This window comes from Capricornis sumatraensis, chromosome 8, assembly GCF_032405125.1.
Source record: "Capricornis sumatraensis isolate serow.1 chromosome 8, serow.2, whole genome shotgun sequence".
In the NCBI taxonomy this organism is placed as follows: Eukaryota; Metazoa; Chordata; class Mammalia; order Artiodactyla; family Bovidae; genus Capricornis; species Capricornis sumatraensis.
The window spans coordinates 60,135,108-60,376,007 of NC_091076.1; the positions used below are offsets into that span (position 1 = coordinate 60,135,108).

Consider the following 240,900-nt stretch of genomic DNA (forward strand, 5'->3'; position numbering starts at 1 on the left):
GAAATTCTAGAATAGGCAAAACTAATCTATAGTTAATTATCCTTATCTTCTACATCTTCCAGGATGTAGAAGATGTAGGTAGGGTATATTGAGAAGGGAGGAAGATGCTCTTATTTGAAAACATTTATGTGCTCATTTTTTTCAGTTGACAGGTATTCTCTTGCTCCCTACTAGTCAGTTTGACAATGCAATCAAATTAATATCTCTAAAGTACTTATTTATTAGTTATCCTTCCATCAATTTAAAAAATATGAATGGAACATTTCTCTAGGCACAGATCAGAGATATATGTAAGTCCCTTTCACAGTTTCCCCAATTATTATTAACATTTTACATTAGTGAGGTACATCTGTTACAACTGATGAGCCCATATTGATATATTATTAACCAAAGTACATAGTTTACACTTGGGTTCACTCTGTGTTATATGTCCTGTGGTTTTTGGCAAATGTCTAATAATTTGTATCTACCATTATAGTATCATACAGAATAGTCTTTGCTTCCCTCAAAATCCTATGTTCTGTCTATTCATCTTTACCCTCCCTACCTTTGAACCACTGGCAACCTATTCATAATTTTTTTAAGGTTTTAAAAATAAAATGTATTTCTTAAAAGTTAACATATGCATAATAGGAAATCATTTACTGCTATCTTCAAGTAAACTCACTGTTCAAGTAGCACCTTTGAGAACCTAGACTTGCTTTAATGTCAACTTAATCCATTTATAATTGTTTTATATATTTTTATCACGCTTTAAAATATTATTTGTTATTGTATTAACTGAGATCCAGTTAAGAAAACAGAGGGAATAGAATACAGGAAATTAGTTACACACATGATAGGAGAGCTAAAAAGCCAAAAGGGAAGGTACAGCAGTATCTTAGTCTGACTGGGGTGCTATAATGAAAAAATCATAAGTGGGGTGGCTTACAGCCACAGAAGTTTATTTCTCACAGTTCTGGAGGCTGGAGTTCAGTAATCAGGGTGCTGGCAGATTCAGTGTTTGGGACAGACAGTGGTCTTCTTACTGTGTTTTCACATTTGGAAAGGGAGAGGCGTCTCTCTTGCACCTCATCTTTAATGGCACTAATCCCATTCATGAGGGCTGTGCCCTCATAACCTAATTACCTTCCAAAGACCCTCACCTCCTAATTCATACCTTCACCTTGGGGGTTAGGATTTAAACATACGAATTTTTGGAGCACACAAATCATCCATCCATAGCAGGCAAGATTAGGCAGCTAAAGCCAGCCACCATCTCTAGGCTGATGGACAAATGGAAGATGATGTTTCTGGAGCTCTAGGACTGGTGTCAAAGAGAAAAGCTGGAAGGACAGGTTCAGGGGGAGCAAAGCTATAAAGGAGAGCCAGCGAGCATTAGGACTGAGGTAGGGTACAGGGAAGAAATATCTTGGCTTTTTGCCTTTCCTTCCACCACCTAGTTTCCTGCTGATGTCTCCCACTGGGCAAATCGCAGCTGGAACTCAGCTGTCCAGGAACCTGGTGAATACAGCTTGAAAGAGTCAGCACCCCTGTAATACCAAGGAGAGCAAAGTAGGGGAAGAAATGGATGTGAGAACAAACAAAGGACTAAGCAGTAATCAATTCTTTTTAACTTTTAAAATAAACCTTATTGAGGTATAATTTATGTAACAAAACACTTATTTAAAGTGTACACTTGGATCCTTTTTGACAAATGAATACACCTATATAAAACACCCAGTTATGATATAGAACATTCTAATCCCTCCCACAAAGTTCCACTTACTCCTTTTCCATGAATCCTCTACTCCACGTCAGTCCTAGACAACCACTAATCTGCTTTCTGTGACTATAGATTAGTTTTGCCTATTCTAGAATTTCATATAAATGGAATCATGAGGTATGTTCTCTTTTGTACCTAGACTTTTCTCATTCATCATGTTTTTGAGATTCACCCATGTTGTTGTGTTTATCATAGTTTTCTTTTTATTGTTGAGTAGTATTCTATTGTATGAATACGCCACAATTTGTTTATCCGTTCACTATTGATGTACACCTGGGTTTTGTCCAAGTTTGAGCTGTTATGAATAAAACTATTATAAAAAATTTATATACAAGGGTTTTTTTGGTGATGTGTGTCTGCGTCTGTGTTTGGTGGACACGTTTTCATTTCTTGTGGGTAAATATCTGGGAGATGGATTACTGGGTCATATAAGAAACTGCCCAACTCAACACTTTTATTTAACCTTTTTTTAAGATTTTATGATTTTGGCCATGCCTCATGGCTTGTGGGATCTTAGTCTCCCAACTGAGGATTGAACCTGGGCCCTCGGCAGTGAAAGCACCAAATCCTAACCACTAGACCACCGTGGGATTCCCCTTTTTAATCTTGAAATATCATCCTTAATCATGAATGTCCTTGAAAGAACATGTGCATTTCCTCCAAAGAACTAAGGCTTAGAGAACAATTCTTATGACAAATCTAAAAAAAAAAAAAAACTTCTAAAAAGTTAAATGCTCTTAATACATATGTTTTTTATAGATCTATTTTAAAATAGACAACAAGAAAGGGGATTAGGGAAGTATAAGAGGAGAGGAACTGAAAAGGAAAGTAAAGCAATGCAAAATAATGACTAAAAAGACTCCACAATGGCAGAATCATCCTACACAGCTGCTCTGAGATCCCAGCAGTGCTGTCAGCCACCTTCTGGCGAAGCTCCTCTGTCAAATGGATGCAGCAGGATCCATATTGATCTTTTGTAAAGGAATATCTTCATTAATAGAAGCAAACACACCTCTCATTTATGGTAATGTAGAGGTGTAGGCTTTTTCTTTTACTCTTAGTAGTAATGTTTCCCCAACACATAACACTTCCTTTTGATATGTGGGTTGAGTCATAAATTAACGTCACAAATAAATGTCACCTAGACGAGGGAGGCAACTACATTACAAAGTAGGAAGGTGTAGCTTAGATGTGAATTGTTAACAGTTGACAGCTTTGTGCTCTTGAACTAAATGTCATTGTGTCAGATTCTGAGATATTAAATAGTTGTTGGAATGTAAAATTGCGGACATTTAGGTTTTGTAGCCCTGTAAGTTACGTCAATCTTTTCTACACATTCTGAAATGGAAATGAACAGGTGGATTGAAAACAAAGGCAAATGAAGAGTTTAAAGACTTTCTTGGCATCACATAAAGAAGTCGCTCTACACTAGTGATGTTTTAAACAAAACATGTATAAATACAGTTAGCTTGTCTGGAAACAGACTTATTTATTGGGTCTTACCATTTACCTTTGAGACAAAAATAAGTAGTTATAGAGGACTCATGCATTACTCAGTATACACTTTCTATCATGTATTATTTAATCTCAAGCTAAGAAAGAGAATGGACGTCTATTTTACATGATGCCATAATGTACATTAGTGAGCTCAACCCACTTATTCTTAAAATAACAGTATCACATCAGGGATTTAGAATACAGTATTATATGAAAACAGTTGGCAGGGAGACTCCTTCTGCCATTAATAACTGACTAGAAATGTTATTTCAGATCCTAAATCCAACTGAAATCCAGAAGGAATAAATGGAGAGGATGGGGTGGATATTTTGTGAACATGTTTTTCAAAGTAGAGAAAGAATCACTATATTTTTGCTGAATTATATGTTGCCATGGACATGGCAGTATGCAGTAATGATGCTGTCATCTATACAGCTGTATAACAACCCAGCTTCTCCCTCTCCCACTCCCCTCAGTAAGGCTTGAAAATAATAGGTTTGTGTGTAGTTTGGTAAGAAAATTAGAATAATTTAAAGTTGTTTCAGTTTCAGTCTACAAAAATAGAGACTCAGGGGGATGGGGAAGAAGAGCAAACAAAATGTACCAAAAAATACAGATTATGTAATAAAGTATATATTTGTTGTTGAGTCACTAAGTCATGTCGGACTCTTTTGCGACTCCATGGACTGTAGTCCCTCGGTTCCTGGGGTTTCCCAGGCAAGAATACTGGAGGGGCTTGCCTGCAGACACTCAAGAAGGGTGTCTTGATGTGCTGGAAATCTGATGGCTTAGTCCTTGTTGCATCACAATATCTTCAAGTCTCAGTTTGTTCATCCATGGAATGGAATCATGGTAATACCTTCTACCTGGAGGCGCTATTATAAGGATTAAGGGGATGAATATAACGCATACACTATAAAGCTTTTTGAAAATAAGGCTTGATAGATGTATTACACTGCTGAGTCTTCAAAGTCAGAGAAGAGTACAGGAAAAAGGGTCTAGAAAGGCTCTAGAAGCTGACAATCTGGGTTCCAATTCCAATGCCACGACTAGGAGTTTCCACACCTTGAAAAAAGAAATGCACTTAATCCGGCTTCCTCTTCTGGGGAAGTGAGGTTAACACCACTTCACAGAATCAGATGAGAGAATGGAGGCAAAGGCACCCACCTTTGTAGATGTTGAATGCCTTCCCCTGCAAACTACTTATTAATGTCATCGACAGTAGAAGGTTTTCACACTGTGGCATCATTCCGCACATACGGACCCTAAGACAAGACAGGACAGATAAGGAAAACTGAGGTGAATCCAAATCAGGGGAGACCAACAGCTAGACCGGGCGAACGTCTTAGTTCCCTCTTAACCACTTTGAGGTTAGGGTATCCACACAATGAAGGCATTCAGAGTTGGAGAGGGGACTAAGTCTAGTGCCCCTTTCGACTCCGTGGACTCGACGGGAGGGACCCTGAAATTCTTCCTTAGAGGCCGGTTGCCATGGCGACGGTCTCTAGGCAGCTTGGGCTGCTCTCTCAGTAGGGCTAGAGGGTGGGCCTCCGCCGGACCCCGCGCGCGCGCCCGAGACCAACTTTCCCTCCAGATCCGCGAGGGGCGGCGCGCTCCGCCCCCCGGCCCCGGGCCGCGCACGTCCGGGCTCGGCGGCGCGCACGCCTGCGGGAGCCCTCTCCAGGCAACCTAGTGCTGATCGCTCGTGCCGGTGCGGCCGTTAACCGCCCTTGCGGGAGCCGGAGGCTCGCCAGCAGCCCCCCTCCCCTTCCTGGGCCTCCCCCACCCGTTTCCCCGGTCGGCCCTGGGGCATGAGCAGCGATGGCCGGCTGCACCCCTGAGGAGAAAACTTACCGGCGCTTCCTGGAGCTATTCCTGGGCGAGTTTCGCGGACCGTGCGGCGGCGGCGAGCCCCAGCCGGAACCCGAACCCGAAGAGTCGGAGCCCGAGCCCGAGCCCGAACTGGTGGCGGCTGAGGCGCGCGAGGCGACGGTCGAGGAAGCCGGGGAGGCGGCGGCCGCGGGGGCCGCGTCGGAGGAGGGGGAGCAGGAGCAGGAGCGAGAAGACCCCGAGCCCGAGGAGGAGGCGGTGGAGGAGGAGGCGGCGGCGGCGGCGGCGGGCGAGGAGGCGGCGGCCCGGGGGCAGTCGGCCGTGCCGCCGCCGCAGCCCCGGCTGCCGCCGCTGCCCCCGCTGCCGCGGCCACTGTCGGAGCGCATCACCCGCGAGGAGGTGGAGGGCGAGAGCCTGGACCTGTGCCTGCAGCAGCTCTACAAATAGTTAAGTAGCGGGGCTCGGCCGGGGGGTGGGCCGCCGTACCCGCCGCGCCGGCCTCGACGCGGCTCCCTCTGCCGCTCGGACTGCTCGCTTTTCCGCTCCTCATTCCCCCGCCCGCCTCACGCCGGCGCCCTGGCGAGGTTGGAAGCGCCCCCGCTGCTCGGACTCGGGCGGTCGGCGGCGAGATGCCCACGCCCGCCGCGGCCCCCGCGCCTCCCGCCGGGCCCGGGAGCCGCCCCCCGCGCCCTCCCGCCGGGCCCCGGGCTTCCCGCTTCTCCCTGGCCGCCCACTTCTTTCTCCACTTCTCACACCTTTTCTGCTTGGTGCCTGGGAAGGTCCTTCCTTCTAGTCTTGAGAGCTCCCTCTTCCCAGCCCTCTCCTTCCTCCTGGAGGTTTTCCTCCCACCCGGGTCTGTCTTTTTCCCGGCGCGAGTCGCCCCCCCTTGTTGTTTGGCGGCGGAGAGACGCGGTCTCCTTTCTAGGCAGGAGCTGCTTGCTGGGTGCCTCCTGCGTAACCGCAACAAATACGATAATCCCGGCCCCAGATCCACAAGAGGGGAGACTGGAGTCGATATTCTTCTGTTGGGCGCTCAGTGTTGAAAGTGTAGATGGCTTAATATACGGAAGCCTCGTATCGTAGTTTAATGATACTTGATAACTCATAATTGAGGGAGGTGGGAAGGAAATGAGGAGGGACGATAAGGAAAATTTTACCTGCGAGCCTTCAGGTGAAAGACAGAGTCGCAATTCGTTAAAGTGGAAAACTCTGGCTGGTTTGATAAAATTGCAATTAGGTGCAGTATTTTCAGTCCATTAAGTAGATGGGGTAGAGAGAAAGCAGATGGCTTAGCTACACAGATGAAAGTCTAAAATAGAAAGGTCAAGGCTTTGCCTTTCATCCCAGTTTTTATGGGCCTGAAATAGAAGCAGTTTACAATTGCGTTTCTTTCTAAATGGAATTGTTCTGAAATAATGACAGAGGAGAATACTAACAAGTTTCTGAGAACACTGGTAAATCTCGGGAGCCTTTTGCCATTCTGCTGATAGTTGTAATGAAAGATGTTACTCTGTCCCCATCAAAAAGTTTACTACTGCAAGATTCACTGCAGTTAAGATCACTTCTTGGATTTTTTTTTTAAAAGCTTAGATTAAGAAAAGGACCTGGAAAGTAAAGGTTTTGTCTTCTTCCAACCTAACAGACACCTGATCAAATCATTCTTCCTGTTAAAACAGAAGCTTGTCAACAAGAAAAAACACTGAACATATATGCTGTAAAAGTGGACTGTGTTGATGTCTCCCATACTTTATACACTATTGAAATTTCAATTTTGAAATCCTATCTGGTTACCAAAGTAATACTGCTTTTGGGGAAATGTGAAATGGCATGTAAAAACATCTTAGGAGTATTTCTTCCTAGTGTTTGTAAACAACTGTAGAATAGAGTTTATGAAATATCATTTTTAATACTATATAGACACTTAAGACTTCTTGCTTAAAATGGAATTGTTTAATGAAGTGGAAAGATTTATCTTAGCATCAGACTAACTCTACTTTGACAATTTTACCTTTACAAATGAATTAAAGAAATACACATTTAAACATTAGAGAAGGTCCATTTCAAAAAAAGAGTTATTAGTTTAGAAATATGTACCATTCAAGGTTTTTTAAAAATGAAATCTGTATGAAGATGATGGTAGGTAGATGTGTGTTTTGCCACATGGAAGGGAAGAAAGATTTTCAATACATGTATAAACCAGAAAAGTATTCAGATTATAAAATGACCATCTAATTGAGAAAGTTTAGATTTGAAGTAAAACTAGCAAAATTGAAGTTGGAAAACATTATTTCACCTGAAATCAAAGATTTCATCATGTATTCTGTTTTGTGCAGAAGCTATTATGTTTTACTCAGATATAAAATGCCTGGCTTGTTTATGTAAAGTATCTTCAAGGTTGTTAACCGACTGAAAAAAACAAAACCCCAAAACCTAAAAGTCTCACAGTTTAAAAACACATACTTTTTGTGCTTTATTATTTATGAAAGAAAATCATACAACTTGGCCACAAGAATAAGTACTGGAAGGCATTGTAGAGATAGATCGTTTTCCTGTTCGCTTCATTTTACAGAAGAGAATACTGAGGATCCCGATTCAGAAATGACAAATTATGTACAAATGGTTTTCCAGCATTTTTTAATATAATTTTTGAACCTCAAAACTCTCAGAGTTGTCAAATTTCCTAGGAAAAGTTGAGTAATCAGATTTCCTAGGAAACACTTTGAAATCATTCTGATTAGGAATATGTTGGAATTACTAATTTGGTGAAGTTTTTTTTTTTTCCAAAATATTTTCTCAGATACCCACTCTCTCTTTATTTTGGGAATTCTTAATATTCTTTAGAAACTGTCATGCTTGTTAGAATGTGCTAAAATACTTAAATGAAATTACTTGAAATATATATTCACCAATTTCACATTTGAAACTAATGTAAGAAGAAACTAGAACCAGTTTCATAAGTCTCTAGCCTATTTTTTCTGTCAGTGTTTTATAAATATATAGTATGAAGCTACAGAAAAAAATAGAGGTGCTTACTTTCTCAATACTGTTTATGTAAATACTGGCTGAAATTTTACTTCAAAAACTATAGTGAATGTTTTTCCCAGTATTTTGCTTCTCTCAGAGTTTAAGAACAGAAGATATATTTATCATTCTTCATTTTGGTAAACTCAAAGCTTAGGATTAGCTTGAGATAAGCAGTTACTTAGGTAAGTAAAGGATCAAGGTTTAAATGGACAAAATATAATTAGCAACTTAAAAGTTTTTCAGTATTTGTGACAGAGTTTTTGCTATTAGGCTTAAAATGGGAGCTATGTACTTAATATTTCTCTGCTAGATAAAAAAAATAACATTTTGAAAGAAAAATTATTTGAAATGTTAAAAATCCCCTAGGATGAGAAAGATCTCTGTTGTAGGCTATAAATACTTTTTTTTAAAGGACCATTTAAACAATTTTGTTTCAAATAATTAAATCTTTAAGAATGAATAATAAATTCAGTCAGTTCCTTAGAACTGTTTAACTGAATTAGTCTATTCCATGTCAATAAAAAATTCCAGTGATTTGCAATCTTCAGCTGCTCATGTAAAAATTATCTCCTTTACTCCTGTAAACTAAAATGCCCCCCAAAAGAGTAAAATAAATTCTAATGATGCAAAATTAGGATTTTTGAGGTTAATGGATCTCTTTGAAAAGGTAGTGAGATATTTTATAGCTTTGAAATAATTTCAAATAAAATTTACAGCTGATCTTATAGCAGATATGAATAACCTTGGATAGGTTGCATAGGTCAATGCTGTATTTTATTTCTCTATGTTATTGTATGGAGGATAAATCTATTTGTTTTAACCCAGAAGAAACAGATACTCTGAAGTCTGTAAGAGCTACATGTCAGTATATTTTTAGAGCCGTTGTCGCCTCAGTTATTCATTTAGTCTGGATTGGACTTCTCAAGAAGGGGGAGATATTTTGGTAGCCTGGCAAAGTTAAATACTTGCAGATGGTTTAGAGTAGTAATGAGGGTGGCCACTTTAAAAATGCCTTGGGAAAGAAAATCATTGTTTATAGACACTAATAATTCAGTTGTATTGAATTATGTGACTCATTAATGACTTTGAGATAGATTAGAAAGCCATTAAACTTTGTCTGTGTATATATATGAAGAAATACATGGATGGGAGTTATGCCACTGATTTAGATACCCCTCCCCCCTTTTTTTACTCTTAAAACTAGTAAGAAGTAGCAGAAAAAAGAAAATAGCAACCATTCGGCGTAAGCCATAATTTTCGGGGTTTTCTCCTACGTCTTAGACTGCCACTTCTCTGTGAGCTTTTACTACTCTGCCTATGGGGTCGCAAAGAGTCAGACACGACTGAGCGACTGAACTGAACTGAACTGAAACCTTTTATATTGTTTGGTCCTTGGCCTTTTCAAGTTTGGTTGGCTTGTTGTCTGTGGCCAAAATCAGCCTCTCCTGTGATTTTGATTATTGTAGTTATGCTAATAGCTCCCATCTCTGCCTCCATCCTTGCTTTGACTGCTAATGGAAGGCTCTACCTAGATGTCTAAAAGTTTTCTGAAATTAAACTGTCCAAAGCTGAATTTGATCTTCCATCTCTCTCTGTCTCCCCCACAGAAGACAAAACTTGATTCTCTTTTTGATGGGTTTATCCTTGATTTCTCCTTCTCTCCTCCTCACATTCAGTCAAATTTTGCCTTTTACTGCAGTTCAGTTGCTCAGTCGTGTCCGAGTCTTAGCAACTCCATGAATTGCAGCACACCAGGCCTCCCTGTCCATCACTAACTCCTGGAGTTCACTCAGACTCACGTCCATCGAGTCCGTGATGCCACCCAGCCATCTCATCCTCTGTCGTCCCCTTCTCCTCCTGCCCTCAATCCCTCCCAGCATCAGAGTCTTTTCCAGTGAGACAACTCTTTGCATGAGGTGGCCAAAATACTGGAGTTTCAGCTTTAGCATCATTCCTTCCAAAGAAATCCCAGGGCTGATCTCCTTCAGAATGGACTGATTGGATCTCTTTGCAGTCCAAGGGACTCTCAGGAGTCTTCTCCAATACCACAGTTCAAAAGCATCAATTCTTCGGCGCTCAGCTTTCTTCACAGTCCAACTCTCACATCCATACATGACCACAGGAAAAACCATAGCCTTGACTAGATGGACCTTTGTTGCCTTATAAATACCTCCTAAATATGGCCCTCACCATCCCTACTGTCATTGCTATTTCTTCCCAGTCTTCTCCAATATATTCTCCCCAGTGTATTAATAGTAAAGTGATTTCTCTAGAATCTAGATTATGTAGATTGATTAATTGTCACCCATTGCTTAAATATTTTACTGTTTACCTGGTATTAGCCAAACTGAGGTCGAAGGCACAGTTCTCCAGTCAGACACAGCCGAGTCTGCCTGAGGCAGAAGTTGCTAGGGGTTAGGGTCCAACTATAAGTCAGAGGGAAGAGTCTGCATAAGACCACCCTCACTTCTGACACTGATTATAATTTTCAGCTTTCTCAAAACTACTTTCAGATTTGATAATTTACTAGAAAGATTCACAGAACTCACTGAAAGCTTAATATATTAATGGATTATGGTTCAGTATAAGGAAAAGCTAGAACTTAGAACCAGCCAAAGTAAGGGATGCATGAGCTGCAATCCAGAGGGTTTCAGATGTGAAGCTTCCATTGTCCTCAGGGATGTGTTCCTCTCTTATGGAGTCTTGCTGGCCCAAAAAGCTCACCTAAGTTTCGCTGTCCAGTTTTTATTGGAATTTATTGGTAGATTGCTCACGTGGTTGAACTTATTAATAGTTTCGAGTCTCCCACTCCAGGCTGATACCATGGGATCCAAAGGGCCCGCCGTGAATAACAAAGACACTCCTATTACTCTAGAAATTCCAGGGATTTAGAGGTTACCTTCCAGGAGTTGGGAACAAAGGCCAGACTTCTTTTAGGCAAGGCCAGTTCTTTATTGTATATCTTCATCGCCTATTTCTCCATTGCCCTACAGATAAAATCCAAACAAGCCTTTATAATCTTATCAGCCCCATCCCTGAATCACTGTCCACCCACTCCATCCCACCCCTAGAAACTGTACTTCAGCTGTTTTGGACTATTAATATATTAGTTTGAATGCACGGTGTTTGCTCTTACCTCTGCACCTTTGGACATAACACGCTTGATCTACCCTGCTCTCCCACTCCGTCCAGTCTGTCCAGTCTTTAACCTGTTGTTCAGGTCTCCATCTCACATCACTTCCTTTGTCCACCAGCCCCATACTCACAATGAATTAGATGTCTCTTCCGTGTCTCCTTATAGAATACCTAGTGCTTATTCCTCTTGTTCAGTTCAGTCACTCAGTCGTGTCCGACTCTTTGTGACCCCATGAGTCACAGGACGCCAGGCCTCCCTGACCATCACCAACTCCCAGAGTTTACCCAAACTCATGTACATTGAGTCGGTGATGCCATCCAGCTATCTCATCCTCTGTCATCCCCTTCTTCTCCTGCCCTCAATCTTTCCCAGCATCAGGGTCTTTTCCAATGAGTCAGCTCTTCGTATGAGGTGGCCAAAGTATTGGAGTTTCAGCTTCAGCATCAGTCCTTCCAATGAACACCCAGGGCTGATCTCCTTTAGGATGGACTGGATGGATCTCCTTGCAGTCCAAGGGACTCTCAAGAGTCTTCTCCAACACCACAGTTCAAAAGCATCAATTCTTCAGCGCTCAGCTTTTTTCACAGTCCAACTCACATCCATAATAACTACTGGAAAAACCATAGCCTTGACTAGTGGACTTTTGTTGGCAAAGTAATGTCTCTGCTTTTTAATATGGTATCTAGGTTGGTCATAACTTTCCTTCCAAGGAGTAAGCATCTTTTAATTTCATGGCTGGAATCACCATCTGCAGTGATTTTGGAGCCCGAAAAAATAAAGTCTGACACTGTTTCCACTGTTTCTCCATCTATTTCCCGTGAAGTGATGGGACCAGATGCCATAATCTTCGTTTTCTGAATGTTGAGCTTGAAGCCAACTTTCTCACTCTCCTCCTTCACTTTCATCAGAGGCTTTTCAGTTCCTCTTCACTTTCTGCCATAAGGGTGGTGTCATCTGCATATCTGAGGTTATTGATATTTCTCCTAGCAGTCTTGATTCCAGCTTGTGCTTCATCCAGTCCAGCACTTCTCATGATGTACTCTGCATATAATTAAATAAGCAGGGTGACAATATACAGCCTTGACGCACTCCTTTTCCTATTTGGAACCAGTCTGTTGTTCCATGTCCAGTTCTAACTGTTGCATCCTTACCTGCATATAGATTTCTCAAGAGGCAGGTCAGGTGGTCTGGTATTCCCATCTCTTTCAGAATTTTCCACAGTTTATTGTGATCCACACAGTCAAAGGCTTTGGCATAGTCAAGAAAGCAGAAATAGATGTTTTTCTGGAACTCTTCTTGCTTTTTCAATGATCCAGCAGATGTTGGCAATTTGATCTCTGGTTCCTCTGCCTTTTCTAAAACCAGCTTGAACATCAGGGAGTTCACGGTTCACGTATTGCTGAAGCCTGGCTTGGAAATTTTGAGCATTACTTTACTAGCATGTGAGATGAGTGCAATTGTGCGGTATTTTGAGCATTCTTTGGCATTGCCTTTCTTTGGGATTGGAATGAAAACTGACCTTTTCCAGTCCTGTGGCCACTGCTGAGTTTTCCAAATTTGCTGGTATACTGAGTGTAGCACTTTCACAGCAATTCCATCACCTCCACTAGCTTTGTTCGTAGTGATGCTTTCTAAGGCCCACTTGACTTCACATTCCAGGATGTCTGGCTCTAGGTGAGTGATCACACTATCGTGATTATCTGGGTCATGAAGATCTTTTTTGTACAGTTCTTCCGTGTATTCTTGCCACCTCTTCTTAATATCTTCTGCTTCTGTTAGGTCCATACCATTTCTGCCCTTTATCAAGCCCATCTTTGCATGAAATGTTCCCTTGGTGTCTCTAATTTTCTTGAAGAGATCTCTAGTGTTTTCCATTCTGTTGTTTTCCTCTATTTCCTTGCATTGATCCTTGAGGAAGGCTTTCTTATCTCTCCTTGTTATTCTTTGGAACTCTGCATTCAGATGCTTATATCTTTCCTTTTCTCCTTTGCTTTTCACTTCTCTTCTTTTCACAGGTATTTGTAAGGCCTCCTCTTGTAGCACTTGTTTAATTATTTTTCCCCCACAGATATTTATGTATCATAACTAGTGGTCTTCAAAATAAGGTGTACCCAAAGTAATCCATTTCAGTGAAGGAATAAAATATTAAAATCTGTTTCTTTGTGTACAAAATATGAACTTAAGCTCATCCCCTGAAAAAAAAAAAAGAATTAAGTGCTAGTAATACTTGACATATTAATTGAGAATGGCAGCTTGTTCTGTGTGACAGCTGACTTTATGTTAAACACTGTACATGAGGTATCCTGATGACGTGCAGGTTTCTTGGCTTAGAGTTGACAGTGGCACCTTTCCTCCGATTTTAAGAACATCATGGATTATTACTGTTTACCTGCTCTCATTAAATGGATTCCTTGGTTGTATTTAACAAAGTTAACTGTCACAAAATAGATAATTGACTTAAAAAACTCCCGCAGAGAAATCATAGGTTGAACATATTATTTGTAATGCAAATGTAAGAAGCAACAAAACTTCTATTTTAGTTCTATTAGATTTTTTAAAGGGTGATTATATTTGATGAGAAATCTTTGAAAATGTAACTGTTAAGTATATTATGTAGAATACAGCTTACTCAAAGAAATAGTGATAATTCTGCTGGTGAGAGTGGTATGTATGCATGGGTATATGCATGTATGAAATTTATATGTGTATATGTACACACATCCACACATGAGAAATGTATATCTACGTTGAAAGTGGGGTATTCATAATGTTCCAGAAGATTTTGATAAAGTGCTTGAAGGCAGTTGCATTAGATTATTAGCTACATGTTTGCCATCAAATCCCTAGGCCAGCAATGATGGGGACATATGCAACATACGATAAATCCAGTGAGTGAGCCAAGAGATTAAACACAAAGTATTATTTATAACTATTTTAAACTGCTTTTTGAAAAACTTAGTAAAGTTTTGTATTCTCATATTTCAAAACTTTTTATTATAAAAAATTTAAAGTATAGAAAAAATTGTGTACTTATTGCTCAGCCTCAGCAGTGATCAATTTGTGGCCAGTATTTTTTTCATCTATACCTTCACACATCTCACCCTACCTCCTGTGTAATTTTTGAATGAATACACAGTAATTTAATCACAATGCTGTTAGACATTTTAGGTGATACCAGTTTTTGGTTGCTCTAAGAATATTTTGATGGTCATCCTTGGAGCAAACCTTTGATTTTCTTAGAGTATATTTATATATAGTATATATTGTTGGGATTATATTAAAGATATTGACATATTTAAGGCTTTTGGTATATAGTTCTTAACTGTCTTCTAACAAAGTTTTGTTGTTTACTCTCTGAGAAAATATATAAGAAAAAGATTATTGATTTTATGATTTAAACATTTACAAAATAACAGAATAATAAAAATATCCATATACCCCCCATTCCATTTCAAGAAATTATCATGATTAAGATTATTTGAAGGAAGTAAAGCATTTCATATATAAATTAACATTTCATATGAAATTGAAGACTTTGTCACTCTCTTCTATGAACTCATTTCCTTTTGTTTCTTTCTAGAGATAATCTGTGAATTTAGGGAATGTAGCCCTCTGCTCTATATTTTAATATTTTTACTACCCACGTATTTGTATGATCAAAATATGGGCGGCTTTTTTGTTTTTGTTTTCATAAGTAGCTTTCTTGAGACTAACGTTTTTAAAAAAGATTCATTAATTTGATACATACAGTTTTTTCATTTTAGCTACTATATAGATTCTGTATGAATATACTATGATTTATTTATCCAATTTCCTATTGAAGGACAGTCGAGTTGTTTCTAATTTTTGCATGTTCTGTACTGTAATGGCTAAAAATCGCTGCTCTTGTGGGTAAATCCTGAAATCTCAAAAGCTTAATGTAATGTTAGCTTATTTCTTGCTCAGAGAGTACTTTCAATGGAGAAGGCACTGTGTTCTATGGAGTGATTAATGGACTCAGGCTAGTCGAGTTTTTCATCTTCAGTCTGTGGTTTCCAAGGTTGCTCTAGGCATCAGCATACATCTAGCAAGCATAGGAGTGGAGAATGGTATTGGAGGTTTTTAGATGCCAGACCTTAGAAGTGGCATATATGTTTGTTCACTTTCCATTGACTAGAATTAACCGCATTTTAAAAATTGAAAGACACAGTGAATTTATTTTATTTTATTTAACCCAATATATGCAAATATACAAAAGGGAAAGACTAGAGATCTCTTCAGAAAAATTGGAAATATCAAGGGAACATTTCACCTAAAGATTGCCAAAATAAAGGACAGAAAAGATAGCGACCCAATAGATGCTGAAAAGAGCAAGAAGAGATGGAAGGAATAAATGGAAGAACTGTACAAAAAAGATCTTAATGAACCAGGTAACTATGATGGTGTGGTCAATCACCCAGAGCTAGACATTCTGGAGTGTGAAGTCAAGTGGGCCTTAGGAAACACTGCTGTTAATAAAGCTAGTGGATGTGATGAAATTCCAGTAGAGCTGTTAAAAAACCCAAAGGATGATGCTGTTAAAGTGTTGCACTCAATATGTTAGCAAATCTCTAAGACCCAGCAGTGGCCACAGGACTGGAAAAGGTCAGTCCTCATCCCAATTCCCAAGACAGGTAGTACTGAAGAATGTTCAAACCACTGGACAGTTGCACTCATCTCCCTCGCTGGTAAGACCATGGTTAAAATCTTGCATGCTGGGCTTCAGCATTACGTAAACTAGATTTACAAAACTTTCTTCGGCTAGGCAATCAGAAGAAATTTGCTTCTTGGCAGGAAAGCTATGACAAACCTAGACAGTGTATTGAAAAGCAGAGACATTACTCTGCCGGCAAAGGTCCATATAGTCAAGACTATGGTCTTCTCAGTGGTCACCTACAGTTGTGAGAACTGGACCATAAAGAAGGCAGAACACCAAAGAATTGATGCCTTTGAACTGTGGTGCTGAAGAAGACTCCTGAGAGTCCCTTGAACAGCATGGAGATCAAACCAGTCAATGTTAAGGGAAATCAACCCTGATTACTTGTTGGAAGGACTGAAACTGCAGCTGTAGTATTTTGGTCAGCTAGTGCAAACAGGCAACTCATTAGAAAAGTCCCTGATGCTGGGAAAGATTGAGGGCAGAAGAGGGTGTCAGAGGATGAGATGGTTGGATGGCATCACTGATGCAATGGACATGAACTTGGGCAAACTTCAGGAGGTGGTGAGGGACAGGGAGGCCTGGTGTGCTGCAGTCCATGGGGTCACAAAGAGTTGGACACGTCTGGGTGACTGAACAACAACAACAACAACAATCCAAATATTTTACCATTTAAACATATGATGAATATTAAAATATTGAATTTCTTTCATTTTTTATACCAAGTTTTCAAAATCCTGTTTATATTTTATACTTAAAGCATATCTCAAATGGAATATCACATTTAAAATACTTAGTAGCCACATGGGGCTAGTGGCTAACATATTGAATGGCACAGGTTTAGACTTAATAACAGAAATTTGAATTCTATAAAACATATCTGACATTTAATTTCAAAGTCGTATTTAAATAAGTGCTCACTCCAGTCACCAAATCCATATTTATCTAGCCTTTGAAGTAATAAGCTAAATTCGTTTTTCTTAGATTTCTTTCTGTGACTACACACACACCACACACACACACACACACACATAGAGCTTTTATTTATTTATTTATTTTGGTCACTCTGTACCATATGTAGAATGGTACTGCAGCCAAGGATCGTACCCATGTCCCCTTGCAGTGAAGTACAGAGTTCTAACCACTGGACCACCTGGGAAGTTCCTAGAGTAATATGATTTAGATTTAGATTATCAAATTGTTAATTTCTCATCACATAGTTTATGGGGTGGTAGTTTTCTATTGCTTTGTAACATGCTACTGAAATTTAGTGACTTGAAACAACATCCATTTGTTATCTTACAGTTTTGTAGGTTAGAAGTCTGGGTATGTTCAGCTGGGTACTCTGCTTAAGGTCTTCAGTCAAGGTAAGTCAAAGTGTTGGAGAGGTAGGACGCTTATCTAGAGACTCAGGGAAAGACTCCACTTCTAGCCCATTCAGGTTAACAGTCTAGATCTTTGTTGTAGATCTGAGGTTTCCATTTCCTTGCTGGTTGTTAGGTTTGGGAGGGGCACTGATTATCTATTGACAGAAGCCATCCGCTTCTCATTTGCCCTCCTTTGTCTTCATACCAGCAACGTTACATCAAGTGTTTCCATGCTCCAATCTGTCTGGCTTCTCCTGCTGTCATGTTTGTAAGGGGTCATTTGATTAGATCAGACCCACCAAGATAATCTCCCTGTCTTAAGATCAACTTGCCATATAACATAGCACAGTCACCGGAGTGATATCAAGTTAGTATTCACAGATTTTAGCAATTAGTTCAGGGCATCTTTGGAAGACCATTTCAGTACTTCTTTTGCTGCAGTAGAAAAGCAAGATGGAAGAGCATTAATTATTTTGAGGTCTTTTGATTTCACTTCTAAATGAAAGAAAAATACTTTTTGCCCATTTCTTTTTGTCTCTACTCCCACCAGTGTGGTCCAAACTTCCATCAAGTCTTAGCAACCCATAGCAACTCTCCTAACTGTGCTTTAATCACAGTGGTCTTGAGTTTGTTCCCAGAAACTGCCATGCTCTGTCCTGCCTCAGGGACTCTGCACTTTTTTTTTCTTTGCCCAAGCAACTTTCCCCCTTCTCTCCAACTGTCCAGCTCAACTGTTAGGTCCTACCTAAAATATATCTTCCTCATAGAGGTGTTTCTTTACCAGAGGTCTAAATTAAGTCTTGGTTTTTGGTTTCCATAGTATCTGTTTGCTTTTTCTTTATATCCACTTATCATAATTTATACATATATATATATTATTTCATATCTCTGTCCCGGACTGAGGGCAATAGATAAAGAATGTTTTGTTTACCTTTGTGTATCCAGCACCTAGTACAGGTCCTGGCACATAGTAGGCACTCATTAAATATTTATTGAATAAATCAGTGAATCTTCAACTTTTTCTCTGCTCTGTCCGGGTTGTTTCCTTTCTAGATTTTTATAGGCCTATCCTCATTACCTTCTTTCTCTTTGTTATTATTTTCTTCCTTTCCTCTACTTTGAATGGTGAAGGAGCTTGGCTTCTATTTTATGTGGTTATTGGTATATGTGGCTTCTATTTTATGTGGTTATTGGTATGTTAACATTTTCATCTAGCTGCAGAAACATGCTTGCAGTTTTCATTACCGCAAACTGTACAGTACAAGATGAAAAATTTTGTGAACTTGAGTATTCTTATGTAAATTATTTGAGAATATTGTGAACAATGACAATTTTGCAGCAAAATAATGCTTTATAGAGAGTCAGTGAAAGTCGCTCAATTGTGTTTGACTCTTTGCGACCTCATGGACTATACAGTCCATGGAATTCTCCAGGCCAGTCTACTGGACTGGGTAGCCTTTCTTTTTCCAGGGGATCTTCCCAACCCAGGGATCGAGCCCAGGTTTCCCGCACTACAGATGGATTCTTTACCAGCTGAGCCACAAGGGAAGCCCCTATCGAGAGTCATGAGCTAGTGAAAGGTGCTTCCCAGGTGGCGCAGTGGGAAAGAATCTGCCTGTCAATGCAGGAGATGCAAGAGACATGGGTTCTTTCCCTGGGTTGGGAAGATCCCATGGAGTAGGAAATGGCAACCCACTCAGTATTCTTACCTGGAAAATTCTGTGGATAGAGGAGCCTGGTGGGCTACAGGCCATGGGGTCACAAAGAGTCAGACATGACTGAGCGCAAACGTACATTACATTACCTTCTTTGAGCTAGTTAAAAGGTTGAGACTGTTCTTAATTCCTTGTGTGTATTTTCACTTAAGATTTTACCTTCCAGTGTATAGCTCTGAGGAAAACTAGTCCGTTACTTCCTGTTTTAGTTTAAGTCATCAAAGAAAAAGAACCAAAGACTTTAATGCAATAGTGTAAATCAACTATGCTTAAGTTTAAAAAAAAGAAAAGAACCAAAGACTAATCGGCTGGGTTAGAAATATCAAAGATAATTTTTTTCCTAGTGACTTGATTTCATAATGAATTATAAGATTCCTACAGGAGCATTACAGTTTTTGTCTTTTATGGATTTGAATCTTTTGACCTACTTTCTACGGAACCACAAGGCACAGCCTCTGATCTTTGATATTTATACAGTGATTTCTTATTCACATTTTTTCTACGTTGTGAATCTTAGAAACTAAAATAAAAACTGGTTTTTAGCAAGCTTGTTTTTTGAGAAGTGTATTGTGCTACATCCACTTTTCACATTTGTGTATAAAAGCAAGCAACAAAAAATGTAATGCTTTTAAATTGATATATGTGGTATTTATAAAATTGTGTTTGAGGTATGATATATGTAAAATTCTTTCTTAGGCTAAAAATCTAGAGGGCAAGAATCATATTGTAAGCATGTTCTTTATTGAACCTAACAAGTTATGGTGTAAATATGAGAGGTGGTGCTGCTGCTAAGTCACTTCAGTCGTGTCTGACTCTGTGCGACTCCATAGACGGCAGCCCACCAGGCTTCCCCGTCCCTGGGATTCTCCAGGCAAGAACACTGGAGTGGGTTGCCATTGCCTTCTCCAATATGAGAGGTGAGAGTCATTAAATTTCAGGTTATCATGGATTTTACAATGGGAATGACCTCTGAAGTTTTGCACTTTGATTTCCGGCAACACTGAATATTTATTTGTTCGTAGAGTCTTGGTTTAGGCAACTGATTAATAATCTCACATATTACTTAGAAAGAGACTTATTATTCACAGTTTACATACACACAGTTGGAGGAACAAAAATATCTTTAGTTTTTCAAGGTCATATGGAAAGTTAACTGTGCATCTAAAAATAATTTTTAGTCTTTTAAAACAAATAAATGCAACATTGCATTTAAATGCCCTTTACCAGGGTAGTCTCTAATCATAAATATCTTTCTGTAAGACTTAGTTAACAGTGTAAACTTGCAGAGGTTTACACCTCTGTACCTGAAATAATAATTGTACAGCTAGTAATAAGTAACAAGTAAGTAGTAAGCTGCTCCTGTTTCTGTTATTGGTACTGCATTTATTGAGAGCTGTATATTGAGAGCTTTATATTTAATAGCTCACTTAATCTTACAAAAAGTGTTTGATGTTAGGTTCTATTATTAGCCCAGTTTGCTGATGCCGAGGCCAAGGCACAGAAAACTGAGAGAGCTCAAGTTTTTACCATCAGTGGTGTCACTAGGACATGAGCCCAGGCCGCCTGACTTGAAGGGTTGTGGCTTTGACATTCATGTCATGGTTTTCATGCTATGTTACAAACGTGTTTCTGTAGGGAAGAATCTACAGAAACCAAAATTATCAAGGTAATCAGGGCAAGAAACAAGAGCCTAAACTCAGAAATGGCGGTGCTCAAAATTCACATTAGTTGGTTAGTTGGTAGCCTCCCAACTAACGTGCCTCCCAACTAACGTGCCTGCCATTAGTCTCTCCCTCTATTCTAGGCTCCCTGAGTTTTCTGACATAATTGAATTCACGGCAGTTCTCTAAAGATACCAGATTATTTCTTGCCTCTCTGCTTTTGTAAATGCTGTTTCTTCCTCATGAAAATCACTTTCTTGGCTAACTTAATTTACTTTCTGAGGGAGAGAGGATGGTTGGATTTTTATCTTCAACCATAGCATCCTGTATTTACTAACTGTAAATAAAGAACATGCTAGGTTTCTGCACTGAATATTTTTCTAAACTCTTGCCTCTAATGAAAGATAAGGAAAAATTAAAAATTTATTTGCTTATTAAAAACACAATTTGAAATCCAGAAACTCTTTAAATAATAGACTTAAAGAAGTTCACAACTTGGGATAAAGCTCATAATAATGGCAAACAAGCAAACATCACTATTCACTCACTAAGGTGCCTGGAGATATTTTTTTCTGTATTGTAGTTGTCTAATCCTGCAATGTGTCTGGTTTTTAAACTTTAGTGTTAACTGTTGAAGTAGCAGAAGGCACCTGTTTTCTATACAGTTTTCATGCCTAATATCATAATTATCTACTCAATATAGTGGAAAGAAATCCTTTCTAAAATTTTAAGTATAAACAGTAATAGTTTTTGTTCAATTAATTTGTAGTGTATATTAATGTCATACATTCAGTATGTGGTCTTTTAGAAGCCTGTAAAATACATACTGGTCATTAATAAGCAGTGGATTATAAATTAACATAAACCTGTGATCGCTTGTAGTCTAGAACTGTTCTAGAGTCATTATTGTTGTAAACCATTATTTCTTTGCATAATGCACTCAAGAATGGTTCAAAGACAAGAATGGCTTATCCTTCAGAATCAGAATTTCATTTTAAGATTTTTTTTGTACACACTGCTTTATTTTTGGCTGTGCTGGGTCTTTGTTGCTGCACATGGGCTCTTTCTAATTGCAGCAAGTAGGGGCTACTCTCTAGTTGTGGTACATGGGCTTCTCATTTCGGTGGCGTCTCTTGTGAAGAACAGGCTCTAGGCACAGAGGCTCAGTTGTTGCGAGTTGCTGGCTCTAGGGAATGTTAGCGTCTCATAGGCTTCAGTAGCTGTGGTGCTCAGGCTCAGGAACTGTGGTGCACGGACTCAGTTTCTTCACAGCATGTGGAATCTTCCGGAATCAGATATCGGACCCATGTTGCCTGCATTAACAGGCAGATTTTTATCCATTGTGCCACCAGGAATTCCAAAATTCCATTTTATATGTTAGCATATCTAGTTTATGGATATGTTAAGATCAAAATACATTGAAAATCAAATATAAAATAAAAGCATTCTCTCAGAATGAGGCCTTTTATAAATACTTGATCAAATGAGTTAAACATAGGATGGAAAGGTTCATTAAATATTACATTAAGTAATTAGTAATTTTTGTATTCCTACATGGGTCAAAATTACCAAACCATGAAAACTGAATTTCTTCTCATTTCCCCAAGGACTATGAAAGAGATTTTAATTAAAGTTTGATGTGTTGAGAATTTCTTTGATTTTAGAAAGCTGTTTATTTTTCTGCAGCTTTTCTAAGTGATTGTCTAAAAAAGATAACCTTATATGTGACTTGGTGATTTTGTGGTTAATATATACCATGAAAAAATTATTATAGTATTCAGTTCATGAAGCATTTATGATCAGCATTTGTGAGCATTTATGTTCAAGCAAGATATTGAATCATTTGGTATTTTGTAATATGTATAATTAGTAGTAAATCCTAAAAACACTATGATTAAAGACAGTGTCCTTTATTGAAACTGATATTAATGGCATTTATTTTCTTATTCACTTGTTTTCCACCTTATTACAGAAAGGATTTCAAGTGGCAAATTAATTTTACAATAATGGGAGTATATTTAGTCATCAAAAAAATTAAGTATCTAAATGTGCTAAGCATTGTGCTAGATGCTGGTTATGCAGAAATGAAATACATGTTCCTTTCCTCAAGAAGTGTGCGGTTTAGAGGAAAAGCCAGACAAGTTAACCAGCAAGTATAGTTAATAATAAAAATTATTATTAACTCTGTTATGTATGAGGTGATATACTAAGCACATTGCATTGTTATTTTCTATTTTTAAATCAAGAAATTAATGTTTAGCAAGATTGGTTAACTTACCTAAGGTCATAGAGGAAGCGGTGGGGTGGAATCAGAATTTGAATTCAGATGTGCCTGACTCCAAAGCTCTTTATCTTGATGTCTATATTGGAGAGTAAAGACACAGTGCTGCAGAGGATTTTATGGGGACTGGAAGGTGGGTGTGCCAATGTAGGCTATTAGATTCTAGAAGAAGATGCTTAAATTCAAGTTTAGAAGACTAAATAGGAATTAGTCAAGAAGAGGAGGGGAGGGAGCTGAGAAGCATTCCAGTGGAGAGATTACCTTGTGCAGAGGCGTGGAGATGAGAAAGCATAGCCCAGTTGGGACTTGTCTGATAAGCCCTTATTTTTCTGAATAAAGGGGAGTAAATCTGTAAGAAAAACTGGAAAACTAACCCCTAAATCATTCATTCATTCATTCAGTCAGTCAATATTGGGCATTGTAGACTCTGTATTCACTGCATCTCTGGGATGATACTGGACTTTTTAAAACTGCAAGTCATAGAAATACCAGTAATGTTAAAATGCCACATAATCAGGAACCAGAAAAACCTTATGCTTTTTCTTCTGTCCTCTAATTTTGTTTTTTCTGGCTTTTAGAACAATAGCTTCTAAATTATAAAATCTCCCTCTTTTCTGATCATTTCTTTCATCATGCTGCCTGATGCCAACTGGTGTGAATGTTTTAGAACTGAAGACTACCTAAAGTGTTCTCAGTTGAACTATGCTTAAGTTTTGTTTACTGCCTAAAAATTTATGAAAGGCTGAATATGCTTCTCTGTGTCAGTATCCACTGTATGAACTTATCTTTCAGAGGATACATGTACTGAAAGTATAAAACAGATCCTTTCAAGGACATGTTTAGAGAGAGAGAAGCACATCGAGCTGCTGGGTGGAGATACAGGACAGCACGCGACCGTGACCCAGATTATACACCAACACATAAAAACTAGGAGGTGGGAATGGTTGTTCTGAGTTTGAAGGAATGATGTTTATCATTAGACGTATTTATGATTCAGTGATATGATTGATTATTAGTTTTCTCCATCTTTAAAATCTGAAGAGACAAGTTTCAACACTTTTATTTCAAATGCTGTCTTCTAGTAGAATTTTCCTGAGGTCAGCTAGAAGTAATTATTCCCTCTCTTGAAGTCCCCAGCATTTTATCTGTATCTTTTTAAAAACGTCCAATAATTCCTACATTTTTATAATGTCATTTATATGCATGTCTTATCTCCTCTATTAAACTGTGCATACCTTCCTTGAAGCAAAATTCATACTTGATCCCCAGCACTAAGCTTTGTACATATAAGGCACCGAGCTAATATTTAATGAATTAAAGCATAGCATCCCTATCATAAACTAAATCATGCAGACAGTGTTTCTTTTTTTGGCCAGTGTGTGTGGCCGAATATGTCTAGTGTGGCCTGCGGGATCTTGATTCTCCAACAAGGCATCGAACCTGTGCTCCCTGTAGTGGAAGCCTGGAGTCCTAACCACTGGACCACCGGGGAAGTCCCAGGGCAGTGTCTCTTAAAGTGTTGGACATGAATCCCTTACTTCAGAATCATCTGGAATGTTTTATTCAAAATGCAAGTTCCTATACTCCTGCCCACACCTACTGAATAAGAATTTCTGTGGTTTCCAGGAATCTTGTGAGTAAAAACACTAGATAATTATGGTGTACACTAAAGTTTGAGAACCCACTGCCTTAGGGAGAATGTAAGAATCCAAATTAAAATTGAGTTTACATTAAATTACAGATGTACTTAATGTAATAATAATAAAGTGTAAACCATAATGGAAAAGACTTAAAAAAAAATGAGTATATAACTGAGTCACTTTGCTGTACAGCAGAGATTGGCACAGCACTGTAAATCAACTATACTTCGATAAAAAATAAATAAAAAACAAAGTAACATTTTGTAGGTAGCATGTAAAATGAAAATATAAGAAGAAAAAAATGAACAGAAAAGTATTTTTAGTGCAATTTTTCTATATGTCAGGAAAGATCATTGTTCAGTATTCTAGAACTTTCAGTCTTAAACAGCATGTTTAAATGTAAATAATCGAAAATATTGATGCTCATTTTCTATAAATGCATTTGAAGTAAAACACCATAGTTTTATAACTAAAGGTGAAGAAAAGATGCTTTGAACATTCTTAATGACACATTCTTGTATTGCTGTATGAATAGATGTCTTTTAGGGCATAATTTCCTATAAGATAGTTTGCGACTCATGGTTTTATTATAAGATGTAGGAGACTTCCCTGGTAGTCCAGTGGCTGAGACTCTGAGCTCCCAAGGCAGGGGGCCCAAATCCCTGGTCAGGGAACTAGATCCCACATGCTACAGTTAAGACATGGTACAACTGAATAAGTACCTAAATAAAGTATTTTTTTAATAAAATGAAATATGTATAAACAATCTATTCATTTATTCATCAAGTACTTACTGAAAATTTGCTGTGTACTAAGCATTCAGTGGGGCTTCCCAGGTGGCGCTAGTGGTAAAGAACCCACCTGTTAATGCAGGACACATGAGAGCCCTGGGTTCAGTCCCTGAGTCAGGAAGATCCCTTGGAGGAGGGCATGGCAACCTACTGCAGTACTCTTGTCTGGAGAATCCCATGGACAGAGGAGCCTGGTGGGCTATAGTCCATGGGGTTGCAAAGAGTCAGACACAGCTGAAGTGACTTATCTCACACGCAAGTATTCAGTATTCTAGGTATTGATGATAGGATGTTGTGTAAAGCAAAGTCCCTGCCTTTAGGGAGCTTAAATTCCAGTAGGAAATTCTACATAAAATAGGTAAATACAGAATAACTTCCTTGTAAGAGTAAGTTAAAGTTCTGTTTATTTGACAAATAGGACATTTTCATTCTTCCTACAGTTATTGAATGCCTTACGTACTCTCTAAAGGTACTTGTTAGGTACCCCTCTTGACTATGTTTGACTCCTCCTAGCCATCAGGTAAAATGATAAGTTAGTAGCTTAACCAGATCTTTCATTTATATTTTTAAAAGCTTATACATTTAGGGTAAGGTTCATACTGGTTTTAATCTTAGAGAACAATATTTTGTTCATAAAATGTTCTTTTTCTTCTGTTAATTGTAAAGCAGTAGTTACTAAGGGTAGTGAATTCTGATTTTTTCCTGCTTTTTAAAATATATATATATATATATATATTTTAATATGCTTGTTACATCCCTCCAAACTGATTTTGCATCTCAGTTATACCCAGCAGCCTACAGTTGGAAAAGTATAATTCTCTTGTATGAGTATTGTGTAATTCAAGTATGCCCCTTTTGTTGGACAAATTTGGTTCTTTCCATTTTTTTTTGCTCTTATTTGTAAGTTCTTAAAAGTGTGTATGAACATATTTACCAATGTAATTCATGCTGGTTATAACTAATTGTTGTTAAAGTATTAAACTATGAATCTCCTTTATCAGTTTGATGTACATCCTTTCCAGTTTTCCTCTTTTTTTTCATGCAAAGGTGAGATACACTGTCCAGTTATTAAAATTATTTTTCTGGTCCTCAGGGTTTAATAACTTGCCTTACATTGGTACTGGGCATGGGTATTTTGTGTTTCTGTTAATTTTTTCCTCCAGCTTTACTAGGGTACAGTTAACACATAATATTGATAGTTTAGGTTGTACAAAGTGTAAAGTGACAGTTTTTTCAATCCATTCACTATATCAATCTCTATGTCAGTCTCACTTTTTTCCTTATATAAAAATGAGGTTAAAATATTCTAACACCTTTAAAAATTTTTAATGAATGTATCATGGATATCTTTTCATATCAATATGTAAAAGGTTACATCATTATAGGTGGATCATCGTCTAACTTTTCCACTTTTAAAAAAAAGCTTATTTTTGAGTGTATTGGCTGCTTGTTGCTGCATGCGCTCTTTCTCTAGTTGTGGTGAGCAGAGACAGCTCCCTTGTCGCCGTGCATGGGCTTCTCATTGTGGTGGCTTCTCTTGTTGCAGAGCGCAGGTTCTAGGTGGCTTTAGTTGTTGTGGCTCATGGGCTTAGTTGCTCTGAGACATGTGGGATCTTCCCAGACCGGGGGTCAAACCTGTGTCCCCTGTATTGGCAGGTGGATTCTTAACCACTGGACTACCAGAGAAGCCCTAACTTTTCCATTGTTAAGGTTTTGCTTTTTTTGCCACTCTGAGCAGCTTTTGGGATCTTAGTTTCCCAACCAGGAATAAAAGCCAGGGCACTGGCAGTGAAAGCACAGAGTCCTAACCACTAGACTGCCCAGAAGGTCCCAGTTTGCACTACCTTTAATAGTATATGAGGGAAAAGATTTCCCATGGTGTTAACATCAGATATTTTCAACCTGGATTTTTGCCAGTCTGATGAGAAGAAGTCTCTTTTTAAATTTGAATGTACTGGATAAGCATCTTTTCATATGCTTATTGGTGATTTATGTGTCAGAAAATGCTTGTTTATATCCTTGTGGATTTTTATATTTATCTTGATTACTGATTTGTAGGAAATTTTTATATATTATGGTTATTAGCCTCTTGAGTGTTATATATTGCAGATGGCTTCTCCCAGTCTATAAATTATCTTTGAAACTTCATTATGGAATCTTTTTCTATATACAGATTTAACTTTTAGTCCTTGATTAGATCAGCTGTTTTTTTTTCTTTCGATTATGGATTCTTAGATTTATGCCATATTTTAAAGGATGTAATTGACCTTTTTCACTTATTTTCTTATATTTATCCTCTGTACTTACAGCTTTCTTTGCTTATTCATTGAGAATTTTTGTATTTAATACTATTCGGTTGTTTAAAGTTTATATAATTATTACTAAATAACTCTTACAGTTAGGAAGATTGATTTCTTTTTTATGACTTTAAAATTTATTTTTTAAGTTTTTTCTTTTTAAAATTTTATTTATTTCTTTTTAACTTTTTTGGCTGCACTGCATGGCATGGAGGATCTTAGTTCCTTGACCAGGGCATCGAATCCCCACCCTCTGCATTGGAAGGTCAGAGTCTTAACCATTGGACACCAAGGAAGTCTCTCCCAATTAGTGGGTTTCTGAAGGGAGTTCTAATTTTGTTAAAATGCTTGAATTGATGGTAAATATGTTTGGTTTAGCATGAATCTAAACTTTATAAGGAGGTGGTATAAGAGTAGATATTTTTTGGATAGAAAAACATTTAATGAAAAATGTAGATTTCTCAGCAGGCTTCACGATCAATCAAGTTCATTTGAAACATAAGAGTACGTATTTGACAAATGTTGCCTTGCTGACATTTTCTCTCTCAGAATGTAAGGGAAAAATATTTATATATGTATATGAGAGAAAATTTTTGAAGGATATACACCAAATTATTAGGAATGATTTTCTCTGGATGGAAAGATTAGAGATATATTTAATTTTTTTCTGCTTAGATTATGTTTTACATTTTTATCACCCAAAACCGTTATTTGTTTACTAAAAATAATATGGAAGAGATAAAAGAATGCAATGAAGGATACTGCTGCTATGTATGTATTTGCAGACAGTAAGGAAGAATTGTCTGCAAATAGGATAGGAATGAAAGAAACCTTTGAAGACAACATGACACTATCATTATATAGTTTGTTATAACAGGGGGAGAGAATTCTGGAAGTGGCCATGTGTATACATACTCTAGATTGTAGGAAGAAAACTTTACAACAGTAAAATCATGATGTTATGACATGAGACTTGATAAGTTAGGAAGAACACAAAAATGATCAATTGTATAGTTACACAGTTACAGAGTATAACCATTTTAAAAGGCAGAAGCAAATAAAACTACTTTGACTCCACTTGGAACAATCTTAGCTCAGGTTTTAAAAGGATGTTTATAGAAGATGAATATATAAAAGTGACACAAACATTTAAGTGTGTCAGAAAACCTGAAATCCAGAAATCACAGATGTGGGGAATATGCTAAAGATAATTTTTAAATCTTGCAGTTATATTCAAGGACCAACAAAGGTCTGTCTAGTCAAAGCTATGGTTTTTCCAGTAGTCATGTATGGATGTGAGAGGTGGACTGTAAAGAAAGCTGAGCGCCAAAGAATTGATGCTTTTGAACTGTGGTGTTGGAGAAGACTCTTGAGAGTCCCTTGGACTGCAAGGAAATCCAACTAGTCCATGCTAAAGGAAATCAGTCCTGAATATTCATTGGAAGGACTGTTGCTGAAGCTGAAATTCCAATATTTTGGCCACCTGATGTGAAGAACTGACTCATTGGAGAAGACCCTGATGCTGGGAAAGTTTGAAGGAGGGAGGAAAAGGGGACGACAGAGGATCAGATGGTTGGATGACATCACCCACTCAATGGACATGAGTTTGAGTAAGCTCTGAGAGTTGGTGATGGACAGGGAAGCCTGGCGTGCTGCAGTCCATGGAGTCACAAAGAATCAGACATGACTGAGCAACTGAACTGAATATAGTCAGAAATAATAATAAGGAAGATACATGTCAATTTAATATATATATTTTAAATGTCAATCGTGATGGCTTTAGCTTTTTTTTTTTTGGCTACACTGGGTCTTCATTGTTGGGTGTGTGCTTTCTTTCATTGTAGTGAGCAGTGGCTACTCGAGTAGCAGTGCAGGGGCTTCTAATTATGGTGGTTTCTCCTCTTGTGGCTTGAGGACTGCAGAGCGCAGGCTCAGTGGTTATGGTACTGGATTTAGTTGCCCTGTGGTATGTGGAATCTTCCCAGGCCAGGGATCAAACTAGTGTTTCCTGCATTGCAAGATGAATTCTTAGCTACTGGAGCACCAAGGAAGTCTTATGCCTATCTAATATTAACAGCTCTTATTTGATTTCCTTATTTTCTCTCAAGGAGAACAATCTTTATGCTGTAACAACAACAAAAAATTACCTAGTAAAGAAGAATTTAAGTCCAGTATAGGTAAAATTAATTAAAGAAGTATCTAACTGCTCAATATGACCTTGTTCTGTAACCTGAACTAGTTATATCTGAGGATGTTGTGAGAACTTGTAGGTGAGAAAGGTAAAGTTTGAGGAATTAATTGGGAAAGGGAAGAATGAAAGTCAGCAGCAGATAAGGACATTGATGCGTGTTGATCAAATTCAGAAGTGACACAAAACTTGATGAACTTTTATGTAAGAAATGAAGATAATTTATAAGTCTGTAGCAACAAGGATTTGTAGCAGATTAGTTTAAATAAGAAATTTAGTATAGCTGTATAATCCTGCATTTGGGTTAAAAAATGAGTTGAAGGATTGATGAAAAAGGATAATAGCATACTGAGTATATATGACAAAGGGAATTTCCCTGTTGGTACACTTAATATAGTGGGCTTCCCTGTTAGCTCAGTTGGTAAAGAATCTACCTGTAATACAGGAGATCCTGGTTCGATTCCTGGGTCGGGAAGATCCACTGGAAAAGGGATAGGCTACCCACTCCAGTATTCTTGGGCTTCCCTTGGCTCAGCTGGTAAAGAATCCGCCTGCAGTGTGGGAGACCTGGGTTTCATCCTGGGTTGGGAAGATCTGCTGGAGAAGGGAAAGGCTACCAACTCCAGTATTCTGGCCTGGAGAATTCTATTGAGTGTATAGTCCAAGAGACCTCAAAGAGTCAGAAATGGCCAAGTGACTTTCACTTTCACACTTAATATGAATCAGCAGCATGATTTGCCTGCTGGAATTTATTATGGTTTTCTAAACAAGGGAAAGTAGTTAGGCTACCTAATACCTAAATACACCATATTTAGGTACCACATTTCAGGACCTTGGCATAAGTCCCGGTGATAGCAGTATCAGACATTTGTTGGTGTAGAAAAAGCATTAGACTTAATCTAAACCATAAAGTAGCTCTGGGACCAAAGATTATAGGAAAACAACTTTCCAACCAAAACGAAGATTTTTTTAGTGCTTAGACGATAACAGGCTGTTTTGAGAGACAATAGTTTGTGTGTGTAGTGTTTGAACAAGGTTAGTTTACTATCCAGGTAAAGGTGATACACAGGGTATTAAAATTCAAAAGACTTTTGATTGTGTTGATTTTGCGCCTTCATAAGTTATTAACCATTTGAATATCTTCCTTGAATAAATATCTACTCAAACCTTTTACTATTTTTTGCTTGGGTTTTTTGTCATTTATTATTGACTTATAAAAGTTTTTTTTAATATATCAAGTCGCTCTCATCAGATATATGATTTGTAAATATTTTCTCCCATTCTGTCAGTGTTTCACCTTCTTGATGGTATCATTTGCAGCACAAAAGTTTGAAACTTTTTATATAGTCCAATTTACATACGTTCACGCATCCATGCATATGTGCTTAATTGTGTCCGACTCTTTGCGACCCCGTGGACTGGAGCCCTCCAGGCTTCTCCGTCCATGGGATTTCCCAGGCAAGAATACTGGAGTAGGTTGCCATTTCCTAGATCTTCCTGACCCAGGGATTGAACTGGGTCTCCTACATTGGCAAGCAGATTCTTTACCATTGTGCCATCTGAGAAGCCCACATTCAGGCATACCTTGGAGACACTGCAGGTTTGGTTCCAGACCACTGCAATGAAGCAATTATTTCAGTAAAGCAAGTCACATGAATTTTTTGGTTTCCAAGTGCATATGAAAGTTACATTTATACTGTATTGTGCTCTGTTAGCAATAGCATTATGTCCGAAAACAATGTACATACCTTAATTAAAATCCTTTATTGCTAAAAAATGCTAACCATCATATGAGCCTTCAGTGACTTTTAATCTTTTTGCTTATGGAGGGTCTGGCCTTAATGTTGATGGCTGCTGACTGACCAGCTGGTGGTTGCTGAAGATTGGGGTGGCTGTGGCAATTTTAAAAAATAAGACAGCAACGAAGTTTACCATATCAATTGAAAAATTTTTTCAAATGTGGAATCATTCTTCTCAAACCTTGACACTACTTTATCAACTAGTTTATGTAATATTCTAAATCTTTACTTATCTTTTCAACAAGTCTTCACAACATCTTCACCAGGAGTAATTTGTTTCAAGAAACCACTTTCTTTACACATCCTTAAGAAGCAACTCTTCATCCATTATAGTTTTATCATGAGATTACAGTAATTCAGTCACATCTTCAGACTCTACTTCTAATCCGGTTCTCTTGCTCTTTCCACCACATCTGCAGTTATTTCCTTCATTAGAGTCTTGAACCTCCATCCATGAGGGTTAGAATCAAATTCTTCCAGAGTTCTGTTAATGTTGATATTTTGATCTCTTCCCATGAATCACAAATGTTCTTAATGGCATCGAGAATGACAAATCCTTTCCAGAAGGTTTTCAGTTTACTTTACTCAGATCTATCAGAGGTATCACTATCTCTAGCAACTGTAGCCTTAAGAAATATATTTCTTATACTAAGACTTGAAAGTCAGAATTACTCCTTGATTTGTGGGCTGCAAAATAGATGTGTGTTAGCAGGCATGAAAGTAACATTAATCTTGTACATCTCCATCAGAGCTCTTGGGTGACCAGGTACATTGTCAAAGAGCAGTAATATTTTGAAAGGAACCTTTTTTTTCTAAGCAGTAGATCCCAACAGTCAGCTTAAAATATTCAGTAACCCATGTTGTAAACAGATGTGCAGTCATCAGGCTTTGTTGTTCCATTTATAGAGCACAGGCAGGTTAGACTTAGCATAATTCTTACGGTTTTGAAGGCTACTGCAAAGTTATTAATTGGCCTAATTTCAATATTCTCATGTCTCAGAGGAGAGGAAGCGGGGAGTGGGGCCAGCCAACTGGTGGAGCAGTCAGAAAAACACACTTATGTTTCTTCTAAGTATTTTACAGTTTTAGCTCTTACATTTAGTTCAGTGATCTATTTTGAGTTATTTTTTGTGTCTGGTAGGGTAAGGGTCCAGCTTTGTTCTTTTGCATGTGGAAATCCAGTTGTCTGTCCTAGCACCATTTGTTGAAAAACTACTCTCTTCTCCATCGAATTGTCTAACACTCAAATTTTTAAATAGTATAACTTATATTTTTAATAAGAAATATAATAACTATACAATATGGGAGAGAATTAATGCATAATTCTACTACCCTTGCAGAACTTCACTATTTTGTGTATTCCCTTCTAGTCCCCACCTCATAAACATATGTTTTATATAGTTGCAATCATAATATACTAATTATATTAATATGTTTAGTCTTTTTCACTTAATATATAAATGATGCATGCTTTACATATTGCTATATAGGTTTCTAAATTTTTGTTGTTGTTGTCTAAATGTTCCATCTGTAGGCTATCCATAATTTAATAAATCAGTCCCTTATTTTAGATATTTGGGTTTACTCTAATTTTTTATTATTTAAATAACAGTGTAATTGTAATCTTTGTGTATAACCCATTAACCTACTGTTGGATAATTTCCTTAGATAATCTTCTGTAAGGATTTCTTTCAACATATATTGAAAACCAACTAGAGACTAGCTATATAATGTTTAATTGGGGAACCCTGGGTTATGTGTGTTGTAATTGTTGGCTCATTAAATAAGGGTTTCCCTGGTGGCTCAGATAGTAAAGCCTCTGCCTGCAACATGGAAGACCTGGGTTTGATCCCTGGGTCGGGAAGATCCCCTGGAGAAGGAAATGGCAACCCACTCCAGTACTCTTGGCTGGAAAATCGTATGGATGGAGGAGCCTGGTAGGCTACGGTCCATGGGGTCTCAAAGAGTCGGACACAAGTGAGGGACTTCACTTCACTTTCACTTTAATAAAACAATAGCGATTGATATCTCTGACTGTGGCTCAGGCAATGTGCTGAATAGTTTGTGTAGTTGTATTTAATTATCCTACAAATTCTATTAGATAAAGCCAAAGTTTGATAACTTGTCCAAAGTTGTATAATAAATGGCAAAAGTGGCATCCAGGACTGTGTGACTCCAGAACTCCACTGATTCCCAGAATGGACATAAACAATTATATTTGGCAACATTCTTACAGAGTTGGCTCTAGTAGATTAGGTATGTTGTGCAGAAGTTCTGTGGATATACAAGACTTGTTAAGTGTGAATGCAAAGTATGAATGCATTATTGGTCAAAATTAAAAAAAAAGAATCAAGACTGGTTTTTCTTTGTAGATTTAATGATTCATTGTTCTTGGAACCCATGAACTAATCATTTTATATTGTTCCGTTTGTGTAGTGTTAGCTATTCCAAAGGGTCTAGAACACATACATAACCAATACAGAAATTTTTTTTTTTTTAAGCTTTTAAAAAAATTAATTTATTTCTGACTGTGCTCAACATTTGTTGCTGCACATGGACTTTGTCTAGTTGCATCAAGTGGGGTACTCTCTGGTTGTGGTATGTGGGCTTCTTATTGTGGTGACTTCTCTTGATGTAAGACAGAGGCTCTAGGCACATGGGCTTCAGCAGTTGCTGCTCCAGGGCTCTAGAGCACAGGCTCAGTAGCTGTGGCACAGGCGTAGTTCCTCCGAAGCACGTGGAATCTTCCTAGACTAGGAGTTGAACCTGTCTCCTGCATTGGCAGGTGGATTCTTTACCGCTGAGCCAGCAGAGAAGTCCCTGAAATTGTTTCTCGATTCAGAGCAATAAAAAAGAGAGTGGAAAATGAATTAGAAATCTTTGATACTTAAATGTAAGTCAGAATTTCCTGATATCTTAAATATGTAAATTTTAGTCTTTGGGAGAGAATATACACAATAGCATTTCTGATCAAGACGTCTGAGTCCTATTAATGTATATTTAATTAACAGTGTTCAACTGTTAGTAGTTCTTTCAATTGTATAATTATTAAATGTGTTCAGTATTTGAATAATTGTCTACAACTCATTATTGCTCTAGCCTGTAATATGAAGACGTAAATCAGAATTATAAGAATACAAGGATACTTGAAAAGAAACAGTAATTTTGAAATGCTAATAGTCCAAAAAAATGGCTCTGCCATATTCAGAGATAACAGTTTTCTTTAAAGCATGAGAATGCCACTTTATACAAACTCTTGTTGTTGATCTCTATTTCCAGAGAACATAGGAAGCATGGTCACTTATCATTTTAGTTCATTCAAGTCAAGATTCTGCGTCTTTCCTCATTAAATAGCACCTTGTTAGAATTTTGAAAAACTCATTTCTTAAAACTCTAAAAATTTATCTCATTCTTTTCCATCCTTACTTCTATTCAGTTATTCGCCACTTTCATTCTGTCATTTCTTTGAAATGTCTGATTCTCTATTCTTATTACAACCACCTTAGTTCAGGCCTTTTAGTGGGTTTCCTGCTTACCTCTTTTTTTTTTTTTAATAGCAGTAGGCTAAATTTACACTCTTTCCATCATGTGTCTCTGAGGTAATCCCAGGAACTCTGCAAAATTCACTAGCTAACCTCTCTGTCTCAACATGTAGGATGTTTTATCAGAAGAATTAGCTATGATCCAGTAGAGTTTTTCTCGTTAACTTGACATTTACCTGCGGTCTAAACAAAGTCATGTTACTCTGATTTTTTCCCGACTGAGGTTACTTATCAGATGTGATCCTGTGCCTGGCGCTTGTGATCCTAGCCTACTGCCTTCCGATGCGACCCACATGAGCCCTGCTGCCTGTTGCAGACGTTCGGCAAGCATTCGACTATATCTACTTCCATGCTCTCAGCTTGTCAAGCGACCTCATTTCTCAGTCTTCAGTTAGACATTCTTAAGATCCTTTCCCTGACCGCTGACACCATCACCCTGACCCCCTCAAAATTGGGTTAGACATCTCACTCATGTTCTATGTGATATGTAGCACACTATTTTGAAATAGCTAGATTTTGTGTGTGTGTGTGTGTGTGCTTTGAGATAGAGTTGACTTGTAACGGTTTCAGAAGGCCAATATAATCTGCTGTTTATATATATTACAAAATGATCACAATAAGTTTAGTTTACATTCATTACCACATATAATTACAATTGTTTTCTTTCAATGAGAACTCTTAAGATTTACTCTCTTAATAACTTTAAAATGTTACTAGGACAGTCACCATGCTACACATTAATTACATCACCCTGACTTAACTGAAAGTTTGCACCTTTTGACTCTTTTCACCCTTTTCTTCCACCCTTATCCCCAGCCCCTGGAAACCACCAAATCTTTTCTCTTGTTAGGAGTTCAGCTTTTAATTTTTTTAGATTCCACAGAAAAGTGAGATCATATGATATTTTTCTCTGTCTAACTTATTTCACTAACTAATGCCCTCAGGATCCATTGATGTTACTGCAAATGGCAATATTCCCTTTTTATGGCTGAATATATATATATATAAAATACACACCACATTTTCTTTAACCATGCATCCATTAATGAACAGTTAGGTTGCTATATAATGTCTTGGCTATTGCAAATCATTCTGCAGTGAACATGGGAGTGCAGATATCTTGTTGAGGTAGTGTTTTCATTTATGATAGTTCCATTTTATTTTTTTGAGGAATCTCCATGCTTTCTTCCATAGTGACTATACCAATTGACATTCCTACCAACAGTGTACAAGAGTTCCTTTTCCTTCACTTCCTTGCCAATACTTGTTATTGTCTTTTAGATAATAGGTATTTGAACATATGTAATACTTCATTATAGTTTTGATTTGCATCTCCCTGATTAGTGATGTTGAGCATCTTTTCATGTACCTATTGACCTCTTCTTTGGGAAAATGTCTGTTAAGATCCTCTGCCCATTTTAAAAATCACATTGGTGTTCTTTGCTTCTGTGTTGTATGAGTTCTTTATATGTTTTAAAATATGAACCCCTTGTCAGATACATGATTTGCAAATATTTTTTTCCCATTCAGTAGTTTGCCTTTTCATTTTGTTACAGTGCAGAAGACTTGGTGTGATGTAGTGCCATTTGTTTATTTTTGCTTTGTTGCCTTGCTTTTAGTGTCAAATCCGAAAAATCCTCAAGACCAGTGCCAAGGAATTTACTGTTTATGTTTTCTTCTAGGAGTTTTATGGTTTCAGGTCTTATCTTCAAATCTTAATCCATTGAGTTAACTTCTATGTATGGTATAAGATAGTGGTCCAATTTCAGAGTTTTGTTACTTTGTTTTTATCTTTGCCACCAGAAAGTAAGCTTCTTGAGGGCCAGCACTACAGAATTATCATTCTAGCACAAGTCTTGTGTACTTGTAAAATTGTTACGGAATAAATGAATTAATTGAGCATTTATCAAGGAGTTACTATGTGCCAGATTCTGTGATATATGGATCATTGAAAAAGTAAATGTGGTTTCTGTCTTTGTGTCTGATGGGAAAGGCAAATTCTAAACAAATGGCCAATTAGGATAGTCTGTGGTAGACACCGTCAGTTCCTTCCCTTTGTATACATGCGTACTGTTTTTCATTCCAAGAAGAGGTGTCTGTTCTTCTCACCTTGAGTCTGAGCTGACTTTAATTTCTTGACCAAAACAATGTGGAAAAAGTGATGTTTTGGAACTTTTGAGACCGACTCTAAAGAAGCTTTGCAGTTTCTACTTGGGTCTCTTAGAATGTTTTCTTTTGGGAAACCCAGCCACTAAATTGTGAAAAACTCAAGCCACATGGAGACGGTTTGTGTAGGTCCTCCATAGTTCCAGCTGAGCTTTGATAATGTCAACTTGCCATGTGAGTGAGCCCTGTTTCCGGTCCAGCTGAGCCTTTAGATGACTTCATTCTCTAGTACCATCTGACTGCAACTACATGTGAGAAGATCAGGTGAGAAATACATAGCTAAGCCTTGTGAACCCATAGAATCTTAAGAGAGAATGAATTGTTTCAGGCAACCAAATTTAGGAGTAGACATGAACAGGAATAAAGGGAAAACCTAATTTAGATGATCAGAGAAGCCAAACTACAATTGTTTACTAATTTTTATCTTCCCAGCTCAACTATACATTTCATGAAGGTAGAGAATGTATCTGTTCTGTTCTTAACTCTATCTCCAGTTTATGGCATATATGCTTAATATCTGCCGAAGTATTAGTAAAGAACTTTTACTAGAATCTTAAAGAATTCTATAACTCCCCCAAAATTAAGATTTACTTCTTAGCAGGAAAATGTTCCTCCTTGTGCATCTTGTATAGCAAGATATACAAGCTCTATACAGTCAGCAAAAACAAGACCGGGAGCTGACTGTGGCTCAAATCATGAACTCCTTACTGCCAAATTCAGACTTAAATTGAAGAAAGTAGGGAAAACCACTAGACCATTCAGGTATGACCTAAATCAAATCCCTATACGATTATATAGTAGAAATGAGAAATAGAGTTAAGGGACTATATCTGATAGACAGAGTGCCTGAAGAACTATGGACGGAGGTTCGTGACATTGTACGGGAGACAGGGATCAAGACCATCCCCAGGAAAAGGAAATGCAAAAAAGCAAAATGGCTGTCTGAGGAGGCCTTACAAATAGCTGTGAAAAGAAGAGAAACGAAAAACAAAGGAGAAAAGGAAAGATATACCCATTTCAATGCAGAGTTCCAAAGAGTAGCAAGGAGAGATGAGAAAGCCTTCCTCAGTGATCAGTGCAAAGAAATAGAGGAAAACAATAGAATGGGAAAGACTAGAGATCTCTTCAAGAAAAGTAGAGATACCAAGGGAACATTTCATGCAAAGATGGGCACAATAAAGGACAGAAATGGTATGGACCTAACAGAAGTGATGATATTAAGAAGAGATGGCAAGAATACACAGAACTGTACACACAGAAGGTAGAGGAACCAGAGATCAAATTGCCAACATCCACTGGATCATCGAAAAAGCAAGAGAGTTCCAGAAAAACATCTATTCCTGCTTTCTTGACTATGCCAAAGCCTTTGACTGTGTGGATCACAATAAACTGGAAAATTCTGAAAGAGATGGGAATACCAGACCACCTGACCTGCCTCCTGAGAAATCTGTATGCAGGTCAGGAAGCAACAGTTAAAACTGGACATGGAACAACAGACTGGTTCCAAATAGGAAAAGAAGTATGTCAAGGCTGTATATTGTCACCCTGCTTATTTAACTTATGTGCAGAGTACATCATGAGAAACTCTGGACTGGAAGAAGCACAAGCTGGAATGAAGATTGCCAGGGGGAATATCAATAACCTCAGATATGCAGATGACACCACCCTTATGGCAGAAAGTGAAGAGGAACTAAAAAGCCTCTTGAGGAAAGTGAAAGAGGAGAGTGAAAAAGTTGGCTTAAAGCTCAACATTCAGAAAACAAAGATCATGGCATCTGTTCCCATCACTTCATGGGAAATAGATGGGGAAATAGTGGAAACAGTGTCAGGCTTTGTTTTTTGGGGCTCCATCACTGCAGATGGTGATTGCAGCCATGAAATTAAAAGACGCTTACTCCTTGGAAGGAAAGTTATGACCAACCTAGACAGCATATACAAAAACAGAGACATTCCTTTGCCAACAAAGGTCCGTCTAGTCAGGCTATGGTTTTTCCAGTAGTCATGTATGGATGTGAGAGTTGGACTATAAAGAGAACTGAGTGCCGAAGAATTGATGCTTTTGAATTGCGGTATTGAAGAATACTCTTGAGGGTGCCTTGAACAGCAAGCAGCCAGCCCATCCTAAAGGAGATCAGTCCTGAGTGTTCATTGGAAGGACTGATGCTGAAGCTGAAACTCTAGTACTTTGGCCACCTGATGCAATCCACATTCTATTCAAGCGCACAATTGCAGATTTTCTGGACTGGCTGAATATTTGCACCCAGGGCTCATGTGAATGGGACAATATTTTCCTTCCAGATATTATTTGTGAGCACTAGGCCTTTGAATTTTGGGAACTTAATCATGATGGTTAGGCAGATGATGAGAGGGCCAGATGCCTAGAAGCGCAGAAGTGGGCCTACTTACTAGAAGGAAGCTAAGGTCTGGATGAAGTCTGTTATTCTGGCAATGTCCTGTGTAACCCTTACCTATTCTATTTTCCATTATTACTCTTGTGACCTGTCTGCCTAATTTCATTTTAATATGGTCCAGGGAGTAATTCTCTACTCAGTTTACACCCAACACTACTTCCTTGCCTGATTCTCGCTCACAAACGATTGTTACTCCCACCTCTGTGTCTTTCTTTGCATGCATCTTTCCCCTTCCCTTGATTAGGCTTCCCTCTCCTTTCTCCTTATGTATAAGAAGCCATTTTAAGTCTCCTTCCTCTCTTAAAAGTTCCTGGAAGATTGCAATTTAAGTGTATTTCTCTTTCCTGAGTTTTTATTTTACTTTATGCGTAGTTAGGTAGAAGTGAACAGTTCAGCTCAGTTGTTCAGTCGTGTCTGACTCTTTGCGACCCCATGAATCGCAGCACGCCAGCCTTCCTGTCCATCACCAACTCCTGGAGTTTACTCAAACTCATGTCCATCAAGTTGGTGATGCCATCCAGACATCCCATCTTCTGTTGTCCCCTTCTCCTCTTGCCCCCAGTCCCTCCCAGCATCAGAGTCTTTTCCAGTGGGTCAGCTCTTCACATGAGATGGCCAAAGTAGTGGAGTTTCAGCTTTAGCATCAGTCCTCCCATTGAACACCCAGGACTGATCTCCTTTAAGATGGACTGGTTGGATCTCCTTGCAGTCCAAGGGACTCTCAAGAGTCTTCTCCAACACCACAGTTCAAAAACATCAATTCTTTGGCGCTCAGCTTTCTTTACAGTCCAACTCTCACATTCATACATGACTACTGGGAAAACCATAGCCTTGACTAGACGGACCTTTGTTGGCAAAGTAATGTCTCTGCTTTTGAATATGCTATCTGGGTTGGTCATAACTTTCCTTGCAAGGAGTAAGTGTCTTTTAATTTCATGGCTGCAGTCACCATCTGCAGTGATTTTGGAGCCCAAAAAAATAAAGTCTGACACTGTTTCCACTGTTTCCCCATCTATTTCCCATGAAGTGATGGGACCAGACGCCATGATCAGAATTGAACAGTAAACACCCATATTTTTGATTCTACAATTAATGTTTTACTGTATTTCCTTTGTCATGTTTTATCCATTTATGACCTTCTGTCCATCTTATTTTTGGTTGCAATTTAAGTTTCAGGACTTCCCTATCAATACCGTGGTTAAAACTCCATGCTTTCACTGCAAGTGATGTGGGTTCAATCCCTTGTCAGAAAACTAAGGTCCTATGTGCTGTGTGGTGTGAATTAAAATTGTTTTGAAAGTTAAAAATCAAGTATTAAAAAATAATAAAGTTTCAGATTTTGCTCCTAAATATCTAATAAACAAGAAAATGTTACTACAGTTAAATATTTATTTACTTTATTTCAAGTAAAATTCACAATAATATAATCTATAAATCTTAACCTTATGAATTTTGGTGAATTTTGACAAATGTATGCATCTAATAACTCAAACCCATATCCAGATTAGAACATTACAGTTATTCTGGCCCCTTCATTGGATCACTGCCTTGTGGTGAAGGGGCTTGAGTAACTCAGTGAAGCTATGAACCATGCTGTGCAGGGCCTGCCAAGACAGACGGGTCATAGGAGAGAGTTCTGACAATATGTGATCCATTGGCGGAGGGAATGGCAAACCACACCAGTAAAAAGCAAAGACATCACCTTGCTGACAAAGGTCTGTATAGTCAAGGATGTGGTCTTTCCAGTAGTCATGTATGGATGTGAGAGCTGGACCATAAAGAAGGTAGAGCACCAAAGAATTGATGCTTTTGAACTGTGGTGGTGGAGAAGACTTTAGAGAGTCCCTTAGACAGCAAAGAGATCAAACCAGTCCATCCTAAAGGAAATCAACTCTGAATACTCATTGGAAGGACTAATGCTGAAGCTGAAGCTCCAACACTTTGGCCACCTGATGCGAAGAGCCAACTCATTGGACAAGGCCCTGATGCTGGGAAAGATTGAAAGTGAAAGTGAAGTCGCTCAGTTGTGTCCTACTCTTTGCAACCCCATGGACTGTAGCCTGTCAGGCTCCTCTGTCCATGGGATTTTCCAGGCAAGAGTGCTGGAGTGGATTGCCATTTCCTTCTGCAGGGGATCTTCCTGACCCAGGAATCGAACCTGGGTCTCCCGCGTTGCAGGCAGACACTTTACCGTCTGAGCCACCAGGCAAAGATTGAGGGCAGAAGGAATAGAGGGCAACAGAGGATCAGATGATTGGATGGCATCACTGATTCAGTGTGCATGTACTTGGGCAAACTCTGGGAGATGGTGAAGGACAGGGAAGTCTGGCATGCCGCCTTCCTTGGGGTTGCAAAGAATTGGACATGACTTGGCAATTGAACAACAGCAACATGATTGTAGACTGTTTCTTCATGTCCTTTCTCTGTCAGTCCCCATCTGCATCTCCCTGAGGAACCATGACTCTCTTCTACTACAGATTAATTTTGCATGCTCTGCTGCTGCTGCTGCTAAGTCGCTCCAGTCGTGTCCGACTCTGTGTGACCCCATAGATGGCAGCCTAGCAGGCTCCCCCATCCCTGGGATTCTCCAGGCAAGAACACTGGAGTGGGTTGCCATTTCCTTCTCCAATGCATGAAAGTGAAAAGTGAAAGGGAAGTCGCTCAGTCGTGTCTGACTCTTCGCGACCCCATGGACTGCAGCCTACCAGGCTCCTCCGTCCATGGGATTTTCCAGGCAAGAGTACTGGAATGTGGTGCCATTGCCTTCTCCTATATATCCTTGTGTAAGTCTTCCTTATCTATTGGCTTTTAAATCTGTATCTCTCTGCATTAGTTACTTAATATTTGATCCGTGGATTACAGTGTGTATCTTTAACTCTTTGTAGTTTATTTAAGGCTAATATTAATAACTGAGCAATTTATAGGTTCATTTACCCCTTTCATCATCCTGTATGATACAGTTGTTCTGTGTATTGTGTACACATAATTGTTAAAATATGATTTCAGCAATCATTTGTATTTAAAGAAACTAAGAGAAATTTGTCTTTATTTGCTCACATAGTTATCATTTTCAGTTCTGAAGTTCCAAATTTTCTTCTTTCTGTAGTCCATAGAACTGCCTTTAGCATTTCTTGTGCTGCAGAAACAGATTTTCTAGTTTTCACTTATCTAGAAAAACATTTTCTCGTTCTTTTGTCATTCTTGAAAGATACTGTCAATGGATATTAATTGTGGGTTAACAGTTTTTATTTTATTTTATTTTTTTAAAGGATATCATTTGGTCTTCTCAGTCAGATAAATTGTGTGACTTTTTTTCTGGCAGGTTTTAAGAATTTCTTGTCATATTTGATTTTCATCAAGTTGACTATGATGTGCCTTGACAGGGTTATCTATGTATTTCTCCTATTTAGGGTTCACTACACTTTTTTTTTCTTTTTTTTTTTACTTTACAATATTGTATTGGTTTTGCCATACATAAACATGAATCCACCATGGGTTTACATGTGCTCTCCATCCTGAATCCCCCTCTCACCTCCCTCCCCGTACCATCCCTCTGGGTCATCCCAGTGCACCAGCCCCAAGCATCTTGTATCCTGCAAAATTTATGTCTTTCCAAAATTTGGGAAATTTTTGGTTATTATTTCTTCAAATGTACTTCTGCCTCATCCCTGTTTTCTCTTTTTGATTAATTAAGATACTAATTAATTGAGAGTGTTAATTAAGTTTTATAGCTTTTGCTGTTATCCCACCAGTGACTAAGGATATTCCCTCTGACATCCTGTTTTATTTTCTTACTCCCACCAAAACATTTCTCTCAAACTAGATTCAATCCAGCTTTTAGTGAATTATTCTATATAGTTCATCAATATTTTATAGATCTTTGGAAGACATAGAGGTTGTAAGAGAAGGAGGGTGGTAATTCAAGTACATAAAAATAGTTTTGAATTCACATGTTGTGATTTACTTGTTTCATTATTATAATAAATTTGATTTATTATTATTATTTTACAATATTGTATTGGTTTTGCCACACATCAACATGAATCTGCCATGGGTGTACACGTGTTCTCAATCCCGAACCGCCCCCCACTTCCCCCCCAACACCATCCCTCTGGGTCATCCCAGTGCACCAGCCCCAAGCATCCTGTACCCTGCATCGAACCTAGACTGGCAATTTGTTTCTTATATGATATTATACATGTTTCATTGCCATTCTCCCAAATCATCCCACCCTCTCCCTCTCCCACAGAGTCCAAAAGACTGTTCTATACATCTGTGTCTCTCTTTGCTGTCTCGCATACAGGGTTATCGTTATAAATTTGATTTTTTAAAGATTAGGCCATCTATTTTTTTTTTTACAATTTTCAAATATGAACAGGTATTATAGTTCTTTTATACTCAAAAATTGTTTGAAAAGATATTAGTTAAAATATATCTTGTTACAGAATCTTCTTGGAATTGCTCTTGAATGGTGCCATTATTTTCATATAAATACACAAATCCACTTGTATTTACCGATATAATTTTATTCCAGATATTCTGTGATAATACGTGATTCCATTGAAACAGCCCTGAATGGGAGGAAAGTTAACATACTAGTAGTGTTTTAGGTGGAGAAGGCAGTGGCAACCCACTCCAGTACTCTTGCCTGGAAAATCCCATGGACAGAGGAGCCTGGTGGGATGTCATCTATGGGGTCACACGGAGCCAGACATGACTGAAGCGACTTAGCAGCAGCAGCAGCAGTGTTTTATAAATCAGAAAACAAACTACTCTCATTTTCTGATCATCAAGGATCTGGAAATATATTTTTCTTTTAATAAGAAGAAAGCAAATACATTATCCTGTGTCTTTGTAAAGTCATTGCACCTATAAGAATAGGAAACCTAAAGGTATATGATTAAATATGGATCCAAAGCAGTTCTGATAACTTTTTAGGGTGAGACTCAGACTGTTCTGCTCGTATATAGTAGTATATTGATTTTGATTTAGTCTTTTCGTGAAAACAGATTCAACTTGTTAAACAGGAGATGAGACTCATATGATCTCTTTCATTAAAGAAATGTTTCACAAATTATGTTGTTTTAGACTTATGAAATTAAGTATTGAAAAAGATTCATATTTTTAAAAACATTATTATATTCTCTTCAATAAACAGTGTCTGACTTTCTGTGTAATGTGTATGTTTTCGAGTGTTACACATGCAACAGAATAGGTATAAAGGAAGAATCACTTTATAGTTTAAGAAGTGAGAACTGATAACTTAATATATTGACTGTGATTTTCCATGAATGAATTGCATTCAGATACTTGGTATTTATACTACTACATTTTCTTCTGTATTTGTTATTTCATACTGGCTTGTCTTCCCATCTATGGAAAAGTCATCAGGATCCAAAATTGTAGTTTCTTGAAGGAAAATACTAAATATGTGTAATATTAACAAAATATTTACCAATGTTGCTGTTAAGTCCTCTTTTCTAACAGGTATGTAAAGAAAATGCTATACAAAAATGTAAACTTTTTTTTCCTTTTGGAAAATTAGTCCTCATTAATTATTATTGGGGCTTCCCTGGTGGCTCAGATGGTTAAGAATCTGCCTGCAAGTCAGGAGACCTGGGTTCTATCCCTGGGTCAGAAAGATCCCCTAGAGAAGGAATGGCAACCCACTTCAGTGTTCTTGGCTGGATAATTTCATGGACCAAGGAGCCTGGTGGGCTTCAGTCCATAGGACTGAAAGAGTCGGACACGACTAAGTGACTAACACACACACAATTATTATTTACATAAGAAAAGGTAGAATTTAAAACACATAGGATACATTTTCAATAGAAAAAGCCTATTTAAATCAAGACCATTTTTCATATGGTTTTGTTTCAAAATCCCTAAGTACCCAATGTAATAATTTTTGGCAGAAGCAGTTCTTGTGTTAAGTTTTGGAGTTTAGAAGTATTGTTCACTAATCATGAGTAAATCTCATCAGGGAGTCCTCTAGGTAAGAAAAATGCCATTTCTGTAAGACAGATGCATTTAATCTAGTGATATTCTATGATGTCAAGTGGTATAAAACATTTATTAAACTGTGTAATAAATAGGACTCAATTCTGCTATATCCCTGGAGCTCAAAAATTCTTGCCTGAAAAATTCCATGGACAGAGGAGCTGGCAGGCTATAGTTCATGGGTTCTCAAAAGAGTCAGACACAACTTAGCTACTGAACAACAACAAAATATATCATAATTTGCACATGTACACTGTCATGCTTGACTCTTTGGGACCCTATGAACTGTAGCCCACCAAGCTCATCTGTCCATGGGATTTTCCAGGCAAGAATACTGGAGTAGGTTACCATTTCCTATTCCAGAGGATCTTCCCGACCCAGAGATTGAACCCACGTTTCCTTCATGTTCTGCATTTGCAGGTGGATTCTTTATCATGATGCCACCTGGGAAGTCCCTTATAATACTTTTTTAGCAATAAGCTAACCATAAAAGAGTTGCTGTGTTAATTTTGTAAATTAGCTCAATTCGTGCTTCTCAGTTTTGTTTACGTGCTTTATATTAATGACACATAGGAAATGTAGAGATAGTTCTAGTGATGTTTTTAATGATGCATTCAAGAGTTGATGTTTTTGTAATTTATATATGTATGTTCAGTTCAGTTGCTCAGTCGTGTCCGACTCTGTGACCCCATGGACTGCAGCAGGCCATGCTTCGCTGTCCATCACCAGCTCCCAGAGGTTACTCAAACTCATTTCCATTGAGTTGGTGATGCCATTCAACCATCTCATCCTCTATTGTCCCCTTCTCCTCCCTCCTTCAATCTTTTCCAGCATCAGGGTCTTTTCTAATGAGTCAGTTCTTCGCACCAGGTGGCCAGAGTATTGGAATTTCAGCTTTAGCATCAGTCCTTCCAATGAACACTCAGGACTGATTTCCTTTAGGATTGACTGGTTGGATCTTGCAGACCAAGGGACTCTCAAGAGTCTTCTCCAACACCACAGTTCAAAAGCATCAAACCATAGCTTTGACTAGACAGACCTTTGTTGTCAAAGTAATGTCTCTGCTTTTTAATATGCTGTCTAGGTTTGTCATAGCTTTTCTTCCAAGGAGCAAGTGTCTTTTAATTTCATGGCTGCAGTCACCATCTGCAGTGATTTTGGAGACCAAGAAAATAAATGTCTGTTTCCATTGTTTCCCTATCTATTTGCCATGAAGTGATGGGACTGGATGCCATGATCCTAGTTTTCTGAATGTTGAGGTTTAAGCCAACTTTTTCACTCTCCTCTTTCACTTTCATCAGGAGGCTCTTTAGTTCTTTGCTTTCTGCTATATGGGTGGTGTTGCCATTATTGAAGACTGCCATTATCTTACCAGGGCTTCCCTGGTGGCTTAGAGGTTAAAGCGTCTGCCTGGAATGCAGGAGACCTGGGTTCGATCCCTGGGTCAGGAAGATCCCCTAGAGAAGGAAATGGCAACCCATTCCAGTACTCTTGCCTGAAGAATCCAATGGAGGGAGGAGCCTGGTAGGCTACAGTCCATGGGTTCTTGCAAAGAGTAGAACTTCACTCACTCACTCATTATCTTACTGCAGTTTAGCCTCAGGTCAAACAACAGGGAGGGAACACAGCCCCACCCATTAACAGAGAATTGGATTAAAGATTTACTGAGCATGGCCCCGCCCATCAGAACAAGGCCCAGTTTCCCCCTCAGTCAGTCTCTCCCATCTGGAAGGTTCCATAAGCCTCTTATTCTTCTCCATTAGAGGGCAGGCAGACTGAAAACCACAATCACAGAAAACTAACCAATCTAACCACATGGACCACAGCCTTGTTTAACTCAATGAAACTTTGAGCCATGCTGTATAGGGCCACCCAAGATGGACAGGTCATGGTGGAGAGTTCTGACAAAGTGTGGTCCACTGGAGAAGGGAATGGCAAACTACTTCAGTATTCTTGCCTTGAGAACCCCATGAATAGCATGAAAGTACGAAAATATAGGACACTGAAAGATGAACTCCTCAGCTCGGTAGATGCCCAATATGCTACTGGAGATCAGTGGAGAAATATCTCCAGAAAGAATGAAGAGACAGAGCCAAAGCAAAAACAGCACCCAGTTGTGGATGTGACTGGTGATGGAAGTAAAGTCCAATGCTGTAAAGAACAGTGTTGCATAGGAACCTGGAATGTTAGGTCCATGAATCAAGGTAAATTGGAAGTGGTCAAACAGGAGATGGCAAAAGTGAACATCGACATTTAGGAATCAGTGAACTAAAGTAGACTGGAATGCGTAACTTTAACTCAGATGACCATTTAATCTACTACTGTGGGCAAGAATCCCTTAGAAGAAATGGAGTAGCCCTCATAGTCAACAATAGAGTCCGAAATGCGGTACTTGGATGCAGTCTCAAAAATGACAGAAAAATCAGTTTGTTTCCAAGGCAAACCATTCAGTAGCACAGTAATCCAACTCTGTGCCCCAACCAATAGTGCTAAAGAAGCTAAAGTTGAATGGTTCTATGAAGACCTATAAGAGCTTCTAGAACTAACACCCCAAAACGATCTCCTTTTCATTATAGGGGACTGGAACACAAAAGTAGGAAGTCAAGAAACACCTGGAGTAACAGGCAAATTTGGCCTTGGAATACAGAATGAAGCAGGGCAAAGGCTAATAGATAATAGAGTTCTGCCAAGAGACACTGGTCATAGCAAACACCCTCTTCCAACAACATAAGAGAAGACTCTACATGTGGACATCACCATATGGTCAGTATGTATGGCTGGTTAAAGCAAAATTATCCATCCAAGCAGGGAGCGTTTTTATATAAATTGTCAAGGAAAGTGCCTCTTGATAGGACATGAGAGGAAAATAAATGGACAAGACTTACTTTATATCCTGTGCTCTATATACTCTGTCCCATCCAACTTCTTAACATCCCTCTGAAAGTAGCAAGTATCTCAGTTTTGCGGGTGAATAAACTGGCTTCGATGGACCCAAGTCTGAGTGAACTCCAGGAGTTGGTGATGGACAGGGAGGCCTGGCGTGCTGCAATTCATGGGGTCGCAAAGAGTCAGACACAACTGAGCAACTGATCTGAACTGAATTGAAATTGGCTTCAGGAATTAAAATAACTTGCTACGGTCACACAGCTTGTAGCATCAGAATTGGGACTGATACCAATCAACTCCAAAATCCACATTCTTTATTACTATCATTTTGAAAATTAATATGATCAGAAATGTAAACTGTATAGAAAAGTTAGCTGTTGAAAACTAACAACAGCTAAAGTTAGCTGGGAAGTGGGAAACGTTAGCTGTTGACAGTATAGGGATTTACTTGAAAATGATTAGATCCCTTATCTAACCAATAAATGGTAAAAAAATATAATGGGCAGAAACTCAGTGTGTGAGAGTTTGTAGCTTTCTGCTCTTCCTCTGGGATAGTTCTGCCTTTGCTAATTGAGTTTCCTGCATTTTCCCTCCCTTCAAGGAAGGCTCAGTTTTGTCAGGCTAGGCCTTTGGGGATTTGTAATGTAGAATTGAGAGACAGAGATGAGATAGAAGGAATATGAAAGTTGCCACTGCAGTGTAGTCTCATTGTATTAATCCATGTTTTCTGCTTTGTATCTTGTCATGGTTGCATTAAAAAAAAAAACTTCAAGACTTCCTGGTGATCCAGTGGTTAAGACTCCATGCTTCCACTGTAGGGGCCATGGGTTCAAACCCTGGTCTGGAAACTAAGATCCTGCATGCCACATGGCCAAAAAAATTTTTAATAAATAAATAGAATAATATATAAAAGCTTTTCAGTGGAGTTCTTCAAATCTCACAGAGACTGGTACTGCCGCTAAGTCACTTCAGTCGTGTCCGACTCTGTGCAACCCCATAGATGGTAGCCCACCAGGCTCCCCCGTCCCTGGGATTCTCCAGGTAAGAACACTGGAGTGGGTTGCCATTTCCTTCTCCAATGCATGAAAGTGAAAAGTGAAAGTAAAGTGGCTCAGTTGTGTCAGACCCAGGCTCCTCCGTCCATGTGATTTTCCAGGCAAGAGTACTGGAGTGGGGTGCCATTGCCTTCTCCAACAGAGAATGCTGGTAGCTCCTAATTGTGTAGCAGTGTTAGAAGATCTTGATAATTCTTGAATTTGGATATTTGAGTTTACTGTGTTATTCTCTTTATTTTTATATATGGTTTAATATTTGCTATAATAAAGAAAATGTCTTAGTGATTGGACTTGATTGTTAATGATCCTCCTATAATCCTGGAGTGTCAGAACTATATCTTATATATTATTGTGGTATATTTCTGATTGTCTTACATGTAGTAGCCACTCAATAAATAAACATGAACAGAATTGAACAGAATATACTATTTTGTTGTTCAGTTTTAAATAAGGACTGTTTAAGTAGTCATTAATATATAAAGTATATATTATGTATATACTGTAGCCCACCAGGCTTCTCCATCCATGGAATTTTCCAGGCATGAGTACTGGAGTGGGTTGCCATTTCCTTCTCCAGAGGATCTTCCTGACCCAGGGATTGAACCCGGGTCTCCTGCATTGCAGGCAGACACTCTACCATCTGACCCACCAGGGAATCCTTTAATATATAAAGTAAAAATGGCTTTTTGGCTAATACTGTAAAGGTGAGAAAATGTTTTGAAATTAGATAGTGGTGGTGTTTGTAGAACCCTGAATATACTAAAACAGTGACTCTTGTATACTTTAAATGAATATGTTTTAAAGTATATGAAATATATCCTAATTTTAAAAAGAATGTAAAAATCTTCAAAGACAAGATAAACTGGGAGAAGATAGTTGTACCACATAAAACTGATAAAGGAAAGAATTTCCACAAATCAATAAGGAAAGACAAATTCTATAGACGAATAGACAAATTTCAGGAACAGGCACATCACAAAGAGGAAAGAATTGCCAAGAAAAATGATGCCCAGCTCATTAGAGATGAAAGAAATGCACATAGTAAATTCAATGAAACAAAACTGTTATGCTTACCAGATTTGCAGAAATGAGACAAATTATCGACAAAGATGTACAGAACAAGAACCTTTGTACGTTGCTGATGGGAATGTTAACTAGTACAATCACTTTTGAAAAAAGATTTTGGTATTATCTGGTAGGCTGCAGTCCACGGGGTTGCTAAGAGTCGGACACAACTGAGCTACTTCACTTTCACTCTTCACTTTCATGCATTGGAGAAGGAAATGGCAACCCACTCCAGTGTTCTTGCCTTGAGAATCCCAGGAACGGGGGAGCCTGGTGGGCTGCTGTCTGTGGAGTCGCACAGAGTCGAACACGATTGAAGCGACTTAGCAGCAGGTAGAAATGAACATATATGTGTGCTTTGATCTAGCAGCTCTACCCCTGCTAGTATTTGTGTGTGTGTGTTTGTGTACATCTGTGTATGTGTTTTCTGTCCTGTTCCCAATAATCTGTAATACCACCTGTACTGGGTTTGCACATTTTCACGGCCCTGTTTCTGGGCTCTCTATTACTTTAAATGTGTTTATTTATGCACTCATTTTGTTCTGACTTAATGATTGTGTTGTTTAGCTGCTTAGTTGTGTCCGACTCTTTGTGACACCATGGACTGTAGCCCACCAGGTTTCTCTGTTCTTGTGACTTCCAGGCAAGAGTACTGGAGTGGGTTGCCATTTCCTACTCCAGGGCATCTTCCTGACCCAGGGAATGAACCAGAGTCTCCTGCAAGTCTCCTGCATTGCCAGCAGATTCTTTACCACTGAGTCACTGAGGAAGCCCTAATTACTGTAGCCTTATCTATTTCTTTGTGACTGCGCTGGGTCTTCGTTGCTGTGCGCAGGCTCTCTTTCTGTGGGGGCTACTCTCTCATTGTGGTATTTAGGCTTCTCACTGAGGTGGCTTCTCCTGGTGTGGCGCACTGGCCCTAGAGTGCATGGGCTTCATTAGTTGTGGCCTGTGGCCTCAGTAGTTGGGGCACAGGGGTTTAGTTGCTCCTCAGCATATGGAATCTTCCTGGAACAGGGGCCAAACCTGCCTCCCCTGCATTGGCAGGTGGATTCTTAACCACTGGACCGTCAGGGAAGTTTTAAAATAAGCCTTAATATCTAGTAGGGTCACCTTCTTCAGAAATGTTCTTTAGGAGTATTTTGGCTATTCATGGTCCTTTGTTTTTCCATGTAAACTTAAGGATCACCTTGCAAGTCTTATGAGAAGTCCTGCTGAATTGTTATTGAACTTACATTTAATTACTTTGAATTTGTGGGTCATTTTGAAAATAATTTTCATGAAGATAATATATTTCTCCATTTATTTAGGTCTTCTTTAGTGCCTTTCAATCAAATTTTATAATTTTCTTTATAAAGATCTTATACTCTTTTGTTAGATTAATTCCTAGAGGGGTGTGTGTGTTGGAGAGAGAGAGAGAGAATAATGTCAAGTTAAAAAACAACGTTGGGACTTTCCCTGGTGGTCCAGTGGTTAACAATCTCTCTGCAAATGCAGGGGACACAGGTTCAATCCCTGGTCTGGGAAGATCCTACATGCTACAGAGCAGCTGAGCCCTCACACCACAACTAATAAACCTGCTCTCTAGAGCACATGACCTGCAACTGATCCCATGTGCCCTAAAGCCCGTGTTTGGCAACAAGAGAAGCCACCCAAATGAGAAGCCTGTGCACTGCAACAAAGAGTATTGCTCTCTTGCAACAACTAGACAAAGCCCACGCGTAGCAACTAAGACCCAGTGCAGCCAAAAACTAATTAATTTTTTAAAAAGCAACTTTATAGAGGTACAATTTACACCATAAAATTCACCCATTTTAAGTGTACAGTACAGTTCACTGTGGAAATTTTCAGAGTTGTGCAGCCATCATCACAATCTAATTTTAGAACATTTTCATCATCCCAAAAAGAAACCTTGTGCCCATTGGCATTCTTTCTAACCACCCCTGGCTCTAGGAAACTACTAATCTGGTAAACACACACACCAAAAAATCATTTTATTATGGACGTTTAAAGATAAATATGCAAAGTCAAAAGAATAGAACAGTGACTCCAAAACAGCAAATTTAATGAATTTTATTTTCTGATTCCTCCAGATTCTATCTAACGTCTCCCTGGATTGTTTTAAAACCTATTTCAGTCATAATTTCATTTCTTTCATAAGTTTGTAAATATGTGTGTCTCTTCAAGGTATAAGGACTCTTTTTTAAAAACTTAACTATGATATCACTATCACATCTAAAGAGATTAACAGTAATTCTTTAGTATCATCTCATATTCAGTCATCCTTTCATGGATCATAGTTTATCGTGCGTGGCAAAGGGACTTGTATAACTCAGTGAAGCTGTGAGTCATGCTGTGCAGGGCCACCCAAGATGAATGGGTCATAGTGAAGAGTTCTCACAAAAATGGCACTGGAAGCAACAATTAGAACTGGACACAGAACAATTGACTGGTTCAAAATTGGGAAAGGAGTATGATAAGGCTATATATTGTCACCCTGCTTATTTAACTTATATGCAGAATACATCATGTGAAATGCCGGGCTGAATGAATCACAAGCTGGAGTCAAGATTGCCAGGAGAAATATCAACAATCTCAGATATGCAGATGACACCACCCTCATGGCAGAAAGTGAAGAACTAAAGAGCCTCTTGATGAAAATGAGAGAGGAGAGTGAAAAAGTTGGCTTAAAGCTCAACATTCAGAAAACGAAGATCATGGCATCTGGTTCCATTACTTCATGGCAAATAGATGGGGAAACAGTGGAAAAAGGAAAGTGGAAAAGCTGGCTTAAAACTCACATTCAAAAAACTAAGATCATGGCATCCAGTCCCGTCACTTCATGGCAAATAGAAAGGGGAAAAGTAGAAGCAGTGACAGACTTTCTTTTCTTGGGCTCCTTTGGAGCCGATGGTGATGGCAGCCATGAAATTAAAGGATGCTTGCTCCTTGGAAGAAAAATTATGACCAACCTAGACAGCATATTAAAAAAGCAGAGACATCAATTTGCTGACAAAGGTCTGTATGGTCAAAGCTGTGGTTTTTCCAGTAGTCATATTTGGATGTGAGAGTTGGATCATAAAGAAGGCTGAGCGCTGAAGAACTCATACTTTTGAACTCTGGTGCTGGAGAAGACTCTTGAGAGTCCCTTGGACAGCAAGGAGATCAAACCAGTCAATCCAAAAGCAAATCAATCCTGAGTATTTATTGGAAGGACTGATGCTGAAGCTGAAGCTCCAGTACTTTGGCCCCTAATGCAAAGAGCTGACTCATTGGAAAAGTCCCTGATGCTGGGAAAGATGGAAGGCAAAAAGAGAAGGGGGTGGCATAGGATGAGATGGTTAGTAGGATCACCAACTCAGTGGTCTTGAATTTGACTGAACTCTGGGAGACAGTGAAGGACAGAGAAACCTGGTGTGCTGCAGTCCGTAGAGTCACAAAGAATCAGACATGACTTAGCAACTGAGCAGCAACAACAACTACAATATTCAGTCAATTTTCAAAGCACTATACAAGAGCAGTCTATATGTTGCATTCGTTTGATATGTCTCTTAAAACTAACTTAATCGGTGATGATTTCCTGTCCCTCTATGTTTTTCTTGCCACCTGTTGGTTAGAGAAATTAATCATTTGTTGGTAATCTGTAAAAAAATTTTTTATAAAATGGTAGGTGGTTCTGGAGCAGCACATCCTGTCCAGTAGACGTATAATATGAACCACAATGCAGGCCACATAATTAAAATTTTCTAATGCCTGCATTAAAAAAGAAAAAGATAAAATTAATTTTGACTCATTTTAGTCAACTGAGGGTATAAAGATATTATCATTTTAACATATTCAATATAAATAATTATATTTTACATTCTTAGTTTTCAAAATCTGTTATGTAGTACACACGTACAGCATATCTCAATTCAGAGTGGGAAATTTCAGGTGCTCAGTAGCTACTAGATTGGACAGTGCAGATCTAGAAGCTTGATCAGACTTAGGCTTGAGTCTTTGTCAAGAACAATTCATAGGTGATGCTATATATTTTATTAATATATTGCATTACAGCAGGAGGCAGATGTCTGTTTTTGTATGTGTGTGTGTGTTAAGTTTGTTCCAGAGTTTTGTTTGTTGTCAGCCTTTCAACTCATGGTTTTAGCTGCTATTGATGATAATTGCCTACATTCATATCATTAATTATTGAAAATGGTGACTGTCTAATTCTGTCATTACTTTTGCATCTAATAGCAGAATTGTTCTATAAAGAAGAATTTTTCCTATTGGTTGGTTGCTTTCCTATTATTTTTTAATCACAGCTATGCTTTGTTACTAATTTTTAAACTTATTTAAATAGTGATAAGAAAATGTGATCTGTATGTGATGCCCTTTTTAAAATCTGTTGAATCTTGCTTTATGGCCTATTGTATGGGCAGTTCTCAAAAATATTTCATCTGTGCTTGAACAGAATGTTTGTGCCCCAGTTGTTGGGTACCTTGCTAAATATGATTATAAAATAAAACTTATTAATTATATCATTCACATTCTTGATGTCTGTACTGATTTTTTGTTTGATCTGTCAATTACTGAAAGAGATTATTTATAATTTCTTCTATTATAATAGTGTATTTATTTATGTAATTCTATTGGTATTTGCTTTATATATTCTGGAGTTCAGCTATTAGTTATACACAACTTTGGAACTGTTATGTCTTCCTAGTGAATCGAACCTTTAATCATGTAGTGGCCCTCTTTATCTTAGTAATACTTTTTGCGTAAAAGTTTATCTTGTTTGATAGTAGTATTGGTTAATATTCTCAGGTGCAAGTTTACTCATCCTTCTACTTTCAGTCTCTTTTCTTATATTTTATATGTCTTTTGGGAACATATGTAGTTGGATTTTAATACTGAAAAATCTAGATTGATAGTCTTTTAGATTGTAGACGTGAGTCCATTTATACTTTCTTTTATTACTGATATAGCAGGTTTAGTTCTACCATCTTTTGTGTTTTTTATTTTCATACTTTTCCTGCATCTTCTTGTTTTTGTGGTTCTTTTCCTTTCTTCATCTTGCTTGTTTTCTTTTTCTTGTCCTTCTTTGGGATATATGCACAATATATTTCTTTTACTGGTTATTCCAAAAATGTTAAGATGTATATTTAACCTAAACCCCAAAGTTTAAAAAAAATTTTTTTATTGAAGTATAGTTGCTTTATAATGTTGTGATAGCAACATTACTGTGTAGCAAAATGAATCAGCCATACATATACATATATCCCCTCCGTTTTGGATTTCTTCCCATTTAGGTCACCACAGTGCATTAAGTAGCTTTTGTATAGCAAAGGAAACCATAAACAAGATGAAAAGACAACCTTCAGAATGGGAGAAAATATTTGTAAACAAAGGAACTGAGAAAGGATTAATCTCCAAAACATACAAGCAGCTCTTGCAGCTCAATATAAAAAAAAACAACTCAATCAAAAAACAGGTGAAAGGGACTTGGTCCCAAGTCCAGTGGTTGGGAATCTGCCTGCCAGTGCAGGGTATATGGCGGTTCAACCCCTGATCTGGGAAGATCCCACATGCTGCAGAGCAACTAAGCCCATGTGCCACAGCTACTGAGCCAGCGTGCTGCAGCTATGAAAGCCCGTCTGCTCTAGAGCCAGCTCTGCAGCAAGGAAAGCCGCCAGAATAAGAAGCTGGCATACTGCAACTGGAGTAGCCCCTGCTCACCCCAAGTGGAGAAAGCTCAAGCAGCAACGGAGACCCACCCCAGCCAAAAATCAATTTAAAAAAAAATTTAATGGTGGAAGATTTAAATAGACATTTAAGTAGACATACAAATGGCCAGCAAATACATGAAAAGATGCTCAACATACTAATTATTAGAGAAATGCAAATCAAAACTGCAGTGAGGTGGTATCACCTCACACTGGTCAGAATGGCCATCATCAAAAATTTACAAACTGTAAATGCTGAGAGGTGTGGAGAAAAGGGAACCCTTAATGCACTGTTGATACAGCCACTATCACAGTATGGCAGTTCCTTGGAAAACCAGAAATAGAAATACAGTATGACCCAGCAGTCCCACTGTTGGGCATATACTCAGAGAAAACCATAATTCAAAGAGATATATGCACCCTAAACCCAATGTTAAGTTACATTTACCCAGTTTCTTTATATGACAAGGACTTCTGAGTGTTTAAACGCTGAGTCTTCCTCAAGGGTGATTATTTGTTGATATTTTAGATCTATTTTTAAAAAATTCTACAAAGGAGACTAGACATCCTTATTTTGTAAATAAATGTTTGTTTAGATTTATTCGTGTTTATCTTTTTGTTGTTGTTAGAATTCCAGCATCTCAAGACAGACCTTTCTTCCAAATTACCTTCTTACTAAGGTATGTAATTTAGAAATACATTTAAAGGTCTCTTAGTATTTAATGCCATCAGTTTTTGTTTGTTTGAAATGTCATTATTTGCTCTCACACTTTAAAGGTTATTTTATGTATTTCAATTCCAGCTTGGTGGTTATTCTTTTAGCTCTTTTTTAGTTAATTATTCCTCTGTCTTCTGAGTTTTATTGCTATTATTGAGAAATTGGTTGTCTGTCTGTTTATCAGGTATCTGTTTTCTCTTTCTTGTGACTTCTAAAATATTTTCTTTGTCTTTGGTTTTCCAGTTTCCCCCATGCTCTATATAGGGTGGTTTTCTTTTTTTCTCTTTTTTATTATCTTGCTTGTGATTTGTTGGGCTCCCCGAATATGACACTCTATAGTTCAACAAGCTTGAAAAATTCTTAGCCATTCTTGTTTCAAATATTGCCTCATGTCTCTCTGTGTTCTTCTTCTGGAACTCTAATTAGGTATATTAAACACTCTTCCTTTGTCCTCTGTGTCTCTTAATTTCATTTCTTTTATGTCTCAATTTTGCATTTGAGTTAATTCTTTAGATCTCTTTTGAGTTCAAACTGAATTTTCACTTTAGGTTCATCTATCCTACTGTTTAATTTGTCTACAAAGTTTTTAATTTTAATTATATATCCAGTTTCTAGAAATTCTATTAGGTTCCTTTTCAAATCTTCCTACTCATTGAATAGAATTTGTTTCTTATTCATATTTTTATATCTTTTCTTGTTTCTTTAACTGTTATTCTACAGCTATTTTTTCTATCTTTGTGGAGATGAGTCTCATGTTTGTTATTTTTGCTGACCCTTAATCACAGTGGCTTGTTTCCTATGTTCTGTGTTTTGATTGTGAGTCTGTGTTCATTTATCTCAAGATAGTTTTCATAGTTTAGCCAGAATTTTTAGGTAACTTATAATGTTTTTTTTAGGGTACATTAGTGTTCTGTTTGCCTGAAATGGAAGATACAAGATATTTTTAGTTAATTAGGAGAAATAGAAATAATGTATCTATAGCACCATAAAATGGGACTCTGCCTTTTAAAACAGAAATTTTAGAATTTATTCTTTGCGCTGTCACTCCTTTTGTATTAACTGTTGTCTGAAACTGTAGGCATCTATCTATATATGTGAAGTCCTATTTTACTTGTCTCTGCAAGATATTACTAATTATTTTTTACAATTTATTCATTTTGTTTTTGGTTGCACTGGGTCTTCACTGCTGCAGACTTTCTCTTGTTGAGAGTGGGGGCTACTTTCTAGTTGTGATACACAGACTTCTCATTGCAGTGGCTTCTTTTATTGTGGAACACAGGCTCTAGGGCATGGGCTTCAGTAGTTACAACACGTGGGCTCAGTAGTTGCAGCTCCCAAGTTTTAGAGTGTGGGCTCAGTAGTTATGGTGCACGGCTTAGTTGCTGCACCTACATGTGGAATCTTACCGGACCAGGGATCGAATCTGTGTCCCCAGCATGGTGGATTCTTAGCCACTGAGCCACCTGGGAAGTCCAAGATGTTACTAATTATTGATTAGCAGGCATAAAATGAAAAAATGTGTGCTGGTCCTCTAATACACATTTTCTTTATAAAGTTTATATGATCACTAGAGAAGAGAATACAATTTATGAAAAATGAAAATAATCTTTTAATTTTTGAGGCTTGTCTTAAGGGCCCAATAATTCTGCCTGGTGTTTTTAGGGCAGTAGTTAAAATAATCTGTGATGTAATATTGAGGTGAGAGAAATGTTTTGAACCACCAGCATTAAGTATAACATTCATTATTATTCTCAAGTTATTTCATATGTTTCATATGTGTTCTCCCCCAAAGAAAACCCATGCTCTTCTGTGGTAGAGACTATATTCTGTTTTGCTTGTGTATCTCTATTTTCTTCTAATCCTTAAGAAAAATTTTTTTCTAACTTTCTGTTTGCTGTTGGGTTATAGCTAATTAACAATGTCATGATAGTTTCAGGTGGACAACGAAGGAGCTAAGCCATACATATACATGTATCCCTTCTCTGCCAGTCCCCTCTCCCATCCAGGCTGCCACACACACTGAGCAGAGTTCCTTATGCTATACACTAGGTCCTTGTTGGTTGTCCATTTACAATTCTCTTTTCTTTTTCTAAGCATGGATATCTATTTACCTGTTTATTGGCTGCACTGGGTCTTTGTTGTTCCATGCAGGCTTTCTCTAGGTGCCTCGAGCAGAGGCTGCTCTCTAGTTTCAGTGCATGGGTTTCTCATTGCGGTGGTTTCTCTTGTTGCAGAGCATGGGCCCTCTAGGGCGCCTGAGCTTCAGTAGTTGGGGCATGCAAGGCTCAGTAGCTGTGGTGGACTGGTTTAGTTGCCCTGTGGCACGGGGAGTCTCCCCAGACCAGGGATCAAACCCAGGTCCCCTGCATTGGCAGGTGGATTCTTTACTTGGACCACCAGGGAGGTCCTCTATATTCTTTATGTCAAACTTAAGGCCCATATAAATCTTCAGCTTATTCAGAATACTTTTGTGTTTCTTAGCTTGTACAATAGGATCTTTTTATCTTATTTCTCATGAAAATCTTATACCCTGGCATTTCTCTATCTTAGAAAAACTGCATATAATGGAGAAAAGTCCAGTTTGAGTCTACTGAGTGTGACCTCTGTATTTGTGGGAAAATTCCAAGATACCTTTCCAGGCCATTTGCTTTTTGATATATCCATATTGTTCCTTATCCCAGTGAAAACAGATATAGAGACTACTGTAATTAGGTAGTCCTGCAGTTCTTGCCAGGATAGTAGGGGTTGCTTATTGTGAACACATTATGCTGCCAACAGCTGAGTTAGAACGCTGGGTGTATTTGTGAGAGGATTTGAGTATGAACAACTTGGTTTAAAGATTAAATGAGGGAATAAATTCTGTTGGTAAACCTGGTGAAATTAATTAATTTTTAAAAGAAAATTACTAAACTATAGAGAGAAGTTCATATTTAAAGCATTGAATATCACACTGAACATTGTAGAAATAGAAAATTCTGTGTATATTTCATTCAAAGAGTTTTCTAGCTTTCCTCTTCCCTTTCTGACATATGTACTGAAGGCATCCTAGCTTGATGTAATAAGCAACAAGTTGGAATATAGAACAGAACTAGGTATACAATGTAAGGAGTTCAACTCAGTATATTTACTGTGTATAAGAAACTTTGATAGACACTGTAGGTAGTTAGGGAGGTTGTTGAGGTGGATGAATAAGAAATAGTCTTTTGTAAATGTAAAATCCATTGGGAGAAATCAGTAAATAATATAAAATAGAATTAAATGTTAAATAGAATTTGCAGTAATATGCTATAGGGGAACATAAGAAAGAGAAATAAATGAGGATTTATTAAAGAATTGAGAAGGTATCACCAAGAATGTGGCATTTATGTTGATTCTAGAAATGGAGTAGTATTTGGATAAATAGCAAGTGTTGAGAATAGAAGTGTGAGGATCTCATTTTGGGGGATTGGTAACTGTGAAGGCATGCATGGCTAAAGCCCTCATTTTATGGAAGGATAAAGGAGAATATAAGGCCGAACTATATGAGTACTTAGTTTTTACTCTGTAATGTGATTAACAACTAACATTTCTCTAATATTTTCATGTACATATTTGACACTTATAAGAACTGCTATGGGAGGTATTATTACTAGTCCCAATTTATACATGGTCTTGTGTGATTTAGTGGAATGATCTGGATTCGTTACTTTTTTTTTTAATTGAAGTGTAGTTAGTTTACAATGTTGTGTTAGTTTCAAGTGTATGGCAAAGTGATTCAGATATATATATGTTTTCCTTTTCAGATTTTTTTCCATCATAGGTTATTACAAGATACTGAATATACTCTCTGTGCTATACAGTAGGTCCTTGTTTGTTGTTTATCTATTTTATATATATAGATAGTAGTTTGTTAATCCCAAACTCCTAATTTATCCCTCCCCCCTTTCCCTTTGGTAACCTTGTTTCCTATGTCTGTGAGTACTTCTGTTTTTTAAATAAGTCCATTTGTATCATTTTTTTAAGATTCTGTGTTACATGATACTTGTTTTTCTCTGTCTGACTTCACTTAGTATGATAATCTCTAGGTCCTTCCATGTTTCTACAAATAGCATTATTTCATTCTTTTGGTAACTGAGTAGAATCCATTGTGTGTGTGTGTCTTTATCCGTTCATCTGTTGATGGACATTTAGGTAGCTTCCATGTCTGCTGCTGCTGCTAAGTCGCTTCAGTCGTGTCCGACATAGTGCTGCCATGAACACGGGGTGCATGTGTTTTTTCTGGATATGTGCCCAGGAGTGGGATTGCTGGGTGATATGTAGGTAACTCTGGTTTTAGTGCTTTTTAAGGAACCTTCAGCCTGTTCTCCATAATGGCTACACTAATTTACATTCCCACCAAGTGTACGAGGGTTCCTTTTTCTCCACAGATTTATTATTTGTAGACTTTTTAATGTTGGCTGTTTGGTGTGAGGTGGTACCTCACTGTAGTTTTGCTATTCATTTCTCTAATATTAGCTTTTAAGTGACAAAATCAACTGCATTTGAAAGTTGACTTTATTGCTTACAAGTTTCGTGACCTTAATTGTTTTTATGGAGTATTAGTTTTCTTGTCTATCAGCTGTGGATACTTTCTTCAGTAAGTTGTTTCCAGGGCTGCTACGTAAGCTGTGTACCACATTATTGTAGGGTCAGCATTCACACAGACCAGATTGGCAGTATTTTTTTTCTGTAAAGGGCCAGATGGTAAATATTTTAGGCCTCGGAAGCCACGGGGTATCTGCCTCAACTGCTCAACCCTGCTGTTGTAGCACAAAATCAGCCATAAGAGAGTATGTTTCACTCGCTAAAACAGGTGTTGGGCCAGTTTTGGCCCATAGCCCAAAGTTTGCTTACTCCTGACATAGACCAGGATATGAATGCGGCACCCTTGAGCTGTGCAATGAGGTGGTATAGGTTGTTTTAAGAAATAAATTACATGAATTGTAAGAAATATTTATTTACAATGCAGAAATAGTTCAAACTTAATACATGTGAATGTTCAATGATAAAAGTCCATCCACTTTCCTCTCTTCCCTTTTAAAGTTATTGCCATTGAAATCTTGGGTAAACCACTTAAACCTTTGCCCTCAACTTCATAATTCTCAGTTAGGTGCATAAGTTAGAGTGAAATCTCAGATGATGTTTTGAATTCCTTAAAATGGGTGATACCTGGGAATCATGGCTGAGACGTTGTTATAACCAAGTGCTGCTCTATACAGCAGTCTTAAGGACAACATGATAGGGAGCTTGAAGTTCAAATTGATGGTGCTGTTCTTCAGCATCTCATGAGATTTGTGTTACTTTATGTCAGCTAGGACTTTTACCTGGAGAGTGAATACTCTTCAGGCTCTCTTCAGAATAGCATATGGAAGTAGTGTTGTCCTGATCTTGATCCCCTGCACATCAGACCACCACTGTATCATGCTTGCAATACAGTTAAAACATTGGGAAAAAGCATATGTTATACTGGGGCTACCAGAAGGGGTGAGGTGAATATGGGCTTTCTCTTGATTTAGTTATAGCTTTGTTAATACTGTTCCTTTCAAGGCATATTTTTAATTTTTCTGTGTTGTTTTTCTCAGTGCTGTGAAGAGGCTTCATATCAGATTATATAAATCAAATGGTGATTATCTACTAGGGCTGATTTTGACATTGCTTTTGAGTCTAGGTTTAGGAGTAACAGGTTAATTGCTCTTTTTAGGATGTTATATGTTATGAGAATATCTTGATGTTGAATTGCCATAATAATTCTGTTCTTTCACTGTCTATGTTAAAAGAAACTTTTTGTAGTTCCCATTTTAGCTGTGGAATAAATGATATTCTATTTCTACATTTAAAAATATGTCTCTTTATTCTATATGATGTATACATTCTTGCATTTTGTCTTTTGAAACTTTTTTATTGTGGTAAGATATGAAGAGTGTGGCAGAGGATGAGACGGTTAGATAGCATCACTGACTCAGTGGATGTGAATTTGAGCAAACTCTGGGAGATAGTGAAGGACAGGGAAGCCTGGCGTGCTGCAATCCATGGGGTCACAAAGAATCAGACATGACTTAGTGACTGAACAACAAGATACATAACATTAAGCTTATTTTAATTATTTTTAATTGTACACTTGAGAAGCATTAAATATATTCACAGTATTGTGTTACTGTCTCTAGAACTTTTTCATCATCTCAAACCAGAAGCTCTGTACTCACTGTGTGCTGTGCTAAGTCACTTCAGTTGTGTCCAGCTCTTTGCAACCCCATGGACTGTAGCCCACCAAGCTCCTCTGTCCATGGAATTCGCTAGGCAAGAATACTGGAGTGGGTAGCTGTTCCCTTCTCCAGGGGATCTTCCCGACCCAGGGATCAAACTGGGGTCACCTGCACTGCATGAGGATTCTTAACCAGCTGAGCTACCAGGGAAGCCCCCTGTACTCATTAAATAGTAACTATGCATTCACCTAGGAGTGATATTACTGGATCATATGATAATTCTGTGTTTAATTTTTAGGAATTGCCGAAGTTTTTCAGTGATTGTGCCAGGCATTATGTTTAAAAAGATAGTTTTAGAAGGCTTTTTGATACCTTATTTTGAAAATATACTTTTCATTTTAACATATGAGATGTCTTAGAATTTTATAAATGTGTTATCATTTGGGGGTAATAACATTTCTAGATTTGCCTTTTTAGTACTTTTTTTCATTTCTCTAAATTTGAAGGAAGTATTAAATACCACTTTCTTTGATATACATGTACTGAGAAGCTAGAAAAATTCTTACATTCCAGCAAGTGAAACATGCTATAAATAAATTATGCCACTTCTCAAACTAGTTAACACTCAAGGTTTCCAGGCATTCTGAAACTTGTATGATAATGGAACACTAAATTTTGCTTGTTTCCTAGAAAGTACTTGAGTTTTCCCAAGAGGAATAAACTCTTTTTTCCAAAGTTAAATTTATACAGAATCTCATCCATTTATCAGTACCTTAGATAAAGGGTAAATAATATTTAACGGGGGGGGGGGGAAGAGACAGTGTTTTATAACAGATAAATTGTCTTGAGTACTCAACTGTTCTGAGTACTTTCATCACATTATCTTATTTAACCCCCAAGGCAACCACCAAGTAGGAACTCTTATTATCTATAGGTTACAAATGAGGAACTTGAGGCATACAGAGAGGTTAAATAAGTTGCCTAAGGTCACTCAAGCTAACAACTAGTAGATTCATATTTAAATCAGAACATCTTTACCAAAAAGCATATTTTAGTGACTGCTTATTGGCACTAACAAAGATAATAAATTTATCTTTATTCCTATCTTAATAAATTTGTAATAAAGGTGAGCCCAAACCATTTTGTATTACTATTTTAAGAATTCAGGAAAAAAAGATAGTTGATATTAATTATAGAAAAGCTACTTATTTCCATATACAGACTGTAATTAGTATACTCTTTTATTTAATGTAGTCCCCAAGTTCACCATCTTTTTGGTATCTCATTCATTAGCAATGATGCATATAGTGTATACTAGTGAAAGTTGCTCGGTAATGTTCTACTCTTTGTGACCCCATGGACTATATGGTCCATGGAATTCTCCAGGCCAGAATACTGGAATGGTTAGCCCTTCGCTTCTCCAGGGGATCTTCCCAACCCAGGGATTGAACCCAGGTCTCTTGCAGTGCAGGTAGATTTTTACCAGCTGAGCCACCAGGGAAGGGAAGCCCAAGAATACTGGAGTGGATAGCCTCTCTCTTCTCGGTAGGATCTTCCTGTCCCAGGAATCGAACTGGGGTCTCCTGCATTGCAGGCAGATTCTTTAACAACTAAGCTATCAGGGAATCCGATAGTGCTCAATAAATCTTTGGTGAACAAATATGTAAAAATCTTCTTTCTGTTGATAAATCCTTATAAAATAAGATAAGATCTTATACTATAAATGTTGTTATGGTTGTTGACTTTCCCGAGCCATACTTGTAATTATATGTTTTTTCTTGAATACATGAGAAACAGTAAAACACAGTGATGAAGGGCATGGGTTTTGTTGTCAGACAAGTGTGGAATTAAATCTGCCTCCTCTTACTAATTGTAGTAACCTTGAGCAAGGCACTTAACCTTTCAAACCTCAAGTTTCTTATCAGGAAAATAGAAATCCTTACACGATTCTTGGGATGATTAAATAATAGAACATGTGTGATGTGCTAAATGAGATCCAGGACCCATTTTAATGTGTAATAAATGTTATTTTTCTGTTTCAGATTACTGTATAAGACATGATCAGGGTCTTAAAGGAATGTACCTCTTAAATAGAAAACACATATATACATGACTTTAAAACTTTATATATTGTATATAATTGTGATATGTCTGGTTTTTTAATATATATATACACACATTATGAAATAATTATCACAATCAAACTAATTAACATCTCTATCACCTCCCATAGTTACTATTTTGTAGTAAGAACACTTGAGATTTGCTCTCTTAACAAATTTCAAGTACAATACATTATCATTAACTGTAATCACCGGGCTGCAAATTTACTCATCTTATAACTGAAAGCTTATACCCTTTGATCAATATTTCCTGTTTTTCCCTACCCCCCTAGTCTCTGTTAATTACCATTCTATTCTCTATCAGTTTATGAAATTGACTTTGTTTTTAGATTCCACATATAAGTGAAATAATGTGGTATTTGTCTTTCTATCTCTGGCTTGTTTCACTTAGCATAACACCCTCCAGGTTCATCCATGTTCTCAAACATGGTAGGATTTCCTTCTTCATTAACGCTGAATAATATGTAATTGTATATGTACACCTAGTTTCTTCATCTGCTGATCAGTGTATGCACAATCAAGTTGTTCCCATTTCTTGGCTACTGTGAATAATGTAGTGAACATGAGAGTGCAAGATTCCTCTTCAAGACAGTGATTTTATTTCCTTTGGGTGTATACTCGGAAGTGGGTGGCATTGCTGGATCACATGGTAGTTCTATTTTTAATTTTTGGGGGACTGTTATACTGTTTTCTGTAATGGCTATAGCAATTTACATTCCCACCAGTAGTACAGAAGGGTTTCCTTTTCTCTATATTTGAATACTTGTTACCTTTTAACAATAGCCAGTTTAACAAGCATGAGATGATATCTCATTGTGGTTTTGATTTGCATTACCCTAGTAAAAGAGGAGAGTGAAAAAGTTGGCTTAAAGATCAACACTCAGAAAACGAAGATCATGGCATCTGGTCCCATCACTTCATGGGAAATAGATGGAGAAACAGTGGAAACAGTGTCAGACTTTATTTTTCTGGGCTCCAAAATCACTGCAGATGGTGATTGCAGCCATGAAATTAAGACGCTTACTCCTTGGAAGAAAAGTTATGACCAAGCTAGATAGCATATTCAAAAGCAGAGACATTACTTTGCCAACAAACATTCGTCTAGTCAAGGCTATGGTGTTTTCCAGTGGTCATGTCTGGATGTGAGAGTTGGACTGTGAAGAACGCTGAGTGCCGAAGAATTGATGCTTTTGAACTGTGGTGTGGGAGAAGACTCTTGAGAGTCCCCAGGACTGCAAGGAGATCCAACCAATACATCCTAAAGGAGACCAGTCCTGGGTGTTCATTGGAAGGACAGATGCTGAGGCTGAAGCTCCAATACTTTGGCCACCTCATGCAGAGTTGCCTCATTGGAAAAGACCCTGAGGCTGGGAGGGACTGAGGGCAGGAGGAGAAGGGGACGACAGAGGATGAGATTGCTGGATGGCATCACCGACTCGATGGACATGAGTTTGGGTAAACGCTGGGAGATGGTGATGGACAGGGAGGCCTGGCGTGCTGCGATTCACAGGGTTGCAAAGAGTTGGACACAACCGAACGACTGAACTGAACTGAATGATTAGTGGTATTGAAGATCTTTTCATGTACCTTTTGGCCATCTGTTTGTCTTCTTTGGAAAAATGTCTATTCGGGTCTTTTGCTCATTTTTAATCAGGTTCCTTTTTTTTCTTTTGCTGTTTAGATATTAAATATGACTTGCAAATATTTCCTCCTGTTCTGTAGGTTGCCTTTTCATTTTGTTGATAATTCCTATACTGCAAAGAATCTTTTTAGTTTGAGGTAGTGCCACTTAATTTATTTTTGCTTTTATTGCCAGTTGTTTTGGTGTCAAGTCCAAAAAGATCATTGACAAGACTAATATCCTTTTTTCTCCATATTTTCTTTTAGGAATTTTACAGTTTCAAATCTTACATTTAAGTCTTTACTCCATTTCGAGTTCCCATCAGTTATTTCATCATAGTTTCCAGATTGTGCTAAAAGCTCAACAGAATTAGTGTCTGTGTGCTAAGTTATTTCATCTAGGCATACAAAAGTATTTAAAAGTAAAAACCTTTAAAGTATATCATGAATAAAAGAAATTCTTTGTGCAAGTAAGTCATAATTAAGAGTTAGTAGCAATAGTCCTACTGATTTTAGTTAAACAGATTACTGTGCTGTATGAATAACAAACTATGACACCAAATTTTGTGTACAATAAAACAAAACTTAATCTGAAATACTTAATTGTGTACTTAATTCTAATTGTAATACCTTACTACAATTTTCAAGTATAAAATTTTTGAGTATAAATGGTAAGCAATCCCTGTGTTTATATTCTTTTATATATATATGTATCTCATATAAAAATTAATATTAATGTTGTTCAGCTTAACTTTATATTTTTATAGTGACCTGATTGGGAGAAGGCACTGGCATCCCTCTCCAGTACTCTTGCCTGGAAAATCCCATGGATGGAGGAGCCTGGTAGGCTGCAGTCCATGAGGTCACTAAGAGTAAGACATAATTGAGCGACTTCACTTTGACTTTTCACGTTCATGCCTTGGAGAAGGAAATGGTAATCCACTCCAGTATTCTTGCCTGGAGAATCCCAGGGACAGGAGAGCCTGGTGGGCTGCTGTCTATGGGGTCACACAGATTCAGACACGACTGAAGTGACTTAGCAGCAGTAGCAGCTGCAGGTTAGAAGGAAGGAGTTCACTAGGAAAAGAAGAAGCAATTTCATTTTAATATGAAGAGTCCTATATTCAAGCCTCTTTTCCAGTGAGTGCCACTCAGAAGCCAGGATAATCATGTGTCTTTGTATACACACTTTACATATTTGATTTAACCTAGCTTAGAGCAGGTGGGTACTTTGCTAATATAATAGAAATGGACTCTCTTCATTGTAGAGCAAATATTAGGGCCTCAGGAAACTAGTAAGAGATGGAAATGGAATAATAACTAAAGTCATCTTCAACAATGAAGGGAACTTATTTTAGGAGTTAATGGGATTTGTGAAAGGGTTTTCCTAGACTTACTAACTCCATTATTTGCTGGAGGGAGGGATGGGAGTGGGCTGAATTGTGTGAAAATTGTCCTTTCCTAAATTTCTCTCTGCATTCTGTCTGTAATGATACCAGTTATTTAAGTTACACACCTTTTGGTATGAACTACTTTAATCAACTAGATTTTCTAATAACTATGTCAGATACATCAACGTAATGAGATTTTGAAAGATGATCAAAGAAAAAGTGAGATAATTTTAAAGCATGAGTTGGTGAAGGCAAAGCCTTGAGTGGGAGTTGAGGTGGCAGCATCAGGGAAGAATCTGGCAGACAGAAGATAAAGACTGCCTAGATCGAGATGAGGATTACTAAAGAGAGAGATGGAAAGAAAGATATAATAATGAGGTGGGCAAGTAACAAGAGGCTTCCCTGGTGGCTCAGTGGTAAAGAGTCTGCCTGCCAGTACAGGAGATGTGGGTTTGATCCCTGGGTTTGGAAGATCCCCTGGATTAGAAATGGCAAGTCATTCCAATATTCTTGCTTGGGAAATCCTAGGCACAGAGGAGCCTGGTGGGCTACAGTCCATGAGGTCATGAAGAATCAGACATGACATAACGACTAAACAACAACTAATGAACAAATTTTTAAAAAAGCTGGAAAATAGATCAAAGAAAGGAGGCACTGAAACAGGGTACTGACGGAGGTTAGCAGGCATGTGCATAGGAACAGGCATTATAGAATATGAGCAGTGGTAGGTTGTTTATTTGAAACGATAGTTTCACATGCTCTGTGTCACCATTTTACCCCAGTCCCCACTCTCCCCCAAAGTAGGAGAGAATATGAACCTGCCTCTGATTTTGTTATGGGTTTAACTAATAATTGGGCTTCCCTGGTGGCTCAGATGGTTAAGAATCTGCCTGCAATGTGGGAGACCAGAGTTTGATCCCTGGGTTGGGAAGATGCCCTGGAGAAGGGAATGGCAACCCACTCCAGTATTCTTGCCTGGAGAATCTCCACGGACAGAGGAGCCTGGAGAGCCATAGTCCATGGGGTCACAAAGACTGAGTGACTACACTTTCACTTTAGCTGATAATTAGGGTTAGAACAACCTAAAAGTATTTGTGGGAAGTCCCTCGTGATCCAGTGGTTAGCTCTCAGTGCTTAGGTGTCAGTGCTTTCACTGCCATAGGCCAGGTTGGATCCCTGGTCAGGGAACTAAGATCCTGAAAGCTGCACAGTGCAGTCAAAAATATATAAATAAGGAAACAATTAAAAAAATATATGTATATATTAGTAAAGTAATGCTTAAAATTCTCCAAGCTGCGCTTTAGCAATACGTGAACCATGACCTTCCAGATGTTCAAGCTGGATTTAGAAAAGGCAGAGGAACCAGAGATCAAATTGCCAACATCTACTGCATCATGGAAAAAGCAAGAGAGTTCCAGAAAAACATCTATTTCTGCTTTATTGACTATGCCAAAGCCTTAGACTCTGTGGATCACAATAAACTGTGGAAAATTCTGAAAGAGATGGGAATACCATACCACCTGACCTGCTTCTTGAGAAACCTACATGCAGATCAGGAAGCAACAGTTAGAACTGGACATGGAACAGCAGACTGGTTCCAGATAAGAAAAGGAGTATGTCAGGGCTGTATATTGTCACCCTGCTTATTTTACTTATATGCAGAGTACATCATGAGAAACGCTGGACTAGGTGAAGCACAAGCTAGAATCAACATTGCTGGGAGAAATATGAATAACCTCAGATAGGCAGATGACACCACCCTTATGGCAGAAAGTGAAGAACTAAAGAGCCTCTTGATGACAGTGAAAGTGAAGAGTGAAAAAGTTGACTCAAAGCTCAACATTCAGAAAACGAAGATCATGGCATCTGGTCCCATCACTTCATGGAAAATAGATGGAGAAACAGTGGAAACAGTGTCAGACTTTATTTTTGGAGGCTCCAAAATCACTGCAGATGGTGATTGCAGCCATGAAATTAAAAGATGCTTAATCCTTGGAAGGAAAGTTATGACCAACCTAGATAGCATATTACAAAGCAGAGACATTGCTTTGCCAACAAACATCCATCTAGACAAGGCTATGGTTTTTCCAGTAGTCATGCATTGATGTGAGAGTTGGACTGTGAAGAAAGCTGAGCGCCGAAGAATTGATGCTTTTGAACTGTGGTGTTGGAGAAGACTCTTGAGAGTCCCTTGGACTGCAAGGAGATCCAGCCAGTCCATCCTAAAGGAGATCAGTCCTGGGTGTTCATTGGAAGGACTGATACTGAAGCTGAAACTCCAGTACTTTGGCCACCTGATGCGAAGAGCTGACTCACTTGAAAAGACCCTGATGCTGGGAAAGATTGAGGGCAGGAGGAGAAAGGGACGACAGAGGATGAGAGGGTTGCATGGCATCACCAACTCAATGGCCATAGGTTTGGGAGTTGGTGATGGACAGGGACCAAGGCAAACCATTCAGTATCAGAGTAATCCAAGTCTGTGCCCCAACCAGTAACGCTGAAGATGCTGAAGTTGAACGGTTTTATGAAGACCTACAAGACCTTTTAGAACTAACACCCAAAAAAGATGTCCTTTTCATTATAGGGGACTGGAATGCAAAAGTAGGAAGTCAAGAAACACCTGGAGTAACAGGCAAATTTGGCCTTGGAATATGGAATGAAGGCAGGGCAAAGGCTCATACAGTTTTGCCAAGAAGATGCACTGGTCATACCAAACACCCTCTTCCAACAACACAAGAGAAGCCTCTGCACATGGACATACCAGATGGTCGACACCGAAATCAGATTGATTATATTCTTGGCAGCCAAAGATGGAAAAGCTCTATACAATCAGCAAAAACAAGACTGGGAGCTGACTGTGGCTCAGATCACGAACTCCTTATTGCCAAATTCAGACTTAAATTGAAAAAAGTAGGGAAAACCACTAGACAATTCAGGTATGCCCTAAATCAAATCCCTTATGATTATACAGTGGAAGTGAGAAATAGATTTAAGGGACTAAATCTGATAGACAGAGTGCCTGATGAACTATGGACTGAGATTCATGACATTGTACAGGAGACAGGGATCAAGACCATCCCCACAGAAAAGAAATGCAAAAAACCAAAATGGCTGTCTGGGGAGGGCTTACAAATAGCTGTGAAAAGAAGAGAAGTGAAAAGCAAAGGAGAAAAGGAAAGATACAAGCATCTGAATGCAGAGTTTCAAAGAATAACAAGGAGAGATAAGAAAGCCTTCCTGAGTGAACAATGCAGAGAAATAGAGGAAAACAACAGAATGGGAAAGACTAGAGATCTCTTCAAGAAAATTAGAGATACCAAGGGAATATTTCATGCAAAGATGGGCTTGATAAAGGACAGAAATGGTATGGACCGAACAGAAGCAGAAGATATTAAGAAGAGGTGGCAAGAATACACGGAAGAACTGTACAAAAAAGATCTTCATGACCCAGATAATCACGATGGTGTGACCACTCACCTAGAGCCAGACATCCTGGCATGTGAAGTCAAGTGGGCCTTAGAAAGCATCACTACAAACAAAGCTAGTGGAGGTGATGGAATTCCAGTTGAGCTGTTTCAAATCCTGAAAGATGATGCTGTGAAAGTGCTGCACTCAACATGCCAGCAAATTTGGAAAACTCAGCAGTGGCCACAGAACTGGAAAAGGTCAGTTTTCATTCCAATCCCAAAGAAAGGCAATGCCAAAGAATGCTCAGACTACCACACAGTTGCACTCATCTCAGAGGCTAGTAAAGTAATGCTCAAAATTCTCCAAGTCAGGCTTCAGCAATACGTGAACCGTGAACTCTCTGATGTTCAAGCTGGTTTTAGAAAAGGCAGAGGAACCAGAGATCAAATTGCCAACATCCGCTGAATCATCGAAAAAGCAAGAGAGTACCAGAAAAACATCTATTTCTGCTTTCTTGACTATGCCAAAGCCTTTGACTGTGTGGATCACAATAAACTGTGGAAAATTCTGAAAGAGATGGGAATACCAGACCACCTGACCTGCCTTTGAAAAACCTATATGCAGGTCAGGAAGCAACAGTTAGAACTGGACATGGAACAACAGACTGGTTCCAAATAGGAAAAGGAGTACGTCAAGGCTGTATACTGTCATCCTGCTTATTTAACTTATATGCAGAGTACATCATGAGAAATGCTGTGCTGGAAGAAGCACAAACTGGAATCAAGATTACCGGGAGAAATATCAATAACCTCAGATATGCAGTAGATACCACCCTTATGGGAGAAAGTGAAGAGGAGCTAAAAAGCCTCTTGATGAAAGTGAAAGAAGAGAGTGAAAAAGTTGGCTTAAAGCTCAACATTCAGAAAACGAAGATCATGGCATCAGGTCCCATCACTTCATGGGAAATAGATCGGGAAACTGTAGAAACATTGTCAGACTTTATTTTTTTGTGCTCCAAAATCACTGCAGATGGTGACTACAGCCATGAAATTAAAAGACACTTACGCCTTGGAAGAAAATTTATGACCAACCTAGATAGCATATTCAAAAGCAGAGACACTACTTTGCCAACAAAGGTCCTTCTAGTCAAGGCTGTGGTTTTTCCTGTGGTCATGTATGGATATGAGAGTTGGACTGTAAAGAAAGCTGAGTGCCAAAGAATCGATGCTTTTGAAATGTGGTGTTGAAGAAGACTCTTGAGAGTCCCTTGGACTGCAAGGAGATCCAACCAGTCCATTCTGAAGATCAGCCCTGGGATTTCTTTGGAAGGAATGATGCTAAAGCTGAAACTCCAGTACTTTGGCCACCTCATGGGAAGAGTTGACTCATTGGAAAAGACTCTGATGCTGGGAGGGATTGGGGGCAGGAGGAGAAGGGGATGACCGAGGATGAGATGGCTGGATGGCATCACTGACTCGATGGACGTGAGTCTGAGTGAACTCCGGAAGTTGGTGATGGACAAGGAGGCCTGGCATGCTGCGATTCATGGGGTCTCAAAGAGGTGGCCACGCCTGAGCGACTGAACTGAACTGAATTTTGGGAGGCCTGGCGTGCTGCGGTTCATGGGGTCGCAAAGAGTTGGACATGACTGAGCAACTGAACTGAAAAAGCATTTGCCATATTGTTAACTGGTAGGAAGAATGTCAAAGTTGGACATTCTTCTGTTTTCATTTTCTATTTTATTCTAGCCTCATAGTAGGATTTAAGTGAAGTCGCTCAGTCGTGTCTGACTCTTTGCGACCCCATGGACTGTAGCTACCAGGGTCCTCCGTTCATGGGATTTTCCAGGCAAGAGTACTGGAGTGGATTCCCATTTCCTTCTCCAGGGGATCTACCCAACCTAGTGGTTGAACACGGGTCTCCCACATTGCAAGCATACGCTTTACCGTCTGAGCCACAAGGGAAGTCTCAAAAGCCTTCAGCACCCGGTATTCCCAGGCGGTCTCCCATCCAAGTGCTAACCAGGCCCAACCCTGCTTTGCTTCCAAGATCAGACCAGGACGGGTGCATTCAGGGTGGTGTGGATTTAAGTGTTTGCTAAAAATAGTGTATTCACATTCCTAAAGGTATATCCCCTAGCCATTTGTAAACTTGCTCTTTGATTAAGATGATTCCTGTTTTAAACACTGATTGGCTGTAAATAGAAAATGTGCAAGTTTGGGTCTGATAGGTGGTTCTTTTTTGGAATACAATGTGCTTTTTTCTCTTTTTTTGTAAAGAAATTTTTACAAGCATAAGTTTAAACCTGTGGTTAATAAAGCTGTGATATCAGACAGGTCGACCATGGCTGTTAGGGAATATAGAATGTAATTCATTCTGTTGTTCAGGGTTTTTTACAACTGCAGGCTGCCAGAGTCAGTCACACCACTCTCTCCTCCTTGTCACTTAAAATTGGGAGGCAGCAAAATGCTGTGAAAAAGATATGTCAAGAGAGCTGAGTTCTGATTATTCTTGCTCTTCTGGTTTGACCTAAGGCAAACGCTTCTAGCCTATTTTTTTTTCTGATTTTCAAAATGAGAATAATAGCTTACCTATGTCAAAGCAGATAATATATGTGAGTACATTTTAAACTATTAAGGCAAAGTATAAGAATAAAGTCTTATCCTCATTTATGTCACCCAAGGAAAATTGTCTAGTTGAAGAAAAACATAAGTGGGCATATTGCTGCCATATAAGCACTTTCAATAAATTGCTCAAGGAATGGAATGGCCAGGAAAGGAACTATAAAAGTATTGGAAAAATAATCATGTGGGTACTTTCATGAAAGGCAGACTTACTTGAAATTCTAGGCGCAGGAATAGTTTTTTAGGATTTTAATTATGCGGTTCTCCAAAAGATCTAGGTGAAAGGGGAAAAGCCTCATTTAATATTTGAATATGTTTTATATCAAAATACAGCAAAAATGAATATAGGAGAATAGTTTTTATGCATCTATTGTTAATCTTTGAAATTTGGAATAACATTGCTACTGCTATTTGGATTGCCCATTGCTTGGTTCTTAATTTTGTTTACTTAGGAAAGTGTCTTTTGTACATTGTTTAATTTTTGTAAAATTAAGTATAGATTAATGTTAAATATAGACACTGTAGATATTTAATTTTCATACAAATTAAATATAAGATATATAAGATACTATATTTGTTTCTCAAACATACAAATCATACTTGGAGAAAGGGTTATAAAGGAGATGAGCACACAGAAAAAAATTCCCAATCCAGGGTAGAAAAATATATATAATAATAGCAGTCAGTGAATTTATTTATATGTAATTTAAAACAGTTTTTGCCCTATGGGTAAAAATTGTAAGTTGTCCTAAATATCGCAGTCTTAATCTGAGTGATCTACTGGGCCAACACTCTGGAGACTATGTAGCATGGGCCCATGTAAGAACTTCTTACCCTGTTTGAGAACTCCTAATCAGCTGCTGCATGCTGCAGAATAAACCTTTTACTTATTGTTTTGGCATTGTTTTATTTTTATTATTTTTTAATTGGAGGATAATTGCTTTACAATGTTGTATTTAAACTTTTTATTTTTAAATCTTGTGTGCTTAAATAATCCTACCAGAGAAGATAGGCATTTCTCCATTCTAAATATTATTAGTCATTTTAATAAAATCAATATAATCATTTTGAAAAGGGAAAGGATTCACCTTTAAAATACTTATTCTGTTTTTCTTAATGAATTTAGTTTGCCCTACCTGCTGATAAATATTGTTGTATATAAATGCTAATGTTTACTTCTTTGAGTATTGTCTTGAATTTTTTTAAACTATGAAAAGAAGAAATACATTTAAAATAAGCATTTTCCAGTTCAGAAAATGGTTGACAATTTCGAAAGCTTAGGTGTTTATATTGATATTTCTTTAGAAAACAGTGCTGGCAGGCATTTTCTGACTTATTCTGTATATTTTGTAGTACACTTCTATATTTAAAAATATGAAAATTTACTTTTACTGGTCCCTGACATTTTCCTCAAGTTTCTTCAGAACAAATGAACACTTCTTTTGTATCTTATAAAAGAAATTAGCTGGACAGATCCAGCTGTTGCATTTATAAATAGCTACAGATATCTACAGCAATAAAGGGTTTACTCAGGTTGTTATGGCAACTAAACTTCAACAAAACCTCAAAGATAAGCTATATTGAAGGAAGAGAGTACACTAAAGGTACATTTAATTCAAATATATGATAAAAATTATTGCCTACTATCATTTTAGATTGCAAGAGAGAAATTAGTTTTAACTTGTCAATATAAATTATTTTCCTTCATGTACAAAGATTCTTTTACTTACTGTCTATATGACTTTTTTAAGGAGGCTTTGCATTGTGGTGATGGATTATACTGACCCGTTTAAGCTCTTTTTCCTTGGTTCAGTTTTTAATGACTTTCGTGTTTATTTAAATCTGCTGTCTAGGGTTGAGGGTGCATTTTTGAGTCCATGAAATATGCTAAAGACTGCATTGGGCTTCAAGTCCATGATCTGACACTAATGCTTTATCCAGCTAAACCAAAGTTTGAACCTGTTAAAAATCTTAAGGTAATTGAAATATGTGGCTCTATTAACATATTGTTACATAGTAGGTCTGGGAGTAGAACATTGGAAACTGTAGATTTTTTAAATAATTTCATTTTTGTTCAGTATAACATGTGCAGTTTTTTAGGATAAAGTGTAATAGTATGCTATAAATTTTATAATAAGAAAGAACAGTCTCTTACCCTTCTCTACCGAATTCCTCATCAGAGGCAACTTTTTTTTTTTTTTCTGGTTGTACATGTGGGGTCTTGGTTCTCTGAACAGAGATGGAACCTGTGCTCCCTGCAGTGGAAGCTCAGAGTCTTAACTACTGGACTGCCAGGGAATTTCCTGAGGCAACAATTTTTAATTCTTTAGTTTGTTTCTTGAATTTACCTCAATGTCTCTAGAGAATGTTTCTATTTCTGTCTCATGCTTTTTCAATTTTAAAATCTTTGTTTCTTATTTTAGGAGGTAAAGACTTATGATCTTATCCAACTGTTACATATCCACCTCTTGGGTATAGCATAAGCCCTCTTGGAGGAGGTCGCCATTAACCCCACGAGAGCCTCCAGAACTTACACAGGACTGGGAAATAAGACTCTTGGAGGGCACAAACAGAACCTTGTATGCACCAGGATGCAGGAGAAAGGAGCAGTGACCCCATAAGAGACTGACTCAGACTTAACCGGGACTGTCCGGGAGTATCCAGGAATCTCCAGCAGAGGCATGGGTCAGTGGTGGCCTGCTGCAGGGTTGGGAGCACTGACTGTAGCAGTACATGCATTGGTCCTTTTGAAGGAGGTCGCCATTATCTTCATTACCTCCACCATAGTTTGGCCCCAAGTAAACAACAGGGAGGGAACATAGCTCCACCCATCAACAGAGAATTGTATTAAACATTTACTGAGCATGGCCCCGCCCATCAGAACAAGACCCAGTTTCCCCCTCAGTCTCTCCCATCAGGAAGCTTCCATAAGCCTCTTAACCCTTCTCCAACAGAGGACAGACAAACTGAAAACCACAATCACAGAAAACTAAACCATTTGATCACATGGACCACAGCTTTGTCTAACTCAGTGAAACAATGAGCCAGGCCGTGTAGGGCCACCCAAGATGGACAGGTCATGGTGGAGAGTTCTGACAAAGTGTGGTCCACTGGAGAAGGGAATGGCAAACCACTTTAGTATTCTTACCTTGAGAACCCCATGAACAGTATGAAAGTACGAAAATATAGGACACTGAAAGATGAACTCCTCAGCTTGGTAGGTGCCCAATATGCTACTGGAGATCCATGGAGAAATAACTCAAGAAAGAATGAGACGGAGCTAAAGCAAAAACTACACCCAGTTGTGGATGTGACTGGTGATGAAAGTTAAGTCCAATGCTGAAAAGAGCAGTATTGCATAGGAACCTGGAATGTTAGGTCCGTGAATCGGCAAATTGGAAGTGGTCAAACGAGATGGCAAGGGTGAACGTCGACATTCTAGGAATCAGCGAACTAAAATGGACTGGAATGGGTGAATTTAACTCAGATGACCACTATACCTACTATTGTGGGCAGGAATCCCTTAGAAGAAATGGAGTAGCCCTCATAGTCAACAAAAGAGTCCGAAATGCAGTACTTGGATGCAGTCTCAAAAACAACAGAATGATCTCTGTTCGTTTCCAAGGCAAACCATTCAATATCACAGTAATCCAAGTCTGTGCCCCAACCAATAATGCTGAAGAAACAGAAGCTGAATGGTTCTATGAAGACCTGCAAGACCTTTTAAAACTAACACCCAAAAAAGATGTCCTTTTCATTATAGGGGACTGGAATGCAAAAGTAGGAAGTCAAGAAACACCTGGAGTAACAGGCAAATTTGGCCTTGGAGTACAGAATGAAGCAGGGCAAAGGCTAATAGAGTTTTGCCAAGAGAACGCACTGGTCATAGCAAACACCCTCTTCCAACAACACAAGAGAAGACTCTACATGCAGACATCACTGGATGGTCAATACTGAAATCAGATTGATTATATTCTTTGCAGCCAAAAATGGAGAGGCTCTATGTAGTCAGCAAAAACAAGACTGGGAGCTGCCTGTGGCTCAGATCATGAACTCTTTATTGTCAAATTCAGAGTTAAATTGAAGAGAGTAGGGAAGACCAGTAGCCCATTCAGGTGTGACCTAAATCAAATTCCTTATGATTATACAATGGAGGTGAAAAATAGATTCAAGGGAGTAGATCCGATAGACAGAGTGCCTGAAGAACTATGGACTGAGGTTCGTGACATTGTATAGGAGGCAGTGACAAGACCATCCCCAAGAAGAAGAAATGCAAAAAGGCAAAATGGCTGACTCAGGAGGCCTTACAAACAGCTGAGAAAAGAAGAGAAGCTAAAGGCAAAGGAGAAAAGCAAAGATATACCCATTTGAATGCAGGGTTCCAAAGAATAGCAGGGAGAGATAAGAAAGCCTTCCTCAGTGGTCAATGAAAAGAAACAGAGGAAAACAATAGAATGGGAAAGACTAGAGATCTCTTCAAGAAAGTTAGAGATACCAAGGGAACATTTCATGCAAAGATGGGTGCAATAAAGGACAGAAATGGTATGGACCTAACAGAAGCAGAAGATATTAAGAAGAGGTGGCAAGAATACACTAAAGAGCTATACAAAAAAGATCTTCACCACCCAGATAATCATGATGGTATGATCACCCACCTAGAATGTGAAGTAGAGTGGGCCCTAGGAAGTATCACTATGAACAAAGCTAGTGGAGGTGATAGAGTTCCAGTTGAGCTGTTTCAAACCCTAAAAGATGATGCTATGAAAGTGCTGCACTCAATATGCCAGCAAATTTGGAAAACACAGCAGTGGCACAGGACTGGAAAAGGTCAGTTTTCATTCCAATCCCAGAGAAAGGCAATGCCAATGAATGTTCAAACTACTGCACAGTTGCACTCATCTCACACACTAGCAAAGTAATGCTCAAAATTCTCCAAGTCAGACTTCAATAGTATGTGAGCTCTGAAATTCCAGATGTTCAAGCTGGATTTAGGAAAAGCAGAGGAACCAGAGATCAATTTGCCAACATCCATTGGATGGATCATCAAAAAATCAAGAGAGTTCCAGAAAAACATCTATTTCTGCTTTATTGACTATGCCAAAGCCTTTGACTGTGTGGGTCACAACAGACTGTGGAAAATTCTTCAAGAGATGGGAATACCAGACCACCTGACCTGCCTCCTGAGAAATCTCTATGCAGGTCAGAAAGCAACAGTTAGAACTGGACATGGAATAACAGACTCATTCCAAATCGGGAAAGGAGTACATCAAGGCTGTATATTGTCACTCTGCTTATTTAACTTATATGCAGAGTACATCATGAGAAACGCCTGGCTGGGTGAAGCACAAGCTGGAATCAAGATTGCTGGCAGAAATATCAATAACCTCCTTCTTCGATATGCTGATGACACCACCTTTATGGCCGAAAGTAAAGAAGAACTAAAGAGCCTCTTGATGAAAGTGAAAGAGGAGAGTGAAAATTTTGGCTGAAAATTCAACATTCAGAAAACTAAGATCATGGCATCTGGTTCCATCACTTCATGGCAAATAGATGGGGAAATAGTGGAAACAGTGGCAGACTTTGTGTTTTGGGGCTCAAAAATCAGTTCAGATGGTGACTGCAGCCATGAAATTAAAAGATGCTTGTCTCTTGGAAGAAAAGCTATGACCAACCTAGACAGCATATTAAAAAGCAGAGACATTACTTTGCCAACAAAGGTCCATCTAATGAAAGCTGTGGTTTTTCCTGTAATCATGTATGGATGTGAGAGTGGACTATAAAGAAAGCTGCTGAAGAATTTATGCTTTTGAACTGTGGTGTTGGAGAAGACTCTTGAGAGTCCCTTGGACAGCAAAGAGATCCAACCTGTCCATCTTAAAGGAAATCAGTCCTGAACAGTCATTGGAAGGTATGATGTTGAAGCTGAAACTCCAATACTTTGGCCACCTGATGCAAAGAACTGACTCGTTTGACCAGACCCTGATGCTGGGAGGGATTGGGGGCAGGAGAAGGGGACGACAGAGGATGAGATAGTTGGATGGCATCGCTGACTCAATGGACATGAGTTTGAGTATACTCCAGGAGCTGGTCATGGACAGGGAGGCCTGGTGTGTTGCAGTACATGGGGTCACAAAGAGTCAGACAGGACTGAGCGACTGAACTAAACTTGAACTCTTGCTGCTACTTACTCCCATCCCCCAATATATTTATATCACAACTTCGGGCTATAGGTTAAGAGTTATAATAAAGTAAAAATCATTTAAGACTTTAAAAAAATAATAATTTTAAATACGTATGAAAGTTGCAAAAATAGTCGCATTCATATGTATTCTTCACCCAGCTTCCCCCAGTAACAACAGCTGTTTCTGTATGACTGATTGGATATCATCAGAAAACTATGGGGAAAAGGTGAGGCAAATCTGCTTTCTTTTCCAAGCCTCTGAAGCATACATTTACCAACAAATAAATGCAAATAACTGAAGCTGAAAGCCAAATTCATATATGAGTACAAATGGATGAAAATTTATTACTACCTGCATCTGTGTGTATGTGTTTTGTTAAGATACTGAAAGAGAATACTGTAGGCTAAATAATATAGTGACTTAAGTGATTTACTGATACATGACTCTTTGTGATCCCATGGACTATAGTCCACCAGGGTCCTGTGCATGGAATTCTTCATGCAAGAATACTGGAGTGGGTAGCCATTCCATTCTCCAGGGATCTTCCTGACCCAGAGGTCAGACCTGCCTTATAGGCAGATTCTCCTGCATTGCAAGCAGATTGATTACCATCTGACCCACCAGGGAAGCCGCAAACTGTATAACCATAGTGTCAAAACTAGAAAATTAACATTAGTGGAATACTGTTCATTAACTAAACTAGAGACCATATTTGGATTTCACTACAATTTACATTAACTCTTAAATTTTTTTTCTGCTGTGTAGGTCTATGAAATTTTATTGCATGTATAAATTCATATAGCCATCACCACAACTGGAATATAGAACTCCCAAAGAAACTCTCCCACATGCCCTCCCAGCCCTAACCTCTAGCAGCCACCGATCTATATCACTATAATTTTGTCATTTTGAGAATGTTATGTCAATTATATAATATATGACCTTTTTAGATTTTTTTTTCACTCAGTATAATGCCCTTGAGATCTATCTAACTGTTACATTATTAATAGTTCATTCATTTTTATTACTGAGTGGTAGTCCATTGTATGGATATTCCACAGCTTATTTTTCCATTCATCCATTGAAGGATATATCTGTTGTTTCTAACTTTTGACTACTACAGATAAAGCTTATTATGAACATTCATGTGGAGATTTGTGTGTGAAAATGTTCTAATTCTCTTGGATAATACTCAGGAGTGTGATTATTGAGTTGTGTTGTGTTTAACTGTATGAGAAATTGCCAGTTTTCCAGGTGACAGTACCGTTTTACTTTCCCACCAGCCGTGTGTGAAAGATCCTATTGCTCCATATTCTTACTCACACTTGGTATTTGTTTCCTAGGGCTGTGATAACAAATTAAATAAACGAGGTGGTAATTTATTCTTCCATAGTTATGTAGGCTAGAAGTTAGAAGTCAAGGTGATAGCAGGGCCGTGCTCTGAGGGAAAAAACACTCCACGTGTCTGTCCTGTCTTCTGGTAGTTGCCAGCAGTCCTGGTGTTCTTGTGTTGTGGCTGCATAACTCCAGTCTCTGCCTCTGTCTTCATATAGCTGTCTTCCTCTGTGTATATATCCACTCTGTATATGTTCACATGGTCTTATAAGGATATCAGTCATTGAATTTCAGACCTATTCTGATCCTGATAACCTTATTTTCATTAACTGCATCTGCAGAGACCCTTCTTTTAAGTAAGGTCACATTCTGAGGTACCAAGTAGATATGAATTTCAGAATTTCAGTGGACAGTTAAACCCAGTACATTATTGTCAGTACTTTTAGCCATTCCATTAAATGTGTAGTGGTATGTCATGGTAGCTTTAATTTGCATTCTGTAATGGGTAATAATGTTGAACATCTTTTCATGTGCATATTTACCTTGCATTTATCTTTTTGTTTGTTTTTGTCCATTTTCTAATTGGATTATTTACTGTTGGTTTTCAGTTCAGTCACTCAGTCGTGTCCAACTCTGCAACCCCATGAACTGCAGCACGCCAGGCCTCCCTGTCCGTCACCAACTCCCAGACTTCACCCAAACTCATGTCCATTGAGTTGGTGATGACATCCAGTCATCTCATCCTCTATTGTCCCCTTCTCCTCCTGCCCTCAATCTTTCCCAGCATCAGGGTCTTTTCCAATGAGTCAGCTCTTCACATCAGGTGGCCAAAGTATTAGAGTTTCAGCTTCAACATCAGTCCTTCCAGTGAACACCCAGGCCTGATCTCCTTTAGGATGGACTGATTGGATCTCCTTGCAGTCCAAGAGACTTGCAAAAGTCTTTTCCAGCACCACAGCTCAAAAGCATGTATTCTTCGGCTCTCAGCTTTCTTTATAGTCCAACTTTCACATCCATACATGACTACTGGAAAAACCATAGCCTTGACTAGATGGACCTTAGTTGACAAAGTAATATCTCTGCTTTTTAATATGCTGTCTAGATTGGTCATAACTTTCCTTCCAAGGAGTAATTATCTTTTTCATGGCTGAAATCACCATCTGCAGTGATTTTGGAGCCCAGAAAAATAAAGTCAACCACTTTTCCCACTGTTTCCCCATCTATTTGCCATGAAGCAATGGGTCTGGACACCATGATCTTTGTTTTCTGAATGTTGAGCTTTAAGCCAACTTTTTCACTCTCCTCTTTCACTTTCATCAAGAGGCTCTTTAGTTCTTCTTCACTTTCTGCCATAAGGGTGGTATCATCTGCATATCTGAGGTTATTGATATTTCTCCCGGCAATCTTGATTCCAGCTTGTGCTTCATCTACCCCAGCGTTTCTCATGATGTACCCTGCATAGAAGTTAAATAAGCAGGGTGACAATATACAGCCTTGACGTACTCCTTTTCCTATCTGGAACCAGTCTGTTGTTCCATGTCTCGTTCTGACTGTTGCTTCCTGACCTGCATACAGGTTTCCCAAGAGGCAGGTCAGGTGGTCTGGAATTGCCATCTCCTTCAGAATTTTCCACAGTTTATTGTGATCCACACAGTCAAAGGCTTTGGCATAGGCAATAAAGCAGAAATAGATGATTTTCTCTCTTGCTTTTTCAGTGATCCAGCAGATATTGGCAAATTGATCTCTGGTCCCTCTGCCTTTTCTAAAACCAGCTTGAACATCAGAAAGTTCATGGTTCACGTATTGCTGAAGCCTGGCTTGGAGAATTCTGCATATTACTTTACTAGCGTGTGAGATGAGCACAATTGTGCAGTAGTTTGAGCATTCTCTGGCATTGCCCTTCTTTAGGATTGGAATGAAAACTGACCTTTTCCAGTCCTGTGGCCAGTGCCTAGTTTTCCGACGTTTCTGGCATATTGAATGCAGTGCTTTCACAGCATCATCTTTCTGGATTTGAAATAGCTCAACTGGAATTCCATCACTTCCACTAGCTTTGTTCATAGTGATGCTTCCTAAGGCCCACTTGACTTCACATTCCAGGATGTCTGGCTCTAGGTGAGTGATCACACCATTGCGATCATCTGGGTCATGAAGATCTTTTTTGTACAGTTCCTCTGTGTATTCTTGCCACCTCTTCCTAATATCTTCTGCTTCTGTTAGGTCCATAGTATTTCTGTTGATTTTAGAGAGTTCTTTATATATTCTGGATATAATTACTGTATCAAACATGTGATCCAGTAGTACTATTTTCTCCGAATTTGTCTTTTTATTCTTTCAACAATATCTTTCACAGGGGAAAAGTTTTTAATTTTGATAAAGTCTGACTTTTTTCTCTCATAGATTATACTTTTGGGATCGTAACTGTTAACTTTTTATGTAAATTTAAATCACAAAGAGTTTCTCCTAAAATTTCTATAGTATTGCATTTATATCTATGATCCATTTGGAATTAATTTTTGTATACATTATGAGGTTTAGGTCAGAGTTAATATTTTTGAATATAGGTGACCATTTGTGAAGAAGACTGTCTTTTCTTGATTGAATTGCTTTTATGCCTTGCCAAAAATTAGTTGTCTGTATGTGTGTGAATCTATTTCTGGAGTCTTTATTCTATTTTATTGATCTCTGTGTCTCTCTATCTACTAATACTACTATCTTTATTACTTTTATCTACATGTTCTATGCTTGCTTATTAGTCTCTCAGTCATGTCCAACTCTTTGTGACCCCAGGCTTCTCTGTCCATGGGGATTCTCTAGGCAAAAATACTGAAGTGGATGCCATGCTCTCTTCCAGGGGATCTTTCAACCCAGGAATTGAACCCAGGTCTCCTGCATTACAGGCAGATTCATTACTGCCTTCTGGCTTCCTGAGTAGCTCAAAGAGTAAAGAATCTACCTGCATTGCAGGAGACCCAGATTCGATCCCTGGGTTGGGAAGATCCTTTGGAGATGGGAATGGCTACCCACTCCAGTATTCTTGCCTGGAAAGTTCCATGGACAGAGAGGCCTGGCAGGTTCAATCTATGGGACTGCAGAGTCAGACACACTGAGCAACTAACACTCCTTACTGTCTGAGCCACCACAGAAGCCCAAGAATACTGGAGTGGGTAGCCTATCCCTTCTCCAAAGGAACATCCTAGTCCAGGAATTGAACCTGGGTGTTCTGCTTTGCAAGTGGATTCTTTAGCAGCTGAGCTACCCGGGAAGCCCCTTATCTACATAGTAAGTCTTGAAAAGGATAATGCAAATTCCCCATATTCTTTTCTTTTCAAAATTAGCTATTCTACTTTCTTTTCCTTTCCATATAAATTTTAGAAATATATATCTATATATGTTTACATATATATGTATACATATATAGAATTCTCTATATCTTCTCTATATCTACAGAAATATCCTATTAAGATTTTATAGGAATTGATTAAACCAATTTTAGATAAATTTTGTGAGAACTGGTATCTTTACTATGTTAAATCTTCCAATTCATGAACTTGCTGTGTCTCTCTGGTTACTTAGGCCATCTTTTTTTCTTTCATTAGCATTTTGTAGTTCTCAGTAAACATATCTATCCGTATATTTTGTTAGATGTATATGTAAGCATTTTTCTGGCTGAGAGAGCCAACCGCTCTGGCCCCCAGTGATCCCCACCTCCTGTGTTTATGCCTTTGTGTAGTCATCTTTCACATTTTATTATAGTTGGTCTGTATAACCAGTAGAATATGGTAGAAGCATGTGACTTCTGAGGCTACCCCATAAAAGACATGTGACTTTTCCTTGCTTTCTGCCTTAGATTATTTAGATCATGATCACTGTCAAGCAGCCCTGTGTAGTAGCCGTCATAGAGAGGAACTGAGGCCTTCTGTCAACAGAGGCTTCCTGTTAACACCTGTGTGAGTGAACCTTCTCGGAGGCAGATCCTCTTGAAAAAAAAAATAAAATAATGAAAAGCAAGCAAGCTGCAAATACTTTAACAGCTGCACATCATGGGGAAGACAGTTTCTACAGATTTAATTCAGGCAACCACAACAACCTTCAGGAAAAAAAAATCAGAATTCAGAATTGCTATAATATATTATTTATAATTTCCAGTTCTCAACAAAAGGTATGAGTCCTACTCAAAGGAAAGGGCAGCAAATATAAACTAACTCTGAATAGGCCTGGATGCTGGCTTAGCAGATAAAAGATTTTAAAACAGCTATTATAAACATGTTTCAGTAATTAATGTGTTAGTCACTCAATCATATCCAACTCTTTGTGACCTCATGAACTGTAGCCTGACAGCCTCCTCTGTCCATGGAATTCTCCAGGCAAGAATACTGAAGTGGGTAGCCATTCCCTTCTCCAGGGGATCTTCCTGACCCAGGGATCGAACCAGGGTCTCCTGCATTGCAGGTGGATTCTTTACCATCTGAGCCACTAAAGAAGCCCAAGTAATTGGACTTGATTTAAATAATTAAATTAATAAATAGAAACTAACTAAAAGAACCAAATGGAAATTCTAGATTTGAAAAGTAGAATAACTGAAATGAAAATTCAGTAGTTGGGCTAGCAGAAGGTTTGTGATGGCAGCTAAGGAACTGGTGAAATGAAATATAGATCAAGAGAAAGTATACAGTCTATAGAATGCCGAACAAAGGGCTAAAAGAAAATTAAAAGAACCTTAGAGACTTGTGAGACCTCAAATTTATACCCATGAAGGAGGGAAGAGAAAGAGGCAAAACAAGTATTTGAATATATAATGGCTGAAAATTTGCTAAATTTGATAAAAAAACATTAACCTGCAGATCCTAAGTAGCTCAGTAAACCCTCCAGATCCAAAAAGATAAATACAAAGTTATCTATGCCTAGATACATCATAGTCAAACTACTGAGAACCAAAGACAAATAGAAAATCTTAAAAAGAGAAAAATGACTCATTGTATAAAAAGGAACAATAAAATGTATAACTGTTTTCAGTAGAGGTCAGAAGGCAGTGGAATGCTGGGGGAGAAAAACATTGTCAAGCAAGATTTCCATATCCAGCAGTACTATGAGGGTGAAATAAAGACACTCCCAGAGAAAATTATAAGATAAACCAAAAGAAGTACATTAGGCCAAAGAGAAATGATACCAGGCCATAAGTCAGTACACAGGAATAAGAACACCAAAAGTGGTAAATATGAAAGATAGTATAAATATTTTTTTTCTTTACTTTTCTTAGTATCTTTTCAAAATATAAAGTTGTAAAAAGCAGTAGTTATGATATTGTTTGTTTCACATATAATACATAGAAATATTGGATGTATAACAATAGTGGGACAAAAGAAGGGAAAGAAAATGGAACTAGGTTGTGGCCAAGTTCCTGTATTTTATCAGAATTAAATTAGTATTAGCATTAAGTAGATTGTGATAAATTAAGATACATATTTAATCTCTAGAGTAACCAATTAGGAGAAATATACTAGAAAATAACCTCAAATTATAGTTTAAAAATCAGGGAAATTAAAATGGTATACCAAAAAATTATTTAACGTTAAAGCAGTGAAAGAAGAATAGGTAAACTAAAAAGCTATAAGACATACAGAAAATAGATAGAAAAGTAATAAACATAAGTTCAACCATGTTGCTAATTACATTAAATGTGAATATACCAAACTCTAAAATTTAGAGAGTAGGAATTTTGCTTTTATTATTTATGCATGTGCATGTATGTAGGTGTGGTGTGTAATTCACATACTCAGGCATTTTGAAATTATGATGCTTCAGGTATTAACTAAGTACCTTTAAATTAAGAATCTGATCTCTCATAATGGCAGAGGTGGGCTGGTTAGGAGAATGTGCTATTGGTATTTTGAGAAGGATACTTTTTGATTATGTAGACTGTTTTATGTGTTATAGGATATTTAACATCCCTGAATTCTTCTTACAAATGTCAGTGACAGTACAACCCTCACCCCAGACTTGTATTGTATTGTAGTAACAAAACTTGTATTATAGTAACAAAAACTAAACTACCTCTCCCCATAGACCTTTCTAAATGTTCCTTGTGAGAGCATACTACCTCCCCCATTTACCATGTCATCTCACCCCCAGTCTCATTGATAAACCAGGCTGGACGAATTACAAGCTGAAATCAAGATTGCTGGGAGAAATAGCAACAACCTCAGATATGCAGATAATGCCACTCTAATACCAAAATCAGATTGATTATATTCTTTGCAGCCAAAGATAGAGAAGCTCTGTACAGTCAGCAAAAACAAGACCGGGAGCTGACTGTGGCTCAGATCATGAACTCCTTATTGCCAAATTCAGACTTAAATTGAAGAAAGTAGGGAAAACCACTAGACCATTCAGATACGACCTAAATCAAATCCCTTACGATTATTCAGTGGAGGTGAAAAACAGATTCAAGGGATTAGATCTGATGGAGTGCCTGAAGAACTATGGACAGAGGTTCATGACATTGTACAGGAGGCAGGGATCGAGACCATCCCCAAGAAAAAGAAATGCAAAAAAGCAAAATGGCTGTCTGAGGAGGCCTTACAAATAGCTGAGAGATACCTGATACATTGATAATTTGTTCTATTCTAGAGCAAAGACTATGGGCATTGGATAAATTCTACAGAGGCATGAGTCAAGAATATTTCTCTTGTCAGTGAGAAAAATTTTCTGAGTCAAATATCTTTCTATATTTGCTCAGTCACTCAGTTGTGTCTGACTCTTTGTGGCCCCGTGGACTGTAGCCTGCCAGGCTACTCTGTCCATGGAATTTTCCAGGCAAGAATACTGGAGTGGGTTGCCATTTCCTCCTCTGAGGGATCTTTCCAACTCAGAGACCAAACCTATGTCTTGATGTCTCCTACACTGCATGTGGATTCTTTACCACTGTCACCAGCTGGGCTGCCCAAATAAGGGAATTTTCTCTGGAAACAATCAGTTCAGTTGTCTCTTAATTCAAGAGTTGACCCACTATTTTCCAAGTCTGTAAGTACAATATTCATTTAGATTCTATATTAGTATCCTTCCCTCAAAGAAATCTTGAATATAATAAAAAGATCAATAAATTACCTGTAGTATATTAGCAGTTTTATTTAACACTTTCTTAATTTGAATACTAGTAGGAAATAATATTTTTTCTTTCCTGAGTGACAGTTTCTATAGCTATAATTACCAATGGAACTCATTCTCTTCTTATATTCATCTCACAAATATATATATATATATATTTAAAATTTCATTTATTTATTTTTAATTATTTTGGCTGCACTTGATCATTATTGTTGCTGGGGGACTTAGTTGCTCCAGGACACGTGGGATCTTCCCCGATCATGGATCAGCCTGTGTCCTCTGCATTACAAGGCAGATTCTTAACCACTGGACGCAGGAAGGAAGTCCTTATCTCACAAATATATACCTAATATATTAACTATTAGGCCTGAAGGAGTTGAGAAGGCTCTAACCACATGAGGAGTGTAGAGGACAGGGGCCCAGACAGAAGGGTAGAAGCCATGCAGCAGGAGAGAGCTGCCATCATGGCTGAAGCTCTGTAGAGGAGGAAGAGGGCAACCAAAGACAAAGCTGGAGAAGTTGGGTGGGAATCAAGTCCGGACCCTGTTAGCACCTTTGTGACTCGTATAGGGAATTTGAATTTTTTTCTTAAGGAAAGAAAAACATGATCAGATTTACATTTTAAGAAGATAACTCATGCTGCTGTGTGGAGAAAGGACTGGAAAAGGGTAAGAATTAAGTAGGTAGAGTGATTCAGAGGCTGTTACAGTAACCTATAGCTCAGCTGGTAAGGAATCTGCCTGCAATGCAGGAGACCTGGGTTCCATCTCTGGGTTGGGAAGATCCCCTGGAGAAGGGAAAGGCTACCCACTCCAGTATTCTGGCCTGGAGAATCTATACAGTCCGTGGGGTTGCAAAAAGTCGGAGACAACTGAGCGACTTTCACTTTTTTCACACTATATAGGCTTGGGATAATAGTCACTGGACTATGGTGATAGCTGAGGAGATGAAAGTGGATGGATTCAAGGTATATTTGGGAGATAGAATCAATAAAAGTTGCTGATAAGTTAGCTGGGGGAATGAGAGAGTAAAATCAAGAACTCCCAGGTTTGTGTCTTGAGCAACTTGGGTGAATGATACTGTCATGTACTGGTTGGGAAAAATCATATCAGGCAGGTTTCAGGTGGATATATTAGTTTCTTAGGACTTTAATGATAAAGTACCATGAACTATTTGGCTTAAAACAATAGAAATTTATTCTTTGAAAGTTCTGGAGAGTAGATGTCATAATTAAGGGGCTACTGTAGACCTGTAGAAGGAAATGGCAACCCACTCCAGTGTTCTTGCCTGGAGAATCACAGGGACCGCGGAGCCTGGTGGGCTGCCGTCTGTGGGGTCGCACAGAGTCGGACATGACTGAAGCAACTTAGCAGTAGCAGTAGACCTGTAGAGGCTAATCATTTCTTCCTGATCCTAACCTTTGGTAGTTCCTCTGCCTGTCCCTGGTGTTTCTTGGCTTGCACTTGTTGCACTTCAGTCTTCTTTCATCATTGCATGTCATTCTTCTCATGTGTCTATGTTTTACGTACTAGAGCAAAAAATACAACAAATGATCCTGGAGCATCTTGTAGGGGCAGAGGAACAAACTGAAAGAGCTATTAATGGGCAAATCTGAAAACATTTGAACAACAAAAAATAAATAATATATTGCCATGTTAAGTAAATATCTTAGTCCATACTGATTTAAATGAATAATTGGATAAGTTAATAAATGGAGATAAAGAGATAAAACTCTTCATACAAAATAATACCAAATTATGCAAAGGAACATAACTCCTTACTCTTTTAAGTGTGGGCTGCACATAGTGACTTCATTTCAAAGAATACAGTATGGGACATGGGAGAGAGAGAGAAACTTTATAGGAGAAATCTGATCAACCCTGCTTGAGCCTGATGATCAAGGTCAATCATAAATCATTACAAATAGTGTGTACCCTTGATGTGATGGGGCTTCCTAGGTGGCATTAGTGGTAAAGAACTGCCTGCTAATGCAAGAGATGTAAGAGATGTGAGTTTGATCCCTGGATTGGGAAGATCCCCTGGAGTAGGAAGTGGCAAACCCATTCCGCTATTCTTGCTGGAGAATCCTATGGACGGAGAAGTCTGTCGGTTAGGTACAATGTCCTGAAACTGGCACTTAACCTCTGTGATCTTCATAGAAGCCCTTAACCTCAGTTTAACCATGAGAAGAACATCACAAAAATTCTAATAGGGAAGCAATCTTCAATTTACCTGACTAGAATTACTGATAAGTGTTGAGACCCAAAGAAAGGCAATGCCAAAGAATGCTCAAAATACCGCACAATTGCACTCACCTCACATGCTACTAGAGTAATGCTCAAAATTCTCCAAGCCAGGCTTCAGCAGTACGTGAACCATGAACTTCCAGATGTTCAAGCTGGTGTTAGAAAAGGTTGAGGAACCAGAGATCAAATTGCCAACATCCCCTGGATCATGGAAAAAGCAAGAGAGTTCCAGAAAAACACCTATTTCTGCTTTATTGACTATGCCAAAGCCTTTAACTGTGTGGATCACAATAAACTGTGGAAAATTCTGAAAGAGATGGGAATACCAGACCACCTGACCTGCCTCTTGAGAAATCTGTATGCAGGTCAGGAAGCAATAGTTAGAACTGGACATGGAACAACAGACTGGTTCCAAATAGGAAAAGGAGTACATCAAGGCTGTATAGTGTCACCCTGCTTATTTAACTTCTATGCAGAGTACATCATGAGAAACGCTGGACTGGAAGAAACACAAGCTGGAATCAGGATTGCTGGGAGAAATATCAATCACCTCAGATATGCAGATGACACCACCCTTATGGCAGAAAGTGAAGAGGAACTCAAAAGCCTCTTGATGAAAGTGAAAGAGGAGAGTGAAAAAGTTGGCTTCAAGCTCAACATTCAGAAAATGAAGATCATGGCATCCGGTCCCATCACTTTGTGGGAATAGATGGGGAAACAGTGGAAACAGTGTCAGACTTTATTTTGGGGGCTCCAGAATCACTGCAGATGGTGACTGCAGCCATGAAATTAAAAGAAGCTTACTCCTTGGGAGAAAAGTTATGACCAACCTAGATAGCATATTCAAAAACAGAGACATTACTTTGCCGACTAAGGTCCACCTAGTCAAGGCTTTGGTTTTTGCAGTAATCATATATGGATGTGAGAGTTGGACTGGGAAGAAGGCTGAGCGCCAAAGAATTGATGCTTTTGGACTGTGTTGTTGGAGAAGACTCTTGCGAGTCCCTTGGACTGCAAGGAGATCCAACCAGTCCATTCTGAAGGAGATCAGCCCTGGGATTTCTTTGGAAGGACTGATGCTAAAGCTGAAACTCCAGTACTTTGGCCACCTCATGCAAAAAGTTGACTCATTGGAAAAGACTCTGATGCTGGGAGGGATTGGGGGCAGGAGGAGAAGGGGACGACAGAGGATGAGATGGCTGGATGGCATCACGGACTCAATGGACGTGGATCTGAGTGAACTCTGGGAGTTGGTGATGGACAGGGAGGCCTGGAGTGCTGCGATTCATGGGGTCACAAAGAGTCGGACACGACTGAGTGACTGAACTGAACTGATTGAGATCCTAAAAAAATAAAGAAAGCCTGAGAAATGTTCACAGCTAAGAGAAACCTAAATAGATATAGTGACTAAATGCAAGTGGTAACTTAAATGGGATACTAAAACAGGAAGAGGACATTATGTGAAAACTAAGGAAATATGAATAAACAGTTAAATGATTAATAACATTTTAATGTTAGTTCATAAATTGTAACAAATGTGGACCTCTCAGGTGGCACAGTGATAAAGAATTTGCCTGTCAATGCAGGAGATGTTGCAGGTTCCTTCCATCTGTCGGAAAGATCCCTTGGAGGAGGAAATGGTAAATTTCCTATGACAAAAAATCCTATGAATAGGGGAGCCTAGTAGGCTATAGTCCATGGGGTCCCAAAGAATTGGACACAACTTAGCGACTGAACATGCAAACTGTAACAAATGTACATTCTAATGTAAGATGTTAATCACAAGGGACACTGCATGCATGTGAGGGGGGAGTGGCGATGGTGATAAACTCTCAGGGCTATATGAGAGTTTGAGAGTATTTTTTGATTAAAAAAATGATACTCCTGTGGAGCAAAGAAGATCATAGGGGAAATGGCATTTATAAAAGTAATTAGTCATAACCAAGAGCCTCAAGCATACAATTTAAATGAATGTCTGACCTCAAACGGTAAAGAATCTGCCTGCAATGCAAGAGACTCAGATTCGATCCCTGGGTCAGGAGGATGCCTTGGAGAAGGAAAAGGCAACCAACTCCAGTACTCTTGCCTGGAGAATCCCATGGACAAAGGAGCCTGGTAGGCTACAGTCTGTAGGGTTGTAAAGAGTCAGTACATAACTGAGTGACTGACACTTTCACTTCACTCTTCTGACCTTTAAAGGAGGGGACATAGTTTTGTTTTACAAGTATTTGTTTTTGACAAATCATTCTAGTTTCTGTCACAACATTTTCATACATTTCTGTATACCATATTACTATTATATATGGAGAGGCATTATTTGGGGGATTCAGTCCATAAGAATTAAATACTGCTTTTTGAGAAGTGTGTTCCAGTATCACTTTACCTTACATAGATCCTGAGATACAGGAGAGTTTTACTCATTTTAGAGAGTAAAAACAAACATGATCCATATTTATAAATGTATTGAATTATCTGAATTTATTATAAAGATTTTCTAATATGACGAGTTTATTTAAAAACATACCAAATTTCTTATATAAAATGAATTATAGGTAATTGTAATTTATATTGCAAATGGGTATATGGAAGTGAATGATAAGGAAATGTTAAAAGGAAGAAAGTTAAATGTTAAAATAAAGATGAGAATATAATGTTTATAGGTAAAACAGTGATGTCAAGATATAATTTTGCAGATGAGATTAAAGCTTATCAAGAAAAATGTAAATAAAAACTTTAAGAGTGCTGACCTTTAGAATTTATCTTTCAGTGTCTTATTGAGTTTGAAAAGAAATATCAATGGTTTTCTTCAAGAGTGGGAAGCATAAGTAGCTGATGTGGACTTTAAAAGACAGTTTACCACCTCTCCATATGGAACTTCGGAAGGCTGTCACTAAATTTATTATTTGCATAAAAATGTGTTAATGGAATTTATTTCACTGTTGAGTCTTATTTCTACTTAAGAGTCTTTTATAGAGGCATTTTATTTTATAAGGATTCAATGAAAAAAGACATTAGCAGCAATCTTTGAAATATTACATATTTGCAAAAAGGTGATTTTTGTGGTATTTATACATGAGTAAGAAAAACATATACTAACAGGCATATCACATGGTATTATATACAATTTGTTTTGAACTAAGACTAAAGAGACTTAAAGGTTAAATTTTTAAGTTAATCTACTGTGTGGAAGTTGCTCAGTCATGTCTGACTCTTTGCAGGCCCATGGTCTGTACAGTTCATGGAATTTTCCAGGCCAGAATACTGGAGTGGGTAGCCTTTCCCTTCTTCAGGGGATCTTCTCGACCTAGGAATCAGACGGGGGTCTCCTGTATTGCAGGCAGATTCTTTACCAACTGAGCTATCAGGGAAGCCCAATATTTTGCTAATAACTTTTTATTCAGATATTATCAGATATTATAACTTTTCATTAGATTACTGGGCTCGTTTCTCATACAGGCATAGTTCATTTTATTGTACTTTGTAGATACTGCATTTTTTACAAATTGAATATCTGTTGCAACTATACATTGTTAAGTCTATCAGCACCAATTTTCCAATAGCATATATTCACTTCATGTCTCTGTGGCACATTTTGGTAATTCTTAAAATATTTCAAACTTTTTCATTTGTATATTTTTGGGGTGATCTCTGATCAGTAAATATTTGATGTTACTGTTGTAATTGTTTTGGGATGCCATGTGCCCATGTAAGACAGTGAACTTAATAAATGTGTGTATGCTGACTGCTCCATCAACAGTCCACTCCACTACCTCCCTCTCTTTCCTCAGGCCTCCCTATTCCTTGAGACAGTATTGAAATTCAGCCAACAATTAACCCGCCAATGGCCTCTGAAGTGTTCAAGTGAAAGGAAGAGCTCTAACTTTAAATCAAAAGAGAGAAATGATTAAGCTTAGGAAGACACATCAAAAGCTGAAGTAGGCTGAAAGCTAGGCCTCTTACGACAGCTAGCAAGGTTGTGAATACACAGGAAAAGATCTTGAAGGAAATTAAAAGTGCTGCTTCAAGGGCCACATGAATGATAAAACAAAACAACCTTGTTGCTATATGGAGAAAATTTTAGTGCTTTTTGAATAAAAGGTGAAACTAGACACAACATTCCTTCAGTTCAGTCAGTTCAGTTCAGTAGCTCAGTCGTGTCCGACTCATTGCGACCCCATGAATCGCAGCACACCAGGCCTCCCTGTCCATCACCAACTCCCAGAGTTCACTCTGACTCACGCCCATCGAGTCCGTGATGCCATCCAGCCATCTCATCCTCTGTCGTCCCCTTCTCCTCCTGCCCCCAATCCCTCCCAGCATCAGAGTCTTTTCCAGTGAGTCAACTCTTCGCATGAGGTGGCCAAAGTACTGGAGTTTCAGCTTTAGCATCAGTCCTTCCAAAGAAATCCCAGGGCTGATCTCCTTCAGAATGGACTGGTTGGATCTCCTTGCAGTCCAAGGGACTTGCAAGAGTCTTCAACACCACAGTCCAAAAGCATCAATTCTTTGGCGCTCAGCCTTCTTCCCAGTCCAACTCTCACATCCATACATGACCACAGGAAAAACCAAAACCTTGACTAGGTGGACCTTAGTCAGCAAAGTAATGTCTCTGCTTTTGAATATGCTATCTAGGTTGGTCATAACTTTTCTTCCAAGGAATAAGCTTCTTTTAATTTCATGGCTGCAGTCACCATCTGCAGTGATTCTGGAGCCCCAAAAAATAAAGTCTGACACTGTTTCCACTGTTTCCCCATCTATTTCCCACAAGGTGATGGGACCAGATGCCATAATCTTCGTTTTCTGAATGTTGAGCTTGAAGCCAACTTTTTCACTCTCCTCTTTCACTTTCATCAAGAGGCTTTTGAGTTCCTCTTCACTTTCTGCCATAAGGGTGGTGTCATCTGCAGATTTGAGGTGATTGATATTTCTCCCAGCAATCTTGATTCCAGCTTGTGTTTCTTCCAGTCCAGCGTTTCTCATGATGTACTCTGCATAGAAGTTAAATAAGCAGGGTGACACTATACAGCCTTGACGTACTCCTTTTCCTATTTGGAACCAGTCTGTTGTTCCATGTCCAGTCCTAACTGTTGCTTCCTGACCTGCATACAGATTTCTCAAGAGGCAGGTCAGGTGGTCTGGTATTCCCATCTCTTTCAGAATTTTCCACAGTTTATTGTGATCCACACAGTTAAAGGCTTTGGCATAGTCAATAAAGCAGAAATAGGTGTTTTTCTGGTACTCTCTTGCTTTTTCCATGATCCAGCGGATGTTGGCAATTTGCTCTCTGGTTCCTCTGCCTTTTCTAAAACAAGTTTGAACAGCTGGAAGTTGACAATTCACGTATTGCTGAAGCTTGGCTTGGAGAATTTTGAGCATTACTTTACTAGCATGTGAGATGAGTGCAATTGTGTGGTATTTTGAGCATTCTTTGGCATTGCCTTTCTTTGGGATTGGAATGAAAACTGACCTTTTTCCAGTCCTGTGGCCACTGCTGAGTTTTCCAAATTTGCTGGCATATTGAGTGCAGCACTTTCACAGCATCATCTTCCAGGATTTGAAACAGCTTAACTGGAATTCCATCACCTCCACTAGCTTTGTTTGTAGTGATGCTTTCTGAGGCCCACTTGACTTCACATTTCAGGATGTCTGGCTCTAGATGAGTGATCACACCATCATGATTATCTTGGTCTTGAAGATCTTTTTTGTAGAGTTCTTCTGTGTATTTTTGCCACTTCTTAATATCTTCTGCTTCTGTTAAGTCCATACCATCTCTGTCCTTTATCGACCCCATCTTTGCATGAAATGTTCCCTTGGTATCTCTCATTTTCTTGAAGAGATCTCTAGTCTTTCCCATTCTGTTCTTTTCCTCTGTTTCTTTGCATTGATCGCTGAAGAAGGCTTTCTTACCTCTTCTTGCTATTCTCTGGAACTCTGCATTGAGATGCTTATATCTTTCCCTCAAGCTAAAGCCTAATCTAGAGCAACACCCTAACTCTATTCAGTTCTGTGAAGGCTAAGAGACATGAAGAAGCTGCAGCAGAAAAGTTTGAAGCTAGCAAAGGTTGGTTTATGAGGTTTAAGGAAAGACGCCATCCCCATAAAATGCAAGGTGAAATGGTTAGTGCTGATATAGAAGCTGTGGCAAGTTATCGAAAAGATCTTGTTGCTGTCAGTCACCAAATTGTGTTTGAATTTCCCCAGCCTCATGGACTGTAGCACACCAGGCTCCCTGTCTCTCCCATCTCCTGGAAGTTGCCCAAGTTCATGCCCATTGAATTGATGCCATCTAACCATTTCATCCTCTGTCACCCTCTTTCCCAGCTTCAGGTTCTTTCCCAATGAGTCAGTTCTTCACATCAGGTAGCCAAAGTATTGGAGCTTCAACTTCATCATCAGTCCTTCCAAAGAGTATTCAGGGTTGATTTCCTTTAAGATTGACTGGTTTGATATTGCTTTCCAAGGAACTCTCAAGAGTCTTCTCCAGCACCAGTTTGAAAGCATCGGTTTTTTGGTGCTCTGTCTTCTTCATTGTCCAACTGTGTATCCATACATGACTACTGAAAGGACCATAGCCTTCACTATGTGGACCTTTGTCGGCAAAGTGATGTCTTTGCTGTTTAACACACTGTCTAGATTTGTCATAGCTCTCCTGTAAGGAAGCAGTCACCTTTAATTTCATGGCTGCAGTCACATCTGCAGTGATTTTAGAGCCCAAGAAGAGGAAATCTGTCACTGCTTCCACCTTTTGCCTTCTACTTGCCATGAAGTGATAGGACCAGGTGCCATGAACTTAGCTTTTTAATATTGAGTTTTAAGCCGGCTTTATCTAAGCTCAAATAATTAATGAGGTGGCTATACTAAACACAGATTTTCAGTATTTACAAAACAGCCTTCTGTTGGAAGAAGATGCCATCTCGAATTTTTGTACTAGAGAGGAGAAGCTAATGCCTGCCTTTAGAGCTTCACAGGACAGAGTCATATCTCATTAGGGGCTAATACAGCTGGTATCTTGAAGTCGAAGCCGTTGCTCATTTACCATTCTGAAAATCCTGGGAACCTTAAGAACTATGCTAAATCTGCCCTGCCTGTGCTCTAGAAATGGAACAACAAAGCCTGGATGACAGCACATCTGTTTACAACATGGGCTACTATTTTAAGTCCACTATTGGGACCTACTGCTCAGAAAAAAAGATTCCTTCGAAATATTACAGCTTGTTGACAATGCACCTGGTCACCCAGAAGCTGTAATGGAGATGAACCAGATTGTTTTCATGACTACTAACACAAATCCATTCTGCAGCCCAGATATCAAGGAGTAATTTTGGCTTTCAAACTCTTACTGTTTAAGAAATACATTTCATAAGGTTATAACTGCTGTAAATAGTGATTCCTTTGATGGATCTGAGGGGAAGTAAATTGAAAACCTCTGGAAAAGATTCGCTGTTCTAGATACCATTGTTACAGAGTCTAAGCTTGTACTGCTTGCTCCAGGACAGGTCAGTAAATTAAGAAACAAGTTATTGGGGTAAGGAATAGCAAGCTTATTGGGAAAGCCAGCAGCCTAAGAGGATGGCAGACTATAGTGTCCCAAAGAAGCATCTTACATGAATTAAGAATTCAAGCTTTTTTTAATAGTAAAAGTTGGATGTGTGTGGAGGGGAATATGGGTGGTAGTTACAAATTTCTTGGTGCTAGCTAGACCCCAGAGGAAATGTGATAATCCTTTGTTCTTGCAGCTGTTCATGAAGGCCTGGTCATGACATTACTATCAGTCTCCAACAAGGCAAATGTTATTCTCTGTTCTGTAACTTTTTATCTTTGTATGAAAAGTGTTATATCTCTAGGACTTCCCTGGTGGTCCCATGTTTAGGAGTGGGCGTGACAGTGCAGGGGACATGGGTTCAATCCCTGGTTTTGGAAGATTCCACATGCTTCAGGGAAGGAGAGCCCATGCACCACAACTACTGAGCCTGTGCAGCAATGAAGATCCAGCACAGCCAGAAAAAAAAAAAATTAAAGTAATAATAACATTTTGAAAAGTGAAAAGTGTTACACTTTTAAAAATCAAGACTGGGAGGCAGAGCCTTGAGAAGGAGCCATTACATATATGTCAGACTATAGGTAACAATTCTTTACAAAGGTGCAGAGCCAGCAAGACTAAGCACAGGCAGTAGAACACAGTTTAATGTTAAAGGAATAGATCCAGTATGGAGTCAGGTTTGTGCTTCTTCGTTACACTATTGAGAATGTTCTTGATTCTTGAGGTCAAAATATCAACATTAACAGGATTTTGGAAGAATTTGACTCCAACCCTTGTGGGTGAGGTTCAAGAGGTTCATGACTTATGTGTAGGAAGTAACTGCAGTTGTGATGGAAATAGCAAGAGAACAAGAAATAGAGCTGGAGTATGTTGACTGAATTGCTGCAATCTCATGATAAAACTTTAACACATGAGTTGCTTCTTATGGATGAACAATGAAAGTAGTTTCTTGAGATGGAATCTTTTCCTAATGAAGATGTTATGAAAACTGTTAAAGTGACAGCAAAAGATTTAGAATATTACACAAGCTTAATTGATAAGGCAGTATCAGGGTTTGGGAGGATTGACCTCAGATTTGACAGAGATTCTACTGTGGGCAAAATGCTATCAAACCACATTGTATGCTACAGAGAAATCATTCATGAAAGGAAGAATCAGTCAATGCAGCAGACTTCATTGTCATCTTATTTTAAGAAATTTCCCACAGCCATCCCAACCTTCAGCAACCACCTCCTTGATCGGTCTGTAGCCATCAACATTGAGGCAAGACCCTCCATGAGCCAAAAGAGTATAACTTGCTAAAGGCTCAGATGATGATTAGCATTTTTTAGCAATAAAGTATTTTTAAATTTAGGACTTTACATTTTTTAGATGTAATGTTATTGCATACTTAATAGACTATACAGTATAGTGTAAACATAACTTTCATATGCAGTTGAAAACCAAAAAACTTTTGGTTTTCAATTCTGATACTCATTTTATTGTAGTTGTCTAAAACCAAACCTGCAGAGCCTCCAAGGTATTCCTGTACAGTTGATCCTTAAACAACACTTGCTTAGACTGCATAGGTCCACTTATACACAGATTTTTTTTTTTCAATAATAAGCAGTACAGTACTATACGATCTGTGAGTTGGTTGAATCCTCGAATGTGGAACCTCAGATATGGAAGAACTGTGGATATGGATGGTAGACTGTAAGTTAGTAGTGCACTCAAGAAATGAGGTGATCACTTTGGCCATTATAATACAGTATGCCTATGTAGGAATGCCCAGTCTTAGTGTAGCCAGTCATTTAGAAGAATTGTATGACCAAATCTGAATTTGCTGAAATTTTATGACATACTGTGTATCTGAATATTTTCTGGTAGTCATCATTAATTAGTATTTTTAGAAGGGAGCCAATGGTGGCATATAGCAACTAGATTCCTTTACAGGTTTCAGTTCAGTTGCTCAGGCATGTCCATCTGTTTGCAACCGGATGGACTGCAGCACACCAGGCTTCCCTGTCCCATCACCAACTCCCAGAGCTTGCTCAAACTCATGCCCATCGAGTCGGTGATGCCATCCAACCATCTCATCCTCTGTCGTCCCCTTCTCCTCCTGCCTTCAATCTTTCCCAGCATCAGGGTCTTTTCCAGTGAGTCAGTTCTTCACAACAGGTGGCCAGAGTATTGGAGTTTCAGCTTCAGCATCAGTTCTTCCAATGAATATTCAGGACTGATTTCCTTTAGGATTGACTAGTTTGATCTCCTTGCAGTCCAAGGGACTCTCAAGAGTCTTTTCCAACACTGCAGTTCAAAAGGATCAATTCTCTGGCACTCAACTTTCTTTATCGTCCAACTCTCATATCCATACATGACTACTGGAAAAACCATAGCTTTGACCAGACGGTCCTTTGTCAGCAAAGTAATATCTCTGCTTTTCAATATGCTGTCTACGTTGATCATAGCTTTTCTTCTAAGGAGCAAGCATCTTTTAATTTCATGAGTGCAGTCACCAAATGCAGTGATTTTGGAGCCCAAGAACATAAAGCCTGCCACTGTTTCCATTGTTTCCTCATCTATTTGCCATGAACTAATGGGACCAGATGCCATGATCTTAGTTTTCTGAATGTTGAGTTCTAGGCCAACTTTTTCACTCTCCTCTTTCACTTTCATCCAAAGGCTCTTTAGTTCTTCTTTGCTTTCTGCCATAAGGGTTGTATCATCTGCATATCTCAGGTGATTGATATTTCTCCCGTCAATCTTGATTCCAGCTTGTGCTTTATCCAGCCCAACATTTCACATGATGTACTATGCACATAAGTTAAATAAGCAGGGTGACAGTATACAGCTTTGACGTACTTCTTTCCTGGTTTGGAACCAGTCTGTTTTTCCATGTCTGGTTCTAAGTGTTGCTTCTTGACCTGCATACAGATTTCTCAGGAGGCAGGTAAGGTGGTCTGGATTCCCATCTCTTGAAGAATTTTCCACAGTTTGCTGTGCTCTACACAGTCCATTCTAAAGGAGATCAGTTCTGGGATTTCTTTGGAAAGAATGATGCTAAAGCTGAAACCCCAGTACTTTGGCCACCTCATGAGAAGAGTTGACTCACTGGAAAAGACTCTGATGCTGGGAGGGATTGGGGGCAGGAGGAGAAGGGGACGACAGAGGATGAGATGGCTGGATGGCATCACGGACTCGATGGACATGAGTCTGAGTGAACTCCAGGAGTTGGTGATGGACAGGGAGGCCTGGCGTGCTGTGATTCATGGGGTCAAAAAGAGTCGGACACAACTGAGCGACTGAACTGACTGATTGACACAGTCAAAGGCTTTGGCATAGTAAGTAAAGCAGAAGTAGATTTTTTTCTGGAACTCTCTCTCTTTTTCGATGATCCAACAGATGTTGGCAATTTGATCTCTGGTTCCTCTACCTGTTCTAAATCCAACTTGAACATCTGGAAGTTCACAGTTCACATACTGTTGAAGCCTGGCTTGGAGAATTTTGAGCATTACTTTGCTAGCGTGTACTTTGCTAGCATGTGAGATGAGTGCAATTGTGTGGTAGTTTGAGCATTCTTTGGCGTTGTGTTTCTTTGGGACTGGAATGAAAACTGACCTTTTCCAGTCCTGTGGCCACTGCTGAGTTTTCCAAATTTGTTGGCGTATTGAGTGCAGCACTTTCACAGCATCATCTTTTAGGATTTGAAATAGCTCAACTGGAATTCCATCTCCTCTACTAGCTTTGTTCATAGTGATGCTTCCTAAGGCCCACTTGACTTTGCATTTCAGAATGTCTGCCTCCAGGTGAGTGATCACACCTTTGTGGTTATCTAGTTCATGAAGATCTTTTTTGTACAGTTCTTCTGCGTATTCTTGCCACCTCTTCTTAATATCTTCTGCTTCTGTTAGGTCCATACCATTTCTGTCCTTTATTGCACCCATCTTTGCATGAAATGTTCCCTTGGTATCTCTAACTTTCTTGAAGAGATCTCTAGTCTTTCCCATTCTATTGTTTTCCTCTGTTTCTTTTCATTGACCACTGAGGAAGGCTTTCTTATCTCTCCCTGCTATTCTTTGGAACCCTGCATTCAAATGGGTATATCTTTGCTTTTCTCCTTTGCCTTTAGCTTCTCTTCTTTTCTCAGCTATTTGTAGGGCCTCCTGAGTCAGCCATTTTGCCTTTTTGCATTTCTTTTTCTTGAGGATGGTCTTGTTCACTGCCTCCTTTACAATGTCACGAACCTCGGTCCATAGTTCTTCAGGCACTCTGTCTATCGGATCTACTCCCTTGAATCTATTTTTCACCTCCACTGTTTAATCGTAGGAAATTTGATTTAGGTCATATCTGAATGGTCTACTGGTTTTCCCTACTTTCTTCAATTTAAGTCTGAATTTGGCAATAAGGAATTCATAATCTGAGCCACAGTCAGCTGCCGGTCTTGTTTTTGCTGACTGTATAGAGCTTCTCCATCTTTGACTGCAAAGAATATAATCAGTCTGATTTTGGTGTTGACCATCTGATGATGTCCATGTGTAGAGTCTTCTCTTGTGTTGTTGGAAGAGGGTGTTTGCTATGACCAGTGCGTTCTCTTGGCAAAACTCTATTAGCCTTTGCCCTGCTTCATTCTGTACTCCAAGGCCAAATTTGCCTGTTACTCCAGATATCTCTTGACTTTCTACTTTTGCATTCCAGTCCCCTGTGATGAGGAGGACATCTTTTTTTGGTGTTAGTTCTAGAAAGCCTTGTAGATCTTCAACTATTCAATTTCAGGTTCTTCAGCATTGCTTGTTGTGGCATAGACTTGGATTACTGTGATATTGGATGGTTTGCCTTGGAAATTAACAGAGATAGTTCTGTCGTTTTTGAGATTGCACCCAAGAACTGGATTTCATACTCTTTTGTTGACTATGATGGCTACTCCAATTCTTCTAAGGAATTCTTGCCCACAGTAGTAGACATAATGGTCATCTGAGTTAAATTCACCCATTGCAGTCCATTTTAGTTCACTGATTACTAAAATATCGATGTTCACTCTTGCCATTATCTTGAATCATGATAATTCAGATCATGGTTCACGATTTTCAATCAAATTGGATTAGTTCTTTAGAATGGTATATCACTGCATAAAATACAGAGATCATCTTCTTTTGGAATAACAATAACATTAACACTCCTTTTAAATGTGAACATTAAATCAGTGTTTTGTCTCCTAATTGGAGCCATTACTCCTAAAATTGGGCTTCCTTAATGGCTCAGATGATAAAAAATCCACCTGCAACATGGGAGACCTGCATTCAATCCCTGGGTTGGGAAGATACTCTGGAGAAGGGCATGGCAGCCCACCCCAGTATTCTTGCCTGGAAAATCCCCATGGACAGAGGAGCCTGGTGGACTACAAGGGCCACAAAGAGTCAGACACCACTGAGCAACTAAGCACAGCACCCAGCACTCGTAAGATTGACATTGTGGTCTTTTATTCAGTAATATTCAACACTTATATGATGCTATCAAGATAATGAATGCAACTGAGAGAAATGGGTTTGTCAAATAAGGCAGTTAATTTTTGTATAAATGTTAAGTATAAATGCATATTGAGATAGCTTTGCTCTTAGAGTTACTAATTGTATTGCAGATGAACTTATTTCCAGTGGGGCTACTTATTTTTAATAATAAAGGAATATTTTCTCAAAATAATGACCTTAAAATTGTAAACTATGTAGGAGAATGCGCATTTTCCTTTGAGGCTCTTTAGTATATCTTCCTGGAATACCACATAATAGATGTTTTTTAAAAAGATAAATAAAAATTGAAGTCAGTAAATCATTCAATTCTCTGACCTTTTTTTAATTCAGGTGATAAAACTTCTGTTGTTCTAATAATTTGTGGAAGCTCCTTTTTCATAGCAAATAATTTATGGAAAAACTTCATCCAGTATGTTTAGTATAAACACTGCTTCCTACATACTATACTTAATTCCTTTAACTAATATGTTGAAAATTTTTTTTCAGGTATATATTGTCACACAAAAAACTGAGAACTTTTTGGAGATTTTTTAATTCCTTAAGAAACTTGATTATTACCAAATCCAAAAGACGGGATTGAAAATAGAATGCTCTTGATTTCTCATTCTTAACCTGTTTCTTATTAAAGCCGTTAAAATTTCCATTCCCATTGGTTATGCCATTTTTAGGCCTAAGCTCACAATTTATCCAAAACAACTTCAACATACTGCAGATAAGGTTTTGTAACTTGCTGTAGGTTGGTCTGATTTATGATTTCATTATCAACAAAGTTTAGGACTCACCCTCTGACATTTTCTGCAGATTCATTCACATATTGGTAGCAGATATTTTACTGCATTATTTAGTTCTGATTTATACCATCAGCAATATTGTTTGGGTATTGTTTTCAAGTGGTCAAAGTTCTCAAGAAAGAAACTATACCAGTTTGAGTCTGAAATACCAAATATTGAAATGGAATACAAGATTTGTCTCCCAAGTGTTGAAAAACCATTTATCTATCAAATAGAAGTTAATTGTTTCTGGTGAGCTGATTGGCCAACAGAACAATAGCTAACAGCCAGACTGAAGTATGATCTTAAATTTGATTAGAATAAAATGCCCATAGTGTTAGTTTTATTTTATACAAAAATCATTGTATGATTTTTGGAGTACTGTGGAAATAAAAACTATCCAAAATGAGAACAAACAGACTATGAATTCAAAGCTTGCTAGAAAGTTACCACCATCCCTTGCATTTGGCAGATTCAAATAGGAGTGGGCAGGTTTTATGGAAAAAAGAGAAGACTTTAGTTATGCTTATTGGAGACTGTTGGCCTGGGGAAGCTGAAATGGGCTAAGTAGAAACTGGGCATTTTAGGTAATTGATCTGGGGACCATATTTGTCTTCCTCTAGTTGTTGCTGAGTTTAAAGTGTGTGGTGGGCTGCAGACCAAAAAAAAAAAAAAAGGTTAACTCTCTTCTGGGCTGATTGCTGCAGAGGCTGTGATTTTACTTTCCTGACTAGTGGCTGACGAAATTGTGGGTCACAATCATATATGATCTGGTCATTGTCTACCTGTATAATCAATCTGTCACTACTGAAGGACAGTAGACTTATGTTTTATAATTTTATGACTGATTATATTCATGTAGCTTTGAGAATTCTGTCAAGATTCTAATAATTACAGAAATCTCCCTAGATGAAAATAATATTCCTATCTAAGAGTATAAGAAGAATTATGCCAGAGTGTTTATACTGTAAGATGTCTATACGAAGATGTCATTACTCAGGTAGAAGTCAATTTTGGACCTCAGAGTTATCAGTTAACAATAATAATATGCATCTATGTGGGTCTTTTGAAAAATAAGTGAAAACCTGTTTTGGACTACCTCAGAGAGCCTTTGGGTATATTTTCTCAGTGACTTTTTGGATAATTGGGACTTTAAAGATGTGGAGGTGAAAGTAACTGCCCTTTCTCACTGGAAACTTTGCACATTGCGATTTCCTATACAGCCTATGTGAACGAGATTGGCTGGCTGTGACAAGGAGTGTGTTTGAGTTCCTATACAATTTTTTAAATTAATTTTTTTTATTTTGAGAAATTCCAGTGTTTAAATATTTTATATAAAAATTGTACAACATGACTAGATAAAACTAAAATAACCACTATGCTATCCCCACTCCATCTTTGTCTAATTTCTATTATGAATTTGGTGTGCCTAATTTATAAAATGATTATTTCTAAAAACAATAGAACTTCTTTCTACTCACCTAATTGCAAATGTGAAAATAGAAGGTCTGAAAGATTGCTCTGCAGATTCCATTCAGATTAAAAAGTAGTATAGCATGATGAACTTGAGACACAGAACGTTTTCTACCAAGTAGCTGAATAACCAAGTAGCTCTATAGTATATGTTATATAACATATGCTTTTTGTATAAAATATCCGTTTGTTTATATTAGCAGCAGTCAGCTAGGAATGAAAAGACTTGGGGAAAAAAATCTTACAAAAGAAAGAAAGTAGGGTTTAAATTGATACCTTGAATGTGTAAAAAAGTGAGTCAGGATTTCCTCTCTTGATCTTGGCTGAACCTGTAGTTAAGTCTCATAAGTTTACTTTGATTTTTCTGGGCTCTTATAAAAGCAATTCGTCGTTTCAAAATGAACAGACTCAATATACACAGTAGTTCCCCCTTATCCTCAGTTTTGCTTTCCAAGGTGAAGAAATTCATGCTAGTTTTATAGCCACAGTGCTTGATGCAGTGCGTAGTTAAGATGGAAAAGACATTACATTTGTATAGTGTTTTGAAAGAGAGACTATATTAGCATAACTTTTATTACAGTCTGTTGTTTTAATTGCTCTTTTATTATTAGTTGTTGAATCTCTTACTGTGTTTAATTTATAAATTAAACTTTATCCTAGTTAAAGTATGTATAGGAAAAAGCATTGTATATCTAGGTTGGGTACTATTCATGGTGTTAGGCCTCCACTGGGGTTTACCTTGGAACATATCCCATGTAGATAAGGGGGACTCTGTATTGTATTTGTAAATCCCAGTGTTTCAGGTATTGCCGTTGTGAGACCCATACGGCAAAACCAAGTCCGTTTTGCTAAAATTATAATCAGTTCTCCAAATGCAAGTTATCTTTAAATACCTATATAAAAAAAGCATTGGTCCCAGAACATAATTTAATAGACTCCTTTTCATCTTGTTTTTAAACACTCCTGTAATTTTCATGGGCAATCACATTTGACTGAGCAAAGAACTATATTTAGTACCTTATTTGAAAGGCACTGTAATTAAGTCTGTTTTAGTTCCAATCTTACTAATCTTACTAACATCACAGATAATACAAAAGCGGGCAAATGCAGCTCATCAAAAAAGAGACCCCCAAGATAGGATGCGGTGAGTTTGAATGTTAGTAAAGCATCCCAAGGATATCAGCACATCTGCACTGTCATCAGTGAGAAATATTTTACAAATGTCTCATCTGAAGAGAATGACTCCATGGAGTACACATGACTTTGTTTCTTCAGTGCATAAAGAGTTTATGTTTTTCTGTTGTTGGGATGTTACATTTTGTTAAACTGACTGCATGATGACTCTGTGGTTTATGATTTAAATGTATTATGGACATGAGATTTTGCTTTGCTTCAAGTTTTGTTTTTGCCCTTAGGAAGCACTCAAAATGCAACCAGTTTTTTTTAATGTTGATTTTTGTATCCTGTAACTGTACTGAATTTGTGTATTAGTTCTAACAGGTTTTAAAGTAAGTGTTTAGGATTTTCTGCATGTCATCTGTAAACAAATTTTACTGATTCTTTTCTAGTTTGGATGCTCTTTATTTCTTTCTTGCTTAATTGTTCTGGGTGGAATTTTCAGTATTACGTTGAATGAAAGTACTGAAATACAGCATACTTGTCTTTTTCCTGATCTTAAGGGGAAAGTTTTTTGTCTTTCACTATAACGTTAGCTGTGGGTTTCTTATATATGGTCTTTATTATGTTGAGTTGTTTTTTTTTAAATCAGAAATGAATGTTGAATTTTGTCAAATGCTTTTTCTGTATCCACTGAGATGGCCATATGATTTTTATCCCTCATTTTGTTAATGTGGTGTATCATATTGATTGATTTGTAGATGTTAAGCCATTTGTAAATCCTTGGATTAAATCCCACTTGACTATGATGTTGTTCAGTTGCTAAATCGTGCCTGACTCTTTTTGACCCCATGGATTGTACCATACCAGACATCTCTGCCTTCCACTTTATCCTGGAATTTGCTCAAATTCATGCTGATTTGGTGATACTATCTAACCATCTTATGATGTACAATCCTTTTAGTGTATTATTGAATTTGGTTTGCTAATATTTTGTTGAGGATTTTTGCAACCATGTTCATCAGGGATGTTGGCCTGTAATTTTCTTTTCTTGTGGTGTCATTGTCTGATTTTGGTATTAGAGTAATACTGACTTCATAAAATTAGTTTGGAAGTATTCCTTTTTCTTTTTTATGTTTCTTTTTAAATCAAATTTGTTTCAGGTATCTCTTGGAAATACTTTTTCCTTAAAATTTTCTTGGCATGATTTCTTTCTACCTTATTGCTTTGTATTATTTTATTGATTTTGGTCTCTATCATGCATATGCAGACTTCCTTTAGCTTCTCTTATTATCTCAGCTGTCTAATCTTAAGTAAGATTGGGAGCTCTAAACACAAGAATAGGACTTGTCAACTTTGGATTTCATTCTAATATAACCTGGTTGGGTCATTTGTTAGGGAACATTCTGACCCTAATTCAGATCAATGAAAGAAAAGTTTTCTAATCTCTGTGGCTCAATAAAATGAAGGAAGGGGACCACTAATCTTAAAATTCAGCATTCACTTCTGCATAAAGTCATTTAATCCCCCTTGCTTTTCATTATGGTACTTATACCCTTAACTACCTGCTATCCTCTAATCAAGAGATCTCTGTTTTCCCCTCTGCAGGGAATAAGTGGTAAATTTTTGCAAGGATTAGAGAGAGATCGGAGAAGGCGATGGGACCCCATTCCAGTACTTTTGCCCGGAAAATCCCATGGACGGAGGAGCCTGGTAGGCTGCAGTTCATGGGGTCGCACAGAGTCGAACACTACTGAAGTGATTTAGCAGCAGCAGCAGCAGCAGAGAGAAGGATCTAACAGCTTCTTAAACAGTTTTCACCCAGTTTTTCTTAATTTATCTGTTTCACTCTCCGCTTACCTTCAGTTCTACAGGTAACTGTTACCAGTTCTTGTTTCAAGGATTCTGTGGTATATATTGAGTTTGTGCTCAGCTTTCCTCACTGTTAGTTTAAGACTTAGCTTTCTCTCTGCTAAATCAGTGACCAGTCTATCATCTACTTTCTGATGTCCAAAAGTCTGTTGTCATTGTTTTTCTTTTTTCTCTTTTCTTCCTCACTGTTTGGGGTTACTTATTTGTAAAAATTTGTAAAAATTCCCATTGCTGTTGTTTTAGTGGCGTTTCTGGAGGGAATAAATTGAATGTTCATGTTCAGTCTGCCATCTTAGCCTGGAAGTCTTATAATAGTATTCTCGTGATATTATTCTTTGGTAGAGAGGCAGCAGCACATAGTTCTTGAGAATATGGGTTAAGGCACCAGACTGCTTGAGTTTGAGCTCTGCTCTGATGCATGTGTGCTTAGGCGCTGCGTTGTGTCCAACTCTCTGCAGCCCTATAGACATAGCCCACCAGGCTCTTCTGTCTATGGAATTTTCCATACTTACTAGCTATTAGATTAACCTCTACATTCCTACTTTTCCTTTGAGCTCTGCTCTGATGCATGTGTGCTTAGGCGCTGCGTTGTGTCCAACTCTCTGCAGCCCTATAGACATAGCCCACCAGGCTCTTCTGTCTATGGAATTTTCCATACTTACTAGCTATTAGATTAACCTCTACATTCCTACTTTTCCTCATCTATAAAATGGGGTCAAAAATAATACCTGCTTCATAGGCTGACTGGAGAATTAACTAGTTAATTAAAATTAATTTACTTACAGGACTTAGCTGCTGCTGCTCCTGCTGCTAAATCGCGTCAGTCGTGTCCGACTCTGTGCGACGCCATAGACGGCAGCCCATCAGGCTCCCCCATCCCTGGGAGTCTCCAGGCAAGAACACTGGAGTGGGTTGCCATTTCCTTCTCCAGTGCATGAAAGTGAAAAGTGAAAATAAAGTCGCTCAGTCATGTCCGACTCTTAGCGACCCCATGGACTGCAGCCCACCAGGCTCCTCCGTCCATGGGATTTTCCAGGCAAGAGTACTGGAAGTAGGGTGCCATCGCCTTCTCTGTAAAGCACTTAGAGCAGTGCCTAGTACATGTACTCTGCGCTTAATAAGTATTTGTGATTGTTTTCTTCCCTCTCTTTCTTTGTCCTCTATTCCTGGAACTCCTGTTAGTCAAAGGTTAATCTCCCTAGATTGGTTCTTTGACTATCTTTTCTTTCACTTTTCCATTTCATGTTTAGTTTTCTTTTCCTGAGATTTTTCATAACCTCTATTTTATGCCTTATTTCAGCAACCATATTTTAAATATCAAATAGCTCCTTTGATATCCTTACATGTATGATGACAGGTAAGGAAATCTCAGATTTCCTTACATGTCTGATGACTGTTGGTGGTCTGTATATATTTCTTTTAAACTGATTAAAAGCATTTTAGAATAAGATTTATTGTGAGTAGCCTCATTTTGGGTTGTTAGGATGGAGACATGACCATACATCACTATGACAAGGACTTTTCCCTAGGACTGCTCCATTCCTTCAGAAAAAGACTTAACCAATTTCTTGCCTGGGCAATAGAATGAAAGTGTTTGAGGGTTGGGGATAAGGGCTGGGATGGGGTGGGTAGAGGAACAGAGGAATTAAGATCCTGCCGTTTTGTATTTCAGTAAATCCCTTTTTAAAATTCTATCTAACTTCTACTCTCTACCCTGTCCAGTGTCTCCTAATCTATTAGAATACTCTTTTTCAGTTTCTCTAGAGAATAAACTTTCATTCTCTTATCAGAGCTAGAGTATGTCACTTAGCTGCTGGTATTCTCCATGTGGAAGTGGGGAGGACAATCAATCATTCACATAGGTATGCTTTTTTAAAAAATTTTTATTGGAGTGTGGCTGATTTACAATGTTGTGTTAGTTTCAGTCACATAAGTACTCTTTTTATTTGTTTTTTATTTTTATTTATTAAAAAAAAATATATTTATTTACATAATGTACTTTCATCCTGTTTCTCACTTTGTATTTCCCTCCACCCATTTGGCACGTCAGGGCCTGAGTCTTTCCCAGGTTCTTTGAGAGTGAATTGACTCTCTTGTCACCAGTGTCCCTGAGGTTATATTAATAGCTTCTTCCACCCTAATAAATCAAATCTCATTCCTCCATTTGTTCTCTGTTTTCCAAAAATGTATCGAAATATCTTATCTGCTGTTCCTTTCTATTGCTATTTTCCCTTGTGGATTTAAATCTTTTAATTTACTTTGCTATCATTTTATAAGGAGAAGGGATAAATGCATATACTTAATCTGTCATTTTTAACTAGACTTCATGAGATCAGTGTTATTTTAAAAATATTTTATAATCGCTTTTATCTGTACTGCCTAATTATATTATGGATTGGCTATCTCTGACACATCTGGAAAGAAAAGACCATTTTCTTTTCATTGATGTAGAGGGTGGTTGCCATGACCCCACCCTTCTCCTTCTAAGAAGCAAGTAGTGAATTAACTCAGGTCATAGGATTCAGTGGAAAGAGCTTGAATTCCTACAGCCAGGCCAGTTTCCTCTATCTATAGATAATTCACTGCAACTTGCCTTTTTCATCTCTTCTAGGAACAGATTTTACTCAACCACAATTCTATTTCCTTTTCTTCCCCTTCTTCCTCTTACCAGTTCTACTTCCTGGCATTCATTGAGGACTCTTCTGACACATAGGAAAGATAAGATCCCACCTTGGCAATTCTAAACTGTAAGTGGTATGTCCATATAATAGAATACTACAATTAAAAGGAAGGTGGCATGTCCATACAATGTAATAAATACAATTTAGCAATAAAAAGGAATAGAGTATTGATACATGCTTCAATATGAAAGAACTTCAAAAATATTATTCTAGGTGAAAGAATCCAGATACAAAGGATAAGTAATTGTGATTATGTTTATATTAAGTGGGCTTCCGTTATAGCTCAGGTAAAGATTCCTCCTGCAATGCAGGAGACCCCAGTTCAATTCCTGGGCTGGGAAGATCCCCTGGAGAAGGGAAAGGCTACCCACTCCAGTATTCTTGGGCTTCTTTTGTGGCTCAGCTGGTAAAGAATCCGCCTGCAATGCAGGAGACCTGGGTTTGATCCCTGGGTTGGGAAGATCCCCTGAAGAAGGGAAAGGCTACCCATTCCAGTATTCTGGCCTGGAGAATTCCATGGATGGTGTAGTCCAGGAGATCACAAAGAGCTGGACACGACTGAGTGACTTTCACTTACTTTAAATGTCCAGAAAAGACAAATCTAGAGAGAATGGAATGACTGATGATGGGTGAGGTTGTACATGTATAAGGGCAAAGGGTGTAAGGAAGTTCTTGTACTTTCTACTGTGAGCTTAAATTACTCTAAAATATAGCATATTAAAATTAAATTAAAAAGGTCTTAAAATAGGATTTTGTTGTTGTTTAGTTGCTAAGTTGTTTCCAACTCTTTTGCAACCACATGGGCTGTAGACCACCAGGCTTCTCTGTTCATGGGGTTTCCCAGGCAAGAATACTGGAGTGGATTGCCATTTCCTTCTCCAGAGGATCTTCCTGACCCAGGATCAAACCCACGTCTCCTGCATTGACAGGTGAATTCTTTACTGCTGAGCCACCAGGGAAACCCCAAAATAGGTTTTACACTTTAAATTATAGAAATGTAACCACTGCATGTATAAAGCTGTTTGTATCCTAGCTAGCAAATGTAAACAAAATTATTAAGAGTATTTGGGCTCCCTTGGTAGGTCAGATGGTAAAAAAAATCCACCTGCCAAAGTAGGAAATGAGGGTTCAGTCCCTGGGTTGGGAAGATCCCCTGGAGAAGGAAATGGCTACCTAGCCCAATATTCTTGTCTGAAGAGATCCAGGGACTGAGGAGTCAGGTGGGCTGTAGTCACGGAGTTGCAAAGAGTCAGATACAACTGAGTGACTAACACTTTCATGTGAAGAGAAAAAGAAAGGCAAGTTAAGGGATTAAAGAATGATGAGGTAGGGGTGCATTTGGGAGTTTGATTATCTATTTATTTTTATTTTTGGCTGCACTGGGTCTTCATTACTATACACAGACTTTCTGGTTGCGGTGCATGGGCTTTTCACTGACGTGACTTCTCTTGTTGCAGAGCAGAGTCTGTAGGCATGTGGGCAAAGTAGTTGTGGCTTCCAGGTTTAATTACTCTGCAGCATGTTGAATCTTCCTGGACCAGAGATCAAACCCACGTCCCCTGCATTGGCAAGCGGATTCTTTATCCACTATACCACCAGGAAGTCCCTGATTATTTTTATAGAGTACTCAAGGAAAGCCTCTCTGAAAAGATTAGGTAAATATCAGAAATAAGGGAAGGAATGAGTGATGTATAATAGATATCTGGGTGAAAAGCTTTCTAGGCAGAGGAATCAAAAAATGCAGGGACAGTGAGGTGAGAGAATGCTTAGCAGGTCTGAGGAACAGCACAGAGATTTGTGTGACTTGGAGTGACATGAATGAAAAAGTTTAAGACAAGGTCAGAGAGGTGACAGGGATTTGAATCAAATAGGGTCTTATAAACCATGGTTATCATAATTTTGAATTTTTCCCTCAATGACATGGGAAAGCAATAGAGGATTTTGAGCAGGGTAAGGATATGATCTGATTTGTGTTTTGACAGATCACTCTGGATGCTGTGTGGAAACTAGGATTTGAAGAAAAAAGGTAGAAAAAGGGAGAGCAGTTTATAGACTAACACAGTTGTCCAAATGAGAAATGATACGGCTCAGATCAAGGAGATAATCTGGGAGGCAGTAAGAAGTGGTCGGGTTCTGTATATATTTTGAAAGAAGAAACAGTATGATTTGTTTATGTGATATATGAGAAAGGAAATGAGTCAAGGGTAAATCCAAGGATTTTGGCTTTAGCAATTGGAAGAATGATGGAGAAGATGGAGAAGGCTTGTAGGAAGAGAAGGCTTAAGTGAAAATCAAGAGGTGAGTTTTGAAACATTAAGACGTGGCACCTCTCCAAGGGGAAAAATTGAGTATGTTTGGTTAGATATAAGAACCTGAAGTTCAGACGAGAGGGATGACTGAAAGATAACAAATTTAAGCACTATCTATAAATGAATGATATACATGGAACTGGCTTTACAGTTACTATCTATACCACAAAGAAAACTTGTTTGTTTTTTTGCATTGTGGAACATTAATCTCTTGTTCTTGTTTGACCTCTTCTCTTCAAACAATGATTTTCATCCTCACTACTCCATACTTTTAAATAGAATTTGAAATTATCAGGAGACTTTTATCTGTTGGCATTGTCAACCTCATTAGCTTCTGAAAACTAGCTTCTCAAACTATAAATGAATATTTAAAATGTATAAGATATAGATTTTAATTATTGGACTGTTGAATATAATTTAAAAGATTCAAGGCATTCACCAAAGGTGGAAAAAGTGACATTTATGAAACTAAAGGGTAACATTTCAGTCATATATGGATTTATGATATCATTATCAGTTGTGACCTTGTGTGTTCTTTTAGATTTATTCTGATTTTTCATTTTCTTTATTCTAATGAAACAAAATGTGAATTTTTAAATTGTGTGTTTAAAAGCTATTGGAATAATTTTATAGGAAATGTAAATGATAAAAAGTCTTTATAAAATATTAAATACTATGGCTTGGCTTGTTCTACTTTTCTGTAAAGATTAACCTTATAACAACATGACTATTTAAGAGGATTACCCGCTTCTTTTTGATTATAATGAGCTAATTTGTGTGTGGTATCTCTGTTTTTGCTCACTGGGATCACTATGGGAAAGTAATAGTTCAATTCTGTTAACAGTTGAGGAAACTGAAAGATCATCTTAGGAATTTTCTACTGCATCGTTTTCCCCATACTGCTTTTGCCGTTATTCACAATAATATCTTGTAGAAATAGCTAAATAAATAAAAGCATGCCATATCTACTTCTATAAAATTCTACTACATCTTTTTTAAGTGGTTGCAAGTATTTTAGCAATCTTTAAGCAAGATCTTTTTGCCCTCTACTAGAAACTACAAAATATCTTGTAATATCCATGCTATTTAAAGCCTTTAAAGACTGTAAGTATGTACAATAAGCCGTCAGTTATCTTTATTATAGTTAATTATTCATTACTTATTCAAGACAAGGTAATATGCTATGTATATCTAATCAAAATAGTCAGTGGTTCCTATAAATGTTACTTAAAGAAATATTTTGTTAACTAATGAATACATATAAATGCACATACATGCACAGTTGATTCTCATTATTCACATTAGTCATGTTCTATAATGTCATCACAAACACTGAATTAGTGACAAACTATTTTTCCTAGGGGAAATATAGACTTAGGTTCCTGTTAGCCTCTGGTCACAACATTTTTATCCACCAATCAATACAGCGTTGTTTTATGTGTGTCTCCACTTAAAACTTATTTAATATATACTGTTGATTCATTAACATTGAACTCACAGCCTGCAGCACTATGTATAACTCATGCCTGAAAGATGGTTAGCAACTGACCACATATATTTTCTCCATAAGGCACAACACAACCTTCTTGTGCTTAGGAGCAGAAGTTCGCACTTCAGCACTGTGCTTGAGGACCATTTTAAGCACAGCATTACCAACACAAAGCACAAAAATGGAGGAAATGTAGTACTAAATAGCCCGTGAAAAGGACACTTCTTTTATGGTATGAAAGCCAAAACGAGAAAGTAGAATAGTGAGTATTGCCTTGTTTGACCTCAGCGTAGAAGGTGTGCTTCAGGCAACTCAAATTTTTTGTCGCTCTGTGTATGTCCATAAATGACTGAAAAAGTTTTGACTTCAGGGTTACACATTTTAGTGAGTGTGTAGGTGTATTTGCAAATATAGACTCTATGAATGATGTGGATCTAATGCATACATATTTTTCATTCCTGCCTGAGGCACAGTTTCCTTTCTTTTTTATCTATTGACCTTCTACTCATTATTCAAGTTTCATCTCAACCGTCATCCTGTCTCTGAAATCTTTCCCAGCTCTGAGACCGAATTAGCCTGCCCATCAGTACTTATTGAATGATTTCATATCACTTTGTACATTTTTATAACATTTGTTACATTTTATGTTAATATTTTTCAAGATTCTTTAGGCTCTGAGCTCTTTAAGAACAGGGATCCTTTCTCCTTCATTTCTGTATCCTTAGTCCTTAACATAGGGTCTTTCACATGGTTGAAATTAAATAAAGTTTAAATTTTAATCAATTGACTCAGTCTCTCTGCAAATGTATCTGTCTTACTTCAAAATTGCAGACTATTGAAGTAGAAATAGTTACACGTTTGATTCCAGTGAGCATCTCTTTTTACCTCTTGTTTTATTGGTTCCTTTTTTCATTTAGATGAACTGCTTTGTTTTTAAAGGCATGAATAATGAACCAATCCTTTTTTTTAAAATAATATTTTAAGTTTTTTTATGGGCTTTCCTTGTGGCCCAGCTGGTAAAGAATCCACCTGAAATGTGGGAGACCTGGGTTCGATTCCTGGCTTGGGAAGATCCCCTGGAGAAGGGAAAGGCTGCCCTCTCCAGTATTCTGGCCTACAGAATTCCAGGGACTGTATAGTTCATGCGTTCGCAAAGAGTCGGACACCACTGAGTGACTTTTACTCACTCACTTACGCAAACATGGAGTTAGCACAGTAATGCGCTAGGTTCTGTATCAAACTGTGCTGATTCTAAACTGCAGGGGAGAAAGTTTATACGCAGGAAAAAATTAGGATATGTGCTTATGCTGGATTTTGATTTTGGGATTTCCAGAGATAGACTAGTATTGAAAAAAATAACAAAGCAAACACCTACCCATAAACCCACAACCTACATTTAATATTCATTATATTTATTTTAAAAAGGTGTTTTTTTTTTTAATCAAACACTGAAAGTCTAAGTTGAAGGTCCACTACATACCCCTCCTGCCTGCCCCTTCCCTCCCATTGAAGCCACTTCTGTAAATTTTATCTTCCCCAGCTAAGCCTTACATATGGGTAGATTTTAGGATGCTAGGGATCCTTCAGCATGGTTTTTTGTTTGTTTGACTTTTAACAAAATATCATTCATTTAGTCTAACACGGGAGGAAAGGAGTTGTGTCATCAGTTTCTGCTATGTATAGGTCTTTCTAGGAAACACTTAATGAGATTTTTTTTTCTCCTGCTTCTTCAGATGTTTTGTTTGTAACCCCTTAATCTAAATTATAAATTTATCTTTCAGTGTTATGCTTTTTATGATTATGAACTTTTTATTAACAGCCATAATCAATTCTGCCAGTAAAGCTGTATTGTTTTGCTTCCAAAAAAGCTTTTCAGTCTTTTAAAACACAACCATTTCAACAATTCTGCTATAGGGGTTGTGAAGCACATAAATATAAAAATGAACAGTGAAAAGTGTGTACTCAGTATATTAGAAGCATACAGATTTATATTGTCATGTTAGTTATGTCACGCGAGTGTATGTTCCTCGGTTCTTTGTCTCATCACAACAAAGATTTGGAGTGACGGACATTAGAGCCCCCTCAGCGTGTCACAGCTCTCAGGTCTTGGATAGACCGTGTTATAGCTCTCAGGTCTCGAACGGACCGTGTTATAGCTCTTAGACAAATCAGTGTTACAGCTCTATTTTATTTAGAAGACAGCAGGAAAATCCATCTTCGAGGCGTGAGGGCACATCGATCCAAAGACACAAGGAGAAGAGCGCCCCAGCAGGCGGGAGAGAGAGAGAGAGCTAGCTTTGGCTCCTCTGTTTATATATTTATCACTCCCTGGGCCTGTCCTATGTAAATTGGGCCAGCCAGGAGTGTTGTTTGTTTTACCTGAGGTCCTCACTCCGGTCCGAGGTCCGAGGACCGAGGACCTTTTTTTGTTCTATTTTCGCAGGCTTTTCCCTTCCTTTTCTTTTAGCCACCGCCATTTTGGACTCCTTTTCTCTATTCTACCTACCTAACAGTTAGATAACTTATACCAAAGATTCTTGTGTTCAAGAATGTAATTCTATTTTCTTTCTTTTTTTTCTTATTGAAGGATAATTGCTTTACAGAATTTTGCTGTTTTCTGTCAAACCTCAACATTAATCACCCATAGATATACATAAATTCCGTCCCTTTTGAACTTCCCTCCCATCTCCCTCCCCATCCCACCCCTCTCTAGATTGATACAGAGCTCCTGTTTGAGTTTCCCGAGCCATACAGCAAATTCCCCTTGGCTATCTATTTTACATATGGTAATGTAAGTTTCCATGTTACTCTTTCCATACATCTCACCCTCTCCTCATGTCAGTAAGTCTGTTCTCTATGTCTGTTTCTCTATTGCTGCCCTGTAAATCAGTTCTTCAGTACCATTCCTCTAGATTACATATATATGTGTTAGAATACAATATTTATCTTTCTCTTTCTGACTCACTTCACTCTGTATAACAGGTTCTAGGTTCATCCACCTCATCAGAACTGACTCAAATGTGTCCCTGTTTATGGCTGAGTAATACTCCATTGTGTATATGTACCACAAATTCTTTATCCATTCATCTGTCGATGGACATCTAGGTTGCTTCCATGTTCTAGCTATTGTAAATAGCTCTGCAATGAACAATGGGATACATGTGTCTTTTTCAGTTTTGGTTTCCTCACGGTATATGCCTAGGAGTGGGATTGCAGAGTCATATGGTGCTTTTATTTCCCGTTTTTAAAGGAATCTCCATACCATCTTCCATAGTGGCTGTATCAATTTACATTCCCACCAACGGTGCAAGAGTGTTCCCTTTGCTCCACACTCTCTCCAGCATTTATTGTTTGTAGACATTTTGATGATGGCCATTTTGACTGGTGTGAGGTGATATCTCATTGTAGTTTTGATTTGCATTTCTTAAATAATGAGCGATGTTGAGCACCTTTTCAAGTGTTCATTAGCGATCTGTAGGTCTTCTTTGGAGAAATGTCTGTTTAGGTCTTTTCCCCACTTTTTGATTGGGTTGTTTGCTTTTCTGGCATTGAGTTGTATGAGCTGTTTTTATATTTTGGAAACTCTTTGTCAGTTTCATTTGCTATTATTTTCTCCCATTCTGCAGGTTGTCTTTTCACCTTGCTTATAGTTTACTTTGCTGTGCAAAAGCTTTTAAGTTTAATCAGGTCCCACTTGTTTACTTTTGTTTTTATTTCCGTTACTCTAGGAGTTGGGTCATAGAGAATCTTGCTTTGATTATGTCATCGAGTGTTCTGCCTGTGTTTTCCTCTAAGAAGAAACTGTAAAACTAGTTTCTGGTCTTACATTTAGGTCTTTAATCCATTTTGAGTTTATCTTTGTGTATAGTGTTAGGAAGTGTTCTGATTTCGGTTTTTTACATGTAGCTGTCCAGTTTTCCCAGCACCATTTATTGAAGAGGCTTTCTTTGCCCCATTTTATATTCTTGCCTCCTTTGTCAAAAAGAAGGTACACATAAGTGCATAGGTTTATTTCTGGGTTTTCTATCTTGTTCCATTGGTCTGTATTTCTGTTCTGAAGTTAGGAACATTGATTCCTTCAGCTCCAATCTTCTTTATCAAGACTGCTTTGGCTGTTCGGGGATTTTTTTGTGTGTTTCCATATGAACTGTGAAATTTTTTGTTCTAGTTCTGTGAAAAGTGCCATTGGTAATTTGATAGGGATTGCATAGAATCTGTAGATTGCTTTTGATAGTATAGTCATTTTAACAATATTGATTCTTCCTACCCAGGAACGTAGAATATCTCTCCATCCATTTCTGTCATCTTTGATTTCTTTCATCAGTGTCTTATAATTTTATGTGTACAGTTCTTTCATCTCCTTAGGTAAGTTTAGTCCTAGATATTTAATCCTTTTTGTTTCAATGGTGAATGTGATTGATTCCTTAATTTCTCTCTCTGAATTTTCATTGTTAGTATATAGATATGAAAGTGATTTCTGTGTATTGATTTTGTATCCTGTGACATTGGTAACTTCACTGATTAGCTCTAGTAATTTTCTGATACTATTATTAGGGTTTTCTATGTACCGTATCATGTCATCTGCAAACAGTGAGAGCTTTACTTCTTTTCCAGTCTGCATTCCTTTTATTTCTTTTTCTTCTGTGATTGTTGTAGCTAGGACTTCCGAAGCTATGTTGAGTAATAGTGGTGAAAGTGGACACTCTTGTCTTGTTTCTGATCTTTGGGGGAATGCTTTCAGTTTTTCACTATTGGCAATGATGTTTGCTGTAGGCTTATCATATATGGCCTTTACTATGTTGAGGTATGTTCCTTCTTTGCCCATTTTTTGAAGAGTTTTAATCATAAATGGGTGCTGAATATTGTCAAAGACTTTTTCTGGATCTATTGAGATGATCATATGGTTTTTTCTGCATCTATTGAGATGATTATATGGTTTTTTTCTTTCAATTTGTTAATATGGTGTATCACATTGATTGATTTGCAAATATTGAAGAATCATTGCATCCCTGGAATAAACCCAACTTGATCATAGTGTGTGAGCTTTTTGATGTGTTGCTGAATTCTGTTCGCTAAAGTTTTGTTGAGGATTTTTGCGTCTATGTTCATCAGTGACATTGGCCTGTAGTTTTCTTTTTGTGTGTTGTGTTTGTCTGGTTTTGGTATCAGAGTGATGCTGGCCTCATAGAATGAGTTTGGAAGTGTTCCTTCCACTACTGCAATATTTTGAAAGAGTTTTAGAAGGATAGGCATTAGCTCTTTGAATATTTGATAGAATTTTCCTGTGAAGCCGTCTGGTCCTGGGCTTCTGTTTTTTGGGAGATTTTTGATCACAGCTTCAATTTCAATGCTTGTAATTGGGTTGTTCATAACTTCTCTTTCTTCCTGTTCAGGCTTCCAAGATTGAACTTTGCTAAGAATTTGTCCATTTCTTCCAGGTTATCCATTTTATTGCCATTTTATTGTCATTCATAACAGTCTCTTATAATCCTTTGTATTTATGCATTGTCTGTTGTAACCTCCCCTTTTTCATTTCTAATTTTGTTGATTTGATTCTTCTCTCTTTTTTTTCTTGATGGGTCTGGCGAAAGGATGTAATTTTGTTTATCTTCTCAAAGAACCAGCTTTTGATTTTATTAATCTTTACTATTGTTTCTTTCATTTATTTTTCATTTATATCTGCTCAGATCTTTATGATTTCTTTCCTTCTACTAATTTTGGGGTTTTTTTGTTCTTCTTTTTCCAGTTGTTTTAGGTGTAAAGTTAGGTTGCCTATTCGATGTTTTTGTTGTTTCGTGGGGTAGGAGTGCATTGCTATAAGCGTCCCTCTTAGGACTGCTTTTGCTGCATCCTATAGGTTTTGAGTGGTCATGTTTTCATTGTCATTTGTTTCTAGAAATGTTTTGATTTCTCTTTTGATTTCATCAGTAACTTGTTGGTTATTTAGAAACGTGTTGTTTAATCTCCCTGTGTTTGTGTTTTTTAGTTTTTTTCTTGTTATTGATATCTAGTCTCATAGTGTTGTGGCAGAGATGATGCTTGATACAGTATCAATTTTCTTAAATTTCAGTTCAGTTCAGTCGCTCAGTTGTGTCCAACTCTCTGCGACCTCATGAATCACAGCACGCCAGGCCTCCCTGTCCATCACCAACTCCCGGAGTTCACTCAGATTCATGTCCATCGAGTCAGTGACGCCATCCAGCCATCTCATCCTCGGTCATCCCCTTCTCCTCCTGCCCCCAATCCCTCCCAGCATCAGAGTCTTTTCCAATGAGTCAACTCTTCGCATGAGGTGGCCAAAGTACTAGAGCTTCAGCTTTAGCATCATTCCTTCCAAAGAAATCCCAGGGCTGATCTCCTTCAGAATGGACTGGTTGGATCTTCTTTAAGTCCAAGGGACTCTCAAGAGTCTTCTCCAACACCACAGTTCAAAAGCATCAGTTCTTCAGTGCTCAGCCTTCTTCACAGTCCAACTCTCACATCCATACATGACCACTGGAAAAACCAAGCCTTGACTGGACGGACCGTAGTCAGCAAAGTAATGTCTCTGCTTTTGAATATGCTGTCTAGCTTGGTCATAACTTTTTTTCCAAGGAGTAAGTGTCTTTTAATTTCATGGCTGCAGTCACCATCTGCAGTGATTTTGGAGCCCCCCAAAAATAAAGGCTGACACTGTTTCCACTGTTTCCCAGTCTATTTCCCACAAAGTGATGGGACCGGATGCCATGGTCTTCGTTTTCTGAATGTTGAGCTTTAAGCCAACTTTTTGACTCTCCTCTTCCACTTTCCTCAAGAGGCTTTTTAGCTCCTCTTCACTTTCTTCCATAAGGGTGGTGTCATCTGCATATCTGAGGTTATTGATATTTCTCCTGGCAATCTTGGTTCCAGCTTGTGCTTCTTCCAGCCCAGCATTTCTCATGATGTACTCTGCATATAAGTTAAATAAGCAGGGTGACAATATACAGCCTTGACATACTCCTTTTCCTATTTGGAACCAGTCTGTTGTTCCATGTCCAGTACTAACTATAGCTTCCTGACCTGCATACAGATTTCTCAAGAGGCAGGTCAGGTGGTCTGGTATTCCCATCTCAATTTTCCACAGTTTCTTGTGATCCACTCAGTCAAAGGCTTTGGCATAGTCAATAAAGCAGAAATAGATGTTTTTCTGGAACTCTCTTGCTTTTTCGATGGCATTAAGTGATATTAAAACAAATATCCAAAAACAAGAAAACAAAGATGAACTCCAGACAAATGGCAGTTACAAAATGAGGCAAATAATAATTAAAATAATGGAATATACACATATACATATATACTCATGAGGAAAGTCAAGACAGTCCAACAAAAATAAAGTACAATAGATTGACACGGTGAACAAAGGAAATAAAAAATTATATTTACCAGTTAAGAACAAAACTAACTAAGGTACAGACTGGAAAGTTGCCAAGTGAGGAATAAAGCAATGAAGATAAAATTAACAGATATGTTGAGAGGAAAGGAAAGAAAGAATAGATATGCAAAGTTAAGTAGAGGTAGATAATGAAAGCTTTATATACATTTAAGATTAACTGCAATGGGAAAAGAACAGTGGGAAAGGCAAACAAAGAAATAAATGCAGAAAAAAATACATCAGGTTTTAAAAAATTAAAATTAGAAAAAGAAAAGAGAAAAGAAAAAATGGAAAAAAGAAAAAGAAAAAAAAACTCCACAAAACTGCAAAAGCCCAAAGTAGAGGCAGAGGTTTCTATCAACAATAAAAAGTGTGACTGAATGTAGACCTCTTGCGATTCCACGAACTGCAGCCCGCCAGGCTCCTTTGTTCATGGGATTCTCCAGGCAAGAATACTGGAGTAGGTTGCCATTTCCTTCTCCAGTATACATATATACCCATAAAGAAAATGAAAATACTTCAACAAAAATAAAGTACAATAGATTTACCCGGCGAACAAAGGAATCCAAAAATTATAACTACCAGAACAAAACTAACTAAAGGGCAAACTGGGAGACAGAACTAAAGCAAGGTGCCAACTCGTGAATAAAGCTATGAAAATAAAACTAACAGATATGTTAAGAGGAAAGGAGAGAAAGAAGAGAAAGAATAGATATGCACAGTTAAATGGAGGTAGATAAAGAAGATTTATATACATTACAGATAAACCCCCAAGGGGAAAAGAACAGTAGGAAAAGCAAACAAAGCAATAAATGTAGAAAAGAAAATAATAGGTTTAAAAAATATGACCCAGAGAGACGGTATGGGGAGGGAGGTGGGAGGGGGGGTTCAGGATTGGGAACTCATGTACACCCGTGGTGGATTCATGTTGATGTATGGCAAAACCAATACAGTATTGTAAAGTAAAATAAAGTAAAAAAAAAAAGAAAACCTGAAGAAAATATTTTAAGGCAAAAAGAAGAAAAAGGAAAACTCCACAGAACTTCAAAAGCCCAATGTAGAGGCAGAGGTTTATAACAAGTATAAAAAATTGTGACGGAGGGAAAAAAAAGCTCAAAAGCTTAGATATCATAGTGCAAATAAAATCGACAACTGCAACAGGAGGGTGGGAAAGAAAAAAAAAAGTCCAGAAGATTCTACAGAACAAGTCAAAACATAAGAATCATAAATTTTTTCTTGAGTCACTGCTGTCAGAGTCCTTTCCCTCACTGGGAGTCACAGTCCACCTCACCTCCCTAGGATGCCCTCCAACACTGCTGATCTCTGGACCTGCTGTGGGGTCAGCTCAGATTCTAATCTGGTCCTTTTTCTGTGTGTTCTTGCCTCCAATGTCCACAGCTGTCAGAACTAGTGCGTTTTCTTTTGTGAGAGTTCTCAAAGACCTTTTATATTTTCCATAGACTCAGTCTGCCTAGTTGATTGTGGGATTTAATCTGCAGCTTGTGTAGCTGCTGGGAAGGTTTTGGGTCCCCTTCCTTAGCCACACTGCCCCGGGGTTTCAATTGTGGTTTTATTTCCACCTCTGTATGTGAGTCGTCCACATGCAGAGGGTTGCTCCTGAGGCTGCCCTGGAGGACTTGGGTTTGCCCCTGTGAGGGCCAGGTGTGGAGGTGGTGCAGCTGCTTGTGTTACAGGGGTTCCCCCAGTACCAGGTATTCGGGGGAGTTTGCGGCTAGAGCACCGGGAAATATAGTGCTCTAGAAGAGTATGGCAACCAGTATTGGCCCATACCGCTCCAGTGTTCTTGCCTGGAGGACGCCCCTCCCTGACAGAGAAGCCTGGCAGGCCACAGTCTGCTGCTGCTGCTGCTAAGTCACTTCAGCCGTGTCCAACTCTGTGCGACCCCATCGACGGCAGCCCACCAGTCTCCCCCGTCCCTGGGATTCTCCAGGCAAGAACACTGGAGTGGGTTGCCATTTCCTTCTCCAGGCCACAGTCTGCAGGGTAGCAAAAAGTCAGACACTACCAAAGCAACCCTGCGTGCATAAATGCAAGACATTTTTTCCCTGTGGCAGCTCTGCCCCAGTGATAGTTGAGCATGAAGGTGGTGCAGCTGCTTGGCTTGTGGGGACCCTGGCAGTGCCAAGTGTGCAGGGACCTGGACTGCCTCCCCTGCAGGAGTTGTGGCCCTATCAGAGTCTTTTTTCGAGCCTCTTGTAGCTGGCGATCACAGGACCTCTTTGCCCTGTCTTTCTCCATAGCTCTGCCTGTTAGAGGCACTTAGAGGGCTCCCTTGCTTGGGGTCTTTCTCTGTTGTTCCACGGGTCAGGCACACAGTGGGGCTTGCCCTGGCAGGGGTCCTACTCTGTAGGTCTGCACGTCAGGCACTAAAGGGGCACCCTGGGTGGGGTCCTCTATAATTCAGTGCATTAGGCGATTGATGGGCCAGTCTCTATTGTTCAGCAGTGGATGCTGGCCTCTGGGGAGAGAGAGGCTATGGTGATGGCTCCACTCCCTACACGTAACTCAGCAATATCGCCTTGCTTCCATGGCTCCCTGACTTTCCTCCACAAGCATTTCCCACCGCAGTCTCCTCCCACACAGCCCCTCGGTATGTCTCTCCTCAGCCAACAGCAACCCTTGCCCTGGGATTGCACCACAATCCCTAAACTCCAGCCCCCAGTTGCCGCACCTTCCAGGAGACCTGCATCCCTTTCTGGGGTATGTATATATGGCTGTGGCAAGGACTGTCTGATTCTCATTCTATTTAGGCTGCCACAGAACAGCTGTTTCACTTACTGCCTTAAATGTTCCGCCTCTGATTCAGACAGTTGCCCTGATGTGGGGATTAGACCCCTGCTCCAGTTCCTCCACCGCCTCGGGCAGGTCCAGCCCTACTAACACTCCTGTTTTTCCCCCCAGTTCCTTGGTGCTGCATGGTTCTATATATTTTTTTCCACTGGTCAGGTGCTCCTGTCTGCTCTCAGCTGGTGTTCTGCATGCACCTCTGTGTCTGAAGGTGTATTCCTGATGCATCCATGGAGAGAGAGGTACTCCATGTCCACCTACTCCTCCGCCATCTTGTTCTCCATTATTTTATTCCTGATAAATTAAATCTGACTTTCAATTCCCCAACCTGGTAAGATGGGGATTCATATAAGTTATTATGGGAGCCCATGGAGAAAAATGAGACTTCCTTTCTTTTCTTCCTTTTTCCTCCCCAGTCCAAAAATCTTAAGAGCCTTTTAAAGGAAAACAAACTGAGGAGGGCTCACTTGTAAGCAGTTTATCATGATCATAACTGATACTATTATTTTAAAAGGCTGTATATTTTTTAAAGTAAAAGGACATTACAATTTTTTGGCCAAGTTTGTGCATGAAAGTCTCAGCTTATCTTGAGTCCCCAGAAAATACAGTGTAGCTTCCCGAGGTGCTCCATGTAGCCATTCTCCTCAGTGGACTTTTCATTTTGTTGAAGTATTGCTATGCAGTAAGATTCAGATATTTACTATGCCAGTATTGCTGAACCCTGGCCATTCTGGGGAAATTGCATTTGGGAGGCTCTTTCCCAGTCTCCCTGACAGCCTCAAAAGTTATGCCTTTAAATCAAGCTCCTAAAAATAAAAGCTAGAAGGCACATTATTCATGAGTGACTTCAATTTTTCATTCAGTGAACACCTTCCATTAAAAATGGAACCCAGAGACCTGGTTCAATTTACTCACTCAGTTGTATCCAACTCTTTGTGACCCCATGGACTGCAACACACCAGGCTTCCCTGTCCATCACCAACTCCTGTAGCTTGCTCAAACTCATGTCTATCGAATCAGTGATGTCATCCAATCATGTCATCCTCTGTTGTCCCCTTCTCTTCCTGCTTTCAATCTTTCCCAGCATCAGGGTCTTTTCCAATGAGTCAGTTCTTCACATCAGGTGGCCAAAGTATTGGAGTTTCAGCTTCAGCATCAGTCCTTCCAATGAATATCCAGGACTGATTTCCTTTAGGATGGACTGGTTTGATCTCCTTGCAGTCCAAGGGACTCTCAAGAGTCTTCTTCAACACCATAGTTCAAAAGCATCAATTCTTCAGCACTCAGCTTTCTTTATAGTCCAACTCTCACATCCATACACGACTACTGGAACTAGTAGCTGTGACTAGACGGGCCTTTGTCAGCAAAGGAATGTCTCTGCTTTTTAATATGCTGTTTAGGTTTGTCATAGCTTTTCTTCGAAGGAGCAAGCGTCTTTTAATTTCATGGTTGCAGTCACCATCTGCAGTGATTTTGGAGCCCCCAAAATAAAGTCTGCCACTATTTCCACTATTTCCCCATCTATTTGCCATGAATTGATGGGATGGGATGCTATGATCTTAGCTTTTTGAATATTGAGTTTCAAGCCAGCTTTTTCACTCTCCTCTTTCACTTTCATCAAGAGGCTCTTTAGTTTTTTTTTCACTTTCTGCTATAAGGGTGGTGTCATCTGCGTACCTGAGGTTATTGATATTTCTCCCGGCAGTATTGATTCCAGCTTGTGCTTCATCCAGCTTAGCATTTTGCATGATGTACTCTGCGTATAAGTTAAGTAAGCAGTGACTGTATACAGCCTTGACGTACTCCTTTCCCGATTTGGAACCAGTCTGTTGTTCCATGTCTAGTTCTAACTGTTGCTTCTTGACCTGAATACAGATTTCTCAGGAGGCAGATATCTGGTATTCCCATCTCTTTAAGAATTTTCCGCAGTTTGTTGTGATCCACACAGTCAAAGACTTTGGCATAGTTAGTAAAGCAGAAGTAGATGTTTTTCTCGAACTCTCTTGCTTCTTCGATGATCCAGTGGATGTTGGCAATTTGATCTCTGGCTCCTCTGCCTTTTCAGTTTGAACATCTGGAAGTTCACGGTTCACACACTGTTGAAGCCTGGCTTGGAGATTTTTGAGCATCACTTTGCTAGCGTGGGAGACGAGTACAGTTGTGCGGTAGTTCAGCATTCATTGGCATTGCCTTTCTTTCGGATTAGAATGAAAACGCACCCTTCTAGTCCTGTGGCTGGAAGACCTGGTTTTTTCTTTAGAATGTGGAAGAGAGAAATAAATGGAGAACAAAATTCAAATTAAAATCTTAATAAGTAGCCCTGAAGCTCTTACATGTGCACCCATAGGTGTACAGGTGCCACGCTATCGTTTTGCATAGGGCTGTTTCTAAGTTGTTCAGTTTTTATTGAGCACTTGCCACCTCATGTGAAGAGTTGACTCATTGGAAAAGAGTCTGATGCTGGGAGGGATTGGGGGCAGGAGGAGAAGGGGATGACAGAGGATGAGATGGCTGGATGGCATCACCGACTCGATGGACGTGAGTTTGATTGAACTCCGGGAAATGGTTATGGACAGGGAGGCCAGGCGTGCTGCGATTCATGGGGTCACAAAGAGTCAAATACGACTGAGTGACTGAACTGAACTGAATGAATAATGGAACCATGACATAAAAATATGGTAGTTGTATACTATATTTCTCTTGCTTGCTGTAAAAATCAGAGTAAAGCATCCAATTACATAGACTTTTCCCTCAATTATTTAAAAGGCAATATATCTCCCAAATAATATATATCATTATTGTATATTTTAATACACATTAAGGAATGATAAAGTACCACATTATCTATTGTATAATGAGTCCATAAAACGCAGATCTGATACGTATCATTATGACTTTTACTTGAGCTTGAAATAATTTCAAGAACACTCAATAATCGTTATTGAGGCCTATATGATTTTAAGAGCTGAGACAGAGAATACATTTGAGCATAGTATGTCCATACCCTTAAGAATTTTGCAGACTAGTGAACAATATACATAAGAAAATAAATATGTATAGACTAATAAATGAAAAAGATGCTATGAAGGCATACAAGTAGAAGGAAAGGAGTCAAAAATTTTTCCTGAAGAAGTTAATGCTTTAGATGAATTTAAAGCCCAGTAAGGGTTGTTGACTAAGTATAGAAAAGAAAGGTGATTCAAGCTGAGGAAATGGCATCTATGAGTTTGTGTTAACATAAGAAACAACATATGGCAGTTATGACTGTTTCTGCTGTTTAACTAGTTCCATGTGACTGGAGCAATGGGTGCATGGGTTGAAGGCAGAAGAAAGCATGGGCCAGGTATGGTTAGGTAAGGTGTGTGGGGACCTTTTACCTACTGCTTCTATAATCTTCCCACTGAAGACCTCCTTAGAGAAGTAAAACTGGAGGAAATTTATTAAACTGCCTCCCTTTACTGTTTTGTTAAGTTTACCTTAACTCTTATGTGGCTACCTGTAAGTTTCTATTAAGTGCTATCCCATGGAGGAGCTATCTCTTAGCACCATTATGGCATACAAGTGAGAGCTACTTTGATCTTTTATTATCTTATTGCTAATTACTTATTATTTTTCACTATGCATAATTTATTCTATCGAACCACTGCTGGCAAGTATGTTACCAAGTATTTGAAGTAATGGTGTTATTACTCAATAGACTGGAATAATAGAGAGGGAAAAAATTTAAGAAAAGTAGTTAAAAGAATGATTTTTATTAAACAGCAAGATCAGGTAATAAACCTACACTATGAAGTGAAAGAAGAGTGTGAAAAAGCTGACTTAAAACTCAACATTCAAAAAACTAAGATCTTAGCATTTGGTCCCATCACTTCATGCAAATAGTAGGGAAACAATGGAAACAGTGACAGACTTTATTTTCTTGGGCTCTAAAATCACTGCAGATGGTGACTGCAGCCATGAAATTAAAAGACACTTGCTCCTTGGAGGAAAAGCTATGACAAATCTAGATGACATATTAAAAAGCAGACATGTTACTTTGACGACAAAGGTCCATCTAGTCACAGCTATGGTTTTTCCAGTAGTCATGTATGGATGTGAGAGTTGGACCATAAAGAAGGCTGAGTGCTGAAGAATTGATGCTTTTAACTGTGGTATTGGAGAAGATTCTTGAGAGTCCCTTGGACTGCAAGGAGATCCAGCTAGTCTGTCCTAAAGGAAATCAGTCCTGAATATTCATTGGAAGGACTAATGCTGAAGCTAAAGCTCCAATACTTTGGCCATCTGATGTGAAGAGCTGACTCATTGCAGAAGACCCTGATGGATTGAAGGCCAGAGAAAGGGACAGCAGAGGATGAGATGGTTGCATAGCATCAACGACTCAGTGGACATGAGTTTGAGCAGGCTCCAGGAGTTGGTGATGGACAGGGAGCCCTGGCGTGCTGCAATCCATGGGGTTGCAAAGAGTTGGACATGACTGAGCGACTGAACAGAACTGATGAAAGTGACAACATTTATGTGGATACTTGAAGATAATTTTGAATAATCAGTCAATCTACCCTAACCATTTGTTAAAAGTTTTCTCTAGTTAGCTAGTAAGTACAATTTCTTTTCAGTTTACCATTTGATCATGTAGCATTCTACAACTAAACAAAATGTGTCTTTGGTACTATAGAATATTTTGAAACAACATGTAAATATAGAGAAAGTTGTGAGTTTTGATATTCAGGAGCAATTTTTAAAACAAAACTCAGGATAGTAGAAATTATTTTGTATTAGATCTCTCAGTAAATTTCAGTGAAAACTAAAAATGAACTTCTTTCATAGCTAATGCTATTATTAGGAAATGGTCAAATTATTTTAACTTTCCAGATTAACTGAGTAACAAGTTGAGAGAAATCAACAGTGTTCTTTTTACCTTCCAGTGTTCTTGCCTGGAGAATCCCAGGGACGGGGGAGCCTAGTGGGCTGCCGTCTCTGGGTTCGCACAGAGTCGGACATGACTGAAGCAACTTAGCAGCAGCAGCAGCAGAATGTCTTTAGGTAGTTGTTAATCAACAGAGTAACTTATTTTAAAAATAATAAATTGAATTATTTTGCTTTCTACACCAGTGGAAAGCAGCAGTAGCACAGAAAACCTCAGAGAAAACTGAACAGAAGGGGAATCCTGCACCATCTATGTTAGCGGGTCAGGGGAAATGGTGTTAGACATACCTCTCTAATGTTTTGAAACTGCTTCTACTTTTACCATCTCCCACTTTTCTCCAGATGACAGTCTTTAATTATAGTCTCTAGTTGACTCTCCATTATCTATTTTCTTCTAAATATACCTTTACCCCTAGATCTGGCTGCTTATTCTGAAGGTAGCCCTAGTAATCAGGTACATCCAAATGTCATACAGTACAACTCAGTTACAACTATGAAGTATTTAAAAATTTCATATTCATGTATTTCCTCTGGTTGTACTTAGGAAGCACCAGACAATCCAAATGAGTTTTCAAGAAGAAAATGACAGTATTAAGTTCCCAGTGCACAGTCAGGCCCCTGAGCTGGGAATAGCTGCACGTCCTGGGCAAAGCTGTGAATCACCAGGACAGTGGAGCCTACAGAATTTGGAGGAGTCTGGGGACATTACATGTCAGTATTTCTTAGGGCCATCTAGTTGAAGGAACATGTGAATTGCATTTGGCACAATCAACCCAAATGTCAAGTTTAGTCATCATCCTAATTTTTAAAAATTATATTTCTTTTGATATACAGTATGCATACCCCAAATTAGAAAAAGTATATATGTGTTGTTTGCAAATAATTATAAAGCAGCCATATGTGTAACTAACACCCAGGTCAAGATGAAAGCTCTGCCAGACATTGCTGAGCCTTTCCTCATCCTAGCTCCTCATCAAGCATCCCTGCCCTCCTCTGGTTAACTCCTGTGCACATGTCCTACGCCCTCTGCTTTGGGTTTCGGTCAGTCCATTCAGTCGCTCAGTCGTGTCTGACTCTTTGAGACCCCATGAATCGCAGCACGCCAGGCCTTCCTGTCCATCACCAATCCTGGAGTTGACCAAAACTCATGTCCATTGAGTCGGTGATGCCATCCAGCCATCTCATCCTCTGTCGTCCCCTTCTCCTCCTGCCCCCAATCCCTCACAGCATCAGGGTATTTTCCAATGAGTCAACTCTTCGCATGAGATGGCCAGAGTACTCGAGTTTCAGCTTCAGCATCAGCCCTTCCAGTGAACACCCAGAACTGATTTCCTTTAGAATGGACTGGTTGGATCTCCTTGCAGTCTAAGGGATTCTCAAGAGTCTTCTCCAACACCACAGTTCAGAAGCATCAATTCTTCGGCACTCAGCTTTCTTCACAGTCCAACTCTCACATCCATACATGACCACTGGGAAAACCATAGCCTTGACTAGATGGACCTTTGTTGGCAAAGTAAATGTCTCTGCTTTTGAATATGCTATCTAGGTTGGTCATAACTTTCCTTCCAAGGAGTAAGCGTCTTTTAATTTCATGACTGCAGTCACCATCTGCAGTGATTTTGGAGCCCCCCAAAAATAAAGTCAGCCACTGTTTCCCCATCTATCTGCCATGAAGTGATGGGACCAGATGCCATGATCTTAGTTTTCTGAATGTTGAGCTTGAAGCCAACTTTTTCACTCTCCTCTTTCACTTTCATCAAGAGGCTTTTGAGTTCCTCTTCACTTTCTGCCATAAGGGTGATATCATCCGCATATCTGAGGTGATTGATATTTCTCCTGGCAGTCTTGATTCCAGCTTGTGATTCTTCCAGTCCAGCGTTTCTCATGATGTACTCTGCATAGAAGTTAAATAAGCAGGGTGACAATATGCAGCCTTGACATACTCCTTTTCCTATTTGGAACCAGTCTGTTGTTCCATCTCCAGTTCTAACTATTGCTTCCTGGCCTGCATATAGGTTTCTCAAGAGGCAGATCAGGTGGTCTGGTATTCCCATCTCTTTCAGAATTTTCCACAGTTTATTGTGATCCACATAGTCAAAGGCTTTGGAAGGCTTTGGCATAGTCAATAAAGCAGAAATAGATGTTTTTCTGGAACTCTCTTGCTTTTTCCATGATCCAGCAGATGTTGGCAGTTTGATCTCTGGTTCCTCTGCCTTTTCTAAAACCAGCTTGAACATCTGGAAGTTCACAGTTCACGTATTGCTGAAGCCTGGCTTGGAGAATTTTGAGCATTACTTTACTAGCATGTGAGATGAGTGCAATTATGCGGTAGTTTGAGCATTCTTTGGCTTTGTCTTTCTTTGGGATTGGAATGAAAACTGACCTTTTCCAGTCCTGTGGCCACTGCTGAGTTTTCCAAACTTGCTGGCATATTGAGTGCAGCACTTTCACAGCATCATCTTTCAGGAATTGAAATAGCTCAACTGCTTTGCGTTTGCTGTCATTGTAATTCTTGTATCAATAAATGGAATCATGGCTTACATTGTTTTGTCATTTGACACTGAAAAGCATCCAGTTCATTCATTCAGTTGGCAGACACGTGGCTCAATGGGCTTGTCACAGTTAATGCTGCTGGGAACTTTTTCATACGTGCATGTGTCTTGGCATGTGAGCATGAGGGTTTTTTAGGTATGGAGTTTCTGTGTCTTTTGTATCTTCAGCTTGATTCTAGATGATAAAAGTGTTCAGAATTGATTGTGCCAGTTTATATCTCCATCAGGAGGATATGAGGTCTCTTTGCTCCACATTGTTGTCTATACTAGATGCCTTCTCTTAAAATTTTTGCCATTCTAATGAGTATAATATGTCATTGTGATATTGTTTTAATTACTGTAAGTAGTAATAAGCATGGTTTTATTTCTTGTTGATCATTTGGTTTATTAATCATCTGGTTTATTGACTTGGATTTCCTGTGTCATGAAGTTGTTCAGTTTTTTTCTTTACTTATTTTTTCTGTCCTTTTTATTGATTCATAGGAATTTTTCTATATTCAGGTTATAAATTCTTTGTTCATTCATCAAAAGAAATTTCAGCCACTGGAAACACCAGTATAATTGTAGCTATTGGTCTGTAACAAGTCTACTAATTAGCCTCTGCCCTTGTTGAAAGCAAGCAAGATGAATGTCTTTGGCTTCATTAATTTGTGTTTATAAATGGTATGCCTACTTTTCTGATTATAACTAGTGAGAAGGTAAGGGAGACTTTAGCTCTGATGTTGCTTAGGTAAAGTAGTTAACAATTTAGTTAAGTTGAGAAACTATTAAAACTCTTAGGAAACTGAGTAAAGGTTGATGCTCATCTAAATTTTAAGAAAATGTGTTTATGTCCTGCATTTTACGCTTTATGTCTTAGCTGTGTGTTGTTGTCGTGTAGTCACTCAGTCATGTCTGACTCTTTGCAACCCCGCAGAGTGCAGCACACCAGGCTTCCCTGTCTTTCACCATCTCCTGGAGCTTGCTCAAACTCACGTCCATTGAGTCAGTGATGCCATCCAACCATCTCGTTGGTTGGAAAATATATGTGTATTTTATTATATAGAACACCAGCAGGTAGAGTTTTGATTCTTATTTTTACTGTGTATTTTATAACGAACATATTAATACTTTTGTAATAAAAAGCAAGATATTTACATTTGGAAAAAAAGGTGACAGTTTAAAGTGAAAGGAGGGAACTTCCCTGGTGGTCTTGTAGTTAAGACTCCACATTTTTGATACAGGGCCCTGGGTTTGATCCCTGGTCAGGGAACTAGATGCCACATGCCACAACTAAATATCCCCCACATGCTGCAACTAAGACCTGGTGCAGCCAAATAAATAAATACTTAAACTGAGAGGAAACTTTTCAATTTGCTATATACATCAAAACTTTAAAATTTTGTTGAAATACAATAAAATAACTTGGGGACATTTCTCACTTGTTCAAGTAGAGATATAAAATTTGCATTGCCAAAAATCCTAGTTGCCTTTGTTTTTATATTATTATTTTTTTATTTATAATGTTGTATTAGTCTCATGTATAGCAGTGATTCAGATATATGTCCTGAAGTGATATATATCCTGAAGTGACACCATGTGTTTTCCTCTGACTTACTTCACTTAGTGATAATATCTAGGTCCATCCATGTTGCTGCAAATGGCATTATTTTGTTCTTTTTCTGTGGCTGAGTAGTGCTCCACTGTGTATATATACCACAGCTTCTTTACCCATTCATCTAGCAATGAACATTTAGGTTCCTTCCATGTCTTGGCTACTGTGAATAGTGCTGCAGTGAACATTGGGGTGCATGTATCTTTTCAAATCATGGTTTTCTGCAGATGTATGCCCAGGAGTGGGGTTGCTGGATCATATGGCAGCTCTATTTTAATTTTTTGAGGACCCTCCTTACTATTTTCCACAGTAGCTGTACCAATTTACATTCCCACCAACTGTGTAAGAGCGTTCCTTTTTCGCCACACCCTCTCCAGCATTTGTTATTTGTGGATCTTTTTTAATGATGGCCGTTCTGACTTGTGTGAGGTAGTACCTCACTGTAATTTTGATCTGTGTTTCTCTAAAAATTAGTCCTATTAAGCATCTTTTCCCATTACTATTGGCCATATTTTCGTCTTCTTTGGAGAAAAGTATTTAGGTCTTCTGCCCATTTTTTGATTGGACTGTTTCTTTTCTTGATAGTGAGCTGTTTTGAGCTATTTGTATATTTTGGAAATTAATTCCTTGTTTTTAAATGGCATTTGTTGCAATGACTTGTTAGCCAGCAAATGGCCTTTCCACATAGTGAGGAACAAATAGTAATGATTACTTAAGCTTATAGTGCTTGAGATATGCCAGATATAACTCAGTTTGTTTTTATTGTTGTATATCCAAACTGGAAGAGGATGATTATCAACTTTTAATGATTGAGAAAAGAGATGCGAGTTAAATTCAAATACAACTGAATGACTTTATTTTCCCTTTTTGTATCAGCCTACTGTTACATGTGCATCTTATTAACTGATCTGGTATATATTTATAGATCTACTTGAATTTGCTTCTGTTGGAATGCAGTTGCTTAACTATGCTTAATATGGATTTAGTTTCCTCTAGGCAGTCATGTGAGAAACAGTATCTTAAGTAATTGCTAATAAGCAAAGATCATCTTAGCCCCAGTTCTAGCATTTTCTGCTTCTCTGCTGCCAAAATGTTACTTTTGTCCAAAGATCTTGTAATTACTCAAAATTCTCCCATTTCTAGTACTGTTAATTTAGACATCCCATTCATCAGCCACATCTTCCTGTTCTCCAAATTCATTTGATTTCATTAGCACCTTCATTCCACTGAAGTGAAGTGAAGTTGCTCAGTCATGTCCAACTCTTTGCTACCCCATGGACTGTAGCCTACCAGGCTCCTCCCTCCATGGAATTCTCCAGGCAAGAGTACTGGAGTGGGTTGCCATTTCCTTCTCCAGGGGATCTTCCCGACCCAGGGATCGAACCCTGGTCTCCCGCATTCCAGGCAAACGCTTAACCTCTGAGCCACCAGGGAAGCCCATTCCATTGGTTCCCTTTTATTTTTACTCTCAGATTTATTCTGCCTAGATTTTACCTTTCTTCATTATAATCCTCTTATATATATGATCAGGCCCTTTGCCCTTCTCTCTTTGTTTACCTTCCTCCTAACAAAACTCTAGCCCCCACTTTCTCTGTTACTACTTGCAAACAACTGAGCATTGCTCAAGAAAGATCCATAACCAGGTTTGAGGGTTCCCTGAAAATCATGATAAACAATCTCACCAGAGCAGTCATTAACTCATTTTTTTCTAGTATGTTCACTCTTCTACAGTCTTTATTTTCTATCTCATACATTTTTATCTGTATAGACTTCCTGATGTCCTCTCCTTCCTTACTGCAGCTTGCCTCAATAATTCATAGAGAAAATAGGAGCAATTGAATGAAAATTTCCTCTCCAGGCAAATGCCAGTTCTACAGGCTCATCTGCATCTATGTTTTCCTCCCATCCTCCTGTCAAAGACTGACCCCTCTACATGTGACCTAAATTACATCTCTTTCTGCTTTCTTAGAGATGTAATTCCATAGGTTATTGTCTCTTCTGAGGCTTTAGCTTTTCCATTTTTTTAAAACTAGATCTTTATTATCAGTAGTAAAAAATATCCCTTTAGTCTCTTTCATCTTAAAAAGCCCTTCTTCTGATTACTATTTGTAACACTTTTCTCTTCTTTCAAAAGATTTGTTTCCATGTCCTTACTTCTCACTCTTTAAAAAAATAGTTTTTAGTTTATTTTTAAAATTATTTTGGCTGTGCTGGGTCTTTGTTGCTGCATGCAGGCTTTCTCTAGTTGCAGCAAGTGGGGACTGCTCTTTGTTGTGGTGCACAGCTCCCTAGTTGTGGCACATGGGCTGAGTTGCCCTGCAGCATATGGGATTCTCCCTGACCTAGGATTGAACCTGTGTCCCCTGGCAGGAGGGTTCTTAACCACTGGGCCACTTTAATATAGTCAGATGTGTCAGACCTTAAAAGTTAGAGTTTTGTGTGTCCTGTTGAGGAAAATTTTGTCTATACCAAAGTCATGAAGATTGATTTTCTAGTTTTAAAGTTAATATTATGTTCTAGAATAATTTTTAACTTAACTATGATGTATTATCTAGTTTGCTAATATTTCCTTTTGGCCTTTTACATCTAGATTATTTAGGAGATTAGACTGTATTTTCTTTTCTTTAAATGTCTTCTAATTTTCTAAGATTTTTGCTATCTAAGTTATGGTTGCTTTATAAAGAGAATTGAGATTTGTTTCCTCTTTTTCTGTTCTCTAGAATATATTGTATAAGATTGGTGTTATTTTTTTCTGTAAATGTTAGATTTAATTGTTGAAGCCACCTGGACTAGACTTCCATGGGAAAATTCTTAATTATGAATTCTTAATTATGAATTCAGATTCTTTAAGAAATAAAGGTCTATTCAGAATTTTTATTCTGTTTTTCTTATAAGAATTTTGATAGTTTGTATTTTTCTAAGAGTTTATTTTAAATTTTAAAATTTCTTAAAATCCTTTTGGTTATTTTTATTTATTTATTTATTTTTGGCTGCACTGGGTCTTTGTTTTGGCGTGCAGGCTCTTTTCTAGTTGTGGCGAGCAGTGGCTGCCCTGTAGTGCCCTGTGTGCTTTTCGTTGTCATGCCTTCTCTTGTTGCAGAGCACTGACTCCAGGAGCACGGGCTCAGTAGTTGTGGCGTACAGGCTTAGTTGCTCCGCTGCATGTGGGATCTTACTGGATCAGGGCCTGAAACCATGTCCCCTGCATTGGCAGGCAGATTCTTAACCACTGGACACCAGGGAAGTCCCCCTTTTGGTTATTTTTGAATCCATATGATATATAACAGTATACCATTTTCATTCCTTATAGCAGTAATGTATGTGCTGGGAGCCAGCACAGGAGATTCCACCCATGACAAGGTCATGCGGAGAGGCCTGATGGGCAAGGCGAGTCAGGTCTCAAGGGGTCCTCTGTCTGAGCATCTACCCCAAAACCAAAATCTGTCTCTTTACTGTCTGCTATACTATACTCTTCTGATATTACCACCTTTTCTCTGGAAAGAGTTAATTCAGAGCTCCAGTTAACAGTCTCCTGCATATAAAAAGAATGTCTCTGCTTAAAACCCTTTGATGGTTTTCTAACTTATCTGACCAGTCTGGTCTGCCCGGACTTTACAACTTACGGGTTGTTTACCGCCCCCAACCTTGAGAGGTACGAAGCTTAAAACATCTTAAAGATATAGAGCCTTTTGGAGCTAAGAATTAGTTTGGTGAAGGGTTCCATTGTTGAGTTAATGTTTGCCCCCAGGCCTCCATATCCTTTATCTTTTAGGCACCTGGGAGGATATTAATCAATGTAAATGGGATGCAAAAATAGGAATATAGTAGTTTTGATGTTAGCAATACTAGACTTTTGAATTAGTGAACTTTCTCTTTGTTATAAATCACTGTACTCCTTTTTCATTGTTATAAATTGTGTCCTTGCTATGTAAGAATGTAACTTTATTTAGTGCTTTCTGAGACTGGCACCAGACTTTGGGAAGAACAACACTATTACCCTTATCAGAAAAGGGCTATAAAATGCTAATTGGCCTTCTGGCCAGATATGATGTAAATCACCTAAGACTTCTGTATGCAACTAGGTATGCAGAGAGAAAGCCTGGTCTCAATAAGAGTCAGGGCTGCTGACGCTGCATAATTTTGTATTATCCATTGATCTCTATATAAAACCAAAGTATATAAGGCCTTTCTGAACAATAGAGGATGGGCCAGTCACTGGAAAGACTGGTTTCCCCCGTGTCTTCTTTACTCTATATTTTGGCTGAATTCCCATCTGGGGCGTGGAGGCTCGCCTTGTCTACTTACTTGCCCTGGCTTCTAAGATCCATGAGAGAGGGAGCCCAAGGCGGGGCACCCTCCGCTATTCAAACGGACGCTGGTGGCCTAACGTAGATGGTGCAAGTTCCTTGTCTTGGAACTTTATTGGTTGTCTACGTAAACCAAGTTATTCAGCATCTTTTCTCCACTAAATTTTCCTACTACACTATTTCTTCCTAATCTCTCTTTATATTTTTAAATAAATAAGGTTTTCCTCGCCATGCCGTCCCCACTTCGAATTACCCTGGATCCACTGGGGCTGGACCCCAGCATGTATGATTTCTCTTTTCCACACCAGGGTTGATTAATTTTATTAGTCTTTTTTTTTTAAACTAGGCTTTTCATTAGCTTAATTGATTTTCATTGTTTTATGTTTATTGTTTCATTCATTAGTTTCTCTCATTATTTTCTTCCTTCTTTTTTGATTCAATTTTCTGTTCTTTATCTTACTTTCTGAGATAAATGCTTAAAACATTGATTTTTAAAGACTTTTTTCTTTTCTAATGTATCCATTTAGAGGTAAAAATTTCTTCTAAGTGTGGCTTTAGCTGTGTCCCACAGATTTTTGATATGTAGTGTTTCCCTTATCGTTAGCTCAGAATGGTCTCTATTTTCCACTCCGATGACATTTTGATCCATGGATCTTATGGAAGCAAATTATGTAATTTTCAAACAAATGGTGACTTTCTAGTTCTCTCTTAAGTATTGAATTTTAGCTTAAGTTCACAATGATTTGAGAACATACTCTGTGTCATTTCCAACACAGATTGTTGGAGCCTAGAGATGAGACTATCCATGTAAAAGGAGCACTTTAATGTCAGATATTGAGGGTATCTGTATCGGTGGGGGGATATCCATGTAGAGAGGTGATCCAAATGAAGTAAGGAGAACATCCATGTGTGAGGGTAGCCTAGAATGGGGAAAAAGATGTTTTCACGAGGTCATGGAAGCAGTAGCTCGGTCCCGTTGTGCAATGTCAAAGCCAAAACAAGGTGAGGAAGGTGTCCATATTGCAGGCATCTTGGCACAGGTTGTGAGAGCTTGAATCAAGTCAAGATGGTATCCACATGAGAGGGCATCCTGATATTGATTGTCAGAGCTCAGATGAGGTAAGGAGAGGGTATCCATAAGCAGGAGAGGGGGTCGGTGGTGAGTGGTATGGTGCGGGATATAAAAGCCTAAAAAGAGGGAGCAGGGATCCATGGAGAAAGGTAATAGTGTCATCATATTATGAGTATTAGAGGCTGAACTCGGGTTAGGAGAGTATTTGCAAAGAGAAGAAGTAGCTCTGACCAAGTGAGGGGTGTTGGTGTCCAAGCAGGGCAAGGAGAGCAGAGTTGGGGGTGGGATGATGGGTAATTGATTACAAATGGAAGACTGTTCATATTCAGAGTATATTAAAGATAATAGGAAGTAAATACATTGAGGATAACAGGAACCAAGTTTCTTCTTATTGGAATAGAGTTACATGTATAGAAAGGAAGAAACCTAGAATGGGTTTGTGGTATTAAGTTGAAATTAGAGATTATCATTGTGAACACATGGTTTTCTGTATCTGTGGAGATATACACACACATAGAAACAGAGATGAAATGTGTGTGTGTGTGTATGTTTTACCACAAATATACATATTTTTGTACAAACATTCTCTAGCTATGTCTGTTGAGAAGGCCTCAAGATAATTCAATATCAATGAGCATAGCTAGTACCAAAATAGTACTTCCAAATACTGTTATCCCCTAAAAGGAACTAGAGTTGCTGATGTCAAGTTGGGGAAAGGATATAAAAGATGACCCTAGACCATCTTGTACCTGAAAGTAAGAAGGTGCTTAAAGAATGGTGAAAAGATGTAAAATAGAATTTAAAAATGAATAAAACTTTTTAAAAAGATGTAAAAAGGCAGAAATAACCAATTTGAAAAAAGATAAAGCAGTTTCTTATAAAGTAATCGTATATATACTGAACCATTACTCATTCTTTATATCTTCAAATATTGCACCTTTATCCTTTCTACCTCTCCTCTTCTAGAAGTCTAATTAAATGTTAGACCTGTTCTTTACATCTTTCATGTCTCTTAACTCATATTTTTAAAATTGAAATACAGTTGATGTACAGTATTATGTTAGTTTTAGGTATGTCACCTAGTGATTTACATTTGCACGCATTATGGAGGGATTACCACAATAAGTCTAGTAACCATCTGTCCCCATACAAAGTTATTACAGTATTATTGACCATATCCCTTATGCTGTAAATTACATCCCCATGACTTATGCATTTTGTAATTCAATGTTTGTACTTCCTAACCTATTCATCTAATCCCCTACCCCCGCCTTGCTAATCCACCACCCCTCTGGCAACCACCCATTTCTTTCTCTGTATCCATGAGTCTGTTTCCATTTTTCTTTGTTTGTTTTGTTTTTTAGATTTCACATAAAAATTAGATCATATGGTATCTGCCTTTCTGTGACTAATTTACTTCACTTAACATAATACCCTCTAGATCCACCCATGTTGTCACAAATGGCAAGGTTTCATTTTTTATGGCAGAGTAATATTGCATTGTATGTATGTATGTGGGGCTTCCCAGGTGGCTCAGTGGGTAAAGAAATCCACCAGCAATGCAGGAGATGCAAGAGACGTGGGTTTGATCCCTAGGTTGGAAAGATTCCCTGTGGAAGGAAATGGCAACCTATTCCAGTATTCTTGCCTGAAGAATCCCATGGACAGAGGAGCCTGGCAGGCTACAGTCCATGGGGTGACAAAGAGTTGGACACGATTGAAGCAACTGAGCACGTACACACATGTATGTATGTATGTATGTACCTATATAAACCACAGCTGCTTTATCCATTCATCTATTGATGGACATTTAGGTTGCTTCTGTGTTTTAGTTATTGTAAATAATGCTTCAGTGAACACTAAGGTGCATATATTTTTTTTTGAATTAGTTTTTGTTTTCTTAGGGTGACTACCCAGAAGTGAAATTGCTGGATCTTGCAGCAGTTCTATTTTTTAATTTTTTGAGGAAACTCTTTACTGTTTTCATAGTGGCTATACCATTTTACAACCCCAGACAGTACAAGAAGATTCCCTTTCTCCACATTCTTGTGAACACTTGTCATTGATGGCCTTTTTGATAATAGCCATCCTGACAGGTGTGAGGTGGTATCTCTTTGTGGTTTGATTTGCATTTCCTTGTTTATTAGTGATGTTGAGCATCTTTTCATGTGCCTTTTGCCCATCAGTATGTTGCCTTTGGAAAAATGTCTATTCGTGTCCATTGTCTAATCAGATTTTTTTTTTGAATGTTGACTTGTATGAGTTCTTTGTATTTTGAATATTAACCCCTTATTGGATATATCATTTGCAAATATCTTTTCCCATTCAGGAGGCTGCCTTTTCATTTTATTGATGATGTCCTTCATTGTGCAAAAACTTTTTAGTTTGATTTCATCTCATTTGTTCATTTTTGCTTTTGCTTCGCTTGCCTAAAGAGACAGTTCCAAAAAAAATATTGCTGAGACCAATGTCACAGAGTACGCTGCCTGTGTTTTCTTCAGGGAGTTTTTTTGTTTCAGGTCTTATTTTAAATCTTTAATCCATATTTGAGTTTATTTTTGTATATGGTGTGAGAAAGTTATTTGGTTTGATTCTTTTGCATGTAGCTATCTAGCTTTCCCAGCATCATTTATTGAAGAGGCTGCCTTTACTCCACTGTATATTCTTGCCTTTTTGGTAATACATTAAATATATAAGTGATATATTTTATAATACATTAACTATATATATATATATTTCTGAGCTCTCTATTATGTCCCATTGATCTATGTGTCTGTTTTTATGCCAGTATCATAGTGTTCTGATGAGTCTAGCTTTTTTTTTTTTTTTATTAAATTTTAAAATCTTTAATTCTTACATGTGTTCCCAAACATGAAACCCCCTCCCACCTCCCTCCCCATAACATCTCTGTGGGTGATCCCCATGCACCAGCCCCAATCATGCTGTATCCTACGTCAGACAAGAAAAACACCAATACAGTATACTAACACATATATATGGAATTTAGAAAGATGGCAATGACGACCCTGTATGCAAGACAGGAAAAAAGACACAGCTGTGTATAACGGACTTTTGGACTCAGAGAGAGAGGGAGAGGGCGGGATGATTTGGGAGAATGGCATTCTATCATGTATACTATCATGTAAGAATTGAATCGCCAGTCTATGTCTGAGTCTAGCTTTGTAGTGTAGTTTGAAATCAAGAAGCAGGATGCCTCCAACTTTTTTTCTGCCATTGCTTTGGCTATTCAGGACCTTTTACATTTCCATATAAGTGTTATGATTCTTTGTTCTGGTTCTATGAAAAATGCCCTTGGTATTTGGTAGGGATTGCATTGAATCTGTAGGTTGTCTTGAGTAATATAGTGATTTTAACAACTTTAATCCTTCCAATCCATGAGCACAGTCAATTTTTTCATTTGTTTGTGTTGTCTTCAATTTCTTTCATCAATATCTTACAGTTTTCAGAGTCCAAGTCTCAGATTTATTCTTAGGTATTTTACTCTTTTTGATGCAGTTGTAAATGGAATTGTCTTCTTGATTTTTTTTCCTGATAATTTATTATTAGTGTATAGAAATCTAACATATTTCTGTGTATTAATATTGCATCCTGCAACTTTATGGAATTCATTTATTGCAATAGTATTTTGGTGGCATCTTTAGGATTTTCTACATATAGTATAGAGGCATCTGCAGACAGTCACAGTTTTGCTTCTTTTCTTCCAATTGGATTCCTTTTATTTCTTGTCTGATTGCTGTGGCTAGGAATGCTCTTATGTTTTTCATCTCTAGCTTCTCTGTGTTGCATTATGGAAAATTCTTTTCATGTTTATATTCTGATTTACTAGTATTAATTTCCCCTGGATTTATTCTGTTATTAGTCTGATCCATTGAGTTTATATTTTTAATTTCTAGATGTTTGGTTTGATTTTACTTGGATCTGCTTTTTTTTCTTTTGCTTAAATTTTCAGGTCTTTTATTTCTTAGTCAACAAACCTGATTTTATAGCCTGAACATAGGTAGTTCACTTATCTGATTTTGGGTTCTGTTATCTTTTGTTTCCACTGACTATTGCTTGTGGTGTCTTCTTTCCTTGCATACTTTATACTTTTGACTATGAGCTATAATTACCCTTGACATTTTTTTGTGGAAAATTATTTGAAGCCTAAAATAAGGCTTGGATTTATCCAGAAAACACTTTGAGTCTGCTTCTCTTGGGTGTCCTAAGAGTATTAACCAGACCAAAATAACTTTCAACTAAATTTTTAGCATGGACTTTCTTGGACTTTACAGATTGTATGAATATAGGTTGCAGTCTTTTGTGTGACCCACACTGAAGTTGTGGACCCCAGAAGAGGTGGCAAGAATACACAGAAGAACTGTACAAAAAAGATCTTCACAACCCAGATGATCACAATGGTGTGATCACTCACCTAGAGCCAGACATCCTGGAATGTGAAGTCAAGTGGGCCTTAGAAAGCATCACTACAAACAAAGCTAGTGGAGGTGATGAATTCCAGTTGAGCTATTTCAAATCCTGAAAGATGATGCTGTGAAAGTGCTGCGCTCAATATGTCAGCAAGTTTGGAAAATTCAGCAGTGGTCACAGGACTGGAAAAGGTCAGTTTTCATTCCAATCCCAAAAAAAGGCAATGCCAAAGAATGCTCAAATTACCGCACAGTTGCACTCATCTCACAGGCTAGTAAAGTAATGCGCAAAATTCTCCAAGCCAGGCTTCAGCAATACGTGAACTATGAACTTCCAGATGTTCAAGCTGGTCTTAGAAAAGGCAGAGGAACCAGAGATCAAATTGCCAACATCTGCTGGATCATGGAAAAAGCAAGAGAATTCCAGAAAAACATCTATTTCTGCTTTATTGCCTATGCCAAAGCCTTTGACTGTGTGGATCACAATAAACTGTGGAAAATTCTGAAAGAGATGGGAATACTAGACCACCTGACCTGCCTCTTGAGAAACCTATATGCAGGCCAGGAAGCAACAGTTAGAACTGGAGATAGAACAACAGACTGGTTCCAAACAGTAAAAGGAGTACATCAAGGCTGCATATTGTCACTCTGCATATAAGGCAGAGTGCATCATGAGGAACGCTGGGCTGGAAGAATCACAAGCTGGAATCAAGATTGCCAGGAGAAATATCAGTAACCTCAGATATGCAGATGACACCACCCTTATGGCAGAAAGTGAAGAGGAACTGAAAAGCCTCTTGATGAAAGTGAAAGTGGAGAATGAAAAAGTTGGCTTAAAGCTCAATGTTCAGAAAATGAAGATCATGGCATCTGGTCCCATCACTTCATGGCAAAGAGATGGGGAAACAATGGAAACAATGTCAGACTTTTTTTGGGGGGTTCCAAAATCACTGCAGATGGTGACTGCAGCCATGAAATTAAAAGATGCTTACTCCTTAGAAGGAAAGTTATGATGAACCTAGATAGCATATTCAAAAGCAGAGACATTACTTTGCCAGCAAAGGTCCGTCTAGTCAAGGCTATGGTTTTCCCAATAGTCATGTATGGATGTGAGAGTTGGACTGTGAAGAAAGCTGAGCACCGAAGAATTGATGCTTTTGAACTGTGGTGTTGGAGAAGACTCTTGAGAGTCCCTTGGACTGCAAGGAGATCCAACCAGTCCATTCTGAAGGAGATCAGCCCTTGGATTTCTTTGGAAGGAATGATGCTAAAGCTGAAGCTCCAGTACTTTGGCCACCTCATGCAAAAAGTTGACTCATTGGAAAGGACTCTGATGCTGGGAGGGATTGGGGGCAGGAGGAGAAGGGGATGACAGAGGATGAGATGGCTGGATGGAATCACTGACTCGATGGACATGAGTCTGAGTGAACTCCGGGAGTTGGTGATGGACAGGGAGGCCTGGTGTGCTGCGCTTCATGGGGTCGCAAAGAGTCAGACAAAACTGAGCGACTGAACTGACTGACTGACTGCTTGATAGTGATTTAAAGCAGGTGATTTTTCTAGCGTTTAAAAGTTTGGAGGGTGACATTTCCAGTTTATGTTTACTGTGAGGTGTTGGTTTGAAAAGTCCCTGCTTTATCAGGGTATCATTAACTAGATTCCTGCTTGGGAATACTCAGCACTTTGTCTCTAGATCTCCAAATCATCCAGGGCAGTTAGCAAATGCCCTCAAGGCAAAAGTTAGCTTCAGTATTCACTTTACTTCTCTGGGGGCTTCTTCCTTGACTTAGTTTCTTTCGTATGAATATTGCATAATTTTTCCTAACTTCTGGATATGTTAAGATTTTAAAATAAAATTCTAAGTTATTTTCAGTGAGAGTTAATGTAAGTACCTATTTCATGCCAGAAGTTGAAGTTTACATATAATGTTTTTAAAAATTATGCTTAATATTGCACCTGATTTTCCACAGTTTGCTATGATCCACACAGTCAAAAGCTTTGGCATAGTCAATAAAACAGAAGGAGATGTTTTTCTGGAACTCTCTTGCTTTTTTGATGATCCAACGAATGTTGGCAATTTGATCTCTGGTTTCTCTGCCTTTTCTAAATCCAGTTGGAACATCTGAAAGTTCACGGTTCACATACTGTTGGAGCCTGGCTTCGAGAATTTTGAGCATTACCCTGCTAGCATGTGCTGCTGCTGCTGCTGCTAAGTCGCTTCAGTCATGTCCGGCTCTGTGCGACCCCATAGATGGCCTCCTACCAGGCTCCCCCATCCCTGGGATTCTCCAGGCAAGAACACTGGAGTGGGTGCTAGCGTGTGAGAGGAGTGCAATTGTGCGGTAGTTTGAACATTCTTTGTCATTGCCTTTCTTAGGGATTGGAATGAAAACTGACTTTTTCCAGTCCTGGGGCCACTGCTGAGTTTTCTGAATCCTTTGACTATGTGGATCACAAAAAACTGGAAAATTCTTAAAGAGATGGGAATACCAGACCACCTGATCTGCCTCCTGAGAAATCTGTATGCAGGTCAAAAAACAACAGTTAAAACTGGACATGGAACAACAGACTGGTTCCAAATAGGGAAAGGAGTACGTCAAGGCTGTATATTGTCACCCTGCTTATTTAACTTCTATGCAGAGTACATCATGAGAAATGCTGGGCTAGATGAAGCACAAGATGGAATCAAGGTTGCTGGGAGAAATATCAATAACCTCAGATATGCAGATGATACCATCCTTATGGCAGAAAGTTAAGAAGAACTAAAGAGCCACTTAATGAAAGAGGAGAGTGAAAAAGTTGACTTAAAACTCAGTGTTCAGAAAACTAAGATCATGGCATCTGGTCCCATCACTTCATGGCAAATAGATGGGGAAACAATGGAAAGAGTGAGAGACTAATATCCTGGGCTCCAAAAATCCCTGAAGATGGTGACTGCAGCCATGACATTAAAAGAGCTTGCTTCTTGTAATAAAAGCTGTGACCGACCTAAACAGCATATTACAAAGCAGACACATTACTTTGTCGACAAAGGTCCTTCTAGTCAAAGCTTTGGTTTTTCCAGTAGTCATGTACGGATGTGAGAGTTGGACTATAAAGATAGCTGAGTGCCAAGGAATTGATGCTTTTGAACTGTGTTGTTGGAGAAGACTCTTGAGAGTCCCTACGACTGCAAGGAGATCCAACCAGTCCATCCTAAAGCAAATCAGTCCTGAATATTCATTGGAAGGACTGATGCTGAAGCTGAAACTGCAATACTTTGACTGCCTAATGCGAAGAACTGACTCATTGGAAAAGACCCCGATGCTGAGAAAGATTGAAGGCAGGAGGAGAAGGGGATGACAGAGAATGAGATGGTTTGAGGGCATCACCGACTCGATGGACATGAGTTTGAGTAAACTCTGGGAGTTGGTGATGGACAGAGAAGCCTGGCATGCCACAGTCTGTGTGGTCATAAAGAGTCGGACACAACTGAATGACTGAACTAAACTGATTACATGTGATACAAAATCAAAAAATACAAATTGGTATATAGTAAAAAGTATGTCTTTCTCTAATCTTTGTCATTCAGCCTCTTCATTTCTCATAGAAAGCCACTGTTAGTTTTTTATATGTGGATTAAATATGCTTATTTTATAATTTTGAATCAATTGGTTATTTTACTCCACAATTGCCCACGTTAGGTTGTTTTTTTGAAATTTTATTTTTCAGGATCATAAATTTTTACTCTAGTTTTCTAAGCTATAAATTTTTTGTATGAAAGTGATCTTTTATACATGAAATAACCATGAATGTTTCAATACAAGTTTCAGTTTATGAACCTAACTCTGAGAATTTTTATTTTTCATCATGAAAACTACTAATGCATGAAAAGCATAAGGATGGAGATAATGGATTTATTTCTAAGGAAAAATATGTGGTTTCCTGTATCTCCAGTTTTTCACTGGAGATTTTGTAGTATAGTTCTATTCATGGATATCCATTTAAATTAATAATAAAAAACGATTTATGCTGCCCCTTTTTTGATATTCATTTTTTTCCTTCATGTAACAAATATTAGTTATTTTGCTACTCTGTGCTAGGTTTTGTCCTTTGTACTGGGGGTAGCAGTGAACAGTCCTGAACTTCATGCAGAGGCACCACTTTGGGGGACTAGCCAGTGAACAAAAACAGACAAATATATAATATTTAAGGTAGGATAAATTTATGGGGAAAAATAAAGGAAAGTAAAGGTCACAGAAAGCACAAAGGATTGAAGAAGAGACTGATGCATAATATAGGGTTAAGGGCGAGTTGTGTCTCACATGAAGTAAGGGTATGTATACTTCCTTCAGATGGAGAAGTACCTGGTATATTTGAGAAACAGGTGTGAAGGAGTGAGTAGTGGAGAGAGTTAGGGCTAAGAGTTGTGGTTTGGGGACAGACCCAGATTACTCGGCATTGTAGACCATTGTGAGAACTTTGACTTTACTTTGAATATAATGGGAAGCCATTGGGTTTTGAGTGAGACATAATTTGACTTGAAATATTTTTCTTCCCGAATTAAAAAATTTATTTTGTTTATTCACTTTGGGCTGTGCTGGGTCTCTGTTGCTGAGCAGGTATTTCTCTAGTCGTGGAGAGTGGAGACTCTGCTCTAGCTGTGGTGCGGAACCCTCCTTTGTCGCGGAGTACTGGGCTCTAGGGCCTCAGTAGTTGAAATTCCTGGGCTCTGGAGCACAGGCTCAGTAGTTGTGGTGCATGGGCTTAGCTGCTCCGTGGCCTGTGGGATCTCCCTGGATCCGGGGATCCAACCCATGTCTCCTGCATTGGCAGGTGGATTCTTTACCACTGAGCCACCAGGGAAACCTCTTCCCAAAGTTTTAATGAAATTTTCCAAACATTTAAAACAGTTGAAAAAAATAGTATGAGTATCCATTTGCCCACCTGTTGGTTTCAGCAGCTGTTAACCTTTTGCCTTTATTGTTTTATCTATGTCTGTCCATCTATCTGTTTTTGCTGAGCCATTTGAAAGTTGCAGATACAACACTTCATCCTTAAAAATATAATCACAATGCCATAATATTATTTATTGATGCAGATATCCATTAATGATTCTTGCCTGAATTCATTTCTTTGAGGTGTTACTTTGGTTTGAAGTTTGATCTGTTTGATTACGATGTGGGAAATAGACTGTAAGTTTGAGTGGAGGCAGATTCCAGCTATTCAGCTATTGCAGAAGATGGACTAGAGTGATAGCTGTTGTGATGGTGAGAAATGGTCACAATATGGATATATTTTGAAGAAAGGTCACCTGTATCTGCTCATGTTAGGACTGAGAAAGAGAAGTCAAAAGTGACTTAAAGGCTTTTATCAATAAATGGAGTTGCAGTTTGCAGAAATTGGGAAGATCGTGGGAGGATCAGGTTTGGGGACTGGGGGTCAGGAATTTGACTTCAGTCATTCTAAGTTCAGAACATCTATTAGACTTCCAAATTGCATTATTGAATAAACAGGAAATAGAGGCCTGGGTTCAGATGTTTGGGCCAGAAGTAAATATTAGGGAGTCATGAAGAAATAGTGGTGTTTAAAGCTACAAGTTGAGATACGGTAGATAATACAAGTTGAGGTAAATGTAGACAATAGTAGAGGTTCAAGGACTGACCCCTGGGGTACTACAGTGTTTAGAAATCAGAAAGAGGAGGAGGAGTCAGAAAATGAGACTGAGTATGTACTAAAAATTCCAATTACATAGTATTTAAAATAGGCATTCTTTAGAGACTATATTGAGATAAATAATATGGAAAATTTGAATTGCAGAATTATTACAGAGTGAAAACAGCACTGGGTAAGAAAGAACTTAACATTTTTCAGAAAATGAGTGGCCTATAGCTAGGTACTTTTGTATCTTCCCATTCTCTATACCTTTTACTTTCTTTTCTTACCTTGTTGTATTAACAAGGACTTCCAGGGAGATATTGAAGAGGAGTGGTGAGAGGGAGCATCCTTGCTTGTAGCTGATCTAAAGTCTGATGGTAGAGGTGTAGGTTTTTCTTAGTTATTCTCTATCAAATTGAGGAATTTTCCCTCTATTCCTAGTTTACAAGAGTTTTTATTATGAATGGATATTGGATTTTGTTAAATGCTTTTCCTGCATCTGTTGATCTGATCATGTGATCATGTTGGTGTGATAGATTACATTGATCTTCAAATGTTAAATGAACCTCACATACCTGAGATAAATCCCAGTTTGTCTTTGCATGTAATTCTTTTTATGCTTTTAAAAATAAAATTTGTTAATATTTTGTTGAGGAGTTAGGTTCTTAATTTACAGTATTAATTCATTCCTTACAGAAGAAAAATCTCCTTATAAAACTACTTTTGTGTTCTTCCATTAAAAATGTATTTCTGTTGATTGTGAGAGACAATTTATTGAAATGATAAAAAGCAAAATGCCCAGTTTTAAATCATGTGACTTTTGGCAAGGTACTTCTATTTCTGTTCTTCAGTTTCTTGAGCTATCGTAGTATCTATCTCATAGAATTGTTTTGAAGTTTAAATGAGTTATTAAATGGAAAGCACTAAAAATGGTGCCTGTTGTTAGTCGCTAAGTCATGTCTGACTCTTTTGCAACCCCATGAACTCTAGGTCGCCAGGCTCCTCTATCCATGGAATTTCCCAGGCGAGAATGCTGGAGTGGATTTCCATTTCCTTTTCCAAGGGATCAAAACCACGCCTCCTGTATTAGCGCGCAGATTCTTTACCACTGAGCCACCAGGAAAGTGCCCAAAATAGTGCCTAGAACATTATAAATTTTGAATAAATATAGTTGGCACTTTTGGGTTTTTTTGGACTTTGTTGGGGTTTTTTCCCCTGAGGAAAAGAACAAGCTGAACTTAAATGAAACAAAATATGTTTTAAAAAGCTAAGAGGTGTCACCTCCAACAGGAAACTGTCCTATGCATCTTTTAGATTTCTATTGCATCTAACATGCAAGTCTGTCTTAATTTTCTATTAAGATTGTCTCACTAGGGTATCCTTCCTAGAAGTCTCTAACATTCTCAAGAGAAGAGACCAAGTCCTATTCATTCATTCATCCAGTCAACAAATATTTCAGCTCTTCCAGATGTACAAGCTAGATTTAGAAAAGGCAGAGGAACCAGAGATCAACTTGCCAACATCCGTTGGATCATAGAAAAAGGAAGAGAATTCCAGAAATACTTCTGCTTCACTGACTATGCTGAAGCCTTTGATTGTGTGGATCACAACAAACTGTGGAAAATTTTGAGAGAGATGAGAATACCAGACTGCCTTACCTGCCTCCTGAGAAATCTGTATACAGGTCAAGAAGCAGCAGTTTGAACCAGACGTGGAACAACGGGCTGGTTCAAAATTTGGAAAAGAGTATGTCAAGGCTGTATATTGTCATCCTGCTTATTTAACTTATATGCAGAATACATCATGTGAAATGCTGGGCTGGATGAAGCTCAGGCTGGAATCAAGATTGCCAGAAGAAATATCAATAGTAACCTCAGATATGCAGATGATACCACCCTTATGGCAGAAAGTGAAGAACTAAAGAGCCTCTTGATGAAAGTGAAAGAGGAGGGTGAAAAAACTGGTTTAAAACTCAGCATTCAGAAAACTAAGATTATGGCATCTGGTCCCATTACTTTGTGGCAAATAGATGGGGGAAAAATAGAAACAACGACAGACTTTATTTTCTTGGGCTCCAAAATCCCTGCGGACAGTGATTGCAGCCATGAAATTAAAGGACATTTGCTCCTTGGAAGAAAAGTTATGACCTAGACAGCATGTTACAAAGCAGAGACATCACTTTGCCATCAAAGGTCCATATAGTCAAAGCTGTGGTTTTTCCAGTGGTCACGTATGGATGTGAGAGTTGGACCATAAAGAAGGCTGAGTGCCGAAGAATTGATGCTTTTGAACTGTGGTGTTGAAGAAGACTCTTGAGAGTCCCTTGGACTGCAAGGAGATCAAACCAGTCAGTCCTAAAGGAAATCAACCCTGAATATTCATTGGAGGGAGATGCTGAAGCTGAAATTCCAATACTTTGGCCACTTGATGCAAGAGCCAACTCACTGGAAAAGGCCCTGATGCTGGGAAAGATTGAAGGTAGGAGGAGAAGGGGACGACAGAGGACAAGATGGTTGGATAGCATCACCGACTCAACGGACATGAATTTGAGCAAGCTCCAGGAGATATGAAGGGCAGGGAAGTCTAGTGTGCTGCAGTCCATGGGGTCGCAAAGAGTCAGACATAGTTGAGTGACGGAACAACAACAACAATGGTAGGCAGTGGATATAAAATATAATGCTTTCACTGACTTTCCATTCTAAAGGAGGAAGCTAGATAATAAACCAAAACAAGATGATTACATCTATTGATAAAAGCTGTGATGACGTGTCCAGAAGAGGTTTGATTCATGGAGTGGCAGAGCACAAAACATCTTCAATAACATTTCTTGACCTAGTCATCAACTAAGTGTAGAGGATGAGAAAGGATGAATTAATAGTTGATAGTAAAATCTCACACAATTGCCACTGTAGAAACCCTGGAAATGAAACAATGTTATCATTCTTAAATTTTTACCCTAATCCAGGCATAGTACTAAATAGTGTAGCTCTGTAATAATAAGTACTATGTGTCAATTATACCCTTTAATTCTCACAGCTGCCCTGCCCTGAATGCTAAGTAATGTGCCCATTTTACAGAAAAATAAAAAGCTTAGGAGTTTAAGTGGTTTGTTTAAGGTTACGTAGATAGTAAGTATCAGAACACAGATTTTATTCTAGATTCCAAGCCAATGCTTTTAATCTTGTTCTACGAGCTGGTAATTTCTTCTAAACAGGCAGCTAATTTGGGAGAAGGGTAGTGGTGTATGTTTGGGGGCACAATTAAATGTTGAAGATTAAGCCTGTAAATCAGATTCAAAGTGTAAAACTACCAGTCAGTAAGAAAAAAGATTAGTACCCTTGCTAGAAGTAATTTCCATCTCCTCTGATCTCCTATAGGTCTCCTATAGGTTATGATTATACCATCCTATCCCTTGCCCTTTGCCAGATTCTTAACCAGTTCCAACTGAATTTTTTTCTTCTGGCAAATGGACATGATAATACCTGCCAAACCTCTACAAGTACTGTATAGGAAAGACTTGTAAAGTGGAATAAAGTTTTAATTATTCTAATGGACTGTAAACTACTGAAGGATGGTCTCTGGGTTATATATTTTTCTATGCCCCATAGGACAAAAAGGGATCATTTTATGATGTTTTGGAGGCACTTAGTAAATATTAGCAGAATAAATGAATGATTCCTCACTTGTTAAAGCTTTTCTCATATTAACAACTTATAACAGAAATGTATGTGCTGTCAGAGCTTTATTAGTAATTCCAGCTATCTTGATACCTTGAGTTAGCCTGAGCTGTACTGCATCTTGGACTTTAATTGTAATAAAATAGGTTTTGTTTCTGAGAACCATTTTAGTTCATTTTTAGCAACCTTGCCTGACGCATAAACAGTTTGGCAGAGAGGAGGAACGTGATATAGTGGAGGCAGTTGGCTTGCTGACGCAAGAACACTTTGAGTTTGTGATGCTTAGCTGTAGGTGCCGATGAGATGCCGTGTCAGATGCTGCACAATGTTCGTTAGAAACAAGATTTTTAGTATGAACGTCTGAACTAGAACTAGCTCTTAGGCTTTGGTCATCCAAATTGAAATCTGAAAGGTTTAATTTTAGTATAATAAAGAAATTTCAGAATATAATAAAATCTGGCACCATGTCAAATAACATGCTCCTAACAAATCTGAGAAATTAGTTTTAGTTATGAGCCCTTTTCATATTAAAAAATATCACTGTTTCAAACTTGTTTATTTAAGGGTATTCTCTTCATACTGTTCATATTCAGAAAGGCAGCTTTAATTTCCTGTTTTGGCTCTGATCATATTAATTTAAATAAGTCTCTTTATATTTCTTCCCTCAATTTTCATTGTAATACAAGAACAGGGGATAACCTTTAGCCACTCCTTATGTGCTAAAGAATAGTGTGAGCCTTAGAACTAGTCCAAGGGGTGTTTTGAAGACTGTTCTACTTTTAAATACTTCTACTCGTTTATAATGATACCTAAAATTATAACACAAGAGGTTCATTCCTTTGATTTAAGATTTTGTTCCTGTTAAGATGCAGATATCCCTGAAGGATTTTAAACGTTGCTTTTAGGTACTGTTCTTCTAAGTGATGGAAATAAAAGCAGTGAACAAAACTGACTGTGCCCCTGTGGACAGACGATATATTCACAAATAAGTAATAAAAACGGTGAGGAACTGTTTTTTCATACAAAGTGGGTTAGAAAATCCTCTATAATAGTGTTACATTTGACAGAGACTTAAAGAAAGTCAGGGTATGAGCCATATGAATATCTGAAAGGTCATTCCAAGCAGAAAAAATGATACAAAGAACAAAGGGCCTGAAACGAGTGCGTGATTGGTATGTTTAAGAAATAGCAAGGAGGCTGGTATGGCTTGGATGGACTGAAGAAAGAGTAGAAATGAGAAATGGTCAGTGAGGAAATGAATGAGTGTATAAGTATGTATCCTCGGGCAGATTTTTAAAAAAAATAAACTTGTTTGTTTTGAGTAAATTTAGATTTACAAGAAGCTGTTAGGATAATATTCCCATCTACCTCTTATCCAGTTTCCCCTAATGTTTACATCTTATATTACCATAGCATCTTTGACCAAACTAAGAAACCAGCATTGGTACATTGTTATTAACTAAGCTTCAGATTTAATTTGGATGTCATAGTTTTCCTGCTAGTGTCCCTTTTTTATTCTAGGCCCCTTTCCAAGATATCTTATTGCATTTAATTTTCATGGCTCCTTGGTCTCTTCTGGTGTACGACAGTTGTTAAGTCTTTCCTTGTTTCCTATGATCTTGACAGTCTTAAGGAATTCTGGCCAGGTGTTCTATGGAATGTTCTTCAGTTGAATTAATCTAATAATGTTTTCTAAATGACTCGACTGGGGTTTTAGATATTTTTTAGAAGAATACACAGAAGTGAAGTCCTCTTTTCCAAGAAGTGAGACAATGAGAGTTAACTGTCCCTGACTTCAGAGCTGACTCCTTCCAAATTAAAGTATACTGGGAAACCTGCAAAGACTGTCTTAACCAAGGGGTCAAGGTTAATATTACCAGTGATAAGTTATATTAATTTGATGTGGTGAGTTGAACAGATTTTGATATAACATGTGAACAAAACCTGATTTTTGAGAAAGTTTTGTGAACAAAGCCTGATTTTTTGAGAAAGCTGTGATTTCTACATAGACTCAGCACACAATCTGTGGCAAGGTTAATTTAAATATAGACTTTTGACATTTCTTCTTATCTTCCATGGTTATCACTACTTAGCACCTTAGGCTGTTGTCATTTTGTGGTGTGTGTATATGAGAGAGAGAGAGGAGAGGAGAGAGGGAAGGAGAAAGAATGCGAGGCAGGCTTTTCTGTTTGTGTCTGCTTTTGTTGTGAGCCACAAGTATATCATATCAATAGTTGCCGTGACCGAAGTCTACACTGATCATGTGTGGTCACTAGTTTGTTAATTTGAAAAGTCCTGATCTTTGCATCCTTATAACTCTCTCTCAACTAAGAGTTGGCTGTATTAAACACTATTATTACCCCAAATAGTTTAATTTCTGTTGTAAATTCAAGGGACTTTTAAAATGTTTATCTCTATTAAAATGCATTGCAGTTGACTTACTTTGCATTAGGAAACAATTAATATTGGACTAGTGGGTTGAAGATTTGTATTCTAGTTTCTGCCCCCATTACTTTTCTGATGTGACTGATTCACTTAACTCATTTTTCTTATCTATGAAATGGGAATAATCACATCTTCAGCTATGCCTACTATTCAACATGCATTCTAGGACATGTTCTATTTAAGTAAAATTTTTTTAATATAAATTTATTTTAATTGGAGGCTATATTTAAATAGGTTTTTAAAGGCTATTAAATAGTTTGGGAAAAAATAGTTTCTAGCAAAATATTCTATTTAGTCAGTTAATAGCTGCTCCTTACAGACTGTTTGAGGGATTGCTGTTGTTCAGTCACTGAGTTGTGTTTGTCTCTTTGCAACCCCCTGGACTGCAGCATGCCAGACTTCTCTGTCCTTCATTCTCTCCCAGAGTCACTAAAATTAGTGTCCATTTAGTCAGTGATGCTATCTGACCATCTCATCCCCTGCTGCCCTCTACTTTTGCTTTCAATCGTTCATTCCCAGCCTCAGGGTCTTTTCCAATGATAAGCTTTTCACATCAATTGGGGATTAAATGAGATTATATACATAAAGACAGTGCCTGGCACATAATAAAATATCAATAAACAGAAAGTAATTTATAAAGGCAGAATTTTCTATTCCCCATTTTCCTGATCCTGTTTAAGGAAATACTCAGTTAAGCCTTGTTCGGTCTTCCTAAGTCTTTGATAATTCTCTGTGACTAAATAAATTATGCAACTGGATATGCTACTGGAGATCAGTGGAGAAATAACTCCAGAAAGAATGAAGGGATGGAGCCAAAGCAAAAACAATACCCAGTTGTGGATGTGACTGGTGATAGAAGCAAGGTCCGATGCTGTAAAGAGCAATATTGCATAGGAACCTGGAATGTCAGGTCCATGAATGAAGGCAAATTGGAAGTGGTCAAACAGGAGATGGCAAGAGTGAACGTCGACATTGTAGGAATCAGTGAACTAAAATGGACTGGAATGGGTGAATTCAACTCAGATGACCATTATGTCTACTACTATGGGCAGGAATCCCTTAGGAGAAATGGAGTAGCCATCATGGTCAACAAAAGAGTCCAAAATGCAGTACTTGGATGCAATCTCAAAAACGACAGAACAATCTCTGCTCGTTTCCAAGGTAAATCATTCAATATCACAGTAATCTAAGTCTATGCCCCAACCAGCAACACTGAAAAAGCTGAAGTTGAATGGTTCTGTGAAGACCTAAAAGACGTTTTAGAACTAACACCCTAAGAAGATGTCCTTTTCATTATAGGGGACTGGAATGCAAAAGTAGGAAGTCAAGAAACACCTGGAGTAACAGGCAAATTTGGCCTTGGAATATGGAGTGAAGCAGGGCAAAGGCTAATAGAGTTTTGCCAAGAGAACGCACTGGTCATAGCAAACACCCTCTTCCAACAACACAAGAGAAGACTCTACACATGGACATCACAGATGGTCAACACCAGAATCAGATTGATTATATTCTTTGCAGCCAAAGATGGAGAAGCTCTATACAGTCAGCAAAAACAAGACCGGGAGCTGACTATGGCTCAGATCATGAACTCCTTATTGCCAAATTCAGAGTTAAATTGAAGAAAGTAGGGAAAACCGCTAGACCATTCAGGTGTGACCTAAATCAAATCCCTTATGATTATACAGTGGAAGTGAGAAATAGATTTAAGGGCCTAGATCTGATAGATAGAGTGCCTGATGAACTATGGACTGAGGTTCGTGACATTGTACAGGAGACAGGGATCAAGACCATTCCCATGGAAAAGAAATGCAAAAAACCAAAATGGTTGTCTGGGGAGGCCTTAGAAATAGCTGTGAAAAGAAGAGAAGCGAAAAGCAAAGGAGAAAAGGAAAGATACAAGCATCTGAATGCAGAGTGCCAAACAATAGCAAGAAGAGATAAGAAAGCCTTCTTCAGCGATCAGTGCAAAGAAATAGAGGAAAACAACAGAATGGAAAACACTAGAGATCTCTTCAAGAAAATTAGAGATACCAAGGGAACATTTCATGCAAAGATGGCCTCGATAAAGGACAGAAATGGTATGGACCTAACAGAAGCAGAAGATATTAAGAAGAGGTGGCAAGAATACACAGAACTGAACAAAAAAGATCTTCATAACCAAGATAATCACAATGGTGTGATCACTCACCTAGAGCCAGACATCCTGGAATGTGAAGTCAAGTGGGCCTTAGAAAGCATCACTACCAACAAAGCTAGTGGAGGTGATGGAATTCCAGTTGAGCTGTTTCAAATCCTGAAAGATGTTGCTATGAAAGTGCTGCACTCAATATGCCAGCAAATTTGGAAGATTCAGCAGTGGCCACAGGACTGGAAAATGTCAGTTTTCATTCCAATCCCAAAGAAGGGCAATGTCAAAGAATGCTCGAACTACTGCACAATTGCACTCATCTCACACGCTAGTAAAGTAATGCTCAAAATTCTCCAAGCCAGGCTTCAGCAGTACGTGAACCATGAACTTCCAGATGTTCAAGCTGGTTTTAGAAAAGGCAGAGGAACCAGAGATCAAATTGCCAACATCTGCTGGATCATGGAAAAAGGAAGAGAGTTCCAGAAAAACATCTATTTCTGCTTTATTGACTATGCCAAAGCCTTTGACTGTGGATCACAATAAACTGTGGAAAATTCTGAAAGAGATGGGAATACCACCCCACCTGACCTGCCCCTTGAGAAATCTGTATGCAGGTCAGGAAGCAACAGTTAGAACTGGACATGGAACAACAGATTGGTTCCAAATAGGAAAAGGAGTACGTCAAGGCTGTATATTGTCACTCTGCTTATTTAACTTATGTGCAGAGTACATCATGAGGAACGCTCGGCTGGAAGAAGCACAAGCTGGAATCAAGATTGCTGGGAGAAATATCAGTCACCTCAGATATGATATCAATCACCTCAGATATGCAGATGACACCATCCTTATGGCAGAAAATGAAGAGGAACTCAAAAGCCTCTTGATGAAAGTGAAAGTGGAGAGTGAAAAAGTTGGCTTCAAGCTCAACATTCAGAAAACGAAGATCATGGCATCTGGTCCCATCACTTCATGGGAAATAGATGGGGAAACAGTGTCAGGCTTTGTTTTTTGGGGCTCCAAAATCACTGCAGATGGTGACTGCAGCCATGAAATTAAAAGATGTTTACTCCTTGGAAGGAAAGTTATGACCAACCTAGATAGCATATTCAAAAACAGAGACATTTACTTTGCCAACAAAGGTCCGTCCAGTCAAGGCTATGTTTCTTCCAGTAGTCATGTAAGGATGTGAGAGTTGGACTGTGAAGAAGGTTGAGTGCCGAAGAATTGATGCTTTTGAACTGTGATGTTGGAGAAGACTCTTGAGAGTCCCTTGGACTGCAAGGAGATCCAACCAGTCCATTCTGAAGGAGATCAGCCCTGGGATTACTTTGGAAGGAATGATGCTAAAGCTGAAACTCCAGTACTTTGGCCACCTGATGCAAAGAGTTGACTCATTGGAAAAGACTCTGATGCTGGGAGGGATTGGGGGCAGGAGGAGAAGGGGACGACAGAGGATGAGATGGCTGGATGGCATCACCAGCTTAATGGACGTGAGTCTGTGTGAACTCCAGGAGTTGATGACGGACAGGGAGCCCTGGCGTGCTGCAATTCATGGGGTCCCAAAGAGTCGGACACGACTGAGTGACTGAACTGAAATAAATTATAGGAGAATCTGATTAATCAGATGTTATAGAACTATAGGAAGAAGTCCTACTTGTAAATTGAAATTTGAGTACATAATTTCTATGCTGCTTTCCAATTTTATGATTCTGTGCTTTAATATCATTTGTGCGTGCACCATAGGATTTGATAAGGGATAACCAAGATAATATATCTGAAAACCTTTTGTAAAGTACCATACAAATATATGATATGATATTATCACTAATTAGTTAACAGAGTTTCCTTATAGTAAGAACTGTCTGTATTCACTGTAAATAATAGGTTACCCTTGATAAGATTTTTTTCTGGTGAGACCTAGAGTTCATTCTTATTGCTGTAATTGTTGCCATTGTTGTCTGTTGGTTGATACTGGTTTTCCTAGCTAGAGAATTATAGCACGTTTTAAATATAACACCTGTTCTCTTATTTCTTCCAGTCCCCTCAGTTCAGTTCAGTTCAGTCACTCAGTTGTGTCCGACTCTTTGCGACCCATGAATCGCAGCACACCAGTCCTCCCTGTCCATCACCAAATCCTGGAGTTCACTCAGATTCACATCCATCGAGTCAGTGATGCCATTCAGCCGTCTCATCCTCTGTTGTCCCCTTCTCCTCCTGCCCCCAATCCCTCCCAGCATCAGAGTCTTTTCCAATGAGTCAACTCTTCGCATGAGGTGGCCAAAGTACTGGAGTTTTCTTCTGTGATAATTTTTCCTGAGGTGTCACTATGGTTAAAGTTATAGTTCAGCATTTCTATTAAGGAGACATTTTTTTCCAAAAACCATTGTAAAATAGACAGTAGCTCTCTGAAGTCAGACTCGTTCAGCTTGATGCCACTACTCTTGGTTTAACTTAAACAGCACAGAACCAGTTTTATGGTGACTTCAGAAGGGAATCTATAGCTGAAAAGCAAAATGAATTTAAGCTCTGCTCCAGTGTCTACTACCAATTATTTCTTATTCTCATTATGAAAATAACACATGCTTTGTGCTATTATGGTTTTTCTGCAAAAAAAAAAAAAAAAAGTTTTAAGACTGTCTTTTTTTTTTTTTTAGTTTTCATTTATTGAGCTTATCAGATAATTTCAAATTCAAATTGTGCCACTATGAACAAAGGTATTTTCCTAGATGTTTTTCATATATTTCCTGAAAATGATTTCTTAGGTCTTTCTTAGTATCAAAAGCCTGGCTGAGATTTTCATTTTGTCCCTGGTTGCTGTATTTTGTTACTTCCCCCATGAGCATTCCTATTTTTTTTCTTTTTTTCTTCTTCCCTAGTTTATTTTCTGAATTTAACAGTGGGGAATCCATTTGACTGTGCTCACAGCAGGTAATAAGTACTATGGTAGTCACTGGATTGGTTTCTTTGGATGGTAAAGAGAATAAGGGTAATTAAGCTTTTCAGAAGCTGCCAACTGTGTTGGGGTTTTGGTGTATATTTAAGCCTTATTTAAAAACAGTTCCTTCAGAAATTGAACTATTTAACTGGTAGAATTCCTAAGGCATATTTCTTTATCAGGTAGAGATTATTTAGATGAGTGGACTTTGTGTCAAGTAGAAAGAAATCCTCTTTCATGTAAAGCTAGATTTAATGCTATACTATCTCATTATGACTTATATTTGATTTATGATTTTAGTTTGGTGCTTTTTACCTACCATAAATTTCCTAAAATGACCTTTTACAAATAAAACACACTTTTAAAATGCAGCCTTCTAAAAAACTGACTAAGAAACATTTCTTTAGGTACTTTCAAAGATTTGGATTCAGGTATGATCTTCGCTTCTCAAATTCAAAATCTAAATCTAGATAAAGTAGAAAAGACGTTGTTTTTTATAAGCTATAGTCCTGGGATCAGAAGTTTTATCTAAGTAAACTGAGATGTTGGTATCTTTAAGACTCCAAGGATTCTAACTGAGCCATAAATAAGAGCAGAGCTATCACTGTTTCTAATCAAAATAGTACTTCTCACTTGCACTACTTCTGTTCAGCATAGTACTCAATGTTCTAGTCAGAGCAATTAGACAGGAAAAAGAAAGGGCATTCAAATTGGAAATGTAGAAATAAAATGATCTGTTTATAAATGATATGAGCTTATATGTAGAAAACCCTAAAGGTTACACACACACACACACACACACAACACACATCAACTTACTAAATGAATTCTGCAGAGTAGCAGGATACTAAGTCAATACATAAAAATCACTTGTGTTTCTATATGTAAACAATATGAAAAGGAAATTACAAAAACAGTTCTGTCCACAATAGGATCACAAAGAATAAAGTACTAGGAATTAATTTAACTAAAGGGGTTAAAGACTTTTACAATGAGCTACAAGACATTGTTGAAAGAATTAAAGAAAACACGCACATGGGAAGAAATTCCATGTTTGTGGATTAGAATATGTAATACTGTTAAGATTTCTACCCAAAATAAAATAGATTCAATGCAATTCCTATCAAAATCCTGATTACGTGTTTTGCAGAAATAGAAAAACCTATCCTAAAACTCATGTGGAATCTAAAGGGTTCCCAAATAGCTAAAACAATCTTGGAGGCAGAAAGAGCAAAATCAAACTCACAGTTCCTGATTTTAAAACACACTGTAATGCTTCAATAGTCAAAACTGTGTGTATACCCGCCTAAGACACACATAAAGAACAATGGAATAGTATAGAGAGCCAAGAAATAAACCTTCACATACATGGTGAAATTATTTCTGGAAAGGGTGCCATGACCATTCAATAGGCAAAAGACAGTCTTCGCAACAAATAACATTGGGAAAACTGGCTGCTGCTGCTGCTAAGTCACTTCAGTCATGCCCGACTCTGGGAGACCCCATAGATGGCAGCCCATCAGGCTCCCCCATCCCTGGGATTCTCCAGGCAAGAACACTGAAGTGGGTTGCCATTTCCTTCTCCAATGCATGAAAGTGAAAAGTGAAAGTGAAGTCGCTCAGTCGTGACCAACTCTTAGCAGCCCCATGGACTACAGCCCACCAGGCTCCTCCGTCCATGGGATTTTCCAGGCAAGAGTACTGGAGTGGGTTGCCATTGCCTTCTCCAATCCACATACAAAAGAATGAAGTTGGACCGCTACCTAACACCATATGCAAAGGTTTACTCAAAATGGATCAAAGACTGAAATGTGAGACCTAAAACAGGAAAACTCCTAGAAGAAAATCTAGAGTGAAAGCTTTACAGCATTGGATTTTACAATGATATGTTGGATATTACCATATGATCCAGGAATCCCACTCCTGGGCATATATTCAGAGAAAAACATGGTTCAAAAACATATATGCACTCCCCAAATAAACAAATGGGACCTAATTAAACTTAAAAGCTTCTGCACAACAAAGGAAACTAAAAACAAGGTGAAAAGACAGCCTTCAGAATGGGAGAAAATAATATCAGATGAAGCAACTGACAAACAACTAATCTCAAAAATATACAAGCAACTCCTGAAGCTCAATTCCAGAAAAATAAACGACCCAATCAAAAAATGGGCCAAAGAACTAAATAGACATTTCTCCAAAGAAGACATACAGATGGCTAACAAACACATGAAAAGATGCTCAACATCACTCATTATCAGAGAAAGGCAAATCAAAACCACAGTGAGGTACCATTTCACGCTAGTCAGAATGGCTGCGATCCAAAAGTCTACAAGCAATAAATGCTGGAGAGGGTATGGAGAAAAGGGAACCCTCTTACACTGTTGGTGGGAATGCAAACTACTACAGCCACTATGGAGAACAGTGTGGAGATTCCTTAAAAAACTGGAAATAGAACTTCCTTATGACCCAGCAATCTCACTGCTGGGCATACACACCAAGGAAACAAGAACTGAAAGAGACACGTGTACCCCAATGTTCATCGCAGCACTGTTTATAATAGCCAGGACATGGAAGCGACCTAGATGAATGGATAAAAAAGCTGTGGTTCATATACACAATGGAGTATTACTTAGCCATTAAAAAGAATACATTTGAAGCAGTTCTAATGAGGTGGATGAAACTGGAGCCGATTATACAGAGTGAAGTAAGCCAGAAAGAAAAACACCAATACAGTATACTAACACATATATATGGAGTTTAGAAAGATGATAATGATAACCCTGTATGCTAGCCAGCAAAAGAGACACAGATGTATAGAACAGTCTTTTGGACTCTGTGGGAGAGGGGGAGGGTGGGATGATTTGGGAGAATGGCATTGAAACATGTATAATATCATATATGAAACGAATCACCAGTCCAGGTTTGATGCAGGATACAGGATGCTTGGGGCTGGTGCACTGAGACGACCCAGAGGTATGGTACAGGAAGAGAAGAGGGAGGGGGGTTCAGAATGGGGAACACGTGTATACCTGTGGCAGAGTCATGTTGAAGTATGGCAAAACCAATACAATATTGTAAAGTAATTAACCTCCAATTAAAATAAATTTATATTAATAAAAAAGATATATGCACTCCAGTGAGCACTGTTTACAATAGCCAAGGCATGTAAAATGAAAGTCGCTCAGTCACGTCTGACTCTTTGTGACCCCATGGATTATACAGGCCACAATACTGGAGTGGGTAGCCCCGTTCCCTTCTCCAGGGGTTCTTCGCAACCCAGGGATCAAACCCAGGTCTCCTGCATTGCAGGTGGATTCTTTACCAGCTGAGCCACCAGTAAGCAACCTAAGTGTCCATCAACATGCATGGATAAAAAAGATGTTATACAGGTATACAGTGGACTACTACTCAGCCATAAAAAGAATGAAATAATGACATTTGCAGCAGCATGGGTAGACCTGGAGATTATAGCTAAATAAGGTAAGACAGAGAAAGACAAATATCATATGATATTGCTCGTATGCAGAATCTTTTAAAAATGATTCAAATGAATCTATTTATAAACCAGAAACAGATTCACAGACTTAGAGAATGAACTTGTGGTTCTCGGGGCTAGGTGAAGGATGGGAGGAGGGATAGATTGGGAGCTTGAGATTGACATGTACATATAACTATATTTTAAAGTAGATAACCAACAAGGACCTACTGTATAGCACAGGAAACCCTGCTCAATATTCTGTAATAACCTAAATGGGAAAAGAATTTGAAAAAGGATGGGGTATTTGTATAATGGAATCACTTTGCTGTATACCTGAAAATAACACAACAATGTTAATCAATGATGCTCCAATATAAAATAAAATTTTTTAAAAGCAGTTAAAGCAACCCACAGAGGAGAAGAAAATATTTGTAATCATGTATGTGATCAGGGCTTAATATCCAGAATATATAGAGAGCACCTAAAACACAACATCAAAAAAACAAATCCAATTAACAAAGGAACAAAGGCTTTGAATAGACATTTCTTCAGAGGAGATATGCAAATAACCAATAAGCACATGAGAAGATGCTCAACATCACTAAGTGCTGTTATTCAGTTTCTCAGTTATGTCCAACTATTTGTAACCCTGTGACTGTAGCATGCCAGACCTCCCTGTCATTCACTATCTCCTGGAGTTTGCTCAAACTCATGTCCATTGAGTGGATGATGCCATCCAACCATCTCATCCTCTGTCGTCCCCTTCTCCTCATTTCCAATGAATTGGCTCTTTGCATCAGGTGGCCAAAGTATTGGAGCTTCAACATCAGTCCTTCCAATGAATATTCAAGGTTGATATCCTTTAGGATTGACTGGTTGGATCTCCTTGCTTTCCAAGGGCTCTCAAAGAGTCTTCTCCAGCATCACAGTTCAAAATCATCAATTCTTTGGCACTCAGCTTTCTTTATGGTCCAACTCTCACATCCATACAAGTGAAATGAAGTTTCTAAGTCATGTCCAACTCTTTGTGACCCCGTGGACTGTAGCCTACCAGCCTTCTCCATACATGGGATTTTCCAGGGAAGAGAACCAGAGTGGCTTGCCATTTCCTTCTCCAGGGGATCTTCCCAATGCAGGGATCGAACCCAGGTCTCCCACATTGCAGGCAGATGCTTTACCCTCTGAGCCACCAGGGAAGACACATCCATACAGGACTACTGGAAAACCACAGCTTTGACTAGATGCAGCTTTGTCAACAAAGTGATGTCTCTGCTTTTTAATATGCTATCTAGGTTTGTCATAGCTTTTCTTCCAAGGAGCAAATATCTTTTAATTTAATGCCTTCAGTCACCTTCTGCAGTGATTTTGGAGCCCTAAGAAAATTGTCTGTCACTGTTTCTGTTGTTTCCCCATCTATTTGCCATGAAGCCATGAGACCAGATACCATGATCTTCGTTTTCTGAATGTTGAGGTTTTTTTTTTTTTTTTTTAAGATTAGAAAGATATTTTATTCATAAAGTGAGAACAAGATGCATGGAAAAGGGAGATAAATAATGAAACAAACAAGAAAAGGAAGTATTAATCCTTTCCTTCCTTCAGGGCTTCATCTCCCAACTTCTAACAGTGTACTTTAATTTTCATATTGATCGACAACAAATCCATTAGTTCTCATGTTTAAACGCTCTGCTTTGGGAATATTCTGGCAGTCCAATGGTTAAGACTCCACTTTTACTGCCATGGACCAGGGTTTGACATCTGGTCACGCAGTGCATCCAAATATGTATATGCTGCTGCTGCTGCTGCTGCTAAGTCACTTCAGTCGTGTCTGACTCTGTTCGACCCCATAGACGGCAGCCCACCAGGCTCCACCGTCCCTGGGATTCTCCAGGCAAGAACACTGGAGTGAGTTGCCATTTCCTTCTCCATGAATGTTGAGTTTTAAGCCAGCTTTTTCAAGGCTGTTTAGTTCCTCTTAACTTTCTGCCATAAGGGTGGTGTCATCTCCATATCTGAGGTTATTGATATTTCTTCTGGCAATCCTGATTCTGGCTTGTGCTTCATCCCATCTGGCATTTCACATAATGTATTCTGCCTGCAAGTTAAATAAGCCGAGTGACTGTAAACAGCCTTGACCTACTCCTTTCCCAATTTTAAACCAGTCCATTGTTCCATGTCCAGTTCTAACTGTTGCTTCTTAACTTGTATACAGGCTTTTCAGGAGGCAGGTAAGGTGGTCTGCTATTCCCATCTCTTGAAGAATTTCCCAGTTTGTTGTGATCCACACAGTCAAAGGGTTTAGCATTGTCAATGAAGCAGAAGTAGATGTTTTGCTGGAATTTCCTTGCTTTTTCTATGATTCAATAGATGTTGGCAATTTGATCTCTGATTCCTCTGCCTTTTCTAAATCCAGCTTGAACATCTGAAAGTCCTTGGTTCATGTACTATTGAAACCTAGCTTGAAGGATTTTGAACATTACCATGCTAGCTTGTGAAATGAGTACAACTGTATGGTAGTTTGAACATTCTTTGGCATTGCCCTTCTTTGGGATTGGAATGAAAACTGAACCTTTTCCAGTCCTATGGCTACTGCTGAGTTTTCCAAATTTGCTGGCATATTGAGTGCAGTACTTTGTCAGCATCATCTTTTAGAATTTGAAATAGCTCAGCTGGAATTCCATCATCTCCACTAGATTTGTTGGTAGTAATGCTTCCCAAGGCCCACTTGACTTCACACTCCAGAATGTCTGGCTGTAGGTGAGTGATCACACCATTGTCGTTATCTGGTTCATTAACATCTTTTTTTTTTTTTCAATAAATTCTGTGTATTCTTGCTATCTCTTCTTACTATCTTCTGCTTCTGTTAGGTCCATACCATTTCTGTCCTTTATTATGCCTGTCTTTGCATGAAATATTGCCTTTGTATCTCTAATTTTCTTGAAGAAATCTCTAATCTTTCTCCTGTTGTTTTCCTCTTTCTTTGCATTATTCACTTAAGGCTTTATTATCTTTCCTTGTAAATTGGAAATATAATGAGATACAACCTCACACTCATTAGGATGGCTCCTCTAGAAAAGAAAACAAAATTACAGGTGTTGATGAGAATATGGAGAAATTGGAACCCTTGTACATTGCTCATAGGAATATAAAATGGTACAACTGCTGTGAAAACAGTATGATAATCTTCAAAAAATTAAAAATAGAATTGCCAGGTTAGAATTACCTGAGAAAATTGAGAGCAAAGTCTCAAAGAGATATTTATACACCCAAGTTTATAGCTGCATTTTGCACAATAATTAAAATGGAAATACCCTAAGTGTCCATCAGCAGATAGAGTTCAGTCGCTCAGTCGTGTCTGACTCTTTGTGACCCCATGGACTGCAGCACACCAGGCCTCCCATTCATCACCAACTTGCTGAGTTTATTCAAGCACATGTCCATTGAGTCAGTGATGCCATCCAACCGTCTCATCCTCTGTCGTCCCCTTCTCCTCCCACCTTCAATCCTTCCCAGCATCAGGGTCTTTTCATATGAGTCAGTTCTTCGCATCAGGTGGCCAAAGTATTGGAGTTTCAGCTTCAGCATCAGTCCTTCCAATTAATATTCAGGACTGATTTCCTTTAGGATGGGCTGGTTGGATCTTCTTGCAGTTCAAGAGACTCTCAAGAGTCTTCTCCAACTCCACAGTTCAAAAGCATCACTTCTTTGGTGCTCAACTTTCTTTATAGTCCCAACTCTCACATCCATATATGACTACTGGAAAAACCATAACTGTGACTAGATGGACCTTTGTTGGCAAAGTAACGTCTCTGCTTTTTAATATGCTGTCTAGGTGTGTCATAACTTTTCTTCTAAGGAGCAAGCGTCTTTTAATTTCATGGCTGCAGTCACCATCTGCAGTGATTTTTGAGCCTCCCAAAATAAAGTCTCTCACGGTTTCCATTGTTTCCCCATCTATTTGCCAGGAAGTGATGGGACCAGATGCCATGATCTTAGTTTTCTGAATGTTGAGTTTTAAGCCAACTTTTTCATTCTCCTCTTTCACTTTCATCAAGAGGCTTTTTAGTTCTTCTTTGGTTTCTCCCGTAAGAGTGGTGTCATCTGCATATCTGAGGTTATTGATATTTCTCCCAGCAATCTTGATTCCAGCTTGTGCTTCATCTAGCCCAGCGTTTCTCATGATGTACTCTGCATAGAAGTTAAATAAGCAGGGTGACGATATACAGCCTTGATGGACTCCTTTCCCTATTGGCAACCACCCTGTTGTTCCATGTCCTGTTGCTTCCTGACCTGCATGTCAGGAGGCATGTCAGGAGGTGTGGTATTCCCATCTCCTGAAGAATTTTCCTCAGTTTCTTGATGCACAGAGTAAAAGACCTTGGCTTCCCCAACAGATGGAGAAGCAAAATATGATGTACAATGGAATATTGTTCAGCCACAAAAAGGAATGAAATTCTAATATGCCACAGCATGGATGAATCTTGAGGACATTTTGCTAAGTGAAATGTCAAGGACAAAAAGGCAAATACTGTATGATTTCCTTTATATGAAGCACTTAGTATAGTCAAAATTACAGAGACTGAAAGTGGAATAGTGGTTTCCAAAGGCTGGGGGAGGAGGGAATGGGGAGATAGGAGATTTGTTGTGGGTAATTGTATGAGTGTAGAGTTTCAGTTTTACAAGGAGAGAAGAGCTCTGGAGATGGATGGTGGTGATGATCGCACAACATTGTGAATATATTTAATACCACTGAGCCGTACACTTAAAAAGGTAAATTTTGTGTTATGTATTTTAACACAATTAAATGTTTCTTAAGAGACAGTGGGATTAGAGAAAGCAGAGGCAGCAAGTAGAGATTGCTCTTTCAAATTTGGTTTTAACAGACAGAAGAGAAATGGGACACTGGGAAGGTGACATGCTGGTCAAGAAACTTGTACTTTAACATTGGAGATACTTTATACTTTGAGGACTGATTTATAGAGAGGGAAAAGTTTGGTAACGTGAGAGAGAAGACAGTTGCAGGCGTAATATCCTTGGTGGTTTATATGGGATGGACTTTGGTAGATAAGTGGAAGAGATGGCCTTTTATAGGAGCATGGATAGTTTTATCATTGTAATAAGGAGAAAGAGCTTATGACTATAGGTGTATGTATATAGGTTGGCAACTTTAACGATGGGAACTTATGCAAGTTCTAATTGTTTTTGTTTTCTCAGTGAGAATGAGGAGAGGGAAGGAAGAGAATGTAAGCTGATCTAGAAAATATATAGTAAGTTGATAAGCAGCGTTAAGCGCTTTCTTAAAATTAGTGGTCATGAATTAAAGGAAGACGAGTCAGTATGTTTGACTTTTGTCGCATTCAGCTGGAATAAGATGAGAGTTGGTGTTAACTAAGAATTTACAAAGTGAGTTTGGCAGTGGGATAAGTGATTTGAGAATCTATGCAAGGGGGTTATTATAATGATGGACCAAGAAAGGAGAGTAGTGAGGATTGTAGGGAGCATTGGTTAAAGGTCCTGGTGGAGTTTTAATTATTGAAGTCCATATTCTATAGGGAGTGAGTTGAAAAAATAGGAGCTGGTAGGTGAAGAGTGAGATGCTGGAAATGAATATTCGGAAGGTTATTAGTAATGACATGGCCTTAGGGGATGATCGTGGGACTGATTTGAAATGGAGGACAAGATCGTTGGAGGTGAGGAGGTCCATCACCTCTGAATGTTGGGAAGATCATCTGTGTAGACACTGAAATCACTAAAACTTTGTAAGAGTTGTGGTGGCAGGACAGTAAGGTAGGTGCTAAATATTTGAATAATGATGCCATATGATGTGCAGGTCTGCTGAAGACTTTTTTTTTTTTCTCTTTATTTTTTATTTTTTTTACTTTACAATACTGTTGGTTTTGCAGTGGTAGTGGGTAGTGAATGAAATAGTCCAATAGCCTAGTTTTAAAGGGTTTTAAGGAGAAGGTAGGTGGCAGTGAGGAGCAAGAAAGACATCTAATCTCTCTACACCCATGAAGTGAGGAATGAAAGAAAACACTGACACTGCCTAGGAAGGCTCAAGGAAAACAATATCTTCAAGGGAGTCAAGTATCGGTAACGTAACTTAGCGAAGAGCCTGAAGATGGAGGTTTGTAGATGATAGACATTTAGCAGAGAGCACAGTGGAAGAGTTGGGGAGGTTGAAGAGGAAGGATATGAGTCTGGGTTGTTTTAAGGGACATACAGAATTTAATGGAGATGAGAGACTGTGATATAAGGGATTACCTGCGAAATGTTGGCTTTTGCAGTGACTGAGATATAAGGCATGGTTGGATTGATTCTTCAAGGAGATGATTTCCAAACTCTAGCCACTATGTTACCAAGGACTTCTAAATAGCACATACAATGGAAGCTGTCAGGCTTCCTGTTCATTATGCCATTGATTTATTAATCTTATTTCTAAAAGAAATGCTATGTTGTGATTACAAATTCAGTTAATACAGAAAAATGAGACTGCATTTCCTACTAGTGCTATCCGAGTGTGTGTGTGTCATCATCTAAATGCCTTTTAAATTTCTAATACTGTTCTCTTACTTGCTGCTTTTCCTTAACAGTGTATCTTGGACATCTCTCCAGCAGAATATATGGATTTACCTTATTCTTTTTAATAGTTTTTTTTTTTTTTTGGCCATGCCATGCAGCTTTTAATGGATTGTATATAACCAGTTCCCTACTGATGGGACATTTGAATTACATCTAGGATGTCTCTGGTGAATAAAACTAAAAGAGGAGGGAAAAACACTGCTATTTTTTATTATGTCCTTTTATATTTTTGATTTTTGTATACTTTAAAAATATATTTATATATGCTTGTATATATGTATTTTTGGTTTTTATATGTGCTACATAAAAGTTATAAAAAAACACAAATATTAATACCCTTAGAGACTACAACCAATTAATTGTGCTGCCAGATTACTTTGTGCTTGGGTTTGTTGCCTACTGAACTTTGTCATTTCTATTTAATTGAAGAGTAGAAGAAGCCCATTAAAAAAAAAAACTGTTACCATTTATGTGGCATTTGTTGAAATAGGATTGTCTTCAGTACAACATAAAAAGAAAAGAAAAAGCTAGATATCAAGGTAGATGGAACTTTGCAACAATAGCTACAACTTCAGATTTAAAATGTTTGCATTAATTAAAACAACCTTATTTTATAATGGAATTAACTTTATAATGTGTAAATGTTATAAGTTCAAATGTATAAAATAAATGTGTACTTAAAACAAGTTATTCAAATTATAACATGAAAAATAAATAATTGATTTTTTTTAATGTTGGCTAACACTGAATCAGAGATTTTGTGCTTTCTCTTTAATGTATTAAGCCACAATTTAGTTTTTTAAACCTGATCTAGATTTGTCAGAATATATGGCCTTGTGATAAATAGCTTTGCTTTAAAATACACTCATTCTTATACCCTAAAGATGTATTACTGACATTTAAACTAGTTATGTACTGTCTGTGTATACATACACACACACATTTTTGGATTTTTGTAGCTACCTTTACAAAAATAATGGAGTCTTTGAATTGCAGTTGCTTCACTGTTCTCAAGTTTCCCAAAATAGGTACATTAGGTGCCTTTGTTACTATAATGGTCACCTCAGATAGATTGATTTAATTCTTTGTTTAACACTGAGTAATACTTTTTTCTCTATCTTTAGAGGTCTCTCACCTATCTCATCTATCAGGGTTATACCATGAGGGATTATTGTATAGTTTGACGGTAAATAAGATTAAAACTATGTAACACAGATATGTAGACAGTAGACAGGAATGGTGAGGGTACCATAATTCCATACTTCATGGATGTATGAACTGAAGTTCTATATGATTAAGATTTATTCCCTTGAGACCTAGATCAGTACTCTTTCTAGTCTGAATAGTTCCAACTTTCACACATTGCTTTCCTGCTAGAGCTGCCATTAAACTTAGAAAACACTAGAGTCTTAAACATATCAGTCTAGAACTGAAAGAAAAAAGTTTGGTGAATACCAGATTTTAATATGAAAGTATCCTACACCATTAGTATTATACTGTATCTGTTTTTTCAGGCTACTATAACAGCGTATCACAGACTTGGTAACTTAACACATTTGTTTTCTCACATTTCTGCAGGCTTAAAGTCTTAGATCAAGCTGTCAGCAGGGTTGGTTTCTGTTGAGACCATTCTTGGCTTACAGATGGTCATTTCCCTGTGACTTCAAACAGTGCTCCCTCTGTATCTGAATGCATCCATATTTCCTTTTCTTATAGGGACACAAGTCATATTGGGTTAGGCTCACAAGTCATATTGGGTTGGCCTCACTTTAACTTAATAACCTCTTTAAAGACCCTGTCTCCAAAAATGGTCACATTATAAGGTACTGGAGGTTAGGTCTTCAACATGTAAATTTTGGGGTAATACAGTTGAGCCCATAACATTTACTAATACTGATACTAATTCTTTAGGTAGGTAAAATGTGGAGGCCCAAGTTTTTCTTTTATTTTTATGCTATTGTGTAGTGCTTGCTATGCTAAGAGAACTAGAAGTGAACATTCCTAAAGGTGTATTGGGGTTTCTTCCCTTGCCTTACTGTGGTAACTTTGTAGAAAGCATTTTTAGGAACAGTCTGCTGCTGCTGTTGCTAAGTTGCTTCAGTCGTGTCCGACTCTGTGCGACCCCATAGTCGGCAGCCCATCAGGCTCCCCCATCCCTGGGATTCTCCAGGCAAGAACATTGGAGTGGGTTGCCATTTCCTTCTCCAATGCATGAAAGTGAAAAGTGAAAGTGAAGTCGCTCAGTCGTGTCCAACTCTTAGCAACCCCATGGACTGCAGCCCACCAGGCTCCTCCATCCATGGGATTTTCCAGGCAAGAGTACTGAAGTGGGGTGCCATTGCCTTCTCCGAGGAATAGTCTATGTTTGTTTAAAAAAAGAAAAAGGTTACCTTTTACTGGAAGGTCTTATAAAATATGGTATCTTTATAAGGCTAATGATGAAAATGGTACATCCTTTCGTTGAAGGCTTCCCTGGTGGCTCAGACGGTGAAGTGTCTGCCTGCAGTGCAGGAGACCCAGGTTCGATCCCTGGGTTGGGAAGATTCCCTGGAGAAGGAAATGGCAACCCACTCCCGTACTCTTGCCTGGAAAATACCATGGACTGAGAGGCTCCTCAGAGCCTGATAGGCTACAGTCCATGTGGTCGCAGAGTCGGACATGACTGAGCGACTTCACTTCACTTGGCGGGAACCAGTTTTAGGTCTACATATTTTTAAATTTCACCTACCCTCAGTAACTTTTCCTTTACTGCATCCTTAGTTCTCTGATAATGAATCTTCTATTTTAATAGTTTTATATAGATTTGCAATTCTATAACATTTCTTGACACACACTGCTGCTGCTAAGGTCCATGGTCAAGTATTTTCCTTCTTTGTGTCATGCTGCTGCTACTGCTGAGTTGCTTCAGTCATGTCCGACTCTGTACGACCCCATAGACGGCAGACGGCAGCCTACCAGGCTCCCCCGTCCCTGGGATTCTCCCAGCAAGAACACTGGAGTGGGTTGCCATTTCCTTCTCCAGTGCATGAAAGTGAAAAGTGAAAGTGAAGTCGCTCAGTCATGTCCGACTCTTAGTGACCCCATGGACTGCAGCCCACCAGGCTCCATGGGATTTTCCGGGCAAGAGTGCTGGAATAGGGTGCCATCGCCTTCTCTGTCTTTGTGTCATAATTCCTCCTAATATGACCACCTGAAGCAATTTGTTTTCATGAAATGGCATCCTCACATCCTCTAAAGTTTTGTATCACTTTAGAATTCATTGACACCATAAATGGCTAGTTTTGATTTAAACCTAAGATTATTAGGGTATTGACTCTCAAGGTATTATCAGGGTTATCATATGTTAATTAGTTAATGTGTGACATTTGTTTCTCTGATTGCTTGAAAATATAAATGTTCTCATTCATTAATTCTTTTAATAAAAGATTTAGTTAACAATATATTTGCTTTTAAAGTGGAATTGCTTTGTCTGATAAATGTAACCAGAAACAAAAAAGTTTCTTAGTATGGAAAAATTTACTGTTCAGATAAAAATCCTTCCGAGACTGTTAGAAATTGTTATATATTACTATTATTTATTATATTATCTCAACTTTTTAAAAAAGGATTTGACTGCAAATTAAAATTACAAGATATACTACCACTCACCCACCACCATTGCTAAAATAAGAAGACTGACCATACCAAATGCTAATGAGTGTGGTCATGTAAAAATGCTATAATCACTTTGGGAAAAGGTCTCCAGTTTCTTAAAAAAGCAAACATATACCTACCTTATGACTCAACAATTCCTCTTCAAGAAAAATGATAACATTTGTCTGCAAAATGACTCATATAGGAATGTTTATGGCAACTTTATCACAGCCAAAACTGGATATAACCCACATGCCCACAGACAGGAGAATAAATAAACTATAGTATACGTGTGAATTGTTTATTTGTTTTTTGCACATTTTTCCTGTTTAATTAAGGCTAGCTGATGTAGAATATTATAGTTACAGATGTGCCACATAGCGATTCACAATTTTTAAAGGTTATACTCCACTTATACTTTTTATAAAGTGTTAGCTCTATTATCCAAATTGTACAGTATATCCATGTAGCTTATTTATTTACTTTTAGAATTTTTATTTAGTTACTGACTTTTTGGCTCTGATGGATTTTCATTGCTGCCTGCGGGCTTTCTTTAGTTGCCGTGACCGGGGGCTACTCTCCAGTCGCAGTGCGCTGGCTTCTCGTTACAGTGGCTTCTTTTGTTGCAGAGCACAGGATTTAGGGTGCGGCAGGCTTTAGTAGTTGTGGCACATAGGCTTAGGTGCCCCACAGCATATGGAATCTTCTCAGCTGCTGTTGCTGCTGCCCTTTCAGTGCTAAGTCACGTCTGACTCTTTGTAGCCCTGTGGAGTGTCGCCCACCAGGCGCCTCTGTCCATGGGATTTCCCAGGCAAGAATACTGGAGTGGGCTGCCATTTCCTTCTCTGGGGTATCTTCTTGACCCAGAAATCAAACCTATGTCTCCTGTTTGGGTTCTTCACCACTCAGCCACCTGGGAAGCCCAGTCTCCTCAGACCAGGGATCAAACCCATGTTCCCTGCATAGGCAGGTGGATTCTTAAGCCCTGGACCACCAGGGAAGTCCAGCCTATTTATTTTATTTTATTTTTAGCTATGCTGCATCTCTATTGCAGCATGTGGCTTTCCCTTGTGGCAAGGGGTCTGGGGTGCATGGGCTCAGTGGTTATGGCCTGCTGGCTTCTCTAGTTATAGCACTCAGGCTTAGTTGCCCTGGAGCACGTGGTGTCTTGGTTCCCCGACCAGGAATTGAACCCTCCATGGGAAGGCAGATTCTTCCCTACTGAACAACTAGGGAAGTCCCTAACCTGTGTCTTCTATCCATGGTAGTTTGTACCTCTTAATCCCCTATCCCTAACTTGCCCCTTCCCCTTTCTTCTCTCCATTGGTAACCATTAGTTTGTTTTCTGTACTTGTGAGCCTGTTCTCCATTTTATTGTATTGATTCATTTGTTTTTTTAGATTCCACATGTAAGTGATAACATACAGTGTTTGTCTTTCTCTGTCTGACTTACTTCACTTAGCATAATACCCTCCAAGTCCATCCATGTTGTTGCAAATGGCAAAATTTCATTGGCTGAGTAATAATATTCCATATATATTCCATGTATAATATTTGCATTAATATTTTGGCTATTGTAAGTAACGCAGCTATAAACATTGGAGTGCATGTATCTTTTCAAATTCGTGTTTTTGGTTTTTTTTGGATATATACCCGAGAGTGGAATTGCTTCATCATGTGGTGGTTCTGTTTTTAGTTCCTGAGAAACCTCTGTACTGTTTTCCACAATGGCTGCTCTAATTTACAGTTCTACCAACAGTGAACAAGGATTCTGTTTTCTTCACATCCTTGCCAATACTTGTTATTTGTGTTCTTTCTGATGATAGCCATTCTGATAGGTGTGAGTTGATATCTCTGTGCTTCTAATTTGCTTTTCTCTGATTATTAACAGTGTTGAGCACATGAAAATAATCTTTTCATGTGCCTTTTGGCCATCTGTATGTTTTCTTTGGAAAAATTCCTTTCAGGTCTTCTGCCCAGTTTTTAATCAGGTTTTCTTTTTTTTTTAATGTTGACTTATGTGAACTGTTTATATATTTTGGATATTAACTCCTTATCAGCCACATCATTTGCACATATTCTCTCCTGTTCAGTAAGTTGCCTTCATTTTGTCAGTTGTTTCCTTTGCTGTGCAGAAGTTTTAAGTTTAATTAGGTACCATTTCTTTATTTTTGCTTTTACTTCCTTTTCTTTAGAACCCAGATTCAAAAAAATATCACTATGATTTATGTCAAAGAATGTTCTGCCTATGTTTTCTTCTAGGAGTTTTACAGTTTCTGGTCTTGCATTCAGGTCTTTATTTTGAGTGTTTTTTTTTTTTATGGTGTTAGAAAATACTCTAATTTTATTTTTTTACATTTAGTTGTTCAGTTTTCTCAGTACCACTTATTGGAGACTGTCTTTTCTCCATTGTGTAGTCTTGCCTCCTTTGTCATAGATTAATTAGCCATTAGTGTGTGAGGTTACTTTTGGTCTCTCTACTGTGTTCCATTGATCTACATGTCTGTTTGTGCCAGCACAATACTGTTTTGATGACTGTAGCTTTGTAGTATAGTCTGAAGTCAGATAGCATGATTCTTCCAGCTATGTTCTTCTTTCGCAAGTGTTTTTACTCCTCACGGTCTTTTGTATTTTCATACAGATTCTAAAATTATTTGCTCTAGTTCTGTGAAAAATGCCCTGGGTATTTCTGATAGGAATTACATTTAATTTGTAGATTGCTATGAGTAAGACATTCCCATTTGAATGCAGAGTTCCAAAGAATAGCAAGAAGAGATAAGAAAGCCTTCCTCAGTGATCAACACAAAGAAATAGAGAAAAACAACAGAATGGGAAAGACTAGAGATCTCTTCAAGAAAATTAGAGATACCAAGGGGACATTTTATGCAAAGATGGGCTCGATAAAGGGCAGAAATGGTATGGACCTAACAGAGGTAGAAGATATTAAGAAGAGGTGGCAAGAATACACAGAAGAACTGTACAAAAAAGATCTTCATGACCCAGATAATCACAATGGTGTGATCACTGACCTAGAGCCAGACATCCTGGAATGTGAAGTCAAGTGGGCCTTAGAAAGCATCACTATGAACAAAACTAGTGGAGGTGATGAATTCCAGTTGAGCTATTTCAAATCCTGAAAGCTGATGCTATGAAAGTGCTGCACTCAATATGCCAGCAAGTTTGGAAAACTCAGCAGTGGCCACAGGACTGGAAAATGTCAGTTTTCATTCCAATCCCAAAGAAAGGCAATGCCAAAGAATGCTCAAACTACCACACAATTGCACTCATCTCACACGCTAGTAAAGTAATGCACAAAATTCTCCAAGCCAAGCTTCAGCAATATGTGAACTGTGAACTTCCAGATGTTCAAGTTGGTTTTAGAAAAGGGAGAGGAACCAGAGATCAAATTGCCAACATCCGCTGGATCATGTAAAAAGCAAGAGAGTTCCAGAAAAACATCTATTTCTGCTTTATTGATTATGCCAAAGCCTTTGATTGTGTGGATCACAATAAACTGTGGAAAATTCTGAAAGAGATGGGAATACCAGACCACCTGACCTGCCTCTTGAGAAATCTGTATGCAGGTCAGGAAGCAACAGTTAGGACTGGACATGGAACAACAGACTGGTTCCAAATAGGAAAAGGAGTACGTCAGGGCTATATACTGTCATCCTGCTTATTAAACTTATATGCAGAGTACATCATGAGAAACGCTGGGCTGGAAGAAGCACAAGCTGGAATCAAGGTTGCCGTGAGAAATATCAAATCACCTCAGATATGCAGATGACACCACCCTTATGGCAGAAAGTGAAGAGGAACTCAAAAGCCTCTTGATGAAAGTGAAAGTGGAGAGTGAAAAAGTTGGCTTCAAGCTCAACATTCAGAAAACGAAGATCATGGCATCTGGTCCCATCACTTCATGGGAAATAGATGGGGAAACAGTGTCAGGCTTTGTTTTTTGGGGCTCCAAAATCACTGCAGATGGTGACTGCAGCCACGAAATTAAAAGACGCTTACTCCTTGGAAGGAAAGTTATGACCAACCTAGATAGCATATTCAAAAGCAGAGACATTACTTTGCCAACAGAAGTCCATCTAGTCAAGACTATGGTTTTCCCAGTAGTCATGTAAGGATGTGAGAGTTGGACTGTGAAGAAAGCTGAGTGCCAAAGAATTGATGCTTTTGAACTGTGGTGTTGGAGAAGACTCTTGAGAGTCCCTTGGACTGCAAGGAGATCCAACCAGTCCATCGTAAAGGAGACCAGTCCTGGGTGTTCATCGGAATAATTGATGCTGAGGCTGAAACGCCAATACTTTGGCCACTCATGCAAAGAGTTGACTCATTGGAAAAGACCCTGATGCTGGGAGGGATTGGGGGCAGGAGGAGAAGGGGACAACAGAGGATAAGATGGCTGGACGACATCACCGACTTGATGCACATGAGTTTCAGTGAACTCCGGGAGTTGGTGATAGATAGGGAGGCCTGATGTGCTGCGATTCATGGGGTTGCAAAGAGTCGGACACGACTGAGCGACTGAACTGAACTGAACTGATGAGTAGTGTAGTCATTTTAGTAGTCTTAATTCTTCTAACCCATGCTGCTGCTGCTGCTCCTGCTGTCACTTCAGTCGTGTCCAACTCTGTGCAACCCCATAGACGGCAGCCCACCAGGCTTCGCCATCCCTCGGATTCTCCCAGCAAGAACACTGGAGTGGGTTTCATTTCCTTCTCCAGTGCATGAAAGTGAAAAGTGAAAGTGAAGTTGTTCAGTCACGTCAGACTCTTAGGGACCCTATGGACTGCAGCCTACCAGACTCCTCCATCCATGGGATTTTCCAGGCAAGAATACTGGGGTGGGTTGCCATTGCCTTCTCCAGTCTAACCCATGAGCATAGTATATCTTTCCATCTATTTATGGGATCTTCAATTTCTTTCATAAACAGTAGTATATTAACACAGTGGAAAACTATTCAGCAATAAAAAGGAATGGGCTAATGATATACAGTAATATGGGTGAATCTCAGAAACATTTTGCTGAGTGAAAGAGGTTTTATGAGTATATATTAAGTTAAGGAAGAGGTGCAGCTAATCTGTGGTGGAAAAAGTGAGGACAGTGGGCAGCTGGGAGTGGGGACTCACTGAAGAAGAGGCTGAAGGAACTTCTCTTGAGTATTGATGATGTCCTATACCTTTATAGGAATTAGAGTTGCATAGATATATGCTCTTGTTGAAATTCAGTGAGGAATTCGTTGGCAGCTGCAGCTGAAGCAGAGCCGAGAACGCTGCGAGAGGAACCTGTGAAGCGATTCCCACCGTCTCCAGAATCCGGCTCTACCCTGGGGATCTTCCCAACTGAGGACTCGAACCGGGATCTCCTGCATTGCAGGCAGATTCTTTACCAGCTGAGCTTCCAGAGAAGCCTGATGACTTATTACTTGCTGTTTAGTATAATTTCTGCTCCTTGGGCCTTGAAGCCTGCTTGTCTGTCCTGCTTCTCCCTCGTTGCCCACAGCGTGCTTCCACCTTCAGTGTCAACACCAGGAAAAGAGAGAGACAGCTACACAAACCTACTGAGGTTGAAGCCAGTCAACCAAGCATAGTCTGTGATGTTCCATTTGTACTAAATGAGGTAATCTCTGAACCCCATAAGTCATCCAGAAAAGACCACGGGCTGCTAGCTTGGACCAATCAAAATCTGTACCTGGATTAGATGGACCGTGTGTTTTCAGCCACTTTCTGCTAGCTTGGAGCAAATGTGTGGACATTCTCCTTTGGAGACAGGCTATGGATGGAGTCAAAGAACTTAAGATGAAGTGAACCTCTCTGAGTGTCCCTCAATGCGGAGAAACTTTTCATCTTTAACCTAGATGTTTTATCATCGGTGCTGTATAGATGGAGAAGTCTAGAGGCTACTGTAAAAATAAAACTGAAAACCAGAAGCAGGAGGCTTAAATCCAAAGCCTGAAAACATTAGAGAACTCTTGAATTCACGGAACATTAAGCAATAGGAGCTCATCAAATGCCTTCATACCTACACTGAAACCAAGCTCCACCCAAGGGCCAACAAGTTCCAAAACAAGACATACCACTCAAATTCTCCAGCAACACAGGAACACTCCCCTGAGCTTCAATATATAGGCAGCTCAAAATTATTCCAAAACCTTTGATGTCTCATAACCCATTACTGGTCACTCCACTGCACTCCAGAGAGAAGAAACCCAGCTCCACCCACCAGAACTCCAACACAAGCCTCCCTAACCAGGAAACCTTGACAAGCCACTGATAGAACCCCACCCACAGTGAGGAAGCTCCATAATAAAGGGAACTCCACAAATGACCAGAATATAAAAAGGCCACCCCAAACGCAGCAATATAACCAAGATGAAGAGACAGAGGAATACTCAACAGGTAAAGGAACAGGAGAGTTGCCCACCAAACCAAACAAAAAAGGAAGAAGTAGGGAATCTACCTGAGAAGGAATTCCGAATATTGATAGTGAAAATGATCCAAAATCTTGAAATCAAAATGGAATCACAGATAAATAGCCTAGAGACAAGGATTGAGAAGATGCAAGAAAGGTTTAACAAGGACCTAGAAGAAATAAAAAAGAGTCAAAATATAATGAATAACGCAATAAATGAGATCAGAAACACTCTGGAGGCAACAAATAGTAGAATAACGGAGGCAGAAGATAGGATTAGTGAAATAGAAGATAGAATGGTAGAAATAAATGATTCAGAGAGGAAACAAGAAAAACGAATTAAAAGAAATGAAGACAATCTCAGAGACCTCCAGGACAATATGAAATGCTCCAACATTCGAATTATAGGAGTCCCAGAAGAAGAAGACAGAAAGAAAGATCATGAGAAAATCCTTGAGGAGATAATAGTTGAAAACTTCCCTAAAATGGGGAAGGAAATAATCTCCCAAGTCCAAAAAACACAGAGAGTTCCAAATAGGATAAACCCAAGGTGAAACACCCCAAGACACATATTAATCAAATTAACAAAGATCAAACACAAAGAACAAATATTAAAAGCAGCAAGGGAAAAACAACAAATAACACACAAGGGGATTCCCATAAGGATAACAGCTGATCTTTCAATAGAAACTCTTCAGGCCAGGAGGGAATGGCAAGACATACTTAAAGTGATGAAAGACAATAACCTACAGCCCAGATTACTGTACCCAGCAAGGATCTCATTCAAATACGAAGGAGAAATCAAAAGCTTTACAGACAAGCAAAAGCTGAGAGAATTCAGCACCACCAAACCAGCTCTCCAACAAATTCTAAAGGATATTCTCTAGACAGGAAACACGAAAAGGGTGTATAAACCCGAACCCAAAACAATAAAGTAAATGGTAACTGGATCATACTTATCAATAATTACCTTAAACGTAAATGGGTTGAACGCCCCAACCAAAAGGCAAAGACTGGCCGAATGGATACAAAAACAAGACCCCTCTATATGCTGCTTACAAGAGACCCACCTCAAAACAAGGGACACATACAGACTGAAAGTGAAGGGCTGGAAAAAGATATACCACGCAAATAGAGACCAAAAGAAAGCAGGAGTGGCAATACTCAGATCCGATAAAATAGACTTTAAAACAAAGGCTGTGAAAAGAGACAAAGAAGGCCACTACATAATGATCAAAGGATCAATCCAAGAAGAAGATATAACAATTATAAATATATATGCACCCAATATAGGAGCACCGCAATATGTAAGACAAATGCTAACAAGTATGAAAGGGGAAATCAACAATAACACAATAATAGTGGGAGACTTTAATACCCCACTCACACCTATGGACAGATCAACTAAACAGAAAATTAACAAAGAAACGCAAACTTTAAATGATACATTAGATCAGTTAGACCTAATTGATATCTATAGGACATTTCACCCCAAAACAATGAATTTCACCTTTTTTTCAAGTGCTCATGGAACCTTCTCTAGGATAGATCACATCCTGGGCCATAAATCTAAACTTGATAAATTCAAAAAAATCGAAATCATTCCAAGCATCTTTTCTGACCATAATGCATTAAGATTAGATCTCAATTACAGGAGAAAAACTACTAAAAATTCCAACATATGGAGGTTGAACAACACACTTCTGAATAACCAACAAATCACAGAAGAAATCAAAAAAGAAATCAAAATATGCATAGAAACTAATGAAAATGAAAACACAACAACCCAAAACCTGTGGGACACTATAAAAGCAGTGCTAAGAGGAAAGTTCATAGCAATACAGGCATACCTCAAGAAACAAGAAAAAAGTCAAATAAATAACCTAACTCTACAACTAAAGCAACTAGAAAAGGAAGAATTGGAGAACCCCAGAGTTAGTAGAAGGAAAGAAATCTTAAAAATTAGGGCAGAAATAAATGCTAAAGAAACAAAAGAGACCATAGCAAAAATCAACAAAGCCAAAAGCTGGTTCTTTGAAAGGATAAATAAAACTGACAGACCACTAGCCAGACTCATCAAGAAGCAAAGAGAGAAAAATCAAATCAATAAAATTAGAAATGAAAATAGAGAGATCACAACAGACAACACAGAAATACAAAGGATCATAAGAGACTACTATCAGCAGTTGTATGCCAATAAAATGGACAACGTGGAAGAAATGGACAAATTCTTAGAAAAGTACAATTTTCCAAAACTGAACCAGGAAGAAATAGAAAATCTTAACAGACCCATCACAAGCACGGAAATTGAAACTGTAATCAGAAATCTTCCAGCAAACAAAAGCCCAGGTCCAGACGGCTTCACAGCTGAATTCTACCAAAAATTTCGAGAAGAGCTAACACCTATCCTACTTAAACTCTTCCAGAAAATTGCAGAGGAAGGTAAACTTCCAAACTCATTCTATGAGGCCACCATCACCCTAATACCAAAACCTGACAAAGATGTCACAAAAAAAGAAAACTACAGGCCAATATCACTGATGAACATAGATGCAAAAATCCTCAACAAAATTCTAGCAATCAGAATCCAACAACACATTAAAAAGATCATACACCATGACCAAGTGGGCTTTATCCCAGGGATGCAAGGATTCTTCAATATCCGCAAATCAATCAATGTAATTCACCACATTAACAAATTGAAAAATAAAAACCATATGATTATCTCAATAGATGCAGAGAAGGCCTTTGACAAAATTCAACATCCATTTATGATAAAAACTCTCCAGAAAGCAGGAATAGAAGGAACATACCTCAACGTAATAAAAGCTATCTATGACAAACCCACAGCAAACATTATCCTCAATGGTGAAAAATTGAAAGCATTTCCCCTAAAGTCAGGAACAAGACAAGGGTGTCCACTTTCACCGCTACTATTCAACATAGTTCTGGAAGTTTTGGCCACAGCAATCAGAGCAGAAAAAGAAATAAAAGGAATCCAAATTGGAAAAGAAGAAGTAAAACTCTCACTGTTTGCAGACGACAGGATCCTCTACATGGACAACCCTAAAGACTCCACCAGAAAATTACTAGAGCTCATCAATGAATATAGTAAAGTTGCAGGATATAAAATCAACACACAGAAATCCCTTGCATTCCTATACACTAATAATGAGAAAGTAGAAAAAGAAATTAAGGAAACAATTCCATTCACCATTGCAATGAAAAGAATAAAATACGTAGGAATATATCTACCCAAAGAAACTAAAGACCTATATATAGAAAACTATAAAACACTGATGAAAGAAATCAAAGAGGACACTAATAGATGGAGAAATATACCATGTTCATGGATTGCAAGAATCAATACAGTGAAAATGAGTATACTACCCAAAGCAATTTATAAATTCAATGCAATCCCTATCAAGCTACCAGCCATATTTTTCACAGAACTAGAACAAATAATTTCAAGATTTGTATGGAAATACAAAAAACCTCGAATTGCCAAAGCAATCTTGAGAAAGAAGAATGGAACTGGAGGAATCAACTTGCCTGACTTCAGGCTCTACTACAAAGCCACAGTCATCAAAACAGTATGGTACTGGCACAAAGACAGACATATAGATCAATGGAACAAAATAGAAAGCCCAGAGATAAATCCACACACATATGGACAGCTTATCTTTGACAAAGGAGGCAAGAATATACAATGGAGTAAAGACAATCTCTTTAACAAGTGGTGCTGGGAAAACTGGTCAACCACTTGTAAAAGAATGAAACTAGATCACTTTCTAACACCGCACACAAAGATAAACTCAAAATGGATTAAAGATATAAATGCAAGACCAGAAACTATAAAACTCCTAGAGGAGAACATAGGCAAAACACTCTCAGACATAAATCACAGCAGGATCCTCTATGATCCACCTCCCAGAATTCTGGAAATAAAAGCAAAAATAAACAAATGGGATCTAATTAAAATTAAAAGCTTCTGCACAACAAAGGAAACTATAAGCAAGGTGAAAAGACAGCCTTCTGAATGGGAGAAAATAATAGCAAATGAAGCAACTGACAAACAACTAATCTCAAAAATATACAAGCAACTTATGCAGCTCAATTCCAGAAAAATAAATGACCCAATCAAAAAATGGGCCAAAGATCTAAATAGACATTTCTCCAAAGAAGACATACGGATGGCTAACAAACACATGAAAAGATGCTCAACATCACTCATTATCAGAGAAATGCAAATCAAAACCACAATGAGGTACCACTTCACACCAGTCAGAATGGCAGTGATCCAAAAATCGGCAAGCAATAAATGCTGGAGAGGGTGTGGAGAAAAGGGAACCCTCCTACACTGTTGGTGGGAATGCAAACTAGTACAGCCACTATGGAGAACAGTGTGGAGATTCCTTAAAAAACTGCAAATAGAACTACCTTATGACCCAGCAATCCCACTGCTGGTCATACACACCGAGGAAACCAGAATTGAAAGAGACACATGTACCCCAATGTTCATCGCAGCACTGTTTATAATAGCCAGGACATGGAAACAACCTAGATGTCCATCAGCAGATGAATGGATAAGAAAGCTTTGGTACATATACACAATGGAGTATTACTCAGCCGTTAAAAAGAATTCATTTGAATCAGTTCTGATGAGATGGATGAAACTGGAGCCGATTATACAGAGTGAAGTAAGCCAGAAAGAAAAACACCAATACGGTATACTAACACATATATATGGAATTTAGAAAGATGGCAATGACGACCCTGTATGCAAGACAGGAAAAAAGACACAGCGGTGTATAACGGACTTTTGGACTCAGAGGGAGAGGGAGAGGGTGGGATGATTTTGGAGAATGGCATTCTATCATGTATACTATCATGTAAGAATTGAATTGCCAGTCTATGTCTGACGCAGGATACAGCATGCTTGGGGTTGGTGCATGGAGATGACCCACTGAGATGTTATGGGGAGGGAGGTGGGAGGGGGGTTCATGTTTGGGAACACATGTAAGAATTAAAGATTTTAAAATTAAAAAAAATAAAAAATAAATAAACTCTAAAAAAAAAAAAAAGAAATTCAGTGAAAATACATGTAAGATTTGTATCTTCTATTGTATGAAAATTTTGCTAAAACCTGTAAACAGATATTGAATTCTTGTTAGTAATATGCATATTAAAGCATTTAAGGGGAAGTACACTGATATCTGCATGTTGCTTTAAAACAGATAAAAAAATAAGATTGATCAATGAATAAATAGGTAGCAAAATATTAATGGAAGAATCTAAGTAATGAACATCTGCCTGGTTACTGTAATGTTCTTTCATGTTTTCTGTACTTTTGAAATCTTCCATTATAGAATACTAAGAAGGCAAAAAGGATTTAATATCCTCAAAAGCAATTACTTCCTTATTTACTCCACAGAGGGAAGCAACATAAGCAGTAACCCCTGAAAGTTAAGCTGCTTATTATGTTTCTGGCTGGATATAAGTTTTCACAAAACTAATATGAAACACTACTGAATTTCTTTATGTTACAGTGTTATTTTATTTATATATGTCACTGAGAAATCATTTATCTAATCTTACCTCATCATTTCAGAGCGTGGTAGGTTTATAAGGTCTTAATGGGATAATTGTCATTACTTTCAGTATTGGAAAAATTTCTTCCTACTTCTGTCCTGAGAATTTATTTGAGGTTCTATCACAATTTATGAGAAGCAAGTGTATGAAAGAATATTTGTTGAAATTTCTGTATAATCATGTGGATTAAAATAAACTAGAAAAGTAAATTACAGCTTTTTCTCCTCAGTAATTTATTTAAATTCTGATGAATGCAGTTGGTTTTGCACATATGTTAGCTGTACAGACTGGAAAGAAGGAATCTATAACCTGCTGTAGATTTTGCCTGGCTTCAGTTTTCCTTGAGTTTATTGGAATAATTCTGAGGGTAAGATGGAGAATAAAAGATGATTATAAACACTTAATTAATTTTGGTTGATTTAAAGTTAACTCAATATTACTCAGTTGCCACAGATATATATTTTTTTTATATAAACAGTATCTCTACATTCCATTCAAAATACATGTAACAAATAATTCAAGATTTTAAGTTTACAGAAAAGAATCTGATGGCAAATTGCCTAATACAGGGTCACAGCATAAATTACATAGCATAGAGTCAGAGTTTAGAATTACATATTTCTCACATATCAGTTTTCCTTCTGGAATAACTTCTTTTGCTAATTTATTATGCTTCATAGTTGAATGTATTTGATTCAACTCATTGAATATGCACTCCTTCAAAAGAGTATTATATTGTTGTTTGCAGTATTCAAGAAATAAGATAGACTTAATGCATGTGCCTCAGTATTGTGAGAGTAATTATCAATCTCTCTGAAAAGCAGTTCAATCCTTTCTTTTAAAAGGTGGGGAGGGGAGGGTCTCATTACGGATTTTAAGCTAGTAGAGTAACAGTGATATTGTCTGCTTCTCTCAGAAATCACCAGGAAAAAAATTAGAGGATGAACAAGAAAGAAAAATGCAGACTCCATCTTCAATAAGAGTAGAAAATCAACAGTAGTAATAACACATCACAATTTAAGGGTTACCAAATGCAATAAAACTTGAATGTTTGAGGCAAATGATGAGATAGAATGCTGTGTTTGAAGATCTCAGTGACAGCCAGTCTGATTCACCTTCCCTGCGTTCTAGACGTGGTATATCACAGACTGTAGCTTTCATATTCACACATAGTCACATTTGCCTTACATATTGAACCACGGTGGTGCACATTTATTAAAACAAAAAAGGAAAAACCAGTCTCATGGCCTGTGGGTTATTTTGGTCTTGTACAGATCCAGTTCTTTACATTTCAAACTGACTGATATAAAATATAGTTGTATATCAGAATTAATGTATTAAATTATTCTCAGAATCATGTATGTCCAGATTGTTCATGTAAGTTTCAGAGAAGAACTATCACCATGTAATATTACTTAGCCTAGAAAGTAAAGTAGGCATGATTAAACTACATTAATCTCTTAATAACAAGCTAGGAAAAACTTATAACCTTGGTTTTCTTCTTGATCATGGTACTGACATTGAGAAAATATTGCTTCTGTGTTTTCAATCAAAATGTACTTTGAATGTTAGTTCTGCTTAATTGTAAGTGGGCCAGGTCAATAATAAAGAGACATCAGCTTCTTTGTATTCAAAAATAAATAAGTAAATAAATGGCAATTGAAAAATATTTCTGATTAATGAAAAAAAGTTGATGAAACTTGTAATAAAATGTAGTGTCTTGAATGATAATTTCTAAAAGTTAATCCTGCAAGTGCTTTGATCAAACTAGAACTCAAAGCAGAGATAGGTCAAGGAAGGGTTAGTGCAAAACGTGAAGTTTAGCTAAAGGAACTCGAAAATAAGTGAAAGGAAAAGTGGTCAATGAAGGGTGTATAGGAAGCAGGAAAAAGGAGACCCTTTTGGAAAACGCAGTAAGGTACGTTACAGATGGTAAAATAGGGAAAATGGGCAAAATGAAATGGAAATTAACCACGTCTAAAAGGAATTGAGAGCCAGTGTTAGATGTGGCACATGGATAAAGGGGAATAATTCTCCTTGAAAAATAAAACTCAGATAAAGCAATATAATGTTTACAGATACTTTCAAAGAAACTGCTCAGAAACAAATGCAGATTTGAATCTGTAGATTGACAGGGCACATCATGAGCCACAGAGAATTTACAGAGAACAGTTAACATTGAGGTACAATCTAAGTAGCATTATTGAACTGCAAAGTATTTTAAAATAACTGCAGAATAAAAGAATAAATATGATGGGGAAAAAGATTCAAATTGGCTCCCAAATTCTTCTCTGAAAAGTTCAATGTCAGAAGACAGTAGAGCAAGGTCTGTTAAGTCTTCAAGGACAAAAAGTGTGATGCAAGAATGTTGTATGTAGTCAAACTGTTCAGGTGAAAAGGCAACAGATGTCTTTAAACATGCAAAAACTCAGGAAATATAATTTCTGTAATGTCTTTTTGAGAAATTACTGGAGGACACACTGTAGCTAACCAAGTGTTGAAAATATAGTGAAAGACCTGATATGAGCATTAAATCCATAGGATTTATGGGGGGCTTACTATCCTAGGGCAGAATTTATATATTATAATCACTGATACTGTAGATATTATGTGACTCAAAAGAACGAAGGATACTCGAGGGAGTTGAAAGTGATAAAACTACAGAGGATGTACTCTCACAAAATCTAAAAACCAAGTTAATAAAAGAAGACGAGGGATCTAGACAGTGGGAAACTGAACACAGAAGAGCACCATAAGAGAATCCCAGGGTGCCATTTGTACAAGACTATAGTGTCCAGGGTGTTTTCCAGGAAAGAAAAACAGGAGCTGGTTTGCTTGAACATCTGGAAAATATCATTGAATCATGTGCCAGAGTGGTGTTGGAGCATTTGGGGAAAAAAAATTATTGGTAGGTATGTTGAAAAGAAAGCAAATGGGGAAAAAAAAAATGAAGCAGTTATCAACCCTAGGGTGAAAAAGTAGTATAAGAAGGGAGTTATGGTCTTAGTATATGCTTCAGAAATTCACACTATGTGTATATCTGGAATTTTTAAAAACTTACTGATTTAACCAAATATCTGTGGAAAGGGGAGTTGTGTGTGTGAGGAGAATAAGTAAATCTTTGTTATGAAGGAAAGATATAGATAATTGATAAGTCAAGAACTAACACCTCTTCTACCATGGGAAGAATATATCTGCTACCTAGTATTGATAAATAAAGAAATATGAGTATAAACATTTTTTAGAAATATGGAAACAGCAGAATGACTAGGCTGGTAGTCTCTGCAGCATAGAAGTCAGTGGGTAAGGGTTTTCTGTCTTTCATCATGACTCTTTTTATTTCAATTTTACTTTAAAAAGTTTATATATGATAACAATATTTTATTTAAAATTAAAGTAGTTTAGACTTCCCTGGTGGCTCAGATGGTAAAGCATCTGCCTACAATGCGGGAGACCTGGGTTCAATCTCTGGGTTGGGAAGATCTCCTGGAGAAGGAAATGGCAGCCTACTCCAGTATCCTTGCTGGAAAATCCCATGGACAGAGGAGCCTGGCATGCTGTACAGTCCATGGGGTCGCAAAGAGTCGGGACACGACTGAGTGACTTCAATTCACTTCTAAAGTAATTTAACAAATAATGGATTATGCACAGTGTAAACAAAAAGGGATGTAATAATAATCTTTGAAGCATTGTTTATGGTATTAAAAATTATAAATAATCCTCAATACAGACAGTCTGTAGCAGCTTAAAATAATTTTTCTATTTGTGTGTGTTCACTGGCATGGAAAATTCTGTAAAACATATTGCTAAGGGGAAAATACATTTTGTAATAGTACATATATAGTTTTACTTATATTACAATAAATTCAAAACAAAGCTATATTTTTCTATTTGTCTATCAACGCTTAGAAAAAAATCTAGAAGGATGTAGCAAACTGATTACTTTTACCTTTAATTTTTACTTTAAATACATAAGTATTCTTTGATTTTTTTTTTAAACAAGGATGTGGTATGTGTTACATCTTAATTAAATAAATAAAGACATAAGCTATGTTCATGAAAAATTAGATTAAAGGACTGGAATTCAGAAAATATGTTTATTGTAGTCGCCATGTTTTTGATAAACTATATAACTTTTAGCAGGTTATCTTATATCTCTGTTTTATTTATTTATTTATGGCTGCACTAGGTCTGCGTTGCTGTGTGGGCCTTTTTCTAGTAGCAGAGAGTGGAGGCTCCTCTCTAGTTGGGGTGAGTGGGTTTCTGTTGCGGTGGCTTCTCTTGTTGTGGAGCGCAGGTTCTGGGGTTTGTGGGCGTCCGTAGTTGAAGTACATGGGCTCTAGAGTACAGGCTTGATAGTTGTGGTGCGTGGGCTCAGCTGCTCTGTGGCATGTGGACTCTTCCCAGATCAGGGATTCAGCCTGTGTCTCCTGCATTGGCAGGAGCCACCAGGGCAGCCGTCTCTGCTTTCTTAATAGAAGCTTACTATTATCATGTGTTCCTGGGATAAACAGTTAACTATTAGAGGCTTATAATATAGCTTTCAAGACTTTGCAACTGGATTTTAAATGTGGCTCTACTATTAAACTCTCTAATCATCAGATTCTTCAGTTAGGAATTTCAGAAACACCTTGTTTCACAGTGTTACTGTGAGAATTAAACAAGGTAAAAGATGTAAAGAATTTAGTACATTAGCTGGTAAGTAGTAAGAGCTCAAAAGATTGTAGCTACTTTTATCATTTTTTGTGAAGAATAGATATTTTGTTATATCAATATTGCACTCAAAATGTAGATGTCATAGCTTGTGACCTAAAGTAATACCTAGAAATAGTGATGTGTAATGTTAGAATCATTAAATAGGGTTCTATTTCTGGTTATGTCTCAAAGAATAATTGTGTTTCATTTTAGTAAAGTCCCTGGTCTTTAATAAAATGAAGATCATGGCATCTGGTCCCATCACTTCATGGCGAATGGATGGGGAAAAAGTGGAAACAGTGACAGATTTTATTTTCTTGAGCTCTAAAATCTCTGCAGACAGTGGCTGAAGCCATGAAATTAAAAGATGCTTGCTCCTTAGAAGAAAAGCTTTGACAAACCTAGACAGCATATTATAAAAAAGAGACATCACTTTGCCAACAAAGGTCCATATAGTCAAAGCTATGGTTTTTCTGATAGTCATGTACAGATGTGAGAGTTGGACCATAAGGGAGGCTGAGTACTGAAGAACTGATACTTTCAAACAGTGGTGCTGGAGAAGACTCTTGAGAATCCCTTGGACTGCGTGGAGATCAAACCAGTCAGTCCTAAAGGAAATCACTGGAAGGACTGATGCTGAAGCTCCAATACTTTGGCCACCTGATACGAAGAGCCAACTCATTGGAAAAAGACCCTGATACTGGGAAGGGTTGAGGGCAGGAGGAGAGGGGAGTTGGCAACAAAAGATGAGATGGTTAGATGGCATCACTGACTCAATGGACATGAATCTGAGTAAACTCTGAGAGATAGTGGAAGACAGGGAAGCCTGGCGTGCTGCAGTTCATCGGGTCTCAAAGAGTCAGACACAATTCAGCTGTTGAACAACAGCTCAAATTTTCTTTAATTTGAGCAAACTCTAGGAGGTAGTGGAGGACAGAGGAGCCTGGCATGCTGTGTGCAGTCCATGAGGTGACAAAGAGTAGGACATGATTGAACAACTGAACAGCAACAGTAAATATATATTGTTGGATATATAATATGTTTTTGGTTTCAGGTATACAACAGAGATTTGACATTTGCATGCCTTATGAAACGATCATCACATTAAGTGTAGTACCTTAATTTATCCCTATACAAAGTTATTATGATACTGTTGAACCATATTCCTTATCTTTGTATTACATCACCATGGCTTATTTATAACTGAAGGATTTTTTTTTACCTCTTTATCTCCTCCATCTATCTTTTTAAGCAGCCCCAACCTTCTCCTCCCCTCTGGTAACCACCTGTTTGTTCTCTGTATCAATGAATCTGTTTTCTTTTTTTTAGATTGCACATATAAGTGAAATCATACGGTATTTCTGTTTGACTTCTTTCCTTAGCATAATACCCTCTACATCCATTCATGTTGTTGTAGAGGCAAAATTTTATGTTTTTATGGCTAAGTAATACCATTCCATTGTATTAATACACTACATCTTCTTTATCTGTTCATCTTTTGACTGGCTCTTGGGTTGTTTCCATGTCTCGGCTACTATAAAAAATGCTGCAGTGAATTTTGGAGTATGTGTCTCTTCAAATTAGTACTTTTTAAAGCTATGTTCCAAGAAGTGAAATTGTTGGGCCATATGACAGTTCTATATTTAGTTTTTTGAGGAACCATCATACAGTATTCCATAGTGGTTGTATCATTTTACAGTCCCACCAACAGTACACAAGGATTTCCTTTTCTCCACATCCTCACCAACACTTGTTATTAGTGGTCTTTTTGATGATAGCCATTCTGGCAGGTGTGAGATGGTATCTTTTTGTGGTTTTGATGTATATTTCCTTGATTACTGTTGATGTTGAACATCTTTCCATGTGTCTTTTGGCTATCAATCTGTCTTCTTTGGGAAAATGTTGATTCAGGCCCTTTGCCCATTGTCTAGTCGTGTTGTTTGGGTTTTTTTGATGTTGAGTTGTTTGGGTGCTTTGTGTACAGTAAGTCCCCTTCATGCAGACCTTTGGGTTATGAACTTTCAAAGACTGGAACATGGTCATCAGCAACTTAGTGATCCTCAGTGAGAAGCTGGAGCTAAATCTGCAAGAGCTGGATCTTCAAAGACTCATTGAACTCCTTGCTGTGCATCCTAAGTGTAGTTGCTCAGTCGTGTCCGATGCTTTACGACCCCACAGACTGTAGCCTACCAGGCTTCTCTGTCCATGAGATTTTCCAGGCAATAGTACTGGAGTGGATTGCCATTTCCATCCTAAGGAGCTTACTAATGAAGACCTGATTGAATTGGAGGCCCAGAGAAAGGATGAAGAGAGACAAGAAGAAGAAGTAGCTGAAAAACTGAAGAGATTTCACAACACAGGAAATGACAAGGGGTTTTTCTTTATATGAGGAGGCACTGTTAGTTTGGGGGCACAGGACCCGAACATAGGATGGTACACGAAGTAGCAGCCATTCAGAATGCAATCCAGGGCTACCGTGTCATCTATGACAAGAAAAAAAGAGCTTCTGTCCAGACATTGCTGGACCGTTTTTTCAAGAGGGTAGATAAAGTTGAATCCAGCAAGGAACCAGAACCTGTGCCATCAGCATCAGGCATGAGTGAACTTGCACTTGCCCTTTATCTCCTCTATGTTGACAGTCCTTCAGCTCTACTCTCTCTCACCTCCTCTCCCTCCTCCAGTCAGTAACTCTTCTTTCCTATTCACTTGATGCCAGCCCCTGTATGCTGGTTGTTGTACTGTATTACTGTACTTTTTGAGATACTGTACTCTAAGATTAAAAATGTTTATGTTGTGTGTTTATTTTTATGTATTATTTGTGTGAAAAATATTATAAGCCCATTATAGTAAATTGCTATATAACCAGTTGTGTTGGTTGGATAGCTTGGTTGGTTTTAGGAGCAAATTTGACTTACAAACATCCTCTCAGAATGGAACTTGTTTGTATGTAGGGGACTTAACTATATTTTGGATAGTAACCCTTTATTGAATATATCATTAGCAAGTATCTTTTCCCATTCAGAAGGCTGCCTTTTCATTTTGCATCCTTCACTGTACAAAAACTTTGTTTGATATGATCCCATTTGATGTGCTTCCCTGGTGGCTCAGAGGTTAAAGCGTCTGCCTCTAATACGGGAGACCTGGGTTCGATCCCTGGGTCGGGAAGATCCCTTGGAGAAGGAAATGGTAACCCACTCCAGTATTCTTGCCTAGAGAATCCCATGGACGGAGGAGCCTGGTGGGCTACAGTCCATGGGGTTGCAAAGAGTTGGACACGACTGAGCAACTTAACTTATGATCCCATTAGTTTATTTTTGTTTTTGCTTCCCTTGCCTGAAGACATATCCAAAAATCTATTGTTGAGACCAACGTCAAAGAGTGTACAGTCTATGTTTTCTTCTAGGAGTTTTTTGGTTTTAGATCTTATATTTATGTCTTTAATCCATTTTGAGTTTATATTTGTATATGTTTGAGGAAGTTGTTTGATTGTTTTTCGTGTAGCTGTCCAATTTTCCCAGCATCATTTGTTGAACAGGCTGCTTTTCCCCCATTGTATATTCTTGCCTTTTTTGTCATAGATTAACTGATTCTATAAGTACAGGTTTATTTCTGGGCTCTTTATTCTGTCCTGTTGATCTGTGTGTCTGCTTATGTCAGTACCAAACTGTTTTGATTACTGTAGCATTGTAGTACAGCTTGAAATCAGGATGTGAGATGCCTCCAGTTCTCTTCTGCTTTCTTAACGTTGCTTTGACTATTCAAGATCTTTTATGTTTTCATACAAATATGGGGATTCTTTGTGCTAGTTCTGTGAATGCCCTTAATAATTTCATAGGGTTATCATTGAGTCTATAGATTGCCTTGGGTGTTATGGTCATTTCAACAATATTAATCCTTCCAATCCACGAGCACAGTGTATCTTTCTGTTGGTTGGTATTGTCTTCTGTTTCTTTTATCAACATCTTATAGTTCTCAGAGTATAAGTCCTTCTCCTTCTTGGTCAGATTTGGTCTCAGGTATTTTATTATTTTTGATGTGAGTCTGGCTTAAGGTTTATCAGTTTTGTTTATCTTTTTAAAGATCCAGCTCTTAGTTTCATCCGTCTTTTCTTAGTCTCTACTTACTCCTGCTCTGATCTTTATTATTTTTTAATGTACTTTTATTACTTATGGCTGTGCTGGGTCTTTGTTGCTGCACGGGCTTTTCTCTAATTGTCGTGAGTGGAGTCTGCTCTCCAGTTGTACGGGCTCTCTTTGCAGTGGCTTCTCTTGTTGTAGGGCATGGGCTCTAGGTGTGAGGGCTTCCGTAGTCGCAGCACATGGGCTTGGCAGTTGGGACCCCCAGGCTCTAGAACACAGACTCAGTAGCTGTGGTACATGGGCTTAGTTGCTTCCCGGCATGTGGGATCTTCCCGGACTGGGGGATCGATTCCCTCTCTCCTGCATTGGCAGCTGGATTCTTTACTGCTGAGCCACCAGGGAAGCTTGCGCTGATCTTTATTATTCGTTTGCCTTACTGACTTTGATTTTTGTTTGTTCTTGTAGTTTCTTTAGATGTGCGTTTGGGTTGCTTTGTTTGAGGTGTTATTTCCCGAGGTGGGCTGTGCATCACTAGACCTCCTCCTTAGAGCTGCGTTGGCTGCATCCCGTAGCTTTTGAATTGTTGTGTGTCCACTTTCTTTCGTTTCCAGGTATTTAGTAGCATGTTGTTTAGATTCTACATACTTGTTTTTCTTGGAGTTTTTTTCCTTATAGTTGATTTCCAGTTTCCTAGTGTGGTCATAAAAGAAACTTGATATGATTTCACTTTTCTTAAAGTTATTGAGATGTTTTATGGCCTACAATGTGGTCTGTTCTGGAGACTATTTCATGTACGTTTGAAAATAATAGGTATTCTGCCCATTTTGTCCTGTGTATATCTACTAACTCCTAATAGGTATATTAGATCTGATGTGTCATTAAGGCCATTGTTTCTTTATTGATTTTCTGTCTGGATGATCTGTCCATTGATGTAAGTGGGGTATTAAAGTTCTATAGTATTATTGTATTGTTCTCAGTTTCTCCCTCTATTTTGTTAATATTTGCTTTACGTATTTAGGTGCTTCTGTGTTGAATGCATATATATTTACAGTCGCTATATGGTCTTGTTGGATTGATCACCTTATCATTATGTAATGTTCTTTGTCTCTGTGACAGCTTTCTTTTAAAGTTTACTTCTTTAATATTGACTTTGCTATTCCAGCTTTCTGTTTGTTTTAATGTTCAAAATGAACTTAACTTCAAGGATATTCATTAGAACATAAATGAAAAATCTTCCCATGATTTTTAGTCTCCCATGATTTTTCTAATAGTTTATCTATTTTATTTTACATTTAGGTGCTAATTCATTAGGATTTTATGTGAGATGTGTAATACAAAGGGATTTCCCCTGTTGAATAGTTCTGCTTTCCCAGCTGACATAAAATGTCTTCTGTCTCACTAGCTAAAGCCTCATTCCTACAGATACCTCTTGAGTGCCCTGGAGAGAGTGAGATAAGCTCACCAACCTGGGCTCTTCTTCTGCAAGGTCCAGCTACCGTCAGCCTGTGCAGAGATAGCAGGGAGCGTGCAACACCCAGAAATGCTCAGAGGCCATCAGTGCGTAGCAGGAACCCCACCTCATAGTAACCAGGCAGTGTGGGAGCCTCGAGGCACTGACCACAGGGTGAGGGCTGAGGATAGCAGCCTGCTCAGGGAGGAGAAGCTTACTGTCTTCAGCGGGTCCAGATTCTCCTGCTGCTTGCACACCTGGCTGTCTGAGTAGCTGTTCTGTCACAGGGTTTTTAGCTTGCTGTTCTTCTCTGCCTGCTCCCACAGGCAGTACCCTTTGTTTCTGTTCTGCCAGGATGAGAAGTAGGAGTACAGCAAACTGAACGCTGACAGGATCACCTCCTTGATAAACACGGGACTGATGTCACTGTGTTCACTTAGTGCAGCTTCCACGCCTGGCTTCAGGGAGACATCTGTTGGAGAGGTAGAGGCCTGCTGGGAGGGCTTCTGAGGCTTTTCTGGGAGTGATAAACTTACGGGGCTCTGTGTCCAGCCCTTGTCAGACCCCCAGACTAACTGCGCTTCAGCCAGGCTTCACATCTCTCTCCAGCCTCTTTGAGTTAACAGGCGCTCCAGGGACAGACAGCCTCTTTCCAGTGTGCTTAGAGGAGAAACTATAAGAAAGAACTGAGCCAATAAATTTGCATGCCCCAGATCCTGGGGGGTGTAAAATCATCCATGGAAATGCCACTCTTATCTGCCAGGCCTGTCAGGGGACGTGGTGTTCTCATCGCCAGCATCTGCAGCAGACGTGTTTGCTTCTCCCTCACTGACTAACGCTTTGATGGCCAGACTGCTTTCTGGAGTACTTCCAGTTTCTGACTGGTGGCTTCTGGGCTGGCCCTGGGTACAGTTTACCCTATGAGGCCGCCCAGTTCAACTTGCAGGACTCCGGCTTGGCCATTGGGTTTTCACTTGAGGTTGTTGATGGCCGTGCAGCTTCTCTCCTGTCTGCTTTACTCACGTGTGCCCTCAACCCCCTTGAGGCCTTTCTGGTATCCTTTCTCCTGGTGCGGCTATGGCTAACCAGCCTCCCTCTTCTCAGTGAGGTGGGAGATGGAAGGCATGACCGTCAGCTCGAGTAGTCCGTGCTGATCCAGCTTTGTGGAGAAGCTTTCTTTGATGAATTATTTACCACTGGGGAAGACTATTTAGTGGGGAATCCACATATACCTCTGAACAGTTTTTAATAACTGGATCAGACATTTTGAGTCCTTGCTCTGCCCTTGGAGTAATTCACAGCCACATAACAAATCACCATCCCGGGCATCTGACTCTGGCCCTTGCCTCCCTGATCCCATACCAGGGCAGTACTGCCCTGAGGGGAGGGTGCAAGGCTGCATGGCTACAGGACACAGGAGACGGGCACGCGGCTCCCACAGTGTGGCAAGGTGGTAGTACCCAGCGGCCCGCCGCCGGGGCGTCTCTGTGTGTCTTTAGAAATGAGTCTCTTGTAGGCAGCATGTGTATATGAGTCTTGTTTTGTTATCCATTCAGCCACCCTGTGTCTTTTGATTGGAGCATGTAGTCTGTTTATACTTAAAATAATTCTTGATAGGTATGTACTTATACTTATTGCCATTTCATTGATTGCTTTCTTGTTTTTTAGTTCTTTCCGCCTTTCTTCTTTGCTCTCTTCTGTGATTTGATGACTATCTTTAGTGTTTTGTTTGGATTCCTTTTTCTTTTTTATATATGTGTCTTTTGTAGGTTTTTGGTTTGTGGTTACTATGAAGTTCATATTATAACAGTGTATGTCTGCGTTTATAAAGATTATCAACTTAAAATAATCAATTGTAATATATATACACTTACATATATATATCAATTTAAAATAATCATTCATTTTTTAAATGTGATGAGGGGAGTAAAAATGTAGAGTGGTTAGACTGCATTTGAACTTGAAATAATCATTCATACTTAATGAGTGATTTTTTACTCCCCTCACATTTAATGTCATATTTCACATCTTATTGTTGTGACCTTTTCTTTCCTGCTTACATTTCTTTCCTTTAACATTTCTTTTAAAGCTGGTTTAATGGTGCTAAACTCTTTTAGCTTTTGTTTGTAAAACTTTTTTTTAATCTCTGCTTCAAATCTGAATGATAACCTTGTCAGGTGTAGAGTATTCGTGGTTGTTAGATTTTCTCTTTTATCACTTTGAATATATCATGTCATTGCCTTCTGGCCTGCAAAGTGTCTGCTAAAAAGTCAGCTGATAGTCTTATGGGAATTCCTTATACCTCACTAGTTGCTTTTTTCTTTAATTTTTGCCATTTTCATTATAATGTGTCTTAGAATAAATCTCTTTGGGTTCATCTTGTTTGGACCTGGATATCTTTTTCCTGTCCCAGGTTAGGGAAGTTTTCAGCTCTTATTTCTCCAAATAATTTTTCTGCCCCTCTTTCTTTTCCTTCTGAGACATTTGTTATATGAATGTTAGTGTGCTTAATGTTTTATCAGAGGTTTCTTAGACTATCCTGCCTTTTTTTAAATTACTTTTTCTTTTTTCTATTCAGTCTGGGTGATTTCTATAATCTGTTTTCCAGATTGCTGATCCATTCCTCTGTATAATCTAATCTACTATTGATTACTTATGGTGTATTTTAAAATTTCAGTTACTGTGTTCTTTAGCTCTGTTTAGCACTTCTAACTGTTGAAATTCTCACTGTTTTCATTCTTCCACATTTGGTGCGTATCCTTATGGTCATTCCCTTGAACTCTTTATTGGATAGATCACTTATCTCCACATTTAAATCTTTTTCTGAGGTTTTTGTCTTATTCCACTGTTTAAAACATATTCCTCTGTCTCCTCGTATTGCCCCAATATCTGTTTATTTCTTTGTGTTAAATTGGTCGATGATGTTTCCTGATCTCGGAAAAATGGCATTTTGTAGGAGACCCCACTGCACGCTCTCCTCTTGTCACTTGAGTTATATGCTCTAGCTGTGCTCCCTGTGTGGGCTGCACGGGCCCTTACGCTGGGATGAGCTGACTGCTGTGGGGCACTGGTAGGAAAGGCTGGCCTCTAGCCTGGTTGGTGTGAGGCTGTGCTTTGTGCAGTGGCTGTGGGCCAGGCCCACTGGGAGGGCAGTTTGCCTGTTCAACCCAGGAGGTGCATGGGGCTGCTGCTGACCTCCTGATTGGTGAGCCTGGGGCCCTGCTTGGCTGTCTGCATAGCCTCAGGGGTTTGGGAGTACCTGCTTTCTTGGTGGCTCAGTGGTAAAGAATCCACCTGCCAGTGCAGGAGACACAGGTTCAATCCCTCATCCAGGAAGGTCCCAAATGCTGCGGAGCAACTAAGCATGAGCACCACAGCTAGTGAACTTGTGCTCTAGAGCCCTGGAGCTGCAGCTGCTGAAGCCAAGTGCCCTAGAGCCCATGCTTGACAGCAAAAGAAGCCATGCAATGAGAAGCCCACACACCCACAACAAGAGAGTAGCCCCTGCTTGCCACAGCTAGAGAAAAGCCTGTGCAGCAGCTAAGACACAGCACAGCCAAAAATACGTAAATAAAATTATATTTTAAAAAGTGCAGCAAGCCAGTCTGAGAGTGGCAAACTTAGAAAATAAAAATACCAGTTCAGTTTTAGCTCCTATTAGAAAGCCATACATGTTTTAAATTTTTGAATATGTTATCTTTTAGTGAAAGGGGGCTAAAGACACCTATAAATGAAGTGTCAGCATAAAGCAGTTATTTGAGTTGACAGCAAAAGTGTAAATATTACCATAGTTCCTGTTTGCCAACAGTTATCACCTGTTTACTAATACTAGCCCAAGTTTCATAGCCTACATGTAAGAATTCAGCATCATGTTTTGCGGAATACTCTTGTAAAATGTATTGATTTTCTCCTTTCTTGGAACATTCATTATGAAAAGTTAGGGAATGGCTTAAACATATATAAATCAGGAAAACAGAAGCTTATTTATTCAGCAAATACTTGTTGATCACTGTGTGCCAGGCACAGATATGGGCATTAGATATCAATGACAAAAAGAAGACCAAAACATCTGTGGTCTGCTCAGTGCTCTGTGGTGATCTAAATGGGGAGGAAATCCAAAAAAGAGTGGATATATGTATACATATGGCTGAGTCACTTTGCTATATAGTAGAAACCAACACAACATTATAAAGCAGTTATCCTCCAACAAAAATAAATTACAAAATGCAGTCTAGTGGGAAGAAGGATAAAGTCTAAAATAAATGATAAACATAATAAATAACAAACATATATGGTATACTAAAAATTGATAAAGTCTATGCAAAAAGAAGAAAAGACTTACAACATGGAAAAAGGAATTCCAAATGCAGGAAGAAGAGAAAGAACCATCAAATGAGATTGAGAAGACAGAATCCTGTGAGTAACATGTAGGAGAGTGTGATGTTCTGGAAACCTAGAAAAGGAAGTGCATCAAAGCAGAGGGAATAATCTGCAGTCAGATGCTTCTAAGTGTGTCATACCTGAGACTAGGCTGTAGGAGTCAGCCTCTAGAAGGTACACTGGTGATGTGGACAAGTTTCAGTAACTTGTACAATTTAATTCCTTTTGGCCATGGAAGAGTAGTGACAGGAAAGAGTTACTGCTAAGCCGTCTTCTTTTTGTGGTCTTATGACACTGGTGCTAGTTTGATCTTTGGTGATTGTGTAACACCTAGACTGCTATTCACAGAAAACTTAGGGTACTCTCGGCTTTGCTTGAATATCAACCTGTTGAGAGTGAACGAATGATTGTTAGAATTATACTGATAGCAACAGTAGGGAATGAAATTTCTGTTGTAAGAACCTCAAACCCAGAACTTCAGGAGCTAGTCATTTGGTAGTTAACATTAATTATATTGAGAAAAGCTCACTAAGAGAATCTGTGATGTGTGGGCATTATAGTCAGCTGACTCCAGGTGGTATTCCTAGAGGTTGTTATAGAAAGAAAGAAAATAGCTTAAAGAGGAAAAAATTCAATCCTGATTTTAACTCCATTTGGGCCACTAAGAAAAAGAATACCAAGTCTGATAAAAAATTTGCCTTCTTTATTTTAATTTAATATGTTATTCTAGATTTAGAATACATACGATTAACCTGGGAGAGGGGAATGATCAGAAATTTAGCGTTTACATGTTATCACCCTAGCAAGGGCCTACTGAGTAGACAACACCATGATATGTGGGCTGCGATGAGGCTGCTCTAGACAAGGCTCTCTCAGAGTTAACTGATGGAAACTTCCACCTTCCAGAATTTTCATTACCTTAGGAATGCTCTGCCAAGACTGCTGAAACACAGCTGTGGGTGCTTTGCCGACGCCCACGTTGCCAATGTCAGGAAGGATATACTTTTAAACCTCTAATTTATCTAATAATGTCTTTAGTGATTTGTGTAGGTTTGGCATTGTGAGGAAAATGCTTCCTGACTTGGTTTATAGCAAGAATTCAGAGTGCAGTCTTAAAATGTGTATTGTCTTATTATGCAAGTAGAAGATACTAACAAGACAACTCAGGGAAAAGATCCGACTAAAATACTATCCTGTCCATCTAACAAAACTTACCCACCCAAATATTTGAAAATAAATGAAAATTAAATATTTTATGCTAGAATAATCTTATTTGGCTATTAGCTCATGCTTTATACCAAGATGGCAATATACAGTGCTGAAAGAGAGCCTGCTTTCATATTCAGTTCCAATCTGACTCCTTTCCTTTTCTCTAGTGGAAAAATTGGGTTCATGTCAGCCTATAAAGTGGAGAAAGAATAATAAGCTCTTGTAAATAAACATTTTTAGAGGTAGGAAAAGTACTATTTTGTTTTCAATGTAAAGCTAGCCACAAATACTGAGCTTGTGCACGGTAACTGCTGAAGCCTGCACACCCTAGAGCCCATGTTCTGCAACAAGAGAAGCCACGCAGTGAGAAGCTGGCACAGTGCAGCTAGAGAAGGCCCTTGTGCAACAACAAAGACCCAAGGCAGTGAAATATAAAACTCATAACCAGTTGGTAACTATTATTTCATATGATGTTTATGGAATAGGCATGTCTCTTTAAGAAAACAATATGTAAAATCTGAGGGATTCTTCCCTTAACTGGTAGATTCACTGCAAGGATTGACTGCATTTATCAAAATAAATATACATTCAGCTTTTAACAAGACACCTGGTACATAAAGGAGAGTTATCCCCATATTGCTTACAAAAGGAATATATAGAATTTATTTCCATTCTGCTTGGTGTATGTATGTAAAAACATTTGTTTGGATCTGAAATGTGTTAATTTATACATTTAAATTGCCTTTGTTTTATCTTTGAAATTCACAACCTTATTGGAATAGAATTATAGAATTAGAATTTTAAACCTGAAAGAGACTTCACAGTCATGTTATTTCAGTTTCTCAGTTTTTCTATTGAGGAACTAAAATCCAGAGAATTTAAGCATCTTTTCTCAGGTTACCCAGCTAGAACTAGAACCAAGCTTTCTAACTCCTCATATTTCTGCTAAGACCTCTCTCCAACAAATGAAAGTGAAAGTTGCTCAGTCATGTCTGACTCTGCGACCCCATGGACTATACAGTCCTTGGAATTCTCCAGTTCAGAATACTGAGTGAATAGCAATTAAAGGATAAATTGGCAGAAATTTTAGGTCTTGCTTATGTGCAACTGTTTATATCCAGGCTTCAAAGTCAGTAGTGATCCCTAATTATTCTTCATCTTTTTAAAAAATTCCTGCAAGCACTTTAGGTGAAAGGAATGCTCTGGATTCTTCTGTGACTTGGTCCTGTGATGAAATCTAAGGAATCATTGCTGATCTAGAGCATAAGAAATGAGCATACTCAGAACAGACGTTTTGCTTCTCTGTGCTCCACTGATTATGATGGTGATTTGAGTAGTTCCCATAATGATTGTCTTGCTTCTCAGGTGGCTCAGCAGTAAAGAATCTGCCTACCAATACAGGAGACACAGGAGATGCATGTTTGATTCCCTGGGTCGGGAAGATCCCCTGCAGAAGGAAACGGCGACCCACTTCGGTATTCTTACCTAAAAATCCTGTGGACAGAGGAGCCTGGTGGGCTATAATCCATAGGGTCACAAAGAGTCAGACATGACTGAGCTACTGAGCATGTGCACGTGATGAGTATCTTAGTCTATTTGGGCTGCTTTAACAAAGTACTGGAGACTGGAAGGCTTATAAGCAACAAAAATTTATTTCTTACATTTCTGGAGGCTGGGAAATTCAGGATGAAAGCATGGGCAGATTCATTGTCTAGTGAGGGCATTGCTTTCTGGCGTAGAGATAACTGTATTTTCCTTGTGTCCTCACCCTGGTGGAAGGGGCAAGGGAACTCTCTAGGATTTCTTTTTCATAAGGGCACTAATCTTATTCACAAGGGATCCATCCTCATCACTTAATTACCTCCCAAAGGTTCTACCTCCAAATACCATTACTTTGGGAATTAGAATTTCAGCATATGAATTTAGGGCAGGGAGACAAACTTTTAGTCCATAAAAATACTTAACATCTGCCTCATCCTTAAATACTGCTTCCAGATATTCTGTAAGGCTTTTTAAAAGACCAATTTGGGGAAAGGCTGATTAAAATAAAATAGTATAAACATTGATAAGTACTGAACTGTTGAAGGTCAGTAAATACAGTTGTATTTTTATAGTTCAAAATCTTATACCAAGCATGTTTGGGGCTGTGGTTATTTCTGAAATCGAATTGAGGAGTTAACATTGACCTACTCAGATAAATAGTTTGAGGATAAAGATGATACTAGCCAATATGAGCAACAGGGAAAACTGTGAATCTGTGTTTTATTTTTGTGTGTCTGAAGAGAGTGAAAGTGAGAGAGAATAGCACTGAAACATGTATATTATCACATGTGAAACAGATCGCCAGTCCAGGTTCGATGCATGAGACAGGTGCTCAGGGCTGGTGCACTGGGATGACCCTGAGGGATGGATGGGGAGGGAGGCGGGAGGGGAGTTCAGGATAGGGAACACATGTACACCCGTGGCGGATTCATGTCAATGAGTGGCAAAACCCACTACAATATTGTAAAGTAATTAGCCTCCAATTAAAATAAATAAATAAATAATATTATCTTTTTTAAAAAAAGTGAAAGTGGGTAGCCTTTCCCTTCTCCAGGGGATCTTCCCAATCCAGGGATTGAACCCAAGTCTCCCACATTGCAGGCAGATTCTTTACCAGCTGAGCCACAAGGGAAGCCCAAGAATACTGGAGTGGGTAGCCTATCCCTTCTCCAGTGGATCTGTCTTCTTGACCCAGGAATGGAACCGGGGTCTCCTGAATTGCAGGCGGATTCTTTACCAACTGAGCTATTTAGAGCTTTGTTTGCAGAGTTCAGTTTATGAAACTTAATAGAGCTGGATTTCTGCTTTGCAATATATAATGTTGAAAAAGTCAGTACACAGAGAAATCCAAATATGCATTTATGTATTGATTGACAGATAACTTCAATGAAGTGAAACCTCTTCCTTCTTTTTCTTTTTGTTTGCTGATCCACATGATCTGCAGATCCTAGTTCCCTGACCAGGGATTGAAACCAGGCCCTCAACTTTGCCTTCAACAGTGGAGCACGAGGTCCTCTGGACCTCCAGGGGATTCCCATGAATTGGAATTATGTATGTGATGAAGCTTAAAAATTAACCAGACCCCCAATTAATGATATTTCAACATTGTTCAAAAAGTGATTATGTATATATCTTGTATATGATTTAGACATGAAATAGAAAGGATTTTATTTTTATCTATGAATAAGTTTGTGCTTTGATTCTCAGAACAAGAAAGTAACAAATTGAAATGTATGAAGACATATATCCTTTGTTTGCAGGATGTGAATTGACTGAGATAGAAATGGTGAGCACTTCAGGAATATCTGTTAATATAAGTAGATAGCAAAAGAGAGGACTTCCCTGGTGGTTCAGTGGTTAAGAATCCACCTTGCAATGCAAGGGACACAGGTTCAATCCCTGGTTGGAGAACTAAGAGCCCACGTGCTATGGAGCCACTAAGCCCATGTGCCACAACTAGAGAGTCCACACACCACAGAGAAAGATCCTGCAAGCTGAAAGCAAGACCCAACACAATCAAATTAAGTAATTAATTTTTAAAATAGCAAAAGAGTGTTCTTTGACTGGGTCTGAAGGGCCTTTAGATTAATTTCATATTAAAAGAGCCAGTCCCCCAAAATGACACACACTGCAAAAGTTACAAATTTTCTAACCCTACTTTTCTTCAGCAATGTTCTCAACTTAATAACATTTGAAACCCCAGTTCCCCAGATTGCCTTGATTATTGGCCTTCCTCTGTTATTTGCTATATAATACATTTGCCAAACTTTAAAATTCTAAAGCCTTCTGTGTTTGGTTCTTTCAAATATTGTATGAGGAAATGTTGGTTTGCTATGTTATTATCATATTAGTTGCTCTTGGTAGTTCTCTTAAAGATGACAGGCTTTAATGATAAGCTTTTATTTGAGTTGATCAGATTTTTTCTGATGTGACTATGTTTTAAAATATATTTGCAATTCTGATTTTTCAGAAATAATCACTTTCATTTCAGAATCAAAACCATAAGAACTTATTCATGCTAAGTGTTACAGCTTTTTGACATGTCGGAATAGCTGATGTGGGTGAGGTGTCTAGCTTGATGTTTTATATCTAGGTATTAGTCAGCTAATCTTCTTCCCTACTTCACTGAAAATATTTTCATTCTGTCTGACAAAAAGTAAAAAATTGCATTAACTGTGTCTAAAAATGTATTGCAGGTGACACATAAATGAGACTAATGGTTCTTGCTTTATTCTGTGAAGTTTTCACATTCTTACCTTTAGTGAACCAAGATCCAGATAGTTTAATAACTATAAAGAAAAGGTATCCTTTTGGGGTGAACTCTAGGAAATGATTGCAATCAAGATTTTCAGATTTTTTAAAACATAAATTTTAAAATAACCAAAGGACCAAGTAAATGTTATAAATATCTAAGAGTCCATTTAGGCAAAATATCTAAATGTATCCAGTTAATCAAACTAAAGCATGATGAAAGGTAAAGACAAGCAATGCTGACAAAGAGTTTATATCTGTGAAGGAAGATTTGACTCATCAAGAAAAATCAGATAAGCATGAAAGGATAATTGGTAATACTGTTTATAAAGCATGTGTGTTTCAGGGAAAGTCATCAATTTATTTCATAATTGTTAAAATGCAGTAACTCAATTTTTTTCATCATAATCAGGATTCAGTATATACTTCCCTAATATATATCTGGAATACTTAGCCTTACCTTCTGTAGCTTATTCTATTTCCTTTTTTAAAACAAACTGTGGTTCACAATTCATAAGTTGATATAATTACTCACTAATGGATCATAATCTACAATTTGAAAAATACTTCTTTCACTGTTTGCAGATGACATGATCCTCTACATAGAAAACCCTAAAGACTCCACCAGAAAATTACTAGAGCTCATCAATGAATATAGTAAAGTTGCAGGATATAAAATCAACACACAGAAATCCCTTGCATTCCTATACACTAATAATGAGAAAGTAGAAAAAGAAATCAAGGAAACAATTCCATTCACCATTGCAACGAAAAGAATAAAATACTTAGGAATATATCTACCTAAAGAAACTAAAGACCTATATATAGGAAACTATAAAACACTGATGAAAGAAATCAAAGAGGACACTAATAGATGGAAAAATATACCATGTTCATGGATCAGAAGAATCAATATAGTGAAAATGAGTATACTACCCAAAGCAATTTACAAATTCAGTGCAATCCCTATCAAGCTACCAGTGATATTTTTCACAGAACTAGAACAAATAATTTCAAGATTTGTATGGAAATACAAAAAACCTCAAATAGCCAAAGCAATCTTGAGAAAGAAGAATGGAACTGGAGGAATCAACTTGCCTGACTTCAGGCTCTACTACAAAGCCACAGTCATCAAAACAGTATGGTACTGGCACAAAGACAGAAATATAGATCAATGGAACAAAATAGAAAGCCCAGAGATAAATCCACACACATATGGACAGCTTATCTTTGACAAAGGAGGCAAGAATATACAATGGAGTAAAGACAATCTCTTTAACAAGTGGTGCTGGGAAAACTGGTCAACCACTTGTAAAAGAATGAAACTAGATCACTTTCTAACACCGCACACAAAAATAAACTCAAAATGGATTAAAGATCTAAATGTAAGACCGGAAACTATAAAACTCCTAGAGGAGAACATAGGGAAAACACTCTCAGACATAAATCACAGCAGGATCCTCTATGATCCACCTCCCAGAATTCTGGAAATAAAAGCAAAAATAAACAAATGGGATCTAATTAAAATTAAAAGCTTCTGCACAACAAAGGAAACTATAAGCAAGGTGAAAAGACAGCCTTCAGAATGGGAGAAAATAATAGCAAATGAAACAACAGACAAACAACTAATCTCAAAAATATACAAGCAACTTATGCAGCTCAATTCCAGAAAAATAAATGACCCAATCAAAAAATGGGCCAAAGAACTAAATAGACATTTCTCCAAAGAAGACATACGGATGGCTAACAAACACATGGAAAGATGCTCAACATCACTCATTATTAGAGAAATGCAAATCAAAACCACAATGAGGTACCACTTTACACCAGTCAGAATGTCTGCGATCCAAAAATATGCAAGCAATAAATGCTGGAGAGGGTGTGGAGAAAAGAGAACCCTCCTACACTGTTGGTGGGAATGCAAACTAGTACAACCACTAACAGTGGTTAGTGTGGAGATTCCTTAAAAAATTGCAAATAGAACTGCCATATGACCCAGCAATCCCACTGCTGGGCATACACACCGAAGAAACCAGAATTGAAAGAGACGCATGTACCCCAATGTTCATCGCAGCACTGTTTATAATAGCCAGGACATGGAAACAACCTAGATGTCCATCAGCAGATGAATGGATAAGAAAGCTTTGGTACATATACACAATGGAGTATTACTCAGCCGTTAAAAAGAATACATTTGAATCAGTTCTGATGAGATGGATGAAACTGGAGCTTATTATACAGAGTGAAGTAAGCCAGAAAGAAAAACACCAATACAGTATACTAACACATATATATGGAATTTAGAAAGATGGCAATGATGACCCTGTATGCAAGACAGCAAAAAGGACACAGATGTGTAGAGTAGACTTTTGGACTCAGAGGGAGAGGGAGAGGGTGGGATGATTTGGGAGAATGGCATTGAAACATGTATACTATCATGTAAGAATCGAATCGCCAGTCTGTGTCCGATGCAGGATACAGCATGCTTGGGGCTGGTGCACGGGGATGACCCAGAGGGATGTTGTGGGGAGGGAGGTGGGAGGGGGGTTCATGTTTGGGAACGCATGTACACCCGTGGTGGATTCATGCCAATGTATGGCAAAACCAATACAGTATTGTAAAGTAAAATAAAGTAAAAATAAAAATTTTAAAAAAAGAAAGCTGGAAAAAAAAAGAAAAATACTGATGAATGATAAAATTTTCAAAGTTGTTCTTGGGGACTTAGGATATGAACTTTTTGTTCTATTGTCTGTTTCTAAGCCACTCACTTTCTCGGTCCTACCTAAACCTTGTTATAAAAATTGCACCAGCTCCAAAATCATATATGCAAGTATCTTGTTCTCAGACTACAGCATTCTTTCCTTTTTGATTATATGTCCAAATATTCCCACTATAATTCTTTAATTGCATTTGGACCACATTGATTTTACAAGTCATATCTGTTCTTTCTTTCTTAGCCAACCTAGAGGCCATGGTCTAACATTGTAATCATATCCTTTAAAAGTTGCTCAACTTCCATATCTGTGCTTAATAGTACTCACCTTGCAAAACTTCAAATCTTGATGAACTAGAGTTCTTTTTACCCACACATGTTATATATGGCACATGAACACAGGTAGAGAAATTACCTATTCTATGATTATAGAAGAAGAAGGACTGATTTAATTTAAAAAGTGTCTCAAACTTCAAACAGTCTCTTAGCACTGTTGAATGATATTTCACATTTGCTTTCTCTTCATCCCTTCTGCCCACATGCTTTCTGCTGTCACCACTCGGTTGATGATCTAACCTAGTGGTTCTCAGAGTGTGGTTTCCAGACTAGCAGCATAAGCATCAGCTGGGAACATGCTGCTGCTGTTTAGTCACCAAGTCGTGTCCGACTCCGTGACCTCATAAACAGCAGCACACCAGGCTTCCCTGTCTGTCACCATCTCCCAGAGCTGGCTCAAACTCATGTCCATTGAGTTGGTGATGCCATCCAGCCACCTCATCCTCTGTTCTCCCTTTCTCCTCCTGCCTTCAGTCTTTCCCAGCATCAGGATCTTTTCCAATGAGTCGGCTCTTCTCATCGGTGGCCAAGTATTGGAGCTTTAGCATCAGTCCTTCTGGTGAATATTCAGGGTTGATTTCCTTTAGGATTGACTGGTTTGATCTCCTTGCTGTCCTAGGGACTCTGCAAGGGTCTTCTCCAGCACCACAACATGTTAGAAAAGAAAATCCTCAAGCCCTGCTCTAGGCCTCCTGAGTCAGAAACTGAGGATGGGGCCCAAAAATCTGTATTTTAACAAGCTCTGGAGGTGATTCTGATCCATGCAATAGTTTGAGAACTACCGATCAACCTCATACTTCGTTGAGAAACCACTCTCTAGAATGTAAGCTCTAAAGCTAGGGAGTTCTGTCTTTTTTGGTTATGTATATCCTGAGCATGAACAGTGCCTCCCACACTGTAAGCCTCGATAAGTTATGGTGGATTCAAACCGTTAGATGGGAATTCTCTTATTTTCCTGCTAAGAAATCTGGAAACCTACCTGCGTCTGTATCTGTTTTCTTCTTTCCTTTTCCAATTAAGGGAATGTGCCACATCCTATCAGGTCAGGGTTTCCACGTCTGGATTGCCCCTCATCCATTCTTGCCTTCTCGAGAGCTCTGCTCCTTTGGTCACGCCCTCTCTCCCACAGTATCTCAGTCTTTCATTTTGGATGACTTCATTTAGTATGCAGTCATACTCCACAGCATTCTAAAACAGCAGACTTCTCCTGGCCCAGGTCCCCTTTAAGTTACCACCCCATTCCCTCCATTGTCACACCTCCTTGCCCCTCCTTTACTAACCCATTCTAATCTGATTTTCACTTCCACTATTCAGTGGTTCTTAACAAAGTCAGTGATTTTTCCAGATGTCTTTATTGAGGTGTAATTCACATACCATGAACGTTATTCATTTAAAGTATACGATTCAGTGGTTTTAGTATATTCAGAATGGTTTAACCATCACTATAATCTACGATTTTGAATCTTAAGACTGTATTTCTGTATTTGAATAAATATTTTTTCAGATGTTCTTTTTTTTTTTCAGATGTTCTAAAACCATAGATTAGAGTGATGGTTAAACCATTCTGAATATACTGAAACCACTATTTGGCTGTGTTGAGTCGATCTTAGTTGCGGTGCACCGGGTCTCTAGTGCACTCGGGCTTGGTGGTTGCAACACACAGACTTAATTGCGCTGCAGCATGTGGTATCGTAGTTCCCCGACCCGGGTTTGAATCTTAGTTCTCTGCATTGGAAGGCTCTGATTCCTAACCACTGGACCACCAGGGAAGTCCCTAGAACGTTTTTATCACCCCCAAAAGAAACCCCCTACCCATTCGCAGTAGTTCCCGTCTCACCTCGCCCTCAGCCCTAGGTTACCACTACTCTACTGTTTCTATAGAGTCTTCAATTCTGAACTTTGCATATAGTGGAATATTACAATATGTGGTTTTTTGTGACCACGTTCTGTCATTTCCTGTAATGTTTTCAAGTTTCATCTACATTGTATTAATACTATGCATATACTAATACTTCATTCTTTTCTGGCTGATGAATATACTACCTATTTTATTTATCTATAATAAGTTCATGAACATTTGGTTGTTTACGCTTTTTGGCTATTATGAATAATACTGTTATGAGCATTCATGTACAAGTTTTTGTGTGGATGTGTATTTTCATTTCTTTGGGGTTTTTGGGGGGTAATATTTACTTATTTGGCTGCACTGGTGGGTCTTAGTTGGAGCACATGGGATCTCTGTTCTTCATTATGGCGTGCAGAATCTTTAGTACGGCATGTGAGGTTTAGTTCCCGAACCAGGTATCAAACCCGGGCCCCCTGCATTGGGAGCGTGGGATCTTAGCCATGGGCCACCAGGGAAGGCCTTATTTTCATTCCTTTTGAATATATACCTATGAGTGAAATTGCTGGTCCATTTAGTAACTTTATGTTTAACATTTTAAGAACTGCCAAAAGCACCTGCATCATTTTACATTCCTACCAGAAATATATGAGAGTTCCCGATTTTTCCACATAGTTGTCAATACTTGTTTCATTACCTGCCTTTTTAATGTCAGTCGTCATGTGGGTTGAAATGGTATCTCATTGTGGTTATTTTTCTGTGTTTATTAACCTTTAGTGATAGGTTTTATTTTTAAGCTTTTTATTTTGTATTGGGGTATAGCCGATTAACAATGTTGTGGTAGTTCAGGTGAACAGTGAAGGGACTCAGTCATACATATACGTGTATCCATTCTCCCTGAAGCCCTCTCCCATCCAGGCTGGCACATAACATTGAGCAGAGTCCTATACAATAGGTTTTTGTTGGTTCTCCATTTTAATATAGCAGTGTGTACATGACCTTTCTAAAGTCCCTAACTATCCCTTCCCCTTGGCAACCACAAGTTTGTTTTCTAAGTCTGTAAGTCTCTTTCTGCTTTGTAAGTAAGTTCATTTGTGTATTTTCTTTTCAGATTCCACCTATAAGAGATGTCATATGATATTTCTCCTTCTCTGATTTACTTCACCTCAGTATGGCACCTTCTGGGTCTATCCATGTTGCTACAAATGGCATTATTTCATTCTTTTAAATGGCTGAGTAATATTCCATTGTACCACATCTTTATCCATTCCTTTGTTGATGGACATTTAGGTTGCTTCTATGTCTTGGCTACTGTAAACAGTATTGCAGTGAATCCAGTGTTTATTGTGGTTTTGGTCAGCATTTCCCTAACAACTAATGAGGTTGAGCATCTTTTCGTGTTTACTGGCCGTTTGTATATCTTCTTTGGAGCAGTACTATTCAGGTCCTTTGCCCATTTGAAAACAGCATTGTCTTTTTTATGATTAAGTTAAAAGAGTTCTTTGTATATTTTGAATGCCAGCTGCTCTTCAGATATGTGATTCACAGATATTTCTACTGTTGTGTGAGTTGTCTTTTCACTTTCTTGATATGTGGCATGAAAGTTTAAATTTTGATATAGTTCAATTTAACTTATTTTTTTTCTTTTGTTGCTTGTAATTTTGGTGTCATATTTAGGGAAACCATTGCCTGATCCAAGGTCATGAAGTTTTACTCCTATGCTTTTTTTTAGTAATTTCATTTATTTGTGGTTGCACTGGATCTTCACTGCTGTGCAAGGGCTGTCTCTAGTTGCGGTGAGTGGGGGCTACTCGCTAATTGTGGTGCTCAGGCTTCTCTTGTGGCCGGGCTCAGGCTCTGAAGTGCGGGCTCGGTAGCTGTGGCACCCAGTCTTAGTTGCTCTGAGGCATGTGGGATCTTCCTGGACCAGGAATCGAACCTGTGTCCCCTGCATTGACAGGCAGGTTCTTTTCCGTAGTGCTACCAGGGAAGTCCCCTATGCTTTCTTTTAAGATTTTAATAGTTTAACACTTACATTTAGGTCGTGATCCATTTTGAATAAATTTTTGTATATGGTGTAAGGAAAGAGGCTAAATTGATTATTTGGTGTGTGAATATCACAATTGTTCCAGCACCATTTGTAGAAAAGACTGTTTTTCCCCCATTGAATTGTCTTGGCACCCAGTCAGTGATGATCTATTTACGTTATTAAATTCAGTATCTAATTTTCCCTTATCAGACTTCTCAGTAGTATTGATGCAATTGACCATTCCTTCACTCAGATATTCTACTCCTTTGGTTTGCCTTTTACTTATCTTGCTATTTCTTTTCAGTGTTTATAGGTTCCTATCTTCCACTAAGCTTCTCAATGTTGGGTTTTCAGTTATTATGGTTGTGTAACAAATTAGCACAGAAATTAGCGTCATGAAACAATCATTAATTATACTCATAGTTTCTTTGAGCATAAGACTGGACAAAGCAGAGTCAGCTTTCTCTGTTCCATAATGTCTGGGGCCTCAGCTGGAAGATTCAGGCTGGTACTGGTATCTTCTGAAGGTCTGTGCTGTTACCAGTGTCAAGCAATTGATAATAACAGCTCTTGACTGGAAGCCTCAGCTAACACCCACATGAACCTGTCTGTGTCCCAGGGGGAAGGGGGGGAGGAAAAGGAGAAAGTGAAGGAAGAGAGATGAGAAAGCCAGGGGAAAGTCATGCAGCCTTTTAATACCAAAACCTCAGAAGCCGCACAGCATCACTTTTGCCACTTCTTTTTTCATCAAAGGCTCATTCACTTTCATGTGTAATGGTAAGGTTATTAACGAGCACGTATCACCAGAAATATTGCTGTGATCGTTTTTAGAAAAACAATTTGCCACAGTCTGTTCTGGCCACACAATTCGTATCCCTCCCACATGCAAAAAACCTTCACCCCTCCCCTCAGAGTCTCTCAAAATGTCATCCCTTAATGGTATCAGACTCAGGTTCAGGATCTCAGTGAAGTCAGGTCCAGATGAGATTCCTTGGGTATAATTTCTTGATGACAGCTCCCTGAGTATAGTTCCATTTGCTTTGGATACCTAGGGACTATAGTGGCGTATTATCTACCCCTTCCCTGCCACTACCCAACATACAGTGGGTATATTGGGGAGGTACTTACTATTTCCAAAGGGGGAAAACAGAGGCACATAGAAGTCACTGGTCCATAGCAGTTCTCTCTTTTTGTTTTCTCTATGTGATCTATTTCCATAGTTTAAAAAAAAATTTTTTTTTAAGCTACACTGCACAGCTTGTGAGATCTTTAGTTCCCCACCCAGGAAAGGAACCTCTGCCCCCTGCAGTGGAAGTGTGGAGTCCTAACTGCTGGACCACCAGGGCATTCCCCTTTATCTCTCTAGTTTTAGATGCCATCCATACATTCATGACTTCCAAGTTTCCTTACATCTTAGATCCACACTAAAATATTTAATTAAGGGCACTTGAGACCCTTACTAGGATATTGCAGAGACTTTTTCCAACCTAACATGGCTAAAATGAATTCTCATTTTCTACTTGACCCTTTTCCTCCACATATCTGCCTTTTCCTGTTTTCTCCATCTAGGTGAATGATGCCGCCATTCACCTAGTGGCGCGGGCCAAAACCCAGGATGATTCTTTTCTCTCTCTCTCTCACCTCTGCATACAATAATAATCAAATTCTATATTTTATTTCTGTAAAATATAATCACTTTTTAAAGAATCTCATCTGGATTACAACAGTCTCCTTATTGATCACTCTCCTTCATTTCTGTTCCCTGCCAGTTCCCTTTGACACAGCAGTCAACGTATTATTTTATTTAACATATCTGATTATGACCCTCTCTTGCTTACAATCATCAGTGACTTCCCCTTGCACTTTGCGTAAAATCCAAATTCCTTACCATCCAAGAGATCCATATAACTGGCCTGTTCCCGCTCCTCTGACCTTACTCCTCACCACTCTCCCCCTTACCTGCTATACTTCATCTTTCTGGGCTTCTTCCAGTTTCCTCAGACATGCTTTGCTCTCAGAAAGGGTCTGCACACATGCTGTTTTCTCTGCCTGGAATACTGTCCTCAAATCCCACCCCCATATAACTGAGTCTTTCTCGTCCTTTAAGGCAAGGCATTCCTGACTATTCTAAGTAGGTATTTCTCTTTAATGCTCTCTACCCTATTTGTTTCCCTTATAAAAGTTATCCCAACTCGAAATTATAACCTGTTTGTTTACTTATTCATCATCTGTCTCCCTAATCAGATTGTAAGCCCCACCAGGTCAGGGGCCATGTCTGTGTTAATTCACCACTATATACCCAGTGCCTTGGCAAAGTGCGTAGCATATGATATCCTCTCAAGAAATGTGCATCGAATGTTGTTTAAAGGTATAATTTTGTTCTGAAACAACATGTTAATAGTAAAGTAATTAGTATAATTTTAAATGGGATGTTTCTAATTCTTGCTGAATAGACGTTTATTGTTTTCTTGCAGTAACTGCCCTTCCTTTTTGGCTGCCGCTCTAGCCAGAGCCACATCAGATGAAGTCCTTCAGAGTGATCTTTCTGCACATTATATTCCAAAGGAAACGGATGGCACAGAAGGGACTGTGGGCAAGTACCTTTCTACAATAGTTGTTTTTCTGTTGAACGATCCACATAAATTACCTACAGAATACTGTATCTAATTATGTTTACCCACTGGTTGATATTTTATAGTGGTAGCAAGAGAAAAACTTCAGAAACATGTTTTTCCAAACTAATGAGTAAAAGTAGAAGGGGAGAATGTAGGCATATTTTGAAGCCATGTGCAGGTAACTGGAGCAGGAGCTATGATAACAATATGTCATCATAAATAATATCTAGGCAAATGAAGAGAAGGGAGAAATGTGAAGACACAGCAGAAAAGATAAGTGAATAAGTGAAGGGAAGGGTGGTTTGAGAAAAATCTACTTTAAAGTTTTAATTCATCTTTAAGAAGTCAAATAAAAAAACTCAGGTATACAAATTCAGGAGGTTGGTTGTTACAAAACTTCTCGTTAATCCTATTAAATTTTGTCCCAGGCTTTCCTGGTGGCTTCAAAACGAGAGAAGCCAGCCCAGCGAGAAGCTGGCGCACTGCAACGAGAGAGTAGCCCTGCTCACCACAGCTAGAGAAAAGCCCGTGCAGCAAGGAGGGCCCAGCAGAGCCAAAGATAAAATAAATACATAAATAAAATTATTTGCAACTTTTTTACATCTACCAATAAATAGAGCTCTTTATGACGATTGATTTAATTGCATGGGCATCTTTTTTCAGTTAATTATGAGAATGTTTATTAATGAAGGCATGTTTATTAATATATTAGGCTTATACATATTTAACACATTAAAAATACCAATTTTTGTAAAAACTAGGGAATTAAGAATTGTTGAGGAATTTTAATACTTCATTCTATTTGTTCTATTTTAAGCATTTGCCTTTAAACATGGGACAGAGGGAGCAAAACATATACTAATGAATTAGGGCAGTTAGATTCCAGAGAATGTGAGGCAGATATAAAAATAACCATTCCTGCATCTTGCTGCATCTCTCTAGAGAATTTTTGGTAGAAAATTGGCAAGGAAGGAATTCCTCTTGTTTTTACTGAGAGTAATTGATTCACTTGGAACCAAATTGTTCCAGAGTCAAGCTGGATGGAATTCCTGCTGCAAAGCATTGGTCTTTCCTCTCTAGTACTGATGCATGAAGTAAAACCCCTGTAATGAAAAGATGAGGGAGATTAGATTCTGCTTCACTGCAGCCAGGGTGGTGGCTGACTCAGCTCCAGATCAGTACACTGACATTAACGACTGATGAGTAATTTACAGCTGTGAGGGGGTGGACTGCTACCTTTGGACAATTTTCTCTTTTTTGCATCCTTTTTTATTTGATTTTATTTTTCCATTTCAAGCAGCAATTATTTATATGCTGATGTTCTTACACCACTTCCTGTACAGGAGAATACTTAAGACTGAAGTGTTGCCCTTCGTGCCTAGGTTGGAAGAATTTTCTGAACCCCTGTAAGATAGTAAATGTGAAAGGAAGGGATTTTCTTTTGGTGGATATCATTAGTCATCCTGATTTTATATTTTTCCAAGAGATTACCCAGTAATGCCTCCATGCCACTGCTGTGATTCAGAATGATCTATTATAGTTCCAAACTATTTGCATGTCCTTAATCTGTTTAACCCAAATCACTAAGTGGAATCTCTGTAGGGCATATTGTGTTTATCCATACCGAAGAGTGGGAATGAACATACTGAGTAATGCCTGCTGTCATTGCCTTAAAGGCACGGAAGTCCCCACTGAAATGCCCTGTGACTCTCCTCTTAGGTGTTTCCAAAAACAGACTTAAAGAAACTTTACCCTAAAGTTCTTTTTATGTTTATGCCATCCCTAACAGAATGTTTGTTAAACAACCTTGCATTTCTGTTGACAGATATAACTCCTGTCCAGACAACCTAAAATCAGTATAAAATATCCTAATGTAAAAATTAAAAATAAGAAGGTGAAAATGATCACTAATATAGAGGATATTAAAAGAATTATGAACATTTTTATGTAAATAAATTTGAAAACCTGGGTATTTTCTAGAAATATACAACTTAATAAAGCTTTATCTAAGCAGAAAGAGATTGAGAAGATTGGCAAAAAGGACAAAAAGAGTAGGTGATTCTGTAAGTGAATGTTTTCAAACAATCAAAGACAGTAATTCTATTGCTTTTTAAAATGAATTATCCAGTTATATGGGGAAAGAGGAAAATTTGCATAGCATAACACTTGATACTTAAACTTGGCTGAGACAGAACCAAGAAATGAGAGATGAGTCTTAATAATCAATGTGAAAAATCTTAAGTGAAATATTTGTATACTTAGTACAACAATTTGATGAGTATTTTACTGAGGGCCTACTATAGCTCAGCACTATGCTGCTGAGGAGACAGCAGTGAGAAAAAAATATTGGGACATTTATTAGCATAATTTTTATATTAATAGGTCAAAAGAAAAAAATAGAATAATCTCTAAGGATACCCAAAGAAGCATTTGATAAAATTTAATATTTATTTCTAATTTTAAAAATATACTTAATAAAATAGCACTGGACATTGTAGGACAAACTTTGGCTTAAACCAAAAACCTAGTGTGCATGTTTAGAGTATATACTCGAGAATTTTCTGGTTGCAAGTGACCACTGGCTTCAGCAAAACAATTTATTGGCTGTTCTTCAAGGTAAGAGCTACACAGCTAGATTCAAGGCTTCACATGATGTCATGAGGACCTGGCACTTCTCCAACTCTCAGCTGTACTCTCTCCTTTGGATTTTATTTTCAGGTTCCATGGGATAGCAAAACGACTGCTAGGAACATCAGATCTTCATCTGCCCAGGTTCAAATCAAGCAGGAAAATGAGTAACTTTACTCAGTTGCTCTTACATAAGTCACAGGACTCACTCTAATCAGTCCATCTTGGGCTGTTTCCCTTTCCTGAATCAATAACTATGGCCAGAGGAATGTGGTCTCTAAATGGTTAGATCTGAATCACATTTTACCCCTAGACACACATGGACTGAGAGTAGAGAAGAAAGTATTCTTGGGAGAAAGAAGAATGTTTGCTAGGTGCCAAATAACACATTAAAACAAATTTCTGACTCAAAATAGCAAACAAAATAAAATAACTAGGAATAAATTCAGTAAGAAATAGGACATATGTTAAGACTCTGTTGAGCAAGATAAAATGGATTTCATTTAATGAAACAGTATAACTTGTTCCTGAGTAAGACTTAATATGAAAAAGAAGTCAATTTTTTCCATATAACTCATTAAATTCAGTGTGATCCCAAACATAATGGCAACATATTTCCCCCACAAACTTGGCAAAATAAGTAGTTCATCTGGAAGAATAAACATGTTGAACTACCCAGGTGCCATCTTTAAAGTTAATAATAATAGAAAAGCCAGTCCTCCTTATATTAAAGCATGTTTTAGAATTACAGTAATTTTTAAAGAATGGCATCATTGCAGAAACAGTTGGAGAGATCAAGGAAGCAGAATTAACAACCAAGAAGCATACAAATACTTTATTAGTGGTTATTTAATTTTATAAGTTTGCATATTCATTTATTTAGTCAACATCTTTAGAGCTTCTGCTATCTGCTAGGTACTGCTGCTGCTGCTGCTGCTAAGTCACTTCAGTTGTATCCGACTCTGTGCGACCCCATAGATGGCAGCCCACCAGGCTCCCCCGTCCCTGGGATTCTCCAGGCAAGAACAGTGGAGTGGGCTGCCATTTCCTTCTCCAATGCAGGAAAGTGAAAAGTGAAAGTGAAGTCGCTTCAGTTGTGTCCGACCCTTAGCGACCCCATGGACTGCAGCCTACCAGGCTCCTCCATCCATGGGATTCTCCAGGCAAGAGTACTGGACTGGGTTGCCACCTATACTATGACTAATCAAGGACAATTAAAATACAGTGCCCATGTGCTATCTAACTTGAGAAGAGTAGAGCATGGTGTGAGTCAGATAGACCTGGGATTGAGGGTGATATTACCTGTTAGTGAAATGTTCCAGAGACATAGAATGTACCAGATACTCAGTAAATGTTATCTTTTGGTTAGAAATGTGATAAGAGTTGTAGTAGATGGTGTGAACAAAGACAGATTTAAAGTGAAAGTGAAGTCGCTCAGTCGTGTCCGACTCTTTGCTACCCCACGGACTGTAGCCTGTCAGGCTCCTCCATCCATGGGATTTTCCAGGCAAGAGTGCTGGAGTGGATTGCCATTTCCTTCTCCAGGGATCTTCCTGACCCAGGAAACGAACCCGGGTCTCCCACACTGCAGGCAGACGCTTTACCGTCTGAGTCACCAGGGAAGCCTAAGACAGATCTAGCGGGTTACTGAATAAAAGAGGAAGCCGGTATTGTTTCCCTTGACCAGTTTAATCTGTCTACATCAGCGCTGTGCAGTAGACATGATGGAAATGTTCTCTACCTGCACGTTGTCCAGGGTGGTAGCCACTGGCCATATATAGTTACTGAGTACTTGAAATATACCTAATGTGACCAAAAACTGAGTTTTAAATTTTATGTAATTTTAATTAAAGTTAATTAGCCACATGTAGCTAGTAAGCTACTCTGTTTGACAGTAGAGGTCTATATAGTAAGATAAAAAGTAATAAACCAAAATACGATGTTTTATATTATTATCTGAGAATCTGGAAACTATCCTGATAATTAATATCAGTCATTTGTTTCATCTCACCCCATGCTCCCTGAAAGTTTCTGAACTCACTTATTATTTTGCAATCTTCCCTTGTGTTTGAGTCAAATGCAGACCCAAATAAACAGTCTGGATTTGGGGCAATATATTGTTGCAGAGACCAGATGGGTTGAAAGTGATAGAAATAGGTAATTGCTGGCTGAAAGAGACAGTCTCTGGCAACTGGTGTTTTAAACAAACAAAAAGATTGGAGTTGCTAAAAATAATCAAAATGTTAGGCTGTCTACTGGCCTCAGTTTTCCCCTCTTATACACACCTCTTTTACTCTTTGAACTTTTTTTCTCTTCCAAATGTACCCTTGATTTTCAGTTATATAAAAATGGCAAAGGGGACAAAGTCACATGCATGGTTTGCCACCCTGTACTATGTCAATGAGAAAAATAAAGGCAACAAAAACCTTGAGACCAGCTTTCTGAATATAGTCATTTAAAAAAGAATTTTGAATAAGAAGACAGGTAAAGTTACAGATTAAGGCAGCAGCAGGGTAGAGAATGAAAAAAAAAAAGGAATCTCAGTTCCCAGGCCATTCTAGAACACACAGTCTCTCTTCTTTGAGATTTGTGCTCTAGATCCGAAGAGGCGTGTGCAACCATTGCCATCTGGTACACGTCTTCTCAGCCTGTCAAGCTGTATCTGACTTAGTAAAGTGAAATCAACAGTTGTTTTGAGAATTCTAAATTACTAGTGGCTCAGACAGTAAAGAATCTGCCTGCAATACAGGAGACGCAGGTTTGATTCCCTGGGTCAGGAAGGTCCCCTGGAGAAGCAAATGGCAACCCGCTCCAGTATTCTTGCCTGGAGAATCCCATGGACAGAGGAGCCTGGTGGGCTATAGTCTATGGGGTCGCAAAGAGCGGACACAGCTGAGTGACTTTCACTTCACTTCACTGGGATATAGAGGGAGCTTCTAAAATACTGGCCTGGGAAAACCTAATCTTTCCTTGGTTATTTCAACTGCTGCAACTTGAGTAGAGGACAGCTTGAGTGGAGATGATGTGAGATACAGTCTCCTGAGTACTCGTCAGTGTTGCTTGAAAGCTTACACATCTGTCCATCCACTGAGGGACGCAGGGAGACTCAGAAGTGAGCGAGGCCACTCCACCGAATGGGCCAAGTAGGAGACTCAGTAGTCTAGGGCGAAGAAGCCTCTGTTGGCATCTGCTTTGTTCAGTCTAGGGTTACACACATCGACAGAATGTAAAGTACATTTTCCTTAGAGAAATATCGAACTTTTAAGATTCATTTGTTAACCTTTTGGTTAAACTATATAAGCTCTTGCCCAAAACTTTAATTAAAAAATACATCAAATAACAAAAAACTTATAGTTCAACTGTGAATTATGATCAGTTACAGGAAAGAAAGGAAACGAGTAAGATAAAGGAAGAGACGAGGAAAGAAAGAGATGAAGACAAACAGTAGTCAAAGTGAGCCCTTCTTATTCCTGTACTTTGTAAATAAGCAATATTTTCATAAGCCTTCATATTCTAATTCTTGGATAATCGTTGTTCATCTTTCAGTCATTTTCCTATGCACAGGGGGCTTGGGTCTCCAGATGATAACCTTGGCAGCCAAACAAAAGTGCTCTGAAGTAGATAGCATGGCCAGAGTACTTCACCAGCTGGAAGGACTCCAGCCTAGGAATAGATCCAGCCCTGCTCAGAGGTTTTCTCCTCGTGACATAAGGGTATCTTAGTGGCAGCTGCTGGCTGATGATTTTCTATCAGACAGGTTGTCATTTTCTCTCTTTAGAACAACATTTCATTTCTCTCGAGAAGGAGGAATTTCTTCTACTAAGGAGGAGCTTGACTAAGGTGACCTACTTCTGTTTTCTCCTAGGCAGGCAAGTGAAAAGCAGTTTTACCAGGCTCTTCATCAGGGATTTCTGTTTCTTTCACAGAGATTGAGACAGTGAAATTGGCCCGTTCTGTCTTCAGCAAACTACACGAGATTTGCTGCAGCTGGGTGAAAGACTTCCCTCTCCGCAGGAGACCCCAGCTTTATTATGAGACATCAATCCATGCCATCAAAAACATGCGCAGGAAAATGGAGGACAAACATGTCTGCATCCCTGACTTCAACATGCTCTTCAACCTAGAGGTAAAGGGCACTTCTGAAGTGTCACGAAATTTGAAAAATAAAACACCGTCACAGACCTGTTTTCTAGTAAGAGAAGTTATAGCAAACTGTAATAGTATCTCTGATGGCTTGGAATAGGACTAAGGGCAAAGTGGCACAGATTTGTTTCTTCCATTAGACAAAGGGAAAAGAACTATTTATTTCATGTGTTTTGAATAGGTAATGCATTCACATGGTTTAGAACTGGAAAATAAAAATCCCAGTCTTATCCTTGTCTCTCAGACACTTCAGATCCCTTCTGCAGAGGCAAATTACCAGCCCTTGTATAACCTTCCAAAGACATTCTATAAACATACAAACCAAAAGGAAAACCGTTATATCTCAATAAAGCTGTTTTTTAAAGGAAACTATTTCTATAGTATAATCAAACATTATCTATTGAGTTCCCACATTACTATTTTGCTGAAGCAACACAAAATACAAACATAAAAGAATGAATTTGAAACTAAGATAGTTTTCTGATTTCATGTGACTATTTTTAAAATCTTGGTTTCTGAGTTAGGAAAGTAGCTGGAATTACTTTTCCTGAATCTCTGTGACTGACAAATTGGATCATATGAGCCTTGTCAATTTAATAACCATTTTCTTGTTATCTTCCTCTTCTTTTTCTGTTATGTTAATGCAAACAGAGGTAGGTTTGTTTCCTGTGCCTGTCACTTGCCTCTTCACTCAAGTCCATAACTTTAAAATTACAATGTAGTGATTTATACAAAGCACACTATTTCCTTCACTTAGCAGCTAAAGTTAAATTTTAGCTGACTGTCAAGCAGTGATGGTGGGCTGGTGACTGGTGCTTATTTTACAGTATAGATCAGCTGACACCACACCCATGCAAATATGACGCCTAAAGGCCATAATGTGATAAACAGTCCTTAAATCACTGCACCCTTGAAGATTGTACTCAGGTTCGAGGGCATCATTACACTTTGTTAACCTGGTTGGTTTTCATTTTGCCTCAAAAATCAACCCAAAGGCCTAACTCAGCAAGGAGCTCTTGGCTATAATGAAACAGACTTTGAGGGCAGTTGGGCAACATGTATTTAGAACTGTATAAATTTTCACACACTTTGATGATTTCAGCTTTGATTTTATATTATAAGGAAGCAGAAAGTGCTTACATATTTGGTTTGACATAAATGTTTTACACAACATTATCAATAATAAAAAATCGGAAGTGATCCAAGTCTTATGTAGGAAATGATAGCAATGATATGCTTGTAAGATGTATAGTACATATCCATTTAAAATAATGTCTTTGAGTAATACTTAATGACATGGGGGAAATGCTAATGATATGGTAAGTGACAAAAAGCAGGGTAAAAAATGTATGTACATTATGATTCTAATTTTATTTTATTAAAAAATTTATATGCATAGAAAAAAGACTGGTTATCTGTGGATGGTTGTATTAGATATATTTATTTCCCTTCTATGCACTTAAAGTACCTGATGCTGGGAAAGACTGAGGGCAGAAGGAGAAGGGGGCATCAGAGGATGAGATGGCTGGATGGCATTACCGATGCAGTGGACATGACCTTGAGCAGTGGACATGACCTTGGGCAAACTTTGGGAGATGTTGAGGGACAGGGAGGCCTGGTGTGCTGCAGTCCATGGGGTCACAAAGAGTCAGACTTGACTGGGTGACTGAACAACACCATACACTTCTTTATTAGTCCAAATAAACATACATTATCTAATTGAAATATAGTCGATTTACAGTGTTGTGTTAGTTTCTGGCGTACAGCAAGGTGATTCATTTATATATATATATAAATATCCTGAAGAATCTATATATACAATTTTTCCGATTTTTACATTGTGGTTTATTATAGAATGTTGAATATAGTTCCCTGTGCTATACAGTAGGACTTTGTTGTTTATCAGTTTTATATATTATAGTTTGCATTTGCTAATCCCAATCTCCTAATTTATTCTTCTCCCCACACCTTTGGTAACCACAAATTTGTTTTCTATGTTGTGAGAATGTTTTCTGTTTTGTAAATAAGCTCATTTGTGTCACATTTTAGATTCTGCGTATAAGCGATACTGTGTGGTATTTGTCTTTCTGACTTCCTTGTCTTAGTATGATAATCTCTAGGTCCATCATTGTTGCTGCAGATTACGTTATTTCACTCTTTTTATGGCTAAGTAGTATTCCACCACACACGTGCACTCCCCCCGCCCCATCATCTTTATCTATTCATCTGTCGACGGACATTTAGGTTTCTTCCATAGACCCATTATCTTTATAACAGGGAAGATACCAGCGTTTTTTTTTAAAGAAGAGATCCTGTTGGCTCCTTTGTTTCTTCTGATGTTACATTGTTTAAGAATCTCTTTACCAGTCTCACATTGTCTAAAGTATATTCTCACGCCCACATGAAACTATTATCGCTCCCTTCTTTTTTGTGATGATCCCATATTGGCTCACTCATCGTTTAAAAACTGTTTACATATGCTATTTTAAAGTTTACCCTTACCCTGCCAGTTGAACTGTTTAAAAATGAGTACATTTTAAAATATTAGTGCTGTTGAGGACTTTCCTGCTGGTCCAGTGGCTAAGACACTGCACTTCAAAAGCAGGGGGCCTGGGTTTGGGGACTGGACACCACCTAGGAGTCCAAACCCTTCAACTAAAGATCCTGCGTGCTGCAGTGAAGATCAAAGATCCTGTATGCCACAGCTAATACCTGGGGTAGCCAACTAGATAAATATGTTTTTAAAATTTACTGTTACTTTTTAAATAAAAATGTTTGTTGAGATATATTGAACAACTATGTATAAAGTAAATAAACTACAAGAATATAGTCTATAACACAGGGAATACAGCCAATATTTTATAACAACTTTAACTGAGCTGTAATCTATAAAAATTTCAAATCACTCTGTTGTATACCTAAAACTAATACTATAAATCAATGAAGTGAAGTTGCTCAAGCGATTCATAGGATTTATAGTATTAGTTTTAGGTATACAACTTAGTGATTTGAAATTTTTATAGATTATAGTTCATTTAAAGTTATTATAAAATATTGGCTGTATTCCCTGTGTTATAAACTATATTCTTGTAGTTAATTCACTTTATACAAAGTTGTTTGTGTCTCTTAATCCCCTACCCTTCCCTTGCTTCTCCCCACTTCCCTCTCTCCATTGGTAACCACGAGTTTGTTCTCTGTATCTGTGAGCCTGTTTTCATTTTGTAATACTCATTTGTTTCATCTTTTAGATTCCACATATAAGTGGTGACATACAGTACGGTATTTGTGTTTCCCTGACTTATTTTACTAAGCATAATACCCTCCAAGTCTATCCACATTGTTGTAGTTGGCAACATTTTATTCTTTTTTATGGCCGAGTACTGTTCCCTTGTGTGTGTGTATACATACATACCATATCTCTTTATCCATTTATTAAAAATTAAAATATAATTGATTTACAGTACTATATTAGTTTCAAGTATACAGCATAGTGATTCAGTGTTTGTACAGATTATATTCCATTAGACGTTACTACAAGATAATGGCTATAATTCCCTGTGTTATACAATATATCTTTGTTGCTTATTTTATTTTATACATAGTAGTTGATATCCGTCTCCTCATATCATCCCTCCCCACTGGTTACCACTAATTTGTTCTCTATATCTGTGAGTCTGTTTCTATTTTGTTATATACATTGGTTTGGTTTATTTTTTAGATTCCATATATAAGTGATTACATAAAGTATTTGCCTCTCCACATTTCACTAAGCATATTTTCTAGGTCCATCCACTTGCTGCAAATGGCAGAATTTCATTCTTTTTTTGTGGCTGAGTAATATTCCGTTGTGTGTGTGCATGTGTGTACATATTTCCTTTATTCACTCACCTATTGATGAACACTTGCCTTGTTTTCACGTCTTGCTTTACTTGGTATATTTTATTTACTTTGAATGACAGGGTCTGGACTCAGCTGAACTCTCCAAGCACCGAAAGAAGTCAAAACTTCCAAATGAAAATTCTTACATTGTTTTGCCTAAAAGAATCGCAGGGCTCAGTGAGAGTTCAGTGAGTTACAGATCTCCTCTAAGTAAGCCAGAGCTGAGATTTAAACACTGGAGTTGAAGAAAAAGAAAAAACAAGTTCTTACTGAGTTAAATGTAATCTTGTGATTAGGTGTCCTGTGTCGGGTAAATCACAGATTTGGAAGACCCTCCTCTGGCAGCTGCCCTACAGCTTCAGGCACTGAGTGGGCAAGGAAATGGGAAGCAACATCTTGAATTAGGGGACAAGGTTACAGGGCATGTAGACATCTCATGTGGTTCAAGTTTGTGTAGCCTATTTAGAGACTGTGTTATTTATGGTGAGAATACAATGTGATCATGAATGATTTATGAAGCCAATATTATAGTTTAGAAGTATGTGTATGCTTTCATTATCTGTGTATTTTAAATAATCAAACATAATTGGCCTTGTGCTTAGAAGGCCAATTATTTCCTATTGTCCTGAGTTTCTAATTTATTATTAAAATATTTTCATTTTGACAAACATCTTCAATCCAGAACAGCCTTTGCTCAACTCCTCCTCCTCCCTTCTCTTTCCTCCCCCTCCACACAACTTGTAACAGCAACTTTGCAGCAAATGGATGTGGGTGGTTTCCATGGTACAAGACAACAGCTTTCACAGTGAGAGAGGGCACTTCAGCCTGAGCTAATTGGGCATGATGTGTTCCAGTGTTCTGGTGTGTAAACACAGATGCCCTAATATTGCAGGTATTTTAGCCGTGGATCAGGCACGTCAGAGAAGGGAAACATTCAGTCTCATTACCCGGGTGACAGGGCAGTGGAGGAGGATGGGCAGCAGGGCAGGGGACTGGCTCATCTGAGGCACGCCATACCTTAACTCCCTGAACTGCGTCTGTGTTTCCATGGACAGGACCAGGAAGAACAAGCTTACTTTGCAGTGTTTGATGGCCACGGGGGAGTGGATGCTGCCATCTACGCCTCCATTCACCTGCACGTTAACTTGGTGCGCCAGGAGATGTTCCCCCACGACCCTGCCGAGGCCCTGTGCCGAGCCTTCCGCGTCACGGACGAGCGCTTTGTCCAGAAGGCCGCCAGGGAGGTATGCTGCTTTCACAGGAGCCCAGCCGTGATACGCCAGCTGAGCTCGCTTGTTCTGTGGCTAAAGGGCTATTTTGGATTTTCTCTTTTGTGATAGACATTTTTTAAAGCTCTCTCCCAAACTACGTTCTTGACACACAGTATTGGATTCTGTTGTAGGCCTAATTCTGTCTCTAGGAATAGATTTAGTGGGGTGCTATGATGTACTGTAGAGAATCTCCAAGCTATAATTTTCTAAAAAGCCAGGCGGCTGCTGGATTTGGCAGGTGAGTTTCACCTTATTCACCATTGCCTGTCAGGTTCGCACTAGGACCAGCTCTCTAAGGAGACTTTTGCTGACAAAATCTGAATATGGTGATTAAAACAATGGTCTAAAAAGGAAACAGAAGCTGGGATTTCTCCATGCATTTGGTTCTGAATGGGTTGGCAGTGTTCGCTGTGTATCTCTTGAGGAAAACTTTTGCCTGGAGAGAGTGAATCCTTAGATGCTCCTTGAACTGGTTTTCTCTTAACAGGAAGAGAAGTCAGAGCTCACGTCCCAATTTCTTAAGGTTAATCAGACCTAAGGTTTTACTCTGAGTGAATGACAGGAGCTATATTAAGATCTAAAAGTAAAGATTTTAATCTAATTATCATTCTGGGCATTGGTACAAAATTAACTACAGGACTTTATACTCATTTCCAACTAGGGACCAACAGAAAGAGAATTTTTTTTTTAATTTTAAAAAGCAATTGCAGAATTATATACACACAGAAAAATAAGACCCCTGCCCTGTGACTTAAGCATTAACTCTTTTTGAAATGGACTTGGACAGAACAGGGTAATCCTTTAATCCATTTCTTTGATCTCATTGTTATGCTATAGGGCAATCATGGGGCTTGGAATTAACTAAGCAGTAATTCAGCTCTGCTTGGTGTTAAGCAAGGGCGGTCCTCTGTGTCCCCGGCCTGCCCCCCAGGTTTAGATTAATACACAAACCCAACAACAGTAACCACTGGGCTCTGCAAATAGAGGTGGGCTAGAAAACAAAACAGAGTTGTTGCTCCCAGACTTGGCCAGTCTCCTGGGGGGACCACCAGGCTTGGCGCTGCTGGCTGTCTTCACTGGGACTGAGGCCATGGCCTGACCTTGCGAGCTGGCCTGTTATCGTCGACCTTGTCTTCATCCTCTGTTGTGTCCCTTTCCTTCTGTGTCCTCAGAATCATGGCTTTCTTCCTGACCATGTTCACCTCGTTTGCTTTGCCAATGATTCTAGCTGTCTCTCGGTCTTGCCAACAGTTCTCTTGAATAATTTAGGTTCGTCTCCGCAGTTCCTTCTCTCCTCCTTGTGCTTCCATGTGCTGCTAACTGCTGGGGAGAAAGCAGCAGCTATTCCTGTTGCGCGGCGGCCCTGCCTCCTGTTCCCTCTGGGGCATATGCACTCAAGTGTCTTTATCATGTGTTCCAGGGGCTGAGGTGTTGAACATTCTGTGTGGGAAGACATTTTATTGGTGGGTGAGGATTTATAACAAACTTTCCCTATATAGGGAAAATGAGAAGTTGTTTTCTCATTGGATGCAAGAGGCCTGCTACCACCCTTGATGCACTGGTTCTAATTTAGGCCAAGTCCTTAGTAACAAAAAGTCAGGCTTATTTGGTGGTGACTCATGTCAAAAGGAGGGCTTCCCCGCTGGCTCAGCCGGTAAAGAATCTGTCTGCAGTGCAGGAGACCAGGGCTGGATCCCTGCGGCAGGAAGACCCCTTGGAGAAAGGAATGGCTCCCCACTCCAGTATTCTTGCCTGGAGAATTCCAAGGACAGAGGAGCCTGGGGGCTACGGTCAGTCCATGGGGTCACAGTCGGACAAGACTGAGTGACTATAACTTTCACTTTTTTTTTTTCATGTGAAATGGAGATATTTTAGGATAGTAGTATCAAGAACATTAAGTACAGTGGTACTGAGCTATGAAATTCCAGGCTGATGTTCATTTTTCATGCAATGTTCCAAAGGCAAAGGTCCCTAAAATTATTGTAGATTTTGGTTTTGTTGTTTTTTTGTTTTGTTTTGTTTTTTAAAGGTAGAAGCATCTTAGCACTCCAGGGAATGTATGTTCTCTCTTGGCTCCTATTTTAATATCCAAAGTATGAAGCATTTGTTGTGTACCAACCAGATGCTTTGTGTGCTATTTTGTAAAGCTAGGACTACCCCTGCCCCACCGAACATACAGTAGGTCAGTAACAAGACAGAGACCAGAATATGGAGATCTTTACTCTAAGGGTTGGTATTGTGGCTTAGCACTGGACCACGAGGGAAAAATTTCAGTTGGGTACCGATCTGTACCTGCCCTCGGGCAAGTCACATCACCCGCCATAGTTTTCTTCCCTGTGCATGAAACGGAATAGAGGACTTCCCTGGTGGTCCAGTAGTTGAGACTCTGTGCTCCCAACACAGGGGCAGAGTTTCCATCCCTGGTCAGGAAAGATCCTGCATGCTGCATGGCGTGGCCAAAAAATAATAAGTAAAGTGACCTGATAATTGTCTCTGCCTTGCATATCACAGATAAAATCTATATGTGTGTGTGCACATATAGGTACATCAAGCATGGAAAAATGCACTGAGAAATAGGAATTGCTATTTTATTTGTGAAATCAAGTTATTGGTAGTTTTGCTTCCATCTGAAAAGTCTGTATTGTCTATAAATTGCTTCTCAATGAGAATTTGATGTCTGCTGATTTTTACTGACTCTTGTTTTATTTATATTACTTTCAGAGCTTAAGATGTGGGACCACAGGAGTGGTGACTTTTATCAGAGGCAACATGTTACATGTGGCCTGGGTAGGTGATTCCCAGGTTATGCTTGTGAGGAAGGGCCAAGCTGTTGAACTAATGAAGCCACACAAACCAGACAGAGAGGTAGGTATGCTCTGTTCTGTTAGGGCACACGCCATAGGCAGTTTTCTAGTGATTACTTTTCAGTTATTATTATAATTATCACCATTATCTCAGCAACCAAGCCCACCTTTCAAAGGAAGCGTAAAGAGAACCCTTTCCGGGAAGCCGATGAATATTATATCTGTTATTTACTGTTAAGGTAGCTGAATAAATCTTGAATCCAATTATTTGCTTCTTTCTGTTGCATTGCTGTGCAGGATGAAAAGCAGCGGATTGAGGCCCTTGGAGGTTGTGTAGTCTGGTTTGGTGCCTGGAGGGTGAATGGAAGTCTGTCTGTCTCCAGAGCTATTGGTAGGAAAAACCAATTAATTATTTTTTCTCCAAACTGTCCTCTTCCAGAACACTGTTCTTCATGTTAATGTGATACAACAAGGGAACCTGAGATAATAACTTAGATTTTCAGAGTGCTTGTTATTGTCTAATGCCTCTTTTAATTAATTAACCTACACATTTATATAAATTCCATTTTTAAAAGGGAACTATATTAAGAGATGCAGAACTTACTAGTTTCTTTTTTTAAAAGAGAACCCTTTAATCTCTGGAATACAAATCTGCTTAAAGCCCAGTGATCCTCATTTTCCATTCCATTTTGGGTCAAATTTAGCTTAAATCAGTATTTTCCAGAAAATGGAAGTCCCTATATTTTATCTTGCTTATATCTTTCATTTTCTCATTGAATTCTAAAATGACACAAACAACATGCTTTTTAGGTGAAAATAATTTTTACTATATTAAAATTAGAAAACTAATTCTACTCTGTGTGGAGTGGAGTTGTTAGATTACCCTGGGGTTTCAGAAAATCTACTTCCCTGGAACCTAAATTTTTAAAAAGAAGGGTAAAGTCAATGAAACTCTTTGTTGAAGATTCAGAGTAAAGAGCTGAGCTGGTTGGACAGAATGTGAGGGTGTGCCTCAAAGAGCGGGCTACGGCCGTTTCTTTCTCACTTTTGCACCTGGGTCTGTTGCGTTGGATTTCATGGCTTAGTTTCACTTTGTTTTTTTGTTCTTTTTTTTTTTAAAGAACAGATGAATGTGTGTGTCTCTATGGGTAATATGCGTGTATGCATTATGCTACAGTTCTGTCACTGCCTCCTAAAGAAATGAAGTGCTTTGACATAGGATAACATGGATAAATGGAGTTGATGTCTGATCCCCAGATTTTGCTTATCATTACCAAAAAATTCCAGAACATTAATAAAATCTCAAAGGACTGATTCCATTTCACCATTGATGTGATTTCCCTCCCACTCTTTGGGAAGGTGCTGGCAAGCTGTGAAGTGGCCCAAATGTGAGCAGCAGAAGGCTGAGAGAAAGAGGAAGCTCAAAGATTCTGCAAATACCTCTTGAAAAATTGAGAGTAGGCTTCACCTTAGACCAAGGGAGTCATTAAGAAATCTGGAATAAGGCCAAAAGGGGGGAATTTCTGATTCCTAAAACACACCTTCATATAGGATTATTTTTGACAACTCCAGAGACCTCTTCTCTTGATCTTACTGTCTTTGTCAGAGTATTGCAAGGTATTTTTAATGCTTGTTATAGAAGCAACTTTACTAGAGAATTCTTGTCATTTCTTGCTTCTAAAAATATGACATAAGGGGAAAAAGCAATGTCCTTGAATAAATGCCAGTTGAAGAGGAAACAGGGCTGACTGCAGAGAGGAAGTGACTTCTGAGGTGGATGGGAGGACAGAACCTAGAGAAGGCCCCCGGGAGTGAGGCGTGCAAACACATGGGCGTCTCCGAGGGTGCGTCCTGTTTCAGGAACAGGGACGGGTGCAGGAGGCTGGGGCAGGGGGTGGGGTGGGGAGAGGCAGTGTTGGCGCCAGGGGGCGGAGGGGCTTGAATGCCAGCCTCAGGGTCTGGGCTTCACTGGGTGAGTAAGCTGAGGGCCCACGTGGTCAGGTTTGTGTTTATAAATATTTAATGATTACAGAAGATGAATTAGAGTGAAAAATCTAGATGAGAGATCATTCAGAGATGTGGACAGCTAAGAAAAAAAGGAATACAGAAGAGTATAAATTGATGAGACAGAAATGACAGTTTTTGGGGCGAAAGAGGAAACTTAACTTCTAGGTTTCTGACTTGTGTCACTAAGAAGATGATAAAACATTTGTAATAAAGCAGCAGCAGTTGAGGGGTGGGGAGGAGGGAAGATAATGAGTTCATTTTGGACATACTTGCATTCTGGGTGCCTGTGGGACGTCTCACAAGAGGTAATTTATATGCAGTTGGAAATACAGATCTGGAGCTTAGCAGAGTTGTGAGTTAGAGATTTGAGAATTCATCCCATTTTGGAAATAACATTAACAACCTGTGAAGTGATTTTATATATATATATCTATGTATATATGTATATATATACAGTAGTTGAAACCACAGGAATGGATGACACTGCCCAGGAATACAGCGTGAAGAGAGACCAAGGCTGAGACTCATTCCTTATGGTAGAAGACCGTGAAGCCATACTCTCTGGGTTTGTGTCTTGGCTCTGCCACTTGACCAGCTGTGGGCCTAGGTGATTTACTGAACTTCTCATACCTGTTTGTTCCCTTGTAAAGCAGGACTAGTCATAGTAGCTAACTCATTGTTTTTGTATTAGATAGTATAATACACACACATACACTTAGAACCCTGCCTGGCACAGACTTAGCGTACAGTGATGTGGGGTGCTATTATTTTCTTGGGGGGGTTGCTATTAAATGAAGGAGCCAGTAAAGAAAATCAGGAAGAGACACAGACGCAGGGCATCAGATGCTGGGGAAGGGGTTTTCTAGGCGTATGGAGTCAACAGGTCAAATGCTACAGAGGTCAAGTGAGTTAAAAAAGTCCCAGAATTTTGAAAACAGAACATGGTTGTAGATAGAGGTAAATTGCTAGAGATTGTTTTTTAAGTCAGGAGGAGGAATTGAGGGAATTCAGGCCCGGTAAACTTAATTTTCTTTGAAGTAGGAAATTATGCCATCTACCAAAATCCAATAACTGAATTGGAAAGAGTCAAAGAATGTAAGATTTGGAAAGCTCATGGAGTAAATCAGGGGGCTAAATAAAGAAAAGAAAAAGGACTCCTAAGCAGAGTTCAACTCTACTCAGAAAATAAATGACATTAATACTTTAAAAATGAAACGCATTTCAACTGTTTCTCCCCCTGAGCCCTTTGGATTGATGATCCAGAGTTGACGTGATAAGGTTTCTGGCATATGGAGAGAGGGGGTAGAAGACCAAAGGATGGTGCCGTTTCTACTGTGAAATGGGTGATCATGCCCTCCTACCAAATTTGGGCGAAATGTCATGAATTTGACATCTAACAGTAGAGCAGGTGAAAAGCCAGAATTCTGGCAGCATTTTCTCTTGTGCAAATCTTTGTATGTTCTGTTCCAAACTAACAGTTGCAGTAGCCTTTTAATTGAAGCACTAAAACAAGGTTTTTGGGAACAGTATGACTCAGATCACATTTATTTTTAGAGCTGGAGTTCATAAAATAATGGTAATAACACAGTCAGGTGGAGTAGGGGACGGGGACGTCTAGTCAGGTGGGTTGGTGGAGGACGCTGACTCCCCATGATTGGAAGCTTTCATTAGCTGTGACAGCCTACTGGAAGACTACACAGTATCGAACTAAAACTGGCAAGATCAAAACCATACCTGAAGAAGATGGGTCTTGCTACTGTATGAAAAAGACTAGGTTCTTGTCTTGCAGATAAACTAACCCAAGTAATTAAATACTAAGTTGTCTGTTGTTTAGGGCATCCCATCGTGTGGTCTGCTGGGTAGCGCACATGGCCCACAGTGGTTCTACCAAGTTATCCGTAATGTTCCTATTGAGCTTTCTGGGCCTATCTGAAGATTAAACAGAGATGTGAAATATTGCAGAGAACTTTACTAGAGTAGGAGAGAACCGATAACAGATCCCACAAACAGTGACAGTGTGGCCGCAGCATTTAAGTAAGTGTACTTACCTTCACTTTCTCTTCCCCTAGTCAGAAGGGCCAGTTCTAGTGCATTAAAGAGGATAGTAACTGAAGAGTCTTTAAAGTGCTGTGACCTGGATCCAGGCATCCTGACTCTGCTGCCTGCATCCTTGACCACTAAGCTATCTGCTACTACTTTAAGAATGATAAAGCACTTTGTAAGCAAACAACCAACCAACCAACAAATTATGATCCCCTAACCTAGGAATTGCTCAGTACTCCATGTTTTTTATGTAGAGAAGCCGATGAGTATCCTTGTTGTGATGTTACTGGTTACCTGACAGGCAGAGGGCCCATTTGCTAGGCTTTCTCCAAGTACTAAGGAGCATAGTGAATGTAAACCAGGGACCGGGAAGTTCTAAAATGCGTCGCAGATGATCTATTACCGCAGTAATCTGGTGACAGAAACCTAGCTTAGTTGGGCCCGAGTTCTCCAGTCTGTTGCTGTACCAAATATTCAACTACACATTACTCCCTAGCAGTTGCCTCTGTGTCTCTGGCAATACTGTTCCCTCAACAGAGGGCCCTTCTCCGCTCAGGACATTAGAGCTGGCCATAAACATTCTGACCTGCAAGAGAAACCAAAATGACCTGTTTGTGAATTCCCGCAGGAGATGCTGAACATAAGCCATACATCTGTGGGGATGCCGATTCTGCCTCCACTGTCCTGGATGGAACTGAAGACTACCTCATTCTGGCCTGCGATGGCTTCTACGACACCGTGAACCCTGACGAGGCCGTGAAAGTCGTGTCCGACCACTTGAAGGAGAATAACGGAGACAGCAGCATGGTTGCCCACAAGTTAGTGGCATCAGCTCGGGACGCGGGGTCAAGTGATAACATCACTGTTATTGTGGTTTTCCTGAGGGACATGAACAAAGCTGTAAATGTTAGTGAGGACTCAGATTGGACAGAGAACTCTTTCCAAGGAGGGCAAGAAGCTGGTGGGGATGACAAGGAGAGTCACGGGGAGTGCAAGCGCCCCTGGCCCCAGCACCAGTGCTCCGCCCCGGCCGATCTGGGCTACGAGGGGCGTGTGGATTCTTTCACGGATAGAACCAGCCTGAGCCCAGGGTCCCAAAGCAACGTGCTGGAAGACCCGGGCTACCTAGATCTCACACAGATAGAAACAAGCAAGCCTCACGGTGCCCAGTTTTTGCCACCAGTTGAGATGTTTGGTCCTGGTGCACCAAAGAGAGCAAATCTTATTAATGAGCTAATAATGGAGAAAAAATCAGTTCCATCATCATTGCCTGAATGGAGTGGTGCTGGAGAGTTTCTCTCTTCTTTTAATGTGGGTTCAACAGGGCAGCAGGTGTGCAGCACGGAGAGCTTGCCTCCTGTTTGTTCTAGGCTGGAAAATGAACAGTTCAAGTTCCTGGGAAAGAGAGTTTCTAGGTTATCTCATTTACACTACCACTACTCAAAGAGGCGGCATGGATTCAGGTTTAATCCCAAGTTTTATCCTATTCTCTCTGCTCAAGAGCCTTCCCACAAAACAGGCACTAGCCTGTCCTCACTTATTCGAAATGGGAAGAGAAATAGGATGTTAAGAAGTTCTCTGCCGTGGAGGCAAACCAGCTGGAAAGGATGCAGTGAAAGCGTGATGAGGAAGCCCCAAGAGAGCAGCGACCCTCCACACCCCGAGCTTCCCTGGAGCTTTCAAATGTAATCCTCTCTCTAGAGTAGGCTAGCTAGCTCTCCCCCAGTACAGGTACCACTGTCAGAGTAGAAACAAGGTAGGTCTTTCTGAAATATGTGTGCTTCATTACGAGCCATGGATGGCTCAACTCAAATGTAAATAGATCTCTAGGAAACTCAATGCAGTGTTTTCAATCTGATAAAAAACAGTACTGGCGATTTCACTAGCAAAACTATACCACTGGTCCCTGTGATGTGTCTCTATACCTACATACAACCCCCAAGACCCCGTCACGTCACTAGTGGAGGCTTGCAAGTTATTTCAGTTAGGATATATAGCGCTGAAATCTTGAGGCAGGTGAAATTTGGTCTGATGTGCCTAATATATCTCTGGAAAACTTAATGCAGAATTAGATCTACTTGAGGAATGTTCCTCAGGAGACTGGGGACTGAGGGAAAACCTCTCCCCCTTTTTTGGTAGGTAAAAGACTAAAAGCCATATGGGTTTTAACTGGAAAAAATCAAAGTAGAAAACTAGTGTAAAAATGTCATATTCTCAGACTTGTGAGGTGGTATACAGTCAAACAGATTCACTCATTTTTTTCCTGTAACATAAAATTAAGACCAACAATGAAAATTTTTTGAATTAAGTATTTCCTAGGGCTGTAGCTATTTGGGAGTTTCATAACCTGTTATGGTGCTTTTGATGGAATTGTTTTTTAGAAGACCGCTGTCAACTGGTTTTAATCTATGATGCTAATGTGTTTTCCACTGTACCTTCATCTCAGGAATAAAAACTTGTTTAATGGAGATGATTTCAGGTACAAATAGACTAGAATCAAGTTGCCATTTTAAAAGAAAATCAAATAGTATTTCTATTTTTTCTGCCTTTTTTCCTTTTTTTAAAGTTCACAGACAGTAAAGGCATATACTACAATAAAATAAAAAGTGGTTTTGGAGAATGAAAAATACTAGTTTTAACTTCTCTAAAGTTGTTTCCCCTGAGGAAATGGAATAATTGGTATGGAAGAGGCTGAAAATAACTGCCAACAGTGAGCGCAGAGGCCAAGCACAGAGAGTGCGGCGACTGCAGCTGCGGTCTGTTCAGCTGTGGGTTTGCGTCCCGGAGCTTCAGGCCGGAGCGCCAGGACACATGCTGCTCACCTCAGTGTTTATGCACATTTGATGTTTTGAAACTGTCTGCATTTTGCCATTTCTGCAGTTTCAAGTCGGAACTGCATCTGCAACTAGAGGCAGCAAATAAACTAATAATCAGGTTAATTGAGTGCAGCAGCCTGGTTCTGAGAATCATGCAGTGTCTCCGCAGGACATTCTGCCCTCTCCCAGTCAGGCGTGGAGCCACTGGTCCCTCGTGCTGTCGGGAGACACTGAATGCTCCTGCTGAGAGGTTCACACAGCACAATACAACTACTTTATGCTCCCCAGACTCAGAATGGAGGACTAAGATTCCTGGATTTTAAAAACAGGGGGACTGAAGCATATTTTGGTGTGCCAGGGTAGCCATAGCAAATAAATGAGAGATGCGTTTCAGCAACAGATTGTTAATCTACAGATTTTATTTTTTAAAATTTGGATGTAAGTAGAGATTTTCAGTATTTTTCTTTTTTGAAGTCATTTCTTCTTTTCTCAAGTCTTGTGACACATGGCTGAAAAGGAGGGCGTACACAGGAATCCAGCCATAGCACCAGAGTCTTTTCACCATCCCGAGGCTTCACCCCCGTCCATGGACCTCACTCACATCTGCCATTTTCTGAAGCCTAGTTCATGTTAACAACCCATCAGGTGCAGTGTCAGTTCAAATCAGATTACCTAGGGAAACAAGAAGACAGGCAGCAGAACATTGGTACAGACAATAGTCCAAAGCACTCAGCCAAGTCAAAAAATTTAGAAGATTCTTCTGTAGTTGTCTATTGCTAATGATTTTGATCAGAATAAAGAAGGTGAAAGAAGGTACACGTCAAGTGATAGGTTTTCTTCAGTGGGAAAAATGGCTGGAAATTGGGAGTAACAGGCATCTTTAAGGGTCTGAATTTTGTAGGTGTAACTACATAAGCAGTGTTAACTCCATTTCTCATTCCAGTAGCCCTCTAGAAAATAAAAGTAGTTCTAGTGTGGTCACATTATAAGCCAATAATGTACAAATTAGCAACTATTCATTTGTTCACAACATGCATATTTATAGAGTAGTTAGGTACCACTTGTAAGGTAGGTCCTTTAAAATTCTATAATACTTATTAAAGTAGTGGTTATTGGTCTGACATATGCTGCTCTTGGGTCTGTCTATCAACTAGATAAAAAGCAGTGCTTTGTGAAATGCAGTGTTATATCTTAATGCCACTGGTGATAGAAAGTAGTTCCCTTCAGTTCAAATCCTGTGCCCTTATTTGCTGCTTGCTGACGTAAGCAATAAGTACCCCTCTAACTAATGGTATCTACACATTTCTGTAACTTGTATTTAATGATGGTGTATCTGGTGATTGTAAAATATTAGACAGACATAAAAGTATATAATATATATTCACTGTTAGTGCTGAGGTATATAGTCTGTGAATTACGTGTTTTGTACTTCTATTCATTGTGTAATTTAGTGATGGTGGAGAAGATCTACACCCAATCCTTAAGAGTGGCAGTATCCCTTTTACGATTTAACATGATCTGCATCAATTTGTTTGCTTGCTGAAGTTTTGTTAGAATAGGAAATAGTAAAACAAATATTAAAAAGAGAGTGTACTACTGGTTAGGGAAACAGACTTCAAGTCACTGACTGAAGTCACACTTACTCCTTGTACATTCACTGTGAGTTTCAAAGGGAATCGGTCCCTAATTTCCTTTGTTCACTTTCCGAATGTGGACTTTTAAGAGAGATCTAAGGTTAAGTAACATTACAGCACCCAGCACTGGGGCTTTTAATCCTGTTTAGGTCTGTACTGAAAAGGAAGGTGGAAATACATGTATATATCTTTTCTTTACCTAGAA

General features: G+C 38.6%; 1 protein-coding gene, 1 non-coding gene and 1 pseudogene across 2 annotated transcripts; 2 read left to right on the forward strand and 1 right to left on the reverse strand.

Moving 5' to 3' along the window:
* The first annotated feature begins 5,083 nt into the window (after positions 1-5,083).
* On the forward strand, positions 5,084-237,934 carry PPM1E (protein phosphatase, Mg2+/Mn2+ dependent 1E). The gene is made up of 7 exons (XM_068978997.1): positions 5,084-5,538; positions 217,330-217,448; positions 224,025-224,224; positions 229,176-229,364; positions 232,113-232,256; positions 232,493-232,586; positions 236,874-237,934. The coding sequence occupies exons 1-7, from the start codon at positions 5,084-5,086 to the stop codon at positions 237,932-237,934; spliced, it is 2,262 nt and encodes a 753-aa protein (XP_068835098.1).
* Positions 47,165-47,237, forward strand: TRNAS-GGA (transfer RNA serine (anticodon GGA)). Its single transcript has one exon. It is a non-coding gene; the product is annotated as a tRNA-Ser (tRNA).
* Positions 140,746-212,017, reverse strand: LOC138082745 (peroxynitrite isomerase THAP4-like; annotated as a pseudogene).
* Positions 237,935-240,900: the final 2,966 nt, after the last annotated feature.

What these genes read in the sequence shown, in the direction of transcription:
- PPM1E (XM_068978997.1), top strand. Translation starts at nt 5,084, where the DNA reads ATGGCCGGCTGCACCCCTGAGGAGAAAACTTACCGGCGCTTCCTGGAG. An exon ending in TCCAGAAGGCCGCCAGGGAG is followed by an intron (nt 229,365 to 232,112) that starts GTATGCTGCTTT and finishes TATTACTTTCAG; the next exon opens with AGCTTAAGATGTGGGACCAC. An exon ending in CACACAAACCAGACAGAGAG is followed by an intron (nt 232,257 to 232,492) that starts GTAGGTATGCTC and finishes ATTGCTGTGCAG; the next exon opens with GATGAAAAGCAGCGGATTGA.